This window comes from Rhinatrema bivittatum, chromosome 8 (genome assembly GCF_901001135.1).
Source record: "Rhinatrema bivittatum chromosome 8, aRhiBiv1.1, whole genome shotgun sequence".
NCBI classification, from domain to species: domain Eukaryota; kingdom Metazoa; phylum Chordata; class Amphibia; order Gymnophiona; family Rhinatrematidae; genus Rhinatrema; species Rhinatrema bivittatum.
The window spans coordinates 90,872,273-91,121,805 of NC_042622.1; the positions used below are offsets into that span (position 1 = coordinate 90,872,273).

The 249,533-nt window shown below is 44.2% G+C and overlaps 3 protein-coding genes across 4 annotated transcripts; 1 reads left to right on the plus strand and 2 right to left on the minus strand.

Moving 5' to 3' along the window:
* Positions 1-11,582: 11,582 nt before the first annotated feature.
* On the minus strand, positions 11,583-23,558 carry MYMK (myomaker, myoblast fusion factor). The gene is made up of 5 exons (XM_029614591.1): positions 23,302-23,558; positions 20,386-20,500; positions 18,431-18,579; positions 15,514-15,630; positions 11,583-13,805 (listed from the first exon to the last, which is right to left on the minus strand). The coding sequence occupies exons 1-5, from the start codon at positions 23,434-23,436 to the stop codon at positions 13,659-13,661; spliced, it is 663 nt and encodes a 220-aa protein (XP_029470451.1). The 5' UTR covers positions 23,437-23,558; the 3' UTR covers positions 11,583-13,658.
* Positions 23,559-32,762: 9,204 nt separating this feature from the next.
* ADAMTSL2 (ADAMTS like 2) lies at positions 32,763-99,431 on the plus strand. Its single transcript, XM_029611960.1, has 19 exons — positions 32,763-33,042; positions 39,380-39,488; positions 43,239-43,381; positions 43,962-44,037; positions 45,754-45,856; positions 46,878-47,023; positions 47,133-47,256; positions 49,790-49,870; positions 63,588-63,763; positions 66,000-66,312; positions 67,249-67,618; positions 71,920-72,023; positions 77,996-78,122; positions 80,149-80,362; positions 89,727-89,882; positions 94,814-94,984; positions 96,084-96,260; positions 97,323-97,467; positions 97,782-99,431. The coding sequence occupies exons 2-19, from the start codon at positions 39,381-39,383 to the stop codon at positions 97,898-97,900; spliced, it is 2,853 nt and encodes a 950-aa protein (XP_029467820.1). The 5' UTR covers positions 32,763-33,042; position 39,380; the 3' UTR covers positions 97,901-99,431.
* Positions 99,432-100,703: 1,272 nt separating this feature from the next.
* On the minus strand, positions 100,704-192,974 carry FAM163B (family with sequence similarity 163 member B). 2 transcript variants are annotated; one of them, XM_029614254.1, is made up of 5 exons: positions 192,657-192,974; positions 109,014-109,282; positions 108,190-108,261; positions 104,228-104,343; positions 100,704-103,156 (listed from the first exon to the last, which is right to left on the minus strand). In XM_029614254.1, the coding sequence occupies exons 4-5, from the start codon at positions 104,318-104,320 to the stop codon at positions 102,788-102,790; spliced, it is 462 nt and encodes a 153-aa protein (XP_029470114.1). In that variant the 5' UTR covers positions 104,321-104,343; positions 108,190-108,261; positions 109,014-109,282; positions 192,657-192,974; the 3' UTR covers positions 100,704-102,787. The 2 variants fall into 2 exon arrangements, with proteins under 2 accessions (XP_029470114.1, XP_029470113.1); XM_029614253.1 differs by lacking the exon at positions 108,190-108,261 and having other exon boundaries at positions 192,657-192,972.
* Between the last annotated feature and the right edge of the window lie 56,559 nt (positions 192,975-249,533).

The following is a 249,533-nucleotide window of genomic DNA, read 5'->3' on the forward strand; positions in this document are numbered from 1 at the left end:
GTCCTCCCTCCAACTATCAAGAAAAATGTGATCATGTTATGATCACTATTGCCAAGTGGCTCTAACACCATTACCTCTTTCACTAAATCATGTGCTTCACTAAGTATTAGATCTAAAATAACTCTCCCTTTGACTGTTCTTGTACCAGCTGCTCCAAAAAGCAGTCATTTATTTCATCTAATAACTTTATCTTCGTAGCATGTCCTGATGTGACATTTACTCTGTCTATACTGGGGTAATTGAATCTAACCCCATTTCTGCCAGACAGAAGGAAGTCTCCACCCGAGTACCTCTTCCTCACAGGTTTTGTATGGTTGATGATGGATGACATCTTATTTTCTTTACAGACAGAGGAGGAATTCAGGCATAGGATGATAGACATTCTCCAATATGTAGAACCTCCTAAGGAGATAATGGCAGACCCAATGCATGAGATCCTCCAAGAGGTGCTCTTGAAGATATGGGAGAGCCCTCTCTCAGTGGCTCCCATGAACAAGAAGATGGACATGGTTTATCTCATCCAGCAGGCTCCCAAATTTGACAAATGCCAGCTATTGAACCAGTGAGTGGTAGTCAAATCCATTTTCAGAAGGCCAAGTGCTCTAAGACCCATGCCTTTGGTGCCTCTGGGTAGGGATCCTCATGCTATGGATACTTTTAGGAGGAAAGAATTTCAGGGTGCTGTGCTCATTACCTGCATAGTGGCCTACCAGCTCTTCATGGGTCAGTCATGCGGGATATCGTGAAGCAGGTGTAGGAGGTGGCCAAACAGCTTCCTCAGAAGCAGCAAGACACTCACTAGTCACTGGTGAATAAGGGTCTAGAGTGTGGAAAACATGGGGTCTGTTTGACCTACGATGTTTTCAAGACAGCATTGAGATTCTCTGCTGTTGGGCCAGGAGCACGTAAACTCACCTGGCTGTGCATCTCTGAACTCCATCTAGAGGTACTGAAAAGGCTTGCTGATGTGCCGTGTGCTGGAGAGAATCTTTTTGGAGTCTGAATTAAGGATACAATGGCACAAATCTGTGATCATTGTGCGATGCTCCAGCAACTCTCTACACCTGCTCCAGACTCGCCCTCCTTCTCCAGGAAGTATCTGAGATCAAGGCAAAGGAGGCACTTCTTTCACCTGAGGAAACACTATCCTCTACCCCCTCAGTCCTGGGCATAGCAAGTCCCTCACATCTGCCCCCAGCAGCAGAGGGTGCCTAAGCATCCCAGCCAACACCTGAGTCGGGGCTTTGACTGAACTGTGGAGACATAACAAAGATCCCAGTACTCATGCCGCAGGACCTGCTAGTTGGGAGCAGGCTACAGTTTTATGCAAACTGATGGCCCAGTGTAATTCCAGACATGTAGCTCCTCAGCATTGTCTGGAGAGGGTACAAATTAAACTCATTGTGTGTCCCACTAAATCGCTCTCCGGACCTGTCAAGGGGTCAACCAGTGCATCAGGAAGTGCTGCTCATGGAGCTCTCCTCCCTTTTAGTGGCCAGAGCAGTTGAGCCCATCCTACCAGGGCAAAGAGGTTGGGGATTCTACTCCAAGTACATCCTGATTTCAAAGAAAACAGGGGGACTTTATCCCATCCTAGATCTATGGGCCTTGAACAAGTTCATCAAAAAGGAAAAGTTCAAGATGGTTTCCCTAGGCGCCTTGGTTTCTTTTCTTCAAAAAGGGCACTGGCTATGTTCTCTCTATCTCAAGAATACCTATACTCACATCAAGATAATCCCCAGTCACAAGAAATATCTCCAATGTTTAGTAGGAAACCAGCCCTCCAGTATCGTGTTCTGTTGTCTGGGCTTGTGTCTACCCCACATTTATTCATGAAATGCCTGGCCATGGTGGTGGCAGCTGGGGGTGCATGTGTTTCCCTGTCTAGATGATTGGCTGGTGAACAGTACATCTAGGGCAGGAGCCGAGGAGTTCATGTGCCTGACCATCCAGGTGTTGGAGTTACTAGGGCTCATCATCAACTACGCCAACTCTCATCTCTGCCCAGCACCTCAACTAGAATTTATAGAAGCTCTGTTAGACCTGACTCAGGCAAGAACCTTCTTCCTGCAACAAAGGGTCACCACTTTGATGGCCATAGTGGAAGAGGTCCAAAAGTGTCAGCAGACATCAGCTTGGCTCATGTTGAGGCTGTTGGGCCACATGCCTGCAACATTGCTTGTCTGTACTTGAGAAGATCCCAGTGGACCTTGAGGTCGCAGTACCTTCAGGCCATGCAGGACCTCCAGGACTGCATTCACATCTCTCCACCACTAAATGACTTCCTCTCCTGGTGGCAGAAAAATTTCAAGCTGGTTCAGGAAGTTCCTTTTCAAATTCCTTAGATTCAAGTTGTCCTAACCACAAATGCATCCAAACTGAGTTGAGGAACTCATGTCAATGGGCTCTGCACCTAGGGTCCTTTGTCTGCCTAGGATCAGTATTTCCTGGAGCTCCAGGCATTTTGATACACTCTATGGGCTTTCAGAGATTGGCTATACAATAAAGTTGTCCTTATCCAGATGGACAATTAAGTAGCGATGTACTACATCAACAAGCAGGGAGGTACAGGCTTGTACCTCCTGTGTCACGAGGTTGTCCAACTGTGGTCCTGGGCCATCTCTCAGGAGATGGTGGTCTGGGCCACTTATCTGGCCGGGGTGAAGAACATGTTGGCAGACAAACTGAGTCAGTCCTTAAGACTCCACAAATGGTTCCTGGACCAAAGGGTGGTGAATCAGATCTTTTACCTCTGGGGCACTCCAGAGTTGGATTTGTTCATGGCACCTTGTAATAGAATGGTCTCTCTCTTCTGCTCCATGCACAGGGAGGTACAGCAAGCTAGCCTTGGATGCCTTCACTCTTCATTAGAGCCAGGGACTTCTGTATGCATATCCTCCAGTTCCACTGGTAGCAAAGACTTTGTTGAAGCTCAAAGAGGACAAAGAACCATGAACCTCATAATACCCCCATTGGCTGAGACAGATTTGGTTTTGGCTCCTACAGGAGATGTCCATTTGGGAACTGATCAAACTGAGGACTTCCCTAGACCTCATCACTCAGGCTCAAGGCAGGTTGTGCCATCCCAACATCTGGTCCCTCTTGCTCATCACTTAGATGTTGAGAGGCTGATTCCGCAACCATATGACCTTTCTGAAAATGTGTCTTGTGTCCTTTTGGCTTCCAGAAAGCCATCTGCTAGGAAGTCCTATGGACTGAAGTGGAGGAGGTATGCTGAAGGACCTAGATTCTTTCTCCTACTCCACACAAAAACTACTTGACTTTCTTCTACATCTCTCTGAAGCTGGTCTTAAGACCACTTGGTCAGGATTTACCTTAGTGCAATTGGTGCATGCATATCATCACCATGTAGAAAGTAAGCCCATCTCTGTACAGCCTTTAGTTGTACATTTCATGCAGGGGCTGCTTCATTTAAAGTCACCCATCAGATCTCCTGTTGCATCATGGGACCTCATCGTTGTGTTGTCCCAGCTGATGAAAGCTCCCTTTGAGTCGCACTCCTGTATGGACCTGAAAGGTCATATTTTTGCTGGCAGTTACTGCTGCACTCAGAATCAGTGAGCTTCAGGTCTTAATGACTTATCCACCTTATACTAAATTTTTCATGAAAGAGTAGTCTTGCGTACACTCCCTAAGTTCCTGCCTAAGTTGGTGTCCGTCTTTCATTTTAACCAGTCAATTGTCCTTCTGACATTTTTCTCCAGGCCATGTGCTCACCAAGGTGAACAAGCCCTGCACAGTTTGGACTACAAGAGAACCTTGGCCTTTTATCTGGCATGGACAAAAGCCCATAGAAAGTCCAGTCAGCTTTTTGTTTGCTTTGATCAGAACATTCTAGGGATCGCCATTGCCAAAGAGATGCTCTCCAATTGGCTAGCAGATTGCATCAGTTTCTGTTAAATCCGGTGGGCTTGACTCTCATGGGCCATATCAAGATTCACTCTGTTCAGGCCATGGCAGTGTCAGTGACTCTCTTGCAATTGGTCCCCATGAAGGAGATCTGCAAGGCTGTGACTTGGAGTTCTCGCCACTCATTCATATCAGATTACTGTTTGGACAGGGATGGCTGACATGACAGGTTTGGCCATGCTGTCCTCCAGAACTTGCTGTTATGGTTTGTGGGTTTCGTGGACCCTTGGCCCGAGGTGAGAGTTGTTACTACCTGTGGGGAGGAGCCCCATAGGTCCACACCATCGGGATGTGAGATCAGGTACAGCTGGAGCTCTGGGAGAGAATCTGAGGGGAGGTCCCAAGGAGCGTGTAAGAGACACAACAGTGAGGAACCCCACGGTAAGCAGGTTGGAGTGGAGAGCAGTACCTGGACGGAGACTTCCGAGAGGGTGGTGCTAGGCAGGCCCGAGGAGTGGGAAGCACAAGGCAGGAAGAGCAGGAGGTATACTGCAGAGGCAATCCCGAGGGGTGGAGCTGCGTAGCGAGGAAGGTACTGATCTGATGACATAGGGGAAGCCTGAGTCTGGTCCCCAGGTAATGATGTAGGCAACACCGAGAAGCGGGGAAGCCCAGACAGCCTCTGGAGTAGAACATGGGCACAGCCCCGAGGAGCAGAGAAGCATGGAGATAGTTCTCCCAAGTGGTGAGAGTGTTCCCAGAGGCAACTCCGAGGAGCGGGAAGCTGGTGAGTAGGATTCCTGGGAGGTGCAGGGCTAGCCTGAGGAGAGGGGGAAGCCAGGAGACTGGGTATCTGGAGATAGCGCACACAAGACCCCGAGGAATGGGTACCTGAGCCAGGGTCCAGAGTCCAAGAAGGGTCCGAGACAGTCACCACAGGTCCGAGGAGACAGGAACTAGTACAGTAGTGATGGAACTTGTTGCCAAGTCGCTAGTAGGGGGCAAAGGTGGTGCTTAAGAACCCTGACCCAGTGATGTCATCAGTCAGGGATGCCCCTGAGGTTCCCGCCGTAGCAACTTCAAAAGAGGGCCCGGTGGCGCACGCGCGCGCCTAGGAAGACCCGGAGTTGGCATGGATGGTGGTGGCATCCCAGCCGCCATAAGGAACCAGGAGATGCACGGCGGTGGAGGCTAGCCCCAGCCACGAGCAGACCCGGAGAGGGAAGCAGGGCAGTACAAGATGTAAGTAGACGTGGTTGCAGCCATCTGTGACCAACGGTCATAACACTTGTTTGAGGTGTAGAACACAATTCTGTTCCCACCTAGGGCCCCTCCTTAGGATATATACATGTGAAAAAGACTTGTTGCCAATAAAAATATGGCTGTGTGCCCGTTGGAACTGGTTTTTGTTGTTCTCCTTTTTTGTTGTAGCTAGAGATCATCCATGTGTGAGGACTGCTGTCCTGCTTGTCTTCAGAGAAAACAGAGTTGCTTACTTGTAACAGCCCAAGGACAGCAGGATATCAGTCTTCATGATTCCTGCCTGCCTCCCCATAGAGTTTGGTCTTCACTTCTATATTATCAGACTGAAGGGACCCTGTGTGGATGTGTAGTATAATGCATGCCGTGGGCATGTTCAATGAGGCACAGTCAAAGTTCTAGAAACTCTGACATAAGTTTTTCTTACCGGGCTCCATCGGATGATGTCACCTGTGTGTGAAAACTGACATCCTGCTGTCCTCAGAGAACACCTGTTTTAGGTAAGCAACTCTGCTTTGTCTGACTTTGGACTAGCACTCAACCTGCTTCTAGACTTTTAATTGAAGGTACTCTTATGATTGCGATGTGGTGAATCTTTGTGTTCAGGATTGTGTTTTCTTGTTGGGATACTCACTTTGTACATCTCTATGTAGTTACCTGGATTATCATGTAGCTGCTCTTAAGAAATTCACTCCTATGTGCTCCGACTCCAAGGCTAACAAGTGCCTTGGCACTGGATGTGTTTCTCACATCTCCTAGTCCTTTCTTATGACTTCTCTCATATGGATTCAACTGTTTAGGCTTCAGTAACTTTGGGATTTCATGGAACTTTTCATTTGGGATTTTTTTGTTTGTTTTGTTGCTATTAGTTTTTATCCTGGGTTTTTTATTCAGGTCAAACTTGAACTTTTACTGGGACAATAACTTTTTTTTAGACCCTTCAAGACCCTTTTTTAGACCCTTCTAGACCCTTTTTGTCTTGTTATGAGACTTTACTGTAGGGGACTTAGGAGGCTGGGTGTTTGAGCAACAGCATCTCTAGTTTTGGTAGTAGTTTAGATTATTACAAATCTTAGATGTAAGATCTAGGTGAGGGTTGAAAGAGATGGATGTTAGAATTCTCTATGTTCATCTTCCTGGGTGGTGAGTGGAGCAGAGAACCAAGGAAGATGAAAAAACTGACTGGATAAGGTGTGATGTTGTACAAGCTGTGATGCTTTTATGGCTGGTAGCTGGACTATGTCCTTGTTGTGTAGACAGGAATAACTGGGCATACTGAATGGACCAATTGGTCTTTTTCTGTCATCACATATTATATTACCTTGTTTTGTAGTCCAGAACTCTTCACATTATCTGAATGTTAAGCAGAGGATGGAAGGGTGTATGACTGGAGAGATATTTATTCCCTGATCCCCTATATTGCTTTAAGTCAGATTTCAGATCATGCTCACTGGCAGTTTTGTTAGAACTGTTTTGTCAACATATTTTATACTTTGTCTGTTTTATTTATGATGCTTTGTCTGTTTTATTATTGTAACCCGGGCCCTTCTCGGGTTATCAGTAAACCCTGAGTATGTAGTGACAGTGAGGCTGATGCAATACAGTGCGCTCAGGCGAGCGCACTATTAACCTGCAGTTGGACGCAGGTAGAATAGGTGCTAATCAATCCCCTAATGCAATAAGGGAATTAACGCATATTCAACGTGCGTTCAACGCAAATGCATGTGAATGAGGCTATTAGGCATTTACTGCCAATGTAAAAAAAAAAAATGTGCGTCTCGGATGCACATTTAACTGTCATCTATTAACGCCTGCCTGGAGCAGGCGTTAATAGCTGTGCACATAATAAAAAAGTACAAAAAAGCAAAGAAACCTGCTTTTCTGTACTGCCTCCTACTTAATATCATTGTGATCTCATCATTCTCCTGCCACCATGATGAAAAATAAAAGAAACAAAAAAAAAAAAAAATTGACACTCGGACCCATCAACGTCGGCTTTCGTGACTACCGTTCGCCGGTAAGGAAAATGGACGTCAAGTCTATCGGCGTCTGTTTTCGTGACAGCTGTCCGCCAGTAAGGAAAACCGACGCCGATAAACTCGGCATCGGTTTTCCTTACTGCCGCATGCTGATCACGAAAACCGATTCTGGATTTATCGACGTCGGTTTTCGTGGCTATCCGTCGGGAAGGGAGGATGGAGAGTGGTGGCATGAGTGAAGCTGGGGTTTTTCACTGGGGGAGGGATGTGCTGGCCCTGTCTAGACAATACTGGTTTACTCACTACCTGACTGCTTTTGAAGGACACAAGGAACAACCATGTGCTTATCTGTACCCAACAGTAAGTGATCAGACTGAAGCCTTGACGCAGACTCCACCAGCTCAAGGTCACAGCTTTCTCCCGGAGCCTTGCTGACAGCTGCTCTTGATGCATCTGGCGCACGCTTGCACTGTGAGGCTAAAAGCCTTTGGCGCTGGGCTGGTGGCAGGAGAATGATGAGATCTGTCTAGCGCAGCTTCCAAGCAATTTGTTCAAACATTTGTTATTTATTAGACTTTACCTCTGGGTAACTGTCTGTAGCTTCTGCAGATCAGATCTCTTCCAGATGTGGGGGCGGGGGCGGGGGGGGGGTGAGGGTCACTTTAGCCACAAATGGGATACCGGTTTCTGTTACATTTAGATTAGTTCAAGCATTCAAGAAATAGAACTTTAAACTTAAATTATGTTTTCAAACCCATACCTTGGCCAATCACGTGACTCTGGCCACAGTGCTTTTGTGCAGGGGGTCCACATCAGATTTCCCCTTTCCCATCTGTGGGGGCTGGAGCATGTCCAGGGGTGGCAGGAAGAAAAGGGTTTTTTTTAAACCCTTCTCTTTCATTATGATATATTATTATGGAATTCCTAACAATGTCCTTTTTAATCCGCACTTGCAGTTTCAAATTTATAAAGACAGTTGTATAACACAATGGAGACGCGGACAAACAGCTGGAGGGATGTAGTGCTGCCAGCAGCAAATCGTGTTAATCAAATTTATTACTTGCTAAGAGAAAACTGTCACATAACCAGTGCTCTTAATGAGTCCCGAATTTCCTCCCATTTTGTGCCACCATGTTCCTTTGTATTATCCTCCTCCACCTGCTGCACCCAGTTGAGGGGATTATCAAACCAAAGCATGGTCTCCTGACTGCCAAATAAATCCATTTCATTAATTAAGCAGATAGCCAGTGCTTTCCATTCTTGCCTGGGTGATCATGCAATTTAAACTACTGGGTCAGATTTTTATGGTCTAAATCTCAAATTATAATGCTTCTCTTCCCATGAAGTTTCCTAGGGGCAGATCCTGGTGTGACTGTTTCCCAAAAGGGAGAAGCACAAATAGTAGCTAGAACTAAGGAATAGAAATGAGTGGCGCTTTTTTTTTTTTTTTAAAGTAAATATTGTTGCTAATAATCTGATCGGTTAGAAACAGGGAGTGGAAAAGTGAGGGACTGCATCCCTCCCTTAACCTGGGAACTCATCCAAGTGGTTACAGGGACTCAGGGGTCTCTTCTGATGCTGCTACTACTGCAGGAATCTGTGCTTCAGAGCTGAATACAGGGAGTACAAGAACACAACACAAAGGTACCCTGGTGTGTACATTCAGTACTCTGTTAGTCTAAGGCAGTGCCCCTAGCCTTCCTGTGCAATTGTACTGCCAGGGCAGAATCCACATAATTAGCCTGTTGCCTCATATTTGACAACCTGCCACATAATTTCCCAAAGCTTTCACACCTCTTAATCTTTGGAAGAAAGCTGCAAGGTGCCTGCCTTCAGGCTCTGCTCCTGCTCCAGCCCCTCCTCTCACAAACGGCCTGTAAGGGTAGGGTGGGGGTGGGGAACCCCCACCCTCTTCCTCCTGTCCTGAAGTAAAGGAGGGATTGAGGTGGAGTTGTTGTGGATAGAGGAAGAAGTCAGAATGTTTGATCCCTAAAGATCTCTTAAATCCTTATCAAACCAAAGATGACTTTGATATAATGCCTGAATGAAGTAATGTCTCTTTAGAAGAATTTCACCTGTATGCAAAGGTTCTTGCACCTGCACATGTGGCCAGTCATACACCATTTACAAAGACCTGGATGTGTGTTTGGAAGTTTGCAATGGCAGAAGGGCATTCATTTCAGTTCATAGAAGCCTTAATGACTGACACTACTGCTGACATTTTTCAAACTTGCGCTGTTCCAACCTGTTTTTGTGTCTGTTACCATGCATCCAATATATTTGCTGATGTTTTAGTGTATAGAAGTTCATATACTTGGAAAGATGACAAGGACATTCTCAAGAAAATATTAAAAGGATGGTTGCACTATTTCAATCCAAAACAAAAGTGACATTTCACAGGTGAAATTTTATGTAAGTCTTGACTTGATCAATTGTTGATTTTTGTACTTGGTACATTTTATATTTGTATATAGTTTAGATATTGTTTAAAAACAATGTGAATGTTTTCAATAAAAATTTGACTTTTTTGCATGGTCAAAGTGTGAATCTTTATGCAAATTTGCTACATAATTGCAGAATTTTTAAAAATCTGCCACAGAATTTGCTAACTCTTGCTGCAGAAAATTGAAAAATCTGCTGCAGGAGACTGGTAGCTTTGGTCTAAAGTTTCTCCCTATCTATGACTCCTTGTATAGATTCTGTGGGAGTGAATACATCCGTTCCCCCCTTGCTTAGTATTTTATGTCTGTCTAGCTACAGTTGGTGTCTGATTTTCTGTATAACAATTAATCTAATAGAATTTATATTGCTTTATTTCATTTTATTTTCTATTTCTCAAATTGAGTAAGTATTTCATCCATTCTCTGATCTGCTTTATTCTGTTGTGCAGCCCCTTTCTTTATAAAGCACTTAATAGAGGCCTGGTATAGTCTGAATGTAAATCATAAAAACAGATGTTCATTCACGTTCAGTGATCTGAAATGTACCAGCAGGCCTTACATTTAAACCTGTATTCTTTCTTTCTCCTCATGGCATTAAGGTAGCAGCTTAAGTAATATTACAGCCTTACCCTGCATTAAGCAGACTGGGAGCACGCAGGGCCTCATAAAGAAAAGGTAATAAAAGTTTTGGGTTTCAGATGGTCTTGCAGAGAGGAGAATAATCGCAGCAGGAAATTTCAGTAGCAGGCCTGCCGTGGGTCAGGGTGCCCAGACTGCACCTTAGACAAAAACACCTCTCCCTTATTGCAAGCAACTAGGGAACTGGCACGGTTTCAACGCTGCTCCCAGACCAGGCTCAAAATGTCATTAAAAAAAACCCAAAACTTACAGGAGCTGTAGAATAGGCTGTTATGTCAGGGTCTATGTAAATGTTTATCATTTTTCTCTGTGTTTGTACTGTAGGGGATATCCTCCCCCTAGATACTTAATTCAAGCTCCGCGCTCTTCTGTTGTTGCCTTAGGATGGTGAAGAGCTTATTCACCTCTCAATATATCACTCACCCTAATACTAGGTGATGTTTTAACTCTCAGTGCATACTGCCAGACTTGCTTCGTTTTGTTGTCATTTTAAAAAATATTTTAGGAATTGATCTGGGGCTGAGAGGTTGTGGGGTGGTGAGAGGGTGTGGATAGAGAGATCTATCTGATCTCTATTGCAAAGGTGCAAAACGTGTGTATCACCAGATCAGTTCCAGCTATGAATAATCTTGCACTGCTGCTCTTGGTGCTGTACCTGTCCTATGGTGGGGCAGTGTGAATTTCGCATATAACGGGAGCTTGCACCACTCCTGCTGCACATGCTACACCTGTTCTGTGAATAAGTTAAGAAATTACTTTTCTAGAACTGACACTGGCATCTTTCAGCCATACTAATAATCTTATTCAAAACATCCACATTTTTTTTTTGTAAATAAAGAACTAAACTGCATATTAAAACTTTCTACTATCCGCTGCTATGTTTTGCAAACTATGTTTTCTGCCCAGTCTCATTGCAGTAGCTGCCCCTGGGGGTAGGGGGAAGAGGGAGGGATATGCAGACATCGTGCAATGGGTGAGATGTTCCAGTTTGTGGCCTCCTAGTGAAGACTGATGATATGTTGGTTGGCTCAGAGTAGGATGAGGTTGGATGGTCATTTTCAGTGAAGGCTCTTGGCACTGCAGGCCAGGTAGGGGCTGGTTCCGGTAGCGCTGGTAGCCCAAAGGAGCAGGAAGAAGAAACTATCAAGCCAAAAAGCCTCTCTGCCCCCAAACAATATGGTTACTTTTCTCAGGCTTGAAGGTCTGCTTGATATTGATTTAAAGGCTTTTACCCATTTTGTGTCAATGGGAAAAGTCTTTAATAAATCAGATCCTTAAGGTAGTTAAACAAATTTGCTGAGGATTCCAGAGCTTTGACATACAGCCTTTACCCACTAACTGCACAAAGATACAATCTGATGCAATTCCCAAGAAAATCATTTATTCCCAGGATACTGCTGGTGGCTTGAGCAGGAATGTCGGCAAGAGACAACTTCAAAACAAGGGAAAACTTATAATGCAGAGTGCCTTCTAAATACATTCAGGACCCTGAAAGATTAATGCAAGTCAAATTTGCTGTACACTCTGTTTTACAACATATAAAAACATAAATATTTTCTGTTACATTTGCGTGCACACAGCAAAACCATAATGTGCAAGAGGGCTGGTGGGATTAGCATACAGGCAGGAGAGGTACTCCTATTTTACAGAACTTGATGGCATGGTCCCTTCTCTCATTTGAGAAACTTGTGACTTGGCTAGTTCAAGTTTCCAGTGTCGATTTCCAATTTGACAGTCCCACACAAAGGAATTTAGGGACATACGTGGCCATGATTGATGCTTTAGGATTATACCCATGATTGGGAAAGCTGGTTAAGCACAGCATATTGGTGGTAGTGGGATACCGTCCAGCAAAACTAGAGAGACTCGGGGGGGGGTCAGATGTCCAGGCAACAGCCGGGGTAGTATTGATGGCTATTGGGGCTAGACATGGGACGGGAGGGGTGCTGGTTGTGAACTAAACAGGGAATCTTTTTTGCTCAGCTACCCAAGATGGCAGAGTTCCAAGGAGAAAGATGGATAAAGAGTGATACATAAACAGTCATGCTCTATGACTTGCAGCTGGGTTGTATCCTTAGTAGTGTGGATAGCGATTACAGGGCCGAGTGGATGGGTCTGTTGGTCTTTTTCTGCCACCATCTACCATGTTACTATGCTGATTCAGAGTTCTTTTGGCACTAGACTGAATACAGGGCGGAGAAAGTAAAGGGGAGCTGTGCTTGGATGGCTGAGCACAATGCAAAAGCAACCCCATATCACCAAAGGCAGGTCAACCCAGCCCTGGCTTCACCCCATTGCCTCTAGGGACTTGTAGTTCCAGTTTCTTAAGAACTATAACTCCATAGACACAATGGACTGGATCAGCAGCCCTCTCTTTTGATCTGGAGATACAGGTGCAACCTAAGTTTGAATCCCCCTCTGCTGCTGGTGGGCAGTCATTTTCCTTCTCCGGGCCTCTGATTGCTCAGCTCCCCTTGTATGATAATTGTAGCAAACTGGTTCCCCCTCTCCTTTAGAAGCTGTTATGCAATCTTGATTTCAGACCTTCCATCTCAGAGGTGGCTGTGCAGCCTTGTTCCTGAAGTACTGAACTGCAAAGTGCCTTTGAATCCTGTTTGAGCGCCTTTGAATGTTGTACGAGGAGTTGGCTGCATCTGGCAGACACATGTCCATGGAAGCTTCTGTTTTTCTCATCGGAGATTGTGATTGAGTTGGAGGCTGTGCAAACGCCCCTCACATAATTGATTTTACAGCTCAGACTGGAGAGAATTGCATTGCCAGTAGTGTCCATTGCCACAAGAGCACAAATACCACTTTACTGTAACTCAGATTTGGATTGTTTTTTAATTTTAATTATTCGCCTTTCCAAATGTGAGCTCAAGGTGAGTTACATTTTAGGTACAGTAAGTAGATCCCTGCCTTGGAGGATTTACAATCTAAATCTGTACCCGAGGCAATGGTGGGTGATGTGACTGGCCCAAGCTCACAAGGAACATCAGTGGGAGGAGCAGGATATATCCCATTCCATGAAGAACGGCGCATCAGGTACTAGCGTTTATAACAGAGTTTCAAACCATTACCAAACATGTATTATCTGTATCACTGCCAGGGGAGCATAGAATTAGCAGATGTCTTCTCAGAGCCCAGCCAGTGGGATGTCTTGTGTGTAAAGTCTGTCCTAGAATTTGGCTTTACCCTAGATCAGAGTTAGGAATTGGGAGTTGATTCAGTAAATTTGTGTAACCTTTTAGAAATGTCTTGTGTTTTCATTGTCGTTCACGCTTCCCCCCTCCTCCTGCTTCCATCCCCTTAATGTGTGCATGTTACAGAGTACCCCAGAGTCCCTTTAAGCTCCAGGCACCGTGGCTAGAACTTAGGATGTCCACAGCAGGAGACCACACCACGTGGCAGCAGAGGGCAGAAGGACTCATCACTGAGCCACAGCAGCAGCAGGAGACAGGAGAAGTCATCACACACAGCAGCAGAGGGTTGAGCAGTCCAGCTTGGCAGGATTTCCTCCCTTTCCTGCCTTTTTGTTGATTTTTGGGAGCAGCAGGACAAAGGACATGGCCAGGGCACAGTGGTAAAAGCTGTGCACGTATGTGTAATCCCATTCCTACAGAGAAGAGAGAGATCGTGAGAGGAGTCTCAGGTTCTGCAGCTCACGCCTTAAGTGCATCTTAACAACTTTTGAGCACTGTTCCTTCAGGGCAGAGTTCTAACTCTTATCGGTTTGGGACTTGCTCAAGAACTGGGGCAAACCCACTGGAACCATTGCAAAACCCCGTTACCCCTGGCTGGAAGTATTTGCGCCCCTTTATAATGCTGCACGCTCAATGCCTGTCCAGTTGAAACTCTCGGCACACAGTGATCCGCCTGCTGGCGGGTCTTGCTCTTGATTTTCCTACAGGTACTTTAGCTAGTGACCCATCTACAGCTCCTCTATGGCCCACAGCACGTTTAGCTCCAACCAGCCAAGAGGATCATGAGCAAAGATCAATTCTTCTACTTGGTAATCCACATTACTATCTCTCACCCACTAACCAAGCCCAGTCCCTTTTATTCAGGTCCCCTACCAAGGCACTTGGGGGGGGGGGTGGAATATATAATTCTTAATTTCTTTTTTTGGCTAATTGAATTACAAGTTCCTCAATGCTCTGCATTGGAAGCCAAAAACCCCAAGGCTGTGACAAAAATGCCCCAAGGCTCCTGGAGTGTTTGGATCAGCTTACACTGCAGCCAGCATGGGATGTCCCCGCCCCCGCCGCAGTGGGAGAAGAGAGCCAAACCTCTCCAGCCCAAGTTCCCCTTGCACGGTGTAATGTAGGGCTCCCAACAAACTCCGCCTTATAAGGGACAGGCTGGGTCAGTCCCACTTCATCCGTGGACTTCTAATACCCATTTCTCTATTTAAAAAAAAAAAAAAAGCAGGAATACAAGTTCATAGATGGTGCGGGGTAAAACCAGGCATTGTTCAGCCTGTCTCTGACATGGAGCTTGTTGACATCTCTAGATACCACCGGCACAGCTTCAATCCCCCCCCCCCCCCCTTCTGACCATCAGATGGGAGCTGTGCCCTCCTGTCACTTCCCACACAGTCACAGCCACCGCCGCCTGGCATCTGGGAAAGAGGAAAGGCCGATGTTCCCAGATTGCAGCAAAACACTGAGTAGGTCACCTTCTTGTTCCTGGCATGACCTCATCTGCCAGCCTTGGTCTCCCAAGGAGCCTCCCTGTCTCCCCAGTACAATGATGTTGCCTCATTAGGATTCGCTCTGCTCTCCCTCTGTCCCCTTCCCTTCCTGCACGTCTCGCCGTCTGCAGTGCCAAAGGCCCGGGACTTGGGGCACTGCCTGAGCACTTGTGTGATGCTTTCTGCCTTGCAGCTTAAAAATAATTGGCTATGCCAAGAAACCAAGACACAAGGCTTTCCCTTCACCTTCGTGTCAGCTTGTCAAGGAAAATTCAGGGGGAAAAGTGAGAGAAGCTGCTATTTTCCCAGTTCCCAGGGACCCTGTTTCTTGAATGAGCACAAGAATAGAAACAGGCATGTATAGGTGCATGGCAGTGTTTGTGTGCACATTCATTTCTGTGGTGTTTGTGGCCAGATGTAAGGGTTGGGCAAAAAAATGTACTGCAGCTAGAAGGATCGTTTGATTGCACAGTTTAGGAATTGCACATCTATTGCCTACGGATTTCCTGCAACTTCTGGAAGGGGGAAGCATTGCCCGCAAAACCTTGTGAATCTGTTGCTGTGAAATCTTGCTTTCTAGCACATGTGCTCAGTGCACAGCCAGAGGAGATGGCAGGTCGCTTTTCAGTACCTCAAAAAAGAAGCGAAGCATCAGTGCCAAAGCTCCGAAGCAGAAGCCTGGGCCAATCTGCTGGGTGTAGACGCTCTTCTCAGGATACAGGCCTCGCTTCTCTTTCATTTTGGTGAGCTAGGAAGAGAGAACAGACAGGGGAACTACGGTTTGCATCCCAAGCTATTCCAGGGATACAAACAAGGTAATGTAAAGCAGTCCAGATCTCCTCCTGCCTGTTTCCTTCACTAACCTAATGCAGAAACATTCTAAATGAAGCCTGCAAGGAGAAAGAAGGGTAATATTTATTTATACAGTGGCTTTCATTGAAACAGGACTGCAAATTAACCTGGACAATAACTTGGTAGTTACATGATCAAAGCAATTCAAGGAAAAGGGTGGTTATGCACACAGACTTTCACACTCCATGAGAACTCTTACCGTGAAAAGAGTTTTCTGCCTCCGCCTAATTTCAGGTGGAAAAGTGAAGAGACAGGAAGAGCAGATAACTGAATTAAGGTTATATAGAATCAGTGGATCCCGGAGGTTACTCCCAGGCTCGGGCTTCCTAAACCTATCCTATTTACCCCAGAGTTGGCTGGGTTTTCAGGATATCCAGAATGAAAATGCATGAGAATTGTATATACTGGGTCTCCAATGTATGCACATCTTACATGTATATTCATTGTAGAAAGCCTGAAAACCCAAGATTGTGGATTTTCCAGATCAGGTTTGGGAAGACCTGCCCTAGGGGTCAGCTGCAGTGGGCTATCACAGAGGTGGCCAACCCGGGTGCTCAAGAGTCACAAACAGACCTGGTTTTCAAAATATCCACAATGAATATGCATGAGATAGATTTGCATGCACCGCCTACATCATTTGCAAATCTATCTCATGCATATTCATTGTGGATATCCTGGAAACCAGACCTGTTTGTGGCTCTTGAGGACCAGAATTGAACAGCCCTGTGACAGCCCATTGCAGCAGACACCTATGGCAGAGTTCTATGTACTGTTTCCGTTGTTAGCAAATATAACTCATGCACATTCATTGTGGATATCCTGAAAACTAGGCCTGTTTCTGGCTCTTGAGGGCCACCCCTGGGCTATCAGGCATCCTCTGCACTGACTGTGAAATTGGACAGGCCCTGTGGAAGTGGAGGATATGTGTGCCAATGGAGAGTGAGATTCAGATCCAAATCTGCTAATCTTATACAGCAAAGCTTGGATTCATTCCACCCCCCCTAAAAACAAATCATGCACCTTACCTTTATTTTCCCCAATGCAGACAGTATAAACTAAGGAAATGCAAGTTGCTACCAGTTGTTGCAAGTGTTCTGGTGCAGTGGAAATGGATAGCAATTAAAGGAACTGGATTTGGATTTTTTTTGGGATTTAATTACTCGCATTTCCGAATCCAAGCTCAAGGTGTTAATGTACTTTCAGCTGCTGAAAAAAGGAGCATTCCTGGGGTTGAGGGGTGCATGTATATGTCATTTCCTCCCCCCTCATTTTTAAGGGGGCCCTTATACTAGTAAGTTGTAGTGATTTGTTCATCTCCCCTAAGGTTTGAGCGCTGATTGCTCTGGAGTTGATCTCCTCTTCAGTAGTTTGGTTCTGGCCTCTCTTCTGCTTCCAGGGTTTGGGTGCTAACTGTTTCTATGAGATATTGAACACAGTGTCAGATGCTGGTGCGGTGGCATGATGCCACTGAGGGCAGGCCTAGCTGCGCCCCTTTTAAATGCCAAGAAAGTTCTCTTTCAAAGATCGGCTTTCACCTTTGGGACTTTGCTCTGACTCACTGGCCAGCCTTGAGGAGTGCCTGCCGGCTGAGTCAACAGCCGATGAGCTGCAGAATGAGGGAACACGGCATGGGAGGAATGACTAAGAAGAGAAGATCTTCTGGGGAGGGAGCAGGGGGTGAAAAGAGACCAGCTGAGTTTACTAAAAGGGTATCCATGTGCGGGGGCCTGGTTTGGTTGAGTGAATTTGGCAATCTTTGACATGTAGTGAGGCGTCCTAGGAATGCAAGGGTTTTGAGGATTCTGTAGGGCTCATGGATGGTTTTCCAGCTGCGGATAAAACTCTTCTGCAAACTCCAGACCTAATGATGAACTATGAACCCCCAGAATCAGTCTGGTTTGGGAAGGATTTTTCCCTTGTACTGAGAATGTAGGAAGGAACTTTCAGAAATCAAATGGAAACACCTAGCACGCTCCCTATTCTCGACCAGCGCACCACGATTTTTCATGTCTCTCTTAAAAGAGCAAACGCAAAATGAGTCTCCGCCTCCTTGGCTTCTCACCCTTGCCCACTCCACCCACTTGTTGCAAGTAAGGAACTGCTGTAAAAAAAATAAAATAAAAGGGGGGGTTTCTCCTCGTGGCCCACATCCTCCTCCTACAAAAGTAGGGATCCACTGTAACAAATCCTTGCTAGAATTATAAGATCTACAGGAATAACTTTTTTCTTTTTTTTTTTTAATAATTATTACAGAGGTAATTCTCAGATAAAATTACACAGAAACCACTTCCATCCAGCAATCCCTGAGCGCTACTTAACACAAATAACGTCCTGGGGATGGCACTATGCAAGTTTCCAGTTGGGAGAAAAATTGGGACATGAAGGGGAGTGGGGGGGAGTGGGGGGTTTGTTCATTAAAATGTCTCTACAGTTTATGCTAGAAGGTTCTGGAATACCTCACTACCAGATTTAAACCAAAGCATCTTACTAGGAAACTGGAGAGATTTTTGACAGCTGGTAATGTTAGTGATACACCTTTCATGCAATGGTATCGAAAAGGGCTTTCTGTGACATCTGAACCTAGAGGGCAGGCCTCTCTTCTCTCCAAAACGGAGCGTTATGTAATTGATTGATCGCTAAATGACCTGCATATGCCAAGAAGCAATGTCTGGAACAGGGGAGTGGGTCCTACTTACCCATTTCACGGTTATTATGAGCACTGCAGTTCCGATGGGTCCTGAATAGACTCCATAGCCCCAGCGGTCCTGATATATGCGCACTGCAATGGTGAGCACACCAAACATCACAAAGGTGGATCTTTTGGGCTCATCGAACTCTGCCAGTGCTGTAGGACAAGAGATAAGTGTGAGGATAAATGCCCTATTATACAGCTCCACCCCTACTCTATATCTATAGGTGTGGTTGCTCACACTTAGACAAAAATGGTGTGGTGTGCCACATGTTTATGTACATTGGAGTGGTCTTGCAGTTTGGAAATGTAAGAGATTTCACTCACACTTCTTTCATGTCAGAAGTGGGATATCTACTTTTTTGTTTTTAAATGTTTCCTCCCAAAAATAATGCACCATTTTTTTGGCCTGGCAATTTCCTCCTCCTCATTTGGGCTTCCATCTCAATCAGAGCCAGCCTCTAGTGGGCTCACATGCCTTAATTCACAGCTATCTGAGGTATTACCCCTTCCCTTTGTATCCCCCTCCCAACACAGCACAATCATTGTGGCGACAAATTGTAGCTCCCTCTGCAGTTCAGCTAATGTGAACCCTGTGACTAGCAGGCCGATACAGTAAAGTTCGCAGGAGAGCGGGCAAGCGCCCGCTCTCCTGGCGCACGCACAGGCCAGTGTCCTCTGCGCACGATTCAGTAAAACAAAATATTTAAATTAGGGCCCGTGGTAAAAAGAGGCGCTAGGGACACTAGCGCGTACCTAGCGCCTCGTTTTGGACAGGAGCGGCGGCTGTCAGCAGGTTTGACAGCCGACGTTCAATTTTGCCGGAGTCGGTTCTCGAGCCCGCTGACAGCTATGGGTTCGGGAACGGACACCGGCAAAATTGAGCATCTGGTTTTCAACCCGCGAGCCGCTGGCTGATTTTAAATTTTTTTTTAAAATTTTTAGCTTTTTCTAACTTTTGGGACCTCTGACTTAATATCGCCATGATATTAAGTCGGAGGGTGCACAGAAAAGCAGTTTTTACTGCTTTTCTGTGCACTTCCCCGGCGCCGGCAGAAATTAACGCCTACCTTTGGGTAGGCGCTAATTTCTGAAAGTAAAATGTGCGGCTTGGCTGCACATTTTACTTACTGTACCACGTGGGAATGACTAAAAGGGCCATCAACATGCATTTGCATGTTGCGAGCGCTATTAGTCTCGGGGGGGGGGGGGGGGTTGGATGTGCGTTTTCGACACGCTATTACCCCTTACTGAATAAGGGATAAAGCTAGCGCGTCAAAAACGTGCGTCCAAATGCTGGTTAACAGTGCGCTCCACCGGACACCTTCTCCTCAGGGATTATAAACTCTGCCTCTGCAGCAGCCCCAGTCCTGGCCGGCTCAGAGAGCAGAAGCTAGGCCTGGGATTTGAAATTGTGTCCTCTGCGTGGCACTGCTAGCCAGTAACCAGGCTAGCAGTGCCTGGTTACTGGCTAGCCTGGTTACTGGCTAGCCAGTAACCAGGCTAGCCAGTAACCAGGCACTGCTCCACTGGAGTGTCTTGTTCTAGCAGGAAGCAGGCCCAACCTCACTCAGTTTCAGAAATCTTCCAAGAAGTGGGAGGTAAGCAGAGCTCCCAACTCTCCCCCTCTGGGAGAGAGGAGGGGGTGCTGTGGCCAAAAAATGTTAATATTTCTCACTTTCATGCTTTAAAAAAACACATTCACTGACTCAGATGCATTGTACTTAGAGATTAAGATGTCACTCGCCATTGTCTTCTCCTGAAAACTCTTATTTAGAAGCCTTCAGATGCTTGCATGCAAAGACAGTAGCCGTGCATAAAGAAATACTTCGTAAACATGGACTCTAAATAACTGATGTTAATAATGAAAAATTCACATAAGTGCATTTAAAAAAGAGAGAAAGGGACAGAAAAAAATGCAATTAGTTTTTGAAGCCATGGTGGAGGCGAAAGCCTGCTTACCCATCAGTGAGACCCACATAGACAAGGCGGTCCCGTAGATACTGAAATATTCCAGGATGTCATACCTCATGAAACACAGCACGGCTAAGCCAGGACCATCGCAGGCATGATAGAACTATGCAGGAGAAAGGACGCTGTTACCATACTGCACAGTATAGATAATCCTATGCCCTTTCAAAGTGAGATGATGGATAGCACCTTGGCTGAGGATTCAGGTTCAGACCTGTGGATTCTGAGATTCCACAGCCTCTCAGGTTCCAGTCCCAGCTCTACTATGTGACCCTTAACATCCTTGTGCTCAGTCTCATATTGTACTTTTTTTTTTACCCTTTCACTTTGATTCTAAGCTTTATGTGGAAAAAAACATTCATTTATTTGTTTAACAGATTTATATACCATAGTAGGTAAATACAGTAAAAGTGATTTACAATCAACATACAAATCCTAAAAAAAAATAATTAAAAATAAGCATAGCACATACAACAAAATTGAAAAATGAATAAAAAAATACAAAAATAAAAATGTTGCAAATACTCATAAAAAAAAAAAAAAGCCCTATTGGAGGAGAAAGGTGGGTGGGGAGTCCTCATCAGACCTTCATCTTTTAGATATTCCTTATGCACTGACTCTAATAATAATTATTGTTCTGTGACAGTGGAGGGAGCCATAGGAGTATTTTCCAGGAGTGGGTGTTCTATGGATTGTGATTTGAGATCTGATTTTATTGATCTGAGGGAAAAATAACTAAGTCCCTTGTAAGCTCTTTGTGGCCATTTAGATTATGACAGAGTGTTGTGGTTAGGTGGGTGCTGGAGGGAATTAAGCTAGGATCTGGTATACTCTTCTACCCAGGATGGGGGGAGTCCAAAGAAGAAAGATAAAAAAGATTATCCTGAATAAGAAAAAATCTTGCAGGTGATCTCAGGCTCTGAGCAGCAGTTGGGATGTATTTTTAGCAGTGTATGGACAGGATACCTGGGCAGAATGAATGGGCTGGATGGTCTTTCTGCCATCGATTGCTATATAACTCAGCTCATATCCAGCTGTCCAGACTGAGGAGAGTTTTGTGGTGTCCCATGGGTTCGAGTTAGTTGCTGCAGCTGCCATGACACAGCTGATTTCCACATGCTTCACTCCTCAGGCCCTCTGTCCTCTCTTCTCCTAGATAGACCAGAGACTGGGCAGCAACACCTGTTCTTGTATGTTACATTTTTTGCAGTTTTTAAAGCATACATTAAAAAGAAAAAAAAAACCTTATATTTGACAGACGTAGGTAAACAAACGTGGAATGGACCCAGAGGCAGAGAATCTGACGCATGTTGCCCAATGTAATAAGGTGTGCTAGGCTGCACGCATTTTTGTGTCTAGGACTGTACTGTAAATGTAGCATGGAGTTTACGCACAACCCTGAGTAAAAATGTGTGCATATATTAGTGCTTCTCCATCAAATCCAATGCTAATCAAGGCATTAACTATTATTACCCAATACAGAGAGGCATATAGACTTTACTCATGCACCACTAGAAATTTAACTCCTAATCAGGGGTCAAATAAAGTTTCTGGGGCTAATGTTAGATTAGAGGACTGAACCTAGACTTTTTGGTGACAGGGTCCTGTACTCAGCATTTATGCACATAAAACATGAGTTTTGTGCATACAACTTTGTGCGCACAAGTTGGCTCATAAATTCTTAGGTGCACAATTTATGCTTTTAACTCATGTTTTGTGCAAAGAGCACAAACTTTATGTGCACTAATCATGTTTTCTGCAATAACAATACAAGCCATATTTTATGCACACTAAGCACATTTCTGTGCATATATTTTTAGCATACTTTTTTTATTTCCTGATGCATTAGCATACTAATCACTTACTGTACCATATGTTAACTCTTATATTAGAGCATAAATAAAGAAAATTTGCACTGAACTTCAGTGCACATGTTTTACTCACATTTTATTACACTGAGCCTGAAAAGAAGAGATACAGATACAGACGGATCAAGAGGCACTCCCAGCTAACGGGGAGCCAGAGAATTTCAGCCTGGTTTGAGTTTGATGGCATTTTCTAATTTTCTTCAGATTTGCTGGGGAGATTCCATATAGATTTGCCAGCTCGCAGAAATCCACCTTAGCTCTACCCACTGAGGATGGACATGAACTGGCAAATCTATTTGAAATTGGGTATGGATTTGCAGAAATCTACATTGGGAGTTTTACAAAAAATAAGTTCAACCTATTTTGACAATCCTGCAAAATCCTTACAGATTGGTGGATTTAGTTTTGTGAACCTTTGCACAGCTCTAGACTGCTACCACTGATAGATTTTGACCCAAGTCCTTAGTAATTCCTAATGGGTTTCTCCCCTAGTGAATAAGACCTGTCCAATCTTCCATCCTATCTGCATTCCCTACCTTTTGAGCATATTTTTTTTTTCATCCATCCAAAGATTTTCCTGAAAAACATTTTGAAGATAACCAAGTCTGAGTGCATTAAGGGTGTAGTCTGGTACTGCTATGCTACAAGTGACTAGACGGGGTGTTTCATTCAACTGCGCCTCTGGCATTTCCACCTAGCAAACACAGTCCATTCAGCCACCTGGCACCAAAGGAACCCGTACTCTGAAACTACAGAGAAAATGCTTTTCTTTTCTTTTTAATATATTGTCAATTGTTCAGATGATATGGGGGGGAGGGAGATGGGGCAAAAAAAAAAAAAAAAAAGTAAATGTATTGTCAAAATTTGGAATGAAAATGCTAATAATATCTTACTTATTTAACAATACATAAATCTTACTCTGATTGCCCTTTAACAATGACTGTAAGCCTTTGCATTTACTTGTAAATTGATAGCTAAGCATGCGCTCGGTTGGTGTTGATTTTCCTCATTGGCAGGAAAAGAATAGGGGAGCTCTTACCGCAATGAAGAACATAGCAAAAAAGTAGACCATGGCTTCCATGTGGAATTTCCTCTTGGCTGCAATGCTGATGGTGGGAAGGAAAGCCAAGCTGCTAATAGTTGGTAGAAGGAGCTTGGCCACAATTGAGCCCATGGGATTAATAGAAGAGCAAGAACCGGAAAATGGTTAAAAGCAATCAAGAAAAATAAGCACAACAAAAAAAAAGAGAATAGAAGGCGATCTCTCGAGTCAGGTCTGACCGTGCTGGACCAGTGGCGGCTCAGTCACAGCTGTGGCAAACGGTCTTTAAATGTTAAGTGTCTAAGACTGGGCTCATTGTATGTGATGTCACTGGAGGACAACAGCTGCCCTGCCTCAGATCATAAGATCGCACAACAGCTGATTGCAGCCCTTTAAAGTTTAAAGGGTCGACACTTGTTTTCTCTACTAATGCCCATTTAGGATTTCCATGGTCTCTGTGCACTGCAGGACATACAGTGCTGAGCATGCCCAGTTCTGTCAATGCACCTCAGTCCTGCCATGCAGCAGCAGCCTCTCCTATCCCACCACTAAATCCCTCACACAGCTCTGCCAATTCACCTTAATCCTGACGTCCACAGCCCCTGCTACTATTCCAGTAGTGTCTTGACCTCTTCTGAATAGACTGCTTATCCTGTTACATTTGTAGTGATCCTGTGAATTAGGCAAATAGCTTCTTTGAGTGAGTAGAGTCCAGCCAACTCATTTCATTTGTTGATGCAGTCGGTTTTTTGAGAGAAAAAGTGGATATTCACATCTCGGAGCTTAATTTGCTTATCATGCACACTTAACAGCTCCACTGTAACTGACGTATGAAGACATGCTTCCCCATCTCCCCATGTTCCCATTTATAACTGTAGCTAAGTGTCTCTTACCAGCAGTCTTTCCCAGCACTGTTTTGCTGAGTGACCCTAGGTTCTTTGGGACTCGTAAGGAAGTTACTGGATTTGACTCCAGGACATGGATTCTGCATAGTTGAAGCTTTAGCGATGCCCACACAGGCTCCTTTCTGGACATGATTACAGATGAACATTGGATGAAAGGGACTTCTCCGGGGATCCGAATCTTTCAGGATTTTCTGCCTCTAGCCTGGGTCATCCATAGAGATCACCACTGTCAGTGTTGCCTGAGACTCCAGTGTGTTACCTGCGTAATGAACCCAAATCCTTCAGCCCCATAGAACAGGAGGCCAGGACAGAGCGATCAGTGTAGTCCTAGTGTTCTGATTCTCATCTGCATGACTGCAAGCCCTTGTTAGTCTGCTGAACTACACGTGGCTGTGACTGATTGTATAGTGCAAATAAGCAGGTTTCAGTCTCTTCTCACTTGGATAATATCTCCAAATGAATGTGTTTTGTGCATTCATAAGTTGGAAGTGATCTCAAGCTGAAATCTACAGATAGTGCTTATCTTAGTACTTGTAACCTGCCACAGAGAGCTTCCTTTTGGAGCTCATATCGAGGTGGGCTTGGAAATTCTTTTTAATCAAACCAGTGATGCCTAAAACAATTGGGACTATTTCTGTATCTTTCTGGCAAATGTTCTTGGTATCTTTCTCCATGCTCTCCCTGGATATTTTGTGTTTAGAAGGTATTAGGTACATGTTTTTTTAGCTTCGGTGTTTGGTATTTTCCTGCACTTTCTCCTGCAGGGCAATTGACTGACTTTTCCTTTTTCAAAGTCTTCATCAGCTGTCCCATCTGCTTTCATGGAATTCAGAGCTTGCAAAGTACAGGGGAATTCAAATTCCTCCTTGAGCAGATAGAATGGCTTTCTCTCTCTCTCTCACTCACACACAGATTGTTTTTCTGTCTCTGTGTTTCCTTTTGGCTGGTATTCACCTTGTGCCCATAAAATTAGTTCTCGGGCCAAGCACACCTTCACCATGCATGTAAAGCTTGTCAATGGAGAGCACCATTAGGGCATACATTCCTGGTCTGTACAGACAAATAGTCTTACCACATGGATGTCATATACAAAGTGTATGCGTTCTGGGAACCTGTAGCACATAATGTGCTCTTTGAAGTCAGGTCATTTTAGGCCCTGTTTTCGCAGTATGCTGAGGGACGTTTTGGTTTGCTATCTTGAAAAGTGATTCATTCTATTGACTCTGGGACTCGTGACTTCCTTTGTTCCCGGGCGCTCACCCACCTGCAGTGCTTAATGACCACTCAAAACGTATCTTGGGTAAAACTGGCCGCAGCTTTTATTTAACCATATGTTTATATAACAGCACACAATGTAATCATAACAACCCACCACCCTCGGCCAATACCTATATATATCTATTTATTGCCACACGTTCTGCCGGGACCACGCCCACCCCGTGCCGCCTGCCGCGCTCCAAGCAAGGCGACTTCCGTTCACCGGCCCCCCGCCGCGTAGTAAGCAGGGGGGCCCTGCCTCCGGACGTGGTCCCCCTTTTCTTCCGGCAATCTGCTTGTCAGCCCGCGGCTGATCCCTTTACCCTAAGTCCTATTGGCCCGGGTACCCGCCCCCAGCTGCGACATTGTGTTGCTCCCTTCTATCCCCGCCTCCTATCTCCATTACACCTTACAACTTGTACAGGGTGGGAGGGTGGGGAAACGGCTCTCCAGGGAAAAAGGGCCGGCTGCCTCGAGGCACCGGCCCTTTAAACCCCGGCCGACGTCATCGGGCCGAGCCGGTCCCTTCGGATGATGCCGGCCGCAGGAACGCCCCAAAGGGGCGGAGATCCGGGCTCTGGCGTCATCGGGGCCGATGACGCCGGCAACCGGAACGCCCCCTGGAGGGGCGGTGTTTCCCATCGGCGCCGCCCCTCCTTGCTGACGCTAGCCCCGGAAGGCCCCCACTGGGGCTGGACCATGCCCCGACGTCATCGGGACGCGACGCGCTTTGCGGTGCGTCCCGATGACATCACGCGATGCGCCCGGCTGTCCAGCACTCCCCCAGGTAACCCGTGGGCTCCGATTAAATATCGGGGCCACCTATTCTGTTGGTTCTGTTGTGTGTACAAGATGTTTCAGCTTAATGAAGGTCAATTCTTTTACTAGACAAAAAAAGTTAAAAGCTTCATTGCAAGTGTGCCTTGCTGCAGATTGTGTGACCTAGCTCATAATTGTTAGTTAATAGTGTATGGGCTTTGGGAGACCAAGGAATGGCCAAGGTGCCAGCCTTCCAGGACTGGTTCTAGCATGACCATAGAAACCCCATCTAAAGACTGAGGTCCCTGTCATTGCAGACATTTTCCCAGCAGGAGGTCGCTCTCCTGCCATCACCTTCCATATTGGGAACTGTTCCTAAAAGCCATCATATTATTGTTAATGTGAATGCTGTTACTCTCTGCGCCCTTCTGCTTGTACTTTTCCTTTTGCTTATGATTTTACTTTGGTTAACAGTTTGTGCAATGTTGGATAATGTCTTTTTCAAATTTGCAGAAAGTGCCAACACCAATTAAAAGTGAACACAATTGGGTTTTTTTTGTTTTTTGTTTGCTAGTGGTGCTAAGTGTAAACTGAGGGAAGGGTAGACATATACATACCAGGAGTAGGGTTTCCAAACTGGTTTATATACAGACAGGGCTAACCTTAGGAGGGTGCAGGACCCCGGGCAAACAACAGCAGCAGGGCCCTGGAATGCTGAAAGGGGCTACCTTGGTGAGGTGTGCCTCTCCTCCCCCCCTCCAAAATGTGGGGCCCAGGGCAGTCACGCTTATTCAGCTGCAAACCCCCACCAGGACAGAAACTGGTTTTATACAGTTTCATCTTATGACAGGGGCTCACCTGTGCACCTTTTAGAAAACTGAAACTGGGCAAGGAGGGCTCTCATGCACTCTCTTTTGATGAGGACTTTCCAAAACCAAGCTTCTTGCCTCAGAGGGCTCTAGTAACATGGCACTGATTGCAGGGCTCATTACAATAAACACATTCAGATGAGAATTTGGAAGAGCTTTGCAGCTTCTGCACCTGATGGTTAATTGTGATGCCAGTGCATGACAAGGGCTCCAGAGGTGATCCGGGAAACTACAGACTGGTGAGCCTGGCTTCAGTGCTGGGGAAAACAGTGGAAACTATTATAAAAAATAAAATCATGGAAACTGTTATAAAGAATAAAATCACAGAACATATAGACAGACATGATTTAATGGGACACAGCCAGCATGGATTTACCCAAGGGAAGTCTTGCCTCACAAATCTGCCACGTGTTTTGAAGGGGTTAATAAACATGTGGATAAAGGTGAACCAGTAGATGTAGTGTATTTGGATTTTCAGAAGGCGTTTGACAAAGTCCCTCATGAGAGGCTTCTAAGAAAACTAAAAAGTCATGGGATAGGAAGCGATGTCCTTTTGTGGATTGCAAACTGGTTGAAAGACAGGAAATAGAGAGTAGGATTAAATGTCTGTTTTCACAGTGAAAAAAGGTACAGTAGAGTGCCTCAGGGATCTGTACTTGGACGGGTGCTTTTTAATATATTTACAAATTATCTGGAAAGGGGTACAATGAGTGAGGTGATCAAATTTGTAGATAACACAAAATTATGCAGAGTAGTTAAATTTCAAGAGGAGTGTGATAAATTGCAGGAGGACCTTGAAAGACTGGAAGATTGAGTATCCATATGGCAGATGAAATATAATGTGGACAATTGCAAGGTGATGCACATGGGGAAAAATAATCCATGCTGTAGTTGCATGATGTCAGATTCCATATTAGGAGCTACCACCCAGGAAAAAGATCTAGGCATCATAGTGAATATTACATTGAAACTGTCGGCTCAGTGTGCTGTGGTGGTTAAAAAACAAACAGAATGTTAGGGATTATTATGAAGGGAATGACAAATAAAACAGAGGATATCATAATGCCTCTGTATCGCTCCATGGTGAGACTGCATCTTGAATATTGTGTGCAATTCTGGTCACAATATCTCAAAAAAAGATATAGTTGCACTGGAGAAAGTACAGAGAAGGGCGACAAAAATGCTAAAGGGCATGGAATGGCTGCCCTATGAAGAAAGGCTAAGGAGGTTAGGGCTGTACAACTTGGAGATGAGATGGCTAACGGGGGATATGATAGAGGTCTACAAAATCATGAAAGAACTTGAATGGGTAAATGTGAATCAGTTATTTACTCTTTTGGATAATGCAAGGACTTGGGGGCACACCATGAAGTTAGCAAGTAGCTCATTTAAAACAAATCAGAGAAAATTATTTTTCACTCATTGCACAATTAAGCTCTGAAATTCATTGCCAGAAGATGTGGTTAAGGCAGTTATTATAGCTGGGTTTAAAAAAGGTTTGGGTAAGTTCCTGGAGGAGAAGTCTATAAACTGCTATTAATCAATAGGGAATATCCACTGCTTGTTGCCGGCATTAATAGCATGGGATCTATCTAATGTTTGGGTACTTGCCAGGTACTTGGGACTTGGATTGGCCACTGCTGGAAACAGGATACTGGGCTTGATGGACCCTTGGTCTGACTCAGTATGGCATATCTTATGTTCTTATGTTCTTATGTTACATGCGCACCCTGCCAAGAGACAAAAACAATTGCTCAGTGCTGTCTACAATCCCATTTACAAGGCAGCTTGGGGAAGGGAAGAAGAGAAATTAAGGAGCAGACATGTAATTATTTTTTCCTTTTTAAGAAAAAAATATATTAGGCAATGCTACTTAACTATACACACCAGCCTGAAGCAGATATGCTGTCTGGTAAATGATATTTTGCTGCACTGTTAATTTAAATTCTTATTTGAGCTGAGTTCAGAGCTTTCTTTCTTTCTTTTTTTTTTTGTCCTCCCTGCACAACCTCTCTTCTAACATCTTCCTCTCCACACTTTTTTTTTTTTAAATCAGAGATCCAATATATAGAGATTTTTAAATTTCCAGACTTCTCTCTTCCCTCCCCCTTCCAGATAAGATCCCAAATCTGCAGGGACCTTCCCTGACTGCGAAAGCAGTGGGCAGCTCCTTTTGGAAATCTTATCCATGCTACTCTTTAACTGACCACCAGGTGTTGCTGTAAGACCTGCCCTAGCCTCTCTCCTCCCTCCCAGGGTGTGAGTGCTATTTCAACAGCATCCCAGATCTGAGGGAGAGAATTCTGCAGAAAGTTTGAAAGTTTTATGTAAAAAAAAAAAATGGTGCAATATTAAGTATGGAAATACAACCGAAATGGGTGGAAATATTACACAATAATAGAGAGAACATTATCTGCACATGATTCACTCTGCCTTCTTTGTGCTGTTTAAATCAGAGAAAATGGGAGCCTGTTAGAAAGAGAACTGAGTGGTAAGAAGAATGGAACAAGATTAAAAGGAAGAGAAGCAGACAGAAAGGGGTGAAATAAGAGAGCACATACCTTTCCTGAACACAGCATATGAATTCTTTTCGGGATCTTGGGAGACTTATTCACAAGTAATACACCAAACTCATCTGAGTCTTTCCAGCTCACAAAATGAATTGATGTAAATCCCTCTTGGGTGAGGTATTTCATTTCCAAATAATCTGCAGCCTATTGTAATTATTCAAGGTGGTGGTTGCACTTATTTGTGATTACTGTGGGAGGTGGATAAAGAGAGGAAAGATTATTTTGATGCATTGCTGACAGGTATGGTGTTAGCCATGATATAAAACTGATTTTAAAAAATGTATTCAAATTAATTCCTTTTTTTTTTTCCCAGTGAATTAATTGTGATGATCCAGGGACCATCAGATCTGGCTTCTTGACAGAAAAATACTCTAGTGAATATATACTGAATTTAGACCTACTCTGGTTTATGTCATAAGCCCTTGCACAAAAAGGCTTTTTGAAAACACCTTTAAAACGAAGGAAGGGTTCTTTATTATGCAGAAGTGTTATGGCATATGCTGCTGCTACTTATCATTTCCTCAGCACTATAGGATTTAGGCATAGGAACATAAGAATTGCCATGCTGGGTCAGACCAAGGTCCATCAAGCCCAACATTCTGTCTCTGACAGTGGCCAATCCATAAGTACCTGGCAGATCCCATAAAGTAGACCTAACTCCTGTTACTCACTCCCAGGGATAGCAGGAGCTTTCTTTACTCTACCTGGCTAATAATGCGTCATGGACTTTTCCTCCAGGAACCTGTCCAAACCTCTTTTAAAGCTCCTGTGCTAGTCACCTTGACCACCTCCTCTGGCATCAGATTCCACAGCTTGATTGTGTGCTGAGTGGAAAAGTGCTTTCTAGCATTTATTTTAAATCTGCTGGATGTTAGTTTCATGGAGTGTCCCCTTGTTTTAGTATTTTTAAAAGGGCAAATAATTGTCCTTTATTTACTCATTCCATTCCATTCCATTCATGATTTACTCCTGGGGGAATTCTGTGCTACCGTGGAATGCAGAATTTGTGTAGAATTACCCCCTGCGCAGAATTGCCAAATTCTGCGCAGAAAATAGCAGAGCAGACCCCGGCATGCCGTGAACAGAGCGTGTCCCATGGCACACGCTCCGTTCGCGGTGAAGATGAAGGCCCGGTGTGCCGTTCGTGGTGAAAAGGGAAGGCCCCCGTGTGCCGTGGGATGCACTCCGTTCACGGTGAAGATGAAGGCCTGGCGCGCCATTCATGAACGGCGCACTGGGCCTTCATCTTCGCCACGAACAGAGCGCGGCCCATGGCATGCCGGTGAGAGAAAATGTGTGTCAGAGAGGGGAGGGGAGGGTGAGAGAGAGCAGGAGGGTGTGAGAGAAAATGTGTGTGTGAGAGAGGGGAGGGTGACAGAGGGCATGGTTGGTAAGAGGGGGGTGGGGAGGGTGAAAGAGAGCAGGAGGGTGTGAGAGAGAGCATGGGAGGTAAGAGGATGGGTGGGGGGATGCTTGAGTGTGGGTTTCAGAGAGGGAGCCTATATGAGGAGAGGAGGTGTGGGGGAGGGTAAGAGACAGCTTGGTTAGTAAGAGGGGGAGTAGAGGGGATGCTTGAGTGTGGGTTTCAGAGAGGGAGCCTATATGAGGAGAGGGGGTGTGGGGGAGGGTGAGAGACAGCTTGGTTAGTAAGAGGGGAAGTGGGGGGGATTGTTGAGTGTGGGTTTCAGAGAGGAAGCCTATATGAGGGGAGGGTGACAGAGAGCAGGAGGGTGTGAGAGAGAGCATGGGAGGTAAGGGGGGGGGGGGGGCTGGGGGGATGCTTGAGTGTGGGTGCCAGAGAGAGGGAGCCTGTATGAGGAGATTGTGAATGAGTGTGTATGTGTGTGAGAGATTGGGAGCTCGTGTGAATGAAAAAGGGATTGTGTGTATGTGAGGGTGCTAGCCTGTGTGAAGGGATTGTGTATGTGTGAGACAGAGCCTGTGTGAAGGGGTGCGTGAGAGAGAGACATAGGTAGCCTGTGTGAGGATGTATGTGTAAGGGAGAAAGGTAGCTTGTGTGGGTGTGTATGCAAGAGAGAGGGCCCTGAATGAGGGGATGTGTGTGTGCCAGAGAGTGAGAGAGCCTGTATGAGGGTGTGTGTATGTGGAAGGGACACTCTCTTTTTAGGGAAATTCTGCTCAAAATATTTAAAATTCTGCAACTTTAAGTAATAACTTTTTTCTGTAATAATATAAAATGTAATTACTTAAAGACTGTCATGTAAATTGTGTTATTTCGACCAATATAAAGTTTGCAGAATTGTGCAGAATTTTCAGTGTTTGTGCGCAGAATTCGCCCAGGAGTAATGATTTTATAAACTTCTGTCATGTCCCCTCTCTTTTCTGAGCAGAGATTCATTTGTAGGTACTTAAGGGAGGGTTGGGATAAGCGACTAAAAACTGACCTTAGGACTGCTATCAGATTTGGAGATTCTAATACTGGGGATCAGGGATTTTTTATTTTTATTTTTTTTAAATCGAAGAACACATTCGGTCTAATTTCTTCTGGGTTTTTGTCTGTCTTTGAATCCTCAGCACAAAGACAAATGCCGAACCCATCATCTAACCTAAGTGTGATATAATTTATATAAGCACCAGATGTACTTTCTCTTCCCTAATAAAGAAGGCTGCAGATGACTGCAGAACACCTGCAGCACCCGAAGCTTCCAGTGAGATTAGGGCAAGCAATGATGGCTCGAAGTGTGGTTGGCTAAAGCAGCCTAAATCCGAATCTCCTCAAAAGCGGGGAGGTTCCGACAACCGGAGTCAAACCGGGCCAGGCTGCGAATCGCTTCGGAAAACTACGAGCATTCGTAGCTCTGCCAGAATCTCTACCTTCGTCCCGGTTCGATCGTTTCGGATGCAGATATTGCGCTTATATTTGCAGTGTGAAAATAAGAACTAATACCACGGTTGGACTCAGCCTCTCGCTATCTGAGTGAATTGGAGAAGGACCGTTGCAGAACCAGACCTGGACTGGAGCTGGCCAGTTTTCCCCGATCCTCCTAGTCACGGCTGGGGGGCGGAGAGCAGGAGGGAGGGAGGGAGAGGTATCGAGTCCTTCCCGTCCCTCTGACAGCTATAAAGAGCTCCGAAGTGGCCCGGGACACCACTGCAGCTCCGGCTCATTGGAAACCCGATCTCTGACTTTTAAAAGGAGAGAGAGAGAGAGGGCAGGAGACCCAGGGACCAGAAAGGAGAAAACTTGGTGAAACTGTCGGTGAGAGGGCAGCTGGGGCTGGTGAGAGAGAGAGAGGGCGCACTCCCGGCAGCCCCAGCCTGGGATGCACCATTGCATCCTGCACCTGATACTGCAGCCTCATCCCGCAGCAGGACCAGCACCGGCACCCGGGAGAACAGTCACGGCCCTTCCTGAAGGTAGGGCGACTGCATGGGGGGCACACACACATACATACAGACACACACACACACACACACAGACACACACACACACAGACACACACACACACAGACACACGCACATACACAGACACAGACACACGCACATACACAGACAGACAGGCACACACACACACAGACACAGACACACACACACACACACACACACAGACACACACACACACACACACACACAGACACACACACACACAGACACACGCACATACACAGACAGGCACACACACACACACACACACAGACACACAGACACACGTCATTTCAAGAAGGGCAGAACTTGCTGAACGTCATCATTTTCTGCCCTGGGTTTTATTCAGCGTAAAGGAAGGTACCAGGACCGGGCGTTATGGTCTAATTCCTTTAATAGAAAGGTAACAGTGCAAGTTAGGTGTTATCAGCAGGTGCACGAGTGTCCTTCCACTGTATGCACCTAGCAATGCACTGTCAATGGATTACCTCAGGTGGTCCTGGAACAGATTAGCACTTTCTGTTTGCTTGCTAATTTGAAATCTTGTTTTGGGAGGGGGAAGAGAGAGATTTGCTTTTGGAGATTTATTTTGAGAAGGGAGAGAGTGTTTCTAGGGGTGCTTCTTTTCTCCTCTCTCCCCAGGTGGATTTTCCGGGTGACCCAGGCTTCCTCATGTTGGGTGGACAGGTGCAGTGGGTAATCCTTGCAGACCAGCATGTCCCAGGGTCAACAGGGATTGATGGGTTGCCTTGCCCAGCTCCCACTGGCAGGCACCTGGAAGGTGGGCCCTGGGCATTGGATGCTGGTCTGCCAAGTAAGAGTAGCAGGTGAATCTATGTGAAGGAATTTATAGATAAAATGAGGGAAGTCGACCCTGGGACCTGTTAGATTATTAACAACTAAAACTAATATTCACAGCTCCGGAGAGGGCAATCTCTGCCTCCCCTCACCTGTGATGCCTAGAGGCTAGATTTAGGGGTCCACCTTGGCCGGTTCGCGAGAGTTTGTGGCCCCCTGGTCCAGGACTGTCCTTGTGATGGCTGTGTTGAGTTGGGAAGGAGTTTTAAAAATACTGAGAGAGAGAGAGAGAGAAAAAAAAGAAACCCTGGGAAGTTACAAATGAAGGTTCATTGTATAGTGCCAAACCCCAGCCCTGATTTCCAGAGCTGGAAATATAAACATTAGGCGGAAACTGCCTGGCAAAAAAAGCTGAATTAAACTATGGTTTATTAATGCATTTTATTTGAAAATGTTACCTGGCAAAATGTAACAGAAACCTTTATTTCCTTCTGCCCTAATTTAGTAGATGCATTGCAATGTTTTTGCTTCTTAAAGATCTGCTATCTATCTCCTTGGGCTGAATTATTTCTATAATCTTCATCTACATTTTTTTCCAAGTTAATGTTAGACTGACCAAATTGCAAAGGAACATCCTCCAGCACTGTTTCTTGGCTTTCTACCAGAAATGTCTGGAAAAGCTTAATCAAAGCCAAGTGCTAGAGTCTGTGGCACCTGTCCCCGGAAGGGCCAGCCAAGAGCTCCGGGCTCCAGTTCAGCTGGGATTTAAATCAGAGGCAGGCAGCTCCGTTCTGCAGTGCAACAAACAGGTCTGGTTTATTATAGACATCCACCATGAATGTGCATGAGACATGTTTACATACAATGGAGGCAGTACATGCAAATATACCTCCTGCATAGTCATTGTGGATAGCCTGAAAGCCAGATCTGCTTGTGGCTCTTGAGGACTGGAGTTGCCTACTCCTGATTTAAAGTTAATCTCAGAGGTTGTAAGGTGGGAATGGATGAAGGGCACTTGGTATAACAAACCTCTTTCAGAAAGTACAAGGACTTTGATCCAAAAAAAGCCCTAATGAATGTATGTTTTTCTACATGTCCTTGGATGATTTTTGTGTATAGGATTCTTTTGCTGCTGTTATAGGCTGCGTAGAGTCTCTTCGAATTAGGCCGCTTATAAATACAACAATAACCTGCATTCTGTGACTGGACAAAGCACAGGACTGGAGGTCAGGCAAACCCCAGCTGGGACTCCTGAATTCTACCCATTGTCCCTTACACTTTCTCTGTATCCCACTTTATCCAACTGTAATTGAGTAATTTTGTGCTTTTGCTGATTTGCTTTTCTCCGTTACTCTTGGGAACCTGCCCTGCAGGTCTGTTGCCCAGAGCTTTCACGCCTGAGATGGCTGCCTCTATGTTTCTGAATCTCTTTAACAATGTAAAGCACATTGGGCATTTCCCTAAGATGAAATCTGCTTTCTAACCTGCAAATTTAATCATTTTTTCTAAATCACTTTTTTCTGAAGCTCGAGGAATGGTCTAGAGACTGACAGCTAATATTTAATACTAAAACATGGATTTAGCTAAGGGAAGTCTTGCCTCACAAATTTAATACATTTTTTTGAGGGCGTAAATAAACATGTGGATAATGGAGAGCCAGTTGATTTAGTGTATCTGGATTTCCAGAAAACATTTGACAAAGTACCTCTTGAGAGACTTATTAGGAAATTAAAAAATTATGGGACAGGAGCCAGTGTGATATTGTGGATTGCCAACTGGTTAAAAGAAAACAGAGAGTAGGGATAAATGGTAAATTTTCCCAATGGAAAAAAGTGAATAGTGGAATGCCCCAGGTATCTATTCTGGGACCACTGCTTTTTAATATATTTATAAACAACCCGGAAATGGGAACAACAAGTGAGGTGATTAAATATTCCAATGACACAAAATTATTCAAAGTTGTTAAACATCAAGAGGATTGTGAAAAATTACAAGAGAACATTGCAAAACTGGGAGACTGGGCATGCAAATGACAAATGAAATTTAATGTAGACAAGTGCAAAGTGATGCACTTAGGGAAGAGTAACCAAAGTTATAGCTACACAATGCAAGGTTCCACATTAGGATTCACCACTCAGGAAAAGGATCTAGGTGTCATCGTTGAAAATACGTTTGGTATCTTCTGCTCAGAGTGCAGCAGCAGCCAAGAGACCAACTAGAATGCTAGGGATCATTAGGAAAGGAATGGAGAATAAAACAGAGAATATCATAATCCCTCTGTATTGCTCTATGGTGCAACCTTATCTTGAGTATTGTTTGCAGTTCTGGTCACCATATCTCAAGAAAGATATAGCAGAATTAGAAAAGGTACAGAGAAGGGCGACCAATATGATAAAGGAGATGGAACAATTCCTCAACGAAGAAAGGCTAAAGAGGTTAGGATTCTTCAGTTTAGAGAAGAAACATCTGATGGGAGATATGATAGAGGCCTATAAAATAATGAGTGGAATGGAACGAGTAAATCGGTTGTTTACTCTTTCGAAAAGTACAGAGACCAGGGGACACACAATGAAGTTTCTAGGTAATACATTTAAAACTAATAAGAAAAAACATTTTTTTACTCAGCACATAATTAAGCTCTGGAATTCGTTGCCAGATGTGGTGAAAGCTATTAGTGTAGCTGCATTTAGAAAAGGTTTGGACAAGGTCCTGGAAGAAAAGTCCATTAACCATTAATAAGGTAGGGTAGCAGAAATCCACTGCTTATTCTTGGGATAAGCAGCTTGGAATCTTTTTACCCTTTGGGATCCTGCCAGGTACTTCTGACCTGGATTGACCACTGTTGGAAGCAGGATACTGGGCGTGATGGACCTTTGGTCTGACCCATTTTGCCAAGTTTTATGTTCTTATGTTCTTAGTCATGCATTTAAGTTGATATTCTTCTATGCATGAAATAAGAGCGGGATCTGGGGATGGTCATATCTGATGATAGACAAGGTGATAGTAAAAGCAAGAAGAATGCTTGAATGCATAGAGAGAAGAATGGTCAGCAGAAGAAAAGGCATGATATTTCCCCTATATACAGGGCTGGTGCAAGGGGATTAGGTGCTCTATGCACCTTCTGCCTTGCACCCCCCCCCCCCCCAATGGTCACGCTGACACCCCCATCCCGGTCACAGCCCCGACTCCTCCCTCTCAGTTTTCTGGGCCGCTAGTAGTGCTCGGCCCGCCAAAACACCACTCCTCTTTGCCATCACCGCTCGTGGCCCCACATGGCTCACACCCCCTAATGGTCGGCACCCTTGGCCCTGCCTATATAGATCCCTGGTGAGACCTCATTTGGAATACTGTGTACAGTCCCGAGGCTGCACCTTCAAAAAGATATAAACCAGTTGGAGTCGGTCCAGAGGGTGGCTCCTAAAATTGGAGGTAGTCTTCATTATAAAGCATTTGAGGATTCACTTAAAGATCTAAACATGAATGACCTAGAGGAAAGGTGGGATAGGGAAGATATGATAGAGACATTTAAATACCTCTAAGTATCAATGCACAGGAGGTGGATCCTTTTCAGGAGAAAGGAAACTCTGGAATGAGCGGTCATATGATAAGGATGAAAAGGGGATAGACTCAAGAGTAATCTAAGGAAATATTTTTTTACAGAAAGGATAGTGGATGCATGGAACAGCCTCTCATTGGAGGTGGTGAAGACAAGGTGAATATCTGAATTTAGTGAAGGATGGGATCAACACAGGGGAACTTTGAGGGAGTGGTAGGGATTGTAGAGTTGAGCAGTTGACATAGTTAGGCAGACTAGATAGGCCTATGGTCTTTTTCTACTGTCAGGTTTCTATTAAATAATCATTATGATCATTCAGAAATTCATGACCCCATCTTCCCAGCCTGTACCAAATAAGTGTAATGAGACCTGTCTTCCCCAGCGTAAGCAGTCGCTCATATTTTCCTAACCAGCTTCACCGCATTTTTGTAGTCGGAAGTATTTGGTAATCATGAGTTTTTCCTGACCTGTGTTTGCTCGCTTTGAAACCCAATCTTCACAAACTCTTCCGTCTGGGGCTCTCCAAGGACACCCCTGCACTCCGCCCTGAGTTTCGTTGTTTCTGGACTTTGTTTGCCTGAACTAAACCACCTCTGGTTTTTTATCTCCAGTGGGTTCTTGCCTGACACCTCTGGTGCATTATTGCAGCTAGCCAATATTTAGTTTTATTTTTTTACTAGAGAGCAGAAAGACATTTCTGGCTTTGCTATGTAAGAGGGGCAGTGCCTGGTTTCTCATTCAAAGATCTGAGATCCATCTCTGAATTCTATCTGTGGGAGAGGTCAGAGCACTCTGTGTCTGTCTACGCCCAGGGCTGTGCAGAGAAAGAGTATGAACTGCACCTGGATCTTAAATATTTACACTCTTGTATACTTGCAATGCTGCAACTGTATTTTTAAAAAACACAAATGAGAAAAGAACCAAGTACAATGAAACTATTACAAAGAGAATGTCTCCTCACCGCAAGCAATACTTAGGAGTTTGCAATTGTAGTTATTGTAATCCTGGCGTGACCAACAGGCTGGGGGGTAGAGGAGTTGAACAGAAATCTCATAGAAGGCCCATCTCTGAAACTGGGAATACTCTAGACTAATAACCCATAGAGTGCCAATTTGTTTAGTCTACCTTCTGAAGGAAAAGAGGGCGTATGAGATTGCTATGTGTGTGCATATCTGTCACTAATAACTTTTATGTTTTGTATCCTATCCACACTGGATTTTCAGGCCCTGTCAGAGGAAATGGGCAGCGACATATTTAGGATTTTGCTGCCGTAAGGCACTGTTGGTGCTATGGACAGAGGACAACAGAGTAGAAGGTCTAAGGCACAAACATCTTTGCTCTGCTCTTTCTGTTCCAGGCACACATCCTCCACTCAGGTCCAGGAATGACAGGCGAAGCCCACTTGGCTCCGGGTTGTGTGCTCTGGCCTCACCCCTCTCCTCCTGTTCCCTGCACAGGATAGGAGGGGCTGGAACAGGGAGCAGAGCAGTTTTTCTTTCCTATGTGCCTTTCAGCCTTTCCTGTTCTCTGCACTGGCTGGGGAGCGGCTGGAGCAGAAAGCAGAGGGCTGTTCTCTGCTGAGTGAGATTCAGCACAGCTGGAAGGCAACAAATCATGAGCTGGCCTGCTGCCCTAGGTACAGGCCTCGTGTGCCTATTGGCAAATCCAAACCTAGACATGAGGAGTTCAACAGGGGTGTGTTTAATTTTGTAATCCATGCATATGCTCCTCGGACACACACACACTCATGCACGTCTTGGAAAATAGGCTCTTTTTGTTCTTGGTGGGACTTCTTATTTAAAAGTTTGAGAAAATATTGTAACCCTGGAGTCAGGATGGCTAGTGTTGCTCAATGCATTAGCCCGTTGGTTAGGGCTCCGAAAGCCCGAGAAACCATTACAGGGGCATTACTCTTGGCATCATTTCTAAAAAATAACCCGGTGCTCGTTTCGTCTTGTTAATGTCTGTCTGCACAGAATGAAGCAGAGCTGGAGGAGAGTTTTGAGTCTGGAAGACATGTCTGGCCTGAGATGGATTCTTCCCCTTGCTCTCTTCATAGGAAGCCCTGCTTTTGTTGCATCACAGGTGAGCCACGGCAGGTGCAGCCTGGGATTTGGGGGCTCCTGCTCATTGCTTTTGGAAAGGAGCAGCGTCCATTACTGAACTGACATTTGTATTAGTGCCACTGTGGGTTGCTGCCAGCTTTATAGGGCTCTAGATTCCATTAGTCCTTGAGCTGGTGTCTACATCAGTGGTGCCGTAGGCTCCTGGCATTCATTGGAGAGGTGGGATTGGGTTGTGGATCTTGATCTAACGTTTCCAGGAAGCATTGCCTGGCTAATTTACTGGCTGTGCTCAGGAGCCAACTATAGTGCCCAGACAGGAGTGACAATTTCCTTTTTGGGTAAGATTCTGGAATTCTTTTTCGTCCGTACGTAATCACACGTGCTATGGGTTTATAACCTTGGATAGGCTGTGACTGGTACTCCTTCTTCTAGCATCTGGGTTAAATGTGTGTTGTCTGTCCCAATTTTCTTTTTTGTAGTATGGGAGTATTATATCTAGTATGATGATTTGGTGATGTCATGTCTTTACCCTGGCCCCAGTACTGGAGGCTGAATTATGTCATCAGTGTTTGGTTTTTATTTATTTATTTCATTATATAAGTACCTTATTTTAAACTTTGCTCCATGCCCGGCGTGCCTTGTAGCATGGCACATCACAAATATTTAAAATAAATAATAATAAGTGGTGAGGAGACTAAGCGGATTTTATCTGTTATCCCACACTGGAAATGACACACTATTTAATGTGATTTGATACTTGGTCCCTAGGTCAGATCAGATATTACATTCAGAACAGTTTAAAAAAACAATCTTTTTTTTCTCACATTGTAGCATAAAATATTGTTCAAGTCTGCAGTTCCCTTTCTGCTGAAATCAGCCCCCTCTGTTATCCATTCATTTTAATTAGGTGGAATTTTTAGTGTCCAGGGCAATGAAGGCTAACCACAGCTCTTAGTGCTTTCTCCAGACAAGTACATATCCTATACTGAATGGGCATACGTCCTATAGGATTTTCCCCATTTTTCTGTCTGTGAGGAAAAAGGCTTAGTACATTTTGCCCATAGCACCTTATTGTAAAAACAGAACTTCTCTCGTTCTGTTCTGATGGATAAATATTTCTTGAATGAGGCCCTTAGTATGACATGGAAAAAATGGTTGAACTATTTGTATTTATTTAATCTTTTTTGCATTCTGTTATCTCAATAATTCATAACAGCTTACAGAAATAAATACATTCATAATCATACCTATAAGGGAGCTAGGACCGACGTGCCACGAATGTGTAGTAGAGAGCTGCTCTGTAGCTCTCACCGAGGGGGCCGCGCATGCGCTGGAGACAGATCTCGCACCAACGTATTGAGTTGACACCGCCTTGCCAGATCCCCCTCGGCCGCCGCTGCAGCTCCTGCCCCCACCATCGCCGTCGCCTCCGGCCCTTCGCGGTGCTGGCTGGGGGGGAGGTCGGATCAACAACAGCCTGAGCCCATCCCTCCACCGCCAGGGAAGGGGGGAGGGGGTTGGGATGGCCGGAGCACAGCAAATCTCGCCCGTTTTAATGGGCATTACGGCAGGAGGGACAGCAGTGAGAAGCCACACTACACAGGGAGGGAGGTACGGAGAGAGGCAGGTCCCCATAGTGGCGCCCCTCGCCCTCTGCATCTCTCAGGTTCAGCAGGGTACAGTTGGCCCTGGAGAAGAGAAAAAGAGGGAGTTGAGGAGGGCTGAGGGAGAGGGAAGGGGTTGGGGATGAGGTGAGAGGGGATGGAAGGAAAGGGAAGAGGATATGAGTGCATAAGTGGGAAGGGTAAGACGTTCTGGAGAAGAGAAAAAGAGGGAGTAGAAGAGGGCTGAGGGAGAGGGAAGGGGTTGTAGATGAGGTGAGAGGGGAAGGAAAGGGAAGATGAGAGGGGATGGAAGGAAAGGGAAGAGGATATGAGTGCATAAGTGGGAAGGGTAAGATGTTCTGGAGAAGAGAAAAAGAGGGAGTGGAAGAGGGCTGAGGGAGAGGGAAGGGGTTGTGGATGAGGTGAGAGGGGATGGAAGGAAAGGGAAGAGGATATGAGTGCATAAGTGGGAAGGGTAAGACGTTCTGGAGAAGAGAAAAAGAGGGAGTAGAGGAGGGCTGAGGGAGAGGGAAGGGGTTGTGGATGAGGTGAGAGGGGATGGAAGGAAAAGGGAAGAGGATATGAGTGAGTAAATGGGAAGGGTAAGAAGTTGTGGAGAAGAGAGCGGCTCTGACCGACGTGCTGGTCTGACCAATGGAATCTCACCCATTTGAACGGGCCTAACTGCTAGATAAGTTATAAATTAAAACAACATGCAAACATAAAATAACAATGAAAACATACAAGTTAAAATGGAAACTTAAAAATAAAATAGACTAAATGTGAGACTGGATTGACCTTCTCAAGCAAAAGCCATTCATGCTATTGAATTAAAAAATACAAGTTTTTCTTGCACCCAGAATTATAAGAACTGTTGTCAAAATTAATCTATTATGTAGAAGAGATACCCTTCTTTTAAATCATTGCTGGTTCTCTAACCAATATACACTGCATATTTTTTATCAGATAACCAGCAACCATCATTAGTAGTCATATTAAAATTTGAAAAGCTTCCTTGATAGGAAGGTTTTCAGTTGTTTCCTAAATATTTTTACGACATTTTCCTTCCTAATTTCCCCTCTGGGAGATTATTCCACAGTACCGGGCCTATAGTAAAGAACAATCTCTCATGGAACATACAAGGTTTGATTAATTTAGGGCCTGGAATTTCTATTAAATGTTTGTCAGACAACACAGAGACCTTGAAGAACAATAAACCTTTAAGGTTGAAACAAAGGTCACTGGAGCATCATTATTTAAAGCCTTACGAGTGAATTTTAAAAGGCCTGCGCACGCAAATACTGGGAGATAAGCACACGGACAAGCCATGCACACGCTGAGCACATTTTAGAAACGGCCTGGCCATGCGCATATTTCCTGGTATGCACAGAAGCGCCAGGCTAGTGAAAAAGGGTGAGCCAGGGGGCGGGGCCTGGGCAGGAGGGAGCAGGGTTGACTGGGACAGTGGCCATTAGGCTCTGTCTTGGGGAAGCGTGCGCTGGCAGCCAGCCGGCGCGCCAAAGTTACATCTGCTCCAAAGGAGCAGTAAGTATTAAAACAAAAAAAAGTTATCCTAGCTAGGTAGGGGTTAGGGGTCGGGGAGGAGAGGGGAAAAGGTCGGAAGGGTAGTTAGGGGGATAGGAATGTTCCCTCCCAGTCCGTTCCTTAATTGGAGAGGACTGGGAGGGAACTGGGGAAGGCCCCCATTGCGTTGCCGCGTGTATGTTTTTAAAATCCTCCCTCGCTGTGCGCGGGAGAGGCCACCTGCCCAAACATACGCGCGCAGACATTAAAATACGGCGTGCATGTGCGCATGAGAATTGTATTTTATAACAATCACGCATCGACGTGCGCATGTTATAAAATAGCTATGTCCATGTGCATGCATCGGGAACCATGCATGTGCACTTGTTTTAAAATCGACCCCCGTAAGCGCAATATTCAAACTTGTGAGCAGAAGTACCACTGTAAAAGTGACTGTCCCATTCACTTTCTAAATTGTTCGCCCTCCACTTCTAGCTCACATCTAGCTCATTTCCCCACCTAAAGAGTGAGACGAATAAGTGCATGGCATGAGAACTCATCAGAATGTAAAAGAAAGAAAGCTGGAAGATTCTAAATGTAAACTTTACTCTTCTCCATTCAAATCCTGAAATGTTGGACAGGAACATCTACAAGGTTCTAATAGCTTGGAGGAGGGGTCGGAGGTGACTGCACACTGGTGGGGAGAGTGGACCAAGTGGACAGCCTGCACCAGGACCTGTGGAGGGGGAGTGAAGTCCCAGGAGAGGCACTGCCTCCGGCAGAGGTATCGTGGAGGTGCTGGCAGAACCTTTTAATGTACAGCATCGGACACGTAAAGTTTCTAGATTATAAGACAGCTTTTAAGTCTTGCTGTTGTCCCACTAGAGAGTTCTGGCACTGTAAACTTGTCAAAGGGTATACCGTTAACTTTTCAGCTACACATTCTACTCTGGTCCATCAGTTTTAATGGAAATAATAAATTGAGCATTGATTTTTCTAGTAAATCTTTCAGTCCCTGTAATTGATCTCTTACTGCCAGTTAGAAAATTAAACTTTGTCTTTTAAATTATTTAGGAATATATGATGAGAGATTTGACCTGGTGACACTTGGCATTACACTACACTCTCTAGCTTGCTGGCTGGGGTCTGGGCTGATTGGGTCCAGGATTCAGTAGTATCCAATGGAAAGGAACAGCAGTATGAATACACATGTGTGGAGTGACACTGTGTGTGTGTGTGTGTGAAAGAGGTGGAGTTGCATCAGTCCATAATGCAGGAGGAATAACATAATGAGACAGAGAGGTTTGGAATCAATATAATATAACAGAAATGCTCACAATCTGTAACTTCTGCTATTTATATAGGAGGAAGTCAGCCAGCGGGGTTGGAAACAAAACATGTTCTGGCGTACCTAAGCGATATCAACTCTGCAAAATACAGGTGAGGGCATTTATTCCATAAAAAGTCTTTTCCATGTTCCCAATGGCTCTGTTTGTTGTCTCCAATGCCTCCTATCTTGCACTTCGGGAGCAGGGATGTGTACAGGCACATCGGGAGTTGAATGCAATGTTGTCAAAGGCTTAGAAAGGTCTACCTGCTAAATTTTTCCAAAATTACACATTAGGCAGACCTATTGGCTCTCACTGCTCTCCTCAATCTTCAGTAAATCTATACAGTTACATATAGTATATATGTTTAAATGTAACGAAAAAAAGAAGATCCTTTATAAACCAAATAAACAATGAAAAAAAGTCTGAAAACATTTGACAAAGTCCTTCAAGAGAGACTTCTGAGGAAATAAAAAAAGTCATGGGATACGAGGCAATGTCCTATTGTGGACTGGGTCAGAGACAGAAAACAGAGAGTAGGGCTAAATGGCCACATTTCTCAATGGAGGAAAGTGAATAGTGGAGGGCCTCAGGGTCCCTAACCCTATGGGACCACTGCTCTTTAACATATTTATAAATGACCTGGAAATGGGAACAATGAGTGAGGGAAGAGCAAACCAATTTGTAGCTACACAATGCTAGGTTCCACTTTAGGAGTCACCGATCAGAAAAAAGATCCTAGGCATCCTCATTGATAATACGTTGAAATCCTCTGCTCAGTTTGCAGCAGCAGCCAAGGAAGCAAACAGAATGCTAGGGATTATTAGGAAAGGAAAGGAGAATAAAACAGAGAATATCACAATGGCTCAGTATCGATCCATGGTACGACCTCATCTTGAGTATTGTGTGCAGTTCTTGTCACCACATCTCAAAAAAGTATATAACAAAATTAGAAAAGGTACAGAGAAAGGCAACCAAAATGATAAAGGGGATGGATTGATTCCCCTGTGAGGAAAGGCCAAAGAGGTTAGGGCAGAGCTTCCCAAACCTGTCCTGAGGACCCCCCCAGTCAGTCAGGTTTCCAGGATATCCACAATGAATATGCATGAAATATCATGGAGACTCTGTATATGCAAATTTATCTCATGCATATTCATTGTGAATATCCTGAAAAACCTGACTGGCTATGGGGCTCCCAGGACAGAATTGGGAAGTTCTTGCTTAGGGCTCTTCAGCTTGTAGAAGAGACGGCTGAGGGGAGATATGATAGAGATCTATAAAATAATGAGCTGAATGGAATGGGTAAACACAAATCTATTGTTTAATCTTTCAAAAAGTAAAAAGACTAGGGGACATTCAATGAAGTTACTAAGTAGTACATTAAAATAAATAGGAGCAAATATTTTTTCACTCAACATATAATTAAACTCTGGAATTCATTGCCAGAGGACATGGTGAAAATTGTTAGTGTAGCTGGGTTTAAAAAAAATTTGGACAAGTTCCTCGAGGAAAAGCCCATAAAGCATTATTAAGGTGGACTTGGGGGAAATCCACTGCTTATTCCTGGGATAAGTTGCATGGAATCTATCTACCCCTTGGGATCCTGCCAGGTACTTGTGACCTGGATTGGCCACTGTTGGAGATGGATCCAGTGTGGCAAACCTATATGTTCTTATGTTTTAGTGTAAAATGTAGAAAGTGATGATGAGTAGAAACAATAAAATGGTTTGCATACATCAGAAATGCATAAATGGTATTGACTGTGCTGATAACTGGTGGGAGTATTTATTTTATCAAATTATTAGTATATCTGATTTCTTTATTTAAGGAATGCCCCACCAATGGATGGAGCTTTCGAGAAGAACAGTGTTCTTCGTTTAATTCCCACGTGTATAATGGAAGAACTTATCAGTGGAAGTCCTTGTATCCTGGTAACAAGACACCCTTTGCACTTTCATTTCATGGAATGTGTAGCCAGAAAGGGGTTTGTTTTTTTTTTCCTTTTTTGGGGGGTGGAGTAGAGGTTGTGTTTTTCCCCTTCCGGAAGGGATCATCTGTAACATTTAAAATGCTTCTTGGACACCACAAGGACCTTTCCATGCTGCAGAGAGAGTCCCACTGCTATTGACGGAAATGGTCAGACCCTTGAGTGCCATGAGGTTCTCTCAGGAAATGAACACCCGGGCCTCCATGCTTCTAATGAATGGGGATGGGAGGGTGGGGGTCATATTTTATTTTAGCATAGGCTATCATTTTACAATGTGTGTGCTTTACTAATTGTGCATGCTAAAGTATTTGTTTGTGTTAAAATGATATAATGGATTGGAAATGAGACAAAGCAATAGAACTAACATCGCTGATGTTTTCATGTCATTTTCAAAACCCTGCTAACAAATGCAGCCGTGCCAAGTTTGTTGCGTAAGTTGAGAGGTAGGTGTCAGTAGCCCCTGGTTTGCCTGCTTTTCATTGCATTTCCTTTGTCAGCGACTATAAAAGGTGCTCTCCTGAATCCCTAGGACTTGGTGGTGCTGCCCAATAACTTACTCTGTTATAACTGATTTTTATAAACACAACTTGAAGGTTTTTTGTTTTTTTTTTTATAATAGAGGAATAATCCTAGTGCTTTGGCAATAGCGCTAACCTAATATCCCTAACAGGATCGTGAGACGGGATGTTATCCTCTCCCCCTGTCCCCCTCCCCACCATGGTACTTCTCAGCCAGAAGGCCAAAAAAGGAGCATCCTTAGCTCATGGCTCAGATCCTGTGCTTATATTGGAGCCAAAATACATTTCCTAACGCATCATTCATTTAATTCCTGCTTTTTACCATGGCAGGCAACAATTTAAAAAAAAAAAAAAAAATCTTAAGCTCTGCTGATTCTTGGGTACTAGTTTCATGGTTTGGGGCATCCGGCGGTGTTTGCTATGATTCTACTTCTCTTCTTTCTGCAGATGACTTTGTGCACATATCGAGCAAACCCTGCGACCTGCACTGCACCACAGCGGATAGCCAGAGACAGTTAATGGTGCAGGCACGGGACGGAACATCCTGCAAATACAGCGATTACCGAGGGGTCTGTGTGTCTGGAAAATGTGAGGTTGTTGAGACATTTACAGTATGACACTTAGCAGTAGACATTCAAATGGTCCCAGCCTGGGCTTTGTCCACTCACCAATACTCTGCCTCCCGTTTCCTCTCCCCCCCAGCCCATCGGCTGTGACGGTGTTCTGTTCTCCACTCACACACTGGATAAATGTGGGGTTTGTCAAGGTGATGGGAGCAGCTGCATCCACGTAACCGGAAGCTACAGAAAGGGAGCCTCCCATCTTGGTAAGGTTCCAGATTATCTGTCTAAAATGTAATCTAAAACTCATGCCCAAACATTCAAGGCAACTGAGAGGCCAGGCAGATAAAGGCACTCCCTAGATAGGCAATAGGATTTTTAGACCCAGTCATGAATTCTAATGCTGTACATTCAGTGTCAGTAATGTTTTTATTTTCTAGACACAAGAGGTTAGTGCTGAAAAGTCTTTTTTTTGGCAGGGGTTGGGGTAGGGTGATGAGACACCACTGGGTTGCTTCTCCTCACACATCTGAAGGTCTGTATATATATATATAAGAAGCTTATATTGCTGCTGTGTGATCAAGCTGGTAAGGGAGAGCTGACTAGCCCTGGGGAAAGAGCATAGTAATTCAGGGCAGAGGTAAGGATGTGATCAGAGTGACCTTGAACCCAGTGGACTCGCTATATTAGGAAACTACTTGGCATCCTTTCGGACTCGTTTCCTGAAACCTGTAATGAATTTTAGGAGCAAGTATATTTTGTGGGTAATGTGAATTTTAACTGGAAGAATATGAAAATGTATAACCTCCAATCACACTTGTTAAAATGTTACCGCTCTGCCTTTCCTGCTGTTGATGATGTGTCATTTTTTTCTCTGTTATAGGTTGTGTGGCCTAGAAATGATTTACATTTGCTATCTTACCATTCCTTTGCACCTCGTAGCGGGTTACAATGCAAACATCACAAATACATTGCAAACAATATAAATACATTACATAACATAACATCATAAAAATCCACCCAGCCTATCCCATAACCTCATAACTAATTCAACAAATAAACCAGATAAGACCTAAAATAACGGGTAGAGGTGTTGAAAATCATGAGAGAACGGGTAGATGTGAATCGGTTATTTACTCTTTCGGATAGTAGAAAGACTAGGTGGCACTCCATGAAGTTAGCATGGGGCACATTTAAAACTAATCGGAGAAAGTTCTTTTTTACTCAACGCACAATTAAACTCTGGAATTTGTTGCCAGAGGATGTGGTTAGTGCAGTTAGTATAGCTGTGTTTAAAAAAGGATTGGATAAGTTCTTGGAGGAGAAGTCCATTACCTGCTATTAAGTTCACTTTGGGGTAGATTTTAAAAGAAGCGCGATCAGCCTACTTTTGCTTGCGCATCAGACTCAAGCAAAAGTACGCTGGATTTTAGTAGATACGCGCGGAGCCGCGCGTATCCACTAAAATCCTGGATTGGCGCGCGCAAGGCTATCGATTTTGTATAGCCTGCGCGCGCCGAGCCGCACTGCCTCCCCCCGTTCCCTCCAAGGCCGCTCCGAAATCGGAGCGGCCTCGGAGGGAACTTTCCTTTGCCCTCCCCTCACCTTACCCTCCCTTCCCCTACCTAACCCACCCACCCGGCCCTGTCTACACCCCCCCCTTACCTTTGTCGGGGGATTTACGCCTCCCGGAGGGAGACGTAAATCCCCGCGCGCCAGCGGGCCTGCTGCGCGCCGGGCCGCGACCTGGGGGCGGGTACGGAGGGCGCGGCCACGCCCCCGGGCCGTAGCCACGCCCCCGTACCCGCCCCCAAAACGCTGCCGACACGCCCCCGGAACGCCGCGACGACCGGGCCCGCCCCCCGACACGCCCCCGACACGTCCCCCTCCGAGAACCCCGGGACTTACGCGAGTCCCAGGGCTCTGCGCGCGCCGGGAGGCCTATGTAAAATAGGCTTCCCGGCGCGCAGGGCCCTGCTCGCGTAAATCCGCTCGGTTTTGGGCGGATTTACGCGAGCAGGGCTCTGAAAATCCGCCCCTTAGAGAATAACCACTGCCATTAGCAATGGTAACATGGAATAGACTTAGTGTTTGGGTACTTGTCAGGTTCTTGTGGCCTGGATTGGCCACTGTTGGAAGCAGGATGCTGGGCTTGATGGACCCTTGGTCTGACCCAGTATGGCATTTTCTTATGTTCTTATGTTCTTAATGTGCTTGCCTTTCAGAATATATCTAGCTATAAATGCAGTTAGCCTTGTTCATGTCTGAAGTGGGTTTGATGTTTCCCTTGGAGGGGAGAACCGGCTGTTCCACATCCTTCTAGAACTTCATGGAACGTTCTCTTCAGCGAAGCGCTGTAGGGGGAGAGGGACTTATCTATTGGGGGTGGGGGGGATCTTCACCACGTATTTATTTATTTATTTATTTATTTATTTAAAGTCTTTTCTATACCGTCGTTAAGCTAGTTGCCGTCATAACGGTTCACAATAAGGCACTTAAATCCCTTTAGCATCTACTGAGACAAGAAGTGGAGGCCTATCTTATGTAGGACCTTAGTCTAGAGTGTTTTTGTGCTAGCTCAGGATGTTAGAAAACTGACTACTAAGTGTACCCCTGTTAGTTCCTGGGTGATGCAACCAACAGCTAAATTCAGTCTTTTCAAGATCCAGTTCACCCAAAACCCATCTTTACCTGCATAGGACATGTGAATATATCATTGAGCTGCTCTGCTCTGCAGCACAATGTGTTCTTTCTAGCTGTTACAAGGTTTTCATTTCATTAATGTGTAGTTTTTCATAGGCTATTCTCTGGTTACACACATTCCTGCCGGTGCAAGAGATATCCAGATAGTAGAACGGAAGAAATCTGCTGATGTTTTGGGTGCGTATGACCTATTTTATTTGTTTTTTTATTATAAAATCTTTATTACTCTGCGTGGTCATACAGCATAAAAAGGAAAAACATTGCAAAACATGCAATCAATAGTAAGAGCGACACATACACATTTCACTCCTCCTGCTGGTAACTGTGTATCTTCACTGAAATTATGCAAATATGTCATCTTTCCATTCCAATCAATAGTTTTATTGCATACACAATGGAGGACATCACAAATTTGTTTCCAATATGTTTGTACCTTAGGACATTCAGAAAACATATGGCACAAGCTGCCACTTTGGTTATTACATTTTAAAGGTAGGTCATTATCCCAAAGCTGCATTTGTGCACCCCCGTTGTTTTCGTAAATACACCCTGTGTAAGATCTTAAATTGTATATCTCTCTCAAGTTTGCCAGTTGTAAATTTCTATATAATGCCGTAAACGCTTTTTCCATATCAGTAGCTTCAAGAACCAGGACCTAAATCCTCCCCCCACAGCACTGCCAATTTATGTAACCACTGGCTGTCATGATATTTCCTATTATGGGTCATCCAAGTATGGTTTTTTTAAATAAAATTTTGGTTTGGTTTCCATAAAAGTTTCATCTGCCTCTGAAAAGGAAATGACCGATAGATCGCCTTTGCTACAAAAAGACAGTAATGATTAGTCTGTAGAGATGCAAATAAACTTCTACTAGGGATATCCCACTCTTTCTGCAGCTGTTGAAAAGAATATATAATTTTCTGCTCTAGGTAGACAAATTGCATCAAACAATACAACCCTTGATCTTTCCAGACTTGAAAGATGTTTTAGTCCCTTCCCCCTGGAAATTCAGGGTTACCCACCAGAAACAGGACAGGAGAGACCCCCACCCTCTGATGCTGCATAGTCCTCCACTATCTCCATACCTTTCTGAATGCTAGGAACCAAAAGCAACTGATGTCTGTCAAAATGTAACAAGTTTACTGAATTATACGGTTTAGCCATTTCCATTAACAATTTATCCGAATCAAATTCAAACTTTAACAAAATCCAGTCTTGACTATAATACAACATTGTGGTGAATTTATATGCTTGTAAGTTTGGAAGTGCTAATCCTCCCCCTCTCTCTTCCTAATCAGCGTACTAAATTGCATTCACACTCTCTTTTTCCGCCATATTAACAATGTTATTATAATTCCAAGTTTTGTAATTTCTTTATTTCTAATCCACATTGGTAACATCTATAGGTTGCACAACAAATTGAGTAATAACACCATTTTAATTACTGTACACCTATCCATCAAAGATAATGGATAATCCATCCATTTCATTATGAGCTGAGAACAGTTTTCCAACGCAGCCACAATATTATGCTTGTACAACTCTTTCTCAGAGTGGGCCATTCTGATACCCAGATATTTCAATGGAAAAGGAGAGTCCTATTCATATTTTCTGGATATCTCTATTGGAAAGGCTTTTGATTTACTATAATTTAGTTTTAGGCCTGAGAGAGTGCCAAACATTTCTAATGCAATCATTATGTCTCCTAGACTTTCTTTCAGATTTCCAGTGAATAGCAGCATGTCAACTGCAAACATACTGAGTTTGACACTTTTTCTGCCAATAGAAAGCCCTTCAAAACTAGGCATATTTCTCAAAATTGACGCCACTGATTCTATCGATAAAACATATAGTAGTGACGATAAAGGGCATCCTTGTCTGGTGCCTCTATATAATTGGAATCTGGAAGGCAATGCACCATTAACTTTAATCTGTGCTAAAGTTTCTCATACAATAGTTTAACCCATCTTAAAAAATTACTTTAAACCCATATTTTACCAATATCCACCATAAATACTGCTACTCTACTCTATCAAATGCCTTCTCAGAATCCAAGCTTACTAACTTCCCTTCACTGTTAGTTGAGTGTTTCCCCCTGTACCACCAGTATGGCCTTTAGAATATTTGCCAAGGAATGAAGCCCCTTGATGAATCCAGTTTGATCCGACAAGACAACTGATTGAACTACTTCATTCACTCTAATGGCTAGGACTACAGCTACAGTTTTAATATCTTGAGTAACGATATCAGTCTATAAGATTCTGGAAACAATGGATCTTTACCAACCTTGGAGATAAGAACTAATGATGCTAAATTATGTCCAGGCTCAAAGTGACCTTTCTCTTGCGCAAATTGGAACATGCTATTTGGAAGATAATCCACCTTCTCCCCCAATATCTTGTACATTTCCGGTTTAAAGCCATCAGGTCCTGGTGATTTGTCAGCCTTCAACTGCCTGATGACATATTGAATCTCAATATCCTGAATGGGTTTCTCAAGTGCCACATGTTGTGCCACTGACAGCTGTGAAAATACCATGTCTCTAAAATATTCTTGTGATGTGATCAGAGCGGATTTCTCTCCTGCGTACAACTCTTGATATCAAACATCTGTAAGATCTCAGTTGTGGTCCCCACTGTTTTCCCTTTTTATTCCAAGTGTGTTATCAATGTTTTCTATTTAGTATTTCTAAGTTGGTTTGCAGCCAAGTGACCCATCTTATTACCCCATTGAAAAAGTTTATAATATAAAACAAGATATTATTCTGAGCTTATTGCTCAAAAAAACTATTTAATTCAGCACGTACAAGCTCTAACTCATGTCAAATTTTGAGGTCCATCAATTTTATGTGACTTCTCTTTAACTGCAATTGTTTTGCAAGAGCTCTAAAATTTGCTTCGTTTGCTTCTTATGCTTGCCTGCTTGGTATGAGATTATGTGACTTTTAAGAACTGTTTTTACCGCATTCCAAAATGTCATAGAATTATTATCAGGTATGTTATTCAACAAATTATACTCTCCATTTTTCTCTCAGGAATTGTACAAACTTCTTAGCACGAAATAAGGTGGGTGCCATTCTCCATTCTGTTTATCTATTACCCTCGTCTGCCAAACGTATTTGCAGTAAGACTACAGAGAGATCTGAATATGGCACTTCAGTAATTTCACTTGCAACAATTCTTCCAAACCATTTTTCCAAAAGTAATATGTAATCCAACCTGGAATACACATGATGGACATGAGAATAAAACATGAATACTTTATCTTCTACATGAAGGTATCTCCATGCGTCAAAAAGTTGTAGCTCTTGAGCAACAAAACCTATTCCTAGGTCTTCCTGATTGTTCTTAGGAGTTTTGGAAAGATTACAATCTATAATTGGGTTATCAGTAATATTAAAATCTCCACCAAGTATGCATGTATATTCTGCCCAATTAGCGAATTTAGAAACTAATATAGAAAAAAAAATATGTGAGTATTTAATTGGAGCATATAAGTTGACTAATAACATCTTGACCCCATGAAGAGTGCCCATGACCACTATATAGCGCCTGTTTGCATCTTCAGTTCAATTCATCTCTCAACCTGGAATGGCACCCCCCTTATGTATGAGAATGGTAACTCCCCTCTGGTAAAGAAAGAAGAATAAAAGCATTGTCCTACTCATCATTCCCTTCGTAGCTTAGCATGCTCATTGTTATGCTCAGGCTTGTGGACCCTTGGCCGATGAGAGGATGGTATACCTTTCGGAGGGTCAGTAGGCTCTCTCGTCGGGTGGCGAGGCAGAACAGGAGGCAGGACCAGCTGACCCTTGGCACTGGAGGCTGAGGCGAACACGGAGGCGATGAAGAGACGAGATGAGGAGCTGTGTCTTCACCACTGGTGGTCTGTGGTCCCCCCGGGAGGAGCCCGTAGGGACCCGACCGCTGGGACTTAGGTGGACCTAGGGAGGTCAGGGTAACGGTGCAAGGGCCAACTGGAGCTTCGCCCTGGAAGCCCGTGGTCCCCCCAGGAGGAGCCCGTAGGGACCCGGGCCGCTGGGACTTAGGCGGGCCCTTGGAGATGGTAGTCTTGAAGAGGTCCTAGGTCGAGTGCCAGAGGATCGTCGCTCACCAGTCCGAAGTCGTACGCCAGAGAATCACCACTTGCCAATCCGAAGTCAGGAACCAGAGAATCACCGTAAGCCAATCCGAAGTCAGGAACCAGAGAATCACCGTAAACCAATCCGAAGTCAGGAACCAGGAAGACGAAGCAGGAACCAGAAGCCAAGCTCGAGGAACTCATCAAAGCAAGCAGACTGGACAAAGCTCACAGGAGACGTTGCCAAGTCGAGGAATGAGCAGAGGAAGCCTCCTTAAATACTTACTCTGCTCTGGATAATTGGAGGCAGGTGAGTATCATTGAAGGGATCAGGTCCCTTTAAATCCAGCAGGGGGGCGTGGCCTCGTGCCTAAAGATGGCGGTGGCCATCTTGGATTTCCTCCGAGGAGGAAAGCCAGCAGAGCGCGGCGAGGGAGGAGCAGGGACGGCTCCCCAGCGGGCGGCAAGACTGCAGACCATCCCCGGGGTGATGGGCACCGGCCCCGGGGAGCGTTTCAGGGGTTGCCGCAGTGGGTCGCCGCTGTGGTGGAGGTAGGGGGCTGCGCCCGTGGCTGTCCACGGGCGCGGGACACAACACTCATCATCATTCAAATGATTCTCCTGTAGAAAGATGATGCTAGTTCGCATCTGTTTGAGCCCATTCAAAACCTTTTTTCTTTTAATTGGGGAATGAAGCCCATCAACATTTAAAGAGCATACCTTAATTGCAACCTTCTATTGTACATGTTGAAAACATCATTCTGCAGAACATTCTTAAAATATAAAGCAAGAAGACTCCCCAGCCTGAGCCTTCCGCCATGGATTTTCTCTTTGAAATGACATTGTAGTGCCTCCCACACATCCATTCTTTACTAAAGTCATTTGTGATCAATGCCCAAAACCACATCCATCCAATTCACATTCATGCCATCTGTCATAGCCATCCACACTTCTTCTGAAAACTCCATTTCCCCCCCCAAACATCACTCACACCCTGTAACACCCTACACACCACAAAGAAAGAATTAATCCTCCCCCCAAAGGGGTTTCCTTCCCCCCAGCTGTGAAGTTCCTCTCCTCACTTATGCACAGGGGGTCTCCCAGAGCCAAGGACAACATTGTGTTAAATTCTCTCCTCTCTCTGCTCATAGTCCTATTACAGATGACCTCTTAACTTTTCCCTGTGGTAACAGCAGTGTCTATCATGTGGAAACAAAAACTTTCTTCCTTTTGTCAGCAGTAACGATTTGTTTACACTCACAGTGCTCAACACCAGACAGACAAGAAAATCACTGATGAAGTCCCAGATGTGCTTTGGAAATAAAATGTAGTTAAAAGTGCTGAACCTTGGCAACTGCTGTCATAATAGAAAATGCAGTTAAACTTGTGAACAACCACAAACTCGACCCGACAAACTACGGACTTGATATGCTATCAGTGCTTCATGTCAGCTGTCCCAGGCAAAAATGCTGAATTTGTGCGTGCTGTAAATCAGCTTGAAAATTCTTTGCCGCTCCAAGCACACCCAAAATTTGCACCCAGACACGGCTTTACAAATCGTGCACGTCCATTGTGCTGACCTATCCATGTCCTACACACCAGATCAATTGGTTAAAAACATAAAGTCGCCCTGGAAAACAGAATACCAGCTCACTATAAGACTTCAGAGCTTCTCAAGGAACACTTTCGCTTCTGCCCCCCCCCCCCCGTTTGTTAGTATTTGGGATCCCCCATCATGAAAAACTTGCAGCTGGGCAGGAAACTAAAGTGAAAACTTTATGCCTTTGTTATTTAGCCGTGTACAATATGGAGTCAGTTCTCGCTGAGAAGCCATCACTTTAGTGGAGTAGTCAGGGAAGAGCAAATTCTTTTTTTCTCGGTCTATAAGCTCTTTCTTTTATCTATAAGGTGTTAAGTCCACATTTCATCCACATAATTCATATATTTTACAATAATTTGAGGCCTGTCAGGAGTTGAGTGACTGTCCCCATTCTGTGTGCTTTTTCTACTATTATGTCTTGCTCTGTCGAGGTGACCCCGAGTTCCTCAGGTAACCAGGTTTCACAAAAGTTAAGTAGCCTTTCAGTCGGTAATGCCTCAGGTACTCTGATTATGTGTGTATTGTTTCTCCTGCTCCTATTCACTAGTTCGTCTAGCTTGTCTTCTAAAACTTTCTTTTTAGCTCGTATTGCCGCCATGACTGAGTCAGCATTTATCGAGGCATGTTTCATTAGCTGCAACACAGCCCCCCAGCTCTCTGAATGCCGTTTCATAATTTTCAAATTTGTCTTTCAATTCATCCATCGAGGACTGTAATTTTTGCAGCTGGTCTGTTACCGCCATGTCAATTTTTTTTATCAACGTGTCTGAAATACCTTCTGGGGCCTGTCTTACCTCCATCGCCATCTTGTCCTCAACCATGGCTGAACCTTTTTTCAGGGCCATCCTCTTTGGGCGAATTGACATATCATTCAATCTATTTTTTCATGAAATTGTCGATGAAATGTGATTTTGGTGGATGTAAGTAACTCTCGGTGAGGATGTTTAATTCTGCAGAATTTGATGCTCTTATTGCTGGCTCCTAAGCAGAAGATTGAAAGGACTCCCTCTTACGGTGATATCATCAACGGAAACCCATTTTATTTATTTATTTATTTAAACATTTTTATATACCGGCATTCGTTGTGGACATCATGTCGGTTTACAGTAAACAGGTTAAGTTTGGAAAATTACATTTTAACAGGGAAGTCCAAACTGGGAGAGGGGGTAACGACAGGCAGCTAAGAAAGACAGGGTAACCAAAACAAGGTTCCTCGAGGTGAGGAGATGGAGTATAACAAAACATAGTTCCTCAATATGAGAAAAAGGGAGTAGGCGTATCGTGGTCTACTTTGGCACATTTTTAAACCACCTTCTCAGACATAAGAATTTCACTGCCCAAAGTAATATACAGAATAAAAGTCACCAAGTCAACAAAAGCATGTTTGCTTTCCATAGACAACATTCTACATAGACAGCAGGACGAATTAGCCATGACACATGGGTGACATCATCTGATGACGCCAAATGAATCTTTCTCTCTAACTCAGTAGATCCTTCTCAGTTTGTTTGTAGCTTACTGGTAGCTTTAGCTAGATAGTCCACTCTCTAGGGAAGTGGGTAGGTATTAAGTAAGGCTAATTCAATCTGTTGTCTATGCAAAGCACCATGTACATCAACAAGCAGGGCTGAATTAGCCATGACACATGGGGAGCCCCAAGCTAAGTGTTCACTGGCAGAACACTTAATAAAAAAGCAACCAGGCTCCCCTGTGGAGAGTAGAATACTTGGTGAACAGGCTATGCAGAACTGCTTGTCTGAAGCTACTGTTTACTCTTGAAAGATTGTCCAGATAGTAGCTGGAAATGAAGGTATGCACAGATGATAAAGTATCAGCTTTGCAGATATCTTTGACTGAATCAGCTTTTAGATGAGCAACTGAAGGAGCCATGGCTCTGACTTGATGAGCCTTGATGGAGTCTGAGAACTGAGAGCTAACTAGAGCACAATAGTGCATAATACAGCCCACCAGCTGGTTGGAAATAGTACGTTTAGTAACTACAATTCTCAGTCTATTAGAATCATAAGACACAAATAGCTGAGAAGCTTGATGATGAGGCTGTGTTCTCTTTAAGTAGTAGGCCAATGCCCTTTTGCAGTCCAGTATGTAAAGATCTTTTCTCCCTTATGTGCATGAGGTCTTGGAAAGAACATGGCCAAGACAACTGACTTGTTGATGTGAAAAGCAGAAGTAACTTTATGGAGAAATTTCAGATGGATGCATAGTACCAATCTATTGTAGAATAAATGAAGATATGGAGAATAAGACACCAAAGCCTGAAGTTCACTAACCTGTTTAACTAATGTGATGGCTATGAAAAATACTTCTTTCCAAATGAGAAACTTCAATGAAGCTAGAGCGGAGGCTTCATGAGATGTGCCAGGACAATATTGAGGTCCTATGGAACAACGGGTTTCGAAACCGGCGGCATAAAGTACAACAGATATTTCATAAACTTAATGTTGCGTCCATCGCTGTTCGACGCCCTCCCTCCGACCTCTTTACCTCTGTGGCAACTCCCTCTGGGTTGGATGGATGGTTGCTGCTGCAACGTCTTCTTGCCGTCTCCCTCTGGCTTCCCCGGACCGGCATGACGCTATGGATCCGCCATGTTCCTGATGACATAGGGCGCCCGCGTGCGCTCTGATTGATGTACCAGCAAGGGCGGAACCTCGGGGGCGTCTCCCTGAGATGACGTCATCCGCTTCCAATATAAAAGGTCTCAGTATTTGCTAACGAATCGAGTTAGCAAGGGGATTGCTTCTGCTTTTCTCCCAAGCAACTCTGCCTCCTCGGACTTACCAGGGGTACCCGCTCCTCGGGGGCCTCGCTTTCTTTTCTTTATTTCAGATTGCAGATAGGAACCGGTACTCGCTCCTCGAGGGCCTATGTTCCTGAACACTCTGAAGATTCTCTACTGCCTGGAAGCTATCGCAGATACAGACATTTGTGAGTTACTATCGCTCTCTCAGAGCTTTCCCTGGAACCAGGTACTCGCTCCTCGAGGGCCTACCCTTTCCAGCTACTGAACTTGTTAAAGACCTTATGTGAGTTTTGTCTTCCAGTTCTGGCTATGAACACAGCATACCCTGTCTACTCACTATCTATAGTTTCTCTACAGCTCAGCAACCCTGGGCTCGCTGTTCCAGTACCTGAGAGACTTCAGCCCTACTGGGCATATCAGCTCACTACTGCCATCTCTGGTGGTTCTACTAACCTGTCTAATAAAAGAATTATCTGTGTCTGTCTCCGTACCCAAGCCTAGCCAGTGGTCCCTCTCAGGATATCCTCCTGGGGGCGCAGTCATCTGCCATCGGCCCAAGGATCCACCTATCTACATTCCTCTACAGCTGAGTGCCCTCTCCAAGCACTCCGCTGGTAACAGATTGCTACCCCTTCTCCATCAGGAGTCTTCAGCAACAGATTCATAACAGATTGCTACTCCACAGTCTAAACCCTAACAGATTGTTTACTATTCCCTCTACAGTAGCTGAGCATATCAGATTGCTAACTCCTCCTTCCACAGGAGCAGATTCATTACAGATTGCTAACTCCTCCCTTCTTGAGGAGTAAAGCATAACAGATTGCTAACTCCTCCTTCCACAGGAGCCGATTGATTCATAACACTTAAAGACCAATGAATGACTGGAGACTGATTCGTTATCGATATGCATGTGACATGCAGCAATAGTATTAAGAAGGACTTGCCCTGAAGAGGTCCTGAGACCTGAAGTCAATAAGCACAGTAAGTATTTGAGTAAATCCTTGGGATTGCAAGAGAATAGATCAAGAGAACTCACTTTGCACCATAAGAAAAAACATTTCTTAAAGGCAAACACCCTTCTGGTAGATGGTATTCTGTTTGAGATTAGCACATCTTCTGTCTCTATGGAGAGTGTTAATTAAGTTATTGGTTAACAGCCAACAAGTTCCTATGAAGCAGATGCCTGTTTTCCTGTGTCAGCAGTGATGGGATTGTTTCCAGGCAAATCAAAGATTGAATGGCAATCTAATGAGATAAGAAAACCATGGTTATCTAGGCCAAGCTGGTGCAATGAAGCTGAGATCAGCTCTGTCCTTTAGCATTTTTTAAACTGTTCTGGTCACCAATGGAAATGGCAGAAATGTGTAGAGAAGTCAGGTGTCCCAGGGGATTATGAAGACATCTGGAACAAATCATTCCCTTGCTGGAAGCTGTTGTGAAGACAGCATGGGCCAAGCGCTATACCTTTGAAAGTTCCAGAAGGGATGTCACTGATAGAAGAAGCACTTTTAAGAGAAGAATTGTTGCCTTGCAGCCAATGCTTGGGCCATTGCCCCCAAGAGAGACAGAATGGCATCATTCTGCTCCTTAAATCTGCGCAACCATGTCCCTGACCTTGTCTCCAAAGAGGTTGTCTCCAGCACAGAGAACATCGGCAAGTTTTTCATGGATGTCTTCCCTAAAATTGCTGGCCTGAAGCCAGGGCATGTGACAAGCTGCAATGGCTACTAGAGGTGTGAATCGTGTGATCGATCGTCTTAACGATCGATTTTGGCTGGGGGGGGAGGGAAATCTTATTGTCGTGTTTTGTTTTGTTTTTTTTTAAATCATTAAAAATCGTAAATCGGGGGAGGGCGGGAAAACCGGCACACCAAAAAAACCCTAAAACCCACCCGAACCTTTAAAACAAATCCCCCACCCTCCCGAACCCCCCCAAAATGTTTTAAATTACCTGGGGTCCAGTGGGGGAGTCCCGACGCGATCTCCCTCTCTCTCTGGCCACGGCTGCGTTGAGAAATGGCGCCGGTGGCCCTTTGCCCTTATCATGTGACAGGGCAAAGGTAGCGCCGGCGCCATTTTGGTTCCTGGCTCCTGACGTCACGCGTGCAGGAGATCGCCCCCGGACCCCCGCTGGACCCCCAGGGACTTTTGGCCAGCTTGGGGGGGGCCTCCTGACCCCCACAAGACTTGCAAAAGTCGCCCGTATGACATAGTGAGGGCAAAGGTAGCGCCGGCGCCATTTTGAAGATTGGCAATACGGCCCACGTGCAGGAGGTCGCTCCAGGACCCCCGCTGGACTTTTTTCAAGTCTTGTGGGGGTCAGGAGGCCCCCCCAAGCTGGCCAAAAGTCCCTGGGGGTCCAGCGGGGGTCCAGGGGCGATCTCCTGCACGCGTGACGTCAGGAGCCAGGAACCAAAATGGCGCCGGCGCTACCTTTGCCCTGTCACATGATAAGGGCAAAGGGCCACCGGCGCCATTTCTCAACGCAGCCGTGGCCAGAGAGAGAGGGAGATCGCGTCGGGACCCCCCCACTGGACCCCAGGTAATTTAAAACATTTTGGGGGGGTTCGGGAGGGTGGGGGATTTGTTTTAAAGGTTCGGGTGGGTTTTAGGGTTTTTTTGGTGTGCCGGTTTTCTCGCGCCCTATTTAACGATACAATACAAATGCCCCTGACAATAAATCGGGGGCATTTGTATTGTATCGTGCACTCTAACGATTTTGGACAATTTTAAAATTATCTGACGATAATTTTAATCGTTCAAAAACGATTCACATCCCTAATGGCTACAGCTGAGGCACGAGGTGAAGTGTCAAAGGATTCATGCATAGAATGAATGCTCCCCTTCCAGGGAGAATAACAGAGGCTTAAGCTTCTCCCCACAATCATATAAGTACTGCACCACAATTCAAGTATTGAGCTATGGAACATCTTTTGTCCCTCAGTTGTCTGATAATCTTGGGTCTTTTCCTAGAGGGGTGTTGGAGAAAAGATGGGTCTTCTTGGTCCGTTTCAAGGCTGATTCAACTACCATCAACTGATGAGGAAGTTGCACTACCCCACATCTCAGGAACTGTTGAAATCTATATTTGAGGTAATTTCTGGGTGGCTGGGAGACATGATAAAGGAGCTTCCCACATCTTTATTTGCTGATACCATAAGATCTTATGGATGGGAATCACTGCTGGCTCCACCAGTGTCTCCAGAATCTTAAGGATACCAAATTCTTCAGTTCTTGGATCTTCATCCTGTCAAATATTGACTCCTAACACCTTGCTCATTTTTACCAGGAACTTGGTATAAGTGAGATCCACAGGTGGGGAGGAATGTTCCAGAGGATTGGGTGGTGGGTTGGATAAAATCCATGTGGATTTCTTTTCTTCAGAATCTTAGGGATGGACACTGGCCTAGGATCTTGATGGTGATGAAGGTGATTGAAGCTCAGGCCTCAGATGCCTTGGAGCTGAAATTTCTGGGTTTCAGTCACCTAGACCTTCCAACGCATCCTACGAGATGGAACCAGCCCCTCCACTGCACAGAGAGACTCTGGCATCTAGGATAGGACTGGGGCCTTGGGGGGGGGGGGGGGGGGGGGTTGGAACTTCCTCGTATTGCAGATCTGAAAGCTTGGTTAAAATTGACTGTAAGGTATCTTCCTTGGAGCTGTCCATCAAGGAAGAGAAGAAATTCTTCAGCAACTCTGTAATTTGGTCCATGGATTGCTGGGTCTGCTGGGCCATGATGGAAGAGAAACATCCTCTTCTAAGTCTAGAATTGGCTTATCCTCCTGTGATACTGCAAGGGGGGTTCGGAGGCTTGAAATGTGCTAATTGTGCCATGTGCACTGAGGTCACAGGATTCTTTGGTGGCACCAATGGCTCAGCATGGTTTGCTGAGTATGGCAGTGGTACAGGATGTTTCAATGGCACCAATAGCATCAGGCACATCAATGGCACCAATTGCTTTGACTGCTCTGGGTACATTGATGGTACTTACCAGTCACTGTGCTGGTTCACTTCAAGAACAAAGGATTTTTCTGAGGAAGAGCGGTGTTTTTTGTAGAAAACCTCAGAGGCCGCAGGGAGGGGTGGATGAGATAAGGAAACGCAGCATAGGCTCTGAGTTCTCCAGTGCCCTCTGCTTCTTAGCTCTGTTTGAACCCTGAGGCCCAAGAAGACCTGGAGGAGCCAGAAGGAAGGGGAGATTGAAGAGAAGACTTCTTACTTGAGCCAGATGAGTGGGATGAAGACCAATATCTATGCTTGAGGGTCCTGTGGCACTCTGTTATCCTGTAGGTCCAGTTCCTTTGAGTTGTTGGAGTCATTCTATTGCAATGCTAGCAATTTGCCAAGTCATGGTTGGAGCCCAGGCAGCAGCAGCAGCAGACTTTGTGCCATGGGCTGGCTGCAATTACAGGACTGGAAGCTCCTGGAGCGTTGCCCTCATCCAGAATTTCTTTTTTGAAGGTAACATTAAAAAGTGCTGTTGGGGAGCTGCTGAAGCAGCGAGGCAGGAAAAGGTAAGAAAAAAAAAAGAAAAAATTTGAATGATATAAAAATTTTTTGTAAGTGACAGAAGGTACATGTCTGTGCAGCATCACAGACAAAAAAAGACTGAGGAGGCTTGCGAGGCAGTGCTCATGCGCATGCTCAGTAGAATGTAAAGATGTACTGAGCTAGAGAGAAGGGTCCATTCAGCGTTGTCAGATGACATTGACCAGATTTCATGGCTAATTCAGTCCTGCTTCTCGATGGAGAATACAAATAAATAGCATCAGACTTGACCAAGCATCACATAATTAATTAATTTAGATTTAGCTCATGCTTGTTTTGTTGGTAACTCAAGGTGAGTAAACATTCATGTACAGTAGATATTTCCCTGTCTACAGAGGGCTTACATCTTAAATTGGTACCTGAGATAACGGCAGGCAAAGTGACCCATCCAAGGTCACACAGAGTGTTGGTGGTAGCTGTGGGATTTGAACTCTGGCTTTCAGCCCGCTATTCTAACTACTAGGTTATTTCTGCTCTCTATGATGGGAGCTGAAAATGCCCTGCTCAGTTATTAACCATTTGTGCTTCATTTTCTAATGGGCAGTCAATAAATAAGAATCAATTCTTCTCAATTTAGTTCTGGTGGTTGTGGCTTTAGAAAAGCCACAAGTGGTTGCAAGGAGAAATCAGTCAATTGGCTGCAACTTTTAGAGAAATCTGAGACAGTTCCTTTGAAAAGTTATAAAATGTATTGGAAGGCTAGAACAAATAGCTTTGACATAGTACTTACAGCAAAATGGAGCAAATAGATTGTAGGAGCCTTGATTTTCATGTACAAGACCCATCAAGAGATATGTCAGTCTGTAGAATGGAGTCTTGTATCTCAGATGTAACTATAGTTACTCATGGCTTTTTCATCGAAGAGAAGCTATAATATTCTTCTGCTGCACTCTGTTAGCTGTTGCAGATGAAGATGGCCACTACTTTTTCAATGGAAACTACAAGGTGGACAGTCCAAAGAATTTCAACATTGCAGGCACTGTGTTCAAGTACAGAAGGCCTATGGACATCTATGAAACTGGCATTGAGTATATTGTAGCCCAAGGACCAACCAGCCAGGACCTCAAAGTGATGGTATGTTTTAAGTGGAAGCCTGCCAGCTAAACTAGAGGTGTTGATTATAAACATAGAAATGTGATGGTAGATGCACAGTATGAGGTAGATCTTTAAAAAGTATGCCGGATTTTATAAGATACGCGCGTAGCCACGCGTATCTTATAAAATCCAGGGTCGGTGCGCGCAAGGCTGCGCAAAATCTGCATACTGCGCGCGCCGAGCCACGCAGCCTGCCTCCATTCCCTCCGAGGCCGCTCCAAAATCGGAGCGGCCTCGGAGGGAACTTTCCTTCTGCGTCCCCCCACCTTCCCTTCCCCCACCTCACCCACCCCCGGCCCTACCTAAATCCCCCCCTACCTTTGTTGGGCAAGTTACGCCTGCTTGAAGCAGGCGTAACTTGCGCGCACCGCCTTGCATCCCCCGGCACAGGCCGCAGTGCCGGGGGACTTGGGACCGCCCTCCCGGCCCGCCCCCGAACCGTCGCCATGCCCCCGGACCCGCACGGAACCGCCTCCTGACCCCCAGACACGCCTCGGACATGCCCCCTCCCGCCCCTTTTACGAAGCCCCGAGACTTACGCGCATCCAGGGGCTTTGCGCATGCCGGCGGCCTATGCAAAATAGGCGCACCGGCGTGTGAGTGCCCTGCGCGCGTAAATCCGGGAGGATTTACGCGTGCAGGGCTTTTAAAATCTAGCCCTATGAGGTCCATATTCAGAAGCATTTAGCTGTTAACTCAGAGGTTATCTGGCTAAATTAAGATTTGAGCACTTATCTGGCGAAATTCTAGCCAGATAACTTTTTATCAGGCTAAAATCTGGCCAGATAAGTTAGGGGCATACTATCTCTTTAATAGTTTTCCTGTATACTTGTGTTAATGTATTCTGCCTTGAGGCGACTGTTTTAATGTATTTCCGCCCTGGAGGCAACTGTTCAGTTCCTTGTAAACCGGTGCAATATGTATTCTTTACAGGAACATCGGTATATAAAAATTAAAAATTAAAAATAAATAAATAAATAAATAAAAATAAATCTGGCTAACTCTGATATTCAGTTAGCCAGAAAACTTATCCAGCTAACTCTCATCAGCCTGTAGACCTGTCCTAAAGTTAGCCGGAGAAACATATCTGGCTAACGTTAAGATAGCCAGATATATTTAGCAGTGTGACTATGCCACTGAATATATAGAATTAGTTAGCCAATTAATTTTATCCGGCTAACTAGTCCATCAGCACGGTGGCTGAATATGGCCCCGCCCCGCCCTGGAACGCCCCTTTTTCGAAGCCCCAGGACATACACGCGTCCTGGGGCTTGTGTGCGCCGCCGAGCCTATGCAAGATAGGCTCGGCGCGCGCAGGGGCAGCTTTTCGGGGGTTACGAACGTATGTTACACGCGTAACCCTTTGAAAATCTACCCCATACTGTTTCAGAATTCCAGAAACCTGCTGACAACAGAGGACAGACCAAACTGCCCATAATTCCCAGCCTCCTCCTTATTTCTACTTTTGTGACTAGGAACCACATCCACCTGACTCCAGAGCTAAGCCCAACTGTAAACACACACGGGCGGATTTTAAAAGCCCTGCTCGCGTAAATCCGCCCAGATTTACGCGAGCAGGGCCTTGCGCGCCGGCGGCCTATTTTCCATAGGCCGCCGGCGCGCGCAGAACCCCGGGACGCGCGTAGGTCCCGGGGAAGGTGAGGGGAGGGCGAAAGAGAGTTCCCTCCGAGGCCCCTCCAATTTCGGAGGGGCCTCGGAGGGAACGGAGGCAGGCTGCGCCGCTCGGCGCGCGCCGGCTGCCCAAAATCGGCAGCCTTGCGTGCGCCGATCCAGGATTTTAGAAGATACGCGCGGCTACGCGTGTATCTTCTAAAATCCAGCGTACTTTTGTTTGCGCCTGCTGCGCAAACAAAAGTATGCGATCGCGCAGTTTTTAAAAATCTACCCCACATTCTCTAAGTTCTCTTAATATCCTTGAATGATACTGTCTTTCCCTTCTTTTTTGTTTGCTTGACTGAGGATTCTGAAATGTGACATGTTTCTTATTTTGGCTGACTGAACAATGCAGTGCAAAGAACCAGGCGAGGAGAGAATTTCAGCCAACCCAGCTTTCTTATAGGCTGCCTTTTCTCTAGAATATATTACAATTTTTGTACAGAAGGGCCCAGTTCAGGTGTGATTTCATGCATTCTACCCTTATAATACTCTAAAGAATTATAATATAAAAACTAAATTTGAAATTGTCATATTTTAGGTATGGAACCAAAATGGGAAAAATCCCTCCATTACATTTGAATATACAATTCTAAGGAGGCCGCACTCCAAGCATATGTCACCAATACATTACTCCTTTTCTGAAAGTGAGGAGAACAGAGAGCATGAAGACTTCTTGTTGCACAATGCCACATACTATGGCAAGATTTCCAAAGGAACAGCAGAGCTAGAGAATCAGGTGTTAATAGGGAAGGACAAGGTGGAAGATGTTGACCTGAGTGACAGCCAAGAAACCAATGAGGTTTATGAGGAGGAGGCAAAGGACTGTGAGACAAAGAGCAAAACATTCAAAGGTAACAAACGCTGCCTTTAGGCAAGTTTAAATCACAATCTTTCTGTATTGGGTATCTCTGATTATCTTTGAAGATCCTAAAAATAAAACATGTTCTTATCCGTCACAAAGAAATAAATTATGTGTTTGGTACGGCAATTTTCATCAGTTATTTATTTCCTTCTATATATTCTTGTCTTAACATAGGAGGCCCCATGCAGTGTATTTGATATTGATGGATGTGTTGTTGATAATATAAAGATAGCAAAAATGAAATATTGAAGTAACAGTTATGTTTTGTAAATTTGAATTATGTTAAGATAAGAATATTTAGAAGGAAATAAAAAAAATTGTTTGATAAAAATTGCTGTACCATACATATAGGCAATGTCCTTTATTTTCCAAATAGATTATTGAAGAGAAAAATTGGTCAGCTGGGTCTTCCTGGGTCTGGGGCACTGTATATCTGTGCTTGAGATGAGGTATTGGGCAGGGGCATTACCTCTAGGTAGCGATCTAGATAGAGCCAAAAGTGTCTTAGAAGCAGCAGCTGTTTGCATGAAACTTGGAGGCCAGAAGTGATCCTCGCAAGGCCATGCAAGGCTTTTATAGTTTGTTTTTTTTCTATTTAATATCTCACTTTATCAATTCTACTTAAAGTGGGTTACAATTTACTAATTAATCAACTCAATTCAAACATCATCCACTCCCAAAAATAAATAGTTACCCAACTAAACCCAGTATCCCATTAAAACCCCACTGGCATACCATTTTCCTAGCCTGCCAACTCTTAGTTCTTAATATCAGTAGACACAGTAGTTCAGACCTTACCTAACACTGATAGTCCTTACTCCGAAGAACAGATAAGAGAACTGAGTACCCGCCAGTTCAGCCCCTTACACCCTATCCATGGAAACCATTGTTTGCCTCAAATTATCAATCTACTTTTTTCAAATAGATTCCAATGTGACCAGCAGTGCATACGTCCTAGAAGGAGAAGATGCAAAGTTTATCTCAAAGGAATTTGTATCAGAAAATGCCATCATGAAGAAACCGACAGACAAATCCTCTGACTCAAAAGAGCTCGCTGCGAACATGACCCTGAAAAGTGTTTTCTCTCCAGGAGAGACCCAGAATTCCTTGGAGTCACACACGGACAGCATGTATCTGGACTATGATGAAAATGAGGCCTTTCTGTCATACAGCATCAATGAGACATTTCTCGAGATGACCAGTGACAAAATGATTAATACTTCAGCAGATACACAGGTTTCCAATGCCACGGCCTCTCCTTCCAACCTATCGATCAACAAGACCAACAGAGCAAGGTATGGCCTATGCCACTCTTTCTATGTCTAGTATTCCACTATTAATTTGTTAAACTAACAAAAGTGTATGTGATGAACTAAAGAGAGTGCTACCATGGAGGGGTCAGTGGTTGTTGAACCTTGGTAAAACATGACCCTGCGTCAGTCGGGCTGTGCTAGTTTAGGCAGTTAAACTCTGTTTCCATCTGTTCTGTCTGCAAGCAAAGCAGAAGCCCAGCTATGTGAGTGGGCAAGAAGTAATTTTCTCCATATGTCAGTGATGTCTTTTAACCAGAAGCCCTAAAATCTCTAAGAGAAATATTTGAGATGCATTTTTGAAAACAAGGTACTGAGTCATTTTAAGACACCAGGATGTGATATTACTGTTTTGCCACTACTTAATAATAATAGAATATTTCTCGGAGCACCACATCATTGTACCTGATGCCTTACAAAGTGACTCACCAAGGTTACATGTTTATTGCCCCAGAGGACTTATCTAAGGTTGAGCGCAAGGAGTTGAAACAAATTTTTCCATATCATGCAGGAAGTGGTGGAGGTAGGACTGGAATCCGAGTCTTTCTTTCAAGGCTCTGTGTAATCACTAGATTAGGAGGTCATGCTTTATGGAGCACTGGAGGTGTGTTGCAGTGGCTTATGTAAAACACGACTTATTATGTCTTACTGCCATAATTATAAGAGCTTGAGTTTGGCTGGACTAGGGCTCATTTGGGATCCAAACATCTTGTACGCTGAGTAGAAACCCCCCCCCCCCCCCCAGATAGGGGGATCCTGTCTTTGCCCAGGTATTTTCAACATTAGACCCTCAGAGCTTACTTCTAACTCTTAAGATGCTTCTTCCCTACAAAGCCCCTTTCTTGAATCTGGGCAGCCAAAACAACAGCAGATTCCAGCCTAGAAGTGTGTGCCAAAAGGATTTTTTTCCTCCTTCCATAGTTCCACTGAAGCAATTGGAGATAAAGCCACAAAGGGTGTGACTTGCTTTATAAGTGTGGGGTACTGTTCTTTGTACCCTCGCTTGCATCAGAAAGATGAACGTACTACATTTAAAAAAAAAAAAATATCCAGACAGAAAACCCCGTGACCTGCAACTTACCCATAACAATAAAAATCATACGTCCTGGTTGTGTTAGAATAACTCACTGCTGTTTATATTTTCAAATAACAATCCCTTAAAAAAAATGCCAAAATAAGAATTGTTATGTCTGCTCTGACCTAGTCCTAACACGAACTGTTCCCCTGGGTTGAGACATTCCTGGAAAGGTTTTCCGTGCAGTAATCCTGCTGGGAGGAGAAGCTCTGCCCTGTATATATAAAACAAACAGACTTTTACTGTCCTGCTCTTGTGATAATGCGAAAATGGAGAAATAATCATTGCAAATGCCAAACAGAGCTTCTGCTGCCTAGAAATTGTACCAGCTGTGGATTTTTGCCAAGCTAGAGGCAGCTGGATATCAGGATATAACGATATAAGCTTACAGTGTGATTTAGGTAAAACCGGATTCATCCCTTATGGGTACCTTCTAAACTGATCCTTTTGGGCAAATCATCTCAGTGCATTCAGAGCTGGTTAGTGCACACATGGGAGCGATACCAGCCCTTCACCCTGAGCTCGAACCGCGCACCTGGAAAGGTGAACCCATTCTGATTTTTCAAGTAGCTCCATACTGGAAAGCTCCCAGAGCATTCTGAAAAAACCAGAATGGACTCTCCAATTCAATGTGACCTGGTGGTCAGGTGGTCATTCTGTTCTGAGCATTGTGAAGCATCATGATCTCTCTTTTTTTTTTTTTTTTTTTAAATCTCTGCACCACACAATATTTTCCCTACAGCCAGTCATTGCAGTGTTGTATCTGCAAGCAAATCACTGAAAGTTGTGCTCCAGCTGCAGGTTGCTTGTCGGTTGTATACTACACAGCAGCATAGGCAGACGTTAACACCAGGATGATACTCAAAGCAACAGGCAGAATCCCCTGCTCATTTCTGTGTATTCTATATTTATCTTATTGTACTGTTTGTCTCCCATATTTAGTCTCTAACAGATGACTTTTTTCTTAGAGCATCTGTTTCTTGAAACATGCAAATTACAATACTATAAAAAGGTACACAGAAATTAGCCAAGTATTCACTTAATGTATTCTTGTTCTGTGGTGAATAATCAATCCTAAATGTCCACCAAAGGACTTCTCTATAGAAGGGTGAGAATTTTGGGTGTAACAGTGTTCCTTTTTCTTTTTTTTAATTTTATAATAATCTTGTAGTTGTAGTTGTAATATTTTTAAGATATACTTTTTTTATTGTAAAGGTGCAAGGTTCTCTGTTGCATGGGAATATTATATAATAACCTTGCAATATATTGCCTCAAGGTTGGCTACCCTGAGTTCTTTTTAGGACTTTTATTTTAATGTACAAAACCCAGCCATTGCTTTCCCAGAGATGCACTGTATGAATTCTGAATCTCAGAACAGTGTAACAATACTGTGTAGGGTGATAAGGCTTTGAAACACCTCGAAAGAAAATAACCAAACAAGGAAAATGCTGTATTGAGAAGATGCCTAATAGAAACATACCATGGTTGATATTCGTAAGCAGTAGTAATCTATTATTAGGGGTGTTTGATATTTCACATGCTGCAGTCTCTTTATCACTAATGCTATAAGCAGGGCTTCTGTGTGATGCGAGGCATCCATCAAATGGGCTAGTACATTCTCCAAAAATGGATATTCAAATTTAAACGTGCTGCAGAAATTGGTTTGCTATTAGCTAAGAACTAGAGAGGTGCGTGTTGCTGAAGAGCAGGGAAAGGAGTGTTCCTTGCTAATGTATGAAAAGCTGCCGTGACTGACGGGCCTTATTTTGGACAAAGCATGCTCACAGGATTTTGTTTATGATGCAGAAGAATGGGGGGGAAAAAAAATCTATCGATTTCAATAACGCATATCAAACAGCACTTTCTCTTTGCATCCTTCCTCCCCACATTAAAGCATTTCTTACATCCATGGTCTGATAGAAGACTTCTGTTGGCTCTAACCAGGCAATCCAGATGACTCCATCGGACAAGTTTTGTCCGGTCTTTATTTTTGTATAAATTCCCATGCCAAAGCATTCTGGAACTTATCCCTCTTATCTTTGAGAAAATCCCCCAAATGTTTTTTGGGGTTGGTAATGGACAACCTAAGCTAGAGAATGTCCACCTGTACAGTGCATGGACACTATGTGCCATCCTAATTCCCATGGAATTTGGGCTCGGACTATCCTAAATGGAAAATTCTTCTACGATAGCATGAAATATTTCAAAAGTGTGCATGGCAAGCAACAATGCTTGTCTCTCTTATTGCAATTTAAAATGCTACTCTTTTTTATTTCAAAATATTTAATTGATTGCTTGCCTATCCCAGAATTCCTGGGAGCAGCCATTTTACCAGGAATCATTATTTGCATGAATACACCTGGAGATCCAACTGCTTCACACAGTGAAACATGTCATTTGTGACATCATAGTCCATGTGACCCAAGATGATGCAGGCTGTATGATGTCATTTGCAACTCACAAAGAAAAATGACTGCTTCCAAGATGATAGGAGACTAAAAGGGGAACTCCTTTCAAAGAACTGAAAAAATAGTGACTTAAGAAGAACATTAACAATGTTCTGGCCAGTAGGTGTTATTGCTTATGTCTTGTTCTTTGCCAATACCCTACTGGACATGACAGGTATAGCTTCTTATCACAAGATTGTAGAACACCTTTGATGCTCACCTTGCCCAGGAAGCTTGTTGTATTGCCCTGGTAGGACAATATAAGTTAGGAAGATTACTGTTAGAGGTTGTGATTTCTGTTTTTGAACCAACAGTTATAGCTGGGTTCCTTCTTTGTAAGTGCTAGTGTAGCGAGACAAGGGCGCTTGGCTATAATAGTCCAAAGTCTGGCACATACAATTCCCAGTCCAAAAAGAGATACTGCACCCATTTGTGGAAGTCAAGTATTTGTGCAGAAAGTGAAAAAAAAAGTTGTTATATTCTGAATTGTTTCTATTTGTGGGTATTTTTATCCCATTCTCTCTGTTTCTAGACAGTGGAAGCTCTGCTTCTAACCAGGCTGGGGATTCTACTTGGGGAACAGGACAGGTATGTTGTAAAGAAACAAACCAACAAAAAAAAATCCATAAATTAATATATGAAAAGCAGTTTGTGTGTGTGTTGTTATTGTTGTTGTTGTTTTTAATTTAACATGCTGGTTTAGAGCTTTATCTGTAAAAGTCTTTTGGGGTTTTTTTATTCTTCTCTTCTTTCCTGGGTGGCAGGAATCGATTGAAGCTGCTAAGAAAAGGCCAGGGAGTGAGTCCTGCAGATATGTACAGATGGAAACTTTCCTCTCATGAGCCCTGCAGTGCCACCTGTACAACAGGTACATCTGACCACATAACCCCCATTGGCAGTAATAACTAATAAAGCCTGTTTATTCAGTTTTCATGTGCATGTTTTGCAAACCATTCATCTTATAGCCTAGAAATGGCCAGTGGAACCCTAGCAGATGAACTGAGCTGCACTGCACTGAGATTCCTATTTGATTGCAGTGTATTTCTGAATCAACAGTTCTCCTCTTCGCAGAGTCAGGAAGGAAAGACTTGTTTTGACTGTTTTTTTTTTAACATGGGGAACAGAGTTGGTAGAGGTCCTCAGAGTGCGTGGGTGGTTTGCTTTTTTTTTTTTTTTTTTTTAAATATCTTTTTCTGGGTCCTCATATATATAATAATAATACATAATGGCCCAGGAGGGGGTACTTCATTAAAGATTAAAGACAGGAAATTATGCCAGGCTGCTTATTTTACCTAAATGGTGTTTGCTGTTTGGTCCTAGCCTGATTGGCTTTTACAATTTGAATTGCTTTCTGGGTCGGATTTAAAAATGAGGCCAGTTGTCCAATTCCTTGCACATCCCTAAATTAGTGCAGCCTTCGCTAAAGAGCTACATTCCCTGTAAGGGCTGAAAGGAAAAGGATTTCCATTTGAAAATAGTCTCCCCTTATATTGTTTGTGGAGCGTGGGGGGAGGGAAGTATGGGGGGGGGGTTCCCCCTTTCTTTTTTGACACACATTTGCAAACAGTAGAGGTAGTGCATACAAATACACCTTTCTGCACATTCATTGTGGATATTCTGAAAATCAGATCTGTTTGTGGCAGGCCGGGATCGGGGCTGCCTACCCCTACTCTGTAACAAGGGCACAGCTTTTGCTTCCCTCCTTTCTAGCAGAGGTCATGCAGAGAGGGTACCCAGGACCCAGCTCAGCCTCCCTGAGCTTCTAGCTTATTCCTTATTTGATGCAATTTAATCTTTTGTCACAGAGCAGCCCTTCCATAATCCTTTGCAAACAGACCCTGTCAAACCTTTACAAAGCTAAGCATTGCCTTCCTTGCTATGACAAAGACTCTGGAAATAAAGGGGCCAGTGTAGTTAGCTGAGAGTTAAACTGTGTGCTCAGGTTTAGACGCAGTTTTGGAACACACAAACTAATTTGTTTTCACTCCCAATTCAGTAAACTAATGCATCAGGAGTTTAAAAAAAAAAAAATCTGCATACAGACCAGAAAATGTGCACAAAGAAAAGGCTTAGCATGCAGAAAAACATGATTTATGTGCATAAATCATAGGCTGCGTGAAGAAAACATGGTTTAAGTGTACATAAAATATGATTTATGCGCACAAAAGTGCTTTCAATACATAACGCATTTTTGTGTGGAAAGATCATTTTTTATCCACAGACAACATGCTTTTTTTTTTACACCAAGCATGTTTTCTGCTCAGAAAAATACTGACTACAGGCCCCAGCACTGGAACTCCTGCTTTTGCCTATAGATTAACACCAGGAGTAAAATGTCCAGTGTTAAGTCAGCAGGAGTTAAGCCAACGAACATCTCTGCATTGGGAGGATAATAGCTAAAGCCTCCATTGGCATGGGATTTCCATGCGAGGGCGCTAGGCAGTGCGTACTGTTCTACTCTCACATTTTTTTGGTGTGTGCAGAACTCCTTGCTGCATTGAAAGTAACGTTTGTGCTCGCCACGGTGGGTAAAACTGCCGAGCGCATCTTACCACATCGGGCCCATTGCCTTTGTACCTATGGAAGACCGTTTCTTGGGGTCTGAGATTTTGCTCTCCTTCCCTTCAGGAAAGGGCTAGGCTGTACCACTTTCTGACCCTGCAGTTGTGTGCTGTGTGGCGGTATTACAGCAGGGTGCTGCTGCCGCGCAGTCCTCCAGCTTTGTCTTTCTGAATGCTGGCAGGCAGCAGCACAGGGATTCTTGTCACCTGCAGTCACATCAGTCGGTTGGCTTCGGCATGGACTAACAATATTTATTCTGGCAGGAGCGCACCGCAAGCAGGAGGCTGAGCTATGTAACATTCCACATTCTGGGTCTTCGCTGCGGGAGCAGAAATAGATTCTTCCTGGAGTTTGTGTTGGGATATATTAGGAATGTCATGCTAGCCACAAACCCTCCCGGCATTAACCTGCCTCGGATTTTTTCTTCTTTACTCTTCCCTCTTTGATATTAATTAATCTCAGATGCCCTGATGTTTGTTTTTTAATTTAATTTTAAATCATAGCCCTTATAAATTTATTTTTATTTGGAATAAAGGTATGCATCTTTCTCTTGTGTCCATTTAATACCCATTTAAAAAAATAAATAAAAAAATCTCTCCTTGAGGTCTGTCTTCAGCTGTTTGTGCCCTGTTCATACTTTTGGTGTCTTAGTTCAGCTTTCTCCTCCCCAGATGTCACTGCTGGCCATGCTGTATTTGGATATCCCAGGGTGCTGCTGTCTCCTCCCCTGAGGTCTCTTCAGCTGGCATGCTGTATTTGGGTATCCCAGGGTGCTGTTGTCCCCTCTCCTGAGGTCTCTTCAGCTGGCCATGCTGTATTTGGGTATCCTAGGGTGCTGTTGTCCCCTCTCCTGAGGTCTCTTCAGCTGGCCATGCTGTATTTGAGTATCCTAGGGTGCTGTTGTCTCCTCCCCTGAGGTCTCTTCAGCTGGCAATGCTGTATTTGGGTATCCCAGGGTGCTGCTGTCTCCTCCCCTGAGGTCTCTTCAGCTGGCCATGCTGTATTTGGGTATCCCAGGGTGCTGCTGTCCCCTCTCCTGAGGTCTCTTCAGCTGGCCATGCTGTATTTGGGTATCCCAGGGTGCTGCTGTCTCCTCCCCTGAGGTCTCTTCAGCTGGCCATGCTGTATTTGGGTATCCCAGGGTGCTGCTGTCCCCTCTCCTGAGGTCTCTTCAGCTGGCCATGCTGTATTTGGGTATCCCAGGGTGCTGCTGTCTCCTCTCCTGAGGTCTCTTCAGCTGGCCACGCTGTATTTGGGTATCCCAGGGTGCTGCTGTCCCCTCTCCTGAGGTCTCTTCAGCTGGCCATGCTGTATTTGGGTATCCCAGGGTGCTGCTGTCCCCTCTCCTGAGGTCTCTTCAGCTGGCCATGCTGTATTTGGGTATCCCAGGGTGCTGCTGTCCCCTCTCCTGAGGTCTCTTCAGCTGGCCATGCTGTATTTGGGTATCCCAGGGTGCTGCTGCCCCTCTCCTGAGGTCTCTTCAGCTGGCCATGCTGTATTTGGGTATCCCAGGGTGCTGTTGTCTCCTCCCCAGAGGTCTCTTCAGCTGGCCATGCTGTATTTGGGTATCCCAGGGTGCTGTTGTCTCCTCCCCAGAGGTCTCTTCAGCTGGCCATGCTGTATTTGGATATCCCAGGGTGCTGCTGTCTCCTCCCCTGAGGTCTCTTCAGCTGGCATGCTGTATTTGGGTATCCCAGGGTGCTGTTGTCCCCTCTCCTGAGGTCTCTTCAGCTGGCCATGCTGTATTTGGGTATCCCAGGGTGCTGTTGTCCCCTCTCCTGAGGTCTCTTCAGCTGGCCATGCTGTATTTGAGTATCCTAGGGTGCTGTTGTCTCCTCCCCTGAGGTCTCTTCAGCTGGCCATGCTGTATTTGGGTATCCCAGGGTGCTGCTGTCTCCTCCCCTGAGGTCTCTTCAGCTCGCCATGCTGTATTTGGGTATCCCAGGGTGCTGCTGTCCCCTCTCCTGAGGTCTCTTCAGCTGGCCATGCTGTATTTGGGTATCCCAGGGTGCTGTTGTCTCCTCCCAGGAGGTCTCTTCAGCTGGCCATGCTGTATTTGGATATCCCAGGGTGCTGCTGTCTCCTCCCCTGAGGTCTCTTCAGCTGGCATGCTGTATTTGGGTATCCCAGGGTGCTGTTGTCCCCTCTCCTGAGGTCTCTTCAGCTGGCCATGCTGTATTTGGGTATCCCAGGGTGCTGTTGTCCCCTCTCCTGAGGTCTCTTCAGCTGGCCATGCTGTATTTGAGTATCCTAGGGTGCTGTTGTCTCCTCCCCTGAGGTCTCTTCAGCTGGCCATGCTGTATTTGGGTATCCCAGGGTGCTGCTGTCCCCTCTCCTGAGGTCTCTTCAGCTGGCCATGCTGTATTTGGGTATCCCAGGGTGCTGCTGTCTCCTCCCCTGAGGTCTCTTCAGCTGGCCATGCTGTATTTGGGTATCCCAGGGTGCTGTTGTCTCCTCCCAGGAGGTCTCTTCAGCTGGCCATGCTGTATTTGGGTATCCCAGGGTGCTGTTGTCTCCTCCCCAGAGTTCTCTTCAGCTGGCCATGCTGTATTTGGGTATCCCAGGGTGCTGCTGTCCCCTCTCCTGAGGTCTCTTCAGTAGGGATGTGAATCGTGTCCTCGATCGTCTTAACGATCGATTTCGGCTGGGAGGGGGAGGGAATCGTATTGTTGCCGTTTGGGGGGGTAAAATATCGTGAAAAATCGTGAAAATCGTGAAAAATCGTGAAAAATCTAAAAATCGCAAAACCGGCACATTAAAACCCCCTAAAACCCACCCCCGACCCTTTAAATTAAATCCCCCACCCTCCCGAACCCCCCCCAAATGAGTTAAATAACCTGCGGGTCCAGCGGCGGTCCGGAACGGCAGCGGTCCGGAACGGGCTCCTGCTCCTGAATCTTGTTGTCTTCAGCCGGCGCCATTTTCCAAAATGGCGCCGAAAAATGGCGGCGGCCATAGACGAACACGATTGGACGGCAGGAGGTCCTTCCGGACCCCCGCTGGACTTTTGGCAAGTCTCGTGGGGGTCAGGAGGCCCCCCACAAGCTGGCCAAAAGTTCCTGGAGGTCCAGCGGGGGTCAGGGAGCGATTTCCCGCCGCGAATCGTTTTCGTACGGAAAATGGCGCCGGCAGGAGATCGACTGCAGGAGGTCGTTCAGCGAGGGTTCCGGCGCCTCGCTGAACGACCTCCTGCAGTCGATCTCCTGCCGGCGCCATTTTCCGTACGAAAACGATTCGCGGCGGGGAAATCGCTCCCTGACCCCCGCTGGACCTCCAGGAACTTTTGGCCAGCTTGTGGGGGGCCTCCTGACCCCCACGAGACTTGCCAAAAGTCCAGCGGGGGTCCGGAAGGACCTCCTGCCGTCCAATCGTGTTCGTCTATGGCCGCCGCCATTTTTCGGCGCCATTTTGGAAAATGGCGCCGGCTGAAGACAACAAGATTCAGGAGCAGGAGCCCGTTCCGGACCGCTGCCGTTCCGGACCGCCGCTGGACCCGCAGGTTATTTAACTCATTTGGGGGGGGTTCGGGAGGGTGGGGGATTTAATTTAAAGGGTCGGGGGTGGGTTTTAGGGGGTTTTAGTGTGCCGGCTCACGATTCTAACGATTTATAACGATAAATCGTTAGAATCTCTATTGTATTGTGTTCCATAACGGTTTAAGACGATATTAAAATTATCGGACGATAATTTTAATCGTCCTAAAACGATTCACATCCCTACTCTTCAGCTGGCCATGCTGTATTTGGGTATCCCAGGGTGCTGTTGTGTCCTTTCCTGAGGCCTCGCTTCAGTTCTTCATGCTGTCTTCTTGCTCTGTGTGTATTGGGATGCTTCTAACACGATTCTATCCAGCATTACACTGGCACCCTCATGTGCTCAGAACCATAATAATTGTGGCTTATCCAGAGGAACTTGGAGAAGTTTTTAAAGTTTTAGCAAAGAAAATGTATGGCGCCATAAATGAGATCATACAACAACCATTTTTTGTTTTTTGTGATGGGGCAGCAGCGGTTCTGTGTTTAGTAAATAGTTCAGAGCATTCTTGAGCTTAAGGGATACTGTAATGCTGGGATATGTTTTTACAAATGATCACTGTCTCTTGCCAAAAATAGTGCTGTAATACTTCTAACATGGCCAGATGTTTTGGCCTGCAGAACCCGAGAAAATCATAAAACAATTCCAGTCAGAAATATTTTCACTTTGTGCATTGCTTTCTTCTCTCCTCTCCCCCCCCCCTTCCCCAAATCCTGCACCCCACCTCTCCCTCCTTTTAAACAGGCGTGATGTCCACATATGCCATGTGTGTGCGCTATGATGGGGCTGAAGTGGAGGATTCGTACTGTGATGCCTTGACCCGCCCTGAGCCTGTGCATGAGTTCTGCACTGGGCGGGAATGCCAGCCGAGGTACATGGTCTAGTAAGCATTGCTTCAGAGAGCCCCGGGGCAGCAGATCCTAGTGCTCAGTATCACTTCCTGAGCCATGTCTTGACACTTAAGGCTGCTAGTGGAGGAACATTTTTATTTTACCAAAGGATGTGTCCTCATTTTCCTTCCCGAATGCTTCCCGTCTCCTGTTGTAAGCTTCTGCAAGGAAGAATTTAGTATCTTTGAGGGAGCAATGTGCATATGGATATGTTTCTTGTTCTATATTTGTTTTAATTTTTATCTATCCATCTTTCCAGGAATGCAAAGAAACTCCACCCGATTCAGGTGCAGGCAACTGCCTCTGGTGCCAAATTGTGGTAGGCACTGGAGCATTGTTGCTGCTGACATTCCTCTGTCTGGGCCTGCCTCTCAGCTGCTTGTTACTAACGTGGTGGCAGCATCCTGATCCCACAGCATCAGCAATTACTTTAAAGAAGAAATTCAGCGCGCGCGGGGCCTTCAGTCAGTCACCTGCCTCGCGCTCAAAAGCCCTGAGACAGTCTGGGCCCCTCACCCGGTTTCCATAGTAACAGGAAACCCATGTGAGAGAAGGGAGCAGGGCCACCGCAGAGCTTTGAGTGCGGGACGGGTGTCTGGAGGCCCAACGCCCAGTTTCTTCTTTAAAGTTGTTGCTGTCGCTGCCGGATCAGGCTGCCACCGCTGCTTTAGGTAACAAGCAGCTGGAGGTGAGGGGGAGGATACAGATGGAGCAATCTCAGGTTACTCCTGGTCCCCTCTCCCTCTCCCTCCCCCCACTTCATAACTTTTAGAGAGTGGGATGGACCCTCTCCTCCCTGCATCTCAGAGGGGAGGGAGAAGAGAGTGCCTGCCACCCCGTGCTGCCTACGGGCGCCCATAATATAAATCCACCCCTGTTCTGGTGTTTGCTTTCATCTCTCCTTTCCTTCTCCCTTGTTCTTCTGTATCTTCTCCTCCCTCAACCCTTGGCTAAACCATCTTATTATATACCCCAGTTCTGAAAATATCATCCTCTTGCTGGAAAAGCACATTGCCTGTCTGGAGGCAAAAGCCAAGATTTATGCCCCACTGTCTACTGTAGTTCCTTGAATACCGTGTAAAAAGAACTTTCTTCACTGCACATGGAGTGAGGAGCTTTCTCATGAATCCATCAACAATACTAGATCAAAAGCCACTAACAAGGTGACGTTTCTGCCCCCCCCCCCCCCCCCCCCCCCCCAGAAGAAAGCGAATCCCAGTGCTGGTGTGAAAATGTTACACTGTAATGATGATCTGCTTTTATTTGAAAGAGCCAAGATTTGCAGTGGTCAGAAAGCTCCACAGAGCAAAATGTGCAGGGTGTTTCAAATACTTCCTCATAACTGTGGTGTTCTCCCACTTCAGGTCTCTGAGGATTTTTTAATATTTTTATGTAATAGCGCTAGAGATAAATGCAAAAAACAAACAAACAAACAGGTAGCTGGCAGAGTTTCGGAACCTTTCTGCTCTAGGTCAGCAGTTCAGATCGTGAATCATTACCATCTGAAACATTTTGGTGACCTGTGTCAAATAAGTTGGTGGTCTCATTCCAGGTCCCAGTGGAGGTGTCAATATGGCAAAATATCACCAGCACCATTTAGCACAGGCTGAAGAAACCCTTGCAGGTGGTTTCCTTCAGGACAGGACAGAGTTACATCGAAAGCTTGCACCAGTGCTGCATCGGCTCTGCCTTATGCTGTCCAAAAACCCCTGTGCATAAGCTGGACACAAATTAACGGGCACAAAAAGGGGGCGTGAATTAGAACAAGTTAAAAACTTGTGAGTAATAACCCCAATTGTCAAGGCTAGGGATGAAGCCTTGATTGGCCCTACTGTTCCCCAGTTTAAAACTTTTGCTTATTCATCCCCTTTTTTTTGTCTGCTTTATAGAGGGGGGACCTTGGTTTCCAGTGCTGTTAGTCTGTGGCCCCTTTCGTAAGCGTCATTTTTTTAATTGAAAAAGAGCCTCAGCACGCTGGCTACATCGTGTGCGTTTTGTTTCCCTTAGGTGGGAGACGAGCAGTTGGAGTGAGTGCTCCCGGACCTGTGGCGAGGGATACCAGTCTCGCATTGTCCGCTGCTGGAAGATGCTCTCACCAGGGTTTGATAGCTCTGTGTATAAAGACCTGTGTGAAGCGGTGGACATGGCCAGGCCGGAAGAGCGCAAAATCTGCAAAAACCCTGCCTGTGGACCACAGTGGGAAATGTCAGAGTGGTCAGAGGTATTAAGAATATTTATCTCTAGCTCGTGCTCGGACGAAAGAGAAATAGACATACAAAAGGAGGGCTGAGAGACTGAAATACGAGGGCAACTAAAGGCTTTTAAGCTCGTCTAGTTTGATTATTTTCCCTTCCTTCTGCACTACCTTAGAGCCTGCTTGATCTCTGCCCTTTATCCTCTTCCTCTCTACTTTGGCTCCTCTGTGTTTCTTCAATGTCAAATTGAATTCTGATACTGGTTTTCCCCACTAGCCTCCATTCTTTCAACCATACTATGAAGAAATATTGCCTGAAGTCTTGTAATCATGCTGCCTTGTTCTGGAACTTACTTTCTTTATCATCCTGCCAGATAAGTCCAGGGACATGGGTTATGCTCACCCACCAGCAAACGGAGGCGGAGAACACATTTTATAGTGACGATATCCCCTCCTATATATTCTGGTGCAGCAGGAAAAGTTGTCAGGAGTTCTCTGCCTCCATCAGATAGTGCCAGATTAGGAGAGCAGGCATAGAGTACAGATCTGGAGGGTGATGGCCTGCTGGGAGCCTCTTCTCTCTGACTAAGGATCAGGGCCAAGCCAAAGGTACCTAAGTCAGGTCGGACTGCCTTTTCCTCCCTTGATAAATCTAGTTCTCTGTTTGACCTGGTGGCATTGCAGCAATGGCAGGAGCAGGACCTGAGTGTCATTCACAGATGAAGAAACTCCAGCTGTGGTATCTGCCTTCCTAACAGGATCCTTTAGGAGGCCTGGCAGCAATAACTCAGTCCTCATCAGCCTTTCCCCTCTCCTCCACGACATGCAGCCATGTCAGAAAGGGGAAGAAAATGTTGCAGATGTGGTACCAGAAGTCATATTCACATAATATAGTAATGATGGCAGAAAAGGACCAGATGGGTTCATCCAGTCTGCCCAGCAAGCTTCTTATGGTAGTATCTGCCCCTCCGTGCAGGATACCTCTATGTTTCTCTTACGGTAGTAACTGCCACTCTGTGCAGTTACCCCCAAGCCTTATAATAACAATAGTAATATTCACAATCAATCAAAACCAAGCAATTGTCAAACCCGTAAATTATTGCTAACAACATTTTTACTGCATTATTATTTATTGTTGTGAACCGTTATGATGGAACCCGAGTGACGGTATACAAAAACCAATAAATAAATAAATGAAGAACCTTCTTGATAATTTAGACAATGCTGCTTGACATTCTTTGCTTTGGGACTTGTGCTTTTCCCCTTATTTCTGCATGTCAGTACTCCAGACGGTAAAAGTCAGGGCCCATGTTGGTTGTTATCTGTATCCATTTCCCTTTTTTCCCCCTGCCATCAAAGCAGGAAGTGATATTGCAGTTACATCAAAAGCATCAAGGCTATTGATTGAGGGCAGTAATCCCAATGCCTTCGGTTAAGGGTAGTAACTGCTGCTTCATGAAGGTTACCCCCATGCACCCTCTTCTTTATTTCCATCCTCTAGCCTTTACAGATCCATGTGTTTATCCATGCTCCTTTGAATTTGTTGTCTGTTTTCTTCTTCAGCACCTCCTCCAGAAGGACATTCCAAGCATCCACCATCCTCTCCGTGAAGAAATATTTCCTGATATTGGTTCTGAGTCATCTCCCTCTCCCAAGCTTTTCATTTTATTCACAATCCTCCTATGCAGGACTGTATCAAAACCTTTGCTGAAATCCAAGAAGATCACATCAAGCGCTCTTCCTTGATCGAATGCTCTAGTTACCCAATCAAAACAATCAATAAGAATGGTCTGACAGCAGCTTCTCCTGGGGAATCCATGCTACCTCGGATCCAGCAAGTCACCTGATTGTAGATAGGTCAGTGCAGCATAACAGACTCATTTTGCAGATCCTGCAAAGGCAAGGGTCTGGCAGGTGAACAAATGCATCCCTTGGATCTGGAGGTGTTAGCTTCGGACCACAAGAAATGGAAGAAACCTGGAGAGTGAGAGAGTTCTTTGAACAGAAGAGGGTAATCAGGCCATGCAATCAGAACACCACAGGGCCAGCAGTGAGATTTCCGGTGGTGTTTGTGTTTGATGCAGGAGCCACAGCTCACTCCTGTCATTCCTCAGCTGCATCCACGTTGGCCCACATGGATCCTAGTACACTCACAGCACCTTCCAGGGTCATGGAGTAAGAGTTTTCTACTGCGTTTGCCCTAATTATGCACAAGGCATATTGTAAGCTGTGAGGGCAAGACAGGACCTGGAGCATCAGTGCTGCCACAGAGCCCCCTATCCCCTCCACAGAGCAGGACTCTGCCCCAAAGAAGCATCAAACAGAGCTGGGGTGGGGTGGGGTGGGGGTGGAGAATGGTATCCTCCCCACATATGTCTCTATCATCACACAGTGTTCAAAGTAGTTTCAGGGAGATCCTAGGGTCAATGGAAGAGACCAAGGAAGGGAGCCGATCTCTGGATGGGCGAGAATTCCGCAGTGAGACTTTTCAGAAAGGAATAGCTGGGAGCTCTCATTTCTAGAATTATGCATTAATTGAAGCTGATTGAGGGGGCTGATGAAGGAACCAACCTCACAGGGGAAACCAATTCTAGCAGGAATTAAGAGGCCTCCTAAGGCTTTTCAGCTACATCCAACTATACAGGATATGATTGTGGCAGAGTGGCAGACCTCAGACTCAGCTTTAAAAATTAGGAAAGCAATGAGTCTCCTTCACATTAATAGGTGGAGAAAGAGTCAATATTACCTCTTTAGGATGCCTAAAATGAATGCCCTGGTGGCTGCGCTTACTTGTAACATGACTATTCTGGTAGCAGGGCACTCTGGATTGGAAAATTGAGGCCCTCTTAAAGAAGATGGATAATGTTTCCCTACAGGCAGCAGTCTGGGAAGAATATGTGGCTAGAGCCATCAACTGATGGATTCAGCAAGGCCAGCTGGAAGAGAAGCATGAACAATCTCACTTATGACTGAGTGATGCAACCAAGTCTGACTCTAACTTGGCAGCCTTTGTGGCAGACATCTTGCATGACCTGATTAGGACATCGGCTAAGCAAGTAGTATCTGTAGTGATGGCCAGGAGATTACTGGATTGGGAGACTGGTCAGCTGACTCTAACTTAAAAGCCCATTTGAGTATGTTGCCCTCTAAAGGGCACCTTCTCTTAGGTGTTGTGGGAATCTAAGCCCCAAAGGCTGCTGGAGGACAGGTTCTGAGGGATCTCGTGGGGGAATGTCTCTTATAAGCTAGCTCAAGGAATTTAGACAGTATAGACCAGACCTCCTAAAATTCGCAGCCATTTTATGGGAGCAAGAGAGGGGGCCAGGAAAGCTCTCCCAGGGTCCAATGCGTCCCAGAAATACACAATGATTCTCTGGAGGTCCACTCGTCTTTACCTCCAGTAGGAAGCCACTTGAAACTCTACTATGAGGAGTGGACCAATGTTACCAAAGGACAAGTGGTTTCTAAAGATCATCTGTCAATGCTATGCACTGAAACTGGTTGCTCCCACTTCAGATGCATTTGTCTTCTCTTCATGTAGATTGGCTAAAAAGAAGGTCACCATTCAAGAGACTATAGATTGTTTCAATTGGATGCAATAGTTGACGTCCCAGGGGCAGAAATGGGGAAGTTTGGTATTCCATCTATTTTGTTGTCCCAAGGTAGGAAGGAACCTTCTATCCGGTACTTGAAGCAAGTCAAAAAGGTGCTCCAGGTACTCCATTTTTACAAGGGAACACTGAGATCTGTGAGGAGAGTTTCTGACGTCATTAGACGTGACCGAGACATACTTACATATTCCTATCAGAGAAGAAAATCCTATGATTTTCAGTTCTGAGAATGCATTAATAGTTCAGAGCCATTCGGTTTAGCTTGGATATAGCCCCATGGACCTTTTCTATGATATTAATAGTAATGACATATTCCCTCTCAAGGAAGGAATCTTGGTTCAATCTTATCTGGATGATTGGCTAATCAGGGACAATCCATTCAAGAAAACTGACAGTCCACTTGCAGAGTCCTGCAGGTGCTAGAATCTTTGGGTTGGGTGGTGAATCACTCAAAGAGCCAGCTGGAGCCCCCACAGTCTCTAGTGTGTCTGGGAGCATGTTTCAATATCAGAGCAGGGAAGTCTTTATGACTTTGGAGAGAATCAGCAAGCTACAGACACAGGTAAGAGACCTATTGACATCCTGGTGTATTCATATCTTCAAGTATTGGACTCAGTAGCAGCTGACATAGACCTGGCACCTTGGGCAAGAACCCAAATGCACCCTTCAGAGAACTTTCCTGTCTTGGTGGTTCCTGCAAGAACAAGATTATGATTTGGCTTTCATGATTCCAGATTAGGAAGCATCTGAGATGGCGGTTGACTGAAGCCAACTTACAGAAGGGAATCAATCTAGAACCTCCAGAGTGGATCATGGTCATGATGGATGCAAGCCTAGTAGGCTGGGGAGCACATGTGGATCATAGTTGCTGCAGGGCCTCTAGTCACCAAAGGAAGCAACCTGTATGATAAATCAGCTAGAGGTTAGGGCCATTAGATTAGAACTAATCAAATTTCTCTCATTGATAAAGGGAAAGATGGTCAAATTATTGTCAGACAATGCAGCTGCAGTGGCTTATATGAATAGATAAGGGAGCACCAAAATTCTGCAGCTGGCAACATAAGAAAAACTCATGTTAACTTGGGTGGAAAAACATCTCAAGGAGCTGTTGGCGTTACATATCGCAGGACTGGACAATGTGCAGGTGGATTTTCTGAGCCATTATACCCTTGACACAGGAGAATGGGAATTGGTACAAGTGGGGTTTGCACAAATCATGACAACATGGGACCTCCCCTAGTGGGACCTGATGGCAAATCATCAGAATGCTAAAGCAAAGAGATTCTGCAGCTGGAGGAAAGAACTCAAAACCAAAGGATTGGACACATTGATGCAACCATGACCATGGGAGAAACTTATATGTATTTCCTCTGTGACCCCTAATAGGGTGAGTTCTTGAAAGGATTTCAGATCACCCAGGATGTTTTTTTCTAGAAGCACCAAACTAGCCCAGGTATTCATGATACGTCAATCTGGTCAGGCTCCAAAGGGGTAATCTGCTCATGTTCCCCTTGGACAGAGGCCTACTTCATCAAGGTTTGGCGGAGATGAAGGACCCCTTTCTATTTTGTCTTATGGTCTGACCATTGAAAGGGTGAGACTTGGAAGCTGTGATTTTGGAACTTCTTAAGACAAAAAGGTCCATGTTCCTAGCATATATTAGGGTCTGGAGAATTTTTCATATCTGGTGCTAATAGTCCTTTCTCCCTTTAGAGCTGAGGTCTCTAGACTCTTGGACCCTGAGGTCTCTAGAATCTTGGACTTTATTTAGGAAGGCTTAGACGAGGGGCTGGCCTTGAATTCGCTGAAAGTTCAGGTGGCAGCACTGTCGTGTTACAGAGATCAGATTAGAGGTGGCTACTTGGCTTCACATCTTGACTTGGTCTGTTTCTTTGGGAATGGGGGTGAAACATGTAAACCCCCAACCTACTTTGTGATTCCTGCAAGGAATCTGAACTTAGTACTGAGATCCATGGCTGCAGCACCCTTCAAGTCATTGAAGAAAGCATTACTTAAGGATCTGTGTTCTTAGTAGCCATCTGTTCAGCAAGGAGAATTTCTGAACTGCAAGCATCATTATTAAGGGATTTCTATTTAGTATTTTCAACGAAGAAAGTTGCAATTTGCAAGTCCCATCATATTTGCTTAAGATGGTTTCAGCATTTTATCTCAATCAAGCCATCTCACTACCTTCATTTTGGTTCAGTGGACTGCACTGGACAGAAGAAAAATCTGTGATTATTAGATGTGCACAGAATACTACTACAATACCTAAAAGTCACAAATTCATTCCAGAGGTTGGTTAGGTTATTTGTCTTGTTTGGGAGTTGCCAAAAAGGGGAAGTGGTATCGAAAACCTCCATCGTATTTTGGATTAAAGAGTCAATCACCTCTGCATATATTGCTAAGAGTAAGCAGGTACCAGAGAGATTGAGGGCCCACTCTACCAGAGCACAGGCCTTGTCCTGGGCAGAGTCCAGACTAGCATCTCCAGAGGAGATTTGTAAAGCAGCAACATGGGCCTCAGTGCACATCTTCTCCAAGCACTACAAGTTGAACCTGTGGGCCAAGGAGGATGCAGATTTTGGGGCAAGCATCCTCAAAGTGACCCTGGTTTCTCTCCTCCCACTTAGCACTGCTCGGGCATGTGCTATGCATCTAGACTGAACTAGCAGGACAATAAGGAAGGTGAAATTTGTACATACCTACTAATTTCCTTTCTTTGAGTCCTGACAAATCAGTCCAGAATCCACCCAGAAGCCATGGCATCATTGAAAATGCTGGAGTCTAAAAAAATGAGTGTGTGACACACAGAATAGAAAGGAATTACAGTGGCTCTGTAAAGTTTAGGTTATAGGATAGCTCCAAAATAAAAGGAGCAAGAGAACTTTTATCTTTTTCATTTGATTTGTATTCCACTTTTTCAGGCATTTCAAATTGGATTACATTAAGGTAGGATTTCTCTGTCCCCAGTGGGCTCACAATTAAAGCCCTCATTTACTAAGCATTTCCCCTGTAGACAAAGAATGGAAGAAAAGCTTTAGTAAATCAGGCCCTAAGTTTGTACGTGAGGCTCTGGAGGGAGAAATAACTTGCCCAAGGTCACAAGGAGTGGCAGCAGTATTTGAGCTCTGGTTTCCCTGGTTCACAGCCTACTGTTCTAACCACTAGGCTACCACTCCACTCCTGTGTATTGTCCCTGGAGAAAAAAAATATTTATTTGCTTTTTTGTATTAAGGGTTTAGGAGATGCAGCCCTTATTTTTTAAGTTTGGCAAGAGATTATTGAGAACCTCTCCTGCTGCACCAGAAAATATAGGAGGGGATGTCATCAGTATAAAATGTATCCTCTGCCTCCACCTGCTGGTGGGTGAACATATGCCACCTGTCAGGACTGAAATTAGCAGGTATGTACAAAATTTCACCTTCTATTGAAAATTGCTTTCCACTTGTCCAGTATTTATACTCCTGCAGTATCTGAATGTATTTTCTGTTGTAAACCCCCTCTCTTTTACATTATATATGTTAGGTCCTTAAGCTACACTTCACAGACTTTGAGTATAGATTTTACAGCGTTTTGTAGTCCTTATCTGCACTACTTCTATTTGTCTGTATATTTAAAGAAATACAGCCTCCGGTCCTTTGGAGTTAATTCTTTTTCTGCTGAGTGACTGAACGAGGTTGTCTGTGATGGTGCCAACACTTTTTGCAAGTTCCCATGATATTCCAGGATGTATCCTGTCTGATCCCATCACCTTGTCCTCTTTCAGTTTTACAGGTTCCTTTGGGATTCTCTTCCACAACTGGACTGGGGTTGATGGGGGGTATCTAACTTTCTTCCATGAGTGCTTCATTACTTAGCTGTAGTCCCTCATAACCCACCTCTTCTGAGAATACTGCAAAATAAAAAAACTTTGGGTTTTTTTTCTCAGAGAAGGAAAAAGAGCAGGGGAAGAAGAATAAATGATGTTTTAACATAGTTGTTGAAAAGCCATGCATACACTATATGTGCCATGGGACAGACTGTTGAAGTGTTTCACTGATCGTATTACGTCTTCAGCTAATCTGAGCTGGATCAGTGTCTGAAGCCAGGTGCCAGTTGGCATTAAATACAAAAGCCTGGTTCAGAGAGATCTGAGGAGCACAAAATCAAGCTGATGTGTTAGAAGAGCACACCACTCACACATTTGTCTACGTTATACAACCATCACACCAGCTGTCAGCCTTTGACATGGACAATGATTCAAGCACATCTCAAAAGAATCCCAGTTTTTAGGAGGAGCTGCCAGCACTCCAGATATGTCTGTCCAGTAAAATCTTTGAACACAGTCAAGACATTTTCAAAATATGGCTGCCAGCTTCCCTTCCTACACGCCAGTTGTGCTTTTTTCAATAAAGTGGAGTGGTTGCCATGTTCATCCACTTAAGAGATGCAGAAATAAAAGTGAACAAACAAGTTTTAGGATTAACTTAATACATTATGATTTGGATAGCTCTGCTCCCTTCAGGTCAGAGAGCAGAGCTAGTCATGTGTTTACTTCAATAAAATATTCCTTATAACTTGCTAGGTTTAAAAAAACAAAACAAAAAAAACCCCTTGGAAATAAGTCAGTCTGTACTATTAATTTGTGCTGTATCACACTGCTGTCTTTCTAGGTATTTTATGGCTGTAGTCAGATTCTTGCTTTCTTTTAATTTTTAAGAAATATTTATGCACTAAATAATAACTCATACCTTGAAACGGATGTCTTGGCTGATGCTGTCGGTGTTTGCATCACACTCCTTTTCCTGAAGGTGGAAAAATAACTGTGCGAGTGAGAGGTGCTGCCAATGATGTTTCATGGTGTCACCTTACTCTGGTTGGGCAAGAGGACAATATTTATTTATTTGAATACTCTGAGCTCAAAGCAAGATACATGCATAAACAAAATACAATCAGCTAACAATCATAATGCATTAACAATGGCAAAATCACAAAAAAAAAAAAACTTTTCCAGAAACAGGAGACCAATCTAAAGCATAACTGAAAAAAAAATCAGTAAATCACACAAACCTAGGACATAGACTGGTGCCAATAAGCAATAAATAAAAGAAAAAGCCTCCAAGTGGAAAAAATTCTAAAAATCACAGGCTTGAAAACAGGCACAAATTATTGTGTAATATATTGGCTCCTTTAAAAGAGAACACAGACAGCTCTATATATTATATAATAATGATGCTTAATTCTTACTCCTATGTTCAACATGGTCTTCGCTATCGGAAACAAAGTTGTTGGAGGTAACAGACTTCCCTGATCAGATCCAATATGTTGATGTTTTCACTGTACCCCAAATTCAAGGGCAAAAAAATGTTCGGCCCAAGCATCTGTCCGATTGGCTGCATACATTCTGGTGCATGAAAGCTCTTCAGATGTCCCTATAATTGAATTGCATCGTCTGTGTGAGCCAGTTCAGTCTGAGAGAGAGAAATTATGACATGACCATGGGTCTGAGATGTAATGTTGCAGGGAGTGATCAGAGGCCCTCTGTGGAGGGGACAAACAGTGACCACACACATATGCAAGCACATTATAAATTGCTATACATATTTTAGATTTCTGAAAATAAATGGTTTTCCCAAGGGCAGCTGAAGTGGGTTGGTCCCATAATTAAGGGATACTTGATCAAGTGTCCTAGAAACCCAGAGGCACAGAAGATTCGGTCAGTCTTTTGTTAGGTTGGTGGAAATGTTTGCTGCACAGATCAGCCTATTTATTACATACAATTTGATTTTCTTCAACAGTGCACTGCAAGGTGCGGCGAAAGAAGCCTCGTGACGAGGGATGTCCGATGCTCTGAAGATGAGCTGTTGTGTGACCCAGACACCAAGCCACCCACAGAGAAGAACTGCACAGGTTCCCCCTGTGACCGACAGTGGACGGCCTCAGAATGGGGACCTGTGAGTAGCTTTACATAGAGGGGAATGGGCTGTCCTACGTATCAATACAATTCAGGGTTGTAATGATAATGCAATACAAAGTGAAAGCACAAAGCAGGAACCTTGAGAAGGAATTTAAAAACTAGCAAGAGAACATAAGATATGCCATTCTGGGTCAGACCAAGTCACAAGTACCTGGCAAGTACCCAAACATTAAATAGATCCCATGCTACTAATGCCAGAAACAAGCAGTGGCAATTCCCTATTGATTAATATCAGTTTATGGACTTATCCTCCAGGAACTTATTCAAATCTTTTTTAAAACCATCTACACTAGCTGCCTTAACCACATCCTCTGGCAACGAATTCCAGAGCTTAATTGTCCATTGAGTGAAAATGAATTTTCTCTGATTCATTTTAAATGTGCTACTTGTTAACTTCATGGAATACCCCCTAGTCCTTCTATTATTCGAAAGTGTAAATAACCGAGTCACATCTACTTGTTAAAGACCTCTCATGATCTTAAAGACCTCTATCATATCCCCCATCAGCCGTTTCTTCTCCAAGCTGAGCAGCCCTAACCTCTTTAGCCTTTCCTTGTAGGGGATCTGTTCCATCCCCTTTATCATTTTGGTCGCCCTTCTCTGTACTTCCAGCTCAGTTGTAACCTGAGCCTGGGATCTGGGGCCCTGAACCTTCAGTAGCAACTATGTTTTTTTTTCTTTTTCACCCTATTTTTATATCACCTCCCATATCTTGTCCCATCCTCACAACCCTGCAGTCATGGGCCTCAAATCAGCCACTGGGTGTTACCATTGTGTGATAACTGACTCTTCCTTTCCCACCAACCTCCCAGGGGCTCTAAGTGCTGCCTCTGCAGCATCCCAGCCAGCCTGGGCAACAGAGTCCTCCGTATGACAGTGCGCTGACCTTGCCACTGAGCCAGCCCTGGTGTTCCTTCACCATCTTCAGCAAGATTCGGCACTTATCAATTCACTTTTCGACAGCCCTTTTTTTTTCTCATTTCCATCTAATATTTTACTCTTAATTCTTAAAGGTTATTTCAGTAGCCAGGTCTTTAAAATAAAAATTTTGTTTTCTTTTCTTTCTGGTCTCCTCATGGAACCCAGCTTTAATTATCTGATGTACATACAACAAGAGGGTTTGATTTTAAGATCAACAGTCCAGTAGGCAGAGGGGTCCTTCTTCAAAGTATCTATCCATGTAGCTTAAGTAGATATGCAGATAAACTTCTCTGGATCCACATAGTAAGTGAATTTTAAGCCACAAAGTACCCATATACTTTGTGAGAGAATATCCATGTAATCTATCTGCGTGTCGTACCTGCTGAGCCATGTTTTGCAAACTGCTGCTTCAGAACGGAAATGGCCACCAATGTTTTCTACTTTACTTGTGCTGCTGAATCCCATTGCTACTTTGTCACATAGTCTCTTCTGCTTCTTTCGTGTGGTCAAGCATTCCTTCTTACAGCTGTGCCCTCACCGACCCCCTAGGGCTGGTGGGATTGTCCCTTCCAAGATGATCCCATAGCGTCGCTTTTTGGGGGCCACCAAACTGGTGGTAGCCACACTCCTTGGGAATGAACTTGTCCCCACCTCGAGGCACCTGGCTCTAGCTTGGCCCCTAATGGAACAGTAGATTTGTGCCCTATCACGCAGTCCAATGGTGTTTAGATACTGAGCCGGCCCAAGGCTGCTGAGACATTAGATGCCTCCACCCCCACCCCCGTTAACCACTGTGACCTCAAGGTAAGGTAGGTGTGGGGAGAGATCCATGTATCTCTGAGGGCCCACTGTTTGCAAACAAGCAGGTACTTTCCTTCACGGATTTTGGCTCCTCAGTGTTTATTAAAAAATCAGTTGTCTCTGTGATTGTGTTATAGTTTTTTTTGTTTTTTTTTTTTATTTAAAATGATTTATAACCCACACTTTCCCAAGGGCTCGGGGCGGGGAACAATGAAAGCACACATAAATCTATGACACGGACACAAACATTAAATCAATAACATCAATGTTAGACTTGTACACTTCAAGGTAAAAACAGGTGTAACAAAAATCTTAAAGCGGAAAAAGAAAGAAAAATTGCACCAACTAAACTACTCTGGTAGGTTAAAAGCATTCCTAAAAAGAGACATCTTTGATGCCTTCTTAAATATCTGCTTGTCTGATGTTGTCTGAATCATGCCTAGAAGAGTGTTCCAAGCAAACGGGGCAGCTATTGAGAAGGCTTGGCCCTGTGTTTCACCGAGATGAGCATATATACCGACAGCAAACGGCTGTCGGTATATAAAATTAAATAAAATAAATAAATAAATAAATACCCAGGAGGCTTCTAGAATTCCTTGTTGAGAGGATCTTGTTTATTTATTTATTTATTTGTACATTTTTATATATTGACCTTCCTCAGAAGATATCAAGTCAGTTAACAGTACAGCAAATACATCTCATACATCTTAATGTCATGGGGGGGGGGGGGGGGGAGTGTCATAGATTCATTGGATCACATTGATCCATGGTGCCTAGCAACTTATGGACCAGTAGGGCCACCTTATAGTAAATCCACCATTGAACCAGAAGTTAGCATGTGGCACATTTAAAACTAATCAAAGAAAGTTCTTTTTCACTCAACGCACAATTAAACTCTGGAATTTGTTGCCAGAGGATGTGGTTAGCGCAGTTAGTGTAGCTGTGTTTAAAAAGGGATTGGATAAGTTCTTGGAGGAGACGTCCATTACCTGCTATTAATTAAATTGACTTAGAAAATAGCCACTGCTATTACTAGCAACAGTAGCATGGAATAGACTTAGTTTGTGGGTACTTGCCAGGTTCTTATGGCCTGGATTGGCCACTGTTAGAAACAGGATGCTGGGCTTGATGGACCTTTGGTCTGACCCAGTATGGCATGTTCTTATGTTCTTAGCACTTAACCAGTGGCTTCCTCAGAAATCCAGTACCGTCAAGGACTCCCTACCTCCAAATGAAATGGGAGGAGGCTGGTTTGCTCAACTAGTAACTATTAACTTTAAACTGTGGTCATCTCCCAGGGCCGGTGCAAGCCTATTTTACACCCTAGGTGAACCTTCAGCTATTCACCCCTCTCTCCCAACATCTTTTGGCAGCAGCTGCAACACAAAGCTGTCTCTTACCCACAGTAGTGGCTCTAGTACTGTGCTTCTTTCTTTGGCAGTATTGACTCTGGTACAGTGGCCCTCTAGACCTCGAAATCTTGGCAAATTAGGTGACTGCCTAGTTTGCTAATCAAAGCACCAGACCTGCCAACTCCCATTTCTTGTTGGTGGCTTTCTGGGGGAGTGTAGGCCCCATGCCATGCTCCTCACTTTTCCTACTTCCTCTACAGAGATTCTCTTACTTAAAGCTGACCAGCAAATAACTAGAGAAGGCCACCCTATCACTACATAGCCACCCGTTCCCAGGGGCGGTTCTATCATGAGGCAGGGTGAGGCTGTGGCCTCAGGCGACAGAATTTTGGAGCGGCAAAAGGTGCCCCTCCATAACACCTCTACCACAGCCACTGCCTCACTCTGCCTCCAAAGTCAAACATCAGATCAGGCAGGGATAAACCAAACCCCTGCCCGATCCGCTCAGGGGAAACACACGTCCCTAACTCTGGGCAGCAGGAGATGACGGGATAAACGTGACTCCTGCTGCCACCCACCCCAAAACTGGTGATTTTCGAAGGCATTTGCAGAGGGCACAATGACCTTACTCGAACGCGGCTTTCACAGCGCAACACACTTTGAGCTGCAGGGAAACGAAGCCGTCCTGCAGGTACATTTATCTCAGGGGAGGAGATCAGTGTATGATCGCTGGATTTTTTTTTTTTAAATGTACTCCTGCTATTTCCCCACTCCGACCACCTGCAGAAACAGCAGAAGCAAAGGCTGCAGATGCTTTTAGCTCTTTGAGAAGAGGACGAGGTGGTTGACAGCAGACTCCATCCTACTGGCAGCTGAAAAAAAGGCCTAGGCCCTCTGGGTGTATGTGGGTGACTGCCAGTTTGTGTGTTTTTTATGTATGCCTGTGTGTGTGCACGGGTGGGTGACTGCTTGTGTGTGTGTTGAAAAGGGGGGGAGATCCTGTGTGTGTAGGTGAGAGGCTGTGTGGGTATGGGAGACCGTGTGTGTATGTGTGTGTGTGTGTGTGTCAGTGGGAGGGTGAGAGCTTGTGTGTCGATGGGGAAGGTGAGAGCCTGTGTGTGTCAGTGTGGGGGGGGGTGTGTGTGTGTGTGTTTGATAGCCTGTGTGTGGGTAAGTATAACTGCTTGGGTGTGGGTGGGTGAATGAATGGGTGTCTGCCTGAGTGTGTGTGCATGTGTGAAAATGAATTGGTGCCTGCCTGGGGGTCTGTGTGAGTGTGTGAGAGAGAACTGGTGCCTGCCTGGGGTCTGTGTGTGTATGTGTGTGTAAGAATGATTATGTGCATGCCTGGGGAATGGGGGGGGGGCGGGGGGGGAAGAGTGGTGTGAGAATGAATGGCAGCTTGCTGGGTGTGTGTGTGTATGTGAGGGAGCCAGTGAGAGTGAGAGCGTGAGCGTGTGTGTGTGTGTGTGTGTGTGTGTATGAGAGAATCCGGGGAAGAGCTTATGTGTGGGGGGTGGGGAGAGAGAGTGTCTTAGGGTGCAGGGTAGGGGGGAGCAGGAGGCGGAGTGCCATCTCATCGGCCTCAGGCTGCAGATTGCCTTGAGCTGCCCCTGCCCTTCCCCCAAGTTAACAGCAGTTCTGCTGAATGACAAAGGAACCCTAATGTGAATGGGGGTGGGGGGGAGTCATAGTGACCACAATGCACCTGTTTCTGGTAATAGCTTTATTGCATTATTTTATTGCCTATTGTGGTTTTTTGAAATTCCTCAGATAAGGATCATGTGCTGTATCTTACTGGTTCCTCCCTCATTGGTAACTCATTTTATTCCAGTGCAGTGGAAGCTGTGGGCAGGGCAAAATGATCAGGCATGTGTACTGCAAGACTAGTGATGGCCGTGTGGTGCCTGAATCTCAGTGCAACCTGGAAACAAAGCCCCTTGCTATACATCCTTGTGGAGACAAGAACTGCCCTCCCCACTGGCTGGTACAAGACTGGGAAAGGGTAAGACTTACTGGACCAATAGTAAGTACTGTGCAAAAATATACATGATCAATTGCCAGATGCCTTTTTATAAATTAGTATTTGAGCTTAAAAAATAGTCTCAAGCTACATGCAAAAAAGAAGGGAGAGATGGTACAAACATTCAAGATTCCAGCAGGCGTCAATAAAGAACCCAAGGTAAGCATGTTCCATAGAACGAGCGCATCGTGGTATGAAGCTGAAGAGAGGGCCACCCAAAAGAGCGTAGTGGACACCCGGGCCAGTCTTCCAATGGTGACTACAGGAGCCAAAACGGTGGCAGAAATCAGACGTGCAGGGGATAGACGTAAAGGGAGTAAATTTACAATGCTGTGGGAAGATTGGGCCTGCCAGCTAATTTTTAAAGGGAAACGCCTTGGGAATCAGCAGAAAATGTGGGCTTGTCAGCGACAAGTAGCCCCTCGCTTTGCATCTGCTTTAAGGATGAAATCTCGTGCATGCTTTACCTTCTCCCCCCATCATCTTTTTACTGTGGTAAATAAGTGTGTAGGCTGAAGGGGGAGCATTTTTCAAACTAGGGAATTTGTCCCTGTAACTGCTTAGTTATCGGGGTAAATTCTTTAAAAATTGTCCTCAAAGGGAGAAAACCACAGATCCACATGAGAGGGCAATATGCCAACTTTCTCTCGTCTGTTTATTTATTGCGAAGTTAAATAGCATTTTCCTCATTTTAAAAAGTAAAGCTTTAGTGGATCAGGTGTTTGGCCAACTAAGTAGACTTGATAAAGCAAGCCAACAAGTTTTTGATCTCCCTTCTATAGCTCTGCTTCTCAGCTCAAAAGATGCATAAAAGAGCAACTTAGGATTCCCAGGCCTCAGATGGAGTATTGTTTTGATTTGTTTCTAGAGGTTCTTGTTTCCTTTTCATGGTGCACAGTACTAGAGGGGAGGGCTGTGCTGTATCGTATTGCTGATTCTGTTAATGGTGTTTCAAAACACGACAAAACTTCATCTTCATTCAGGAAGCCATTGGCTAAAATATATCCTGTGCTGTGATTGGTCAAGTAAGAACTCGGTCATCCCTGCTGAGGTTCAGCATGAGCTCATTTCTCTTTTACAGTGCAACACCACGTGTGGCAGGGGCGTGAAGAGGAGGATTGTCCTGTGCGTCGAGATTGCAAATGGGAAAGTGAAGACTCGGAATCCCGCAGACTGCGATGCCATCACTAAGGCCATGGAAGAGAACACCTGCTTCGAGCGGCCTTGTTTTAAGTGGTATACAACCCCGTGGTCCGAGGTGAGGGGGAGGGGGTGGAATCTCTGTTCCAACTAAACCACATGCAGAGTCACCCTGAACAACACAAGGTAGACACAAAGCTATGGGTGAGGGTGAAAACAAAAATATCTGCATATGGTGAGATTGTCTTGGAATCCAACGGTCTCACTAATGTTTTTCTACGTCATGGGAAGCATGTTGAACCTGGATGATGGTTGCCATCCCTAGACACCATTTTAGCCCTCACGTTTTGCTTAGCCTTCATTAGGAATTGGAGTAAGAATAAAATGCAGCCAAATGGCATCCTTATTCTGTTGTAGCAAACAATGAGAATTTGCTTCATTCTCTTTTTACTGTAATCCCCCAGCCCTAGCTCTGCTTGGCATGGAGGATAGGACAAGTGACATATCAAGTGACCTTAGGGGAAAGACATGGAGCGGAATGCACACAATGTTTTAATGGATTTGACACAGCACAACCTGCTGTGGATCTCCCGTGCTGCCATTATTGCAGAATGGACAGAAGCAGATTTAAATTTGATAATCTGTGCCAAGGGAGCCACTGGGTGCCTTCATGGCCTTGGCAGGCTGCACATCCTGCTGAGACAGGCAGAGCTCCATGCAGAGATGAAGGCAACTTTTCAGTTTGCTTAGGATGACATGTGGAATAATTGTAGAGTAACAGCAATACTAGGACAAACCTCTCTGTAGGAGTGTTCTAAGGAGTGGAATGCTAGTCCTTCAAAATTTCTAAAGCTTGTCCAATAATAAAAGCGACACAAACCTCCCCCCCATGAAAAAAAACAAGTACCTCATTTTTTATACTTTGCCTCCTGACCCCTTCTCAGCACATAATTATCCTCTGGGCTAATCTGGACCTGTTCTAAGCTACACACGACCTTGTGCTAATCTGCATCACTTGTAAAGCATTTTGTAAATGGTCAAAACTCTCACTTGAAGTAGCAAAGGGTTTAAGGAGGCTCTGTTTGCATATCATGTGACCTATGGGGGCTAATTCAGTCATGTGCATGTATATATACAGTTTGACCTCTCCTGTTCTTCTAACACAAGTTATGTTTCCCAGTGTACTAAAACCTGTGGTGTTGGCATGAGGATGCGTGATGTGAAATGCTACCAGGGAAGTGATATTGTGCGTGGCTGTGACCCACTGGTGAAGCCTGTGAACAAACAGACCTGTGACCTGCCACCCTGCCCCACCGAGCCACCAGGTGAGAAGGGCCAGGACCAGGGCTCTTGAGAATGGGACCACTCGAATTGTAGAGCTTTGTGCAGATTAAGGGAGAGGAAAGTGAAGAGTCCAATGTGTGTATACGTCCATGACCACTGTAAGAGGGTGGAGTAAGAGTGATTGATGGCGGAGGATATGATGCAAGGTTACTATATCTACAGGGTTCAGAAAAAACTAAGTGCTCAGAAGTGAGACAATCCCACAGAGACGGCACCTTTATCGGTTCGTATTTACAGAAGGCAGACACTCTATCTTCTGGCAGCTGACTGTCCATCTCCATTTTCTCATCTCTAGATGACAGCTGTCAGGACCAGCCTGGTACTAACTGTGCACTGGCAATCAAGGTGAATCTCTGCAGCCACTGGTATTACAGCAAAGCATGCTGCAGGTCGTGCAGGACCACACATTCCTAGTGCAAACAGAAGACCTACTCCTATCCTTGTGCCATTGAAGGAAGTAAGGGTAGGCTGCCTTCTGGCCAGGCATAAATAAGTTAAAGAAAATGCACATTTATTTTTCCTCTGGCCTAGACAATGTATATGTGTAAGAGAGATTCCATCAAAATTCATGCTACTGCAGCATGTGCCTAGCATGGCTGGGTGCCCACGAGGGATGTATAACTTTCAAATATTTTCACTTACAAGATTGTTTAAAGGATCTGCAGTTACAGCAGCTCTCATAAAAAAACAAGTATCATTTAAAAGCTATAAACTTCAATGCTCCATAAATAAAAATTGTGTGTGTGTGACAGATAATTCCCAAGATGATAGAGGCTTTGAACAATACACAAATAGTCCAGACTGGAAGTTTAAGGCAGAGTGAACCCAGAACTATTCATTTGCAGCAATCCTGGGGGATGGGTTGGTGTTAAATGGATTTTTCTCTCTGTTGCCTTTCCAAGATGGCCAATGAAAAGTCCATGATGAAACAATGGCCATCTTGCTTGACAGCTGCTTTTCCTTGCTTGACAGCCGCTTTTCCCAGCAGGATTTTTCGTTCCTGGATGGATAGATTTAGACGGCAATTTCAAAAGCAGTTTATGCGGGTAAGTTACTTATTTACCCAGATAGAAGGGCTGTCTGCAAATCACCCACTCTTATCCTGGCATAAAGGGCATATGCGGGTTCCACCGCGAACAGACTTCTAGCTAGGTTAAGGGAAGGTGGTCCTGTGAGTGTATTTAGGTCAGAGGAAGAAAACGATGCACACAGATTGCATTTTCAAACGTTGCTGTCCACGAAAGAGAGAGAGAGAGAATACCCCCACAAAAAAAAGCAGCAGAAAATGTCAGTGGCAATTTGTACCCATGGCAATTTTCAAAATGAAAGTAGGTGTGCACTTTCACAATTTGGTGCAAAAGGTTGTGGTGAAAAAGTGTGCGCAGACTCCCTAGAAGGACTGCAACTTATGAAAAGCACAGCCAGGCTATGCCATCACCCAAATTTATAACCATTAGTCCAGTTCATATCAAAATATATAGAAAAAAAAAATAAACTGTTTTAAAATCATATTCCTAACACTCAGATTTCCCAGCATAAGGAGGAAAGGTTTAGCTCGTCCTTTAATTGGATTTCTTAGCCTAGATACATTCTTTGCAACCAGGAGAGGGATTTCCTGAGGATACCCCAAGTGACTTATCTACTGCTCTGCAGCGAGTGTGCACTGCACCATTTCTTAGAGCAAGTTCCCCAAACTGTATGAAAAATGTATTAAAGCAATTTGTAATATGTAGGTGTATACTTTATCAGAGAATTTTATTATGTAATCAAACTTTAGTGTCATAAATAAATAATGTACTGTGGACATTGTATATAATAAGTGAACCGCAACCCCCCCACGTGGAGGCTCTTATTTTAATGTTTCTGTACAGATAGTGGATGTTACACCTCTAGCTGTGATTTCTTTTCATATCTGTATTTTAATAAAATGGTCATATTTATGGTACTTGTCTTCTCACTTGTTTGAATACTGACTTTAGAGCATTCACATTTCCCCTCATCCCCTCCTGTCCCAAAAATGGGAGCTCCTTTTTTGAAGAGGACAGGGGGGGGGGGGAGGGGATTTTCCCAGTAGATACTTTTTTTTTCTCTCTCTCAGCAAGCAGGGAGTGAGGGGGGGAGATCAGCAGTGCCGACCTCAGAAATTAGCCTCTCTTGTCTGACAGCCCTGAGTAGGGGAGAGTGGCCAGTCAGATTTAGGACTACCGCAGGGTAGTGCCTAGATTTGGTCTGCAAGTTAGGAAACCACTAAAAATCAGTGCTAGCTGCGCTACTTTCCCTACCACCTGATCCCGCCCAGATCTTGGCCAGCTGAATTTAGCTGCCTAGCAAAGCTCGGGCTGCTAACATTTAGCCACTAGACCAAGTTGATTTTCAGAGGCTTGGATTTAGTTGGCTCGATCCCTTTGAAACTGGGACCCTTCACAGCCCAATTTTCAAAGCAGCTGTAGGAAGATGGCCCTCCCTTTTCGCTTGCTGCACAGCGTGCATTATCTCCAGCTGCATGGAAGGGGCTGTGCCCAGGGGTGTGGTTAGATCAGGAGGGGAAAAAGTCTGCACCCAGATGGGCATTTTCAAATCTTGGCATGCACTTTTCCAGCAAAATTCCCTACCTGCAGGAAAAGCAAGGGCAAGTGACCGCACGTATCCTGCATCCACAGCAAGTTTCAAATGCAATAGTAAAAGCGTTGAAAAGCAAGATTTGCACATAGGAGTGGGCGCTCTTCCAACAGAAGCAGTTTCAAACATTTTCCCCCGACTGCTATAATCAAAGCATTTTACACAGTGTTTCTACTTAAATGCGTGCACACAAATGTAGAAAGAACAGAGATGTACGTGTACACCTCTCTAGTTGTGCTTTTGTACACTTTCTAGTTTAATAAAGCAGGAATGGAAAGGTAGAATGGTTAAAGCCTCCTGTGCTGAAAACTACAGACCGAGGTCACAGAACTCAGCTATACAAGATGACAGAATATTCCGTTATCTTGCAGGCAGACACCTTCCGAGTTCGATGTCAGGGAATTTCATGGACATTGCATAAATGTCTGGACAGAAGTGTATGTTAAGATGTATAACCCAGGATTCAAACCAGATCAAGTGACCCACACCATAAAATCATGGTAAGGCGAGGCATTTCACCTCTGCCTGAATGCCAAAAATGAGACCGAGAGGTTCTTAAAAACCCGCTTAGTGAGAGCCAGACATCACGCTGGAAAACAAGGGCAAAGAACCTTTATTTATTTATTCTTTTTTGCTTGCTTTTTGTTTTTCTCAGCGAGTCCAGAAATCTTATAAAACACTTCAACAATTTACAGCAAGTTCATTTACATGAAACAGATTAAAGTGTTGCTCATTTCAAAGATATATGCTAGAAAAGAAACACTCTCTCCCCCCGCCCCGCTGCACCCCAATAAAACAAACCCCAGAAAAGCAGAAATGGCAGAACTAATTACACTGTCACAAGGAAATGCAAAATCCAAAGCCAGAGAGAGTGCTTTAAAGGTTTTCATAGAACTGCACAAATTATACGTCTGTAAAAACAGCAGCATGACAGAACTCCCTCAACACCACCCCCAATGCATCATCCCATCCAAGTAATCAAGATATTACTGGCTAAGACCGATTTAAAAAAAAAAAAAAAAAAAAAAAGTGCATGAAATGGCACAACAAACCACGGTTGACTTGTACCTGAACTACCTCCCACAAAATTACAAAAAATTTAAAAAAAGTTAAAAATTAAAATATCCAGACGTACCACAACTGAGCATTTATAAACAACCTGAGACCCAGGATGTTGATTCTCCCTTTGCCTCCTGTCTCCCTCCCGCCCACCAAGAAGAGAGAAGGGTCTAGGAAGGGTGCCAGCATAGGCTGTTCTTGGCATGGAGCACAGTTACTGCTGACTCCTACAAATGGAGGAATGCCTCTGGCGGTGACCAACATCAACAAGGTTACAAAGCATTCCAGCAGCCTTGGTGGGTCTGGAAGAAATGGGAAATCTTTGAAGGTTACAATTCCTTTTATTACGCAGAGAAAATATGTTCCAGTCCATGAGCTATCCACGGCCCATGCAGGCCCTTGCAGACGCAGCTGAAGAAAGGCGCTCCGTGGCCTGGAAAGCTCGTGCACTGTAACCATTAAAAGAGACCGCAACTCACAAACATTTCACCTTTTATGGGACTGACACACGTGAAGGTATTATTGATGCAATAGCTACAGCTACAAGCAAGAGGTTTGCATAAACGTCCACGCTGGCAAAAGGCATCCAGACCTGAAAGACTCCACTCTTCCCCGCGACTTGTACAACTATCTGGACTTTGCTCAGTGAGGTCCTAGCCTAGCCCAGCACTGCAAGGTGACAGGAGAGGCAGATGGAGCGGACATCCCCCGGTTACCTGTGGCTCTTGCAGGGGGAGGTGCTGCGAGGGTGAGGTACAGGCAATTTAGAGAAGGAAAGCAGGCAGAGCTAATGGAAGATACTGGTCTTGCCCTTGGTCCAGGAGCAGTACTACCTATCCTGTTAGCACAGTGAAATCTTCCAGGATACCTCCGAGGCTGAAAGCTTCAGTTTCAATTACATCATTCATCTTGAGTTAACAGGCAACTCTTCTTTCCAAAGAAGGAAACTTAAACCTTTCTTTCTGAAATGTGCAACCAACTTATATATATATATATATATGCTTATTTATTTTAATTTTGTGTCTATATCTGGAAAACAAACAAAAACATTTCCCAAAATAACTTATATGGAATGGGATAAATACTGAGCCGAGCCTTTTGTAATGGGCCCAATGGATGCCTTAGCCAAGGAAGAGAAGAGGGCTTTGGCTGTTGACAATAGGAACAGGAGACCCTCCAGAGCGCAGATCTAATAGTGTGAAACCAGCCACCGGTTGCTACCAGTCTCCATCCTGCGCTGGACACCTAAAAATGGACCCCCCCCCCCCCCAAACCCTGTGATCTGGAACAGAATCACCCCCTTATTCTGCATATAAAAGAATGCACAGTATCAAAACCTCGCTTTCAGCATTTGTATAAAAAGAGCTTTTTCTTCCCCCCCCCCCCCACCCAGTGTTCTGACATCCACTGCAGCCGCACACATTGTACAGGATCCTTTCAAATAAAGAATATCCGACTATATTAAATCTCTACCTATTTAACGTATAAATACATTCAGAACTTTTTAACACTTGAAGAATTTGCTTTTGTTCCCTGCTAAATAAAAGGTGTGTGTGTGTGTGTGTGTGTGTGTGAGTGTCTGTGTGTGTGTGGGAAGGGGGCTGAAGCAGTCTTGGATGTGGCTCAGACGTCCGTGCTTATGCTGCGGCTGCGAGAGAAGGCCTCCCGCATGGCCGACAGGCGGTTGGGGTTCAGCACCTGCAAGCTGTTGGGATTCACCGGCAGCTCGAGCTCCTCCTGGCTGATGGCCTTGTAGCCGATGAGCTCGCCCCCGTTTCGCATCTCCTCTGGCTGGTGCACAAAGAAGGGAGGCTCGCGGTGAGAGCAGCTGGGGCAGCGCGCGTGCTTCTTGCCGTACGGCGAGGCATACAGAGAGGGCCCATTGCTCAGCGCTGCGTTCCGGTTGCAGTGGGCCAGGGGGAAACGGGAATGCACCGCAAAGTCGGGCTCCTCCTCATCCTCTTCCGACTCCTCCTTTTTGCAGCAGTAATACTGAAGTTGGGGGAGGAAAAAAGAGAAAAGGGAATGAAATGCAGGGAAGCACTGGATGCAGGGGGAACATTAGCAACCTAAAAGCTGGTGACCACTGCTTTCACAGACCCATTTCTTACACAGGGAGGGGGGGGGGGGAAAAAAAGGGACATTTTCACGGATCAAACTGGCCGGCTTCAAAAGTTGTAAAAAAAAAAAAAAAAAAATTTCAAGAACATTTAGAAACTTTCAGACAAACAAGTGCTTCAACTGGCACATGGAGCAAACTGCCAGGAAAAAGTTATGGCTTTTCTACATAGCATCCCCATCACAGGAATCCGGCATCAACCCCCATGTCTCCCACCCAGCGGCGTGCATCACTGCTGCACTCTTCTCTATTACAACATGGGTGGCTGCTGGTTTCCACCGCAAGACAGGGTCATTTGGGGCATGCTTAATAAAAAAAAATAAAAAATGGTGCTGCAGGGAACATGTACAGCAACTTTGAGAAGAAATCTTCAGAATTTAGGAGAGCCACCAAAAATAGCACTTTTAATAATGCCTGTATTAGATTCATTTTCTGACTTGTAGACAGGGGCAGATTTCCCAATAGGCAGAACAGACAAGTGTCTACAAGCAGCCACAGTACAGGAGTCCAGTAGCCACTCCTGCATGGCCACTTCATTGGAGGAGGGACCGGCTGTCCACATGCCCAAGGGCAGTCACAAGTATAAATCTGTTGCGGCCTGGAGAGATGCCCAAGTTATCCACTTTCAGAAGGGAGATTTTAGGCCAGTCTTGTGTTTCTGATCCTCCCCACCCTGATGCACTCTGGTACTTGCAGTGCTGATTTCGATGGGTGGAACCAGGGACTATAAATACCATGATGCATTGGGCTGTAAGCTCAAAACCAAGACAGGGTAAAATATCTCCCTCCTGGAACTAGGTAGGTAGGCCACTCTGCACCTGTGCCTTTTCACCCACAAAGTGCAGCTGGCCTGTTGCCATGGTTCCTGTGGTTAAGCCTCCTCCGTTCAACAATTTTTCAGCTCTCTCTCTCATTTCCCATGCACAATGTGGACTACAGCATACCTGAAGTCTACAGTAGCAAAGTACCGCTATGATGCAGAGCAGAATAACAGTCGCTAATATTCCACCTGTGATGACCACGGTCCCGGCTGTCATTCGACCTCCTCCCCATTAACCACCTGCAAGACATGAGGCAGGTCGAAAGTTAAAATTACTACAGCAAACCAGACCAATCTTTATAGCATAACGCGCTCCAAGCAATGTTTTGGAAAGGGTAGCAGTAACTGGAACGACTATCTCCAAATACCCTCAGTAACACTGCCAGACATTTGACAGCACCAGCTGCAGTTTGGGCCTTTTGACACCAAACGCACAGAATATTTCAAAGCTCCGAAGCAGAAGGGGGTCTGTGTTTCCTATGGAGATGCTTTGGCGTCAGGGGAACACCTTTTGGCCAAATAAGGTGGGGAGAAGGTGGGGGTGGGGGGAAGGTGCCTTTCCTAAAGAGGGAGAGTTGATAACTCCTAGAGACAGCGCAAAGGGCAACCACACCTCAGCAGGCAAAACCTGCAAAATCAGCTCTTGGAACTTCTGAATGCAATCAAAAGACTAAAGAACCAGGAGCTAGAACACACTTGGCCCTTAATGCACATACAAAGAGTCAACCTTATTCAAACACATAAGGCGCGCGGCGCTTCCCAACTCACAAGAGCTCACACTGCACCACCCAGAGCCTTCAAGTCCACAGCCACCTTACACTGTAACTCTGCAGGCAGGAAGCTCCTCTCCTCACTGTGACTGCCTGACTTTTTACAGAAGTGGAAAAGAAGGGTTAACTTCCCTGGGTACCAAGCTAGGGTGGGGTGGTGAGTGGGTGGCTGGATGCCACACCATCCCTTGGAGTCAGTTTGTGAGCTTGAAAGGGAAAGGAGATGCCCTTGCCTGAGGAGTTGTTTTGTCCGGCAACTGCCTTGGCTGGCCTTGATGGATCTTTCTACTAGAATCATCGGGGATGGATGAACAAAACCCTAAGGTAAGTAAAGCATTAAATACTCATATAGAAATGGGAAATATGGGGAAAAAGGCAATATTTGGAAAGCTATGTGCATTAATGCTCATAGTATGGGGAATTAAAGTCCCAGATCTAGAGGCAGTCATAGAAGAAGCTGATTTAGATATAGTAACTCTAACGGCGACCTGGGACACAGAAAATCATGACTGAGGTATAGTTATATCCAGCTACAGTCTATTCAGGAAGGACCGGATAAGAAGGAAAGGAGGAGGCTTGGCATTATATATAAAGAACAATATTAAAGCAACAGAACTGTTGGGCTTACTAGGAAAGGAGGAGGCACTGTGGGTTCATCTGGAAAGAGGGAATGGACAGTGGAGGGAGCGGGGAGAAAAGGGGACTGGATTCAGACGGCAACCAGTCGTATCAGTACCCTAACGTTTACAGTCTAGGGTACCAATATGCAGACATTATGGAAAAAGCACAGAACTGCTTCTACGGCCAAGTCCAAAAGCGAAGCATGTTCAACTAGCAGCATTGTCTGAATTATCAGGAAGGCTGCTCACTCAGGTAAAAATGTTGCTAGCAGTAATTTGGGTTTGATTTTTAATATTACTACCCTTAATATAAGGCTTGGGGGTTAAACTGTACAGAGCAGCAGTTACTACCATAAGAAGCTTGCTGGGCAGACTGGATGGACCATTTGGTCTTTTTTTTTTTTTGCCGTCATTACTATAGTACAATGTTATGTATGTGACATCTGTTTATATTGGTGTAATATACAGATCTCCATCACAGACAGAGTGAGATTTACTGGAGGATTGCTGTGAAAGGGGAGGTGCTGCTGCTAGGGGATTTCAATCTGCCAGATGTGGATTGGGACATCCCAACTGCGGTATCTTCTAGAGGCAGGGGATCCTGGATTATCTACAAGGAGAACTCTTCTGTCAACTGGAAATGGAAACCACATGGGAGGGAGTGATACTGGAACTGGTGCTTACCAACAGGGATAATGGATGATCATCTGGGATCCAGTGACCATCGGATTTTGTGGTTCAATATTAGGACACAAGAGATGAGGGTTCATTCTAAGACGAGGATCCTAGTCTTCAGGAAAACTAACTTACCTCAAAGAGACGTTAGCTGGATGGGGAAAATCTAGGAGAAGTAGAAGGGAAGGGAACTAAAAGGAGATGTCATAAGGGTAACTAATCTTTTTGTTATGAAAGTAACTTAAAGGGAAGAGGAAAAAGAGACAGTTATGGTTTTCTAAAGAAGCAGCTGAAAAGGGAAGGGAGAAGAAGTTATATTCATAAACTACAAGAGATCGCAGAAGGAGGAAGACAGGTGACAATATCTCGAAAAATGAAGAGAAGCTAGGAAAGTAGTCAGGAATGTGAAAATTCAAATAGAAGAAAAATAGCAAATATGGTAAAACAGAAAAGGGGACAAGACTTTTTTTATATATATATTAGTGATAGAAGGAAGTGCAAAAGTGGCATTGTGAGACTCAAAGATGAAGAGGAGAAATATGTAGAGACTGCTGAGGAAAAAGCAAAATGACCTAATTTCTGTTTGGTGTTCACTGTGGAAGGGCCTGGAGCAAGACCACATAAAACAAACACAAATAAGACTGGAAGTGAGGTAAACCTCAATCGATTTTCAGAAAAGTGCATTCTTTAGGAGCTAACTAAGCTTATAGTAGATAAGACAATGAGGCTGGATGGGATACAGCCAAGGGTTTTAAGGGAACTTAAGAGATATCCTGGCAGCTCCACTGGCTGACCTTTTCATTGCTTCTTTAGAGCTGGGAGAAGTCCTGGAGGACTGGAGACGGGCGGATGTGGTTCCTAATCATAAAAGTGCAAGTAAGGAGGAGGCTCGGAACTTCAGACCGGTTAGTCTGACCTCTGTGGTGAGCAAACTAATGGAATCACTGCTAAAACACAGGATCGTGAAATTTTTGGAATCCAATGGATTGCAAGATCCAAGGCAGCATGGCTTTACCAGAGGTAAATCTTGTCAGTCGAATCTGATTCATTTCTTTGATTGGGTGACCAGAGAGTTGGATCAAAGGAGAGTGCTAGAAGTAGTATACTTGGATTTCAGCAAGACCTTTGACACAATTCCGCACAGAAGATATAAATAAATTGAGCACCCTTGGTATGGATCCTAGAATGACTGACTGAGTTAGAAACTGGCTGAGTGGGAGGTGACAAAGGGTAGTAGTAAATGGCATTTTCTCTGAGGTGGGTGATGTTACTAGCAGTGTGCCTCAGGGATCGGTCCTTAGACTAGTACTTTTCAACATTTTTATGAGCAACATAATTGAAGGATTGTTGGAGAAGGTTTGTCTTTTTGCTGATGATACCAAAATCCAGAACAGGGTGGACAGCCAGGAAGGTGTGGAAAACATGAGGAGGGATCTAGCGAAGCTCAATGAATGGTCTAAGGTCCAGCAGCTAAGATTTAATATTAAAAAATGTAGAGCAATGCATTTAGGATGCAAAAACCCAAGAGAAAGGTACAGTATTGGAGGTGATATTCTTCTAAGCACAAAAGGAAGAGTAGGATCTGACAACTCCAGCACAGCACTCCCTTCTTTGGCAGTATTGGCTTTCACCCTTTGGTTCTCATGCTGGTTGGATTTTGTCGCCTCCAAATTTTTGGTGCTCTAGGTGGAATGGAAGCACAAGCCCTGTTCCAAGGTCTTTCGCTAAAGGCTAATGTCTGCTGTGACTAAGTCACCACTGAAACTCAACCAAAGGCATCGTGGCACCATAACTGCAGTACTATAAACAGTAATATAATCTCTGCTCTGCCACGTAATGGGGAGGGGGGAAGAGTTTAGTACCCCATTATAATAGACATTTTGTTCTCCATCAGATCATGACCCGGAGCAAGGTCTCAGACTGGGGCAGAAACGTCAGCTGTTATCGTTAATACAGAATGATTAGGGTACCTGCTCGCTTAATGTTATGTATTGATCATATGAAACCTTCGGTTTACTTACCTGCAGCCTGTATAATGTGTATTCCTCCCTCCCCTCCAGTTTTTCCTGACCTAACGTGATACGTTTCTGCTTCTGAAAACATAATTACAGTGCCAAGTCTTGCAAACATCGCAGATAAAATGTTAAAAGTTTGTGCCCTAAATACTTTTTGGTTATAGCCTTGTTTCGTATTTTCCCTCCATGCTCCTGCTTATGGTTTATCCGCCCATGAAGTATCTTGAGAGGTCTTCCTTGCTCTGCGAGCCCTCCCTTATTACAGTATCAGATCACATTTAACAATTTGTTCTCTGCCTAAGGGTTATTAAAGCTGACGTACATTACAAATGAAGGCAGCAAGCTGTTTAAGCCATCAGAGAGCTGTTTTATCTTAATTTGTTAACTGGCGTAACCCCTGGGCTGAAGTCCTCGATGAGGAGTCCAAAGGCACACTATTGAGAAACCCAGAGCCTATAATCTCATTTCTTCTCATGGCTCTTGAACGGCAAGTTACTTCCAGGATTCCCTATGGGGGGTGGGGGAGAGGAGGAATACTCCCCAAGTCCATTTTAGTAAAGTAATAATCATGCTGGAGTCTAGAGACAAGTTCCAACGTAAGTTTTACTGAGCTGATGGCAAGTAAAGAAGCCCAATAATTCAATACGGGTTCCTTTAGTAAACCCATTGTTTTCTTTAAATTAGATAAATCTGTGACTCTGTAATTTCTTTCACTTAATAGTCCCATCCAGCTTTGTCCCTCCCAATTTGGGGCAGTTGTGAAGCTTCGTCTAACTGGTAGCAATACTGGTGGGTGTTTAGTCCAAAATTACTTCCCCAAGTGTCCATACCTTGAATCTGATGTCTTGAAACACCACTCCACACTCCACTCTCCTCTGATGACTTAGTCCATGGGCACCGATGGGTACCTCTCTCCTCCTTGAATATCAGAATGATATATACAGTAGATAATCACCAGTGGGGTGCCACTCTTCTCCTTATTTCCTACTCTTCCTCTCCTCCCAGGAAATGGAGGATATCCAGTCTTCTTGCTTTACCTCTGATGGGTCAATGGATCTCTCTGGGAGGTAGTCCCCACTGGAAACTTCAACTTTGTCCTCTAAGAAAAAAATAAACAGTAAATGGAAACTTCCTTCCCTACAACTGAATAACTGAAGACAAAAGTATTTCCTACTTTCAAAAAGAAATTACTAAAATAGAGAAAAGGTAAACTGAAGTAAAAATCCACCCCATCTCTAAATATTTCTCCCTAAAAACAGGAAGCAACCAATACAGCAGCCCAAGTAGAAGAGCCGGAAAGCACTTGGTATTAACTTCTCTACCTACACTGAAGGTACATTCTTCTTAGAAGAGACTCAGTAGGGCTTTATAGAGGGAAAGCAAGATTAAACACCTTGTTTGCAATGGGGTCCCAAGGAGATAAAGTGACTTGCCCTAGGTGGAGCAGAGCCAGAGGTCCCACACAGTATTTAGTGGCAGCTGAAGAAGTCTGAAACACATGTCTTATGGCTGCTTCTGACTCACAGCCTTATGTTTTAACCAGAAGACTACTCCTTACTCCCAAATCCTTTGAATAGCTACAGCCTGATCTCAGATTGCCAGGAATTGTATAGGGTTGACCTGTAATTATAAGGACAGAAGGTAAAGGAGAGAGAACGAGGGAGATGACATGCAAGAGAAGAGGAGTGGTGGGAAAGCAGGGAATACAAGAGGACTGAAAGAAGGAGAGGAGCATATTTTTCCCAAATGCTTTCTAACTACTTAGCCCATATGATGAACAATGGGCTTATAATGGAGTACAGAAAATTTTCAGTTCGATGTGGTTTACTTGGTTTTTAGTAAAGCTTTTGATACGGTCCCACACAGAAGACTCATGAACAAAATGAGAAGCTTGGGAGTGGGCCATGGTAGTAGAGTGGATTGCAAACTGGTTAATTGACAGGAGGCAGCTTGTAATGATAAATAGAACTTACGCTGAAGAAAGAATGGTGATAAGTGGAGTGCCACAGGGATCGGTTTTGGGACCGATTCCATTCAATATCTTTGTGAGCGACCTGGCGGAAGGGATAGAAGATAAAGTTTGTCTATTTGCCGATGATACTAAGATCTGCAACAGAGTGGACATGCCTGAAGGAGTAGAGAGAATGAAAAGTGATTTAAGAAAACCTAAAGAGTGGTCAAAGATTTGGCAGATGGGATTCAATGCTAAAAAGTGAAGAGTCATGCATCTGGGGTGTGGCAATCCAAAAGAGCTTTATGTGATGGGCGGTGAAAGACTAATGTGCACGGACTGGAAGAGGGTCCTTGGTGTGATAGTGTCTAATAATCTGAATATGGCGAAGCAATGAGACAAGGTGGTAGCTAAAGCCAGAAGAATGCTGGGCTACATAGAAAGAGGAATAACCAGTAAGAAAATGGAGGTGGTGATGCCTTTGTACAGGTCCTTGGTGAGGCCTCACTTGGAGTACTGTGTTCAGTTCTGGAGCCTTTATCTCAAAAGGGATAGAGACAGGATGGAGGTGGTCTAGAGAAGAGCTACCAAAATACTGTGGGGTCAGTATCAGAAAACCTATGGGGAGAGACTGAAGTATATGAATATGTACATCCTGGGGGGAGAGGAGGCACAGGGGTGATATGATACAGACCTGAAAGGTTTTAATGATGTACAAATGTCAAACCTTTCCACTGGAAATAAATCAGTAGAACTATGGTTCACGAAATGAAACTCCAGGGAAGACGTCTCAGAACCAATGTCAGAAAATATTTCTTCATGGAGAGGGTGGTGGATGCCTGGAGTGCCCTTCTGGAGGAGGTGGTGAAAACCAAAACAGTGAAAGAATTCAAAACTGCATGGGATAAATATTGTGGATCCCTAAAGGCTAAAGGATGGAAATGAAGAAAAGAGTGCATGAAGTAACCAATAAACCTTGATACTGGTGATGCAACTCCATCTTTGCTCTCTGCTTCAACCTCAGGGGGAAAAGGGGATTTGGATTCATACAGTGACCAACGAGGGCCGCGACTTTTATGGTCTGGGGAAACAAGTATGGGGGTAACTTGTTGAGGCGGCAGTTATTACCCTTAACCAATAAGCCTTGATAGTGTTGATGAAATTCAAACATTGCTTTCTACTTCAACAGCAAAGCATAACAGGGAATTGGATTCAACAGCAACCAATGAGGGCCCTGACTTATACAGTGTGGGAAACTGATAAGCATGGGTAACCTACATGGCGCAGCAGATATTACCATAAGCTTACTGGGCAGTCTGGATGGACCTTTTGGTCCTTTTCTGCCGTCATTTCTTTGTTTCTATGTAAGAACTGTGATAGTGGGGCCAGGCCAAAGCCCTCCTTAGTCCAGCCACCTTTCTCAGCCCATTGCAAGCAGCAGCTGCTTAGGAGAAATGAGGAAGAAATAGGACAAGTGTACAGTTGTCTATCTTTCTGCCCATTCTTTCTTCCATCTACTGACACACCGTTCTGTTTTCTAGAAGTCATGGCGTAGGGGGTGCACTGAAGATGGGCTGATATCCTAGTTAGAATATATTTTTTGTTAATTTTTCTTTCGGCACATAAACATTGTTTTGAAAATTACCCTCTTCCTGGATTAACTTTCAGAAGATGCACTCCCTCTATCAGGTCAAAACAAAATGTGAAATAGCAATTGTACATGCTCTCTCCACTTCTCTTGGCAATGAGTCTCATAAGTTCAGTCTGCATTGAGTGGAGAAATGCTTCCTTTTGTTTGCCACTGTTCCACCCAGGTGGGGGAACTGACAGCTGTCACCCACCTGATAGTTTAATTGGGTGCCCCTTAGTTCTTGCATTATTAGCACAGTGAATAATAGTTCTCTGTTTATTTTCTTTATATCTTCCTGGATTTTATGCACCTCTAGCAAATCTCCCTTCTTTATATCTTCCTGGATTTTATGCACCTCTAGCAAATCTCCCTTCACTCCTCTCATTTCTAACTTGGCTGAAGGTCATCTCCTGCACTTTTAACTGAATTGGGCTGAGAGCAAAAGCCCAAACCAGAATTAACTAAGTTCAGAAATGTATACAGGAAGTAGCTGTGGCAATATACAGCTCTTCCTATCTCTCCGTGAATTTAGCTTCACTACCTAAATCAGCTTCCTCGTACATGAAGAGCAACAAAGATGATTTGGTGTATAAACAACTTTTCTGTGACAAGAGTCTCCAAACAACCTTAGAATATGTGCATATATTATTCACATGGTAACAACCACATATCCAATATATCTGCGCATGTATGTCATACAGCTTGCACAATGCAGTTTAGAAACAGATCATGCCCTCCCCCTAGTGTCTGATCTGCAGTACATCAATGCAGATTTAACACCAGCCTCCACCATTGGGGCCTTCTTCGTATACTATTGATGGGGATCTTCATTTTCAGGGGTGGAGGGGGGTTCCCAGGAATTTATCAGGGTTTACTATGACCAAAAAAAAAAAAAAAAACCAACCCAGGAGAAAAAGCAGTGTAAAAAAATGACATTTTGGGGGTAAATTTCACAGTTTATTTTGGCGGACAGAAGCCAAACAGTAAAACAGTGTTTCCTAACCAGTATGTTTTCAGACCTGAGCAGGTGTGCCACAGATAAGTCACCACTGCCTGATGCTCATATCCAGACCAGCACCTCGGCTCTGCTCTCAGCACCTCGCAGCAATAAGAGCCACCAGCGTAATCATGTATGCTACCTCCTCCTCGCTACAGCATGAACCATGGCATGTGGTGATTATTAATTGGCAGCATGCAGGGTGTGGATAGCTGGGCCCTGCTTTGTTCCGCACACACGCAGGGCACGCAGCACCTCATCTTCCTCCTCCGACTCCTTCCTATTATCCCCAGGCTGAGTGAGACAGGGAGCATTCACACCGAGTACTGGATCTGACTCTATCTAGGTGTTGGGAGCAGCAGCAATGGAGGAGCTCTGGCTGCCCACATCACACCGATTTCTCCCTTCTCCTGCACTTGTATATAGGTAGAACTGGCCCATTGTGATCAGTTCATGTGCATCACTGCTCCCTCTCTGTGATTTAAAATTTAGAAGAGAGATTGGTGGGGTTTTAAGTGCTTCCATATGCCCATATGAGTCCTTTCCATTTCCACATTGCTTGCCCTGGTGTGCCTCACATTTTTGTTTTAATATAGGTGTTCCTTTGTGCTTGAAAAGATTGGGAAGCACTGCAGTAAAACATTAATAAGCAGATTCTCCCACCCACCCTCTCAGCAGCATCCCCATCTCTACCCTCCTCCCCTGCCTCATATGTGTCCCCCCCTCTCCCCACCCCCAATGAGAATCTCTTTATCCCTCTCTCTTTCCCCGACCCCCCCCCCCCCCCCACTGCAACGGCGTTTCTCTTCACCAGTGGTGCTTCCAGACTTGTCCCCTCTCCTTTAGCAGCGTGCTTGCTGAGGCTTCCCTGCTCTGCAGCACTGCACGTCTGCTTTTGTGCGGGGCCGGGAAGCCTGCCTGGAAGTGCTTCCAACGGGCAGGGCCGAATTCAAATGCCACATTGGCAGCACCGGAAAACGGACATTCAGCTGCTTGGGGAGGGAGGGAAGAGGGACTTGAAATGCTACATTGGTGGCACTGGAGGGCGAGTGCTTTCGTTGGTGTGGGGTGGGACCTGAAACAGCACATATTTTGGCTCACACTGGCTTCCAGCAGTGGCTTACTACCAAAACTGTATCTATACCTTCAGAGCTGTAGATAAAATATTTTGCAATGAAAAAAGTGTGTTAATGTGCATTTTTAATGCATGAAATTCCAGTGCCTTAATATGCTATTCATTAGAGCAGTGGTTCTCAACCAGTGTGTTGCCAAGAACACACAGGTGTGTCCCCACACTACCCGGTCCCCCCTTAACCCAGCAGCTCCCTCTACTCAAGCAAAATAGGTCCTCCGCCCGGACTTAAAATGCTGATAGCCCGGGCGGAACGCTGCAGGACAGCTGGAGTCAGGGGCACTGGCATGCTCTCTTCTTCCCGCCCCCCGCGGCCCAGAAGAGGAAGTGGTAAGCAGAAGGTGCATGCGTGGGAAGAAGAGGCCATGCCAGTGTGGTCAGCATCGGCCCGAAGAACTGAAGAGAGGCGGGGCCTGAAGAATGATCAGTGCAGCTCGGAGAAAAATGAGGAACGTCAACCCTCGTGGCCTATGGGACTCCTTTCTCCACAAGGGCTGAAAATGAAGGAGGTTGCTGCTGCCTTTAGAGTTGGGAGGAGGCTGTGGCTGCCGCTAGTTCGGGGGAGGGGGGGAGAGTGAGTGAATGAGCAAGCATATATGTTTGAGATCCTGTGTGAGCATATGTGTGTGTGTGAGTGAGATAGCATGAATATGAATGATTGAGAACCTATATATGTGAAAGAGAGTATGTGTGTGATTGAGAACCTGCACGTGAGAGAGAGAGCATGAATGGAAGTGTATGACTGAGAACCTATATGTGTAAGTTTGTGATTGAAAACCTGTTTGTGTCAAAGAGTATATGTGTGTGATTGAGATCCTTTGTGTGAGAGAGATCATGTGTATGTATGATTAAGAGCATGTGTGTCTGTGTGTAATTGAGAGCATGTGTGAAAGTGAGAGAAAGAGAGCGCATGTGTGTCTGTGTGTGATTGAGAGCTGGTTTAGGTGAGGGAGCATGTGAGTATGTGATTGAGAAATGCGACAACCAGAATTGTACACAGTATTCCAGGTACGGTCTCACCATGGAGCGATACAGAGGCATTATGACATTTTCCGTTTTATTAACCATTCCCTTCCTAATAATTCCTAACATTCTGTTTGCTTTTTTGACTGCTGCAGCACACTGAGCCGCCGATTTTAAAGTATTATCCACTATGATGCCTAGATCTTTTTCCTGGGTGGTAGCTCCTAATATGGAACCTAACATCGTGTAACTACAGGAAAGGTTATTTTTCCCTATATGCAACACCTTGCACTTGTCCACATTAAATTTCATCTGCCATTTGGATGCCCAATCTTCCAGTCTTGCAAGGTCCTCCTGTAATGTATCACAATCCGCTTCTGATTTAACTACTCTAAATAATTTTCTATCATCTGCAAATTTGATAACCTTGCTCATCGTATTCCTTTCCAGATCATTTATATATATATATTGAAAAGCACCGGTCCAAGTACAGATCCCTGAGGCACTCCACTGTTTACCCTATTCCACTGAGAAAATTGACCATTTAATCCTACTCTCTGTTTCCTGTCTTTTAACCAGTTTGTAATTCACGAAAAGACATCACCTCCTATCCCATGTCTTTTTAGTTTTCTTAGAAGCCTCTCATGACGCCTTCTGAAAATCCAAATACACTACATCTACCGGTTCACCTTTATCCACATGTTTATTAACCCCTTCAAAAAAATGAAGCAGATTTGTTAGGCAAGACTTCCCTTGGGTAAATCCATGTTGACTGTGTTCCATTAAACCATGTCTTTCTATATGCTCTACGATTTTGATCTTGAGAATAGTTTCCACTATTTTTCCCGGCACTGAAGTCAGGCTCACTGGTGTATAGTTACCCGGATCACCCCTGGAGCCTTTTTTAAATATTGGGGTTACATTGGCCACCCTCCAGTCTTCAGGTACAATGGATGATTTTAATGATAGGTTACAAATTTTAACTAATAGATCAGAAATTTCATTTTTTAGTTCCTTCAGTACCCTAGGATGCATACCATCTGGTCCAGGTGATTTGCTACTCTTTAGTTTGTCAATCTGGCCTACTACATCATCTAGGGTCACAGTGATTTTGTTCAGTTCGTCTGACTCATCACCCCTGAAAACCATCTCCGGAACTGGTATCTCCCGAACATCCTCATTAGTAAACACGGAAGCAAAGAATTAATTTAGTCTTTCTGCAATGGCCTTATCTTCCCTAAGAGCCCCTTTAATCCCTCTGTCATCTAATGGTCCAACCGACTCCCTCACAGGTTTCTTGCTTCGGATATATTTTTAAAAGTTTTTATTATGAGTTTTTGCCTCTATGGCCAACTTCAATTCAAATTCTCTCTTCGCCTGTCTTATCAATGTTTTACACTTAACTTGACAATGCTTATGTTTTATCCTATTTTCTTCAGATGGATCCTTCTTCCAATTTTTGAAGGATTTTTTTTGGCTAAAATAGCCTCTTTCACCACACCTTTTAACCATGACGGTAATCGTTTTGCCTTCCTTCCACCTTTCTTAATGTGTGGAATACATATGGACTGCGCCTCTAGAACTGTATTTTTAAACAATGACCATGCCCGTTGAACACTTTTAACCTTTGCAGCTGTACCTTTCAGTTTTTTTCTATTTTCCTCATTTTATCAAAGTTTCCCTTTTGAAAGTTTAGTGTTAGACCTGCAGATTTACCATATTTTTTGCTCCATAAGATGCACCTGACCATAAGACGCACCTAGGATTCAGAGGGGGAAAATTAAAAAAAAAAATTTGTGCTAAACCAGCTCTGTCCCTGGGCATCTGTGTGTCTTATGGAGCAAATTCGGGGAGGGCATAACATTTTTTTTCTCCCCATTTTGTTTTAGGGTCTGGGGAGGGCCATTTTGGTCCACTCCCCAGATCAGAAAACTTTTATCTTTCTCTGGGAACCCCCCCCCCCAAAAAAACCCCATCCCAACCCTTTAAATTAATTAACAACCTCACCCTCCTGACCCCCCCAAGACCTGCCAAATTAATTAACAACCCCCACCCTCCTTACCCCCTCCCCAAGACTTGCCAAAAGTCCCTGGTGGTCCAGCGGGGGTCGAGGAGCAGTCCGGGAGCGATCTCTTGGACTTGGGCCATTGGCTGCCAGTAATCAAAATGGCGCCGACGGCCCTTTGCCCTTACTTTGTCACAGGGGCTACTGCTGCCATTGGTTGGCCCCAGTGACACAGTAAGGGCAAAGGGTCGTCGGCACCATTTTGATTACTGGCAGCTTCCGGACCGCTCCTGGACCCCCGCTGGACCACCAGGGACTTTTGGCAGGTTTTGGGGGGGGGGGGTCAGGAGGGTGGGGTGTTGTAGTAAATTAAGTTGGCAGGTTTTGGGGGAGTCAGGAGGGTGGCGGGGTTTTGTTAGATTTTTAGTTTTTTTTATGTTCGCTCCATAAGACACACATACATTTTCCCCCCTCTTTTGGGGGAAAAGAAGTTTGTCTTATGGAGCGAAAAATATGATAATTATTATCCCCCTTCCAGTTATTAGTTTAAATTTGATCATGTTATGATCACTGTTGCCAAGTGGCCCCTCCACCATTACCTCTCTCACCAAATCCTGCATTCCACTAAGAATTAAATCTAAAAGAGCTCCTTCTCTTGTTGGTTCCTGAACCAATTGCTCCATGAAGCAGTCATTTATTACATCCAGGAACTTTATGTCTCTAGCAAGTCCTGATGTTACATTTACCCAGTCAATATTCGGGTAATTGAATTCTCCCATTATTATTGCACTGCCAAATTGGTTTGCTTCCCTGATTTCTCTTAGCATTTCATCATCTGTCTGACCATTTTGTCTAGGTGGATGGTAGTAAACTCCTATGATTATACTCTTACCCAACACACATGGGATTTCTACCCATATAGATTCTACTGAGCATTTGGTCTCTTGTATGATCTTTATCCTGTTGGACTCTATACCCTCCCCGACATAAAGTGCCACACCCCCACCAAGTTGATCCTCCCTATCATTGCGATATAATTTGTACCCTGATATAGCACTGACCCATTGGTTACCCTCCTTCCACCAAGTCTCTGTGATGCCAATTATGTCAATCTCATCTTCTGCTCTGCATGAGGAGAGAGTAGGCAGCCATGTGTGTGTGCATGTAATCCTGTTTCTAAACTCACTGCACTGAGCCTGTGACGTCCATTTCCTGCAGTGTGTGTGGCTAACCCTCTCATAGGATAATGGATACAAGTCACCAGGGGCAAGCTGTGCTGGCCACCAAGGATGGGCCTTTCTGGCTCAGACTGTAACCACAGGGCTGCTTGAAAGAAGGGCTGCTTCCAGTTCTACACTTGAAGTGCCCAATAGTTAGGGTCCTTCATTTTCAGTTAAAATCAATTTTTCACCCATAAATTCCTGGGTTTTTCCAAAGGTGACTACTGGTTTAAACTGATTTTCACCCTAATTTTAGGTTGACTAAAGAGCTGCAGATTGCAGATTTTTGCAGTTATATGAGCCATATTAAATTACAATGTGTGAATTACTATACAATTGCATTTTTATTCAGCTCATTTCAATATATTTGTTCATACAGATTTCTGCAAAATAACTTGTCGTAAATGTCCAGGCCATTTAACATGCATTAATGCATTAGCGCCACTTAGTAAATAGATCCCTACATGACACAGCTGTCTGCTGGTCTAGACAAGTAATGCACTTAGGGTTTTTTCAGATGTACAGGGCAACATGCACATTTTAGCCACGTTTAAGAGGTGGCATTCCTGAGGCTGTTTAAGTTGGGGGAAGGAAACGTGAACAGACACAACATTTTCAAATCTACGCGAGTACTTTTCAAGCAAAAATCTACCCGTGCAAAATTTGGGTGCATGTAACCAATAGGTAGGTACTTTGTTCCTGTGGCAATTTTCAAAAGGGAAGGTATGTACACATTTTCCCTTTGAAAATTGATGCAAAGATCAAGTATAAAAAGTACTTGCTCCTTGGTGCCTATGGGAAAAATGCTTAGTGCAGAGGGACCTATGTTTGAGTAAAATGTAATTTTATGTTTCAATTGCAACTGGCTGACCATCTTACAACTGTTTTGGCTAGAATACTTGTATTTGCTATTGGTATATTTTTAAATTGTACATCCTTGTCAACCTTTATTATACTTTTGAATCTTTCACTGTAAACTGTTTTGATGTTCTTAAATGATTCTGCAGTAAATCAGGAAATAAACTTAAAGACAATCTCCAAATGGGAGTCAACAGTATACAAAATGCCATGTGAAGTGGGAGTGGCAGAAACAGCGTGCTGTGGATTGAATCAACAAGCCAAGGGCACCCGATCTGCTCAGAAACAGCGTGCCGTGTACCAAATTAACAACCCAGGGAAACAGCATGCCCCAGCCTGAATCAAACACCCAGGGCACCCATCCTGCTTGGAAGCTGCGCCAGAGTCTGTTGATCCCAGTCCAGCCTCATCAACTTCAACCATCTTCAGAGCCACAGATAGGATAATCAGGAAAGACCATTCTCCTTGACTGCAAGGGACTTCCAATAATGAGGAGGTATTTTTGTGAGAGTAACTAGTAGCTGTAACTTGTTACTTTAACAAAAAAAAAAAAAAAAGGTAACTTATGTAACGTTACACAAACGTAGACATACACCACTTGAAATGCCAGTTAATGTCCTAGAAAGAATGGACAGACTGTGGTATATTATAGCTATGGTAATTTTTCTGTATTGATTTTATATAATCATACCATGCTATGATGTCAGCAGCCATGGATCAAACAATTATACCATGCTATGATGTCATCAATCACAGAACAATTTACTGCTCTTTGGGAGTGGAGGGTAAGGGTTTACAGCTTGAGGTGTAGTCATTCAATTCATAAAATGCTCTCTTAACTTACTCTCAATGCCAGACTGTACCTTCTCTGGAAGACAATCATCCTCCAGAAAAGGTCCTTCCCTTTCAGAGACCTCAATGGCATTCACCCTCTTACATTTCAGAATGCCACAAAGGTCCCCTATAGCCACGGGTTGTGAATCAGATAATCCCTGAGGGGTGGGGTATTTACTGCCAGTTAATACTCGGCCTGTAGAGGATAAAAGTCAGAGACAAAGCTGAAGAAATGTAGACAGGGTAGTAACTGCACTAGCCAGAGGGGAATATTGCAATCTCAAACTTGTTTCACATTTTTTTTTAAATCTAGGAACAGAAGCTACATTCACTTTGAACAGCTATGCCAGTGAAGGGAATTAAGCTTTAAGCCAGTCAGACATCTTGTGACAAAAGTGAACCATCTGTTCCATTTAATAACCTTTTCTCCCATTCCAAAACTAATGTCACAACATATTATGTGAAATGGGCAAAGAGTAATATAACAGATCTGCCATAATAAGTAATGAAGCTCATACTGACGGGGACTGGTATCTTGCTGCTCTGAATGCTTTGTCAGCAAAGATTTCATAATTACTTTAACCCATAACTCAAGCAATGCTGCACCATCCATCCAGTGTGGCCGAACAACCCCCACCCCCACACACCCCTCCCCCTTCCCCAGTAACCACATTGTCCATATCCAGAGAAGCCTTTTCTCAGTTCTTTATTCAGCGGATGAAACGGCCACAGCAGCCTTATTTACCATACGTAAAGTGCAAATGTAAATGGGATAAACGATGTGCTGGACCATGTGCATGTTATTGGTAATAACCAATAACATGCACATGGTCCAGCCCTTCACTGTACCCCTACCGGCAAGGGGTGGGAACATATCCCATGCAAACTGAAACTTTCCAACTAATCTCTCAACTGGTGAGGCAGTGGCTGGCTGCATCCCACTCCGTGAATGCTGCCACTTAAGGGCATGCCACAACAGCCGCTCTATGCTGTTTGCCTTCGCCTCACTTTTTTTTCGGCCTTGCCCAGGCCACCCCTACCATGGTCTGAGTAAACTCTAGAATCTTGGCATTGATAACGGCCCAGCCGCCCCCCTCCCCCACTTTTCTATTGGGGACCTGGGATGATAAATTGCCCATGGCTGTAACCAGCCCAGGCGGCCCCCTATCCGATATCGAATGAGCATAACTGTTCAAGTTGCGCCCCCTTCTTGTGCGGCTGCTGTGGCAGCTCCTCTACCCACTGCCTGTGGTCCTTGCTACAGCAGCCTTTTGAGTGAGGGGTGGAGCTTCTGTAGGCTATCTCACGCCCAAATGGTGCTGCCTCCCCACCTGCCCGGCTTCTTTAATGTCTCCAAGGACCCCCTGTTGTACATCAGAGGAGTGGCCAGTTCAAACTGCCAGGATGGTCAGGATATTTGCTAGCCCTGCCCCAGTCTCCCACCTTTCCCCCTCCCCTCCCCCCCAGCTCATTTCTGGCCATGCCTACACTCCCAGGTGGCAGCTCTGGCTACGGGATCCATGCCCCTTGCAGAGGCTGGGCCTTCTTTGGCTCTGTGCCCAGGTCATAAGGTTAGCACAAGGGCATTTCCGTCCCTGCCAAATAACAGAGATGGTGTGAATGAGGTTGTGATGGCAAATTCTAGTAGCACTGACAGCCAAGATATAGTTGCGATGGAGAAGGTACAGAGAAGGGCAACCAAAATGATAAAGGGGATGGAACAGTTCCCCTATGAAGAAAGGCTGAAGAGGTTAGGGCTGTTCATCTTGGAGAAGAGACGGCTGAGGGGGGATATGATAGAGGTCTTTAAGATCATGAGAGGTCTGGAAAGAGTAGATGTGAATCGGTTATTTACACTTTCGAATAATAGAAGGACTGGGAGGCATTCCATGAAGTTAGCAAGTAGCACATTTAAGACTAATCGGAGAAAATCCTTTTTCACTCAACACACAATAAAGCTCTGGAATTTGTTGCTAGAGGATGTGGTTAGTGCAGTTAGTGCAGCTGGGTTCAAAAAAGGTTTGGATAAGTTCTTGGAGGAGAAGTCCATTAACGGCTATTAATCAATTTTACTTAGGGAATAGCCACTGTTATTAATTGCATCAGTAGCATGGGATCTTCTTAGTGTTTGGGTAATTGCCAGGTTCTTGTGGCCTGGTTTGGCCTCTGTTGGTAACAGGATGCTGGGCTTGATAGACTCTTGGTCTGAACTAGTATGGCAATTTCTTATGTTCTTATGATAAATAAAGGTAGAGGGATGCCCCTGCTAATTCTGTGAGGGGTTTTCATCAGCACACAGTTCACAGAAAAGCCTAGACCAGTGCTTCTTAACTAGTATGTCGTGGGTATTTCTTTCTTGTAATGGTGGTGGTGTTGGCAATCAGGGGCATGTGCCCGATTCTACTGGCCAGGGCCCAAACCTCAGGCTGCAGAAAACAGCCCTCTGCTTCCTGCTTCAGCCTCTCCCCTCCCAAGCGGCATGCAGGAAACAGAGAAAGGGATGAGACTGGAGCACAGAGGAAACCAAAGAGGCTGGAGCAGAAAGAGCCAAGAAGAGGCCCTGCTCCAGCCAGTCCCTCTTTTGTCCTGTGGTAAAAGGAAGCGCATGGGGAAGGGGGAGCAGAGAATGGGGTGGAGGGAGGGGGGGGGGGAGAGGGGCTCTTTGTCCTGCTGAGTCATTTCCATCCCTTCTTCTCTTTTCCTCAGGGCTGCCTGTAAGCAGCAGGGAGGAAGCTGGAACAGAAACAGCTCCAGACCACTGCTGTGATTTGTGGGGACTGACAGGTGGATGAATGCTGAAAGTAGACTGAAAAAGAAGGGGATGAATGTCAAAACGGCTAGGGGCAGTGTGAGAAGGCATGTATGAGGGCCAGCTTTAAGCTGGGTATGCCCATAGGCAATGAGGGGTGGAAAGAGGATGAACCATACCTGGGAACTTTTGATTTCCAGTCACCCTGAGACTGTCAGGGAGTAGCGAGGTGGGGGAGGGTAGGCACACAAAAACATTGTCTTACACATGTACACTCTAATACTCTCACTTGTTCACTCACACCTTCATTCACAAATATACCCTGCTTATTCTCACTTCTCTCCCTCTCTCACACACACACACACACTTCTCTCCTTTTCACAGCCTCTCATCCATACCTACCCTTGCTCTAGTCCTTGGCAAAGCCTTTATCGTGAGAATACCCCAGAGGATCCTGGGAACAAAGAAAAGGAAAATCCTGTGGTAGGAAGTGTGAATAGTTGTTTTAAAAAATAAATAGTAATAAATACATTTTACTTGGAGGTTTGCAAGATGCCCCTTGCAGTGGACGCTCAGGCTGGAAACTGGGGCTGGCCCCTGAGTGGCATGGCCTTGGTGTTTGGGAAATGGTGAAAAGGGCACACTTGGGGTGGGGAGCGGTGGTGGTCCAAAAAAGAAAAAAGAGGGCCACCCGTGGACCCCATCCCACCGGCGGTGAAGACAAGAAGATCATGAGATCAGCATGGAGAAAGTACTAGCTCCGTAAATTTTGAATACTGTGGGGGGCTGGAAGAGAATAAGCAGCAGCTGAATGGGTTCCCCTCCTGCTCCTGGTTGGATCATGCATGAGCCTCTTCTTGCCTTTGCCACCGGTGGGATGGGGTCCACTGGCGGTGCTCAAGTCCTGTTTTCTTCCTCTGCACTGGAGTTTTCAGGTGTTGACTTGGAGACCTGGCAATTCGTTCACAATTCCAGAGCCTCTGGGTCAAATCCGGAGAGTTCCCAAGTATGAGGATGATAGCCCTCCCACCCCCATAATCCCACATGCTCAAACCTTCTCCTTTCTTCTCCCCACCCTCATTCCTCAACTCTTAGCCAGTTCCAGATCTGCAGCAGCAGCAACCAGAAGTTCAGTGCGGGGCCTCCTGCAGCCACTGTGTGCTGACAGGTCCTGCAGTGCCCCATCCCCTCCTCCCACATTGGATTCTTGTTATTATGGAAACCTACGTGAGGAGCGGGGCATTGTAGGACCTGTCAGCACACAATGGATGCTGGATGCCAGATGCCATATGCCATACAGGACTGGTTCTTCCATTAGGCAAACTAGAGCTTAGGGTGCAATAATTTTGTGGGTGGCAAAATTCCATCAGCATCAGACCCAGAGAGGGGAGAGCCAATACTGCCAAAGATGGGAGCTGCCACCAACAGATAAACTGGGGATTGGGGAGGGGGGGGGGGTGCATGACCGAAGTTTTGCCTAGGGCACCAAATACTCTTGCACTGGCCCTAATGCCACAATGACAAGCTCAAATACTGTACTAGAAAGACAGCATTAATGACACTCCGGGGCCTATAATAATCTGGTACCACAGACAGTTGCTTATGCCTAAATCTGGGGTGGGGTGAATATAAGAAATGCTATACTGGGTCAGACCAAATGTCCATCAAGCCCAATATATTTTCTCCAACAGTAGCCAATCGAGGTCAAAGCATCACAAACAATAGGTCCAATCCATCTTTTTCATAACCAGGGATAAGCAGTAGTTTTCCCACGTTCTCCCAGCATCCCCCGGGAGAGGACTCCTGAGGTCACAGTAAGCGATCCAGGTTTCGAACTCCAAAACCCCAGCTTCTAGAGGTCCTGCATCCTTTGCAGTAGAAGAAGACCAGAAGGCTCATCTGCATACTGCTCTCAGCATCCCCCTAGGAAAGGACTCCAGAAGTTACAGTGAGCGATCCAGGTTTTGAACTCCACAGCCCCAGCTTCCAGAGGCCCCGCACCCTTTGCAGTAGAAAAGGACCAGAAGGCTCATCTACATACTGTTCCCAGCATCCCCCGGGAAAGGACAACAGGGGTCACAGCAAGCGATCCAGGCTTCGAACTCCACAGCCCCAGTTTCCAGAGGCCCCACACCCTTTGCAGTAGAAGTGGACTGGAAGTGCGCACCAAATCTCTCAGTCTTTTGAGTGAAGATCAACTTAATGGTGGTTGAAGAGGATTGGTAAGTATAGCTTTGGAAATTCTTAGCACTTATAGTTTGGAGGCAGGTTTATTAGTGGGATATATTCTTTAGAGTTTGTATGTTTCTGAGATAATAAGCAAGCCAAAGGGAGTTAATTCTAGTGACTAATTTTCCCAGCCACCCACCTCTAGTTCAACCCTTGAATTTAGGCAACAGGCACTTTCTCAGTAAAAATCAATCAGGCTCTTTTCTAAATCATACTATTGCACAAGCAGATTGTGATAAATTGCAGGAAGACCTTGTGAGACTGGAAAATTGGGCATCCAAATGGCAGATGAAATTTAATGTGGATAAGTGCAAGGTGATGCATATAGGGAAAAATAACCCATGCTATAATTACACAATGTTGGGTTCCATATTAGGTGCTACAACCCAAGAAAGAGATCTAGGCGTCATAGTGGATAACATATTGAAATCATCGGTTCAGTGTGCTGTGGCAGTCAAAAAAGAAAACAGAATGTTGGGAATTATTAGAAAGGGAATGCTGAATAAAACGGAAAATGTCATAATGCCTCTGTATTGCTCCATGGTGAGACCGCACCTTGAATACGGTGTACAATTCTGGTTGCCGCATCTCAAAAAAGATATAATTGCGATGGAGAAGGTACAGAGAAGGGCTACCAAAATGATAAGGGGAATGGAACAGCTCCCCTATGAGGAAAGACTAAAGAGGTTAGGACTTTTCAGCTTGGAGAAGAGACGGCTGAGGGGGGATATGATAGAGATGTTTAAAATTATGAGAGGTCTAGAACGGGTAGATGTGAATCTGTTATTTACTCTTTCGGATAGTAGAAAGACTAGGGGGCAGTCCATGAAGTTAGCATGGGGCACATGTAAAACTAATCGGAGAAAGTTCTTTTTTACTCAACGCACAATTAAACTCTGGAATTTGTTGCCAGAGGATGTGGTTAGTGCAGTTAGTATAGCGGTGTTTAAAAAAGGATTAGATAAGTTCTTGGAGGAGAAGTGCATTACCTGCTATTAAGTTCACTTAGAGAATAGCCTCTGCTATTAGCAATGATAACATGGAATAGACTTAGTTTTTGGGTACTTGCCAGGTTCTTGTGGCCTGGATTGGCCACTGTTGGAAACAGGATGCTGAGCTTGATGGACCCTTGGTCTGACCCAGTATGGCATTTTCCTATGTTCTTATGTTCTTACTGAGAGTTTATTTATCCCCTTGAAGGTTTCTAGCAGATTAATTAGTGAATACACCTATAAATTTAAAGTACTCTAATTCCAACACCCTTAGCAACCTAAACTTCACTAGGAACTCAACAAAATTAAGATGAAGGCAGCAGTCCAGCAGCAAGAGGGTGATTTTCAGTCTTTTGCATCGAGTGTCACATGTATGATTTTTTTTTACCACTGGTGAGAGATCATATGTGTGCACCCAGTGCAAAGAGCTCCTGGCTCTCAGAGAACGAGTCCGAACTCTGGAGGCTAGAGTGGCAGATCTGGAGAAGCTAAGGCCGACAGAGAGGTACACTGATGAGACCTTCAGGGACATACAAACATAGTAGCCAAGTCCCAATTCTAGTCTAGCAGCCCCGGTACTGCCTTGGATCAGAAAGATCTCCCAGTTGGATAGCATTGCCCTAGTGTAGCAGGAAGTGATCCTGTAGCAAGGACCTGCTCTCCAGGTAATGTGTTGTCCTCTCACACAGTTTCACACAGTCTGCCCAGGAGGGAAGGGTTAGGTGGGCCATCATAGTTGGTGATTCAATTATTAGAAATGTACATAGCAGGGTGGCTGGTGGGCGTGAGGACTGCCTGGTAACTTGCCTGCCTGGTGAGAAGGTGGCGGACTACAGTGTTGGGGAGGAGCTAGCTGTTGTGATAAATATGGGCATGACATAGGAAAATTTGGGAGGGAGGTTCTGGAAGCCAAATTTAGGATTTTAGGTAGAAAGCTGAAATCCAGAACCTCCAGGGTAGAATTATCTGAAATGCTCCCTGTTCCACATGCAGGTCCCCAGAGGCAGGCAGAGCTCCGGAGTCTCAATGTATGGATGAGACGATGGTGCAGGGAAGAGAGTTTCAGTTTTGTAAGGAACTGGACAACCTTTTGGGGAAGGGGGAGACATTTCTGAAAGGACGGGCTCCACCTTAACCAGAATGGAACCAGGCTGCTGCACTAACTTTCAAAAAGGAGATAGAGCAGCTTTTAAACTAGAACAAAGGGGAAAACTGACAGTCACTCAGCACTGCATGGTTCGGAGGAATGTATCTGTGAAGGATACTAATGAAACAGGAGAGTTAGGGCATCCCAACAGAGAGATTCCAACAAAAGCAAAAGTAGCCCATGTGCCTATAAGTAAAGAATCACCTAAGCTAAAGAATTCCAAATAATCCATATCAACTGAAAAGAAGGTTGTTAATACAGACAAAAATCGCACTTTGAAATGTCAGTATGCCAATGCCAGAAGTCTAAGAAGTAAGATTAATTAATTAATTAATGTATTTATTTATTTATTTTTATATACTGCGGCACGTTCGGAACATCACCTCGGTTACATGTAACAGTAAATCAGCAACAGGCTTTACAAGTAACATATAAGGGAAATAATGTAGCAACAGGCATTATAGAGTAAACAAATATGGTAACAGAAGAGAATTAACCGATGGAATTATTTACAGTAAAGAAAATGGGGAGTGGCAATGTGATGAGGGGGGGTAAGGGTGGAGTAAGGAGGAGGGAATTAGAGGGGGGAGATAGGGAATTCAAGGGGGAAAAGAGTAACGGGAGGAAAGATTTCTAAGCTAATAATAGGAGGAAGATATTAGGGGGGTAGAGCTTGGGAGGGAGCAGGGGCAGGGGATGTGATCATTGAGCATATTAGGGGGGTAGAGCTTGGGAGGGAGCAGGGGATGTGATCATATAGAATGTATAGCAGTATAGAATGTATGTTAGAAAGATGGGAGAGTTAGAATGTAATGTATAGCAATGAATGATGAGATAGTCATAAGTGGCATCTCAGAGACCTGGTGGAAGGAGGATGACCAGTGGGACAGTGCTATACCGGGGTACAAATTATATCGCAATGATAGGGAGGATCAACTTGGTGGGGGTGTAGCATTTTATGTTTGGGAGGGTACAAAATCCAACAAGATAAAGATCATACAAGAGTTTAAAGATCATACAAGAGCCTTCATGGAACAATTCATGGATCATACAAGAAAACATGGCTGAAACATGGCCATGTTTTGCCGAAAACAAGGCCATGTTTCGGCAAAGCGTTGCCTGCTTCAGGGACTGCGGGAGAAAGTTCTGCTGTGTCCGTTTTACGGGTCCACAATCAAAAAGCGATTTTGTTTGCGTGTATTCTATTCTCTTAAAGTGAGCGACGCCGTCATCTTCTGTTCCGTGAAGCAGGCCTTCATCTTCAGTCCGTGAAGCAGGTAAGCTTTGCCGAAACATGGCCCTTGTCGGGCAGGCGGATCCAAGCCCATAAGAAGCAGTAATGGCGGCAGCCTAGATAAGTACAAAAAAAGTAAAATGCTAGATGGGTCGGACAGACAGCTGGGGAGAAGTGGAATTGTTGAGCACAATGGACATTAAAAACGCATTTAAACATTTTAAGTAATTAATAAAGAGTAAAATACGGGGCTATCAAGAGGGACAATCACACAGTGGTTGTCTTTAAACATAGCCACCACACATTACCACAGAGCAAGGGGTTCCCTTGATGTGTGGATGTTGGAGTTGGTTGAAGAATAGGAAGCAGCAAGTACAAACAGACAACACACAAGTGTTGTGGAAGGATTTAACATCAGGAGTACCACAGGACTCGGCCTTCTGTCTTCTGCATTTAATATTTATATACAGCCTTTAACCTCACTGTGGCCTTCTCTTGCAATAATTGACTTTTTGTCTGCAGATGACATTCAGTTTTATTTGCTATGTCTTTCTGATGACTCACTGACACTGAGAAATCTTCAAACACGTATTTTTGCATTGGAGGGTTGACCAACTATGAATGAGCTACTTATTAAATCTACAAAAAAAAGGTTTTGCTTTGGATCGGAAGAAAATCCCCAAAAATGATTTAGTTAATTTTAAATTTGCAGGAATTACTATTCCTATTATATCTGAAGACAAAATATCTGCTTTACTGACGAAATTGCAGGGATTCGCGGAATATAACAATTTATATTCTGACGCAACTATTTTAAATTGTAATGTAGTCGCCATTGTATTGGAAACCAGTGTAAAGCCTGCAGTTAATGAGAAATATATTCTGTTCGTTCTTTGCAATCATCTAGCCAGACTCTGCTGGCAATTCCTAACTTTTACAGCAAATCCATTCCAGAACCTTTTCATACATAGGCCCGGTGCTGTGGAATGCTCTGCCCGAAGAACTTAAGAATGAGAGACAATTCAGGGCATTTAGAAATAAGCTTAAGATATGGTATTTCTCTTAGGTGTATCAGCAGCGGTAAGACTGGTAGAGGGGCAACGTAATACTGTGAGGTGCAGTTAAAAAAAAAAAAGGTTTTAAAAGAGAAATATTAATTTAATTTTTAGGTTTTATAAATGCCTGTGTATGTAAAAGTTAAGTACTGCATAATTGTATTTTAATATGTATATAAAATATTGTTACCCCACACCAAATGTTCTTTGAAGGAGGTTGCAGGCTATACATTTTTTTAAAATAAATGTTCAAAAGGGTAAATAACCTTTCCCTATTGACACATTCCACTCCACACAATTTTAGAGACCTCTAGCATATCTCCTCTCAGCTGCCTTTTCCAGGCTGAAGAACCCCTTTCCTCATAGGGGAGCTGTTTTATCCCCTTTTATCATTTGGTCACTCCTCTCTGTCCCATTTCCAGTTCCACTATATCTTGTTTGAGATGGGGGTGACCAGAACTGCATACAATATTCAAGGGACGGCACAGAGGCATTATGATATCTCACATTTTACTTTTCCATCTTTAGAACAGGCAAGGCAAAAATAGTGAACATTTTGGGGACGTGCGGGGGAGTTGGGTGCTGGAGAGAACCCAAGGAGGGGTGAATGCTGTCTCTTCCCTGTCTGCTTGAAGTTAGCAATACAAACTCAGGCTGTTTGGCAGCCTTTTCCTCCTCCCGATCCACGCCGTCATGTATTTTACAAAAGGAGTGAGAGGACCAAGGCTACAGTGGGGAGGCAAAGGGGGTAAAAGACAGCCAGGACAGGGGGTGCGTGAGAAACATGTGGGCTTATGCGTGAAAAGCGTGGCAAGGAAGTTACAGGGGCACAAGAGTAGGAGGAAGAGGTGAGAGAGAGCTGAAGGTGAGCGTGGCGGTGATGGAGGGGCAAAAGGCAGCCAGAGGTGGTTTTAAGGTGTGTGAGTGGGAGAGAAGCAGAGGTAGTGAAGGAAGACGGGAAAGAGGGTGACAAAGAACTAAAAGTAATAGTGGGATGGTGGAGGGGTGACAAGCACAGACACAGGGGTGATGGGGGTGTGACAGCCAGGGAAAGATATTGGTGGGAAGGGAGAGTATGCAAGGGGATGAAGTGGGGGTGAAAATGAATGAGAGAGAGGACAACTGGAGGTGACGGAGGGGATGGAAGAACATGAAAGAGGGTGAGCAAAATGAAATGGTTGAGGGGGGAGAAATAGTCAGTGTGGGGATGATAGAGAGCCAGAGAGAAGTGGCTGTTGGGGGAGATGAGATCCAGAAAAAAAAGGAGATGATAAGGAAGCAACCCGGTAAGGGAGAGCTGGAGAGCTGGGAAGGGCTGCTGTTGGATCAGGGAGAACTGGGAACCAGAGTCTCAGGTTCACCCTCTAGAAATCTGGTAACATCCCCCTCCCTACCCCCTTCCCATTGGCAGGAGAAAAGCAGCACGTTTTACCGGGGGACGCCCCCTCTGATGTCTGACTGTGAGGGGACCCATACGTTTGCTGGACTTGCTGACCCTGCATAAGCAAGGCCATCAGAATGAGGCGCTTATGGGTAAAACAAATTCTGCCTTTCTCCAGCTGGCAGAACCAGCTTTAAAAGTTGTGCGGTCATACAAGGCACCACTGCTTCAGGGGCCCTGCCAGCCGTAGCACTCCAGAGAAAGGGAGAAAGCTCCCCCTGCTACAGAAAGTGCTCTGGCTGCTTCGAAGGGAGGCTGCCACCAACTGCAGTACTCCCAGGGGGACACTCATCCCCCTTCTACCATGAGATGTGCCATCAACCACAGCACTCTGACACATCATTCCCGGTTTCTACATACAACACCACTGGTAACAAAGCCAGCCCTGACTGCCAGTAGGGACTGGAGTGCAGGGTTTAAGAGCATGCAAAATTCAGTTTGGTGTGCCACAAGGATTAAGCAAACATGAAAGTGTACCATGAAATAAAAAAAAAGCCTGAGAAGCACTGGCATAGACTAATTATTGCCACTTTGAAGAGGCCATTTTTAAAAAAATGCATTCATCTTATTGAAAACTACTCAGCATGCAAGAACAGCAGCAGCATATGGGCACCTATAAGCAAAGCAGTTCCTGCTCAGACTGCCTTTACATTTGTTCCCAATTTCATGCTCCACAGACTCTTACATTCACACAATGTACACACTAACACATGTTCCTAGCAAAAGCAAGGGGAAGAGTGCAAGGCCCTCACAGAAGAACATTGACACAACTAAGCCTCCATGTGGCAGGCTCTAGTTATCACGCAACTGTGCAAGGCTTTGCACCACTATAGCTTCTTCACATTTTAAATCTTTACTTGCTTGGTGTATCCTCTTTCTTTACCACCCTTGTCTTATCCTTCCCTCTCTCTTTCCTTTCCAACCTCCCTCTCCTCCTTTTGAGAAATCTCAGGGACACAGAGCGACCCATTACCAAATGGTCCTTCATGTATGGTGAAAATGGCTTTAACCTGAGGCAGAAATGCGGGAGTGAGAAACTGCACTTCAGGCATTCAATAACAGTAACAAGGGAAATGCAGTTGACTTCAGTGAGTCCCAACAACTTGAAATAAATTTCAAAATGCACTTTTTATTGGCGGCAACTCCATTACTTACACAAGCACAATTTACACAGGGTCCCCCGACACGGACCATTGTTTCGCCAAACGCAGCTGCATCGGGAGGGACTTTAAGCGGGGTTCATAAGCTTATAAGCACAGCTTCAAAGGGAGGCTGCGAGCGTAACCAGCCCGGTGACGCGCATAAAGCCCTGGGACGCGTGTAAGTCCCGGGGCGGGGGCCAGAGCCCTCCGACAGAGCGGCCATTGCCACTGTGTTGGAGGATCGCGTGCCGCTGTGTTGGAGGATCGCGCGCCGGCCACCTGCACGGAGGCACGCACACATGTACGCCTGTACGCAACCTTTTAAAATCTACCCCAAAGCTTCTGCCTCAATAAATCCGTTGGTCTATAAAGACTAACACAGGCTTCCCCTCCAGAAGTTTTATCAGCCTGGTCACAGTAAGGATTGATCTGAATATTTAACTTCAGTATAAAATACCTGCACTTTCACTCATCTCCTGCTACTGTTGTCTCTTGGTTATTGTTCAACAATATTGGTGAATCCTTGGAATGAATTAAATAAAGTAGATATTTGGTTTTTTTTAAACAATTCCTATTTGTTAAAGATGAGCATTTACTCTTAATAATTTACAGTGGAGGTAATTTTCAAAGGAGTTACATATGTAAATGTAACAGTATAGTAGTAATTTTCAAAAAACCATTTACACACACACAAAGTGCATTTACATATGTAAAACCCAGTTTTATGAGTGTAAATTCTTTTGAAAATTATCTCCAGTAAGAATAAAATCATGGGTGTGGAGGCACCTGAAAATAGGAAGAGATCTCTCAATATGAAGTACTGTAAATCATGCATGTCACAAAAATAAGGCATTTTACAGGAAATCCTTGTGGCATAATTGAGTAAACTTAGGCTGGAGACACAAGGAACACTGACTCCAGCCTTCTTTCTTAAAGATTCCAGCTTTATTTATAACAGAAAACAGCTTTCACAAAATGTAACCTGCTTACCTCCAGCAGTATAACTCACACAGAATTCAGTTCAGGACAGAGATGTATCAGGAGCTGCCTTCTCCTGGAGACCCAGGGCCTGTCTGTTTACCTCTGGGCCTATGCCCTTATTTCTGCCCTCAGGGAACCCGCCCACAGAGCTACTTATTTCTCTAGCTTTTAAGGTGGACCAGGCTAGATGCCTGGTCCAGCACTGGTTAAGGAGAGTTTCTCCTTTATACCCTTCCCCCTCCTCCCACCCCCAATAAGTTCAGGCTCACATCTCTAATTTTAAGGAGGTTCGACACCAGAACTTCTACTACTGCAAGGGTGCCCTTTAAGAAGACAGCAATTATTTTATCTCTTAAAAAATTCACTTCTTCCCTGAGGGCTTCATTCCAGCATTTGGAATGCATTGGTAATAACACAAGCTGAGATTTCTTGGCACCTGCACTAAGGGGTTTGCATGAAAAAAGTCAGGTTTTCCCCTTTCTTTCTACACATTTTAATTTAACAAGGGAATTTTTTTTTGGTGTTTATTAAGCTGAGAGACCAACAATCCAATGTCATACTGAGTCACTGGGGCACCTACACAAGGACAGTACAAACGTCATCCAGCCATCTTTGGGGAGCCGAGCCAAGCAGACATATCCCCAACAATAAAGGTAAATGACACACATGGTATGCTTCACTGGAAAAACAGGAATTCATGATATCTCTATTGCCATATGAAAAAAATTAACACTGCAACTTACATTAGTGTAATTTAATAATAGGATATTGCCTAGTTACCAATACCATGGATACAACCAGGCAGAGCACGGCTGTGTTAACTGCTTCAGGAAACAGCTTTCAAACTAAGCCTGAAATAGAAAGGTGATATTCCCAAGCAAGGTAAATGCTTTGAATATTTCTGTGCAGAGAAGGAGATGCCGTCTTTATACTGCACAAGACTTTCCATTCTGCTTGTTCTATTCCCACTAGGGCAACACTGGAGCACTTCCTCTGTAGTCCAGATATTGGGGCCAGAATAACTGATGTCACTCAGAACCTAAAATTCTGCAGATGGAAGCAGGGGGGGAAATCCCAGAGAATGTGGACAGAGGAGTTTTGTGAGGGAAGCAGAGAGACTGGAGAATGAAAAACAAAGCAAGAGAAGGAATGAGAGAATGTGGGTGCAAGAAAGGAAGAGAGGAAGATTAACAAGCTTGCGAGGGGAGGGAGGGGGGGGGGAGAGAGAGAGAGAGAGAGTGCACGAGCACAAGGGCAACCCAAGCCAGGAACCTCATTGGCTGACAGGCAAATTAGGGTGTAGCACACGAGGTCTGTACATTGGACATATTAGTGCCAGGCACAAATCAAACATTCCCAAGTACCTTCCTACAGCTACTGGCAGGCTTAGTGCAGACAAGCTGATTCTGGACTCGGGTCTAGTTTTGAAGCGTCGCCTGAATCCAGATACTTTGGAAGCAAAACTGTTTTGTGTCATGATCAGTTATCTTTCATGACCATCTCAGCAGTCAGCAAGGTCTCATTTGAAAGCTCAGTTGAATTAGGCAGGTGTCCATGAGCTCAACATTAACATTTCGTCTCTAAACAGGCAATTATCACCATTCAGCGTGAGCAGCTCAGGGACAGGCTAAGGCAGCTCCATTCCTGGCTCTTCCCTGACATGTGCAGAAGAGCGAGGATGGAGGAAAGAACAAGAGTAGTTAAAGCAGCAGGCTATGGACCAGGGTTCAAATCCCACTGCTGCTCCTTGTGACCCTAGGCAAGTCACTTCATCTTCCTTTTCCTCAGGTACAAACTTAGGGCTTGATTTACTAAGGCTTTTCTCACATTTAGTGTTTCTGGGAAAAACGCTTAGTAAACAAGACCCTTAGCTTGTAAGCCCTCTGGTGATAGGAAAATACTTACAGTACCTGAATATAATCTGCTTTGAAGTGTCGCAAAAGCAGAATATAAACAAATAAAATAAAGCTTGAGATAAAGGAAACCAAACCAACGGATTCAGAGCATCATATCCCACCAATTCATTACATCTTATGTTATAAATTAATTTCATAGAAGACAGGGAAAGGCTGCTCGCTAGTCAATGCTTGGATATACTGTTATTTCCTATTTTGAAGTCAACAGCACAGGGAGCACAAGGAATAGGATGTAGAGGACTTAGGAATTCCATGCTACATTAAGCTGTAAGAACATAAGAAATTGCCATACTGGGTCAGTCCAAGGATCCATCAAGCCCAGCATCCTGTTTCCAACAGTGGCCAATCCAGGTACAAGTACCTGGCAAGTACCCAAACACTAAGCAGATCCCATGCTACTGTTGCCAGTAATAGCAGTGGCTATTTCCTAAGTCAGCTTGATTAGTAGCAGTTAATGGACTTCTCCTCCAAGAACTTATCCAAACCTTTTTTAAACCCAGCTACACTAACTGCACTAAAAACATTCTCTGGCAACAAAATTCCACAGCTTAATTGTGCGTTGAGTGAAAAAGAAATTTCTCCGATTAGTTTTAAATGTGCTACTTGCTAACTTCATGGAGTGCCCCCTAGTCCTTCTATTATCCGAAAGACTTAACAACTGATTCACATATACCCATTCCATACCTCTCATGATTTTAAAGACCTCTATCGAATCCCCCCTCAGCCATCTCTTCTCCAAGCTGAACAGCCCTAACCTCTTCAGCCTTTCCTCAAAGAGGAGCTGTTCCATCTCCTTTATCATTTTGGTCGCCCTTCTCTGTACCTTCTCCATTGCAACTATATCTTTTTTGAGATGCAGTGACCAGAATTGTACACAGTACTCAAGATGTGGTCTCACCATGGAGCAATACAGAGGCATTATGACATTTTCTGTTTTATTAAGCATTCCCTTCCTAATAATTTCTAACATTCTGTTTGCTTTTTTGACTGCCACAACACACTGAGCTGATGATTTCAATGTATTATCCATAATGACGCCTAGATCTCTTTCTTGGGTGGTAGCTCCTAATATGAAACCTAACATCGTGCAATTACAATATGGATTATTTTTCCCTATATGCATCACCTTGCACTTGTCCACATTAAATTTCATCTGCCATCTGGATGCCCAATCTTCCAGTCTCGTAAGTCCTCCTGCAATTTATCACAATCCGCTTGTGATTTAACTACTGGGAATAATTTTGTATCTTCTGCAAATTTGATTACCTCATTTATCGTATTCCTTTCCAGATCATTTATAAATATATTGAAAAGCACCGGTGCAAGTACAGATCCCTGAGGCACTCCACTGTTTACCCTTTTCCACTGAGAAAATTGACCATTTAATCCTACTCTATGTTTCCTGAATTTTAACCAGTTTGTAATCCACAAAAGCACACTGCCTCCTATCCTATGACTTTTTAATTTTCCTAGAAGCCTCTCATGAGAGACTTTGTCAAATGTCTTCTGAAAATCCAAGCATACTACATCTACCGGTTCACCTTTATCCACATGTTTATTAACTCCCTTCAAAAAAATGAAGCAGATTTGTGAGGTAAGACTTGCCTTGGGTAAAGCCATGTTGACTGTGTTCCATTAAACCATGTCTTTCTATATGCTCTGTGATTTTGACCTTTAGAATAGTTTCCACCACGGCAGGGTTGCCCTCTCTCCCTCCCCCCTCTTTATTCCTTCTACAACTCGAGCCCCTCCTTTTATCCATTCAGGCAGCACGAGAAGTGAAGGGGATTCGTTTTCAGGCTGAAATTTTCAAATACGCGGCCTTTGTCGATGACATACTGGTATTTTTGACAGATCCGGTACGCTCCCTCCAACCCCTCTTGCAATTAGTTTGGGCATTTGGGATTTTTTTCTGGCTTGCACCTTAATACTGACAAATCCGAAGCCTTGGCATTTCCTGATTCACTCCGGGAATGATGGGACGAGCCTTTCTCCGTGCAGTGGGCCAGTGATTCCCTTCGATACCTGGGGGCCTTCCTTTCCCATTCCAAAGCCAAATTATATAGTCTAAACATTCCTAACCTGTTAAAATCCTCTCAAGAGAGGCTGCGTGCTTGGAGTGCTCTACCAGTTTCTCTGGGTGGTCGGGTCAATCTGTTTAAAATGGTCATCCTCCCCAAAAGGCTTTATGTTCTTCAGAATCTGCCTCTCCATCTCAAACGCAAAGACCTCGCAAGTTTGGACAAAGCGCTGCGCTCTTTTCTCTGGCAGGGCAGGAAACCCAGGATACCTTTGAGCTGGCTGAAAGAAAAATGGGGTTTGGGGGACCTGGGTGTCCCTGATCTGGCACTTTATAATTTGGACGGCAACTTGTGTATCATCAGAGAATGGCTCCTAGACAGGCCCTTTTATGTTAATTTGTCCGCTGAAAAAGCACTGGCGGCCCCATTGGATTTGAAGTATGTGTTGCAAGCCCCTTCAGCTAAGCTCCCGGCCTTCTTAGTCCAGAATATCTTCACCTTGCCTATTAGAAAGGCTTGGCTAGCCTTAACCAAATTGATGAAGATCTCCCATTTTTGTTCCTATTTTTTGCCTATTCGGGGGAATCTAGAGTTCTGTCCAGGTTCCCAATCCACTGGGTTCCGTTTGTGGGCCTCGAAAGGAATCACTCAGCTGGGCCACATACTGTCATTCCCAGGGTTGAAAGAACTATATCACCTTGGCAATGAGCAGGTCTTTCCCTATTTACAAATACAACACTACATTAGGTCTCTACCACCTGAATCCTTACAATCAACTGTTTTCCATTCCCTGGACGCCCTGCTCCTGTTTGAGAAGCCACAACCTCTTTCCCTGTCCTTTTCCTATAAGGGTCTCAAAAAGCTCTCAAGCACTGATACTTGCTCTACACTAGCGGACAGATGGAATAATGATGGTGTGTTTACAATGACTGCTTCTGTTCTCCAGTCTTGCTTTAAGCGAGTGTCCAAGACCTCTTCGAACATGTATTATAGGGAAAAGCAGTACAAGTTCCTTCGGAGAGCATACGTGTCTGCCCAAATAGCATTTCACTCGAAAACTTCCCCCTCTGCTACTTAGGAGAAGTGTCAGAGAAATATTGGTACGTTAACCCATTCCTTTTGGGCATGCCCCCCAATAAAACATTTTTGGGGCCGTATTGCCAGTTATGTTGCGGATCTGCTGGGAGTTCCAATTCCCATGTCTCCGCTGCTGTTGCTTTTTGGCTGCATTCCTTCTTTACAGATTCGGGGTATTGGACCTCGTTTATTTATCCAGAAAGTAAGTCTGGTGGGGAAAAAAAGTGATACTTTTTGGGCTGGAAAGGTTCAGAAGCCCCTTCTTTCTGAGTATGGCGCAATCACCTTCACCACATGATGCGGATGGACGACATGGCCTCCCGATTTTCTCCTCTCCATCGAAGGAAATTTCAGTCGATATGAGACCTGTATATCCAAGCACTCCCGCATAGATCCAGGAGTCTGATTTTGAATGATTAAATTTTTTTTTAAACTTCTAGCAATCTCTATGGACCTTTTGACACTGTCTATTTTGGTTCTGGTTGACACAGTGTGGTACTTGATTTCCTGCTTTAGGGTGCGGGAGGATTGGGGGGGTGGGGTGGAAGGGGACAGAGTTCATTATGTACACTTCTACAGTTTCAATTAATGTATTCTGCCCAAGGATGCATCAGAAACACAGCATCCTCTGTTACGTTTGTTTGTTTATTCAAATAATAAAAATGTTTGAACTAGAATAGTTTCCACTATTTTTCCCAACACTGAAGTCAGGCTCACTAGTCTATAGTTTCCCGGGTCGCCCATGGAGCCCTTTTTAAATATTGGGGTTACATTGGCTACCCTCCAGTCTTCAGGTACAATGGAAGATTTTAATGATAGGTTACAAATTTTAACTAATAGATCTGAAATTTCATTTTTTAGTTCCTTCAGAACCTTGGGATGCATACCATCTAGTCCAGGTGATTTGCTACTCTTTAATTTGTCAATCTGGCCTACTACATCTTCCAGGTTCACAGTGATTTGGTTCAGTTCATCCGACTCATCACCCTTGATAACCATCTCCGGAAATGGTATCTCCCCAACATCCTCATTAGTAAACACAGAAGCAAAGAATTAATTTAGTCTTTCTGCAATGGTCTTATCTTCCCTAAGAGCCCCTTTAACCCCTCGGTCATCTAATGGTTCAACCGACTCCCTCACAGTTTTCTTGCTTCTGATATATTTTAAAAAGTTTTTATTATGAGTTTTTGCCTTTACGGCCAACTTCATTTCAAGTTCTCTCTTAGCCTGCCTTATCAATGTTTTATACTTAACTTGACAATGCTTATGCTTTTTCCTATTTTTTTCAGATGGATCCTTCTTCCAATTTTTGAAGGATTTTTTTTTGCTAAAATATCCTCTTTTACTTCATCTTTTAACCATGCCTGTAATCATTTTGCCTTCCTCCCACCTTTCTTAATATAAGCAATCCATCTGGACTGTTCTTCTAAGATTGTACATGTATGTATCTCACACACTGCTTCACAAATCACTTCTTATCCTCCCATTTTAAAGGTGCTTCCTTGCTCCTCTCATTTGGAATTGCCATAAGCAGAGATCTAACAGCTTGGACAGGACCTTACCTAAGCCAACACATGAAAACAGTGCCAAGAACAGGTCACCACCAGTCTGCCCTTCCATCCAAACTCACACACTCCAGGCAATGACAACTCCACTCTTCAATGAGCAAACAACATTTATAACTTTAGTGATTCTCCATTTTTAAAGCCAAATAGATTGTAAGTGAACTCTTAGAACATAAGAACATGCCATACTGGGTCAGACCAAGCGTCCATCAAGCCCATCATCCTGTTTCCAACAGTGGCCAATCCAGGCCATAAGAACCTGGCAAGTACCCAAAATCTAAGTCTATTCCATGTTACCGTTGCTAGTAATAGCAGTGGCTAATTTCTAAGTCAACTTAATTAATAGCAGGTAATGGACTTCTCCTCCAAGAACTTATCCAATCCTTTTTTAAACACAGCTATACTAACTGCGCTAACCATATCCTTTGGCAACAAATTCCAGAGTTTAATTGTGCGTTGAGTGAAAAAGAACTTTCTTTGATTAGTTTTAAATGTGCCACATGCTAACTTCATGGAGTGCCCCCTAGTCTTTCTATTATCCGAAAGCATAAATAACCGATTCACATCTACCCGATCTAGACCTCTCATGATTTTAAACACCTCAATCATATCCCCCCTCAGCCATCTCTTCTCCAAGCTGAAAAGTCCTAACCTCTTTAGTCTTTCCTCATAGGGGAGCTGTTCCATTCCCCTTATCATTTTGGTCGCCCTTCTCTGTACCTTCTCCATTCTCTTATTGGACCAATATATACACATTGGTGGGTTTCATCCTAGGTGACTCTATGGGTTCCTTCCTCAGATGACCTGCAGGACTTCTTGCAATGCGGCGCAGACTGACAAAAAAAAAAAAAAGGTTAAGCCTCGCTATTCTCCATGACAAGGTCTGCAGTGACTGCCACCCCAGTCAGGCCAGCTGCCCAAACTCTGCTAACAGCTGCAAAGTTGCCAGGATACCGGAGGGGGAGGGGGAGGGGCTCATTATCAAAATGATTTATACACATAGGGGTTCATTTTCAAATGCTTAACATGTGTAATTGGGCTTTTAGAAAACTGATCCAGCAGTTGGACATTTAAAAGAACTACAAAGAGGCATTTGCATACTTTTTATTTTCGGAAGCATGCGTGTAAACGTTCACATGGACATATTTGCACATGCAAATATGTACGCCCACGCTGCAGTAAGCTACAGCACGGACCTGCTAATTTTTATATCAGCTTCACAGGTTCATCAATCCAAGGTTTAAATTACTCAGGGGCGGGGCTTGTACAGGTAAAACTATGCACAAAAGCAATATTGCCTGTACTTTTACACATATTTCAAAGAGGCATTCCGGGGAACAGAGGCGGGGTGGGGTCAGCTGCTCTGGAACAGGTGTAACTTTGTGCGAATATGTCGGCACTGGTTCCGCACACCCCCACAGATAACCAAAGCGGATTTATGCACATAAATGATACCTCCACTATGAAAATTCAGGCTAAAGTCGGCAGATAAAAAGTACCCATAGACTTTGACCTATGCTGGCAATCTGAAAATTACCCTGCACAAGAATAGCTTTATAGAACCAACCTGAAAAGAGAGGGTGTCTGGGAAAAAAACTGCTCAGACTGTGTTAGCCCTTAGAAAGCCTTAAAACTGGCTCCAAGCAAAGAAACAGCTACATGAACTCCCGATGGCCCAGTATGAGTGACATGAAAATATATTTTGTACCAAGTAGTGCAAAATACAACTGGCCTTGGGGTGGGAGAGAGTCACCCTTAAAGGGCCCAGCTGGTGATGTGCAGTTCAGAGATGTACTAAAGCATAGTGCACAAAGACATTCAAAGCGGTCCCACAGCTACTGAAAAGCAGACAATATAGGAAATTCTCCTAGCTGTCTAGACACCAGTCACTTACCACCACTTTATAATTACATGCATATCCAATCAAAAAGACTGGAATAAAACTGTAGGAGAATACGGAAGCAAGCAGGAGAAAAAAAAAAGACCTGATGGATTAACTAACTGATCAAGTCCCAGAAGCAAGTCATTGCAAACCAGTCAAGGTACTCGAGGACTGGCAAACCTGGGGACCATGTGCCAAAGGTCTGGTATCAGCGAGAATGCTTTTGCTAGTATGGCTTTTAGCTCCATGATAGCTTAGTCTGAGAGTCTTATGAGAGACAAATAAGAAAAGGAGATTATTTGTACTTCGTAGCTCTCGGATATCACTGATTTATTGCTCGATTTTTCTGGTATTGGGACAGAGTAACCCAGAGTTCAAAATACTGTGACAGAGATTAGTAAGAGATTTACACCAGTAGTATCAACGCAGAGCACATTTAGTCGGTGACTTTTAAAGCAGCGCACGTGCATTGGCACATGTGCATTGTCACGTGCCCAGGGATGCAACAATTTTATAACATGCATGCACATGTGTGTGCATATTATAAAATAGCCTGAGCGTGTGCACATGTGTGCCTAATTTTAAGTGGGTGCGTGCCTAGGCAAATAAATCCTGTTTCTATTACGTAAGTCAGGGTATTTTAAAACCACTATGACCAGTTTCACCAGTTCAACCACCAGTTTGCCCAGTTTTGAGCTAGGTCTTCCAAAATCCCCTGGTTTAATAGCCTGCACTCCCTTCTGTTACCCCAGACCCATTAAACCCCCTCAAAATAGCTGATATATATATATATGTGTGTGTTTTGTTTTGTTTTTTTTTACAACTTATACCTCCTCCACAGCAGAAGTAAACTTATGCGGCAGTGGACCTGGGCGTGCAAGGGGCTCGTAAGTATTTATGCACTTATCTCTCGGCCAGGCCCCTGAAGTACCCATGCCTACACCACGCCTTTTTGAAATTGAGTGAGATGTGCCCGCAGCAGGAGATTCGTGTGCATCTGGGCAGCTCTTAAATTCGGTGGGCACACACGAGCCTGACTTGTGTGCGCATCTCCCAATTTTGGTGTGCACCAGGCATTTGAAATTCATCATTACGTGTCATCTCGGGATCATGAAAACAAAAATAACTTTTCTTGACTTTAAACACCGCCTGAGGTCGTATCAATGTTATCTACTTGAGCATTTCAGTATGGGCAATAGAGGCTCTTAAGTTTACTAGCCTTCAAGGGGAGGTCTTTCCTGAGCCACAGTACTGCAGAAAGCTCACTACAACCTACAGAGCCCACCCTGCAGGATAAAGAGGCCACAGAAAGACGTTTGTGAGCCAAAGGAAGCTTTGCATAGTTGCCTGAGCTAGTAAAAGAGCCCTCTCCATATGAGGATATGAGCTGAAAAGCCCCCTTAACACTGCCACCGCATCACAGTTGTGAAGCTTCTCCAACTTTAAGTCAACCTGCTCCAATGTGTCGGGTATCACTGGCACATGCAGGTTTAAAGGCTTCATCTTCTGTGGCAGTGTCTCGTTTCATTAATTCTTCCAGTTACTGAACCATTTTGCACAGATGGAGACAATCTGCTCTTCCCTCCTCTGTGTTGATGACAAGCTTGATCTCATTTAAGCAGAGGTCAACGATTCACTATCTAAGCAGTTGGAGAGGGAGACAGAGAGAGTGAATTCTTAAAGGCAGCGAAAGACTCACATTCCTGGCCTTGCTGAAATCAGAAGAATGGAGGTGCTGACCCTAGCCAGAAGGCTGCTTGGGATTTCTGGTGCCTAGGTGGCTGTGCAATGAACTAGGTAGAAGATCCCCTCAGCTTCTCCCTCCCCGTAAAAATGATATTACATGTGCACTGAAAACTGTAAAAATAAAAAAACAACAAATCTTAAGCCACACTTTTGTACCCTAATCTGGAATCTTGTCATGTATGCCACATGGAATGATGTTTGTTCCACTTTATAATATTTCTGAAGTGCTTACAGCGATAAGTCATGTGTAGGTAACAGGGTACTTGCCCTCATTGGCATACAATAGAAGTTAGTGGACAGGGAAGTTAAAAGATTTGCTGAGTGGGATAAACAGATCAGTGGAAGCAGAACTAGAATCAGAATCTCAAGGTTTCTCAGGTCTAACCTGGAATAGTTAGACTACACTCCCACACTAGGGCCAGCTCATGGCTGAATAGCCAATCATTTCTCAAATCATTCAGCCGACTCTCATTCTCCTGGGGTGGATGCAGCTGAACCACTGGAGCTGTGTAAGGACAACATAACACATCAGTAAAATAGGTAGGGGCAAAAGAGCTCCTAAATTATAATATTAGTATGATTTTTGCAGCTGCCTTTCCTGCTACATCTAGAAGAGCTAAGTAGTGCAAGCAGTAATGCAGGGAGATGAGGTCTGTTTATTCTACTCTGCACAGGAGCAGAAATTACACCATTAAACCACACAGGGGCCCTCCCTTTAAATAAATATGATCCTGATCTTCGCAAAAGGAAATCATTATAGAAAAAAAACATTCACAAGGATCATACATGCTGCCTCCTTCTCTGTATACAGATCCAACAGCTAGGCCTAGGTTGCTGTAAAATCCCACAAGGGGGAAATAAAATAATCCTTTATTTGCATGCTGAAAGAAGCAGGTGCCTGTATATCACAGAGAAACAAACATGGTAGATTGTATATGACTCACCAACACTCCCCCTTCCCATTATTTCCGAATCACTCTTTGATCATGTTTGCTCTGACCATCACTTTCTTGGCTTCCAGAAGAACATAAGAAATTGCCATACTGGGTCAGACCAAGCATCCATCAAGCCCAGCATCCTGTTTCCAACAGTGGCCAATCCAGGCTACAAGTACCTGGCAAGTACCCAAACACTAAGTAGATCCCATGCTACTGACGCCAGTAATAGCAGTGGCTATTCTCTAAGGCTTGATTGATAGCAGTTAATGTGCGTCTCCAAGAACTTATCCAGTTTCAGACATGCAAGTCAATGACTCTTCAACAGAGTGAAAGGCTGCAGGATGTGAAGGACAAGATTTGGTCAAACAGATCTTTAGGTTGCTGGAGAGCCTACACAGAGCACAGTTACAGAAGCCCAGCACCCCTACACTGTTATCAAACCTTGCAGGTGTTTAGGGTTGTATTCCCCTGGTCCTGATTAGTCTAGAGGGAACGATAAAGGTTCTGAAGAAAACAGGTCTGAAAAGACAAAAAGAAAGCAAGTTTGCTTACAGTAAACTGTGTGTTCTATAGATTGCTGGATGAATTAGCCTTGACATGTGGGATGACTGTCATCTGGTGGCATCGAATGAACTCGTCTCTCCTAGCTGGTAGAGCTGTTAGCTCTACTGAGCATGTGCAGGTATTCTCACATGGGCTTTGCTTGTGAGCTTCCTCAGACAATAACAGAGCTTAATGTAGCTAGGTAGTCGATTCTCTAGGGAAGCAGGCGGGTATTTAGTGTGACTAATTCATTCTGCTATCTATGGAAAACACCATTTATAGGGGCCGATGCAATACAGTGTGCTCAGCCGAGCGCACTGTTAACCTGCAGTCGGACACAGATAGAATAGGCACTAATCAATCCTCTAATTAAGGGGATTAGCGCATATTCAACGCACATCCAACGCGGAGGGAATCTAATAGCGCTCATCACATGCAAATGCATGTGAATGAGGCTATTAGGCATTCACTCCCGATGAAAAAAAAAATGTGCATCTGGGATGCACATTTAACTATCATCTATTAATGCCTGCCTGGAGCTGAGCGCATCAAAAAAAAGTACAGAAAAGCAGAAAAAACTGCTTTTCTGTACTGCCTCCAACAGATGACCATGTTGCAGCTTTGCAAATATCTTCAAGAGGTACTTCTCGTAAATGGGCAACAGAAGAGGCTACAGCTCTCACTTGATGAGCTTTGACATGGTCTGTGATTTGCAAACTTGCTGAAGTTTAGCAATGCTGAATGCATTCTGCTATCCAGTTTGGCAACGCATGCTTGACACCCGCTACTTCAAGTCTGTTAGGGTCGTAAGAAACAAAGAGCTGGGAAGCTTAATGCTGAGGCTGAGTTCTTTTCTTGTAATAAGCAAGAGCTCTTTTGCAATCTTACATATGAAGGGTCTTCTCACTTTCATGTGCATGTGGACACAGAAAGAAGATAGATTGATTGATATGGAAAGCAGAGACCATTTTAGGGAGAAACTTAGGATAAGTGCGGAGCACCATTATTGTGCAAAAATTGTATGTATGAGGGAAACTGAAAAAAAGATTTGAGTTTGCTGACTCTTCTAGCTGAGGTCACTGCTGCAAGGAAAACTACTTTCCACATGAAAAAACAACCTTAAAAGCAGCCATCTCAAGAGATTCAAAAAGCGGCCTCTTTAATTGAGAAAAGACCCCATTCAAGTCCTAAGGGACTGGAGGCTTTTGCACCAGAGTTTTCCCATGCCATAAATCTTTCATAAATTTTTATACCAGTGGATGGAGTACACATGGGTTTATTGTCTACCAAAATGTGGTGAGCTGCTATTGGCTCTGAGATGTACTTTTATAGAGGATATAGCAAGGTCTGAGTCAGAAAGGAAGAGCAAGTATATTAGCAAGTGCTTGGGCTAGTAGGAGAATGGGGCCAAGCAGGGCCAGATTTAGGATTTGGGTGAGCAGAGGCAGGAGTGGAGGAGTGGGGGGTAGGAGACCCTGGAGAAAAATACATTATACTTGTTACTGAGTCTAAGTGTTCTTGTGTCCCTGGCCATAAGCAGAGTGAGCTTTACATCAGATAGTGGGTGAAGTCCCTCTATCTCCACTCCTCTCCAGTCCCAGGGTGCCTTAGCAGTGCCCTTTTGAAGTGGATTGCTAGAGCAGGCTCCTCCTTGGCCTAGATATTTGATGCCTATGCCTAAATGTGGACCTGGATGTGAGTCTGATGGCACTAGATGGAATATCTTTTCCATATAAAGGCATAGTTTTTCCTAGTTGAGGGTTTCTAGCCAAAACCTTTGTCATCAATGTCTCTGGACAAAGAGAAAGAACCTATTATTGAGCGCGCAACATCCAAGCCATCAGGTTGAGGGACAGAAGATTTGGATGACACAGTATTTCTTCATCTCAAGTCACCGAGGCAGGATCTGTCCCCAGATGTATTGGGAGCCTGGTTGTATAGATACTCAAACCACATTTGTCTAGGTTACACTGGAGCTATGAGGATCAAGCAAGTGTGATCTTGCAGCAGCTTTTATACTGTCCGGTGTAAAAGCATACATGAGGCTTGTTCCCCAATCGATTAGGAAAGCTTCCTGAGCTAACCAGAGATTGTGGGTAGAATACAGCACTGCTGATTGTTACAGAAACTACTCGGTGGGCAAAATACCCTGCTGACGTGATCTGCAAGTGTGTTGGAGATTCCTGGAAGTTAGGTGACTTGTAGAGCAACTTGATTTGTCAGGGAGCAACTTCCTGATTGCCCCCTGACAAATTTTTAACCCTTCCTGGCAGAGGGTCCATGACCCTGGGCCCCCTTGTTTGTTAACAAAACATTGCAACTTTGTTGTCAGTTTGAATCAAGAAATTCTTTCCTTGAAGAAGATGTGTCAATGTTGTCAGAACATATCCTATTGCTTTTAGATCCAGCAGATTGATATGAAAGTGGCTTTCTTCAAGAGATCAAGTGCCTTGAATCCAAAGGGATCCTTGTGTGGGTACCCCATCCCTTCGTGGAGGCAACCATCACTAGGGTTACTTGATGTTGGGAGAGTGCAAAGTGGAGCTCTCTCCTGAAGCATGCAGGGGTTTAATCACCAGCACAATTCCTGTTTCATATCCCTGGAAACCTCTACTATTGTTAGTTCATCCTACTGAGAGCACAGACCACACTGCAGGCACTGTATATGAAGGCGGACTAGTGAGCCCACATGAATGGCTTCCACCATATGACCTAAAGCAAGAACAATCTCTCTGGCTGTCGAGCGCTGAGAGGTTAGCAGCTTGTAAATAGGGGATCTCATGGTGCTTGCTCAATCAGATGGTAGAAATGCCTTCTTTTATAGCAAGTCTAATTATCTAATAACATTATAATACCACCTGTTTAGCTAGACTACATTAGGCACCGTACCTTTTAATTATGTTATTAACCCCATATATCTTAATCCAAGTTAATTCGACCTGTTCATTGTAAGACATTTACTTGTCATTGTTATTGTTGAGAATGTAAACCGAATTGATCAATAATTCTGTTATTGGAAAGTCGGTATAGAAAAATGCTAAATAAATAAATAAATAAATAAGTCGGCACTAGATTTGACTTCTCAAAGTTCACCTGAAATCCCAGATCCTGAAGAAAATCATCTTGTGCAGGGAGAGCAACATTTCTTCCCCAAGAGGTTGCTGTTACTAGCCACTTGTCCAGGTATGGGAAAACCTGAATACGCTGGTAACATAGGTAATGTTGCTACGTACCACTGCAATGCATTTGGCAAAGATTCTTGGTGCTGCTGACAGGACAAATGGGAGTAGTTAAAGTGTTTGGAAGGGTTTATAATAGGTTGAGCAATAGTAGTAAATAATGTATATTGAAGAAGCTAAGCCAGGTTGTTAGGCAAGGTACACAGCAGATATATTCTCAACATTTTAATTATTTTAATTATGTGTGCAGATTTTTGTTCTGTTATGTTTTAGCTTTATTTTAACTGATATGTATTATGATATTGATTGCACATCGCTTTGAACAATTATTAAATCGGGAAAAGTGATTCATAAATGTCTTTTAAATAAATAAAAACAAATAAATACTTTATAATAATAAAAGGAAGAATCAACCTTGAAGCAAAAGTAGTACAAGTGGGAGGGAAGGATGAGTATTGAGCATATGCATCTTTCAGGTTGGAGCACACATCCATTCTCCCTTATGGATGGAGGGGAGTATCATTCTGAGGGAATTCATTTTGAATTTCTCTCAGAGTAGATGTTTTTTCAGGAGCCTCAAATAGAATGGACCTCAAACCTTCTGATTCTTGGGAATGACAAAATATCGGGAGTAGAAACCGTATCCTTGTTGGAATGAGAGGACTGGATCTATCACTTGTTGTTAACAGAGCAATTGCATTTCCAGATGAAACTGCATCAAGTGAGACAGATCTGGATTGAGAGTTGAGCAATGTGGAATGGATGGTAGCTGGGAGAAATACAAATGGTCTCTAGACTCCACAATCTTGAGGACCTGGAAATCCTTGGTTATCTGGTGCCACAAATCTGAGAAGGCCTGGATTCTGCTCCCCACTGGGATGGAAGTCTGGTGAATGTTTGGTGGGATCAAAATCTGGGCCCAGGCTTAGGTTGGGCCTGTTGTGTCATTTTAGGCTGATGGCACTCATGCTGCCAAGGTCTAGCCAAAAGTGGTTGCTGTCACTGAATTGTAAGAGGCAGGAGACGGTACTGTTGAAATGGACCGAATGTGTGTCTCTGAAGGTACAGTCTCTTGAAAGAAAAGAAGGAGTGTCTCAAAGAGAAAGGCTGCTCGAGAGCTGTTGAGAGGGATTGGACTGCCATATTCTGTTCCTTTATTTGAGAAACCATTGCTATGAGTTTTTCACCAGAAAGATTTTCCCCAGATAAGAGAGGAGGTCTCCTAACTTGTCATGTACATCTGTCTTGGTTGCTACTGGCTCTAAGCCATACAATATTATGCATTCCAATGGAGGCCAATGAGGTATGTGAGATGGAATTGAAGGACTCATAGACAGAACAAAGAAGAAGTCTTATGCATTCCTCCACACCTAATAATGGTTGGGATAATAAGTGTTTTCATCCGCAGGTTGTAGAAAAGGCTTTAGTTTTTTAATGTAGTCAAGTAGATTTTACATCATTTAAAATTGGTGAGTAAAGAATTGAGCAGTAAGCATGGAGCTCTATTATACTTTCTTTCCAAAATTGTCTAGTAGCCTATGGTCTTTGCCTGGAGGTGAATTTGAATGAATTCTTATTTTTTTCGTCTTTTACAGTGCAGACTTGACAATGATAGACTGATGAGGTAGTTGGACAATTCCAAACTGGTGATTTGTGAACTCTATATTTGAAAACTAGTTTTCTAGATGATCTTCTTTAACACACAATTTTATGCTTTGCCCAAATATGTATGACTTTTGGACTAAAGTCTTGGATATGGGAAGCCTTATTGTTGGGAGATGATGTATGGGCCAATACTATGTCTTTGGATTATAAAACATCGGCACAGATTGCCATTTTATTGGAAAAACAGGTTATACTACAGGAATGGATAAAGCTTGCTGCCTTGTCATACATGAAATGAGAGACTGGAGATCTATTGCGGAATTAGATTTGAAATGGATATGGAAATCGATGAGTGAACCATATACCTTAGCCTGGATAAAGTTCTTGAAACTTACTTCTAAGTGATAACTTTCCATTTTCTGAGGCTGAATGCTTGTGAGGGATGAATGGTGTTGTCTGATTTGTTTTACTGTAAGTATTGTTACTGCAATTCCAGTTTTATGTTTCTTCTATGTAAAAAATAGGTAATGTACTATGTCTCTTGTTTCTCTTGTTATTGTTGAAGCTGTTTCATAATCACTGTGAGATATATGCCTTGCCTTAATAAAAATGTTTAAAAAAACAAAAAGAAAACTAATTTTCTGGCCGTAGGATGCCAGAAATAGAACTTTCCCCACATTCTCATCTGTAGCAAGTTTAGATTGGAGTGGACTGTAAATTCCACTGGTACCGATTGCATGTCCAGTAATTGGAGACCAAGACTTCCAAATGGGGGTTTTTATGCTTACATACATTGACGTCCAGTGTCTTCCACATTTTTTCAACAATTTATGACTAGGTAAGTTCCTCCAGAAGCAATGATTGGTCAGAAGGATCAGGAAGTGGATCAGAAGGTATACCTGTAGGGGACCGGTGATGTCACGCACTGAGATGGCATCATAGTTTTAGAGCTCCCGCCATCTCCCTGTAAATCCTACATCATCTGCACCCTCTCAGTCATACCAATTATCTCTCGAAACTGGGAAAATAGATCATCGAGCCACCATGGCGACAAAAAAGAAAAACTTAGATTTTCAATGTTTTTCTTTTTCAAAAGAAGGCAGACGCGCTCTAGAGGGCCAGGCCGATAGAGAAACGGAGGTCCAAGATGGCGTCTCTTCGCGCTCTCCAAGCCCAGAATCTCTTGGTCTCGGACCCGAGCAGCCAGGCACATTGGAATCCGACCACCCCACCCATGCTGAATTTCGGGACTGGTTCACCAGTCTCCGGATGGACATTCAAAAACCCAGGAGCAATTGGATAACAGTGGGCTCTGGCAGAATAAGGCCTGTGATGAAAATACACCCACTGGTACCCCTGCATAATGCTTTTTTTCTGCATTGGAGAATGAAGAAACCTCAGCAATAGATATGGAAGTGATTTCTAAAAGTAAAGACACCCAATGCACCCAGAATCCCTGCAACAGAATCAAATGTCCTAAAAGAAAGCTGCATATGCTGGGAGACTCGATCATTAGAGGAACCAATTTGGGAGCACTTTTTCATGGTGGCACAAGAGTTAAATGCCTTCCAGGCTCCTCAGCTAGTAGAAATGCAAACCAGATAGTCCAAGTCATTGAAGAAGAAAGTGGGAATTTTGTTATCAGTGTTATCATCCATCTGGGGATCAATGACCTCAACACAAATGGTATCCATGTAGTATAAAAAGATGTCCAAAATCAAGGCAAGATGGTAAAATACACCGCAAAGACTATTGCTTTTTCAGAAGTATTACCTGTTCATGGAAAGGGAAATGAGAAGCTATGCCATATAAATAATTTCAATTCCTGGCTCAAAACCTGGTGTACAGAAAATGGTTTTGGATACATTAGAGGCTGGGGTCGTGTATGGAGCAGTAAAAAGCTTTATGGTATGTATGGCCTACATGTTTCTGTAGAAGGAAGGAGGATGCTAAGTGAGAAATTCAGAGCATATTTTATCAGACCTTTAAACTAAAGAATGGGGGTGGCAGAATGGAGAGAGAGGGGATGGATAGAGTCTCAGCTATCACACCATAGTGGACATGGGCCACACACATACCAAGTTCCAGAGGGAGTTGCAGTCTGTGATCCCTGGCCAAGGACCCTCACTGTGATAGTCAGCTAGATGAGAAGGATTATTAAAAAAAAAAGGAAAAACCCTGGAGGAGTTGCTCATGGTGCTGTAGTCCCAATAGAGGCAGTTCTGGTTGAGATGGAAGCTTGACAAAGGTGCTGGACCAAACAAGAAATCCAAAACACTCTCGCAAATAAGAGGAAAAATGCAAACAATTTAAAAATAAAAGGCAAATTAACTTCTATGGGCCCCCTTTAAAAAGACAAAAAAAAACCCCAACTTTGCCTTCAGTTCATCAGCCAGACAAAACAGGGTCATTTCTACTCATGCATATTGGTGCCAGGATTATCAACTGAATTTGATTAGAGATTTCTGCTTTTAGTCCCAATGTAATAAGAAAAGCTTCTTAATGCACTGGCTAAACATTTTTTTGTAAACTCCCGATGCAGTAAGCTAATGGTTCGCTAATGAACTGGAAGTTAAAAAGCACACCGACTTGCACAACGTGTGCATAAGCTTGAGTTAAAATGGGCGCACAACACACAGTAATATGGGAGACTCTCTACCATGCACACAAATTTAAAACAAGCACAAATCATGTTTTGTGTGCAGAAAAAATACAGTGCATGTAAGATTTCAACTGTATGGCACAGATCAGCTGTTTTCAACCGGTGTGTGGTGACACACCAGTGTACCACCAAGCACCAGTAGGTGTGTCGCACACTTCCTGGTCTCCCACTGCTCTTCCCTCCCTCACCTCACCCCAGTGAAATGCACACAATTCTTCAATGAACACTGCTGCCATTCCTGCCTGGGCTATCAGCACATTCAAGCCCAGAGAGGAATGATAGCAGTTTTCGTGGAAGCCAGCAAGAGCAACATGGCCTTTTCTTCTTCCTGCCCCTGCAGCCCAGAAGAGGACATCCATTGCTCCTACCATGTGACAGGGGCCGACCAATGGCACCGGTAGCTCCTGTCATATAGTAAGAGCAAAGGGCCACCCTGAGCCATTTTGATTACTGGCAGCCGATGGCCCAAGAGCAGGAGATCGCTCCCGGGACCCCCTTTGGACCACCAGGGACTTTTGGCAAGTCTTGGGAAGGGGGGGGGTCAGGAGGGTGGGGGGCTGTAGTTAATTAAATTTGAAGGGTTGGGGTGGGGTTTTGTTTTGTTTTTTTCCACGAAAGAGAACGATAAAAGTTTTCTGATCCAGGGAGTGGACCGAAATGGCCCTCCCCAGAATCGAAAACGAAACGGGGACAAAAAAAATTGTATGCACTCCCCTAATTTGCTCCATAAGATGCACAGGCGCCCGGGAACAGAGCCGGTTTAGCACACTATTTTTTTTTTATTTTCCCCCTCTGAATCTTAGTTGCGTCCTATGGTCAGGTGCATCTTATAGAGCAAAAAATACAGTACTTTATTTGTTTCCTTTATGTTAGAGCAAGATAAAGAGCAAGTGTTCAAGAAGTATTTTGAAAATAAGGATGCAAAATTTTGTGGTTATAAAGTTCAAGTTTATCCAGATGTCTCTAGGGCTACACAAACTCGTAGAAAGCATTTTCTCTCCCTGAAGTGTAAAACTGTGGCAATTGGAGCCACTTTCTTCTTGAAGTTTCCCTGTGTTTGCTATGTCACACTTCAGGCAAAGAAATTTATGTTTACAGACCCTTTACATATAGAGACGTTTTTGAGTGATAAAAGTACTTTAATAAATAAATAAATAAAAGCATTTTTCTATACCGAGGTATAGCTATCAGCCTTCATCCCGGTTTACAGGTACAATAACATATTACATTTGACATTGAACTGCGAGAACTGAGGAACATCAAAACTAAAATCTTACAAGTAAATTTTTCTTTGAATGGTAATCCAATTTAGTATTAAATGAGAAGGCGACATAAGAGAAAATTTGTTTATGCCTCTCTCTCTTACATTTAAACCCATAGGGGTAGATTTTCAAAGGGTTGCGCGCGTATGATACGAGCGCAACCACCGAAAACCTACCCCTGCCTCACCCTGCGCGCGCCCCAGGACGCGCGCAAGTCCCGGGGCTTGAAAAAATGGGTGTTCTGGGGGCGGGGCGCCGCCCCGGGGGAGTTCCGGGGGCGGGACCGAGGCCTCCGGAACAGCCACCGGGCCAGGGGATGGAGAACCGGCGCGCGCAAGTTACACCTGCCCAGAGGCCGGCATAACTTCTTCAATAAAGGTCAGGGGGGTTTAGTTAGGGCTAGGGGGCGGGTTAGATGGGGGAAAGGAGGGGAAGGTGCGGAGGGGGCGGAAGGAAAGTTCCTTCCGAGGCCGCTCCAATTTCAGAGCGGCCTTGGAAGGAACGGAGGCAAGCTGCTTGGCTCGGCACACGCAGGTTGCACAATTGTGCACCCCCTGCGCGCGCCGATCCTGGATTTTATAACATGTGCGTGGCAGCGCGCGCATGTTATAAAATCGGGCGTAGATTTGTTCGAGCAACCCGGCGCAAACAAATCTACACCCGCGCACATGTTATAAAATCTGGCCCTTGGTGTGTAAATGTTTATATATATATATATATATATATATATATATATACACACACACACACTTTTCCTGTATGCTCCCCCTTAGATTATATGTTCTGGTGTTCTGGTATGCAGGTTTATTCTTTCTTTTTATTTTCTGAATTTAGAAATTTTTGGATTAGTGATTTCCTACTGCAAAACTAGTTTTTCCTCTATTAAAATGTAAGTACATTAAAAAAAAATAATAATAGAGAGAAAATTATAAAAAAAAAAACAAAAAAGAAAATCCCTCAAAACCTTTTTGCTCAAATTGGCTTATTTTTAAATTTTTATTATTTTTATGTTTTTAATCTTATCTTGTTGTTAGTTTGTCTCATCTGCTGTATGCCTTGTATATAGTTCTTTTAACTGTTTATGTATTTTATTATGATTTACTATTATTTTATGCTTGTACCCTTGTACATCGAGTAGGCCTATTTTAGTGTTAGGCGATTCATAAATCTCAATAAATGTAAATGTAAAATCTATATTTCTGTTTCTATTTGTCCAGTTCTGCACTGCATGCAGAGTGGCTTTTTTGGGTTTCCATTCCAGTTTCTGTCTCCATATTTGTAATTTGTGGTCTTTCTGTACTTGGTGAAGGTCAATTCTATGTGTGTGACCAAGGTGAGGTATTTTACTAGCTTGTAGGCATTTGTACCAATCTTATTTGTTGTGTTTTCTCAATAGGACATGCATTGGTGGTAAATTACTGTTTTTTTCATAAGGAGGGCTATTGCGCATGTGAGAACCATCTGTCAGGTGTGTCCTGACAGAAAAATTATTACGACCACTGGCATAGATCATGCATGAATCTACAGTTGTACTGCTCCTACCCCCCACCCCCAGACATCTTTCTGTATTTTGTGCTGGAAGCAGTGGGAGGCAAAATATTTGCTGTCCTGAGGACTGCCTGGAGCTATGGCTGTAGTCCTTCCCCCCTGACCAGCAAAAATCCAGTTTTCTACAGGACTGACAAGGTTCCCAGCATTCTACCCATCAGAAAGTCTTTCACATTTAAATAATTCACTATCTGTCTGCATGTTTTGCTGCCTGGCTGCACAGATTTGTGCAGCTTCAGGAGCCCAATGTGTACAGAAAAGGACTTTACTCTGTTCCATACACTTGTCTAATAACAAAGGTAGGAATGGGCTGGTCCCAGAGCCCAGTACTGGAGTCGCACTACAGCAAGGCTACCATGTAGATAAAGCAAACCCCATCCAGGATTGGGGAAGCATTTTCCCCAGACTGGTGGCCGCATGGTTGGACTTCACCTCTTTACCCACCCTTCTCCCAGTATTTCCTGGTAGAATTGCCATCAAAAAAAGGCCATGCAGGGTCTGCGTGGCAGCTTTATATCGGACAGCCAGTCTGTAAGCTGAACCAAAAAGCAGAAGAAAGAACAAGGCAGCCTGGCTATGGTAATGTATGATTAAGTGCTGCCACCTCAAGGATACAGGCTACAGCCACCTGCAAAAGCAACATCCTGGAAGAGACTGAAAGGGGCGCTTAATCCTTGGCCAAACCAGCAATTCTTTCATTACTTTCCTTGCAGCGCGAGTTGCGCTACTGACAGAAACAGAATTCACTTCCCATGGAGGAAGATTAGTGGGACAGGGAAGGGGGGGGGGGGGGGGGGTCATTCCTTCAACCTATCTTTGTAATCATTGCTGCAACAGTTTGAGCCGATTCTTAAGCTCGGATGGGGCCTCATATGCACCTTCTGATTTAATACCCCAATTCGTTACTCCTGCTCCTGAGTCCCCAGTTCTTTTCATTTTGCACCTTTGCAGCCCCACTCCACATGCCAACCCCTGGTGAGGGTGGTGCCTGCAGACCCCTGGATTCCTCTTACACTCCCACTCCCCTCACAAGCTGCCACCGTGGAAGGAAAGGCACTGAAGCAGAACCCAACAGCGATGACCGCAGCTGGGCACAACACATGCACAGCCTTCATCTTCTGGTTGGCAAATAGTGCTGAGTGAACCAGCAGAAAGATTTTCTTCTCCATTTCTGTGGGTGTTGGGGGTGCATCTAATTCACAATAATGAATTCTGCAGCTAGCAGTTCTCCTTCCTTTAACAGCAGTCCCACAATATGTGGGGCACAAAATAGTAACATAATAAATAATAGCAAAAAAAAAAAGACTAAATTGGCCATTCAGTATGCCCAGAGCGAGCTGAAGCTGAACTTGAGCTGTAAGCTGGAGCCCTCCCACTCTGACAGGCCAGGCTGAGCCCCTGAACCAGCTGTGTTCCCTGACCTTCCCCAAACTTCCCACCTACTTGCTATTTACTGGAGGATGAGCAGGACAGCAAACCCAAAAGGAGCCCAGGCAGGGCGTGTGGAAGCTCTCCACAATTCAAAGAGCAGGAACAATCAACAACGAATTTCCCACTTGGCGGGAGATGCAACTGCTACGTTTCTTTCCTACAAACTTACAGAATGCAAAACACAATATTATATTCCAGCTAAATTAAACCAATAGAACATTTTAATATCAATAATACCATTTCACCTGCTTCCTACTTCCCCTTTCCATGCATTTCTGAGTTGTTTTTTTTCAGCCCTGAAGCAGCATTCTCCAGCTTAGGGGTGATTCCCAGGATGGTGTTCTTGTGCGCATTGACTGCTTACATTGCTGCCTTTTGTGTTGGCTATAGGTGCTTTGCTGAGACCTGCACTGGAGGGTGCCATTTCCTTCTTTGTGAAGATGTTTGAAACAACATAAAGCATCAACTATGATGCAGATAGCCAGTGCTAGCTTTTTTGCTGCCCTGTGCAAACAACTACCATGCTGACTCCTCCCCTCCCGGTTTCATTCCCTCTCAAAAAAGCCTAGTTCCCTCCATCAATCTATATTTTTAATAACTGACACCTGCGAGCGTGACACCTGCGAGCATGGGCCCTCCCCCCCCGGGAACACATGGTCAATGAAAGGGTATTAGGTACTCTAGGCAAACGCACACCTCCACCAACACCCTCTAAAGTATGTATTTATAACAGATTTTACATGAAAAAGAACATTAAAAAATACAGTCTTCTGAAGCAAAAATCTCTCTTATAATGTGCATATTGGGGTAGATCTTAAAAAAGTACGCTGGATTTTATAAGATACGCGCGTAGCCGTGCGTATCTTATAAAATCCAAGGTCGGCGCGCGCAAGGGGGTGCACATTTGTGCAACCTGCGCGCGCCGAGCCCAGCGCGCGCTGCCTGTTCCCTCCGAGGCCGCTCCGATTTCAGAGTGGCCTCGGAGGGAACTTTCCTTCGCCCTCCCCCCACCTTCCCCTACCTAACCCACCCCCCCGGCCCTATCTAAACCCCCCCTCCCTACCTTTGTCGGCAATGTTACGCCTGCTGAAAGCAGGCGTAACTTTGCGCGCGCCAGCTGGCAGCCCCGCTCTGTGTTCCGGTCCCGGGGGCTGGTCCGGAGGCCTCGACCACGCCCCCTGGCCGGCACCACGCCCCCGGGCCCGCCCCCGAAATGCCGCGTCGTTTCGGGAACGCCCCCGACACGCCCCTTCCCCGCCCCTTTTCCAAAGCCCCAGGACTTACGCGCGTCCCGGGGCTTTACGCATGCCGGCAGCCTATGCAAAATAGGCGCGCCGGCGCACGCAGGCCTTTTAAAATCCGCCCCATTATATTTAATTGCACTGCTGTGGTGCCAACTAAAAAACTGCAAAAAATACACTTGGAACTCATGAAGTTAGACATTTTGTAATGCATGTTGGGTGTGGTGGCCCTCAGAAAGCCATAATATAGTAAACCTCCCATACCAAAACAACCCTAACTGCCAGCACTCAAACAGTAACCACCTTATAAATATGAAACGGCAACACTGCACATATTACACCAGGCCCCAGAATACCAATGCACCTCCTATTAGGAAAACAGAATAAATCAGACTGCTATAAATCCCTACACAGAAACTACATGCCAGCAAAATACCTCACTTTGGTCACACATGCAGAACATAGACAGCCCTGACCAAATACAGAATAAAGAGACCAGAAAGATTAAATAAAAACATGCAGAGAAGAACTGAATTGGAACCCACCACAAGCAGCCTCTGTATGCAGGGAAACAATGGAAAAGCAGAAACAGTACCATTATTCATAAAACAAACAAGTTCCAGTTATGGGAGCTGCCTGAACAGACGTGTGCAGGGTGAGCTACATGGACCTCTCCGGATTATCCCCCTAAAAAAAATCTTGCTTGATGCGCATAAGTCGATTATTACTTCCCTTGGTGCTGCCCACCTGCAGATGGTCCTTCCTGTACAAAAATAGGGTTATGGATGTGAAGACAACTCGTGCGACACAGAATAGAGGCTGTCCAGTCCACATTACAACGGCATCGGAAATACCGCAAAATACATCGGAATCAGTGGTAGCAGTGGCATCGGAAGAAATGATCCTCAGTATCTCCAAAAGTGTCTCAGCCACTTTAGAAGATAGATTATCCAAGTTACAATCGACAATAGGTGAAATCAAGGAAGGTTTCGAAATGCAGGGCCGAAGAATAACCAAGGTGGAGCAGCAAGTGTCGATTCAAAAGGATCATGCTGAGCAGGTGGACACCCAGATTTTGGCGCTAAAAAATGAAAATGCGGCCTTAATAAAAAAAATAGAGGATCAGGAAAATAGGTACTGCTGCAATAACATGAGAGCTATCGGGATTCCAGAAGCTCTTAAAGATAGAGATTGTCCTTCATTCTTTGAAAAATGGTTACCCGAAGCTCTAGGGATTCATGTGTCGGCGACAGGGGCGGTTCTATAATGAGGCAGGGTGAGGCGGCTGCTTTAGGTGGCAAACTTTTGAGGCAGCACAAATTGCCCTTCAAAGCTCTCCATCCATGGCTGCCTCACCCTGCCCTCAGGCTTATCAACGGGCAGCTCTGCTGACAAGCTTGTGCCGGCAGCCGATGGGAGGCAGTGACTTCTCTTTGGGGCCTGGATCTTGGGGCCCTGCCTGGATCCCATTGACCACCAACGTAAGTAAAAAAAAATGTTTTTTTTTTATTTATTCAGAAGGGAGAGGACAGAGATAGAGAAAACACCTGAGTTAATGAATGTGCGTTTTTGACTGTGACTGAGGGTGTGTGTATATTAGTGAGTGCTGTGAAAATGCATGAGTCAATGAGCATCTGCACCTGTGAACATGTATGTGAGCATGACAGAACGTGAGTGTCAGTGAACAAGTGAGTGTGTGTGAGGATGAAAGCATGAGTCAGTATGTGCGTATGAAAGAGAGCATATGTGAAAGTCGGTGAGCATGTATGTGTATGGGCGTGAGAACGTGTGCGGGCAGTGAATGTATGTGTGTGAACATGTCAGTGAGTCAGCATGTGTGAGTGTCAGGGACCGTTTGTGAGTGAGCATATGAGAGAGTTTGTATAAGAATGAACATGTATGTTACAGAGTGTCTGTATATGAAAGAGAGAAAAAAGTTTGTGCAGGTCACCACCTCTGACTAATTCACAACAATCTTGGGTGATTGGAATCAACAGTTCCTAGGTATGGAGAGCAGGATAATTATTTTAAATTATCTTTATTCTTTTTAATTATTAGATGGTATTTAATTTGTCTTCTGTTTTAAAATATTTTATAGGTTATTAAGAAATGTTTAAAGCTTTTTCAATTTTTGATTGTTGGATGCTCTAGTCATAGGCAGTTTTGTAATATTCTTTTTATTAGTATGGTTTTAGTATTATAATTTACATTTTGTGTTTTTATTGTTCTATGTTTTATAAGGAATGGTGATGTTTTTCTTTTCCCATTGTTGTACTGCTTGTCTGGCTTGGTTGCAGTTTCTAGTTCAGTTTTGTCTGCATATTTCTATTTATAGTTTATGACCTCCCTATTCTGTATTTGGTGAGGTTCTGTCTGAGTTCTGCATCTGTGATTGAGGTGAAGTATTCTGCTAGCATGTACTTTCTGTGTAGGGATCTATATATTTATAAATGATCTAGAAAGGGGAATGACGAGTGAGGTGATCAAATTTGCAGTTGACACAAAATTATTTAGGATAGTTAAATCACAAGCGGATTGTGATAAATTGCAAGAGGACTTTGTGAGATTGGGTGACTGGGTGTCCAAATGGCAGATAAATTTAATGTGGATAAATGCAAGGTGATGCATATAGGGAAAAATAATTCATGTTGTAATTACATGATTTTGGGTTTCATGTTAGGAGTTACCACTCAAGAAACAGTTGTAGATGTCATAGTGGACAATACACTGAATTTGTTGGCTCAATGTGCTGAGGTGGTCAAAAAAGCAAACAGAATGTTAGGAATTATTAGGAAGGGAATGGTGAATAAAACAGAGAATTTCATAATGCCTCTGATCGCACCATTGTGAGACCGCACCTTGAGTACTGTGTTCAGTTCTGGTTGCAACATCTCAAAAAAGATATAGTTGCACTAGAGAAAGTGCAGAGAAGGGCGACCAAAATGATAAGAGGCATGGAACAGCTGCCCTATGAGGAAAGGCTAAGGAAGTTAGAGCTGTTCAGTTTGGAAAATAGACGACTGAGGTGGGATATGATAGAGGTCTACAAAATCATGAAAGAACTTGAACATGTTAATGTAAATCGGTTATTTACTCTCTCAGATAACAGAAGGACTAGAGAACACTCCATGAAGTTAGCAAGTAGCTCATTTAAAACAAATCAAAGAATATTCTTTTTCACTCAGCACACAGTTAAGCTCTGGAATTCATTACCAGAGAATGTGGTTACGGCACTGGGTTTAAAAAAGGTTTGGATAAGTTCCTAGAGGAAAAATCCATAAACTGCTATTAATTAATAAGCAATAGTAGCTTGAGATTTATTTAATGTTTGGGTACTTGCCAGGCACTTGTGACTTGGATTGGCCACTATTGGAAACAGGATACTGAGCTTGATGAACCCTTGGTCTGACACAGTATGGCATATCTTACGTTCTTATGTTCTTAACCCTTGAGGAGCCCGACCAGACAGGTTTTGTATTGGGAAGATATAGGGTAAATGATGTTCGTAAATTACTAGCAGTGTTGGGAGGAAGATGAGGATGATTTTAAGTTTAGATGCAGAAAAGGCTTTGATAAGGTGTATTAGTCTTTACATGTTCTGGGTGTTGGCTAAATTTGAGATTGATGGTCCTTTTGTAGATTGGATCAAATTATTGTATACTGAGCCTAAAGCTTGCATAATGGTGCACGGAGCCTTATCTGAGATCTTAGATTTAAAAGGGGGCACGAGGCAGGGTTGCCCATTGTCTATTTTATTCGTGCTCACGTTGGAACACTTAGCAATTAAGGTGAGACAGAACTTGGACATTAAGGGCATCACAACGGGCACAGAGGAATGCAAAATATGTCTTTTTGCTGATGATATCCTGATATTTTTGGATGATGCTTCAAAGGCTATAGAGCCAGCGTTTAAATCTCTTGCAGGGTTAACAATTAATTTTGACAAATCAGAGGCTTTTCCCTTATGAGAAGGTCTTCCAAACGCATAGACGGGTCATTTTCCTTTTAAGTGGACCCCTTTAAAGATTAAATATTTGGGAGTTTGTGCTCCCAGTGATTTGGCGTCACTTTATGAAATAAATATACAAGGATTTACACAGCAACTCAATACCTGGAAGGAGCTTCCTGTTTCTCTGATGGGAAGAAATGCTTGTTTCAAAATGGTTTTATTTCCAAAGCTGTTGTATAGATTATAGATGCTCCCTTGCTGGTTGACACACACAGATCTTGCATCTCTCCAATTTGTGTTTGTGTGCTTCTTATAGAGAGGGAAATAACCAAAGATTGGGTAGGAGAAATTAGTTCAGAGTAGGGTCTGGGGAGGTATCAGAGCTCCTAATTTCCACCTATATAACTGTGCGTGTCAATTAAGCTATCTAGTTGAATTGAAAAGTGGGAAATTCAAATATGATTTGATACAATGACTGGGAGAGGTGAGCGCAACATCTATGCCTTTGAGATTAGGTCACTTATCTGATGCTTCTTTGGGTTCCTATATTAGAGAAAACTTATTGTGGAAACCTTTGTTGTCTGCATGGAGATTTCTGAGGAGAAAAATGAAATTGCCCTATAATATGTCTCTCTTTCTCCAGATCCAGGACAATCCATGTTTTTCTCCAGGGTTGGAAAATCTGGTTTGGAGCGACCAGGGATTTATTAATCTTGGACAATTATTAGACGAAGAGATGGGAGAAGTTTTGCATTTTGAACAATTACAGAGAGTGTTTCAGCTCCCGCATAAGCATTTTTTTGGATACTTACAGGAGTGGCATTATTTTCTTAGCCTGAAATTCTCTGCTGAACAAATAAAGAAGGAGCATAAATTTGCTGAGGAAATGGAGCAAATAGCAAGGGGGAAAAACTCCATATCACAGTGGTATGGGTTTTGTAGAGGAATTATGAACTATAATGCCTTAGCAATTTGGCAAAGTATTGGACCAAAGAAATAGAAGTATCTTATTCATCCACCCAAATAGGGAATCTGTTTCAAGCTATGTTTACGCTGCTTGTAGCAGTGCACTACAAAGAAATGCAGTATAAAATATTGCATCACTGTCAAGCAGATGAAGTACATTTGTTTAAGTTGAGTTTGGTGGAGATGGACACTTGTCATAAATGTAACATTGAAAAAGGCACTTATTTACATCGTTTTCTTACATGTCATACCAATTACACTTTTGGCATGATGTTACATCATGTTTGGCTAAATGCACAAAAATAACTCTGCCCTTTTGAGGCGATGTTTTATTATTAGAGGATATTAAAAGTTTTGAAGGAGTTAGGATTTGATCTGTCCAAAGGTAATTTTTTGTTCATTGCATTAGCCTTATTATTAGCATACAAATGCATATTGAAAGAATGGATCAGTGACTTGATTTAATATATGGCGGGCATAAATGGTTACACTCGTGCAAATAGATAAGTTTCATGTATGCCTGTTGGCTAGGAAGGTCCCAGAAGACTATATAGCAACTTAGAAATGTTTTTATGACCTGCTGCCCGTCGATGAGCAGACCAATTTACAAAAGGTGGGCTATACTTCCAAATGAAATGGGAAGCAAGGTCCTAGTGATCAACAAAAGAAACATCTTAATAACAGCAAGGCTGAAGGCTGGATGAATGGGTGTATGTGTGAGTTGAGAAGTGTTGGGTATGGGGAGGGTTCTTCATTGTTGTGGAAAGACATATTTTGTTAAATGACATGGAGAAAAGGATTTGATATTCTTTTATTGTAATTGTATTCATTGGTACACTTGTTTAACTTGTTTGATTGGTTTTGTATATGCTTGCTTTATGTATGCTGTTTGTTGTATCCTTTCCCATGTTCTAATAAAACGATTTGGAAAAAAAATAAACAAAATCAAGAAATATAAATCAATCATAATAGTAAAACCATATTCATAAAAATAATAGATATTTCAAACCAGTTAACAAATAGAATATAAAAAATTTCCCAAACACCAATAAAATATTTCAAAACAGCAGACATATAAAATAAATAAGTATTAAAAATAATCCCCATCTCCATACTGGGCACTTTTTATTTCCAGATGCCCTGAGATTGTTGTGGATTAATGGGAGAAAAGTGGGGAAGGCTCACAGACACACTCACTCATCCCAGGCAGGCTCTCATTCATCACATGCATCCCATTCACACACACACACTCATCAGTAAGGCTCCCATTCACTCATACACACATAATCCAGGCAGGCTCCCATTCTCACACACACACACACACACACACACACACACACACACACACACGCAGGCAGTTTTCCTTTTTCACTCAAACATATGCACTTGCAGACAGGTTTCCCATTCACACACAGATAGGCTGATCCATGGCAGCCCGTGGCACCGGAGCCTCTCCTCTTTTTTGGCTGCTGGTGCGTTGGGCTCCATCAGCAGCTGCACCCCCCCCCCCCCCCCCAGGTGTTCCACCACATGCAAATGCACAGTATTCATACCCGGTTGTGCCAGGCCTGAAGATAAGGAGCAGAAGGTCTTTCCTGCTATGCCTCCTGTTGCAGTATACCACAGAAGCAGGTTCATCTGTCTTTCCCCTTATAACTAAGTATCCTCTGAGTTTATCACAGGTTTTCTTAACTTGTTACTGCTTAGTCTTCTGCCAATATTTATTTATTTATTTATTTATTTAATAGGTTTTCTAGACTGTCGCTTAGTAAAAAAACTCTCACAACGGTTTACATTTTTAAGAAAATAAATACATCTTTGAATAAAATTCTTATAGAATATACATAAAAATACATTAAAACAAATTTTTAAGACAAACAACTAAAATCAGTAAAATAGATAAGAGCAATATAAAAGAGTAGGTTAGTATAATCATTCAGTTGTGCTGTAAGCTCTTTTAAACAGCCAGGTTTTCAGCTTCCGATTAAAATTTTTAAAATCTGTCTGCGTTCTCAACTCTAGAGGCATTTTGTTCCAATGTTTGGGCCCGCTAGTGAAATAGCTCTATCACGCACCGATGTTAATCTGGCCTGTATCAATGGAGGGGCGGACCTCAGGTTCCTCTGTGGCGTATGTAGCCTTATTGCAGCTTTTAGCCAGTCATTTTTGTCGCCAAAGACTGTCTTATGTATTGTACATAATGTCTTGAAATGAATTCATGACTCAATTGGTAGCCAATGCAACGCTGACAAGACTGGGGTTATGTGTTCATTTTTTTTTTCTTACCCATCAGCACTCTAGCTGTGGCATTCTGTGACATAGTGACATTGTAATCCAATGTCTTTAAAGCCCAAGGAAAGACAGGCAGGTTATGACATCACAAAAATGGAAAACAGTCATCTCTGCAGGCCACAATATCTTACACAAGACTAGCAGAAGAATCATGCAAAGACGTACCTAGCTTTCAAGATCCCTTCTTGAGAGGTCTGAAGAGGAAGCTGGCAAGAGGGGAAGGATCGCTCATAATAGGAACAAGCCATGCCTTACTTTGTCTGACTTGTGCTAACCTTGCAGAGCTCGGCACACATCTTACATAGCTACAAAAATTTAAAAACATAAGGAGGTCACTTTTTAAAAGATTTAGGCTTCAAGTTTTTGGAGTTGGGTCCCTAAATTGACCCTTTTGAAAATTTGCTAGGACCGAGTCCCTAAATCTAGGCTCCTAAATTTTAGGATCCTAAAAATGGGTGGCTACAGGAGCATAATTAAGGTGGGGAAGCAAAATTAGGAGCTTTTCAGAACAGAAATCTAATTTAGGACCCTAAATCTAGGCAACTGACTATCAGGCCTAAATTTAGCAACTTAACTTTTAGGCCCCTAAACGTATGTGAGTTTTCAGCTGAAAACATAGGGCCTAAGGGGGTTATTTTCTAACCCTATCACACGCGAAAAGGGACTTTTCGCATGCGATACCTAGATCAGGGAGGAGTCGGGGCGGCGACAGCACCGGAAGAGGAGGAGTCGGGGCAGCGTCTGGACAGACACAGCAGAAACTTTGCTGACGGCGAAAAGGTATGGCTCCTTATCGCCTCCAGTAGCGCGCCCAATAGCACCACTTTTTACGATGGCGCTATTGGGTGCGAAAGCCCTCCCCCCTCACTTCGCCCCCCCTGCCCCATTTACCGCCGAATTCAGAGAGGCTTGCGCCATTGGCAAATCCAGCCCTAAGTTTGGCTGAATACAAGGAACCTACATTTAGAAGCTCAGATTATTTTATGAATATCGGCCCCAAGACTGCTAACAATAATCATACAGCATTGTCTGCCTCGGCCTTCAGAAGGGTTTGATCCCTCATGTTCACTGGTCCCCTGATCTGCATTTTAAGAACAAACCCCCTCACCAGGAATATGCTTTGGCAGAGTCTGGTCACTTGTTTTACTTTTCATTTTAATTTAATGTCCTAAAAACAAGAGGGTGAAACACTAATGGAAAGCTTATGGCACCTTACTTCAAAAGGAATTAGAAACGTTTATGGAAGCCATTGGGCTAGTAAGAAAGTGCATGGATCATACCATACATGCCTGTTTCTTTTGCACTCCTTCTAAATACTCACTAATTGCCGCTATTAGACAAATTATTTTGGGCAAGATACAGGACTGTCACAAGGGGAGGGCAAGAAGGGCAACTGCAAAGCCAGGGAGATGCTAGGCCTCCCTTTTGAGTCAATCTGCGAGTCCACTAGCATGTGAGCCCGAAAGGCTGTTTTGACCAGCGGCTGCCCTGATGAGAGAGACTTCTTTGCTTGAGCGAGTTTGGCAGTTATTAGTTTCTTTCAAAGGCTCCCTCATAAAATGCATCATGCCAGGGCAGCAGTGTGTGGCATGGCTCCCACACATGCTGAAAACAGATTTAATGGAACTGGGGAAAACGCAATAGAAACATAAATGCCAGGGACAACAGCACTTACATTTTTTTTCTTCATTAGGGATGCCACATCCTGCTGAATGCCTGAAATTTTCAGCAGGCCACATGTAACTGTGTTATCTTCAAAGTGTCCAAATAATCCATTGACGCTATACAATGGAGAAAGGGCAGGAGAGGGGGGCAGGGGCTTCCTAACAGGGCCACCATGTTCATTTACTTTAACTAAATCACTTTTCAACTTCTAATGGAAAAAGAAAAAATGTATATTTATTTGCACGGTCCATCAAAGCCGTCACACCGCCGACACAGCAACATTTCACAAGCTGCTGTAAATGAATCCGATGGCAGATCTGGCGCGGCGCAACATCTGGGCAAGATGGAAAGGGGAGGGGGGTGCTTCGTTTGTGGCTTCAGAAGATCGCAGTGAAGCTTCGGGGGAAATTGCCTTGCAGAGTTTTCCTGCTAATAAAAATATACAGAAAAAAATGTAATAAAGATATTAGCAGTTGATAGGAAACTAAAGAGAAGCACCGGGAATAACCAAGTTCTGGATGCTGGGGCACAAGGCTGACTTTATTTTCCCGTCAAGCTTCTGTTTCTTTGGTCTGCCTAGGCCTTTCTTACTCATGTGTCTTTTTCGGCTGGTGCCACTTATGACAAGGGGGACGAATCAAAGCCTAGCTGTCCAGAGCCTTCATTTGCAGCTATCAGGGACTTTTCCCCAGTTAGGCCCCATCCTACGCCCTTTACAGCCCAGAATGATGGCTACTGCCTGGAGACAATACCCTTATTAAATACCCTTATTAAATAAACATACACATGCTTACTGTGACTCCAACATCGCTCTAAGCTTCAACAGCAAGAGGAAATGTGGAAAAAAGGGTTCGCACTCACAAAGCGGGGAGTAGCTGGCTTGTTACAGCAGTTACTACCCCAAACCAAATAAGCCTGATACTTCACTTTCAATGCATATACAGCAGAGCTCTCTGCTTCAACGGCAGGGGAGAAGAAAAGAGGGTTCGCACTCACAAAGCGGGGAGTAGCTGGCTTGTTACGGCGGTTACTACCCCAAATCAAATAAGCCTGATACTTCACTTTCAATGCATATACAGCAGAGCTCTCTGCTTCAACGGCAGGGGAGAAGAAAAGAGGGTTCGCACTCACAAAGCGGGGAGTAGCTGGCTTGTTACGGCGGTTACTACCCCAAATCAAATAAGCCTGATACTTCACTTTCAATGCATATACAGCAGAGCTCTCTGCTTCAACGGCAGGGGAGAAGAAAAGAGGGTTCGCACTCACAAAGCGGGGAGTAGCTGGCTTGTTACGGCGGTTACTACCCCAAATCAAATAAGCCTGATACTTCACTTTCTATGCATATACAGCAGAGCTCTCTGCTTCAACGGCAGGGGAGAAGAAAAGAGGGTTCGCACTCACAAAGCGGGGAGTAGCTGGCTTGTTACGGCGGTTACTACCCCAAACCAAATGTGCCTGATACTTCACTTTCAATGCATATACAGCAGAGCTCTCTGCTTCAACGGCAGGGGAGAAGAAAAGAGGGTTCGCACTCACAAAGCGGGGAGTAGCTGGCTTGTTACGGCGGTTACTACCCCAAATCAAATGAGCCTGATACTTCACTTTCAATGCATATACAGCAGAGCTCTCTGCTTCAACGGCAGGGGAGAAGAAAAGAGGGTTCGCACTCACAAAGCGGGGAGTAGCTGGCTTGTTACGGCGGTTATTACCCCAAATCAAATAAGCCTGATACTTCACTTTCAATGCATATACAGCAGAGCTCTCTGCTTCAACGGCAGGGGAGAAGAAAAGAGGGTTCGCACTCACAAAGCGGGGAGTAGCTGGCTTGTTACGGCGGTTACTACCCCAAATCAAATAAGCCTGATACTTCACTTTCAATGCATATACAGCAGAGCTCTCTGCTTCAACGGCAGGGGAGAAGAAAAGAGAGTTCGCACTCACAAAGCGGGGAGTAGCTGGCTTGTTACGGCGGTTACTACCCCAAACCAAATGTGCCTGATACTTCACTTTCGATGCATATCCAGCATGGGAGGAGACTGATACTTCACGCATATCCAGCATAGCTCTCTGCTTCAACGGCAGGGGAGAAAAAAGAAAACTGATACTTCACGCATATCCAGCATAGCTCCCTGCTTCAACGGCAGGGGAGAAGAAAAACAACCAATAAGGGCTGTATAACATTGTCTGGGTAAAACAAATAAGCATGGGTGTAGCTTGCTTATTGCGGCGGTTACTACCCCTACTACCCCTAACTTATCAAGCTAGATATTTCACTTGGATGCAGCTCCATCACCGCTCTCTACATTAAAGGTGGGGGTGGAAGGGAAATAGAACCAAGAGCTAAGAGAAACAGATAAGTATGAGAGAAAAAATGTGTGAAGCTTGCTGGGCAGACTGGATGGGCCGTTTGGTCTTCTTCTGCCGTCATTTCTATGTTTCTATGTTTCTATATGTTTCAATCACAGCAACTGCCCTCAGTAAGGGGCCACAGACTGCAAGTCCATTGGGAACCTGGTACATACCCTCTGCATCTCATCCATAGGCCGGAGGAGATGATAGCTCCAGGAAACAAAGAGGCAAGCACCGCGGTGGAGCAAACAGGTTGCCTCTACCTATGAGTCTATTTAAGAACAAGTTGGATCTGTGAACATATGAGCCTGTGTAACCCAGGCAGCCAATTTACAGGAGCCACTGGGCACTTTATCCTAGCATTCTTTATGCTTATGTTAATTTCTAACCTTCTAAACCTGAACAGTCTTCCGATAAGTACCATTGAATTATTTCTGTCCATCAGAACAAGAAATTAATCCCGAACACACAGGCTTTAAGTGGGGTTTGCCCTGCCTTTCCCTGTCACCTCTATAACTGCTGGATTTAGACTTCTGTTGGACTACCAATCTGAAAACGGAAGGAATCATTTTTTGCGTAGAAATGAGCTGTCACAATCCACCCTACCAAACAGGATGATTAATAACTCTGAAAAGAGAGGCTGACATTCCCCCCTCCTCCCACACACAGCACTAAAGTCTGCACGTGCACACTCAGGCCAATGCAATATCGGCGCGCGTTAAACAGGCGCTCATGATTTTATTTTTAAATGGGCTGCCGCGGTATAAAGGAGGTGCTAGGGAACATTTTGCATCTCTAGTGCCTCCTCGGCATCGGGCACTCAGGAGAAGTGGCTGTGCATGTGTTAGGAAAGCGGACGCTCAACAATTGAGAGTCTGTTGTCCTAGCCTGACCGCCAGCACAGTTTTTAAAATGTTTTTACATATTGTTTTTATGGTTCTCCCTTTTTGGTTCCTCCGACTTAATATCGCCACAGTATTTTCTGCTTTTCTGTAAACTTTACAGGCTCCTCAAAGAATTAATGCCTGCTCTGTGCAGACGTTAATTTTTTAGAGTAAAAATGTGTGCATTGGGCGCACTTTTTTTTTTTTGCATCGGGGGTAACAGCTAATAGCCTCATCAACACGAATTTACATGTGATGAGCGCTATTAGCTACACACTAGATTGGACGCGCGTTTTGGATGCGTTAACCGCAGTTTTGCATCGGGGGGTTATGGACAAGCTTCCAAAACGCGCGTCCAATCGCATGTTGAGCTGTGCACTGGCCGCAGTGCACGGAATTGCATTGGCCTGACAGATTTTACTGAGTATTTTCAAAGCAAACTTGAGTGTGAAAGTAAAGTTAGATCTCCTCTTTGGAGGGTGTAACTTGCAGGCATACATTTATGCACAGACTTTTTAAACTAAAACAAAAGGTATGCGCTTAAGTGCCGATTCTGCCCTCAGTATGCCTTTGCTCATTTTGCATAAAAGCATGCATGTAACTGGATTATGCACACTCCGATCCTGGAATACGTTAGCATTGCCATTTGTGAACATAAAACTGGGTTCTAAATGCTGCTTGGAAGTGAATGACAGGTTTTGGGTGCATTTAGCTGCCCTGAGCAGGTGCTGGTCTTGTACTTTGAACCTAAGGTCACTGTGACGACTTGCAAAGCACATGCTACTTGCTGGCGGGCATATCAGAAGGAAAATGGGATATGGGTGTATGTTCCAACAGGATCTCACAACCAAACGATCTTGTGTAAAACAGCGAGACTATAAGTATGTGAACAGCCATTTTCAGCTGACTGCATGCTCACACACTTACTTCCATTCAAATTCCTAGCATGTGGACCAGAAACATGGCTGTTACAGTCATGTGAAACCAACATACCTCTCCGTCATGTACTAATCAGCTTTAAAAAACAAAAACAGTGCACCAAAACTACGAAGGATGAACTAATTAACTGAGCAATATGGACAATTAAGCATGCACAGATGAGCTTATGTCAAACTGCATTTTCAATTCAATATATGAGATCCAAGAAGGAGGTGGGCCAAGTCCTGAAGCGTAGGCATCTATGTGATTAAAATCATAACTGCAATTAATACTAATTGGCATTCTGGTTAGGAGTCTGCAGAGAGAAATTGTATGACTGTATGCTTGGACACTCAGGATATTTTTCTAAGACATTGCTTGTTAGGCAACGTCCAGGACTTTGGAAGTCAAGGCTCTGATGGTGTCATATATGGTGAACCAACGACTTCCTTCTCTGAGTAAACACATGATGGGAACTGAATGTGCTGCCAAATACAGTAATCAATGAGATAGTGCAGTGGTTCTCAACCTTTTTTCTGTCTGGATATACCTGATAGATAGTTCCCACATGCGTGACACACTGAACACATGACAGTCACAAAGCTAACCACACCCCCACCCTCAGTAATGGGTATAAAGCGGAACCAGAAGATTCCCCCATACAACTCATCATACAAAAAAAGATATTCTGGTGTCATCTCAATAACAGCAACACAAACTCCCTCTACTACCAGGTGCAATAGCCCTACTTATAAAAAGACTGCAGTTCACCACCAATGCATGTCCTATTGAGACAACCCAACAAATAGGGTAAGGTATATTTACTAGCCTACATGCTAGTTAAATACCTCACCTCGGTCATACACACAAGATCGACCTTCACCAAGTACAGAAAGACCACAAATTACAAATATGGAGACAGAAACTGGTATGGAAATCCAAAAAAGCCACTCTGCATGCAGTGCAAAACAGGAGAAATAGAAACAGAAATATAGCACTTAACATTGTACCAGGATCTGCAATAATGCACACAAACTAATCCGCACAAAGTTACACCTACATTATGGCATGCACTCAAACAGTAACAACCCTACCTATAAAAAGGCAACACTACAAATATTAAACCAGGCCCAAAACACCAATACACCTCCAATTAGGAAAACAGAAAAGCCACGCTGTTATAGATTCCCACACAGAAATAATTGTAAAACTATACTAATAAATGTTTCAAAACAGTTGATGAACAGAACAACATCTAACAATTAAAACTCTGAAGAATTTTTTATAATTTTTAAGACACCAATAAAATATTTCAAAACAGCAGACACATCACATAATACCCAATAATTTAAATGGCATTCAATCAAGAAAAATGAACTTTAAAAGCCATCTTTACTTACCCTCTCCCGCAGTTCTCCTACTCCTTTCCCTTGGAGGCCACACCAGAAGCAGCAGTAACTGCTGAAGCTGTCCTCACGGTCCTCTTCCTTAGGGACCACAAGCTGTTTCTGTTTCTCTCTCTCTCTCACACACACACACACACACACCAGTCACACCCTCAGGACCAGTTTCTGTCTCTCACACACCGATCATCTACCCAACCAGTCTCTCTCTCACACACACACACACACGTCATCTCCCTGATCAGTCTTTCTCACACATACACACATCACCTCTCTGACCAGTCTCTCTCAATCACATAATGCTCTCTCTCTCTTACTTACACACAGGCTTTCAATCACAAACATGATCTCTCTATTTCACTTACAAATAGGATAAATCACACACATGCCCCTCTCTCTCTCACAGCCACAGCCAGCCAGAAACATGCTCCATCTCTCTCTCGTGCACACACACAGAAGCATCCTCCCTCACTCACATACACTCACACACACAAGCACCTTCCCTGTCTCACACACACACACACACACAGAAGCACCCTCCCTGTCTCACATACACACCACACACTCATAGAAGCATCCTCCCTGTCTCACATACACACCATTCACTGAAGCACCCTCCCTGTCTCACATATACACCCACACACTCACAGCAGCACCCTCCCTGTCTCACATATACACCACACACACACACAGCAGCACCCTCCCTGTCTCACATATACACCACACACAGAAGCACCCTCCATGTCTCACATACACATTACACACACAGAAGCACCCTCCCTTTCTCACATACACATTACACACACAGAAGCACCCTCCCTTTTTCACATACACATTACACACACAAGCACCGTCCCTGTCTCACATACACATTACACACACACAGAAGCACCCTCCCTGTCTCACATACACACCACACACACACAAGCACCCTCCCTGTCTCACATACACACCACACACACACACACACACACACAGAAGCACCCTCCCTGTCTCACATACACACCACACACACACAAGCACCCTCCCTGTCTCACATACACACCACACACACACACACAGAAGCACCCTCCCTGTCTCACATACACACCACACACACACAAGCACCCTCCCTTTCTCACATACACATTACACACACAGAAGCACCCTCCCTTTTTCACATACACATTACACACACAAGCACCGTCCCTGTCTCACATACACATTACACACACACAGAAGCACCCTCCCTGTCTCACATACACACCACACACACACAAGCACCCTCCCTGTCTCACATACACACCACACACACACACACACACACACAGAAGCACCCTCCCTGTCTCACATACACACCACACACACACAAGCACCCTCCCTGTCTCACATACACACCACACACACAGAAGCACCCTCCCTGTCTCACATACACACCACACACACACAGATGCACTCTTGCTGTCTCAAATACACACACACACACACAAACAAGCCCCCAGCTGAACAGCTCACCTATGGCCCTGCTGGCCTGGTCTTGGGCGGCAGTGCACAGTGACTCCGATCTTCAGATCTTTGGCACCATCAGCCTGGTCTCCGGCAGTGCCGATCTTCATTTCTTCGGCCCCACCAATCTGCTCTCCTGTGGTGGCCAGCAGCGCCTGTCTTTGTTTCTTCGCCCTTGCCGGCCTGGTCGCCAATGGAGGTCAGCAGCTCCGGTCTTCAGGTCTTTAGCCCAGCCGGATGCAGATAGCCCGCGACACACCTGCTGGTGCGTGGCAACACACCAGTTGAGAATCGCGTGATAGAGAACTGCTTCTGTACATGGTGCAACTTGGCCACCTCTATATCCCTCACAAGATGTTGGGTGGACCATGCTGCTGTCTACAGTGATATCCGTGTAAGCCTGGGCTTTAAATCAAGACTTGGTGGCAAGAATCTTATTGATGCTAATTTCTTCTGGAGTACAACTGGGGTACATTCCAAAGGCATAGAGCAGGTAGCTGTGAACACAGGATATCCCTTCTGCCCCCTTCCCTAACATACCAGCTTGCATTATAATAATTAAGGTTGCACTTCCCCAGCAGGTCAAAACTCGGTCATGATACATCACAATGTAAAGGGCTGGGTATCACAGTAGCTATCAGTAGATAAGGACCAATATCCCCTCTGAGCTGCAAAGGGGCCCCATCAATACCCATCTAATCACTGCTGCCTTCTTGCGGTCTGAACCACATAGGGCCCTGTAGTCTTGAGGGAGCTGCTGGCTCCATGTAGTTCAAAGTGGAATATGGCTGGAACATGTTTAGCAGCTAAACAGGTGTCATCAGGTCCTATGCTTAGGTCAAACATTGATAAGAACCATTTGGTCCACCCAGTCTGCCATTTACTCCTGCCTACTGTGTTACCACAGAGCCTATTCAACCTCTGGTCATCTCTTAACCCCTCTCAATCACCACCTCCTTTTGTATCTGTTTCAAGCATGCTTACAATATGTCATGGTTTTTAGTTACTACCACATTTGCTGATGGCATTTCCAGACAATTCACCACTTCTCAGGAAAGAAGCCACTACTAACCTTATTTCTGAACCTCCCTCCCTTGTCTTTGAACTTCTCTTATCTATGGAGAATGCTACTCTCTTGTACTTGTGCCTACACAAGCAAAATCAGAGGACAAAAGTCTTGGAATACAGTTTTTGACGCGCTAGCTTTACCCCTTATTCAGTAAGGGGTAATAGCGCATCGAAAATGCACGTCCAAACCCCGCCCCCCTCCCCGAGACTAATAGTGCCCGCAACATGCAAATGCATGTTGATGGCCCTATTAGTCATTCCCGCGCGATACAGTAAGTAAAATGTGCAGCCAAGCCGCATATTTTAATTTAAGAAATTAGCGCCTACCCAAAGGTAGGCGTTAATTTCTGCCGGCGCCAATGATGTGCACAGAAAAGCAGTAAAAACTGCTTTTCTGTGCACCCTCCAACTTAATATCATGGCGATATTAAGTCGGAGGTCCCAAAAGTTAAAAAAAGTTAAATATATATATATATATTTTTAAATCAGCCCGCGGCTCGCAAACCGGACGCTCAATATTGCCAGCATCCGGTTTCCGAACCCGTGGCTGTCAGCGGGCTCGAGAACCGACGCCGGCAAAATTGAGTGTCAGCTGTCAAACCCGCTGAGGCGGGTCCTAATTTAAATATTTTGTTTTACTGAATCGCGCGCACAGGACACTGGTCTGTGCGCGCGCCAGGAGAGCAGGCGCTCGCCCGCTCTCCCGCAAACTTTACTGTATCGGCCTGTGTGTCTGGTAAAATTATTGGATAGGGAGTTGGCTAGAGGATGAACTGCCCCTTCCTAGCCAGCTTGAAAGCAAATGCAAAGCTGCAAAGGGTCAGCTCTCTACAAGGACCCATGGAGCGGATGTGAGGGACCAGTTATTCCTTCTTAATAATGTTTGTAGCTCGTAAAACCATCCAAAGAGTTCCTGTAACAGTTTCCATCATAAAAGAATAGTTGTTTCAAGTTGCTTTGCCAACTGAATTCTGCTTCTTAAAATCACGTTGCATTTTTCCTCCTTTGCACAGATTTCAAGAATTTCAAAAAGAGCTTAAAGACATGGCTCTTTAGAGAAGCCTTTTCACATAGAGCGAGAAAGAGAGAAACGCTGAAAGCTGTACACACAAAATCCTTATACAGCACTAGCACATTATATGTATGTACGTCATGGTTTGTTTACTACACCCTTAATTGAATGTATAAACTAACAGTCTTTATTGTAGTCACAGGTCAGATTAAACAACACTGAACATATAGCCTTTATTATGAAACTATGTTACCGAGCTTATAAGGCACCTCCACTACTAATAGGAACAGATACATGTACAATTTACTATATGTGCCTCTATGTAAACCGTTGTGACGGTAATATACTGAACAACGGTATAGAAAAGATTTTAAATAAATAAATAAATAACTGAGAACAGCCAGCTACCAGGGATCAGGCTTACAGCTGAACCCCCTGTGATTAGGGAAAGGACACGTGAGAAACATGGGCTACTAAAAAAAAAAAAAAGACAAAAATCAGACAAATTCCCCATGGGTAAAATGGGACATTAAAAAGAGAGTGTAGCAAGAAATATGATTCACACATCACGAGACTGCACCAAAATGCAATGTGATATATCCCAAAGAAAAACAGTTTGGAATGTCATTGTCAGCAATTCTTTGTGTACGCTGCTTTCTGAACGCCCAAGCAATTCAGGTGATATAAAGTTGCCACCGACAGCTCAGTGCTCTGCACTACAAAGTTACAGGGGAGGGGCATTTTCAAGCAGCAAACATGACATAGACAGCCTCAGGCAATACCAATTACCAAACGCGAAAAAGTGCGCATCCAAACTGGGCGCACGTCTTTTCAACGCACGCACAAACCCCTTTTCTGGGCAGCTGGTGCAATACGCAAACAAGCTGCCAGGCGAAATAGGATGTGCTAGGGATAAATTGTGCATCCCTAGCACATGCATGGCATCGGGCACCCAAGAGATGCGGCTGGGCGCCGGTTAGAAAAACAGACTTTCAATTAACGAGCGTCTGCTTTCCTAACCCATGCACAGCCATGGGTTAGGAAAATGGACACTCGTAAATTGAGCATCCGTTTTCCTAACCTAACCACCATCAAGATTTTTTTTTTTCATACTGCTTCCTGTGGTTCCTCCTACTTAGTATCGGGACAATACTATTTTGGCTTTTTTGTGGTGGCTTGGAGTGCATGAAGACTTGAAACCAGCTCCAGGCTGGCATTAAGTTTTGCATGTTAAAACATGCGTATTGGGTGCACAGTGATTTTTTTTGCATCGGGGGTAATAGCTAATAGCCTCATCTACATGGCATTTACCTGTGATGAGCGCTATTAGCTACGCGCTGGTTTGGACGTGCGTTTTGGACGCAATAATCCCATTATTGCATGGGGGTTATTGTAGCGCGTCCAACACTGCTGCAAGCTGTGCGCTAGGCTGAGCGCACTGTATTGCATCGGCCTGAGAGACTGGTGTCACCTTACTAACAGATTTACTGAGACAGAATTTGGAGGACAAGAGTCTATTTTGCCAAATGATGACAATTATGATGAAGTAGACTCTTGCTCTCAAAAGCTTCTGCCTCAAATTTGTTACCACCAATCTCTGTCTCAATAAATGTATTGCCACAAGCCTATGTGTGTCATTTCTGCACTACCAAGACAGAGACCTGGTCCCCTGTTCTTTGGGTTGGCTGGAGCTGGAACTGTGGCTGAAGTAGCACTGACAGTCTGGGCAAACAGCCCATCAGCATGAAAATCTGGAAGGTCTGTCTATTTCCCATCGTTTTGAATGTGCTCTATTACAGCATTAGGACTAATGAGAGCTCTTTGGTCATCATAATATGTCCTGAGTGCATGGTAAGCTGGGAGACCAAATCTGCATGTCTCACACTCATAAGACAGTTTGTAACTTCCAGATAACAAACTATATAACTTGGAGTGACTTAATGCCAATAGCACTTGTAACTGATTTTGTTAATTTTCTTTTAAATCTTGGTGAACATGGGTATTTCCAACAACCAATCACATTAGATGACTTAATTAAGGCACATCCAAGCTCATATTAAGTAAAGTTCAGAAGTGCCCTTATAGATCTGCCTGTCTTGTCCCTTATCTATGTTTGGAGCACCTAATTAGATTAATTCTCAGATTTCTGACACCCTCCCATACGGTTCTTACTGCACCCTTAACATGCATTATCTGGAAGCTACATTAAAGCTAGCCCTGCAAGTCTTACTGTGCAATGCTGAAGCAGCCGGTCAGAGCAGGGTTAAGAAGGCATGCCCTGTGTACATGCCTTATTACAGTTATACAATGCTTCATTGTATTGGGACAAAACTTCCAGCAGCCAAGGAGTCCTGGAACTGAACAAGAAATCATAGAGAATGATGGTTGCCTGTAACCCATTACTACAAATTAAGACAATTTATCAAACAGCTCTCTGACTGGGCAAACAGGACCTCCCAATCCTCTCATCCAGATGGTACAGGATGACATCAGCTGTCTACCAGAGACATCTTTCAAAAACCCACACATCATCTCTTTAACCCACTCTCATTCATGTGATAAACTCCAATCCTTAATGCACCCTCATACCCATGTTTCCTTACTGCAAACGCAAGCACATCTCATTCCACTATGGATTCATCAACAAGAAGGTTAGCATTTCTCTTCGGACACCCTCCACACACAGAGCACAAACCTGCAGTAATCACTCTCAAGCTCCTTAGGTCAACATGTCATTTCAAGACCATTCAAGTTCATTTACCATGTTATGCTCAGCTTAATTCAATCAGTGCTAAATCCCAGAATATTAGAGAGAGATTTCACTTCAGATAGCCACTGCTGGGAAAGGCAGATAAAATAAACAGGCCCTGCACATTATGTTGTAGTAGTCTGTCTGTGTTATAGCGCTTGGGACTTTTATTTTTTGGCTAGTACAGTCCTTGCCAGCCTTGGCTGGTGGTGCGGTTGTAGCGCCCCTCCCCCATACCATATATATCCGTATTGAAGGCTTCGCAACCTGGTGAGGTCTAGATCCTACCCCAACCCCAGATACCACTCCTGGCGTCTTTCTTTTAATAACCCTTTATTTGCAACACCATATACCATAGGGAATCACCACAGTGAGAAGGAACAGGGTAACAGTTTACTAAAGATTAGTGATAAAACCAAAACATTAAAATAAATAAATAAATAAATGGCGGAAACAAGGTAGATAACCCATACGAGATTCCATATGCACAATAATGAAGCAGTGCTAAAAGACTGTCAGATGTTAGATGGAATGGACCCAGCGATAATAAAGGCAGTAAAATATTACAGGTAATTTCCCCAAAACAATAGATTGGTATAGAGAACGGCTTAACTTGAACCAATCAAATAATAATTAAATCCTCACCAAACAGCACTCCCAAAAATGGGAAATACACCCAGAAAAATAGAGAAAGGAAATCTCATATTGGAGCATTTGAAGAGTTTGTTTTCTTCTTTTTTATTTCTCTTTTTGTGCAAAACTTTGTGGACATCCAAGGGTGACAATTGTATGAAGTTAATGGAGGGGGAAAGGAGGTTATGTCCCTGGGAGACACCCCGATCCTCTGGGGTTTCCTAAAAGGAGCAGGCAGCAATCGCAGTTCACCTTGCAGACCTCTGGAAAGGAGCGGTTTTCACTTCACAGTGGTACACAAAGCTTTCCAAGGAAGCTCCTCCTATATGGGTTTTCTTAGGAAGATAATGGAATATTTATCTCAAATTCCTTTGCAAAGAGAACAACTTGAAATCTGAGCTTTAGGATATCTGGCAGAAGATGCCACACTGCTGCTGTTTTATGCACGTGCTACCTTTGTTTCTCTTTCTCTCTTCCTTTTCCTAATCCTAATCCTGCACTCTCCAAGGCTAGGAAAGTGAAATAATGCTCCCTTGTAAGCATTCTTTCACTTTCCTCTCTCACTGATCTCTGTACAATGACTCCAGAGTCTTTTGCCCAGGATCAGTCTGTGTGATGTGATTTCTCCTCTCATTGGCTAGGGCCCCTGCCATTCGCTCTCTCATGTATTCTGGCTTCTTATTGGTTGTACATGTCAGGCACCCTATTAGCCAATCACATGACAGCTTTTTATGGTGACCTAGCCACACTGGCTTCCAATCCCACCACTGGCACCATTCATTATATGACATTGACCAAATCACTCAACTTCAACAGGGTCCCAAATTCATTTAGAAACATATTCAAGTAGCTACCAAACAATTTATCAAAGACTATGTAGTCTTTACTATAAGCAGAGTAAATAGTGGCATCTCTAGATAGAAGTAATTGGGTTGGGAACAATTGGGGGGGGGCAAGCCAAAGTGACATTTCCACACATCATTTGCACTCCACAACATGGCTCCCTGCCTTTAAATTAGCTATAAGAGACAATAAGTCTCAAAAGCCCTCTGTGCAATGTCAAAAAATTCAGCCAGCTTCAACCTTCCAGTAAAACTACCATAAAAATTTGAAAACCTCATTCAACCATTTTTTCTATATGGATATGAGAGTGAAGTCTGGAGTCTATAAAGGAAGGGACAGAATCTCAATATAAATCCTGCACTTCTAGTTCTGTATCACTCCACATCTACAGAAATTCCCCCAACAACAGACCTAAGACATTGACCCTCACGAACTCCCCATACAACAAAATATATATTCAGATTCTGATGTCACTTCAGTAACAGTAACACAAACACTTTAGAATGCCAGATACTGTATGAAGTAACACAAAACCCTGCAATAAAAAAAAAGACATAAGAACATAAGAAATTGCCATGCTGGGTCAGACCAAGGGTCCATCAAGCCCAGCAACCTGTTTCCAACAGAGGCCAAACCAGGCCACTAGAACCTGCAATTACCCAAATACCAAGAAGATCCCATGCTACTGATGCAATTAATAGCAGTGGCTATTCCCTAAGTAAACTTGATTAATAGCAGTTTATGAACTTCTCCTCCAAGAACTTATCCAAACCTTTTTTGAACCTAGCTACACTAACTGCACTAAACACATCCTCTGGCAACAAATTCCAAAGCTTAATTGCATGTTGAGTGAAAAAGAATTTTCTCTGATTAGTCTTAAATATGCTACTTGCTAACTTCATGGGGTGCTCCCTAGTCCTTCTATTATCTGAAAGAGTAAATAACAGATTCACATTTACACATTCTAGACTTCTCATTATTGTAAGACCTCTATCATCTCCCCCTTCAGCCATCTCTTCTCCAAGCTGTACAGCCCTAACCTCTTTAGCCTTTCCTCATAGGGGAGCTGTTCCATCCCCTTTATCATTTTGGTTGCCCTTCTCTGTACCTTCTGCATCTCAACTATATCTTTTTTGAGATGCGGTGACCAGAATTGTACACAGTACTCAAGGTCGGTCTCACCATGGAGAAATACAGAGGCATTATGACATTTTCCATTTTATTCACCATCCCTTTCCTAATAATTCCTAACATTCTGTTTGATTTTTTGATTGCCACAGCACACTGAGCCGACGATTTCAATGTATTATCCACCATGATGCCTAGATCTTTTTCCTGGGTGGTAGCTCCTAATATGGAACCTAACATTGTGTAACAATAGCAAGGGTTATTTTTCCCTATATGCATCACCTTGCGCTTATCCACATTAAATTTCATCTGCCATTTGGATGCCCAATCTTCCAGTCTTGCAAGGTCCTCTTGCAATTTATCACAATCCGCTTGTGATTTAACTACTCTGAATAATTTTGTATCTTCTGCAAATTTGATGACCTCACTTGTCGTATTCTTTTCCAGATCATGTATAAATATATTGAAAAGCACAGGTCCAAGTACAGATCCCTGAGGCACTCCACTGTTTACCCTTTTCCACTGAGAAAATTGACCATTTAATTCTACTCTCTGTTTCCTGTCTTTTAACCAGTTTGTAATCCACGCTAGAACATCGCCTCCTATCCCATGACTTTTTAGTTTTCTTAGAAGACTCTCATGAGGGACTTTGTCAAACGCCTTCTGAAAATCCAAATACACTGCATCTATTGACTCACCTTTATCCACATGTTTATTAACCACTTCAAAAATATGAAGCAGATTTGCTTGCCTTGGGTAAATTCATGCTGACTGTGTTCCATTAAACCATATCTTTCTATATGCTCTGTGAAGTTTGCAAGTAGCACATTTAAAACTAATCAAAGAAAATTATTTTTCATGCACAATTAGGCTCTGGAATTTGTTGCCAAAGGATGTGGTTAGTGCAGCTAGATTTTTAAAAAGTTTGGATAAGTTCTTGGAGGAGAAGTCCATTAACCACTATTATTTATTTATTTATTTATCGAGTTTTGTGTACCGTCATTCAGTTTCACCATCACAACGATTAATCAATGGTTATTAATCAATTTGTCTTAGAGAATAGCTACTGCTATTACTGGCATCAGTAGCATGGGATCTACTTAATGTTTTGGTACTTGCCAGGTACTTGTAGCCTGTTGGAAACAGGATGCTGGGTTTGATGGACCCTTGGTCTGACCCAGTATGGTAATTTCTTATATTCTTATGTTCTTAGAGAGCACTGAAGAGGACGCATATGTGCTCTTTCCCCCGGCACCACTTCCAGGGTAGCTGCCATCAAACTGAGAACCTGTAGGCATGATCACATCATCGAGCATATGGTGTTCATCAACTGATGCAGCTGAGACATCAGTCTCGAGATCCAAATTTCCGGTAGGAAAACTCTGTTCTGTGTCGAACCCGACCCCCACACTTCAATGACTGGGATGGTTGAAGGTTGCTCTTGGTCAGGTTCACCACCCAACCAAGCTCCTGCAATAAGGAGATCACCTTGTGTGTCACCAGGCGGCTCTCTTGCTGAGACTTGGCTCGAATCAGCCAGTCGTCCAAGTACAGGTGCACCAGGATCCCTTCTTTTCGCAAGGCCGCCACTACCAAACCATAATCTTGGAAAATGTTCTGGGAGTGGTGGTGAGTCCAAAAGGCAGCAGCCGAAACTGATAATGATGCCCTAAGACCGCAAAGCATAGAAAGCTTTGGTGTTCCAATCAAATGGGAATATGAAGGTAAGCCTCTGATAGATCCAAGGAGGTCAGAAATTCCCCCGACTGCACCGCCATTATTATAGAACATAAGGTATCCATTGGAAAATAAGTCACCTTCAAGTGACGGTTGACCCTCTTGAGAACCAAGATGGGATGAAAGGAGCCCTCCCTTCTTGAGCACAACAAAATAAATGGAATATTGTCCCATACTTTCTTAAGACGTGGGCACTGAAACCTCAGCTCTCGGTCTGAGGAGCCTTTGAAGTGTGAACTCCACTGCCTGCTTCTTCTGCGGGGAGTGGCAAGGGGACACCATGGACATGTCTTGAGGAATACTGCGAAATTCCAGTGCATACCCTTTGCGTATCACCTCCAGGATCCACTGGTTTGACGTGATCTTGACCCACCTCCAATAAAAGAGAGAGAGAGACATCCCCCTGTTTCCTATTCTGGATGGTGGGTCGGCAAACCTTCATTTGGAAGCTCGAGAAGTTCCACCACCCGAGCCCACTCCTCTCTTGGGCTGCCAGGGATGAAAAGACTGAGACCTAGCAAAAGGCCGAGTACACTGAAAGGTCATCCCTCTGTAGGGACGAAAACGCCTGGAATCCCAGAAATGACCACTCATACCAAAGGGGCACTGTAACTGTTTCTTATCCTCTGGCAACCGAGACATCAGAGACTCACCCCACTTACTGGCCAGTTTCTCCAACTCACTCCCAAATAAGAGTGAGCCTTTAAAGGGCATCTTGGTAAGATTGGCTTTGGAAGCTGTATCAGCTGACCAATTTCCAACCAGAATTGGCAGCTGGCCGCTATCACCGAAGTCACTCCTCTGGCCGAGGTCCGGACCAAATCACAGCCTGCATCTGCTAAAAAGGTGGCAGCAGGCACCATAACTGGAATGAGGGAGCACTGGATGGCCGGCGCCATCTTTAAAATTGGCGTGGGCCATCCAGTGCTCCTACCATGTGACAGGGGCCGGCCAATGGCACGGATACCCTGTCACATGGTAAGGGCAAAGGCCATCGGCGCCATTTTTATTAGTGGCAGCCGACGGCCCAAGAGCGGGAGATCGCTCCCGGGACCCCCACTGGACCACCAGGTACCTGTAAAAAGTTTTTTGGGGGGTCAGGAGGGTGGGGGAAGCTAAGGGATTAGTTTTAAAGGGTCGGGTGGGTTTTTTGTTTATCGGCTCGGGCACAGCCGATAAAAAAAAAAACGATCGGGCCAGACAAATAAAAAACACGATGTGAATTGGAACCGGAATCAGAACAGATTCAGGTTCCGATTCACATCTCTATTGGTCATGTGGGCTGCAGAGAACTCTATCCTAGACCAACTCTATCCTAGACCAAATCTGACTCACTCACCAGGTTACCTGAGAACTACTTGTTCACATTAGTTACAGGCATTATACTGACCACTACTACCTGTGCTGCCTTCTTTTGAGCTAGAAGCCAGGATTTCTGGAATGCTACATGGCAGGCTCTGGCCCTCTGCCTAGACCTAGACCCATTGGTTTTCCATTAGGATCCCTGTTCCTGTTTTGAGGCAAGTGTGAATAGGCCACCTGCTCAAGCTCATTATAACCTCCCTAGAGAGAGGAAAAATAGCTTTGCAACTGTAGGCTATTGAATATCAGCCTGAGAGGAGAGTAAATTGAGTGAGATGCTCTGGAGCTTAGGACCTGCAGAACAGACCATACTAGGGGTGGATATGGACATCTGATAAAGGGAGAAACAAGATTCCCTCCATAAATAGGGAGGCTTTTACTACTCCTTGACCAACAGTTCTGGTTAGCATGAAGGGAGAGCCTCAGAGCTGCCAGTGAAGGATTCCAGATAAAGCATCTGAGAAATATCTGGTCATAACTCCTGGAGGGAATAAATGGGAACGCCCCTGTGTATCTATGTGAGGAACCACATAAGAAAAGGTCTGCCATTCTCCACTGGAGAAGACGAATAGGAGAGTTCACCTGAAATAAATATTGCTATGCCCTTGACCTCTATTCAAGAAAGAGAGCGCCCCAAAATCCGTGACTGACCAAACTAGTCTAGTACCATTGTTCCTGAGGCCTCACTGAGGGGACAAGGAAGTCCCCCTAATGGTGTTCCACCACCTAGTGCAGAAGACTCCAAATGTTTCTATGATGGAGCACATTCAGAACCCAGCAGTCCACCACAAGTAGATGACTGCCCCAGCTAAATCTACAGTCCTGGAACACTTCCCTAAGAAAGAGAGAGAGCTGCCTGAGCATATTGCTTGTAGTCTCTGAAATAGACTCCAACCAGGAATGGTCTTGGTTGGGGGGTGCAGATGGCGAAGGAGGAGCTTCCGATAAGTAAACCTAGCTAGCCTCTGAACCTTGTTCTCTAAACGTCCAGGACTACTCCACAAAACATTTCTCTTAGAGAGGTTAAAACTGTACAACAAGGCCAAGATTGCAATGGATATCACACTGCAGGGGAGGTCCTGAGTGCACGGCAGTAAACTCTGTGTTGCCATCTTGATCTGGCACTAATCGGGCCAGATGGGAGTCTGACCAAAAGGAGCTCCCAGTATCACTTACCTCCACCATGCGAGACTCGCCAGTTGTGAACCCGTCCAGGAGCTGTTGGTCCCTGTGTAGGGAAGTTCGAGACATTCTGCATAATGTTACCTATGGATAAAGTCACCATGGCCTCCACTGAGGGATGTTGGACCCAATGCAGGAGGATTGGAATCACAAAGCCATTGTACATAGCAGCCTGGGAAGAGAAACTAGAGGAAAAAAAAAAACCAACCCAAGAATGCTTAAGCGAAGCCTCGCTCCTTCTATTGTGGTTGATCCCTGAACAATTTTGCTTTCCTCCACCAACTGTAGTCTTTAAAGATGAGGGCAACTCCTGCTTCCTTAGTGATCCAACAGTCTATCCTTCTCTTCCCCGGGAAGGTAATAGAGATTCATCAGTCTTGCCCACCTTCAGGCTGGGATCAGGAGTCCCATCTCCAACATTCAGATAGAGCGGGAAGCACTCGGTTGGGGGCAGGGGGAGGGGCATCTGCAAACAGCCAGGAACAGGATCCCTCTATGGATTGTTTCTCATTGCTCTTCCACACGCTCACACATGAAATTAAGGGGGCACCAGCTCCTATTTCCTGAACAGCCTCCCCACGGAGACATTATCCCCCCCCTCCCCTTTCTGAGGGGGCACAGCTATCTCCTCCTCTTGTCCTGCTGATTACCTAGGACTGTCCCAGACAGAGCAGGGCTTTAGCATTCTTAACATTGCCAAGGCCAACCTGAGTTTCTTTCCTATGGGAACATGATTAATGGCTGGGAGATGCTACAGGACAAGCACAAGCCTAATTTGGTCTTAACAGTTCTACAGGCTGTTTCCTCAATTGCTCCACTAGCAGAGGAGGGCAGAGAGAGAAGCTCCAACATGCTTCGAGGTCCCCTGCTGCAATAACAACTCCCTAGCGAACTGAAGCTGTGCGGCCTCTACTATGCCTGAAAGTAAGTCTGCAGTCCCCGTAAGCCTTCTTTTTGGAATGGCACTTGCCACTCCTTGCTACCCCATAGCAAAGCCCATGACAGCAAAATCCTGTTTCTCATTTTAAACCATCAGTACAGAATAACATCCATCATATCGAGAGAGAACAGGACCGTAGAAAAGTAAGGACAGATTCCAGGGAAATGTTCCCTGGAAGCTGTGCGTGTGCACACAGGTTGTGAAACAAGCACACACAAGAAACATAGCACATCCAAGGAAAGTAAAACAGAATAGTATACACTATGTTGCATTCAAGAACTTTTTTGTGCACACAGCCCGTAGAAAATTAGAGGGAACGTTACTCCTCAGCCTGCATGAATAACTGCAAAAAAGCACTTCTGCCCACCAGATTCTTGCGTCTATGTTTTAATCTCTCCACATTTCATCTTTTACCAAAACATAAAAGAAAAGGAGACCTTGTTATGTTTTATTTCCAATCTTTGAAAACCTTAAACATGAATCTCTCTAATAGTACAGCTCTCTAAAAGTTGCTGGCCAGGGCTTTATGGTCCCTTCAAAGACCACCTTCTGTTAGAAAACCGTCCAGACAAAAGCAAACAGATGCAATCATTTTTTGGGAAAGGAAGATAAGAAATGTGGATAAATAAATAACAGGTCAAGGCCCTCTGAAATGAGCAGATGTACACACCTGGAAAGACATTTTTACTGCAAAACACCCTGGTGAGGTTCACCTTGATGGGAAAAGCCCTTCTCTAGGAGTCCTGGGTTATTTGCTGCTCATAGGTCTTCACCAGGCACCCAGCATACACTGCTGACGTAGGACCACAATTTAGAAGAGAAATTAAAACAAACAGAATAATGAAGCTAGAGTGCCTTATATATTTCAGATTATCCCTGATTGTGTGTGCATTTACAGTTCTCATGCTATTACTACTCTTGCAATTATGTAATCTCTGAGTGCCAGATAATATCTGCAACCAATGCAGTCTCTGACCATTTTCTACTTATATTCCACCTGATCTCCAGCTTGATCCCCACTAATCTTCTGTGCTTATCCCACACTTTCTTGAATTCTTGCACCCATCTTTGCCTCCACTCTCTCCCTAGGAAGACTGCTCCATGCATCCACTATCTTGTCTGCAAAAAGCTATTTCTTTATGTTAAACTTGGAGTCTACCCTCTATCATGACACCTTCTTCCTGCCTTTCCACATAAAACGTAACAAAGAATCTCTCTCAGATTCTTCCAGTTAGACAGGAATCTACATAGAATATGCAAAGCACTTATGAAAAGCACATTTGGTTTTTTTTGAGTACCTAGCTGCATGATAAACTAGGGATTTTTACACATGGAACTGAGAATGCTTTCAAGAAAGCACTTACCAAGTCAAACTTTCAAGTCCACATAAGCAACTATATACAACTAAATAGTTACTCAAAGAAATATTTGTGTCTGACAGTTATCGGAAAAAAAAAAAAAAAAGCAAACAAATCCTCACTCCCAGCACAATATAAGATCAGGCAGGACTCCAAATGCTTGTAAAATTCCTCTCATTTCAGTGCAGCACAAACAGGTCCAACAGCTCAAAGTGGGTAGATGGCAGTCTTTGAGCAAAATGGCTCCCAAGGCAAGGGGAAGGCTGCTTTCAGCTCTCTGCTTCCTTTTTGGGTTCATGTTCTCACAAATTGGCTCAAAAGGACAGCATGGCACCCCGTGGCTTAGTGCCCTGGGTGGTCATTCTGCTTGCCTGCCACTTGCAACGCCCTAGGGAAAGAAATTAGGAGCTCCTCACCACCAACATGTTTCACGTGACAAAAGACACTTGCTCACTGCAGCATTTCTCCCAAATATATCCAGCACAAATCACAAGAAACTTTATTGAACAAACACGCACAGAAAACCTCAGTAAAAACAAAATGTTAAAAAGTAGGTGCTACTAGTATTGAAGTACCTTTGAAGGGCAAACATCCTTAGTTGTTTTTTTTTTTCTGGTCCTGCTTTCCCTCCACCCCCACCGGCAATCCCATAGTCTCTTGGTGTCGGTGCGCCTATAGCCTGGCACTTACTGAGCCCATGTCACGTGTCAGGAACATGTTCTGATAGTCAAACGTTACTCTTCAGGGCCCTCAAGGTGCTTCAAACACAGGGGCCAATGAAATAAGAATCGCAATGAAATTGACGTTATTTTTTTAGCACGTGCAGCAAACGCAGGCGCCTCCGCGGGATGTGATAAAGGGATGGCATGCAAATGAGATACGCACAAAAAGAAACCCCTGCAAAACACCTAATACACACCCCAATACCTGCATAAGCCCCAACAGAGACAGCCGTGGGAAAAACATGCCCTAAATTACAGGCACTAATAAAACTGTTGCAGAGTTCATTTCAAACCTAGAACACAGGCAAGTGATCAAAGACAACAAAAGATGAAATGCACGTGGTACATCGTTCAGAAGTAAAACTCCACCCCAAAGGCAACTTCGCTTTTTTCGGGTTCTTTCCAGATCAGGGCACACAGTACACCTTCCACAAGGCAAAGCACCCGTCCATTCCTCACATGTCGTTGGTGTGCGTAAAGACAAATATTCAGTCAGAACTATTCAGTTGGCATGGCTCACTATTATGCACTCAGATACGCAGCAGAGTTTGCAGGGCTTATGTATCGCAGACAGCGCTTAAATTTAACTCCTGCCCTGTCCCGGGCACCAAACAGCTGGCATAAAAAACCCACCCTAACCTTTCTCTCTGCCAGCACAGCTCTCCACTTTGCCCGTGAATAGTTAAAATTGCCTCCTTTGTATGGAGCCGCGCTAAACCAGCCACGGCTTTTTGCGCAGGTATGTGCACATGCTTTTTCCACGTTAAACGTATGTCTACATACATGTGTAAGATTGGTGCGGAAAAACATGCATAATACCGAGTGCAAAAAGCTGTGGAAGGTTTACCACAGCTTATTACATCGACCCCTTAGAATCTTAAAATCAGAGGGAAACAAGAAGGTGCTGTTATTAATTTAATTCCAAGGATGAAAGTAGATAATTACTTGAGGGACTTCAAGATTCTCATCATTGCTGTTTAGTTGACAGAAGATTGAGTTTTACCTCTAGTATCTGTGTGACTTTGAGATGACCTTGGCATTGGAAGGAGAGGTTGGTATTACTCTTAGGCTAGAAGTTCCTAATCTCATGACTCAGGTGCTGAGACTGCTGGCAAAGAGCGATCACTCATAAATTATCAGAAGCACGGTTTTAGAAAACTGCCCTGCCACAGGCCCAGGTTAAGTGTGTTTTAGCAGGGAAGAACAGTCCAGATATGTTACAGCACCAAATTACAGGCCCTTCTCTTAAGACATTTTCCCATATTCACAAAATGAGTCGCCTTATTACATCTAAACCTGTATTCTAAAGGAGTTTTCTCACGGCTAAAAAAAGAAAAAAAAATCAATAGTCCTTACTGTACTAGCAAATAAGGTATAAACCTATATCCTCATATGTGAAGATGCATCTTATATAAAAACTGAAAGTTAATATCAGTACACTGAGAAAGTGTGGCCTGGTGGTAACATCAATGGATTGAGAACCAGGAAACCAGTGCTCAAATCCTACTTCACCAACTAACATTCCTTATGACCTTGATCAAGTCACTTTATCTCCCATTGCCTCTGATACCTCCTTAGATTGTAAGCTCTTTGGGGCAGGGACGTATCATACCTAAATACTTATCACCATTGTATTGTGCTGCGTTCGTCCAGTAGCACTATAAAAATGATGACATATTATTAGCGTTTCTACCAAGGACGTATCATTGGATTGCATGCCATTTCAATGCTGATCTTCTCTACAGTAATGCACTGGGACATCATAAGCACCAATCTACGAGGTGAAAAGAAGACAAGAACACCCACAGCGCAACACTTTCAGAGCAATACAAGCATTTCAACAGATAATTTACAAAGCCTCTGTAAAAGCACAGTTGGTTTCACTTTTATTAAAAAACAAAATGGGGGTGGAGGGTTGTCTAAGCAGCATATAATTAACATGCACAATAATGTGTATTGACTGTAAAGAAGAATTTTAAAGGACAAATACTCAGTAGCATAACTATTCCTTTTTATGTCTCCGTGTAGTTTCAAAGTCAGAAACAATTCTTTATGAAGTAGTAAATCACTGTCACTAATTTAGCTTTTTTAAAATATGAAACTATGTAATTATTTCCTGCCAGCCTCGTACTCTTCCAGTGCCGATAAAGCCTCACAGCATGCTTACAGCACAAGCATTAATTACTGTGCTCCTGCCTGAACCTGGCTCAATGTGCCATCTCCCTACAGCACCACAATGCAATGGGAAAGCATTCCCAAATGGCGCAGCTTGTTCAGAAAAGTCCATTCAATTAATGGTAGATTTGTATTTTTTTTTTTTTGTGGCTGATTATGCCTTGCAATCATTCTCCAGGATGAACATTCACAAAAGACTTCCCACTCCTCTAACCCCCACCACCACTACCACCACACTACCCACGCAACACTAGGGGGTAGGAGGGAGGGAAGGAGGTCACACTCACTGCATAAACACAGGGAAAACAAGTTTAGCTTTGCAAGAACTGATCAGAAATATCCTAAATCACAGTCTCTGGTGCTGCAGGAACCATTACAAAATACAAATGTGCATTAGCAAGAATAAGATTGCATTTTTGGGGGAACTGGTTTGCTATTAGGCTCTTGTGAATGGCAACATTCAGGCTGAGAGGTGCATTAAATCTCAAGGCAATGGTATCCCATTCCTAATGTATTTTGCCAGTAAATGCTGGGGATTAATACAATCTGTCCTCCCTTCCTGCCTGCCTCCTGCCACCAAGACAATTTGTTTTCTATGTATGCCACAAGATAAGGTACAAACCCTGCTTGAAAGTAGAAAACTTTGAGAAGATTAATAGCTTTCTTGCCAGAAGATAATTTTATCAGGCTGCAGGCTAGAAGTGCCAAGCTGTCAGAGTGCAGGATTCAGAAATATTCACCCCTGAAGAGGTGAGAACCACCAGCCTGGGCTCTTAATATTATTTGGTATAATCATTGCACCAGAGGTGAGTAAAGTGGAAGAAATCTGACAGATACACTGTAATGTCACATTTCTCCAGATGTGTAGCAGACTGACACAAGCAGTTCTGTGGGCTAATGCCATAGAAATGGCATTCTTTACATAAACATAATATACAGGCACCAACAATTTGCAGAGGATGGAACATTTTAGTCAGTAAACAAACAGCTCTCTGCCTTAGAGACTACTGCTCATTTTAATTTATAAAGTGATCAGTGTGTTATGGTAGCTGGTGATCTAGTCAGCAATATAAAACTTAGATTGCAATTATCAAGAAAGAGGAAAAAGAAAAAAAAAACTGCTGAACTTTAGCCAGTTATCTATCTCCATAAAAATTCCTTCCTAACTCTTACTTTTAATTAGAATTCTCCATGTTGATACCCTGTAACACCATCCAGCTGACTCCCCCCCCCCCCCCCTCCATAGGACACCCCCAGATACATTAACAGTAGATCTATTACCTCTAAGTCTACCTGTCTTTACTAGATTGTAAACTCCAGGGAGCAATACAGTGCTCCAAGCAGCACCTAGCACTATAGGAATAAGTAGTGGTGGTAACAGCAGCAGAGAGTGAGGAAGACAGAAATGAGGTATAGACCTTCCCCAGGCTCCAAAGTTAAATGCAATGGTTTCAATCTTATCTCCGTATGATTTATTGTTAGAGGTTTATTATATTGTATTATGCTCTTTTTGTATTCTGCGTTGGGCAAATTTTGAGCCTTTGGAAAGGTGGTTCATTCTCAGATTAAATTAAATTTATGTCTGATATTTGGCCTCTGTAGTTCGGTCCTCCAGAAGCTGACCGGACAGGTCACCTTCCAGACAGAACTTCAGCCCATGTAAATTTTTCTGGGTAAACTGCTCAGAGAATAAACAAGCGCAATGGATGGATGACCTTTAACGTTATTTAGGACTCTGGTCTTCTACTTTCCCTGGAGTTATGATTTAACGACCTTGCTCGCATGCATCGCCTTTGAAAAAAAATGTACAAACACTCACAAGCAAGGATAAAATCGGTGTTAATTACGCAACAGAATAATTCAACGTCCAGGGGCTCTTTTCTGCTCTGAAAAAAAAAAAGAACTCGTTTCCAGCTATAAAGACGAAGAAAGCAGCGCCAGGGGCATGACCCAATCATTAAACTCTAAACGATCCCTTCAGTTCAAAGCGCTCGTCATACCGAACTACCCGAGCCTCTCCAGTCCTGGCTGCTTTTCCTCTTTAATCCCAGTTCGGGCTTCCTAGGGCAGGAGGTCACCTGGCAAAGCCGAGGTGCTGCCCCACTGCCTCCCAAACCCCGGGGGCAGACCCCACTTCCGCGAAAGCAAGGCACGATCAGGCTTGAGAACCCCAGGAAGGGATCTTGGGGAAGGAGGCATGGAGAGATCCCCAATTCAGAAAGCAGGAGGGGAGGGGGTGAGACCCCTGGGGAGGGACTGCAGGTCGGCGAGGCGAGAAGAGGTAGCCCCCACCCCCCCTGCCCCCAGGAAGGGATCTTGGGAAGGAACGACCCGAGGAGGGATCGCAGGTCGGGGTGGGAGAGAGCTGCGGGAGCCCCGGGGAAGGATCAAGGGGAAGGATAGAAAAGGGCACCCCCAAGGACGGCTGGCGGATGGGGACTGCCGTAGAGGGATGGCAGGCAGGTCGGCGCTTTTACCTTTAAACATTGGAAACGTGCGCCTGGAGGTGCGGGGCCGGGTCTCTCTCCCGGACTCTGGCTCGATCTGCTGTGGCGAACGGCTCCCGGGGGGGCATGAGCTCCCTGCCCGTCCTCTTATTTGTAGCGGCGGCGAGCGCCAGGGCCAGGACTGACCGGCATCCTCCCGGGAGGGTGAGGGGGTGGGCGAAGCACAGCGCTGTTACAGGGAGGGAGGCAGGGAGGCAGGGCAGCGGCTCTCCGATACCCGAGAGCGGAGCCTGGAAACGAGAGGAGGAAACAGATGCAACCTTGAGGCTCCGGAGCACGTGGGGGAGGGAGGGGAGGGATCACCACAGCGCCTGCCACACCCACCGAGGAGCGGAAATAAAAGAGAGGCGGGGATCTCCCCTCCGTAGCGGTCCAGTCCCTGCCAGCGACTGTATGGGGGTTGGAGGCGCTGGTTGGGTCCAGCCCCTTGCAGTCTGCATTTTACTGACATCTCTACGGTTTGCAGCCCCTGCGCGGCGCTGGTGTCTCTGGTATTTGCAGTTTCTGCATTTTGTCTGTTGGTAGTTGGTGGTTTCAGCACCTATCAAACCATCTAATGTGTCTTGGTCTCCAGCACTCTGAGCAGATGTCCAGCAAAATTCAAGAGCATCCCCAACACAGCTCTGAACTTCCCCTTAACCCCAGCTCTGAAGTCCTTCGACTCTTCCCGCTCCACCAGTGACCTCATGTACTAGAGTGGGTGTCTCCCACTGTCACTGGATGTTTCATGCATCAGGGCTTCTTTACACTGTTCATATATTTTGTCCCAGGAAGACTCCCTACATCTGAGCAGTCTCTCTGGCATTCACGGTTCATCACTGTCCTTCCAAACTTTCATAGAATTTACCCTCTAAAAGTTTTCTTCCATTTTTTTTTTAAATGGAAATAAAATCTCATGACTGGAGCAGATCAGGAATGAGAACATAATATATGCCATGCTGGGTGATGCATTTAGGGAAGAGTAACCCAAAATACGTTATGATAGATATAACATCGGGACTCGAGACATTCGGTCCGGCGGCTGCAGGTCAGCCCCTTCCCCCCTTTAAATAAGTACTGGACAACTGTATGGTATTAACAAAGGCCGCAGTTTATTAACCTAACCCGAGCCGCTAACTTAACATACATTCAAATAACAATGCCCCCTTTTCCCCCTCCTTGGCCGCCTCCCCTTCTTCACTTACCACCGCGGCCCGGTGGTAAGCTAGCGATTTGCCCCCCCCCCCCCCTCCTTACCCCGCCTCGGCATCAGCGAGGGTAAGTTTTGGGCCTGAGCATCGGCCCCTTCTTGCTCTTTAGGCCTTCCCAGGTAACGGCCCCAAGTTACCCGGGCATTCCTCCCCCACCGCCGAACAGTCCATTACCGTATTCCAATACACAAATACAACATATGGCTCGGGTTTTCCGCCTCCAACTGCGACATGCACCGATATACAACACAAAACAATAACATCCAAGGGAGGGAGGGCGGGAAGCAAAGAACCCTCCGCTTGCTCCGCTGCCTGCTTCCCAACTGCCGATAAGCCTGCTTGTTTCTAAATGCTACCCCGCCAGAACACCAATGGGAGGACTGCTTTTAACTTTCCCTCCTCCCATTGGTGTGCTCGTCTGACCAGTTCCCCTGCCCCCCCCCCCCCCGCCTCCCCCTATTCTTATCTCCTCCCCTCTATTGGCCGCCGTCCCTACTCGAGCCCAGGTTACCGTCAACGACCCCAGACTAGCCGGGGTCGTTTCTTTATATGCTGAAATCTTCTGCTCAGTGTGCAGCAGCAACCAAGAAAGCAAATAGAATGCTAGGGATTATTAGGAAAAGAATGGAGAATAAAACAGAGAATATCATAATGCCTCTGTATTGCTCCATGGTGCAACCTCATCTTGAGTATTGTGTGCAATTCTGGTAACAACATCTCAAAAAAAGACAGCAGAATTTAATGACTGGAAGAGGAACAGTGTACAAATCCAAGGCTCTCGTGCTAAACTTTCAAAAGGGAAACTTTGATAAAATGAGAAAAATTGTTAGAAAAAAACTGAAAGGAGCAGCTACAAAAGTAAAAAATGTCCAAAAGGCGTGGTCATGTTAAAAAATACCATTCTAGAAGCACAGTCCAGATGTATTCCACACATTAAGAAAGGTGGAAAGAAGGCAAAACGATTACTGGCATGGTTAAAAGGGGAGGTGAAAGAAGCTATTTTAGCCAAATGATCTTCATTCAAAAATTGGAAGAAGGATCCAACAGAAGAAAATAGGATAAAGCATAAACATTGGCAAGTTAAATGTAAGACATTGATAAGACAGGTTAAGAGAGAATTTGAAAAGAAGTTGGCTGTAGAGGCAAAAACTCACAGCAAAAGCTTTTTTAAATATATCCGAAGCAGAAAGCCTGTGAGGGAGTCAGTTGGACCGTTAGATGATTGAGGGGTTAAAGGGGCACTTAGAGAAGATAAGGCCATCGCAGAAAGATTACATGATTTCTTTGCTTCGGTGTTTACTGAAGAGGATGTTGGGGAGGTACCCGTAATGGAGAAGGTTTTCATGGGTAATGATTCAGATGGACTGAATCAAATCACGGTGAACCTAGAAGAAGATTGACAAACTGAAGAGTAGTAAATCACATGGACCGGATGGTATACACCCCCAGAGTTCTGAAGGAACTAAAAAATGAAATTTCAGACCTATTAGTAAAAATTTGTAACCTATCATTAAAATCATCCATTGTACCTGAAGACTGGAGGATAGCAAATGTAACCCCAATATTTAAAAAGGGCTCCAGGGGCGATCCGGGAAACTACAGACCGGTTAGCCTGACTTCAGTGCCAGGAAAAATAGTGGAAAGTGTTCTAAACATCAAAATCACAGAACATATAGAAAGACATGGTTTAATGGAACAAAGTCAGCATGGCTTTACCCAGGGCAAGTCTTGCCTCACAAATCTGCTTCACTTTTTTGAAGGAGTTAATAAACATATGGATAAAGGTGAACCGGTAGATGTAGTATACTTGGATTTTCAGAAGGCGTTTGACAAAGTTCCTCATGAGAGGCTTCTAGGAAAAGTAAAAAGTCATGGGATAGGTGGCGATGTCCTTTCGTGGATTGCAAACTGGCTAAAAAACAGGAAACAGAGAGTAGGATGAAATGGACAGTTTTCTCAGTGGAAGGGAGTGGACAGTGGAGTGCCTCAGGGATCTGTATTGGGACCCTTACTTTTCAATATATTTATAAATGATCTGGAAAGAAATACGACAAGTGAGATAATCAAATTTACAGATGACACAAAATTGTTCAGAGTAGTTAAATCACAAGCAGATTGTAATAAATTGCAGGAAGAACTTGTGAGACTGGAAAATTGGGCATCCAAATGGCAGATGAAATTTAATGTGGATAAGTGCAAGGTGATGCATCTAGGGAAAAATAACCCATGCTATAATTACACAATGTTGGGTTCCATATTAGGTGCTACAACCCAAGAAAGAGATCTAGGCGTCATAGTGGATAACACATTGAAATCGTCGGTTCAGTGTGCTGCGGCAGTCAAAAAAGCAAACAGAATGTTGGGAATTATTAGAAAGGGAATGGTGAATAAAACGGAAAATGTCATAATGCCTCTGTATCGCTCCATGGTGAGACCGCACCTTGAATACTGTGTACAATTCTGGTTGCCGCATCTCAAAAAAGATATAATTGCGATGGAGAAGGTACAGAGAAGGGCTACCAAAATGATAAGGGGAATGGAACAGCTCCCCTATGAGGAAAGACTAAAGAGGTTAGGACTTTTCAGCTTGGAGAAGAGACGACTGAGGGGGGATATGATAGAGATGTTTAAAATCATGAGAGGTCTAGAACGGGTAGATGTGAATCGGTTATTTACTCTTTCGGATAGTAGAAAGACTAGGGGGCACTCCATGAAGTTAGTATGGGGCACATTTAAAACTAATCGGAGAAAGTTCTTTTTTACTCAACGCACAATTAAACTCTGGAATTTGTTGCCAGAGGATGTGGTTAGTGCAGTTAGTATAGCTGTGTTTAAAAAAGGATTGGATAAGTTCTTGGAGGAGAAGTCCATTACCTGCTATTAAGTTCACTTAGAGAATAGCCACTGCCATTAGCAGTGGTAACATGGAATAGACTTAGTTTTTGGGTACTTGCCAGGTTCCTATGGCCTGGATTGGCCACTGTTGGAAACAGGATGCTGGGCTTGATGGACCCTTGGTCTGACCCAGTATGGCATTTTCTTAGTTCTTATGTTCTTATTAGAAAAGGTTCAGAGAAGGGAGACAAAATAATAAAGGAAATGGAACAATTCCCCTATGAGAAAAGGCTAAAGAGGTTAGGTCTCTTCAGTTTGGAGAAGAGAAGGCTGAGGGGAGATATGATAGAGGTCTGTAATGAGTAGAGTGGAACAAGTAAACATAAATTGGTTGTTTACTCTTTCAAAAAGTACAAAGACTAGGGGACACACAATAAAGTCACTAAGTTGTACATTTAAAACTAATAAGAGAAAATATTTTTTTTACTCAACTCATAATTAAGTTCTGGAAATCTCTGCCAGAAGATGTGGTGAAAGCTGTTGATGTAGCTGAGTTTAAAAAAGATTTGGACAAGTTGCTGGAAGAAGCGTCCATAACCATTATTAAGGAGGAGTTGTAGAAATCCACTGCTTATTTCTGGGTTAAGCAGCTTGGAATTTAGCTACCCTTTGGGATCCTGCCAGGCACTTGATAGCTGGATTAGCCATTGCTGGAAAGAGGATACTGGGCTTGATGGACCTTTGTTCTGAGCCAGTATGGCAAATCTTTTGATCTTAAGGTCCATCAACATCGAGCCCAGCAAAATGGTGCCGGCCTTACGGCAACACGATTCGACTGCAGGAGGTCGTTCCGGACCCCCGCTGGACTTTTGGCAAGTCTTGTGGGGGTCAGGAGGCCCCCCCAAGCTGGCCAAAAGTCCCTGGGGGTCCAGCGGGGGTCCGGGAGCGATCTCCTACGCTCCTGACGTCAGGGGACAAAAAAACAAAATGGCGCCGGCACTACCTTTGACCTGTCATATGACAGGTCAAAGGTAGCGCCGGCGCCATTTCTACAACGCACGGAGGTCCGAGAGTAAAAGATCACACCGAGACCCTTCCTCTGGACCCCAGGTAATTTAAGGCATTTTGGGGGGGTTCGGGAGGGTGGGGGATTTATTTTAAAGGGTCGGGGTGGGTTTTAGGGTTGTTTTAGTGTGCCGGTTTTCCCGCCCTCCCCCTTCCCCCGATTTACGATTTTTTAACGATAAATCGGGGGAATTGTTATTGTATCACGGCTCTAACGATTTTTGACGATTTAAAATATAGCGGACGATATTTTAAATCGTCAAAAAAACGATTCACATCCCTAAAACAGGATGCTGGACCTGATGGACCCTTGGTCAGACCCAGTATGGCATATTCTTATGTTCTTACCCTCTGCAGCTCTACATTTTAAACGGTTCCCAGACTCAATGATTTGGGCCATTTGAGCTCTAAACGGACTATTAGACATTCTCAGGCTGATGCAATACAGCGTGTTCAGCCGAACGCACTGATTAACCTGTGGTTGGACGCACGTTCTGGATGCACATCCACAACCCTTTATGCAATAAGGGGATTAGTGCGCCCAAAACACGCGTCCAACCCCCCCCCCGCAAAGGTAATAGCGCTCATCAGGCATTAAGTTCTGAGAAGCCTCTAAAGTTTACAGAAAAGCAGAAAATACTGTTTTTCTGTAGTTCCTCTGAGTTAATATCATGGAGGAACTGAAAAAAGGAGTTAGGTAAAAAAAAAAAAAAAAGTGCCGCGACCAGGTTAGGAAAACGGATGCTCAATTAACAAGCATCCCTCTCCCTCACCTAATCACTGAGGAGCAAGCTGGGTTTGTGAAGGGTAGGATGTCTGGGAAGCATATCATGCGCCTATGGATGGCAATGGAACATTGTAGAGCTCGACAGCTGCCGGCATTGGCAGTGGGTTTGACGCTGAACAAGCATTTGACAGGGTAGCTTGGCCATATCTCTTCTCTGTCCTGAAGCGGTTTGGGATTGAAGGGGATATAGCATGTAATATCTCACTACTCTAACAGTAGCCATCTTCTTGTATCCTAGCTAATGGGGACATGTCGAGCAGTTTCGACATCCAGCTAGGGACTCGGCAGGACTGCCCTCTATCACCGCTGCGCTACATAATGTCACTAGGACCCTTTACTGAGGAAAATCGCCACGGACCCACAAATTGAGGGCCTCAAGTTGCAGGGAGCAACCTTTAAAATCGCAGCGTTTGCTGACGACGTCCTAGTATTTTTAACTTCCCCTCTGCGCTCCCTACCAAGGGTGATGGCCCACCAATGACGTTTTGGCACCTTTTCGGGCCCCAAAATAAATTTAGATAAATCTGAGGCCTTAGATGTAACGGGTGTGCTAAAAGGCAGGTGGCCTGATCCCTTCCCGCTCCAGTGAGTAGATAAAGAGATGAGATATTTGGGCATTAAGATTCCTACTAACATTACTAATATATACAAATGCAATATAATGCCTTTGCTGCGCAAGACGAAAGAAAGACTGGAACACTGGAGAGCACTCCCCCTATCCATCAGTGGCAGAATTCAACTATATAAAATGATGGCGCTCCCACGCTGGCTGTACATCCTCCAAATGCTACTGGTGTGGCTTTTAAGGAAACACAGCAGAGCCCTGGAGCGGAGCCTGGGAGCATTCCTTTGGAGGGGCAAACGGGCACGGATTGCGCTGTCTACATTGCAAACTCCTTGGGAGAAGGGGGGTATGGACTGCCCGAACATACAGGATTACAATTTAGCGTGCCTTCTTCAGTACGACTGTCTCTGGAGAACTGACAAATACACACCCACGGGGTTTCTAAAGGCATGTTGCGGCTCCGTGCGACTGCAGAATATCTTGCATGTCCCCGGCAAGGCTCTTTCTAGAGACATCACTCGAACCTCTTCCTGTCCAGCTGTAGGCTCCCGCGGCGTGGACTCTGTCACCGACTTAGAGTGTCGGAAGTCTCCCCTTTCCTTTCGATTCGAGGTCATCCTGGCTTCTCTCCGGGACTGGGACACTCGATACTTACCGCGTGGGAAGCCCAAGGACTAGAATTCCTTCCCCAATTTTTTGTGTTCAGAGAGAGTGCAAGAGTATTTGGCACCCTAGGCAAACCTTCGGTCATGCACCCCCCCCCCCCCCCCCCCAGCTTACCTATTGGTGGCAGCTCCAGCACAGTTCTCCCTTCTTTGGCCGTATTGGCTTTCCCGCTGTAGGCCTCATGCTAGTGGGAATTTGCCACCCCCCAACATGTTGGCACTCTAGTTGACCACCTAGTTTGCCTAATGGAAGCACCAGCCCTGTTTGTGTCCATTACGGAGGGCTTAATTTCTGGCAGAACAACCGAGAACAGTGTTCTGCCACCTTTTTTCTGAGACCTGAGAAAGCGGAGAAGAGCCGGCAGTGTATATCAATTCTGGCTCCCCTGAAGAACAGAACCAGTAGTTGTATGGATCATTTATGGTCTCCCAGCCCTTGGAGGAAGTAGAGAACAGAGAGTGTTGGAGCTGCTTACCCTGAGACAAGGTCAGACACGTGGCATTGATTTTGTGCAATTTCCCAGCACAGTTAGGTGGCCAAGGTAAAAAAGATATGAGGTGAATGCCAGTCAGCCAGTATGCTAATACTTTATCACAGCTCCAGAATAAATGAAATAGGGTGCCATCAGCAGCGTGGCATTTGATGCAAGCAGCGCTAGTTGTCGGTTTAATTCTGTATGCTCGTAGGCGAGAGATAAATAGCCGTCTCAAAAACTTGTATTGCTTTTCTCTCAATACCACATGATTGGAGACTTGTTTGAGACTGGCAAAGCAGCGCTCCAGGGTGTCCAAGGTGACAGTACAGCTCAGCTCCTTAGTCTAACACTCCACAAGCCCCCATGAATGACCCTGGTGTCACCAGGCCTGCTAGTGCCCTTTTCAAGGTAGCACATGTTAACGGTTTCCCTTGCGGAGTTGAAAAGATTTTGGCAAAGGCCGGCCCGTTTAGTGCGGCCAGTCTTGGTAACAAATCATGTTCTATGAAATGTCGAACCTGTAGGTACGTATAGAATTCCTTGTTAGATAAGCCATGTTCGTGTTTGAGAGTGGCGAAGGTGAGTACCTCGCCCGTATCCTTTTTATTCAGATAATAGTTATCTTTAATTGCTGAAAGGAACATACCCTCATCATGAGTCTCCAACAGAGTCGGATCAGTGTTCCAAAAACCTTTAGCTTCCCAGTTATGGAACACCACTATAACGAAGCCTGGTGAGAAATCTTGATTACCTACAAAGAGCAAGGTAGGATGAAAACTAAAGAGATAAACCATATTTCTTTCTCATCTACCACCACACCTTGTGAATTGGGGAACTTGCAACATTTGTCTTAACTTCACCTCCAAGCTGTTGCCTATTAGCATACATTAAGTCCTTTTTAAAAAACAGACAGGTCAGTGGTAAGACATAAGTCTTCTGAAAGGGAATTTATATAGTAGGCCTATGATTAAAAAGGCTTGGTTGTGGGTTTCTGTGAGATGTACCAATTTGGGTGATGGAATCTCTAATAAACCCTTATTTGCTGATCTCAAATATCTTGAAGGCATATAAATATGTATCAGCGAATTTATCCATGGAGCAGAGATATGAAAAACCAGTTTATGATCATCGCAGGTTTATAACATATATATACCTTTGAATTGGAAACCAATGCAATGAGTACAGCACTGGAGGTATATACTCATGTATACTAATGACTGTCAAAATATGAACAGTGGTTAATTTGTAATGCCCCCAGCACAGTGATGGGAAGACCTGCCAACAGGGAGTTACAATAGTCTAATAGGGGAAAAAAACAAAGCCTGTAGAACAGTCCAAAAGTTATTATACTCTAACAGAGGTTTGAATCTTCATAACATGCACAGCTTAAAGAAAGATGTTTTTATTTGATGTTTAAGATAGCTGTGCATCGAGAGCTCGAGATCTAAAATTACACTAGATTCTGAATTTACGACCTAATTGGCCGTTGCAGGTGCATCATTCAGCTACATAGTCTTCTAGTCTTGCAAGGACCCTCTGCAGTTCCCCCACAATCCACTGCTGTCTTAATAGCTTTGAATAATTTTGTGTCACCTGCAGCAGCATAAAAACTGAGGGGCTGTCAAGGGTCCCATTTGGAGACAGCGGCAGAACACTGGGAGCCACCCGGGGACAGTGAAGGGAGTGGATATCTTCACTGTCAAAGCCTGAATTGCTTTGATTAGGGCAGTTTGCCACTTTTTTTTCCCACAAAAGCATAACAAATGAGGTTTAAGTATAAGAGCCAAATGCTAATAAAACCACTGCTGCCGCAGTAAAATGTTATGAGGTACTCTTCATCTTCACTAAACCTGCCATTATCTTCCAAATGTAATTTATTAACACCACCCCTCTTCCCCTCCCCACACCCACCACACAACACACTTTTCTTTTCATAAGATTTTTCCCTGTCGTCACAGAAACTCCTGCTTCTTTTCAATATCTGTATAAAATAGGGTTGCTACTTCACTCAGGGTCTATGGAAAAGACTGATCTGCTTCTGGTTTTGCCCCATTGCATGCATGGATTTGTAGTTCTAATTTTTACCATCGAGTTCCTCAAGAAAATCAGAACTACAATGGATCAGTCTGTCCAGTGGACCATGGGTGAGCTGGCAGCACTAATATAAAAGCAAGTGTAATAGCCCGGTGGACAGAAGGCAGTTTTCCTCTCTTTCTTAGAGGCTCTCATATTTTTCATGGATCGTAAATCCTGCCTTATTTCCTCACTGCAGAGAGCAAGGCAGGTTCACCTTTGTAAACCGATCAAACTGCTGCAGGCTTACACTTGGCAAAAGGAAGTATTTTAGCATAAGGATTTTTCAATTAATAAAAAGTAAAGGAAAAGAAAAATAAGACCAAAAGAGGGAACGACAGGTCCAATAAGTGGCCGAATTTATATTCTTGCTAGAATTTACTAGCACCACTACCTTAACTCATCTGGAAGATTGGAAATTTAGAAAGGAATCCAACTGGTAACCAATGCAGTAAATGGGTATACATGGGTCACTGGGCCAACTAGGCTATATAGGGATCGGCACAACCACCAACCTATAAAACTCAGACCCCCTCAGGCTGAATTTCAGCACCACCAAATCCTCCCTGTGCAAACTTGTAGGTATCACCTAACTTCCCACTCAGTTTCTTGGCCTTTGTTACTTCCTAATCCTATCTCCCAATAAGGAGCTGGGGTTCAACAACGGAGAATGGATCCCCGCATTAGCATCCATTGGTGCATCTTCCACGTGACCTGGATTGGCCACTGTTGGAGATAGGACGGTTTGTTTGATGCACCCTTGGTGTGACTCGTTTATGGCATGCCTGATGTCCTTTTGTTCTGAAGATCTTTGGGGGTTTTTTGTGTTATGGAAATAAATTTGTATTTTCACTCCACATGCACTGCAAGGGTCTGCCCGGGCTGTATAAATAGAATTAAACATTGGTTCTAATACTTTCAGCATGAAAAGGAGGTGGTCTGGAGACTCAGCAGTTGTGATGACAAAATCAATGAATGTATGAAGTTGATGCCACTGGCAGGCAGGGGGATTACTGTATGTGGGGAAGGACAATAGTAGCTTTCTCTGGAATGTTTCTGACAACTTTCGGTGCCACCTTTGTTATCTTCAGACTTCCTGCTGGGTCAGTCGTGAGCTGCTGTGGCAGGGAACACATTCCACTCCAGTCTGTGAATTTCAGAAGCTTGCCTTTTGGCACGGAGAAGCGGCCTAATGGTCACAACAGTGAGCTGTGAACCAGGGTGGTCAGGCTTCAAATCCATATGGATTTGTAGCCCCGCTGCTCTGGAGATGCTGTAATTACAAATCCATAGACATCAAGGGGTTAAAATTGGGACTGGCTCAGTCTGTCCTTCATGACCTGGAGCGATCTGGACACTCTGCTCATTTGTCCCTTACATGGCAGGCTAGGGCAGAGATTTGTCCAGGTTTTGCTCCATTGTTAAATGAGAGCCTGTTGTATTGAAGTCAGCCATCTGCTCCTGTCCAAAGCCTCCCCCATGTTATTGCATAAAAGAAACAAAATAACAATATAAAAGTGCTCTTAAAACCGGTGCATAATTTATAACAACCTGAAGCTGTGAGCATATCAGCAGCATTCTGCCACCTGTCTAATTCTGCAGTGGGTGTGACAGTAGGAAGTGAAATTTCGTGGGTTGTTTTTAGTCATTTAAAGTGGTATCAATCAGCATTAGGTATGGGTTGTGACAGCATTTTTGATCCTTGAATGCTTTAAGAATGCTGTGTTATGATTCCATGGATCTGCGTGGATGGAAGCGGCATTATATTTCAGGGAATCAGACTCAAAGGTTTCAAAGGGTGCCTCTTTGAATTATATCTTGCCTTTGCAGAGTCCCTTGAAAACATAAATTAAATCCGTAACCGAAGATGCATTAAACACTCTCTACCCTGGGTAGCTGGAACCACTTTTATACTGGGGTACAGAAAAATGTTTTTTGATCAGCAGTCCCAGTTTCAACACCAATGGCTGCTGCTGGTTGTGGAAGGAAGGAGGGACCATCATACAACGATACAGCTGGGGCTGGTTTTGGTGTCAGTGCTCCCTCTTAAAGCAAGACAGGGTTGCGGAGGCAATGTAAGTCTGAAAATGCACGCTGATGTTAACATGTGGCACATATAATATGCAAACATGAGGGTGGGGGTGTGGAGGCGGAGGGGAAGTTTATGATACCCCAAGCATATCATTGAGAGCCTTCCAATGGAAGGGAGCGGCTTTTCTAGATTTGGTGATCAACATGCATACAGAGAAGAGGACATTTAAGTTGATTTCATTAGATAAAGTACCCTCTTTCATTTTTTAGGTGTCTTCAAAGTTTCGTAACAGACAGAGGTTAGGTCTCATTTGAGAGTATTTTGCTTTAGTCATGGGAGTGGAGGAGTAGCTTACTGGTTAGAACCAGGGATGCCAGGATTCAAATCGTTCTTCTCCCACTGATGCTCCTTGGACAAATCATTTCACTATTATTGCTTCAAGTACAAACTTAGGCCTGATATACTTTCTCCCATTCTGTGTCTATGGGAAAAATGGTTAGTAAATGAGACCCTTAGATTGTAAGCCCTCTTGGGCAGGGAAATGTCTGCTGTACCTGAATGTAACTCACCTGAATGTAACTCACCTTGAGTACTGTGTATAATTCTGGTCACCACATCTCAAAAAAAGATGTAGTTGCACTGGAGAAGATACAGAGAAGGGGATAGAACAGCTCCCCATCAGGAAAGGCTAAAGAGGTTAGGACTGTTTAGCTTGGATAAGGGGATATGATAGAGGTCTTTTGAAATCATGAGAGGTCTAGAATGGGTAAATGTGAATTGGTTATTTACTCTTTCAGATAATAGAAGGACTAGGGGCACTCCATGAAGTTAGCAAGTAGCACATTTAAAACTAATCAGAGAAAATTATTTTTCACTCAATGCACAATTAAGCTCTGGAATTTGTTGCCAGAGGTTGTGGTTAGTGCAGTTAGTGTAGCTGGGCTTAAAAAAGGTTTGGATAAGTTCTTGGAGGAGAAGTCCATAAACTGCTATTAATCAAGTTTACTTAGGGAATAGCTACTGTTATTAATTGCATCAGTAGCATGGGATCTTCTTGATGTTTGGGTACTTGCCAGGTACTTGTATCCTGGATTGGCCACTGTTGGAAACAGGATGCTGGGCTTGATGGACCCTTGGTCTGACCCAGTATGGCAATGTCTTATGTTCTTATGAGTTCCTGGTGTGATGGGCCCTACAGTCACGTCGCCATTAAGACCTAGTTGGGTCCCTATTCAGCTAGAGAGAGAAGGTTAGAGGAAGGTACCACTGAAATACAGCTTCTTCTTCTGTGGAGTCTGGAATGGCCGTCCCCCTGGAAGTCTATTTAGGAGCTCTCCACAGTGAGCTCAGGAGACAGTCCCTTTTCTGTTAGCACAGAGTGCAGAGGTGTTAGGAGTTTACCTTTTTTTGTTTTATAGGCTCAGTAAATAAAGGCAGGCTAACCCAGGCTGTTGGTCTTGACCAGGTTTGGGAAGGTTTTCTTTCTGGTCTACTTGCTAGCTGGTTGGGATATCCCTCTGGGTTGATTTTGAGATTTTTCGTGGTAGGAGTCTTGTGAGACATCTGGGCTTTCTTGGGCACAGGGATTGGGGAACCCTGTGTTTGGGACATCCACGGATAGGGAAGACTTGCATTCCATAACCACGGTGAGGAAGGGGGTGACAGTGACCCGTTGCAAGGATCAACTCCGGTGTTAATATCATTTTTGGGGGGAAGAATCCATTTTGTTAGAAGATCCAGGAGGAAGGGTTTGGCTGCCCCTTCCTTCCTGCTAGAAGCAAGAGAACTGCTTGTTTCAAAGAGGGTCCAGAGAGAGTACTAAAGAGACTGTGTAAGATCAAGGAGATCCTGAAGATCTGCTAACTGTGAGTAGAGGAAACAACATCTCTGGGGACCCCCATCTGGTGTTCATCATCCTGAGGGAGAAAAAGAGAGGATTTACTCTCTGTGCCATAGACTTTACCTTCTTATAGCTTAGAAGGGGGTTTGACCATCCTAAAGACCCTGCCCCTCTGGGAGCTCCACTTTACCTTAAGCCAAGAGAGTGGATGTTTTCCCTGCCCTGATACAAGTGAGTCCTGCACAGATACGAAGGAAGAGACTGTAAAGGAACTGAAGAGAGATTTCTAGGGCACTGCAGTTTGAGTTTTGTGACAGTCACCACCAGCGTTTAACAGTAAAGACTTTTATTTTGGACACTAACTAAGTGGCTCCAGAATATTTATTTTGCACTCATTGCACCCACATAAAGACCAGACAACCTCCCCAGGGGAAAAATACAGGAATGTGTAAAGGAGGTACAAGAGCTAGTCAGGGTTCCTGCCCCAAAGAGTACAAATAACTTTATATGCTGGACCTGCACACCGGGGTGGGGTTACACTTAGAAAGCCAAGTAATTAAAATCCAATCCAGTATCGTTAACCACATGTCAATTTCTGATCGTAAATATATTACTACAATACTGATGTTAAATTTGTTTTATATTATGTTCTTGTTACAGTTTTAATAGTTGTTAGATTTTATTAATTTTATCATTTTATATAGAATGTATACCATTTGTTTGAAATTTTAATTATGTATGTTTTACTGTAAACCGCCTAGATGGCCAGATCCTGACCATTTTGCGGTATATAAAAACTTTTAAAATAAATAAATAAAATAAACACTGAATGGCTTCATTAGCCTCTCCAGGACTAGGGGGCACTCCATGAAGTTAGCATGTAGCACATTTAAAATTAATCGGAGAAAGTTCTTTTTCACTCAGTGCCCAATTAAACTCTGGAATTTGTTGCCAGAGGATGTGGTTAGTACAGTTAGTGTAGCTGGGTTTAAAAAAGGTTTGGATAAGTTCTTGGAGGAGAAGTCCATTACCTGCTATTAATCAAGTTGACTTAGAAAATAGCCACTGCTATTACTAGCATCAGTAGCATAGAATAGACTTAGTTTTTGGGTACTTACCAGGTACTTATAGCCTGGATTGGCCACTGTTGGAAACAGGAGGCTGGGCTGGGCTTGGTCTGACCCAGTATGGTATGTTCTTATGTTCCTCTCTGTGGCAGGGTGTAGATGTCTCTCAAGCATGAATGTCTAGTTCCTTCTGATCACATTGTAAAGAAGAGTCATAGGTCTGGGGGAGAGCTGTTCTGGTGCAAAGTAGGATGAAATGCTGAAGATTGTATGAATTTAGCTGTTTGTGCAAAGCCCTTGTCAAATTCAATTTCAGTCATTGCACCATATAGAGTTAGCTGTGCTCAAATCAGATAGAATACAGACTCACAGATAAGCAGAATGAAAATTGCAAAAGTAATGGAAAATCATAAAACATATAAACAAATATCAGAAAAATCATAAAAAAAATGTGAAGTACACGCAAAAATCCTGGGAAAAATGGAAAATGCTACAAGTTACCCAAAACAAGCACTAACTCAGGAGCAAGAACCCCTGGGGAGTTGGTGGGCTCTTTGTCATTGCAATTTGGGCTTAGGTACATCAGATCCTGCTTGGAGGCAAGAGAAGGACTATATGACCTCCAGAAGTACCTTCCAGCTGCAATACTAGCATCAAAACCCTGATTTCCATGAAAGCCATAGCAAGCAGCAGCACTAAAGTAAGAGGTGAATCAGAAGGGTTTTTTTTGGTTTTTTTTAAAAAGCTCATTATTAGAGTCCCAAAAATAATATGACTGACTAACTCTCATGAGAATAGTGTACTATTTGTAACATTAGTAATATCTCAATACAAGCAATAGTTTTCTTAATGTGATTTGCTTTTCTCAAAACATCCCCCCTCATTCACAATACACATACAAAATTCACACACACCAGGCTAGTCCTCCATATAGATATGTCACAATACATTTCTATGAAAAAAAAAATAACACAACTTATCTAGTTACAACAGGATGACATATTTAAGTAGCCCTTAATACTGAAGTCTACAACTGAAAATATCCCAACTGGAACTTTAGAGATTTAGAATGATGCAGTTCTTTTTTCCTCATTAACTCTATCTGCACATTTTGTTGCATTAAGTCTCTCCAATAGTACACAAGAATCATCTTCTTGGCCAGCAATAATGTGACTGCTAAGAATTTCTCCCCCTCCCCCCATAGTAGCTTCAGCCTCCTGTCAGATATATTTAAATACATTAACAAGCCCAATCAAGGGAGAGAACATTCCAAGATTTGTTCCAGAAACACACATATTTGTCTCCAATAAGATTGTAATTTGTGACACCCCATAAACATCTGACATAGATTCCCCTTGTGAATATTACATTTCAAATATAACTCAGGGTCCCAAAGTTTCGTTTTGGTCCCTAGGGTCCTGGTAATATGCACTCGATAAAGAAGTTTGAATTGGATTTCTCTCATGTTCTCTGATAATAGATATTTGCAAAGCAGAGTGAAAGCCTGAATAATAATCTCTTCCGCTACCTCCTCTCCAATATCCCCACTCCATTGCACCGCCATTTTGGTTATATGAGTATAGGAGAGTTTAGATTTCAAATGCATCAACCAGATCACTATTTTATTGCATTTGAGAATAGTTTCTAAGAAACTCTCCTCCTCTTCCATGACAGATATTAGGCCCAGATCCCCCCTGCTCACTTGCATACAATAATGGCACCCCTGCAACTAAGTGAAAAATTGAGAGCCTGGCAAATCCCATGTTTCTAGCAGCTGGCGTAATGAATAAATACTTGGAATCTCAGGATCAACCCATTTTTCCAAGATATATAATCTTGTGCAGTACCTATCTCCACATATAGAATTGCCAAGTACAGATGTTGCCAATTAAGAGTCAAAAAGTGAGAGACAGTATATTCACGTCCTATAATTTTCCTCCACCAAATCCATTCCCTTCGCACAGCAGTAAACCAAAAGGCAGAGCACCGTATAGAGGAGAGTCTGCTCCACGGCAAGTGTATTAAGTTACTTGGCCTGTACGGGTGCGTCCAATCTGCCATCAGGCCGTCCACATCAAATTTATTATTGTTAGAGACCAATCTTGTTTGTAACACAAAAGACAGGAGACATTATATAGTTGTAAGTCAGGTAATGCCAATCCCCCCCCCCCATTTTTTTTCCCAGCCTCAGTTCTTCAAAACTCACTCGCACTCTTCCGTTACCCCAAATGAAAGCATTTATTAGTGAATGGAAGATCTTAACATCTTTAATTTTGACTTATAATGGAATCATTTGCAGACAATACAAAAATTTAAGTAAAATTACCATCTTTACTAATGCACATCTACCTAAAAGGGACAGAGGCAGCAACATTCACCGATTCACTGATTGACCCTTTCCATGTGCCGCCATGTGCACCAATTGGATTTCTAGATAATGTGAATCAGGAGGTTTTTAAATTTTATACAGCAGCTTTTATCCAATCAGGAAGTTAATAAACACGTGGATAAAGGTGAACCGGTAGATGTAGTATACTTGGATTTTCAGAAGGCATTTGACAAAGTTCCTCATGAGAGGCTTCTAGGAAAAGTAAAAAAGTCATGGGATAGGTGGCGATGTCCTTTCGTGGATTGCAAACTGGCCAAAAGACAGGAAACAGAGAGTAGGATTAAATGGACAATTTTCTCAGTGAAATCGGAGCGGCCTCGGAGGGAACTTTCCTTCCGCCTCCCCTCACCTTCCCCTCCCTTCCCCTACCTAACCCACCCCCACGGCCCTATCTAAATCCCCCCTACCTTTGTTGGCAGATTTACGCCTGCGGAAAGCAGGCGTAAATCTGCGCAAGCCAGCGGGCTGCTGGCGCGCCATCACCCGACCCGGGGGCTGTTCTGGAGGCCTCGACCACGCCCCCGGGCCGGTGCCATGCCCCCGAAACGCCCCCGAAACGCCGCGTCACTCGTGGCACGCCCCCGAAATGCCACGTCACTCGCGGCACGCCCCCCGACACCCCCCGACACCCCCTCCATGCAAGCCCCGGGACTTACGCGCGTCCCCGGGCTTGCGCGCGCCGCTGAGCCTATGCAAAATAGGCTCGGCGTGCGCAGGGGGGGTTTGGGGTAGGTTTTCGGGGGGTACGCGTGTATCGTACGAGCGTACCCCTTTGAAAATCTACCCCTTGGAGAATAGCCACTGCCATTAGCAATGGTAACATGGAATAGACTTAGTTTTTGGGTACTTGCCAGGTTCTTATGGCCTGGATTGGCCACTGTTGGAAACAGGATGCTGGGCTTGATGGACCCTTGGTCTGACCCAGTATGGCATTTTCTTAGTTCTTATGTTTTTATGTTCTTAGGATTCCATTCCAACATAAACATGATTTTTCCAAAATAATTAATTGATACTATCTCCTTGTGAGACTAAGCAGTTGGTCATTGTCAGCTCTCAATTAGCATTATTATTAAAGATGGTTAAATTAGGATGAGCAGTAACATCGCCATCAAAGTTTCAGCTCGTTACAGTTGCTTTTTCTGTTTTATGTAAACCGGTATGATTTGCATTTGATGTAAGAATGTCGGTATATAAAAGTTAAAAATAAATAAATAAATAAAATGCATCCAGTGTATCCTGTGTACTTTGTCGGACCAATGAAGAGGAAATCCTGCTTTCAAAGACAGATATTAGATGATGAACCCTGAAGAGGGTGAACACCTACTCTTGACATCTAAAAACCCCACTGTTTCTCCTTGCTTTGTTTTCCAACCTAGGGATTCAAATCACATTACTTTGACACTCCAGCATTTCTGGTCCCCAGGCTTGATGTTAAAGTGATGAGAAAAGGATACCCTAACTGAAGAATCAAAGCCTGCAATGTGACTTTTAAAAAACACCGCACATCTTCTTAATATATGTAAACACCACAGCCCTTCTAAATCTAAGAGAGCCCGAGATTTTCCACATTTCTATGGCACACGCTGAACTCCAGGATAGCAACATTTGGCAGTCATTCAAGATCAGAGATTCCAGTATATTTTGAGTAGAATAGCTTTGTGGTAGCTCAAGCGGTGCGTGGCTTGGTAACAGCCAGAGAAAACAACAAGTAGACTCTGACTGTAGCTTAATTTCACTTTTATTTATAGTGGAAAACCAAAATGGCAGCAGACTTTCACTTTGGGTATTTCAAAGAGGCAGTGCAAGGGGGGTGCTGTTGAGCGTTGGTGGAGGCAGCCTGTGAGGCTCTGTTACCTCGAGAACCTAATCCTTTAAAAATCTTAGCTATTTCTCTACAGGATCTCAGAAGCAGAAAAGGAACACTACAGGAGGAGGAATACAAAATTGAAAAACCTCCTGAGAGTTCAGGGAATTAGAAAATACAGATGCAATGGCTAAAAGACGAACACGCAGCGCCCTTGAGCAGCCCATCATGGATTTCTATCGGGAGAAGCTATGACCAGGAGTGAAATCGGGGCCACGAAGGTGAGAGCCAAAATCTTAATTCCGATCAAAATATGATGGAAAAAAAACCTGCAGAAAATTAGAGAGTTGTGCGCAGAAATGGCTCAAGATATGGGTGCCATGAATGCTTCAATAGAAGAGTTAAAGGCATAGAATGAATCGGTAGGTCCCAGGGTGGAGGTCTTAAAAGAACCAGGTCTCAGCGGTAGAAGACTGGGAATCCACAGCAGCAAACTCGATCAAGGCCCTTAAGAAGTAGCTTAAAGCCCTGCAGGAAAAACTGGTCGACCTAGAAAACAGATCTCATCACAATAATATCCGCATGGTTGGAATTCCCAAGCAAGCAGATGGCCGAGAGACGCGGCAGCTCCTAGAAAAAGTTTTATGTGAGCTATTAGCACTGTGGGAGCACAACCTGATGTTAATTATAGAGTATACAGAGTGCCAGGACAGATCCCGCAGAACACTAGCAGACCACGTGCCTTCATCATTAAATTACACAGCTACCAAGCTACAGAATGGATGCTCAGAAAGGCGCGAGAACTCGACCCACTCACGTATCTGGGTAACTGTGATACTGTTTTCCCAGGTTGCAGTGGAATGACTCAAAAAAGGAGAACAGAGTTCGTGGGGGTAAAAAAGCTGCTGATTTATCCAGCTAAATCATTGATCTGGACGGATGACGCCTGGAGGATTTTTGAGACACCTGGGGGCCACAATGACGTTTTTGGTGAAAGGCAAATGGCGGAGGTAGACTCACAAGGAAGAAGTGGACGCTGCATGAAATTGAAAATGTGGCTGCTGGAAACAGCCCTCGTTCTAACACTAGCAGCAGGGGAAGCCCAAGCAGAAGGTCAGCAGCACTTAACGATCCTCAAGAATGGCCCAGCTTATCAGTGTGTGCAGGATCGCTTACAGCTGCACTCAGCAATATCTGCCAGACAGACAAGGGAGCGCCTGTTAAACATAAGGATAACAGGACCAAGCCACCTGAGTGGAGTGAGGAGGAGTGAGATAAGAACTCCTGGCTGTAAAAGAGACTGTTGTGACCCTTGGAAGGACATACAATATACTGCAGGTCTCCGGACGCAATATGCAAAGAGCCATGAGGCAAATCTTAATATCCTTTTATGTTGGTTTCTTTGGGAGAGGAGGATAGTTAATGGGGGAGGAGAAATGAGTCCTTGGTATTGTACAGTAAATGGGACAGGTTCTTGGGCAATAGCGAGGCAGATTATTGAAAGATGTTAACACCTGAGGGACAAGGGGAGAAAAGATGGGAGGGGGGAAGGGATCGGGGCTGGAAATGGGAAGAAGGGGAGGGAAAATGGGGAGGTGGGGTGGATTTGACATGTGGCTCTTCCTTTCTATAAGTGCAATATTGATCGCGAGACAGAATACCCTTCTGGGCGATGAATCACATGAAGCAGAAGATCGCCTGGTTCTTTTTCCCTGGCTTACTAAGGAGCTGGAGGAATAAGACTTGATGCACAGAGAGAATATGTAGAAGATCAGGGATGGCCGACGGAAACTGCAGATACAAACCTGAGACCACCAGTATTACCTAAGAGAATTTTAGCGCATTGGGATCCGATGAAGATATGGCCAGAGACTGTGCAAAGGGACTGGAAGTACCGTTTAAGAGAGATGTGTGTGGGGGGGGGGGGGGGGGGGGGGGGGAGGGAGGGGAAAATGGTGTTTTGATACTCTTAGACAAGTGTTGGGAATAGGACAGAGTATGAGGTTTACGGGTAAAGAAAGGGGGAAAGATAGGAGTAAAGCCGGCCTAGGAAGTGGAAGGAGGTGTGGAGATAGGGCAGAATGCACTCCTTGCTTGTTGATAAGATGGGCTTGGAAAATTGGGGAAGGGGAACATTAGCGACTTATTTGTTGGGGGGGAGTTGGAGTGTTGGGAGGAACTTTGGAAGGGAATTTTTCTAGTTAAGAAATGCAGAAAACAAAGATGTCAGCCATATCATGACTATGGCTAATACAGAGATTAACATCATCACACTGAATGTCAGAGGAATTGGCACTCCAGTAAAGCATAAGCATATTTATTTATTGATTGATTTTTATATACCGACGTTCGTGTTCGCACATCACATCATTCTGGATTATTTAAAGAAGCGAGATGTGCATATAGCGCTCCTACAGGAGACACATTTGTCAGATAAAGAGCATGCTAAGCTCCAGAGAGAATGGATGGGTCGCGTATTCTATTCTTCCTATAATACAAAAAGCAGGGGAGTATGCATGTTAGTGCATAAAGTCCTTCCTTTGCACGTGAGTAAGCATATGAAATATCAAGAAGGATGATACATAGTGCTGGACTGCGAAATTTATGGGGAATGATATACATTGGTAAATGTGCACGGGCCAAATGTGGGTCAGAAAGAATATTACAAGGGATTGTCATTGTCATTAGAGGGCTTCTCATCCTCCCCTTTGGTGATGGGGAGTGATTGGAATGTCTGCCTTGACCCTGTCCGTGATAGGTCAAATGGGCGAACCAAAGAAATGAATCAGGCTAATGGCCTTAAAGAGCTGATGGTTCGATTAGTGATACTCAATGTTTGGAAGGCTCAATACCCAACGGGAAAAGATTACACCTGCTATTCCCCACGGCATCTATCATTTAGCCAGATAGATTTCTTCCTATACACAGCTTCCATGATCACATGTATGGAGCAATTAGACATCCTTACAAACCAAATATCAGATCACAGTCCAGTTCTGTTACCATTATTGTTGAAACATTGTAACCGGAACCTTACTGGCACTGTGATAGAAAGTATTACCCAATACAATTTTAACATTACTATACATGCCTATATGTAAACCGTTGTGATGGTTTATAATTTAACGACGGTATAGAAAAAATTTAAATAAATAAATCTCAGGGACAACCAATTGTTAAAACATGGCGTCTCAACTCCTCGTTGCTGAGCAGCAAGAGGTTCTGTCAGATGATAAGTGATGCAATAAAAGAATTCGCTGGATTGCACTGGATGGCAGAGCAGTTGCCAGTAGTACTTTTGGAAACACTAAAATCAGTCCTGAGGGGTAGAATTATTAGTTTTGATTCCCACTAAAAGAAGATCGGGTTGTAGAGGGAAAGATCTTTGGAGAAGAAAATGAAAACTCTGGAGGTACAACATAAAGCCACTTGTTCTCCAAGGGTATATGGTTCTTTACAGCGGGCGAGGGAAGAGCTCCGGTACATACATACACCTGGTTCGCACCTTCTTACACATCAGAAATGTACCCACTCCACAACCGACGAAACAGACAACCACAGACTAAGACAATTACCACAGACTAAGACAATTCTCTGGGAAATCAGCATCCACTCAACAACACCTGTCTTAGACAACTCCACACACAGACAACCCATCAGGACTCCAGCATCCACTCAACAACGCCTGACTCAGACAACTCAACGCCTGACTCAGACAACTCAACAACGCCTGACTCAGACAAACTATCGGGACTCCAGCATCCACTCAACAGCGCCTGACTCAGACAACTCAACGCCTGACTCAGACAACTCAACAACGCCTGACTCAGACAAACTATCGGGACTCCAGCATCCACTCAACAGCGCCTGACTCAGACAACTCAACGCCTGACTCAGACAACTCAACAACGCCTGACTCAGACAAACTATCGGGACTCCAGCATCCACTCAACAGCGCCTGACTCAGACAACTCAACGCCTGACTCAGACAACTCAACAACGCTTGACTCAGACAACTCAACAACGCCTGACTCAGACAAACTATCGGGACTCCAGCATCCACTCAACAGCGCCTGATTCAGACAACTCCAAGGACAACTCCACACACAGACAACCTATCAGGACACCAACATACACGCTGAGGTCATATCAAGCTTCCATTCAAAGATGCACCTCCATTCTATTCCCACAATCAAGAGAAAACCCAGAAATTACACCCCACCAGACCCAATCCACATACCCAGACAACAAAGACTAATCTCCATCATGACATCTCCCATCACGCAACTACTAGGCCTCTCACTTTTTACTTTAACCCTATTCAATGCACAGTCTCTTTCCAAAAAAATGCACCTACTCAATGATTACCTCATTGATAACAACCCAGACGTATGTGCAATAACAGAAACTTGGTTAAAGCCTTCAGACATAACATTAACAAACCAACTACCAACACAAACCTTTGACATCTTCTCTATACCCAGACCCAAAAAAAAAGGAGGAGGAATCCTACTTGCTGCTAAAAAACAACTTGGCCTAACCTTACAACAATCATACTCCACTACAAAACTGGAATGCTCCACATTCAAATCTGAACAACTTCAAATATTCCTCATCTACGCAACACCAGGAACCCTAAACTCTAACCCCTCGCCTCTAATAGAGCTGATAGCCAAACACCTCAACTCAGACAAACCGTCCATCATCTTAGGAGACTTCAACTTACACGACGACTCCAACCCTCAATCCTCAAACTGCGAAACACTCCTAACCTCCCTCAGTCACCTAGGATTCACACAAATAATCAGCGGTCCCACTCACAAGGCAGGTCACACATTAGACCTCATCTTTATCAACGACAGCTTATCTGCCTACTCTAATCCCTCCTGTACACCAGTACCCTGGTCAGACCACCAGATCATCAACACGACCATCAAAATGAAAAACACACCACCTCCAAACATCAACAAAACCACTATTCAGTTCAGGAAACCATGCTCACTTGAACTTCTTAACGAACAATGCTCCAAAGAACTCAGCCAATTAGACCTCTCAGACGCCAACTCAGCCACTACCTCATGGATCAAACTCACGAACAAAATAGCAGATCAACTCTGCCCAATCTCCTCCAAAATAATACAACCAGCACGAGACAACAGAAAACCCTGGTTCACTCCGGAACTCAAATCCCTGAAACAAAAACTACGAAATAAAGAACAAAGCTGGAGAAACAACCCCTCACATACAGCAAGACTGGACTACAAAAACACACTCAACACCTACAGAAATGCCATCCACAAAGCAAAGAAGGACTTCTATGCAAAAAAAATTCACAATTTCATCTTTGATTCGAAAGCTCTATTTTCTTACGTCTCATCTCTTACCAAACCAACTCCCCCTTCCATTCCAGACCAACAAGCACTCAACAAGGCCAATGAACTGGCCACTTATTTTAAGACAAAAATTTCCAACCTTATTCTACCTCTTACAACCCACAATGCCCCACTAACACCTCCGAGTACATACCAAATCACTCAGAATGCCAGACTAGAGGCATTTGAACCCACATCCGCCATGGAGATCGAAAACATACTCAAAAAAATCAAACCAGCTGCACATCCCTCAGACCCTCTACCAACCAACCTGCTCACCTCCATCCCAAACACCGTAGCAAAACCCATTGCTGAAATCATTAATACCTCATTAGCCCAAGGTATGGTACCCAATCAGTTAAAACTAGCAATTCTTAAACCACTACTGAAAAAACCAAACGCATCACCCACTGACCCAGCAAACTTCAGACCCATTGCGAACTTACCATTGATTTCCAAACTGATGGAAAATGCTGTCAATAAACAACTTTCCGAATATCTCGAGGAGCACAACATTCTCTCTCCTGCTCAATATGGTTTTCGGAAATCATTAAGCACAGAGTCCCTACTGCTTTCTCTCACGGATACCCTGCTTCTGAATCTGGAGAAAAAACAATCATACCTACTGGTTCTTCTAGATTTATCCTCAGCTTTCGACACGGTAAACCACTCACTACTATTAGACCAACTATCAAACATAGGAATTAAAGGCACTGCTCTCAGTTGGTTTAAATCGTTCCTATCAAACAGGTTCTACAAGGTCAGAGTAAACAATAAGGAATCTGAACCCATCCTATCAGACCAAGGCGTACCACAAGGTTCATCTCTCTCACCCACCTTGTTCAACATATACCTCCTCCCCCTCTGCCATCTGCTATCAAATCTCAAGCTTAAGCACTACCTCTATGCAGACGATATCCAGATCCTCATACCCATCACAGAATCTATTCAAAAAACCTTCTCCTTCTGGGAGGATTGTTTACAACCAATTAAACAACTCCTCTCCAACCTTAACTTGATTTTAAACTCCAGCAAAACAGAGATGCTACTTATCTCACCAGACCCACGTATCTACTCACCCAGCCTCTCGCAACTATCCTCTTTAAACATTTATCTCCCCTCAGACATCAGGGATCTAGGTGCATGGCTTGACAGTCAACTTAACTTAAAAAAATTTATAAATACCACCACCAAGGACTGTTTCTATAAACTACAAGTCCTCAAAAAGTTAAAACCACTCCTTCACTTCAACGACTTTCGCCTCGTCCTACAATCCATTATTTTTTCAAAACTCGACTATTGCAACGCAATTCTACTTGGCCTCCCTGCCAACAGTATTAAGCCTCTACAGATGGTACAAAACGCCGCTGCCAGAATCCTAACAAACACCAATAAAAGAGAACATATTTCCCTCATTCTGAGCAACCTCCACTGGCTACCCATCAAACAGAGAATCCTTTTTAAAACCCTCACCATTATTCATAAATCAATACACAACATCGCACCGATTTCACTCCAAACTCAACTTCGTCCACACATATCCTCCAGACCCATCAGAAGCGCCTACAGAGGCACATTGTTCGCCCCCCCAGCAACATCATTACTAAGAAAAAGAGCACTCTCAACTGCAGGACCACATCATTGGAACGCTCTCCCCCCAGACCTACGCCTCGAACCCAATCTACCAGAGTTCAAAAAAAAGTTAAAAACCTGGCTTTTCAGGCAAGCGTTCCAATCTCCATAATTTAACTAAGCGCCTTAACCTGACTGAATCTTAGCAATCTCCAGAATCTTAGCAATCTCCAGAATTTAACTAAGCGCCTTATCTTGACTGTACTTGGGAATATTTTGTATTACAGTTAATAATACACAATATTTTCCAAAATTAAAAAATTCAATTTAGATTTAAGTACAATTTAAGTTTAACATGCTAAATGGCTTAATTTAAGTATTTATTGTTATTGTTCAATGTTCAAGGATTGTATTATGTTATTGTTCAATGTATTATATATTAATGTTCAAGGTTCTTTGTAAAATACCCCGGTCTGACTTCCCAGACCAGGGCTATCTTTTCGTTTCATGTAAACCGGACTGATTTGTATTGTATACAGGAATTCCGGTATATAAAAATTAAAAATAAATAAATAAATAAATACATGTGGAGGAAATTGAGAGATTGTTTCAATTCTACCGTCAGAGAATGTATGAACACAGGAACAAAATGGGGGCACTGCTAGCTAGAGCCATAAGGAAAAGAAGCTCCCAGAATGTAATTGATAGTATAAGAACTCCAACTGCAGATGTCACTCCGCATCGCTCACAGTCCAATAATGACATATTCAAGGAATTTATCAAACACTTTACGGTAATAATGAAGAAGACAGAGAAGGAGAGATAGATGAATACTTGGGAGGGATTGAGATGCCACAAACTTACTGAAAGACAAACAAATAGATTAAAGGCCCCTATAACAGAGGGAGAGGTGTATAGAGCCATCATAGAACTACCCAAGGCTTTCATATAGACTTCTTAAAAAAATTTCCATTCGAGCTAGCCTGAGGTTGAAAGAGACATATGAATATTTAAGAAGCAGCTCCGACACTATGCATAATATGTCTGATTCATAAACAGGGTAGGCATAGGCTGGATCTGGGCTTGTACTGCCCAGTTTTGCTCTTGAATTCAGATATCAAGATCTTGGCGAAAATTCTCCAGATGAAATTAGAGCTGGTAATGCCCACCCTTGTAATGAAGTCAAACGGAATTTATTAAAAGACGTCTCTCGACCACGAATATAAGGGGGCTATTTAACATCATGGCCCTGGCAAAGAAAATATATATGGCAGGCCTGATAGTGGCTCCAGATGCCGAAAAGGCATTTGACTGCCTCCAGTGGGCCTTTCTATTTAAAGTGTTGGAGAACATGGGGCTCCCAGTAGAGTTTAGAGAATGGATTAGGATACTCTATGCACAGCTCAAGCCAACATACTCACAAATGGTTATTGTTCAGAGTCCTTTCCTATAGGTAGGGGCATGAGACAGGAGTGCCCCCTTTCTCGCTGCTATTTAAATTGGCAATTGAAATTCTGGCACATAAGGTCAGAGAAAATCCAGACATGATGTCCTTTTTTTCTTGTCCAATCCCAGACTATCTGGTCCCACATTATTAGCCATATTGTCAGAATACAATAGGCTATCTAGATATAAAATTAACCTTATCAAGTCTGACATATTTCCACTGGGGCCTCGGGGGATGGAGGAGATACCGAGATACTTCTCTGCCTTTAAGAAGGCAAGAGATGTTTTTAAATACCTGGGAATATGGGTGCCACACAAAACCGTAGAGATATACAGCTTTATTTATGTGCCAGTGATCAACAAGATCAAGAATGATGTCAAGGGATGGGACAACCACTTCTTTTCTTGGGCTGGTAGGATTAATGTACTGAAAATGAATATTCTGCCTTGACTAATGTATTTGTTCCAACGTATTCCTTGTTATTTGCCAGAGGGGTTTTTTTCTGTCCTCCATGCATAAATTCATATGGCACTATAAGCCTGCGCGCATAAAATTGTGCACACTTTGGCAACCAAAGGAGGCAGGTGGAATGGCTCTCCCAGACTTACAGAGCTATCATTGTGCATGCAGTCTGCCGGGAGCTATGGAATGACTTCACAGAGAGCAAACACTACCCTGGTACCCACTTGAAGCCAAGCTTCTGGGTGGGGTAGATTCATCAATGTTGCTTCTCCAGCCAGAATTGCTTATCTGTGCAAAGAAAGCTGGTGGGCAAACCCACATATTACGCATACTTTGAAAATTTGGAAAGCAATGAGTCAAAATCAAAAGTGGCCTGAGCAAGGCCTTTCTGCGCTAACCCCACTACGAGGTAATCTTAGATTGGCGACATCAATGTTGTACCGGGACCCTGCTGAATGGAGAAAAGTGAGCCTAAAATTTTTAGGGCAATTATGGGAAGATGATAGTACTAAGCTAAAATCCTTTCAGGACCTTCAAGAAGAATTTGAGGTAGAGAGAGGATCAGAAGCCTTCTACCAAAGCTTGGTGGAAGAGCTGGGTAGATACAAGAGAAAGGGATGGCAGCCCCAAGTGCCAGGTCCTTCTTGCAAACGTCCCTTTCCGACGGCTTCACTCCGCCTACCTCTCTTTGTTTGCTCCTCCTCATGCTGCGGATGGATGCCTGGCTTCCACGGCATCTGCCTACCATCCTCTCCGGCGTCCCTGGACCAGCTTGGGTGCTGCCTCCCGCCATGCTCCGCTTGTACCATAGGGTGCACGCGCCACGCAGCCCTTCTTCTTATTTCCTACTTGGCGCGAACCTCCGGGGCGTCCCCCCGTGATGATGTCATGCTGCCCGGATATTTAAAGCCTACAATCAGGTCGATACAGTAAAGTGTGCTCCGTCGGAGCGCACTGTCAGCCTGCTCTGGACGCGTGTTTTCCCTTACCCCTTATTCAGTAAGGGGAGGAAAACACGCGGCCCACCCGCAGCACCTAATAGCGCCCTCAACATGCAAATGCATGTTGATGGCCCTATTAGGTATGTGCGCGGGATACAGAAAGTAAAATGTGCAGCCAAGCCGCACATTTTACTCTAAGAAATTAGCGCCGACCCAAAGGTCGGCGCTAATTTCTTCCGGCGCCAGGAAAGTGCACAGAAAAGCAGTAAAAACTGCTTTTCTGTGCACCCTCCGACTTAATATCATAGCGATATTAAGTCGGAGGTCCCCAAAAGTTAAAAAAAGTTTAAAAAAAAAAAAATTTGAATTCGGCCCGCGGCTGTCGGGCCGAAAACCGGATGCTCAATTTTGCCGGCGTCCGGTTTCCGAGCCCGTGGCTGTCAGCGGGCTCGAGAACCGACGCCAGCAAAATTGAGCGTCGGCTGTCAAACCCGCTGACAGCCGCCGCTCCAGGCCAAAAGGAGGCGCTAGGGACGCGCTAGTGTCCCTAGCGCCTCCTTTCCCTCGTTTGCACCGCGTCGCCTAATTTGCATACTGGATAGCTCGCACCGGCGAAGGGCCGGTGCGTGCACCGGGAGAGCGGGCGTTCGTCCGCTCTCCCGCGGTTTTACAGTATCGGGCTGAATGTTTGCTAGCCTTTGAGTTAGCAAGGGTAATCCTACGGGAATCCTACGGATGGGATTCGCTCTCCATACCCAGCTACTCTGCCTCTCCAATCTCTATTGGACTCTCTAACACTAACGGGGTACCCGCTCCTCGGGGGCCTCACTTGCTTTCCAGGTCGCTATCAGGAAACCGGTACTCACTCCTCGAGGGCCCATGTTCCCTGACTCACTGCCTACTCCTACCTTCTCTTCTGCCTGGAAGGATTCGCTAATCTTCAACATCAGTGAGTACTACCATCTTCACCTCAGAGCTGTTCCCTGGAACCAGGCACTCACTCCTCGAGGGCCTGCCTCTGTTCCAGCCCCAGTGCCATCTCCGTGGAACCGCTGCGTGAGTACATCATCTTTAAGCCTCCCAGCTCTCAGGGTTCAGATACTCGCTCCTCGAGGGTCTGCTCTCCCTACCCTGGGGATCTCCATACTGGGGTCTTGTATATTCTCCACTGCACTCATTCTCTCAGTTCTTTCCACTACAGCACTGCTAGCGGAGGAGTCGCTGTTCCAGCACCTGAGGGATACCAGCCCTGCCAGGTTATTCCAGTTGCTCACTACTACCACCTCTGGTGGCTTCCTTACACAGTCTAATAAAAGATCAAACTCTATGTTTGTGTGTCTTGAGCTAAGCCTGACCTGTAGCCCCTCACGTGACTTCCCCCCGTGGGCATGGTCAGCTGCCACAGTGTCCAAGGGTCCACCCAAACCTCACAGTTTACAACAGTCCTGTAGAGAAGGTTTTGGCCCCAAAGATAATTCTTGGGAGCCACTGGCTAATATCCTTGACAAAGAGATGCTCCATCAGTTTCATCTCTCGCATCCTTGGAAACCAAGCCCTGGTACCCACAGAGGAGACTGCCCTTTGAAGGGGGGTACTTTTGCAACCGTCCCTTTCCAACGGCTTCACTCTGCCTACCTCTCTTCATTTGCTTCTCCTCATGCTGCGGATGAACGCTTGGCTTCCACGGCATCTGCCTGTTATCCTCTCTGTTGTCCCCAGACCGGCTTGGGCGCTGCCTCCCGCCATGCTCCGCTTGTACCATAGGGCGCGCACACCGCACAGCCCATCTTCTTATTTCCTACTTGGCGCGAACCTCTGGGGCGTCCCCCCGTGATGACATCATGCTGCCCGGATTTTTAAAGCCTACAATGCTTGCTAGCCTTTGAGTTAGCAAGGGTAATCCTACGGGAATCCTACGGATGGGATTCGCTCTCCGTACTCAGCTACTCTGCCTCTCCAATCTCTATTGGACTCTCTAACGCTAATGGGGTACCCGCTCCTCGGGGGTCTCACTTACTTTCCAGGTTACTATCAGGAAACCGGTACTCGCTCCTCGAGGGCCCATGTTCTCTGACTCACTGCCTACTCCTACCTTCTCTTCTGCCTGGAAGGATTCTCTAATCTTCAACATCAGTGAGTACTACCATCTTCACCTCAGAGCTGTTCCCTGGAACCAGGCACTCGATCCTCGAGGGCCTGCCTCCGTTCCAGCCCCAGTGCCATCTCCATGGAACTGCTGCGTGAGTACATCATCTGCAAGCCTCCCAGCTCTCAGGGTTGAGATACTCGCTCCTCGAGGGTCTGCTCTCCCTACCCTGGGGATCTCCATCCTGGGGTCTTGTATATTCTCCACTGCACTCATTCTCTCAGTTCTTTCCACTACAGCACTGCTAGCGGAGGAGTCGCTTTCCAGCACCTGAGGGATACCAGCCCTGCCGGGCTATTCCAGCTGCTCACTACTGCCACCTCTGGTGGCTTCCTTACATAGTCTAATAAAAGATCAAACTCTGTGTTTGTGTGTCCTGAGCTAAGCCTGACCTGTAGCCCCTCACGGGACTTCCCCCCGTGGGCATGGTCAGCTGCCACAGTGTCCAAGGGTCCACCCAAACCTCACAGTTTACAACAGTCCTGTAGAGAAGATACTAATACAAGAAGATATTCCCCGTAGGGATATCTCTCTCTACCTCAAAGCCCTGCAAAAATGTCAAATTGAACAAGACCCACCTCTGGGGATAATACAGCAATGGAACAGAGACCTTCAGATGGAATTAAGTAGTCAACACTGGGAAGGTATATGGAAAAAGGCACATAAGATTTCCATATGTACTCGTCGAGTAGAAATGATGGTTAGGCTTTTCCACAGAGCATACAGGTATCCTCTCGTTTATTCTAAGTTCTCACCAACCTCAACAGGGCTCTGATGGCGGGATTGTGGTCATCCAGGATCTTACATACATGTCTGGTGGGACCTGTGTACATATCACAACAAGTTAAAGCAGAGTACCAAACAATATTAGGAAAAGCAATTGATATAAAGCCTGAACTGTGCTTGTTGGGAATATGGGGGAACACAATCTCACCACTTCACAAAGGTGTTTGGCGGACCAATTAAGACAAGCAGGGAAGTTCACGATAGCATGGATGTGGACATCTGCTCCCACACTGAGTAGATGGCGGAAACAGGTGCATGAAACTACGTTGGTGGAGAAGCTTACCCATCTGCTTAAAAGAAATATGTCGCTCTATGAAAACAAATGTGATCCCCCTACTGGAAGTACTCGAATAGCCAAGCAGAGTAATTAACGGTATAAGGAAACCAAATAATGGTGAGACAATGTTGATTACAGAAAATTATTTTATTTTATTTTATTTATTTATTTATTTATTTAAAATCTTTTCTATACCGTCGTTAAGCGGGTGCCATCACAACGGTTCACAATAGGGCACAAAAATTATATGTTGTATAAAGTGTCTGGAATTCTAACTCTAACCAGGTACTGTAACATAATTTCACAATAAATATTATTTGGTGGGTGTTATAAGTCATGTTGCTGTCACGAACAGAGATATATAACTAGCCTTTGTTCCCTTCTGAGGAGCAGTTTTAAGTAGTTAGGGGGGGGTCTTTTTTCTTCGTTTCAAGTGTTCTTTTGTCTTTTTCTCATTATTTCTGTACTGAAATATATATAAATAAAGAGTTAAAAAAAAAAGGCAGTGCAAATGGAAAACAAACATTTTAGGCAGATCACCTTTACCTCAGGCAATGTGCAGTCTTTAAACAGTTAAGGGGCTGATGCAAAATAGTGCGCTTAGTCGAGAGCACTGTTTAATCCGTGGTCGGACGCGTGCCCAGAGCAGGCATTAATTTCTGAGCAGCCCAAAAATATGTACAGAAAAGCAGAAAATACAGCTTTTCTGTACATCCTCCAACTTAATATCATGGCGAGATTAAGTAAGAGGAACCAAAAGGTTTTTTAAAAAAAAGTGCCAGCGGTCAAGTTAGGGAAACAGACACTCAATTAATGAGCGTCCATTTTCCTAGCGCCTTCTTGGCTGCGTGACCATTCATTTAAATTGCTCACCTAGGAGAGGTGGATGGGCACGCATTAGGAAACCAGGCGCTCAACACTGAGCACCCATTTTCCACGCTCATTTATTACATCGGCCACAAAGTCTTTAAAACAGAGAATTCTTTAAGCAAAGATTCTTAACCAATCTTAGACATAGCTGATCTTTGTGTATGCAGGGACTCCATCAGCCCCCTGGGGCCTGTGTAACTCTTCTAGGCCCTCAAGTCTTGTACTCTAGTGCAAGGCTCCTCCCTTCACCTAGGATTCTCTGAGGGTCTCAAGCTTAGGGAGGACCGGGCGAGGTTGCTGTGCCCAGTCCTTTAAAGTAGTCTGAGGGAGTTTTCTATACACTCCCTCACAACCTTCCATAAGTCATTGTAAGGTTGGCCCAGTAGTTGGGTGACCTGAGATTAATTCTCTTACCCAGCTTCTGATAAGCAGGAGTCCAGTATGGGTTGGGAATGATAAAGTTGTATTTATTTCACCTCCACCACCACTATCCCCTTTGTCTTCTCCAAAAATATGTATTTGGCAGAAAGGTGAATGTGGGGATAATCCAAGTCATCACACAATAGTGACACCTTTGGGTGATATTCAGGGTGCACACATGCAGGTTCTGAAGAAGTCCCTGTTTGAGGCCCCTTACTGAGGACCATACCTGGGAACATTTGATTTCCTGTCACCCTGAGATTGTCGGTGGGGGGGCCAAAGCAGCATGCGCACAAACTTTCTCACAATAGCACACTCACATGTTCACTCACACACATAGATGCACTTTCTCACATACACACACACTTCTCTCCCTCTATCATACACATGCACTCACACACATGCACACTCACTTCTCTTCCTTTTCCACACACATATGCACACTAACTTCTCTCCTTCTTCCACATACATACATGCACTCACACATATGCACTCACTGCTTTACCTTTTTCACACACAAACACACACACACACACACACGTTTCTCCCTCTATCATATGCATACATGCACTCTCACACATACACATGCACATTCACGTCTCTTCTTCTTCCACACACATACATGCAATCTCACACACATGCACTCACTCCTCTCCTTCTTCCACACACAGTCCTCACCCCAAACCTACCAATGACAGCATCCTCCTCTTCCAGGAAGGACAGATCTCCTTCAAGCAACTTCCCTTGCATGGGCCCAATATAGCTCCTCCTCTTTCCTGCATGCCTCCTCCTTGCAGCTGCATTGGCAATGGATCTCTTCCTTTTTCAGGGGTGGGGGGAGGGAAGTGCTCCTTGTTCTTCTGCATGTGTTCACTCGCAGCCCATCTTCATTCCAGCGTGGAGCCTATGCTCCTCCTCCTTCCAGGTTGTGCAGCCCTGATAGATCTCCCTTCAGCCGCACACCCGGTGACTTTTTTTTCCAGGGTCTGCTTCTGCAGCAGGACCTGGAGTTTTCTGATGTTGGTCCTATTATGATGGTCATTAATTTCACAGGTTCTTGGTGAACTGATTAAAATTGTGGGCACACTGGTATTCTTTGCTATTGTGAGTTAGTATTTACCAACGGTCCATCATTCAAGTATAGTGATTCAAGGTCTGTGGTTTTAACAGTGACATAGATCATTGTATACATAAATCTCCTGGTGGAATGCAGGGGAAGCCTTTCAGAAAAGAGAAAGTAAAAATGAAGACTGCTGAAGAGAAAATGGCTGCCGGGAAGGAAAAAACTACACAAAGCCTAACCTCTCTAGCTGAGTTTGGCCCATTTAGACACCACTGAGGGAAATGTCTGCAGTAGAGGACAACACGTTAGCAGTCACAGGGAAACCGCAGAAGCTAGAAAAGATTCTGCTGGACCAAGAAGACAAAGTAGACAATTTGGAAAAGTGTTCTCATCGCAATAACTTGCGATTCATGGGCTTTAAGGAGGCAATCAAGGACTCTAAATTAGGGAGTTTAATTACAACATGGCTGCCAGAGGTGATTGACAACCAATTTGAAAGGCCCATAGAGGTTGAAAGAGCGCACAGAATAGGGCAAAAAGATGACAACTGGTGGACACCAGTTGTCATAGGTCGGCTACTGAATTTTGCATAAAAACAAAAGATATTGCAAGCTTACTTGAAGAAACCAAATTTGCACTACCAAAATCAGCCAATAAAGATCTTTCAAGACTATTCTTTAAAAGTGTCATCCAGAAGGAAGTAATTTGTATTGGTCTGTTCCATGCTAATCGAAAGACAGATTCACTTTATACTACAGTGTTTTGCCCATTTACGGATGTGGCATGGTGGCAAAATGCAAGTCTTTGACTCTGTGGAAATGGCAAAGGGCTTTGTTGATGCGAAATTGTGTTGAGAATTGGCAAGGTACAAGATTTCTTTTGATAGCAGTTGGAGCTGGAGGAAGACTTATGACAATGGATACAGATAATAGGTTTGCGGTCTACTATTTGAGTGATAAGGAACTATGTAATTCTCAATTGTTGGAGGAAAGGTTGAATTATGTTAAAAAAAATTTACATTTTTTTATTTATTGCATTTTCACAAATTAACAAGCATTACAGCTTATAGAAAAAATACAAGAGAGAATTTACAAGAAAAAAGGTACACTTAGTGATTATCTTATTTCAGGAACATAGCATATCTCTCTTGTAATATTAAAGAAATAGAAGGGAGTTCCAAAATGTAAAATAACAGGAGCAGAATTATACAGTGGAAATAATATATGAAACAGAAAGGCTGCCACTATGCCATTTACCTAGATTACCACAGTCAAGCTTATACATTTTAGACAGTGCCAATAGAAGTACAAGAATCTAAATATATACATAGATGTTCCAGATCGAAATATATTCATTTAACATTTTGATGAATGAAGATACATTGGCAAGGGAATCTAAGATTAAATTTAGCCCCCACCGCCAAAGCCTCTGCACGCATTTGAAGGAACCTTTTCCTATGTTCCTGGGTGGAACGGGTAATATCTGGAAAAACCCAGACAGGATACCCAAGAAATAAAGATTGCCTATGGCGGAAGAAAGACCTTAATATCAAATCTCTGTCCTGAGGGAAAACACATGAAAGAAAAAGAGTCCCTCATCTGGTTATCGCAATATCAGTTGAAGTTTCCAAAAGCTGTGTTAAATCAGGTTCTGCATCCAAAACTTGTTCCGACGTATCTGTGCAAATGGATTTTGTCATATAAACCTGAGCAAATGTAGGCATAATTTCTTGAGGAATTTCTAGTAACTCAGTAAGATATTTCTTAATCAAGTCCATAGGAGACATTAGATTAGATTAGGGAAAATTCAAGACACGTAGATTTAGATAGCAGATAGAATTTTCAATATTTTCCAATTTTCGCAAATGTGAAAAATCAGACTTGATTAACTGGTCTTGAGTTTGCTGTAAAGACGTAACTTTAAGTTCCAGAGCCAAAATTTTCTTTTTCTGAGAATCGGTTTCCAGTTCCAAAACTTGAAATCTTCCCGCAAAAGCAGAAGTTACTTCAACTAAAGAAGAAATAGACCTTTCTAAAACCATTAAGGCAGACCAGAGAGAGTCCATAGTAATAACCGATGGCTTCGGTAAGGCCGGGCGTATTAATTTAAATTCCATACCTCGATCTTCTTATCCAACCTTCAACTCCCCTGAATCTTTACTTTTACCTTTTGAAGTAGAAATTTTCGCCGATGGGAGGGCTGGCACGTCGGTCCCTGGCATAGAGCTCTTCAAAATCGCCAAGGCCTCAAAGCCAGCAGAAGGGACCGGCATTAACACAGTCACTCTCTCGGTGTTAGCATTTTTCTCTGAAACCACCAATCTAGGACTTGACGGTCTACATGGTGGTGAAGAGAAATCCAAATTCAGTGGAATTGTAGGTAAAGGAGGGGTCAGCGGTGTTTCGGGGCTAAGTGTGGTCTGAATGTCCGGCAACCGGTCCATCTGTTCCTCGTGGGCCCCCACCAAGGTCGCCTCCGGAGTACTTACGCTAGTGGCCAGGTAGAGAAACCCCTGTTTAGATGGTTGCAATGGGTCTAGGATAGGGGTAGTAGCCCCTGTTTCCCTGATCTTTGCCTTCCTCTTGGTATGTGGCATAGTGGAAAATGTTTTGAAGAAATGAGGAGCTCCTTTACCCCGTGCCTTTCATCTGGTGGCCATCTTGGAACTCTGAATTATGTGAAATTTGAACTTTAGTGAATGCTATAAACCTAGACGTGTCAGTAATATTTGAGTTCTCAGTTGAAGGACCCTGTGCATTATACTGCTTCTGAAGGGACCCACTACTTCACCAGGAACAGAGTGGTAAGGATAATAGTAGATATTAGCAAATAATCCTGAAGCGAAATTATGGAGCAGTTGGAAAGAGACAGTTTGTGAGAAGGAGGCCATGTGAATATAATCAACATGACTCCTAGAAAATGAATGATTTGGACTGCACACTGGTCAATTTAACTTTAGATGGGATTCTGCCAACATATTTGACATAGTTTCACAGCTATCAGGTTTGCAACTGAGGTTTTTGAGACAGAGTTGAAATGGGGGGGGCAGGGGGATGGCACCAATCACATCTATAAGTGCCTTAACTCTCCTGAAGTGGGAGTACAATCACTGACTATAGGATTTGGGAGTGGGGTGGAAGGGGACATAGAGGGAGGCATAGTTATGGAAGGGAGGTTGAAGATGGCTGGAAGACAAACTGGGTTGGCGAGGTGGGGGGAAGGGAGTTGCTGGGGGAGAAGAAGAAGGTGGGGGAGGGGTGGGAACGGAAGGGAGACTATGGATGGTTAATATCCGTCTTATCAAAAAGTGTGGGAAGGGGTTGTCCAGGCTGGGGGCCACTCCCTCAGTATACCTGTATGTTTAAAAGCACATATCATATCTTGATATTAGAAAAAACCAACCAGAATATTAACTTGGAATGTGTGTGGAATAGGCTCTGTGATCAAAAGATATAAATTGCTAAGGGCCGTGAAACATTTTAACACTGATACAGCCTTTTTACAAGAAACAAAGCTATTGGATGAAGAACATAGTAAGTTATGCCAAGCTTGGGTGGGACACATTTTTTTGCATCCTCTGGACACCAGAGAGCAGGAATGGCAATTTTACTAAATCTCTCCATTTTGTTTCAGATGAAGCAGCTTCACCAGGACCCTGACGGGCACTATATTATTTTAGAAGGTCAATTATTCAGGAAACCTGACATTTTGGGTACTATATATGCTCCAAACTCTTACACACAGTTTTTTTCTGAAATTAATCAATCTCCTTGTGCAATATTCTCTTATACCTATTACATTGGGAGGAGATTTTAATGTAACAAATGATCCAGGAATAGATAAATCCCCAATAAATTTGAAAGGACCTATTCCTCATAAAGATACTGGCAGCCGATGGCCCGAGGGCAGGAGATCGCTCCGGGATCCCCACTGGACCCCCAGGGACTTTTGGCAAGTCTTGGGGGGGGGGGTCAGGCTGCCAGTAATCAAAATGGCGCCGATAGCCTTTGCCCATACTATGTCACAGGGGCTACCGGTGCCATTGGTCAGCCCCTGTCACATGGTAGGAGCACAAGATAGCGCCGATGGCCATGTGACAGGGGCTGACCAATGGCACGGGTAGCCCCTGTGACATAGTAGGTCAGAGGCTATCGGCGCCATTTTGAGCGAGGCAGACCAGACGCAGGGAGGGACAAATCACTCACGGGACCCCACTGGACCACCAGGGATGTTGGTAAGTCTTGGGGAGGGATCGGGATGGTGGGGGGGGGGGATTGTATTTAATGTTTTATAGTAAATTTTAATGCTGGGTGGGTTTTTTTGAGCTTCGTTTTCCTGTGTTGTTTTTTGGGCTGGTTTCATTTTTCCCGCTTAGTTTTTTTGTTCATTTTTCCAAAAAACTAACTGAGGAAAAACGAACTTTACCCCGAAGCGTCCGACTCAAAAAACGACCCGGTAGTAAAAACACGAAGCTCATCTCTAAGTGAAACTGCCCAACGGAAATTTTACCATATGGTAGCTAATCTATATATCATAGGAGACCAATTTTTATACTTTGAAGTGGGGTTGACAATTCCTTTTTCAAGCCCCATTTGGAGCACATTCTGATTGAGATGGAGGTCTAAAGGGGCAGTAGGAAGCTGTAAGACAGAACAAGTAATGCTATTGCAGAGTGAGATGTTATTTTTTAAAGTCCTGTTTTCTCTTGATCCATGTTTTGCAGCTCACCATCTTTGTGTTGAAAAGATTGTTCCAGTGATGATACTTTGATCTCTTGACACAATAGTTCTAGAGGGGTACTGTTTCATAGTATACAAAAGCTATTATTGGCAAAGCTACAGAGAATCATTTGCACTATCACAGTATTTCCTAGCCTGTCGCCATTTCTTTTCCAAGATTTCAGTCTTTTCTACTGTTGTTCCTGCGGCCACATAAGTCAGCACGTATGCTCTGCTGTCCTTCAGAGTTTCCCCAACGCTGCAAGTCAACAACTGGACAGAAGATTGACATAGGAACAGTTGCAATAGAGCGCGCTTGGTTTCAATGTGGGTGAGGAGGAAGGGCGTGCAGGCAGGTGAGGGCTAACTGGTGACGGCAGGACTGTATTCTTTCTGCAGCACCTAAGTTCCAGGGCTTTTTGCAGCCACTTCCTTCTGCCAGGCACCTGCTTTCCTGACTTAATTGCAGTGAAGTATTCCAGATGGCTGCAAGTCCTCTGAGAATGCAGGAAGGGGGTGTTATGCTGTGTGGCTATGCCTGTTCTTGTGTTTGGAACCCACTCAAGACAAGACATGTGAAAAATATCAGACTATAAAAGTCACAATCTGTAACAATAATGTTCCACAATTGTACTGCTTTAAAAGACACCTTGGGAGTTGGAGGAGAGAGGGAACACTGCCGGAGGAGCTTATTTCTTACAATTTGATTGCCTGATTTCCTCAGCGACTCCACGGAGCTCTTGGAACTTGTGAACATCACCCGGGCAGGACTTCCATGATCCTGATGTCACGGAGGAGGGGCTTGCTGACCTCTAAGACCCGACGCCCTGCAATGTTCCGTTTGAGGTGAAGGAGAGAGGGAACAGTGCCGGAGGAGCTTATTTCTTACAATTTGATTGCCCGGTTTCCTCAGTGACTCGACGGAGCTCTTCGGGACTTGTGAACATCACCCAGGCAGGACTTCCGCGATCCTGACATCACAGAGGTGGGGCTTGCAGACCTTTAAGACCCGACGCCCTGCGGCTCGTCGATGTCACCGAAGCCGCGCGCGCGGCTTAGTTTCTTCAAACTGCTTTTGGAAAACTAAGTGAACGACTTTGAAGAAAATTAGATTCCCAAGCTATAAAAAGTGAGTACATACGGGACTTTTGAAATACTCTCTCAGTAGCCTCCACTTATGAAGTTATTATTTGAGTAAAGGGCTAGTAAGGAGGAATCTGCGCAGATATTGATAAATTTCCTTCAAATGCCACACACTAAACGTAAGGCAAAAGTCAGGGAGATGTCTACATCATCCCCTGTACTTGTTGCCTCTCAGGCTCGGATCCCAACCTTTTTTGCCCCTATATCAGGTTTAGAACCGGAGAAACAAGTCGCTGGAGGAGGCATTGAGCAATTGCTGTCCTCTTTGGCTGAAACTACCTTGAGTCCCGGTGCCCCAAGTACCCCTCCTCCACCTCTTCAAATTACATCTGAATTTCTAAAGGTACAAAATGATTTCCAAGAGAAGGGAGAAGGAATCTCAGCCACACTGGGGAAAATGGAATCTTGAATACCTGAGAGTCCTTTATTACATCTGGAAAAACCAGCTGAAATAACAATGGACACACTCTGGGACGCTATAAAAGCTTTGGAGTTATCAGTAGCAAATTTAACAAAGATAACAGTGGATACAAACCAACGATTTAGGAATATTGAAATTTCAATGTCAGATACCGATGTAAAAATCCAGCAAACAGAGAAGAGATTAGACAATTTGGAAGTATGGCAGCAGAAGTTTGCTTGAGCGGAGATAGTTTACGATAAGAAGTTAGAAGTTCTGGAGAATTCATTTAAATGTTTAAATCTAAGAGTAATGAATTTCCCAAAACTTGACTTGATTTCTTCGTATGATATGTTCAAAGAATATTTAGTAGAAATTTTAAAAATTCCTCTGTTATTCCCACTGTCTCCAAGATTTATTATCTAATGCCTAAAGGAATACCTGAACAGGTTAATACCGAAGGTCAAAAATCTTTAAATCTAACAGGGGTAATTGAATCCACTGTTGACACAGTTATTACAAATAGATCTGTATTACATGTGTCTTTTTTATTTGCTACAGACAGGGATATAGTATTTAAGTCTTATATGAGAAATAGATTGCTTCTTTTTCATGGAGCTAGAATATGGATATACCCTGATCTATCTAAACAATCTCAAGAAAGAAGGAAAATGTTTCTGGGTTTAAGAGCAGAGGTAGAAGCGAAAGGGGGAAGATGTTGCTAAAATTCCCATGTAAGTGTGAAATATTGTTCCAACAACAGAAATTTATTTTCTTTGAAGTATCACAACTTCGGGTCTTCTTAGATTCCCGCCCCCAGGAGAGTGTGACTTGAGAACTAGAGGCTAAATAGAAAAATACCTGATATTACTCATTATTTCAATTGTTCATCTGGTTGAAAGTAATTTCCCAGAATTTCCTCTGATATTGCTCCATTACGTTTAACTTCATAAGATAATTACCTCATTAAATATTACATATGAAGATCAGATAGGAATTTATAATTGAAGTATGCCTATTTTGTGGAAATATATTTGTACAGCTATCTGGATTGTGGTTTTAGTTATAAGTATTGAAATGCATAAATAAAAAATAATTAAAAAAAAAGACACCTTGGCTTTTCATGATAAGATATTAATTTTATTAGAAGAACAATCAATTAATATAAAACAACTGCTGAGGTTCGCCTGCTATTGAGGCTTCATCTTGTGACCTGTGAGAAAGAGCTCTGTACTAAAAAGGAGTGGAAGAATAACCCAGTAGTTAGAGGAGTGGGCTAAGAACTGTGGAACTGCTTCTCCCACCAGTGCTTCTTGTGTCCTTAGGCAAATTAGTTTATCATCTATTGCCTTAGGTATAAAATTATAAACTCTCTGGAGAAGGAACCTACCTACTGTACCTGAATTGTAACTTGCCTTTAGCACAGATTTGTAAAGGCTAGTAATTAAATCCAAATCCATGCACAAACAGAGAAGGGCTGGGAATGAAAGTAGGGCCCTGGGACTAGGAGTCAATTTCTTAGTAAATTCAATTCTCATAAGAACATAAGGCTTGCCATACTGGGTCAGACCAAGGATCCATCAAACCCAGTATCCTGTTTCCAACAGTGGCCAATCCAAGTACCTGGCAGGATCCCAAGGGGTAGATAGATTCCAAGCTGCTTATCCCAAGAATAAGCAGTGGATTTCTGCTACCCTACCTTAATAATTAATGGACATTTTCTCCAGGAGCTTGTCCAAACCTTTTTTAAATGCAGCTATACTAATAGCTTTCACCACATCCTCTGGCAACGAATCCAGAGTTTAATTATGTGTTGAGTAAAAAAATATTTTCTCTTATTAGTTTTAAATGTATTATCCTAGTCTTTGTACTTTTTGAAAGATAAACAACTGATTAACGTTTACTTGTGCCATTCCACTTATTATTTTATAAGCCTCTATCATATTTCCCCTCAGCCATCTCTTCTCTAAGTTGAAGAATCCTAACCTCTTTAGCCTTTCTTCATAGGGGAATTGTTCCATCAACTTTATCAGGTCCTTCTCTGTGCTTTATCAGGTCCTTCTCTCTACCTTTTCTAATTCTGCTATATCTTTCTTGAGATATGGTGACCTGACCTGCATACAATGCTCAAGATAAGGTTGCACCATGGAGCAATACAGAGGGATCATGATATTCTCTGTTTTATTCTCCATTCCTTTTCTAATAATCCCTAGGATTCTATTTGCTTTCTTGGCTCCTGCTGCACTATGAGCAGAAGATATCAAACATATTTTCAATGATGACACCTAGATCCTTTTCCTGAGTAGTGACTCCTAATGTGGGACCTTACATTGTGCAGCTATAATCTGAGTTACTCTTCCCTAAGTGCAGCACTTTGCACTTGTCCACAATAAATTTAATTTGTCATTTGTGTGCCCAGTCTCCCAGTTTTGCAATGTTCTCTTGCAATTTCTCACAATCTTTTTGCGATTTAACAACTTTGAATAATTTTGTGTCATTGGCAAATGTTATCGCCTCACTTGTTGTTCCCATTTCCGGTTTGTTTATAAATATATTAAAAAACAATGGTCCCAGAACAGATCCCTGGGGCACTACACTTATCAGCTTTTTCCATTGGGAAAATTTACCAATTAGCCCTACGCTCTGTTTTCTATCTTTTAACCAGTTGGCAATCCACAATATGACACTGCCCCCTATCCCATGACTCTCTAATTTTCTAAGAAGTCTCTCATGAAGGACTTTGTCAAATGCTTTCTGGAAATCCAGATACTCTATATCAACTCGCTCACCTTTATCCACATGTTTATTTACACCCTCAAAAAATGTAGCAAATTTGTGAGGCAAGATTTCCCTTGGCTAAATCCATGTTGCTTAGTCTCTTTAAACTTTGCTTATCTATATGTTCAGCAATTTTTTTTCTTTATGATAGTTTCTACCATTTTGCCTAGCACAGACGTCAGACTCACTTGTCTGTAATTTCCTGGATCACCTCTTGATTCCTTTTAAAAAATTGGCATTACATTGGCAATTCTCCAATCTTCAGGTATCATAGATGTTGTTATTGATAGTTTACAAATTTCCAATAGCAGATCCACAATTTCATTTCTTAGTTCTTTCAGACTCTGGGATGCTTACCATCTGGTCCAGGTGATTTGATACTCTTTAGTTTGTCAATTTCTCTAATACATCTTCCAGGTTCACTGAGATTTAATTCAGTTCCTCTGAATCATCATCTTTGAATATAATTTCTGGCATGGGTATATCTCTTACATCTTCCTCAGTGAATACTGAAGCAAAGAATTCATTTAGTCTCTCTACTATGGCTTTGTTATCCCTAAGTACTCCTTTTACCTCTTGATCATTTAACGATCCAACTTTCTCCTTTTAAAGGCTTTTTATCTCTAATGTACCTGAAAAGTTTTTATTACGAATTTTTGCTTCTGTGGCAAGCTTCTTTTCAAATTCTCTCTTTGCCTTCCTTATTAATGCTTTACATCTGATTTGCCAGTACTTATTTCCTGTTTTTTCATTTGGATCCCTTTTTCATTTCTTGAAAGATGTTCTTTTAGATATTATAGTCTCTCTCACCTCACCTTTCAACCACGCCAGTAGTCATTTAGCCTTCTTTCCACCTTTTCTAATGAGTGGAATACATCTGTTCTGGGCTTCCAAGATGGTATTTTAAGCTAAACTCTAAATCTTTGCAGTTGCTCCTTTTACTTTTTTCCCCAACCAATTTCCTCATTTTATCATAGTGACCTTTTTGAAAGTTTAATGCTGTCATGGTAGATTTCTTTTTTGTGCTCCCTCCAGTTATTAAGTCAAATTTGATAATGTTGTGATCACTATTGCAAAGTGGTTCCAACACTGTTACCTCTTGCACCAAATCCTGTGTTCCACTAAGGACTAGGTCTAAAATAGTTTCTCCTCTTGTTGGTTCTTGTATCAGCTACTCCATGAAGCAGTCATTTACCATATTTTCCGGCGTATAAGACGAGTTTTTAACCCCTGAAAATCTTCTCAAAAGTCGGGGGTCGTCTTATACACCGGGGGTCGTCTTATAGGGCAAATAACTACCGCATTTTTCACTCCATAAGACACACTTTTTTCCCCCAAAAGTGGGGGAAAAAATGTCTGCATCTTATTTATTTATTTATTTAGGTTTTTTATATACCGGCATTCGTGATACAATCACATCATGCTGGTTTACATCTGAAAAGGGGTGTACAATAACTTCAAACTGTAACTTAAGTGCAGAGAAAACCAGTTACAAATAACAAGACATATTGAACTGGGCGAAGAGAGAAATGAAAGGAAAGAATAACTTCAGTAAGGATGGTTATACATTCCTGGAGCTAGGAAGACTGAGCTAGATATGACGATAAAAGAGGGATTAGGTAGGGTCCAGGAATGCTTGCTTAAAGAGCCAGGTCTTATGGAGCGAATATTAAAAAAAAAAAAAATCTAACAAAACCCCCCACCCTCCTGACCCCCCCCCCCCAAGACCTGCCAAAAGTCCCTGGTGGTCCAGCCGACGGCCCAAGTCCAGGAGATCGCTCCCGGACTGCTCCTGGACCCCCCGCTGGACCACCAGGGACTTTTGGCAGGTCTTGGAGGGGTCAGGAGGGTGGGGGGTTGTAGAAAACTAATTTGGCAGATCTTGTGGAGGGGTCAGGAGGGTGGGGGGTTGTATTTAATTAATTTGGCAGATCTTGGAGGGGTCAGGAGGGTGGGGGTTGTATTTAATTAATTTGGCAGGTCTTGGGGGGGTCAGGAGGGTGGGGGAAGCTGAGGGATTAGTTTTAAAGGGTCAGGGTGGGTTTTTTGTTTATCAGCTTGGGCGCAGCCGATAAAAAAAAACCCGATCAGGCCGGACGAAAAAAAACCCACGATGTGAATTGGAACCGGAATCAGAACCGGTTCCGATTCACATCTCTATTACCGGTACCTCCTCTGCCTCTCAGATCTCGCACATGCACGTCTGCGCCGCTTCACGGCAGTCCTCAGGAGCGAGATCTGAGAGGCAGAGAAGGAGGTACCAGTAATAGGATACAAGGGTGGGCCAGAGGAATGCGTTACCGCTCTGATAGTCTTGGAGACAGGGAGGGCTGGGCAGGCCGGGAGAGCTGACCAATCCAAGCAGGATTTGTATACAACAACCAGCCAATCGCCGGTAAGGTACATCGCTTGCCGTGATTGGCTGGTTGTTGTATACTGGGTACCACATACAGTATGGTTATGTAGTGACACAGAAGGGTAGTCTTATACGGCGAGTATATCCCAAACTCTATATTTTAACTGGAAAAGTTGGGGGTCGTCTTATACGCCCAGTCGTCTTATACGCTGGAAAATATGGTATTTCATCTAGGATTTTTACTTCTCTAGAATGTTCTGATGTAACATTCACCCAGTCAATACTGGGGTAGTTGAAATCACCCATTATTACTGTGCTGCTGATTATGTTAGCTTCCCTAATTTATTTTAGCATTTCATTGTCTGTTAGTTCATTATGGCCAGGTAGACAATAATACTACCCCCATTATTATTTTATTCCCTTTTTCACCTGGAATTTCTATCCATAAAGATTCACCATGTTGTTTTGTTTCCTGCAGAACTTTTATCCTGTTTGACTCAATGCTCTCTTTAACATATAGTGCCAGCCCTCCACCAATTTGATTCATCCTAATATTTCGGTATAGTTTGTCCCATTGGTTATCCTCCTTCCACCAGGTCTCTGAGATGCCAATTATATCTACCTCTTCATTCAGTGCTATACACTCTAACTTTCTCATCATATTTTGTAGACATCTAGCATTTGTATATAGACATTTCAAAGTATGTTTCTTGTTTGTAATAACAACCTGCTCATCAGTTGACAGGGGTAATTTGGAATCTTTCTGCACTTTAAAGGCATCTGATCCCCTTTGGCATTTATTGCAACCTTTCTACTGGGATGCCCTATTTTCCCTGTTCTCTTAGTATCCTTCAAAGACACATCATTCCAAACCATACGATTCTGAGCGGCTATCGACTTTCCCCCTTGTTCTAGTTTAAAAGCTGCTCTATCTCCTTTTTAAAGGTTAATGCCAGCAGCCAGGTTCCACTCTGGTTAAGTTGCAGCCCATCTTTTCGGAAAAGCCCCCCCTTTCCCCAAAATGAAGCCCAGTTCCTAACAAATCTAAAACCCTCTTCCCTGCACCATCGTCTCATCCACGCATTGAGACTCCGGAGCTCTGCCTGCCTCTGGTGACCTGCACGTGGAACAGGGAGCATTTCAGAGAATGCTACCCTGGAGGTTCTGGATTTCAGCTTTCTACCTAAATTTGGCTTCCAGAACCTTCCTTCTGCACTTTTCTATGTCATTGGTACCCACATGTACCATGACAACTGGCTCTTCCCCAGCACCATCTAAAATCCTAACTTTGTGATGCATGAGGTCCACCACCTTCGCACCAAGCAGGCAAGTCAACAAGCAATCCTCACGTCCACCAACCATCCAGCTATCAACCTTCCAAATAATTGAATCACCAACTATAATGGCCATCCTAACCCTTCCTTCCTGGTCACATGCCCCTGGACACTTATCCCCGGTGCGAGAGGATACAGCATCATCTTGATGGCAGGTCCTAGCTACAGGATTGTTTCCTGCCTCATTAAGCTGATGCTCTCATTCCTGCGACCTTTCTCCTCCAAAGCAGCACAGGGGCTACCAGATTGGAGGTGGGACTTCTCTACTATGTCCCTGAAGGTCTCCTCTGTTTACCTCTCTGTCTCCCTTAGTTCCTCCAGGTCTACAACTTTAGCCTCCAGAGATCAGCCTTGTTCTCTGAGTCCTTGGAGCTCTTTGCACTTAGTGCACACATACGACCTCTCGCCAGCTAGGAGATAGTCATACATGTGGCACTCGGTGCAAGAGACTAGAAAGCTTCCCTCTCGCTGCTGGACTACTTCCTGCATCATAATTTTGTTGATTTGTTATCCATGTAAAATTTCTAAGGAAAAATGGATATAAAGCTACCTAAAGTACTTTTAGTCTATGGATTTATATTTATCTGGCAGTGACCCTCGAAATCCTATAATTAATCTACCTGTATCTTCTTAGTTATCCAGCTTATTGACTCTTGTTTTGAATTACATTCCTTATAGATAAAATCTGCAAGAAATTACTCCTACCAAACACAATTACCATGTAAAATCAAAACATAAAACCAAATAAAAACAGATAAGGTCTAGTAAACAGATAAGGAATAGTAAGGAAGTTTGATTTGCCGGGCACTTCTGGTCCTCTTCTGTAAGGAGTGCAGAGCCTCTGGAAGCTGGGGCTGTGGATTTTGAAGCCTGGAATGCTCACTGGGGTAGATTTTCAAAGGGGTACGCGCATACCCCCTGAAAACCTACCCCAAACCCTCCCTGTGCGCACTGAGCCTATTTTGCATAGGCTTGGTGGCGCGCACAAGCCCCGGGACGTGCGTAAGTCCCGGGGCTTGCATGGAGGGGCATGTCGGAGGCAGGCCGCGAGTGACGCGGCGTTTCGGGGGCAGGCTGCGAGTGACGCGGCATTTCAGGGGCGGGCCCGGGGGCGTGGCGCCGGCCCGGGGGCGTGGTCAAGGCCTCCGGACTAGCCCCCGGGTTGGATGATGGCGCGCCAGCAGCCCGCTGGCGCGCGCAGATTTACGCCTGCTTTCCGCAGGCATAAATCTGACAACAAAGGTAGGGGGGGGTTTAGATAGGGCCGGGGGGGTGGGTTAGGGAGGGGAAGGTGAGGGGAGGCGGAAGGAAAGTTCCTTCCGAGGCCGCTCCGATTTCGGAGCGGCCTCGGAGGGAACAGGCAGCGTGCGCCGACCCCAGATTTTATAAGTTACGCGCGGCTACGAGCGTATCTTATAAAATCCAGCGTACTTTTGTTCGCGCCTAGTGCGCAAACAAAAGTACGCGCTTGCGCAAAATTATAAAATCTACCCCACCGTGATCTCTGGAATCCTCTCCCGGGGGCTGCTGGGTAGAATATGCAGATAAGCTTTCTGGTCCCCTTCTGCTGCAAGGGGTACTGGGCCTCTGGAAGCTGGGGCTGTGGAGTTCAAAGCCTGGATAGCTTGCTGTGATCTCTGGAGGCCTCTCCCGGGGGCTGCTGATAGAATATACAGATGAGCCTTCCGGTCTCTTGTTTGTTCTGTATGCTTTTCTTGACTAAATTGCAAGCTCTACTAAATAGAGACAGTCCCTTATGTGTATTCATACAGTGCTGCATACATTTAGTAGTGCTATAGAAATGATAAATAGTAGCAGTAGGTCTTTATTCTAGCTCCTGTTGTACAGTGTATACAGACACTCATCCCAAAATGTATGTGTCCACTCTGTTCAGAATGTGTAGTCTTTGAAGTATTCTAATTAGAATAGATTCCTCCTATCTCTATATGAAAGCTTATAGGTCCCATTTAAGCACTATGAAAGAGCTGTGACTGTGTGACCCATGCTTGTGGTCTTTTTTTTTTTTTTTTAACGAGGGACTCAATAAAAGAAATTCATTATGGGGTTTCTGGACAGACAGCATGTATTCTATTGGGCACCTTTTCTGAAAGAGGGTGGGTGAGGTTACATGTTCACCCTTCCTGCTAGTCCTTCGTTATTTCAGATATAGCTTACGGGGGCATTGGAGTTGGCCTCAGAGAGCTCCTGTATCCTACGTGCTGTCTCTCATCTCTCCCTCTGGTTGTAATGGGCCTTTTCCTTAATGTGGTCTCTGACTCACAGCCTACCTAACCTGATCAGCATAGATCTAAATTTGATCAGTGTGTTGAAGCCTGGTCCAGAGGAGCCCAGTGACTGTGAGCTGTGAATGTCAGAGGCCCTGGGGCAGTCAGGCCTGCTTGGTCCACAGTTACCCAGTCTTCAGCAAGAGCAGACGGGGAGCTTTCTGCTCTTGATTTAATTTACAATGGCGGTGAGGATGCATTTTCCTGTGACTGAAAGGGCGCTGGCTCCATCAATACTTCATTTATTGCATCAGCGCCATTTAAGCCCATTATCTAACTATCTGAGCCACAGACACCTTAGCTTTACTATCATTACTTTAATAGTAATAGTTGTAATAAAAAAATGTTATGTCCTTGTGTATTATAACACTGCCATTTATAGGAGACTTGTGGTGGAGGTATAATGTTTTGTTCAGCTCCCTGAGCTATGACGGAAGAGAAACTCTGGCATACAGCCTCTGAATGTGACCTTGGATAAGTCACTTTACATTAATGCTTGGATCAATTTACTCAAGTATAAGATTAATAATAATATTAATAATATGTTCTTTTTTTTTCCATGCAGTTCTGGTGCCAGGAATGTGCTACCACCACCTCTGCCCAGACATGACCGCATACATCTTTCATGAATTACTGAACTGTAGAATGCATTTGGATTCTCTTTGGATGGAAGGAACTCCACAAATGCATGCTCTTGTTTTTATTTGATTAGTGTTGTTCTCCATGTCACCCTTGGGGGTCCATCTCTTGCAAGATTAAACAGACAAATGAAACATAGACAATTTTTTTACTGGAATGCACACACGTTTTCACATCCCTGCTCTTCCTGCCCCACTTGGTGCATTTTATTTCAGTCGTGTTTGTGCATGTAGGTTTCATCTATATGCACAACATTTGATCAAGAAACTACAAAGACCACATAACCTCTGATAAGCAGCAAAATGCAAGCTCTTCTTCCCCAGTCACAGCATCCACTTCAGTACTCAGACAAGCTCATTCCTCTTCAGCTCTGGTTTGCTGTGCAACATACAATATTCTGCTGCATAAGCAAAGCCTGCAGCTTGTTAAATGAGACACTTTCTGGATAGCTTCACTTTTAGAAGGATACATGCTGTTTTCCAGACCCTAGGTATATTATTTGTAAGGAGAATCAACTGCAAATTGAAAAGCAGTTTTCTACTCAGCTCATACAAAATTATGAATCTATAAGAACATAAGAAGTTGCCCTACTGGATCAGACCGAGAGTCCATCAAGACCAGCATCCTGTTTCCAACAGTGGCCAATCCAAGATAAAAGTACCTGGCAAGTACCCAAATATTAAACAGATCCCATGCTACTAATGCCGGTAATAAGCGGTGGCTATTCCCTAAGTCAACTTGACAAATAGCAGTTTATAGATTTCATCAGGAACTTGTCCAAACCTTTTTAAAACCCAGCTAAGCTAACTGCCTTAACCACCACATCTGGCAATGAATTCCAGAGCTTAATTGTGCATTGAGTGAGAGAGAATTTTTTCAGATTTGTTTTAATTGTGCTACTTGCTAACTTCATGGAGAGCCTTCTAGTCCTATTATCTGAAAGAGTAAGCAGTTGATTTACATTTACCCATCTGTTCTAGTCCTCTCATGATTTTGTAGACCATCATCATATCCCCTCTCAGCCATCTCTTCTCTGTGTTGAATAGCCCTAACCTCTTTAGCCTTTCCTCATAGGGGAGCCATTCATTTCCCTTTATCATTTTGGTCACCTTTCTCTGTACCTTCTCAAGTTCGTCTATATCTTTTTTGAAATGTGGAGACCAGAATTGAACAAAGTACTCAAGGTATGGTCTCACCATGGAGTGATACAGAGGCATATGACATTTTCTGTTTTATTCACCATTCCCTGCCTAATAATTCCTAATATTCTGTTTGCATTTTTGATCACTGCAACACACTGGGCTGACAGTTTCAATATATTGTCCACTATAATGCCCAGATCTTTTTCCTGGGTGGTAGCTCCTAATATGAAACCTAACATCATGTAACTACAGCATGGGTTATTTTTCCCTATATGCATCACCTTGCACTTGTCCACATTAAATTTCATCTGCCATTTAGATGACCAAACTCTAACGTGTGGTCCCAGAAAAACAAGAGAATCAAAAGAACCCCCAGTAAAAGGAAACCATTGTTCAAGCTATACATAGCCTCCAGCTTACACTTTTGATTTTCAGTGGGCTGTGACACTTTTTATCAGACCAGCATAAGAATTATCTGGAGATGCAAAGAGACATTTTTTAGGCATAGAGGTGATCTTTGTTCATTATGCGATAGAAATGGATTAGAAAAGATTCTAACCAATCTTCTGATAAAATTATTTCACACATTTATTGCTATTTATGCAATGATATTAATGAGCCCAAAACAAGTTCTTCATTGATTAATAGTTGGAATTCGGAGTTCTTGTTAAATCTTAAGGGAGACAATTGACAAACCATATAGGTTCTCTTTCAAAGTTATCAATCTGTAACAAAAGTAAAGAATTAATGTATAGGCTTCTTCCTGTTTTATTTTACACGTTTTAGTGCTTCTAGCCCATTATGCTGGAGGTCTGAGGGTTGGAGGCCTCTTACATACATATGTGGTAGGATTGTAGTGTGGTGCAGGAAGTTTGGTCTGAGGTACAGAAGAATATTCTATTACTGGTTTGTCTTTGATTTCCCTTGCTCAGTTGTGCATACTGAGTAAATCTTTCTAACAAGGTTAAGCATTTAATATTTGTGATGAGGAGAGAAAGGCTAATATGTATGGAGTGGGAGAGGAACCTTGGGGTGGTAGTGTCTGGTGATCTGATGTTACGATTCCTATTGTAGCTGTGCCACAGGAGGCCTCTCACCTTTTCTCTGGAGGCCGCCCCGAAGCCGGGGCCTTGCCTGGACAGTCTATCCCGGTTTTGCTCCATTTCCTGGGAGGCCTTCGTTGCCATCTGGGCCTGCCTGAGACCTGCTCTGCTTCCTCCTGGACGCTCTGGTTTGGACCTCGCCCCGTCTTCCTAAGGGACCGGCCCGCAACTCTTCTCTCTAGTTATATGGCCAGCCGGGTGTGGCCCATCTAAACTCCTCCCAGGGAGCTGCCTGCTTCCTGCACTATAAAAGGACTTCTCTTTCAGTTCTGCTTTGCCTTGCATTGGAGTTACTTGCTTCTGGAAGTCTCGCCTTCCAGTGCGCCGTCAGGTCTTCGTTCTTTGTTGAAGCTCCATGTCTCGACTTGATGTCCGTCGCATTTTCCTGTTGTCTGTGATCCAGTCCTGATGTTCCTCGCCTGTTCCTGATGTCCTGTACCCCAGGTTCCTCATCACCTCCTTTCCTGGTGTGCCATGTTGTGGTCCACGTCCAGCCCATGGGTAGTGGCTGGGTGGGCGCTCATGGTACAAGGCCATCTTCACCTGTGCAAGTACAAGCCTCCAGAAGACTTCTGCTTCAGTCCTGAGTTGTCTTTGAATCCTTGCTTGCTTCCGTCCCAGTCTTCGGAGTTCCTTGTATTGCGTCCATCCATGCCAAAGATTCTGACTGAACCTGTGCCATTCCAGCATGGTCCGTGACCAGCCTAGGACGGGCCTTGGTACAGCCCTCTACCGAATCTTCGCCATGTTCCAGCTTCAGCTATTCCACACCTCGTCTAGAGCCTGCTTCGCATTCAAGCATGGTCTGCAACCAGCCCGTGGCTGTGTAGGGCGCGCTGTGTCGCAGTCTCAACCCAGTACTTGATCCTGCTTCTGAATACCTTTGCCTGCAGTACCTTGCTTCTGATCCTTTGTCCAAAGTCCTTGCACAAGTCTTCGTCTGCGCACCCAAGTGAGTCTTCGTCTGCACCTCCAAGTTACTCGTCTACGTCTAGAGTCTCTATGTTCCAGAGCCTTTGTCTGCCCTCATCCATAGTCCAGCCTGCTGCTTCTTGTCATTCCATGTGGCAGGTCCAAAAGGGCTGGGAATGGTCGGAGGACTGATCAATAACCAACACCATTGTGTTGGCTTCAGAAGCATGCAGGTCCAGCATGCAGGTCCAGCAGAGGGTCAGACCGTCTGTCTCCACCCATGCTGGGACACGTCTCACCAACCCTCGGTGCTGCCTTGGAGTTCTCTGGGGTCATGCCAAGGCCCAAGGGCACACAATCCTCTCAAGATGGGATCACTCTCCTAGCGCTCCCCCTTTCTGTAACAGAATGCAAAGCCTTCTCGAACAGGAAGGCCTTCCGTAACATCTTAAAGCGACAAAGCAATGTAACAAGGCAATAGCTAAAGCTTGAAGAATGCTGGGCTGCACAGAGAGAGGAATAATCAGTAAGAAAAAAGAGATAATAATGCCTTTGTACAGGTCCTTGGTTAAGCCTCACCTGGAGTACTGTGTTCAGTTCTGGAGCCCCTATCTCAAAAGAAGCTGGAGGCAGTCCAGAGAAGGGTGACCAAAATGGTGTAGGGTCTACACTGGAAGAGTTATGAGGAGAGGCTGAAAGATCTGAATATATATATGTATGCCCTGGAAGAGAGGAGGTGCAGGGGAGATATGATATAGACTTTCAGATATCTGAATGGTTTTAATGATGCATGTTCCTTGAATCTTTTCTGGAAGAAAGCAAACAGTAGACCTAGGAGTCACGATATGGGTCTTCAGAGGGGACAACTTAGAACCGACATCAGGAAATCTTTCTTCACAGAGAGGGTAGTGGATGCCCAGAATGCCCTTCCAGAAGAGGTGGTAAAGACAAAAGCAGTAAACGAATTAAAAAAGAGATGGGATAAACACTGTGGATCTCTTAAGGCAAGAGTGGGAAATTAAGAAAAGGGTGCATGGAGGGTGACCAGCATGGAGCAGCAGCTATTATCTCTAACAAAAGGCATGGTGATGGGATTACTACCCTTAACCAATTAGCATACATGATTTTGACACAACTGCAGCACTGCTCTCTGCATCAAGAGCAGGGGTGGGGAAGAAAAGGGGAATTGGATTCAGACATTTTACAGTCTAGGGTACTGATACGCAGACATCATGGAAAAAGTTCAGGCCTGCTTCTATGGCCAAGTCCAAAAGCGAAGCACATTCAAGCAGCAGCATTGTATGAATTATCAGGAAAACTGCTTGCTCTGTAAAAAAAAGTTGCTAGCAATAATTCTGTTGTAGGTTTGACAGTTGCTTGGTTTTGATTTTTAAGATAAGACTTGGAGGTAACCTGCACGGAGCAGCAGTTACTACAGTAAGAGGCTTGCTAGGCCAACTGGATGGTCCATTTGGTCTTTTTCTGCCATCATTGTAAACCGTTGTGATGGCAAAACCGAATGACGGTATATAAAACTCAATAAATAAATAGATGTTACTATGTTACTTGTTACATGCTGCATGGCTATCTATTGCTTTCCACTGGAAGTCAATACCAAGCTTGGAGCACTGGAGGAATATAGTGACAGAGATCGTTGTACTGGAAAAACTTACCTGTTACCTGAAAGACAGATCTGGGGAGTACAAGCAGGTGTGACATGGCTTAGTGAATTATAGATCTTAATTATTTGTGGGGAATGATGATGTTGAATATGTTTATGTTTCTGGCTTACTATGCTGTTGCCTACATATGATGTTATCATATGTTAAATCTGTGTGATTTTCACAAATAAAGTTAAAAAAAAAAAAAGAATTATCCAAAGATGATGTAAATGAGCGTTACATATCATGCGAGTCACTTCATTAAATGTATCTTAAGAAGTGAAGTGTTAAAACATAATATTCACAAATTATTGCTCAAGCTGGGAAAGAAAATGAAAAAGTTAAAAACATGACAAAATCTTAAGAAAATGGATTTGAAATGATTTTTTCTCAAGAAGTTGTCTTGGGAGGCTGGTGTTTTAAATATGAATCCTTGCTTTGATACAGGCCGATTTGACCGAATGCTTCGTTTAGCACCCGCTTGGCCTCCTGTTTTCGACGTGCGTCTATTACCCCTTATACTGTAAGGGGTAATAGCACCTTGAAAACGTGCGTCCGAACTCGCGAAAACTAATAGCGCTCATCACATGCAAAAGCATGTTGATGAGCCTATTAGTCACCCGGGATACTGAAAGTAAAATATGCACATTTTACTCTCAGAAATTAACGCCAGCCCAAAGGCAGGCATTATCCATAGACGGCACCAGGAAAGTGTACAGAAAAGCAGAAAAAACTGCTTTTCTGTACACCCTCCAACTTAATATCATAGTGATATTAAGTCCGAGGCCCAAAAAATAAAAAAAACTTAAAAAAAAGAAATCTGTCCGTGGGTTTGAAAACGGATGCTCAATTTTGCCAGCATTCATTTTCCGAACTCGTGGCTGTCAACAGGTTCAAAAACTGACACTGGTAAAATTAAGCATCGGTTGTCAGACCCACTGACAGCCGCGGCTTCCGCTAATAAGGAGGCACTATTGTCCCTTGCGCCTCCTTATTAGCGCGGGCCCTAATTTAAATAGAGAATTGCACGCCCAGGACAGGTGCCTGGGCGTGCGTCGGGAGAGCAGGTGCTCAAAACAGAGTGCTGGCTCTCCCGCACCTTATATTGAATCGGCCTGATAGTGAGCTCTGAAATTAAGTCTCCTCAGACCTTACCTTGATTACAAGGATCCTATTCCATAGAACATACAATCCAATATTGAGAACACACAAGCTAAGTGAAGTGCTCGGCACACAGGGTAAGCGGTAGAGTTGGGATTGGAACCTGAGTGCATGATACCGCCGGCCTGATTTTTCCATGAATGGGGAACAGTGACAGAAGAAGGGGAGCACACACTCAGTCAGCAGGCTACATGCGATGCTCTTGGAGTGAACATCCCATGCAAGGGAAACTAATAAACAGTCGATAGGAGCTGGGTCTGTAGTGATAGAATTAATTAGCAGTTGGGTCTGTCTGGCAGGCTGCTGGTGCAATAACAGAAATACAGATCTTCACATAGCTCGGTCTGTCTTTATGCAATGCAATCCTCGTTTTGACAGATTGGTGCAGCAGGTTGGTGGTGGCGGGACACTGTTGAGAAAGGCCACAGGAACCTAGGAGGCTGGATGTTCAGTTAATAGCTGTACTGGCATTAGTGGCTATTTGGATTGCTGTAGGATCTCATGGTTGGACATGGAAGTGGAAGGTGTGAAATGAACTAAAAAAAAGGGATTTTGCATGCTCAGCTATCCATGAGGTTGTAGTACAATGGAGGACGATGACAAAAACTGTCTTGGATAAGGAGCAATATCCTACATGGCAGCTGGGATATATCCTTGGCAGTGTGGACACAAATAACTGGGCAGACTGGATGGGTCAATTAGTCTTTTTCTGCCATCAGCTACTATGTTATTATCTTACTATGAGTTTTCCAGGCTGTGCAGGAAGTGCACAGCAGTGGCCCCAGGGATATACACATGCAAAGAAGCAGAATAGGAAGCCTAATATCTGAGTTGCTAAAAGAGTTCCCGGGGCAGAGTTCTGCATAGATGGGTTGGTTTAGAACAGTAAACAACTCCCAGTACAAGCCAGATAAGAAAATGAGGGAGGAGAAAGCAAGATGGTGGGCCAGTAGCTGGTATCTGATGGAAGTCTGGGAGATGACTGCAGTGTACTGATAGCATACCTGATGGAAGGGCCCACTAGCAACAGGGGAAGAGAGGGGCTGGGATCAGGCAAGTACCTTTGAAAGG

Coding starts and splice junctions, on each gene's coding strand:
- MYMK (XM_029614591.1), bottom strand. CDS start 23,436: ATGGGCTCAATTGTGGCCAAGCTCCTTCTACCAACTATTAGCAGCTTG. Junction 20,501..23,301: donor TTGCTATGTTCTTCATTGCG/GTAAGAGCTCCC, acceptor TCTCCTGCATAG/TTCTATCATGCCTGCGATGG. Junction 13,806..15,513: donor TGCTTCGCTTCTTTTTTGAG/GTACTGAAAAGC, acceptor TCTTCTCTGTAG/GAATGGGATTACACATACGT.
- ADAMTSL2 (XM_029611960.1), top strand. CDS start 39,381: ATGAAGCAGAGCTGGAGGAGAGTTTTGAGTCTGGAAGACATGTCTGGC. Junction 80,363..89,726: donor AAATGTCAGAGTGGTCAGAG/GTATTAAGAATA, acceptor TTTCTTCAACAG/TGCACTGCAAGGTGCGGCGA. Junction 94,985..96,083: donor TGGTACAAGACTGGGAAAGG/GTAAGACTTACT, acceptor TCTCTTTTACAG/TGCAACACCACGTGTGGCAG.
- FAM163B (XM_029614254.1), bottom strand. CDS start 104,320: ATGACAGCCGGGACCGTGGTCATCACAGGTGGAATATTAGCGACTGTT. Junction 103,157..104,227: donor TTTGCTACTGTAGACTTCAG/GTATGCTGTAGT, acceptor CCCCAACTTCAG/TATTACTGCTGCAAAAAGGA.